This window comes from Chelonia mydas, chromosome 24 (genome assembly GCF_015237465.2).
Source record: "Chelonia mydas isolate rCheMyd1 chromosome 24, rCheMyd1.pri.v2, whole genome shotgun sequence".
NCBI classification, from domain to species: Eukaryota; Metazoa; Chordata; order Testudines; family Cheloniidae; genus Chelonia; species Chelonia mydas.
Window position 1 is genome coordinate 7,706,589 of NC_051264.2, and position 205,892 is coordinate 7,912,480.

Here is a 205,892-nt window from a genome sequence, read left to right on the forward strand (position 1 = left end):
AAATTTTCAATGGAAGAGTTTCAGAACATTTTGGTTTGACTTTCCCATGTCTAAATATAAATATAATATAATATCAAAACTCAACATTGCTTATCCTGGGCCGACAGAGCTCGAACAACATTGCAACAGAGTCCTTTTGAGGTTTCCAAAGCAGAATATTTCTTACCACACAAAATTTAGCTTTTTCAACTTTTTGTCCCAGTTTGGGATAACAACATTTCAAAATGTTGGAATTTCCCACTGGACCGAAAATCCCTTTTTTGGCCAGCTCCACCCAGAGTCAGGGCTGCATCATTACATTCAGCTTAACAGGAGTTTGAAACTTTCCTATCTAAAATATCCCATTGAGACAGCAAAGTGTAGAATGAGCATGATTTGAAGTTTTTTAATAGCAGTTTGATGGAAAACGAATTGATACAGAGAGAAGAAAATAAGAGTTAAAAAAAAAAATCACCCCTTTCAGCAATTTTTCCACCAGATTGTCTTTTTGCACAAAATCTCAAACAGCTGGGACCTCTCCTCCAGTCACACTCTTGTTCCTCATGTGTCCATCCCAGAATGTTGGTTATACATCAGGAGGGTTTATCTATAGGGCATTTTATAACATTTTAGTCATTACGGAAAAAAGGTGTACATCATGCCAAAGTTGCTGAATTTGAAGACAAATCTGCCACTGCTGACCATTTCTGTTACTAAATCCCCCCTTAAGCCTACAGTTCCCTGAACTGCAAAAGAGACCAGAAGGTCAAATCTCACCTCTTTTAAGTGCTGTTTAAATTCCTATACAATTTGCAACTGACTAAGGCCTGAACCCCAAACCAGAAGACAGAGGAGAACTGCTTAACAATCTTCCTTTCATTTTGCAAATAACTTGGCAAACAGTTTATGCGAGGTCACGGCAGCAGGCCTAGATATTTAACCAGGCTTATCCGCTGCTCCACACTGCCTTGCAGGAGAAAATGCTGATTCATCAAAATTGAAATGGTCCCCTGGCTCCCCAAGTCCGCCCCAAGAGAGGCCAATAGTCTGGAAGGCCAACTCTGCATTCCCACAGAGCTCGGGGAGGTGGGACTGGACATTTTCAAAACATTTCGTTTCGGTTCTCCCAAAGTTGAACGGTTTGAACATGTGCCTCCCCGGGACAGTTTCACATCTCTGACGTTCTATTCCAACTTGGACTGCCTTTTTTTTTTTTTCCTTCTGCCAGAAATCCAAAATTTTCTGCAGGAGGGAAATTGCGGTTCCCACACAGCTCCACATTTTCGGTAGCTGCTGGAGATGCAGGTGAAAGCTTTAGGGAGAATTGGCATGTATTCCTGACAGTATCGCCAGCAATGGGATGGAGGAAAGGAACACACTGGGTTTTTGCCCTTAAGCTTTATAAACTTCCAGGGGGAGGGAGCATGTCCTGACACTAGCCATAGGCTTTGTGAATGTAGGGCTTGCTTTTGCAAACCCCTGCGACAAAGCATAGTATCGTACTGCTCACCCAATCGTTACATTTTCAAACAAGCCCCTTCCTGCTTTCCCCCCTGCATGTTTGGGAGGAGCTCCTGGGACCAATCTGTAAAGCTCCCTCATTACCCACCATCAAATCCCTCCTCAAAACTCTTTGTCGTGAGGCCTACAAAAACTTGATGGTTAGCCCCCTGATGTGTGGGGACCACTGCTGATCCATCTTATCTCATTGCTTCCTGGTCCCCCCCACACAAACCCCAGCCCCCAGTCTGATTGTAGCCATCTGATCCTTCTTGTCTTATGTTTAGGTTGGGGCAGGGCCCAGCATTGTGTCTGTACAAGGCCTAGCACAAAGCAGTCCTGGGGGCTCCCAGGTGCAACCGTAATACACCTAATAAATAATGTACAGCACCTAGCACAATGAGGTCTTGGTCTATGGCTGGGCACTACCGTAATCCACCTAATGTAGAGTGCACTTCTAGGCGCTACTGTCATACACCCTATAGCAATAAACACACACGATGAGGTCCTAGGTCAGTGATACTCAGACCTCATTGGTTCAGGAGCCAAATGAGCGATCACCATTACCCAAAAGAGCCAGAGCCATGTGAATTCATTGTTTCGTGTACTATATAGTCATATTTACACAGCAGGATGGGAAATATTTAGTATATCTGTTATGCTCACAGCAAAATAACTGACCAAGTATTATTATTTGATCAATTACAATTGGTTAATAACATGTGTGATCGGTTGAGATCACAGAAACCCCCTTTGGGACTGCCACCTGATGTGCCGAGACTACCTCTGAGCCCATTTTCCCTGGCAGCTTGCGACTTCAGTGCCCTGCCTGGTTTGAGCCAGACACGCCTGCTACAAACACAGACCCAGGTCTGAACTACGTCCCCCAAAAGCTGCAGGCTAAACTGAAAACAGCTTAAGTGTTCCTGTCTCCAGCACTCAGATACCCAACTCCCAGTGGGGTCCAGACCCCAAATAAATCCGTTTTACCCTGTATAAAGCTTATACAGGATAAACTCATAAATTGTTTGTCCTCTATACAACTGGTAGAGAGATATGCACAGCTGTTTGCCCCCCCAGGTATTAATACATACTCTTGGTTAATTAGTAAGTAAAAAGTGATTTTATGAAATACAAAAAGTAGGATTTAAGTGGTTCCAAGTAATAACAGACAGAACAAAGTGAATTACCAAGCAAAATAAAATAGAACATGCAAGTCTAAACCTAATACAGCAAGAAAACTGAATACAGATAAAATCTCACCCTCAGAGATGTTTCAGTAAGCTTCTATCATAGACTGGATGCCTTCCTAGTCTGGGCCCAATCCTTTCCCCTGGTGCAGTCCTTGTTCCAGCTCGGTGGTAGCTAGGGGATTTCTCATGACTGCAGCCCCCTTTGTTCTGTTCCACCCCCTTAGATATCTTTTGCACAAGGCAGGAATCCTTTGTCCGTCTCTGGGTTCCCACCCCTCCTTCCAAATGGAAAAGCACCAGGTTAAAGATGGATTCCAGTTCAGGTGACATGATCACTTGTCACTGTAAGACTTCATTACCCACTTGCCAGCACACAGGTAGACTTACAAGAAAACAGCCCATCTACAGTCAATTGTCTTGGTTAATAGGAGCCATCAAAATTCCAAACCACCATTAATGGCCCACACTTTGCATAATTACAGTAGGCCCTCAGAGTTATATTTCATATTTCTAGTTTCAGATCCAAGAATGATACATTTATACAAATAGGATGACCACACTCAGTAGATTATAAGCTTTGTAATGATACCTTACAAGAGACCTTTTGCATGAAGCATATTCTAGTTACATTATATTCACACTCATTAGCATATTTTCATAAAATCATATAGAGTGCAACATCACAACATGGTAAAAGCATCCTGATTGGTTAATAATTAAATCACCCAGTGTTTTAATATCATGTGCTGCAAAGAGCCACAGGAGACGCAGTAAAGAGCCACTTGCAACTCATGAGCCTCAGTCCGAGTATCGCTGTCCTAGATGCTGCTAGGCAGATAACAAACAGCAGCAGCTGGGAACAGCGTGGCAGGCCATAGTGGGACGCACGAGGGAAAACATTTTCAAAAGGGTCAAAATGGTTTGGCAGTCTAAATCCCATTTTCAAAAGTGATGTAAATACAAAGGAACTTAAGTCTCATGTGCATAAGTGAGCGAGGAGCAAATTAAAAGGCATCCGGGATGACTTTCAATGGGAATCCAGCGCCCAACCTGCTCAGGCATCTCTCTAAAGCCCACTAGATGCTGATCTGCTTCCGTAGGTGCCTAAATACCTTGGAAAATCTGGCCCTTCGGCTCTTCTGAAAATCCTACCCTCACCTGGTCAGACGCAATACGGGTTTGCAGCTGTCTAGCTACCTTGGCCCTGAGGGCTATAACAGGGTCCAGTCCCCAATCTGGACAAGATTTTAGGCTGAACGCTCCTTGGTGGAGAGGCCCTGTTAATTTTGTCTGGTAAGCACCAGGCATCTTTGAGGTGCTTTCTAAACACCAAAGTCAGCAGTTGCTAGCCACTTCCCCAAATTGCACAAGACCAGCTGGGAAACAGAGTAGAAATGAAATGAAATTCTGAGAGCTCTTGGTTTCAAAAAGTCAAAGACGAGCAGTGGAACCAAAACCTGCTCATCTGCAAAACAAAGGTTTTGAGTTTTGAGTCATGCTACAAAGTAACCAAACTTGACCCAAATTGCACAACAAAACACAGAGTTCTCACTCGTTGGAGCTCCAGCACCTGGCCCCTTTGCAGAGCGCAGCTGGGAGGTGAATGCAGGGGCAGTGGGAAACTTTTTGGCTAAGAGAACCGGTCGGAACTTTTTGTCTGAAGCTTTATTTTTTAAAAAACATAAAATGGCTTTTTTTTTTTTAAACCAAAAATGTTGAGAGAGAATCCAAGACAAGTCCCATCCCTTCTTTGTGTCTCAGTTTCCCCTTCCATCCTTTGTGGGGCAGGTCTTGTTTCTCACCATGTGGCGGAATTCTCTTTTGTTTTGTTTTTTCCTCAACAGAAAGAACAGAAACCAATCCCTTTTCAGTTTGGGATGTTTTTCACCTCTCCCATCCCCCCTATTCAGTTGCAATAGGCAAAAAGGACAGCTGGTGGGGACGGGAAATACATTTTTTTTTAAATAAGTTTTTTCATTCAGAAAACAAAACATGTCTAAGTGTTCTGAAAAAAAAATTAGAGAAAACAATTATTTTTCATTAACTACACTAACCATTTTTTCGAACCTGCTCTAGCAGCTTGTTAGATCATAACAGTGGGCTCCCCTCTTCTCTGCTCTAGGGGAACAAGAACCAGAACGTATGCCTTGAGTCGTAAGAAGCTCTATCTAGTCAGTTTATCCAAGAGAAGGTTAAGAGGTCACGGCTTGATCACGACCTACAAGTACCTACATGGGGAAAATAATTCTGGTAGTAGATCGCTCGTTAATCGAGTAGCAAAAAGCACAGCCAGATCCAATGGCTGGATGCTGAAGCTCGACAAATCAGGCCTGGAGAAAAGTCCTGCCTTGAGTGCAGGGGATGGGACTAGAATCAATGTTTCTCAACCTCTTTGATACCAAGGCCCAGCTTGCTGCCTTCTTAAACTGTGTCAGGGAAATCTCAAGGTCCACAGCCCGGTCATTGAGAAACACTGGGTTCTTGAGGTCCCTTCCAGTCCTACACTTCTACGATTCTATGATTAGACGTTTATTGGTAAATGCTGATTTCACTGTGCACACACAAACGGATTAAAAAATATTTCCACCCATAATATTTACAGATGGGCAAAGTAAGCGAACCACAGTTTGATTGAAGGAGATTTACTTTATATATTTTGACATGGGATGTTGACAATTTGTGTTTTAACCATTGTGTTTTAACCAACTTGCTGAATCTCAATGTTGAGCATCGTTAAATAATTAAATAATTTCTGTCTGATCCTCCCATCGTCTCTTGCAACTGGGAAAATGTAAATCCATTAAAAAAGAAAAAATGCTTACACAATGCTTGCACAGCTGTGAAAAATTAACATTGATAAAAGTATTAAAAATAAACATGGATAGCATCCATCCAAATAAAAATAAAAATAAAGTTCTGCCGAGCCTAGAAATAAGGCACAATTCTTTAGCAGCCAGAGGAATTAACTGTTGGAAAAGTCAATTTGGGATGTGGCAGATTCTCTAGCACCTGCAGTCTTTAAATCCAGACTGGATGTAAGAGGTGCTCTAGCGCAACCAGAAGTTACGGGCTTGATGCAGAAATTCATTGTTGCCAAATCTCATGATTTCCATCACCAGTCACGGGATTTTGGCTGGAGCCAATCTCATGCTCTTGTGAATTTCAGCCCTGCTTAGGGGGAGAGAGTGAGACCTCCCTCCTTCTGATTGGCTGCCTTCCCCCGCTGCTCCACCTCCAGCGGAAGGGCAGCCAATCAATGCTGCTGCAAGAGGCGGGCAGAGTTCTCACCCCACCTCTCCGGAGTATTTGGAGAGGGGAAGAGGAGATGGAGATGGAGATGGAGCAGAATGAGCCCAGCAATGCAGACATCTCCGCTCCCTCCACTCCACTCCCCTCCTGTGAATCAGTCTGATCCTTGCTCCACCCCTTGTAACACCAGTCCTGGGAAGAGGGAATTGGGGGAATGATGAACCCCCAAGCTCCCCCCCACACCCTTAGGACAGGGGAAAGGAGACCCCCCTCCATGCAGGTCTGAGAAGGGGGGGCGGCGAAGAATCCTGGAGCTGCAGGAGGTGCAGTGACAGGCAAGGGGCAAATGCGGGGGGATGAGAGGGCAAAACGAATAAGGGGGGTGTGGGGGGGTAGATATGGAGACTGCAGGGAAGGGACAGAATTAATTAGAATGCAGGTTTGGGGAGAAGCGGGAAGCTCTGTGCAGTGAGAACTCCTCCTGTGAGGCCAGAATTCACCTACTCGGTGCATTTGGGAAAACTGGTGACATTAATTCTCTCTCTCTCTCCCTCTCACACACACACACACGAGATGGGGTGAGGTGGGGTTAAAAAAAAAAATCAAGACAGACCCAAAAATCACAACTTTTTTAAATCTCATAATTTTTAGGTCAATACCATGATTTGGAGGTGCGGGGGCATCTGGGGCTTTTTTTTTTTTTTTTTAAACTTTTGGGGTTGGCATTTGGAACTGCTCAGTAATACTTTATGAACACTGTATGTGACCTGGTCACTGGAACATTTACCACAGGCACTGGCAGATATTGAGTTGCTGCAATAACTGGATGATCAGAAAAGACAGGCAGACTGTAGCCCAGATAACAGCCGCTCAGCAAACACCCAGGACGACTGACACTAATGTTGCTACCCTGACTCAGTGTAACCAGGCTCAGAAAACACAGAACAAATGAACTTTGGCTCATATTAAAAGGACTCTCAAGGACAGGGGGAGTGCAACCCCAGAGAGTTCGGGGTGACTGGGATGTTGGAGCAGTATAGGGTCTTGTATAGGTGTCCATTTGCCCAGGCACTCCCTTATGGCCACAGCCGTTTCTGCAGGGCCCTCCCTCCGCTCCCTCTCTTCGAGGGGTCTTAGGAGCACGGATGGATCAAGGCAGGGGCTTTAGGGGCTGCAGCTCAAGGGGGGCCCCGCAAAAATAAATCACAGGCAGCGATCTCCAACTCTGAGCTGCTAAAAGTCCCATGGCGCAGCGGGTCACTCAGGCAGGCTGCCTGCATGCCGTGGCCCCACACTGCTCCTGGAAGCGGCCGGCTTCTAGCACGTCTCTGCGGCCCCTGGCATGCATGGAGGCCTTTTGCTGGATTTAAATCCTGTTCTCTTACGCTCTGCTTTGTTCTTATTGTGAACATTAACCAACACTTTGTTTCTGGAAAGCTGTCTGGTTATTTACAGGACAGCTCCCACCGGGAAGAACCACTCGGCCCCGACCCCAGTTGGACTTGCTGGGGTGAGCACAGTTGATATACAGAGCGCTGGTCTAAGAGTGACCTGGTCTAAGAGAGAAAAAACTGCAGGATTCCACCCCCCAGAAAAGTCAGAGCACAAGTCAGATGCACTCAGAGAGGCCAGAGGCGCAGCTAGCCCTCAACCGTGACATAAAGCTCACCCTGTTCTAATACAGCTGGAAATGGTGTAAGATCGCCCATGAAAGTTCTGCGGAAGTTTCAGGAGTTGAAAAAATGGGCTCTGGGTTTGCAGATATATCGTGTGATGTAGCACCCTCTGCTGGGCCCCGCAAGTCTCTCAGGGCTTGTCTTCACTACCGCGCTAAATGGGCACTGCTGCATCAATGCAGCGGCACCAGTGTAGGGCGCCTGGGAGAGGTGGACGTAATTACTCCCCCTCAACGAGAGGCGGAAGCTATGTCGGCTGGACAGACACCACTTTAAGGGGGGTGCGGGGTTTCAGACCCCTGAGCAACGTAACTCGTATCAACTCCAGCGGTAGCGTAGGCAAGCCCTAAGAGGAAGTAGGACCTGGAGACAGATGTGGCGGCTGGGGTTTTGCAGACATGGAGTTCCAGTTTCATCCATGATGATGTTGATGTAGCTATGAATTTAAAGTATTTCGCTAGGACCTGTGGCTTCCATACTGCGCTTGGGAAGAGATCAAGCTGCCTCTCCTGGAGTTCGCCCCCAAAGGACGAGTCTTTGCATCAAGACACGGCAACATCCACTTCAGCCTGTGGCCTCGTTACAGCCTCATGCCGCGAGAACGTGTGCCGACGCAGTGGCGCCAACTCTCACGGTTTTTATCACAGGTCTCGCGATATTTGGTGCTTTTAAGCCCCAGCTTCTGGAGTCACGGGATCCCACGAGACTCCCAGCTTTCATTTAACAAACCAAAAAGAACCAGTTTCCAGCCCTTTGTGGTTGCAGAGAAAAGCTTGACGGCATGGCCCCTTAATGATTCAAAAACAGGAAAGCAAATTTTAAAAGAGCCCAAAACGTGTGGTATTTTAAAAAAAAATAATCAAGGCAACCATTATCTGGGGGTGGGGGCCTACTCATGATTTTTAAATGCTTGGAGTTGGCAATCCTGGGAACGTGAGCGTGCAAGGCACAAAATAAGCAGCAGAGGGCTGAGCCGGCCATTGCTTAGCAGGAAATGCAGGTTACAGTAAAACCAGCAAACAGCGACAACAGACCTCTGGGCAACCAGCGTCTGAGCTCAGTTCGGAGCTGGTGTATTGGGCATCTATTTCTGCTTCTGCCAAAACTTCTTTCCCTCCCCACCCCCATCTCACACGAAGTGCAAAAATAAACACAGCTGTTCCACGCCCAAACAGAAAGAGGAACGGAGCATAAAACAGACGCCAGGTTCAGCTTACCAGGCCTGATTATCTCTTCCTCCTGCCAGCTGGGCTCATGCAGCCTATGAGGTATGCCCCCTATTCTTCCTAGAATATGGGGGGAGGGATAGCTTAGTGGTTTGAGCATTGGCCTGCTAAACCCAGGGTTGTGAGCTCAATCCTTGAGGGGGCCATTTAGGGATCTGGGACAAAAATTGGGGGATTGGTCCTGCTTTGAGCAGGGGGTTGGACTAGATGACCTCCTGAAGTCCCTTCCAACCCCGATAGTCTATGAAATATTGTTATAATATTATAGCATAACTACAATATAGGTTGTACAAGATAAGGCATGTGGGGTACCACTGGAAAGGTTATGATTTGCTGAATATGATTATCCCATTTGCAGGCATGTATCATTTCTGCATCTGAAGTTATCCTTGAGGGGGCCATTTAGGGATCTGGGGCAAAAATTGGGGATTGGTCCTGCTTTGAGCAGGGGGTTGGACTAGATGACCTCCTGAGGTCCCTTCCAACCCTGATAGTCTATGATCAATTACAAATGGGTTTACACCCGAGGAACGCCCACCAGACAGAATGCAATCACTCTAGATGGGCCATTAGGAAAGACAATAGGTCTTTGAAGATGCAGATCTCCCACCTTCCTGGAAAGCCTTCCTGTGGATACTGCAAATAGACTTTGGGTTATGGCTGCAGGGTCATGTGATCACGGCATCCATAGTAGAATACCAGTATTTTTCCACTGAATGTGTGTGAATATGGCGGGTGGGGGGAGGGGTGGAACCACTCTGGAAAACAAAGGATTCCAACCCTATATAAAATCTATTTAATGCAGGCGAGTGACTTAATCAGTGTTCATTTGTCACTGAATTCCAGCCCAGGAAAACATCTAAGAAACAAAGACAAAGTAGGGGAAAGGACTGAAACCAGGCGAGAGGGTGTCTGGCCTGTGAAAGAGATACCTGGAGTTCCAAGCTGCAAGCAAGAGCAGCTTGCCTTCAAGAACCTCTGCAATCTGCCTAACACAACATTTAGGGTGAGAAATTGCTAGTTATAATTGCTAGTTTCTGCAGAAAAGGACCTAGGGGTTACAGTGGACGAGAAGTTGGATATGAGTCAACAGTGTGCCCTTGTTGCCAAGAAGGCCAATGGCATTTGGGGATGTATAAGTAGGGGCATTGCCAGCAGATCGAGGGACGTGATCGTTCCCCTCTATTCGACATTGGTGAGGCCTCATCTGGAGTACTGTGTCCAGTTTTGGGCCCCACACTACAAGAAGGATGTGGAAAAATTGGAAAGAGTCCAGCGGAGGGCCATAAAAATGATTAGGGGACTGGAACACATGACTTATGAGGAGAGGCTGAGGGAGCTGGGATTGTTTAGTCTGCGGAAGAGAAGAATGAGGGGGGATTTGATAGCTGCTTTCTACTACCTGAAAGGGGGTTCCAAAGAGGATGGATCTAGACTGTTCTCAGTGGTAGCAGATAACAGAACAAGGAGTAATGGTCTCAAGTTGCAGTGGGGGAGGTTTAGGTTGGATATTAGGAAAAACTTTTCCACTAGGAGGGTGGTGAAACACTGGAATGCGTTACCTAGGGAGGTGGTGGAATCTCCTTCCTTAGAAGTTTTTAAGGTCAGGCTTGACAAAGCCCTGGCTGGGATGATTTAGTTGGGGATTGGTCCTGCTTTGAGCAGGGGGTGGGACTAGATGACCTCCTGAGGTCCCTTCCAGCCCTGATATTCTATGGTTCTATGATAACCAGTTTCTTTAGTATATTAAGCTTAGCTTATGTGTTTGTTTCATTTGCTAGGTAATTTGCTTTGATCTGTTTGCTACCCCTTATAATCACTTGAAATCTCTCTTTTGTAGTTAATAAACTTTTTGTTTTCGCTGGGGAGCAAAAAGCTGTGAATATCTTTCTCCACATTGAGGGAGGGAGCGAATTTCAATGAGCTTACGCTGTATAGTTCTCTGTACAGCGCAAGACAGTACCATTTTGGGTTTACACTCCAGCGGGGGTGTGCACTTGAGTGCTGGGCAATTCCCTAGCTGAGTCTTCCCATGCAGAGCTGATTTCAGTGTCTGTGTCCTTCTGCAGTTGGGTGTGTCCCTGCCCGTGTGGATGCTGGAGGAGGCTTGAGGGCCTGGCTCAGCAGGACAGCGTAAGGGAGGCCAGGCTGGTGGAACAGGCAAGCTCAGTGGTACCCCAGAACATCAGGCGGCATCCCGGAGGCAGGGGGCAACCCATCACACAGCCACTACATGACAGAATCATAGAGGTGTAGGATTGGAAGGTACCTCGAGAGGTCATCTAGTCCAGTCCCCTGCCTTCATGGCACAACTAAGGGCGTGGCTACACTTGCAGAGGTAGAGTGCCGGGAGTTAAACCAGCCCTCAGAGGCAGCAGCAGGGAAAGTGCTGCCGTGTGTTCACACTGTCAGCTGCAAGCGCAGTGGCGTGGCCACATTTGCGGCACTTGCAGCGGTGCATTATGGGCAGCTATCCCACAGAGCACCCTCTTCCCATTCTGGCGCTGAGGCTTGTGGTAAGGGGTCATGGGGCATCCTGGGTCCTGGCCCAATGCCCCACGATGCATCGCTTCACTTGCCCGGCAATCTCTGTGCTTCCATCCACATTTGGCCCCATCTTTCAACGGTTTTTGCACTCTGTCTTCCCTTTCGGTCTGCGAGAATGGATCCTGAACTTGTGAGGAATATACTGATGGGTCTCACCAGCACGTCACAAATTGCACTCGAGTTACTCCTTAAACGACAAAATGACAGTGAGAAGTCTGACGATGATGTCGACATGCATAACGCATGCGACAAGAGCTTGCTTGTGGCAATCACGCACATGCTCACCACCGTGGAACGCCGCTTTTGGGCTCGGGAAACAAGCACTGAGTGGTGGGATCACATCATCATGCAAGTCTGGGATGACGAGCAGCGGCTGCAGAACGTTCGGATGAGAAAAGCCACTTTTACGGGACTGTGGGATGAGCTCGCCCCCACCCTGCGGCGCAAGGACATGAGATTGAGACTGTCCTGCCAGTGGAGAAGCGGGTGGCGATTGCAATCTGGAAACTGGCTACTCCAGACAGCTACTGATCGGTCGCTAACTAGTTCGGTGTGGGCAAGTCTACCATTAGAATCACGTTGATGCAAGTGTGCAGGGCCATTAATCGCATCCTGCTCAGAAGAACTGTGATTCTGGGCAATAGTGCATGACATTGTGGATGGCTTTGAGCAAATGGGTTTCCCTAACTGCGGAGGGGTGATAGATGGCACACACATTCCAATGCTTGCAACAGACCACCTAGCCTCCGAGTACCTAGGTCAGAAGGGGTATTTCTCAATGTTTCTCCAGGTGCTTGTGGATTACCATGGGTGTTTCACAGACATTAACGCAGGCTGGTCTGAAAAGGTGCATGATGCACGCATCTTTCGGAACACAGGCCTGCTCAGGAAGCTGCAAGCCGAGACTTTCTTCCCGGACCAGAAGATCGCCGTAGGGGAAATCAAAATACCCATTGTGATCCTTGGAGAACCTGCATACCCTTTCATGCCATGGCTCATGAAACTATACACACGGAGCCTTGATAGCACCAAGGAGAGGTTCAACAACAGGCTGAGTCAGTGCAGAATGACTGTTGAGTGTGCTTTTGGCCATTTAAAGGGCCGCTGGCGCTGTCTGTATGGGAAGCTGAACCTGGCCGATGACAACATCCCCACGGTTATATCCGCATGCTGTACCCTCCATAAAGTTTGTGAAGGGAAGGGTGACAGCTTCACTCAAGCATGGGCTGCTGAGGTTGAATGCCTGTAGTCTGAATTTGAACAGCCAGAGACCAGGGCTATTAGAGGGGTCCAGCACGGGGCTGTAAGGATTAGATATGCCTTGAGGGAGCAATTCGATGCTGAAAGCCACCAGTAATGTTTGGTACCCTGCAAGGGAGTGAAGTGCAGTGGTTCCAATGCTAGTAGGCATCTGTGTTTGCTACGTATGAGGCACCGACTAGCAGTGCCTCTTGCTTTCCTGGGCTATGCTATTTTTTACTTAATGCAATAAAGAATGTTTCCAAAACCAAAAAAATCATTTATTGAAAAGAAACACAACTGCTGGAGAAACACACATGGCATGACACATCTGTGCTGTGTGGGAGGAGGGAAGAGGGCGGGATGGCGAACAGAACAATCACCGATTTGCGTATGTCCTGTTATCATACTCAGCCTTCCTGGCTGGAGTGCCGTGCAATCAGTGCTGTACTTCAAGCTGGCTAAAATGCCTGGTGATGGGGGTTGAGTGCAGTGAGTAAGGATCATAGTTTGCAGGGCTGGGCGGTGAAGCTACAGGTGTTGGAGGCAGCTAGTGGTGATAAGAAACTGGATGTTGGGGCAAGTGGGTTGGCAGTGACATGGAGGCGCAAAGGAAAGAGTTTTGGGACAAGGGCTGCGGGGGGGAGGGGGCAGGTGAGCGAGTGCAGATCTGTTTCATCTGCAGTGCTGTGAGTGCCTGTATCGAGTCCACTTGGCGCTCCATGATGCTTAGCAGCCGCTCCGTGCTTTGGTGCCAGCAATCTGCATTCTCCTGGCGGAGCCTCCTTTCAGTCTCCTGCCACTCCTGTACTTTTTTATTTTCAGTAAGGGACTGCTACATCACTTCATGCAGCAGGTCCTCTTTGGTTCTTCGCGGCCGCTTTCTGAGTCTTTGCAGCCTTTCAGCCGCTGATAACAAGGACGGCTGGGATCTCAAAGTTGCATCTGTAAAGCCAAAATGCAACGTTTAACAGAGGCAACATTGTTAACACTAGTCAGACCAATGATTCAGCTGAACTTAAAGACAAGCACAGTTCACACAATAGCACAAACTGCCTGTCCCAAGGCGAGCGCACATAACCCATAAGAGCCCCGAAATGGTGAGTAACCACAGGGGCTGGGAGGACTGATTTTTCTAGGGCCATACTATCCTCTGGGGTCCTGTGCCTTGGGGAGAGCCAACAGCTGCAGGGGGGCCCTATACTCAACCCACATTTTCCACAGGATGGGTTCGTCCTGGAAGATATCTCGCTGCTGAGGGTGACCTGGGAAGCAAGGGAGGGCCTTCTACTACAATGCGGCTTCTGCCCTGGCCCTTATGCGGCTTGCCTGTGTGCAGCAATGGTCCCCCCACCCATCACGGCACAGTGGCATGGACACGTTAGCCTTACTGGGACAAGGAGCACAGTAGTTCTGCCAAGGAACCTGCGCAAGCAGATTGCCCAGCTTCTGCTTGAGACCTTCGATGGGATCACGGAGGCCGATTACCATGATGTGAGAGAGTACATCAATGCCCTATTCCGCATCTAGGCATGCATGCAGCCCTAACCCTTCTTTCTGCAACCCTCCTCGCCCCAAGAGCCCACACCCAACAACTCCCTTCTCAAAATAAAACTGCTTACCGGGCACCTCCTCTGCTGTTTGTGCTTCCCCAAGCACCATCCGCTGCGACTGGCTCCCTTCCTCCTGGCTTGAAAACAGCTCCTGGCTGCATGCATCTAGGGATGCTGTGCCATCCTCTGGCTCTGGGCCCCCCTCCTCAGCACTCTCACTCCCACTTTCCTCGTCCTGCCTTGCTGCACTCTGGGCTGCCATGGCCTCTGAAGTGTCCATGGTGCTCTTTGGAGTGGAGCTGGGTGTCGCCCCCAAGTATGGTCACCTGAGGGCAGGGCAGTAGACTTCAAGGTGATAACCAGAGTGGCTAGAACAGGCATTTTGGGACACTTCCTGGAGGCCAATCAGAGTGCATTAATAGACCAGGGCATCCACACTGGCACCGTGACGCTCCAGCCGGGCACAGCAAGCTCTATGCTTCTTGTGGAGGTGGATTACCAGGAGCACTCCAGCTGCAGCGTCCGGGCGCTCTACGTGCCTTGCCAGTGTGGACATCTTAGGAGTTAGGGCTGATTTAATGTGCTCCAACTTGCAAATGTAGCCAGGGCCTAAGTATTATCTGACCATCCCTGATAGGTGTTTGTCACTGGAGATTTTAAAGAGCAGGTTAGACAGAGCTTCCACAACCTCCCTAGGCAATTTATTCCAGTGCTTAACCACCCTGACAGTTAGGAAGTTTTTCCTAATGTCCAACCTAAACCTCCTTTCCTGCAATTTAAGCCCATTGCTTCTTGTCCTATCCTCAGAGGTTAACGAGAACAATTGTTCACCCTCCTCTTTGTAAAAACCTTTGATGTACTTGAAAACCGTTCTCATGTCCCCTCTCAGTCGTCTCTTCTCCAGACTAGACAAACCCAATTTTTTCACGTTTTCCTCGTAGGTCAGGTGTTCTCGACCTTTAATCATTTGTGTTGCTCTTCTCTAGACTTTCTCCAGTTTGTCCACATCTTTCCCAAAGTGTGGCGTCCAGAACTGCACACACTTCTCCAGCTGAGGCCATAGCAGTGTGGCGTAGAGGAGAAGAATTATTTCTCATGTCTTGCTTACAATGGAGTTTTAGCTGCTTATGTGTAAGTGTGAAGAGTTGGGGAAGGGGTTGCATTTGGTGCAATGGTCTGATTCTCTCTCTGTTGCCCCAGGCTGTCTGGATCACCCCTGCTATCATCAGCGTGGCCTTGGTTTGCAGCTTCATCAGTGAAACAACCCAATGCAAAAACTATTTGCTCGAGCTGTAGCCCTCTCGCCTTGTGATCAGTCCTCGGATACTTCCAAAGGGTCACCCCACAGGTGGCTGCATTGCACCAAGGGGTGAAGCAAGCCCAGTAGAGGTCGTGTCCCACCCAGAAGAGACTGGCCTGTCACGAGCACAAGGGGACTCATTATTGAGGCTGCTGGTTGCAGACCGACCCTGTGGTTCTCTCCAGCTCTCATGCTGGGCTGCCTAGAGTTCTCACATGTGGCTCTTTTGTGTCTGTAACATTGGGATAATGTTTACTCACTAGAGCTGGTCAGAAAATGGTTTCTCCTCCCCCCATGGAAAATTTCAACAGTTTCATTGAAAAAAAATCAAAAGGCAAAATAGTTCAATTTGGAAATGCTTCCATGGAGCCTCATGGGAGCAGTAGCTCAGAGCCTCCTGCCTCCACTCTTCTCTATAGGCTGACTCCCTACTCAGACTACATATCCCATGATGCATCATAGTCTCCCCTCTTGGAGTGGTAAGGCCAAGGATCGTAGGAGTCCTATGGCCATGGTGCATCATGGGAGTTGTAGTCCAGCTGAGGAGCGTGCCCACTCTCCTCTGTGGGGCAGATGATGCAGCTGGACTACAACTCCTATGAGGCATGGCAGCAGGGGTCAGAATCTATATCGTTCCATTTTCAGGCATTTGTTTTTGTTTGATGAAAAACATCAAAGCTTTCTGTGGGAAGCAGGCAGAGACTCTTTGCAAAATATTTCATTTGGTCAGACATCCAGTTTTCCACCTACAGTTTGGATGCAAAGGTTTTGACCAGCTGGGTTAGCCACCTCATCTGGCAGCGGGGGCCACCATGTATTTGTAATGCTTTCAAACAGCATTGAGCTCCTCCAACGGCAGGCCCAAGGGAATCATGGTCGAGGCTTAACAACAGGACTGGCAAGCAGCGAACAGGGCCGGGGCGTCACCTCGCAAGGCCCAACCTGACACCAAACCGGGAGGTCAGGATTTGTGGACGCCATTGGCAACCTTGAATCAGTGCCCCCGTGACAATTCAGCCGGGCTACAGAGCAAACCACCAAGCACGGGACGGGTTATTCCCAACTGGGTTTATTTAAAAATAAAATCATGTCAGTCTCACCAGAACCTGGCACACTGGAGTAGGGCTGCAAGTGTGCATGGGATACGGAGTGGGCACAGTGGTTGCCATATGTGCCAAAACACAGGCAAAGCATCCTCCCCTTCCAACCCCAGCGAGGTAACGTCTCCAGTGGAACGAAGGACAGACAGGACAGGGGGAACATGAAGCCACCTGCAGAACCTCACCAGGAGGTGGAATCCAGGCAACCTCCCCCCACTTTGCTGATGCATCCCAAGGTTTCAGAATCTGGGTTACGCGATCCCTCTCATCTGTGTCCCTATAGTGGGGGGTGGGGCAGGACAGAACTCAGCAGCAGGGCGTGCATCATAGAGGCTGTAACGGACCGCTGCATACGAATGAGGGACGTTGGGGACACGGAGCAGATCCAGGATTTAGGAGACGCGATGACTATAGTTCTACAGCTCATATGGGTAGAGCCCTGCTCCTCTGGAGCTGCTGGGCGAGAGTTCTAATCCCAGCAACGGCGTCTGTGTTCTTTCACCCACGCATCCCAGGGAGAGGGAGATGATTACGTTTTTTTTTGGGGTGGGGGGGGTTCATAGAACAGGGACGATCCCTCGTCAGACTTTGCAGATCAAAAGAGGAGAAGGGCAGAGTATAAAAAATGGCAAGCACAAAAGGCTAGTACAGAAGCCGAGGAGGAGACAGCCCCGGACGCTGAGTCAGAGATGCAGATACTCCACGATGCCAGCTCAGGAATCCAGCCACTGCTTTGGAACAGTGCTCGGGGCAGCGGGCTCACATCTTGGGGAAGCTGGCCAGGTTGGCGATGCCGCAGGCGTTGTTCATGTTCCGGGCCATCAGGATATAACCCTTGTTGCCCCAGCCCTCTCCCCAGCTGCGGAGAGAAAAGAGAGGGAGTGAAAAGCTCTGCCAGGATTCATTGGCCCTTCCCCATTTCTGTAAGATCACCCTGGCCCAGTGCCACCTTTCCTCACCACGGGGCTCCTGGCAGAGGCTGCGGCTGCACTCAGAGGCAGGTGCCCTTAGAAGGCACAGGCTGGCATTGCATTACCTGTTCTTGACGATCCAGTGCTTGCTGCCCTTCTGGGTGCCGTATCCCACGGCCAGCACTGCGTGGTTGATGTTCTCAGCGTTGCAGCTTTCATCGTAGTACACACCTGGTGGACGGAGGGCAGGAGTCACTCGTGGGTATAACAGCACTTTGGGACATAGGAATCGCCAGACTGGACCAGCCCCATGGCCCAGCTAGCCCAGAATGTCGTCTCTGATAGCGCGTCTGAGGAAAGTGCAAGAACCCCACAGTAGGCGGATGTGGGATAATCTGCTTGCCATGTTAGATCTCATCCTGGTCTCTAATAGCTAGAGCAAGGCTTAAACCCATCCCCCACTCTGTGCCTCAGTTTCCCCATCTATACAATAGGAATAATGATACTGACTTCCTTTGCAAAGCGCTTGAGATCTACCGATAGCCCCTAGCTCTTATCTAGTGCCTGTTATTATTAAATCCTGAAGCATGAGGTTTAATATCCCTTCCAAAAATGGTGAGCGTTAATGGCGACAACTCTGGCTGCGCGTATTATCTACATAAAGGTCTAATCTCTTTTGGGATCTTGTTAAATTCTTGGTCTCACCGCCTTCCTGTGGCAATGAGTTCTACACTCGGTGTGGAAAAGACTGGAAACCAAGTGCAAGTTGTTAACAGTGAGGGTAATTAACCACAGAAACAATTTACTGAGGTGCATAGTGGATTCCCCCTCACAAGCAATTTTACAGTCAAGGTTGAACTAGACAGCCTAGCTTAGTAAAACAGCCCAAGAGGAGCTAATTCAGGGAAGCCCTGCGGCTTGTTTTATACAGGTGGTCAGACTATCAGAGCAAACAATTTTTTGTCAAGGTCCAAATGTCTTGATCAAGGTGTAGTCAAAGGTCCAGATTCCATAGAAAACAATAGTAAGTAAATAAAAAGATTTGGGAGTCCATTCAAAAAATGTCCGGCAGTCCAGATTTGGGCCACAGTCCGCCTATTGACTGCCCCTGTTGGATGATGACCGTGGTCCTTTCTGGCCTTGGAATCTATTTCCTTTTAATCAGTTTCAAATTTGGCCACCTTTTAAATGTCATCAGCTGTCCATGCAAAGCATTACAATCAATGCTAGCTGCCGTTAGTTGTTAAGCTGATTGTTACAAGTCAGCCCATTGTAAAGCAGGATCCTCACCCTGCAGGCAGCTTGGACTTGCAAGCATTCACACACACACACCCTGTCCAGGGAGTTCCTCTCTGGACAACTCCAGCATCATTAGCATAGAAGGGGCACACTACACACAACTCACTGTGTGGGAGAAGCTATCCCAGAACCCAGCTCCTGTCTGCTCTGCCTGTGCGTTAAAGATCAGCTGGCACTACGCATTAGATCAAGGGATGCCCTTTGTCAAAATTTCTCCTCCTCATCTGTCTGCCCAGCGGCTGCCTTCCACCCCAGAGGTGGCTGCATTTCCGTGGCGTCTGCACAGCCCAGGGTGGAAGGTGCGATGATGATGGAGTGGGATGAAATGCGGAGAGTGGGGTCTTACCCTCCCCTCGATGCCCAACATACCTGAGACTCCCTTCCCACCAGCAAAAGCCAAGGCGGAATAGACCCCACCCTATGGGCAAGCCCGATGCGTCTCTAGTCATCACCTGGGGCTCATTAGGTTCCACTCTTCCTACCTCTGCTGTAGAACTGGAAAGAGGACAGGCTGGCATCAATGCCCACAGACACAGGCCCCACCCTGGCCACAGCTCTCTTCAAGGCCTTCTCATTCCCTTCTGGGATTTCCTTGTACCCACGACACTTGGCGGCTTTTCCGGTAGGGCTGTACATGCAGGTTTCATCCTGCAGGGGGCAGAGAGCACAGCCGGTGATGTCACCAATAGGGCAGGTTGCAATTTCACTGTCAAAGGAGGTTTTCGGGGGATGGAAACTGGCTGCTTTGTCGAATCGGAAATTTCCAGGGGATTCTGATTTTGTCTCTGTTTTATAGTGGGTTTTTTTTTTAAATTTTATCCCCCCCGGTTTTCTGCAACCAAAACTGAAAAGGTCTGGCCGCTGTGAGAGAAACCAGTGGGTTTGACCGACCAGCTGACATTTTCCAGTGTCTGATTGCAAAAAAACCCAAAAAAACTCCTAAAGTTAAAATTTTGGTTTCCAATAAAAACTCTCTGAGAACTCTGCGGAAAACAAAACCTTTTTCAATTTCATCCAAACTTTGTGCTGGGGGAAAAAAATAAATAATTAGAATTTCCCAGCCAGCTCTCGTGATCAGAGCCAGGCAAGGGCAAAATACCCGGGGGCGGGGGGGTGGGAGGAGAGTTGCTTTATGCCCCTGATACCCCAGGAAAACATCCTCCTCCGTCATCCCAATCAGGAATTTGGAACAACTGTCCTGGGGAGACAAGGACACCTCCAGAACCCATCCCGGCTTTTAGGGGAGAACTGCCCTGCTGGGGCACTGGACTGGGTCAGTATGCAGCGGCCTGGAGGCACTGGAGAAAGCTGCTAGCTCTGTAAGGAAGCTGCTGGCTCATTCCTGGGCAGTGTGTAAACCGTAAGTGCAAGGTCCAGCCAGCAGAGAGCTCCCACGATCTCTCCAGCCCAGAAGCGGGTAGCGTGACCAGAGGGGGCCGCTCAGGAGGAAGTAGCGGCAGCCGGGTAGCTGGCTGCAGAGGAACGTGGGTCGTGTGCGTGTCAGGAGTGACAGGTTGAGAGCCAGAGTGGGGGACAGCTGGGCTGCGGGGGGATTAGTAACCTGGGCTGGCGGAGAGCCAGGAGGCTCAGTTGTGAGTTGAGCTGAGCGAATAAGTGATTTTTCAATTCAGGTTGAACCAAATCTGAATTTTTTCTGGTGTTTTTGATGAACCAAAGCAAAGCACTTGGGGCTGGTCCGTTCAGGGGAGCGGGGCCTGAAAACAGGAGCTCCCGCCTGCCAAGGGTGTGCCCTGGCAGGGCTAGAAGTTATAAGGGGCGGGGGGGGGGGGGCACAGCACCACCATCACCACCGCTTGGCCGAAATGATTCACGTCAAAATCGGGGCTCATTTCATCTTGATCAAAACTGCATTTTTCCTGGAGTAAATTAGGTGTCCTGGAAGTTCTGCCCAGGTCTGGCGAGGAGCCCTGCCCCATCTCAGGACCTCTTACACCATGGCACAGCTCCCTACATCAAGCGTCTGCAGGAGACGTAGAGCAGCTGCCGGCTAAGCTCCTCCTGGTCCTACACAAGTGGGCAGGGAGCGGGAGGCGTCTCCTCAGGGCAGGGCTGGCACAGGTTACTTCCCCAGCGGCAGCAGGAAGTCAGTGGTCACTAGAGTCACCATCTAGTGACTGCCCCTTAACTTGACTGGATCAAGTCAGCTCCACTCACTGCCATCCTCTGCGCAAGAAGGTGCGAGTCCCCCTCTCCCAGCCTTGCAAAATTCTACTCCAAGGTGTTAGCGGCTGCATTGCCTTCAGTGCCATGGGGAGCAGACCTCACGCCTGGACTGGTGCATCACCATAATCCTCCCCCCCCTCTGCCCCCAGCTGCTCTCATCTCGGTCACCAAGTTGATAGACAGAGCCAAAGCCGGTGCACTGACCTGGCCGATGTAGGGGTAGGAGTCCTCTGAGTCAATGCCCCTGTTCTCCTTCACGTACTCGAAGGCGTTGGTCATATAGCCACCCCCACAGCCATCATTCTTGGTGACGCAGTCAACCAGGTTCTGAGGGCTGAGAGACAGCATCTTCCCGGTCTGCCGCTTGAGCTGCCCCTCCAGGGCCCCGACGGAGCTGAAAGCCCAGCAGGAACCGCACTGGCCCTGACGCACAGGAGGGAAGATGGTCAGAAATGAGAGGCTGTTCCTAGCCCAAGGGGCAGAAGGAGCAGAGAGGGAGAGCAGAAAACAGCCAGCATTTGTGGTTATTCCCCCCACTGATATGTAAGGATCTCACAGGAGTCAGATCTCCATCACCCTGGCCTAAATCCAGAGCCACTCCACCTCCGTGGAAACCAGCTCAGATCCTGGCCACCGGCTCTCTGAGCTGGTCCTGAAAATCCTGGCCAACAAGCAAAGTACAGTGTAGGGCAGCCGTACGGTTCAACCGGGGTGGACAAGGAAGCGCCGACCTTGGACAACAGCACTGCTTACCTGGTTCTTCACGGGCGTCACGTAGCCCTTCTTCCTCCAGTCCACCGAGTCCGGCACCCTCTCCTCCCAGTCGGGAACGTAGACCGTGTCATTGCTGGGCCCACGCGACGGAGGGACCTTCAGCCCCGTCATCTTCTGCACCACCTCCTCGCTGGTCTAGGGAAGGAGAGGCGGACGTTTGCCAAAGCTGGGTGCTGGCGGACAGTTTTGTAGTCGCCGTTTGGCCACAGCTGCCGCGCGTGGCCCAGGGCAGGAGGGGCAGTGACCCAAAGGCACTGCCTGGGGAATTGCACGGTAGAGGAGAACTTTAGTGTGTCTAAACCTGCCAGGCTGGCGCACGCCCCGGCTGGAGAGGAAAACATGAGCTTCCGCCAAGAGAGAACTCCCCCCTCTTGCCCTGCCATGAACAGTGTTTAAGCTGGTGCAGCACGGACGCAGGGGTCAAAGTGTACAGACGCGGAAGCAGGTCGTGCCACTAGGGTCCAGCAGCCAGACTCGGTGACCGAGGAGCATGGGGATAGGAGCAAAGTCCCATGCTCAGACGCTTGGCGAGATCTTCTTCGCCACCTTGTTAGCATATGTACCGCAGCAGCACCTTCCCGCACTTTCACTGGGCTGGGGCAGGGGGTTGGGGTGAGGGCTCTGGGGTGGGGCCAGGTGAGGAGCCCCGTGACTCCCCCCAGGAGCCGGACCTACTGCACCAGGACAGGTAGGGACTAGTCCGCCTCAGATCCCGCAGCACCGCCGACCAGACGGTCATTGGTGCTGACCGGAGCCGCCAGGGTCCCTTTTCAACCAGGCGTTCCCGTCGAAAACCAGGCACCTGGTCACCCTAAGCCGAACTCCCCAGCGATGATCATGGGGCAGACGGACAGAGGGTAACACTGCTGCAGCGGATAATTCACAGAGGATCCGGAAATACCCCGGCATATCATCCACCTACCATGTCCCCCAGGTGGTTCATGGCCAGTTCGTAAGTGTGGGTGCCCAGAGAGAACTCCAGGTTGTGGGTGGCGATGTACTTGAGGTTCTTCTCCCAGATCAGCCGCCGCGAGAGCTCGTCCATCTGTGAGGCAAGGAGGGTTCAGGAATGGAAACACACCAGGCTATTGGATGCCAAGGGCTGGACCCTGCTCAGACTCCCGCCGGCGCTAGCATGGGGAGCTACAGCAGGGTCTGGAGCCCACGTGGTGGGGGTGAGAGTTATCGCTGTCCCAGTGCACCGCAGAGATCGAGAGCTCTGGAATAGAGCCTCCCATATTGCCCTGGGATGGGCAAGGTGATCTCCCGGGTCTTGAACCCAGGCCTGGGAGTCCCCAGACACCTGCCACATCCTGGCCTCCACTCAATGGCTACTGAAGCCCACTGGGCTGAGAAGCTACCAGGGCTATAGCCCCAGCCAAGGCACCACTCCCGGGAGCTCTGATTGGAAGATCGCCCAGCTCCACCGATTGGTCCAGCTATGCTATTTAAACCAGAAGGAGGAATAGGAAGTTTGTCTGAGGAACCAGGTAGTTTCCAGTTGTGGTTGTGTCAAACCCTGCTTGGGGCTGGCCCCCACACCCAGTCGTGTTCCTGGTTCCTGCTCTGCTCCTGTTCCTGCCGTGCTTGCCCCCAGTGACCATTCCCGGATCCCACCCTGGCCTCGGACTTCTGCACCTGACTCCTGCGTGACCCTTGGCTCTGGCCTTTGGCACCTGACCTCGGCTCTGACCCTCAGCTTCCAGTGCTGGTTCTCCCTCTGGCTTGATCCCTGGCTCTGGGAACTGGCAGCTGACTCTGGTGCTGACCCTTGGCTTCGATCCCCAACCTGTACCCCTGCTCCACCCACTAGACCTGACTGCCTCTACCCCAGTCCATAAGAGCCAGTCAACATCCATGCAACGTCCTGGTGGCGCGCGATTGCTTTCAAGCTTCAGGAGAATTCCCCAGGCTGGCCAAAGCAGTAACAAGTGGTTGGGGGGTGCCGCAGCAGACGGCCCTCGCCTTCTGTGCCAGCGGACCAAAGTTCAAATCCTGGACGTGCCTCGTGCAGGGGATAACTCGGGACCTCTGATGCAGGAGGTCAGGCTTAGTGGCTCATTAGGGTCCAGTCTAGCCTTAAGCTCTAGTCCTACGTTCCCCCAGGGTCATGCAGCCTCTCGGCCTTTCCCCATTGCTAGCTCCTACCCTCTTTCGGGGGTCTCCCATAACCCCTCTGCCACCGAACTTCTAGCCCTACAAGACCTGCTCTGCCCATAACCCTAATCCCTCCTTACCCCTCCAGGGAAGGGGAATCTCATTGCCAGTGCTAGGCACCCGATCAGCCACTCAAAAACCAGCTGCCCCGTTCTCAAAAAACCTCAGTGCTCCAGCTGCAGGAAAGCCAGGGGCCTGACTCTCCACACCCATTCGTGCTGGGGCAGAGTGGCTGTAAAGTGCTACCGGTCCCCCTGACGTGGCAGGTCTCTGCAGTGGTGCGAGCGGCGACCACATGAGGGCAAACCAGCCCCACGGTCTTTAGCAGAGGAGACAGACCTCGGCTCTGGATCCCCGTGCGCGCTAGCAGGACGGCGGCTGCTTTTGGGGCCTGGCCTGCTGAGCGTTCAGCCCCACAGCTGTGCTGAAGCCCATTGCTCCCCCAAGCGTCCTGACCCGTATGGAGCTGCCGGACTCCCGCCCCACCCTGGGTACCTTGCCGTTGTACTCTTTGCGGTAGGTTTTCTTCCATAGCTCCCACTGGGAATCCAGCGCCTCCTCCGGGTACACGCTGGCCTTCACTGCTGGGAGCAGCAGGGCTAGGAGGCTGATCCACCACATCCTGCCAGGGCGGAGGGGAAAGCCATGAGCAGGGCAATGTAGGAGGGCAGCATTGGACAGGTTAAAGCGATACGAGACCCCGCTCCTCCCCACCCCGACGACCTCCAACCACACAGGGTCAATACAGATGCCCATGGCTGTATAGGTTGCATACCCTGCATGCGCAACGCATGGCAAAATGTGGGCCAGGTCCCCCTCTAGTGGCCAGTCTGCATAGAGGATAACAGCCTACTACAGCTGCCAGAGCTGCCCTTTTAGCTCAAGCGGTGGAAGTCTGGGTTGTGGTGCTGAAAGTTTGGGTTCAAACCTGGCTGATGACCCACAGGGGAGGGGGTGTCATTACACTGGCAGGCGTTCGCACCCTGTTCTAACTCAGCGGCAGCTCAAGTGATTGCCTCCTGCACATTACCCCTGCGGCTGCAGGTCGCTGGGGCTTAGCATTGCTGGGGGGAGGGAGGTGGGCTCCGGCCCTGCCCCGTTCCGCACCGTGCCTGCTCCATGACTAGAGCAAGGACTTTGCTCCTGAATTCTGGTGACATGGAGCCCTCGGAAGCACTCTGCTCCCCGGACCAAAAACGCAAAGCCTGGGCAGGGGGAGGGTTTTACATGGGGGTGGTCAATGAAAACCCCAGTGTGAGGCAGGCTCTTCTTTCACCAGCCGGATCCCAGCCCCTGGACTCCCAGCTGGCTGGGACAGCCTGGTCGGATGTGCAAGCAGCCATCACATGAGCCCCAGCAGCTGTTTCCCATTAGGGCCTTTTGGCAAACGCCTGGGAGATTTTGGAGGAATGCAGGGCAAGCCGGCTGGGCTCATTAACTCGGCTCTACAGCAGCTCGGCCTGGCGTAGGACGGCCCAGGATAAAACCCACCGCGGCTCATTGCTGCCTTAGCTCCCCCCTGTTCAAGGCATTTTCCACAGGCAGGTAACATTATTGCCACCTTACAGATAGGGAAACTGAGGCACAGAATGAGGCCCAGACTGGCCTGAGGTCTTGCAGCAAGTCAGGTCTGTTTCTCATTCCAAGTATGCACCGGACCTAGCCCAGTGGAAGCCCTGGCTCTCCAGGAAGGCCTCCAAGTGCTCCCATAAAACTAACAAGCCAGACTCCCCGTTCAGTTTACAAGCCGGGCTATCAATCCGGGATTCCAAACTGCTTCCATTCCCCTGGCCCTGGGGGAAGTTCAGCCCCAGCAGCAAACTTCTGAAACTGCCCCAGGCCTCTGCTGGCCGGTCCAGATGCTCGGTGGAAGAAGGAAACGAAAGCGAACAAAGAACCTATTCCGAGACCAGCAAAAGCTACTGCCCGGGGCTATGAAACCTCTTCTGCCCCCCAGGGAAAGCTCTGTAATCTGGGCCACAGGCAGGAGAATCTTTCTGCATCGTACCCCACAGGCATGGGGCGCTCGCTCCAGCTTCGGCGCGAGCAGACCCAGCAGCCCTGGTGGCTCTGTCTGGAGAGCTATAGGATCCCCCTTTGCTGCTAAGGAGGAAAGCGGGGCCTCACCTGTAAGTCGTGGCTGCTCTCGAATACCAAAGTTAGCAACCTCTTTTCCGTGCCCTGAAGAGACACCGGGCAGAGATGAGAGCCGGGATGCTGCAGCCCTGCTCGCCTGCTAGTTCTTTTTATGCTGGCTGGATTGAGGAAGTCGGGCAGGAGGCTGGAAAATATGGGCTGTCAGTTTCATGCAGGGTTTACTCAGATTTGCATACGGGCCTGGCGGGGGGGGGGGGGGGGGGGGCAGAGTGCGGAGCTGGCTGGGTGTTCGGTTTCACATGACCTGCAGCTGCCTGCAGAACTTAGTCACCTCTCACCCGGCCTTGCCCCCTGGATAAAATGGGTGCAGGGGAGAACTTGGGGGGGGAGGGCGTGTCTATCCCTCCCCCAAAGCCCCAGGAGGACACAGATTTTCTGAGCACACACCCCATCACAGGGTGCACAATCCACGCCCTGCCCCAGATTGGGAGGGCGCTTATCACCACCTGGGAAGCCCAAAGGGCGCTTCGCTTTTAATGCCACCCCAGAGTCACAGGTACCGCCCCTACCGAATCCATCAGCAAGGCAGGGAGGGTCCTAGCCAAGGAGGTCTTGAGCACCCTGCGTTTCCTCTGGCTTTGGGGCAGGTCACCCCTTGCAGGATTAGTCCCAGATTGGCCTGGTCGTCAGCCCCGAGTGCCCCTCGTATAAGCTGCAGTTGATGGAGCTGCGGGCACGCGGCCCCTGGGCAATTAAACCACATAACTAGCTGCAGGAGTCACTTGGGTCAACACAAGGCTCGACCTTGCCCCCATGGGTCAGCACGCTACTTGTGTGATGCCACCTCTTAGCGGAGGCACCGGGGGATTGACCCAGCGACCTCAGAGCTAAGAGAGCAGGAGCTGTGACAGCTTAAGCTAAAACTCTACACACACGCCCCTCTCCCCCCAGCCACACATCCCACCCAGCCCAGCTGCGGGACCAGGCTCTGTCTGGGGGACTTCGAGCTCCAGCCCCCTGCTGTCTGCCCCAGCCACCCACCCCACCTCCCCTAGCCCCCGCTGCCTCCCCCGACTGCCCTATCCACGGCTTAATTTGTCCCCAAGCTTGCTGGGGCTAAGTAAATCTGCTGCGAAAAGTGATACTCGTATGTTTGTTAATATCACTTTTCACAACAGAATTACTAGCTCGCAATAAATACATTACAATGAGTTGGACGTGTGGATGTGCATAATTTATTTGTTTTTCCTAAAACTAATCAAGTATTTTAGGAACAAGTGTGAGCGGCCACCAGCCAGAGGTGGTAGCCGCACTCTGAGGCCACCAAATAATTTGTCCCTAAGGAACCAGAAAAAGAACAGGAGGACTTGTGGCACCTTAGAGACGAACAAATTTATTAGAGCATAAGCTTTTGAGGGCTACAGCCCACTTCTTCGGATGCATAGAATGGAACATATAGTAAGAAGATAGATATGATTTTTTATATATATATATATATATATATATATATATACACACACACACACACACACACACACACAGATAAGTTGGAAGTTACCATACAAACTGTGAGAGGCTAATTAGTTAAGATGAGCTATTATCAGCAGGAGAAAAAAACTTTTGTAGTGATAATCAAGATGGCCCATTTAGACAGTTGACAAGAAGGTGCGAGGATACTTAACTTAAGGAAATGGATTCAGTATGTGTAACCCAGCCACTCCCAGGCTCTATTCAAACCCAAGTTAATGGTATCTAGTTAGCATATTAATTCCAACTCAGCAGTTTCTCATTGGAGTCTGTTTTTGAAGCTTTTCTATTGCAGAATTGCCACCCTTATGTCTTTTACTGAATGGCCAGAGAGGTTGAAGTGTTCTCCTACCAGTTTTTGAATGTTATGACTCCTGATGTCAGATTTGTGTCCATTTATTCTTTTGCATAGAGACTGTCGCTTACAGACAGCCCCCAAACCTGAAGCAAATACTCACCAGCAACCACACACCACACAACAAAAACACTAACCCAGGAACCTATCCTTGCAACAAAGCCCGATGCCAACTCCGTCCACATATTTATTCAAGTGACACCATCATAGGACCTAATCACATCAGCCACGCCATCAGGGGCTCGTTCACCTGCACATCTACCAATGTGATATATGCCATCATGTGCCAGCAATGCCCCTCTGCCATGTACATTGGCCAAACCGGACAGTCTCTACGCAAAAGAATAAATGGACACAAATCTGACATCAGGAATCATAACATTCAAAAACCAGTAGGAGAACACTTCAGCCTCTCTGGCCACTCAACAACAGACTTAAAAGTGGCAATTCTTCAACAAAAAAACTTCAAAAACAGACTCCAGCAAGAAACTGCAGAACTGGAATGAATTTGCAAACTAGGTACCATTAACTTGGGTTTAAATAGAGCCTGGGAGTGGCTGGGTCATTCACATATTGAATCCATTTCCCTAAGTTAAGTATCCTCGCACCTTCTTGTCAACTGTCTAAATGGGCCATCTTGATCATCACTACAAAAGTTTTTTTCTCCTGCTGATAATAGCTCATCTTAACTAATTAGCCTCTCACAGTTTGTATGGAAACTTCCAACTTATCTATCTATATAAATCTTACTATATGTTCCATTCTATGCATCCAATGAAGGGAGCTGTAGCCCACGAAAGCTTATGCTCAAATAAATTTGTTAGTCTCTAATATGCCACAAGTCCTCCTATTCTTTTTGCGGATACAGACTAACAGGGCTGCTACGCTGAAACCGGTCATTAAGGAACCAGAGAGATCCAGCAAACGTGTTCACTCTTGCTCTTATTTATTCGGTGCACTACAGTAACACTTAGGAGCCCCAGTCATGGAGCAGGCCCCCAGGGCGCTAGGCGCTGCACATAGAACAAATAGACAGTCTGTCCCCCAAAGAGCTTCCCGTCTAAGTAAATGCATTAGCTAGAAAGTCAGTGCCTGGGAATTTCAAAGCTTCCCCAAGGACTGGATTAAATTTAAACAGGAACCTGGCAACCAGCTCATCAGCTGCTTTGCGCATCATCCCAGTCTGAATGACTCTTATCCATGCGTCCTGTGGCCTCCCCTTCAAACTGGTCAGAAAACCTCCCTCTTATTCATACAAAATTATGGCGTTCCATACAGACACGAGCCGCTCAAGGTGACTCCAATGTCATCTATCCAGCTAATCTGATCTCGCGCTTTTCATCTGTCGGTCACAAAGGGCTTCACAGTCCAGGTCGGTATCATTATCCCCATTGTACAAATGGGGAAACTGAGGCACAGAGCCAAGACACGACTCGCCCAAGGTCGCCCAGCAGGTCAGTGGCAGAGCCGGGTCTTTGGAGTCGCAGCCCAGTGCCCTTCCCACTCGGTCGCACTGCCTCTGGCCTATCTTCTTGGTCTTTCATTGCTCTATAGCTTGTGGAATCATTTCGACCAGGGCAAAAAACGCTGCCATATTAAGTTGGCAACATTTGACCTCAGTTTTGCGCTGCTGTAAACGACTGCATAAGCATGGAGAATTGTGCCATCTTGCCTAGTTCTATTAGGCTGCTCTACAATACAGGAGTTTAACCTGGGGGCGGAGGGGATGACAGCAAGGTGTCAGGGGGGCTCCACTCCCAGAATGCTGGATGGGAGGGGGCACCCAGGGCTGGGAGGGGGCCCCGGCTGGATGAGAAGCCAGCTCTGTCCTGAGTGTTACGACAACTTCTAGTGTAGAAGGCAGAGCAACGCCCAGCGGCCGGTGGTTAAAGCCACACAAATTCAGAATAGGAATCAGGCATCAACTTTTACCAGTGAGGGTGATTGAACTGCTTCCCCACACCTTATCTTCTCACACAGTCTGGCTGCCTCTCTGGAAGGGACGTGTTAGCCAGACAGAGGCTACTGGGCTCTATCCAGCAGCAACTGGGTGAAGTTCTCCGGCCTGTGCTCTACAGGAGCTCAGACGAGATGATCTAACAGCCCCTTCTGGCCTTACCGTCTACTGAGCTGTGAATAAGCAGGAGGGACCAGCTGCCTTTTTCCAGAGAGCAAAATAATTCCATGTCATCCCTTAATTACACAAGATACCACGCTGCTGTACGGACACAGACTCAACAAGCCACAAAACCAGGGCCCAATAAAGACAGAGACTAGGTGGGTCATACCCAGCCATCAGATCTGATGGAACGGAGGAAATAATAAATGCATACCCTCCATTTGGAGAACTGAGTGTAGGTCGGCCCTGCAAACCGGTGGGGGACTGCAGCTCAGGTAGGCCCAGCAGGGCTAGCTTTAACACAGCTAGCATGGCTAACGGTAGCAGCAAAGATCCGGCCGGCATGGAGCCTGGTGTGGACCAGCAATGCGAGTACGTACCCAGGTGTGTATTCTCCGCGTACACACAGGGAAGTTAGATAAAAAAAATACATAATTCCTCTCACTGGAAGGCTGCAACATAACATGACATGACTTCCTTGTGTAGAATTCAGAACGAGAACACACACAACCCCCCAAAAACCAGACGCAAACGCAGGCATGGATTGACCTCTGCTACCCCAGATTGCACGTTTCCCTGTGGAGCCCCGTAACCTGCCCACAGCAGCTGGAAAAACCCTGAAGTCTCAAGTGACAGCCTACAATTTTTGACACAGTTGTAATACACCATCCTTAGCTGCCGCTGCATCTTCACCACTATCTTTAGCCTTGCTAGCTAGACGAAAACTAGGTGGGGATGCCAACCCAAGCGGCCATCATACCTCCTAGTGCAGTGCAATGCAGACATACCCTTGGAATGTTAAACCAAGGAGGGGCCCAGTCCAAATCCCACTGAAATCCAAGGAAAGACGAGGAGTTGGACTGGGTTGTAAAGGCCAAACACAAATCCCAGGACAGAGTTAAGGTTATTTGGATGCTGATCACTGCAAAATGGTCTGTGTGCCAGAGTTATGGATTAGAATGTTAAATTGGTGGATTTCCAGTTTTTAATGCTTTGGTGGGGATGGAGGAAGGATGTGTTTAATTGGGAGCGTCCTCTTGAATTCACTCAATAACTGCATCTCAACCGATCTTTGCGGTTGCGGGGGTTACAATCACCACTCAACTAACTGCATTCAAGCCTCATTTTTCCATTCCCAGAGCAACATTGGCTTCCCCGATCCACAGAAGAACCCCACCCCTTGGGGAGCAGATTCCCTGCTATTGAGATTGGAAGCTCTTTGGGGCAGGGACTGTCTTTGGTCTGTGTTTGTCCAGCACCGACAGAGTCCTGGTCGTAATCAGGTGCTTTAATAATACAAATAATTAAAACCAGTGACACCCGCCAGGACATGGGAGTGGAGGAGCAACGCCCCTGCAGTATGGGAACGTGCTCACCGGCAGACAAAGGGTTCCTCTCGCTGCTTGGAGCAGCAGCTCAGGATGGAGGCCGGCACTCAGCAGACCGGAAAGGCTGACTCCTGCTCTCTGGGTAAAGGTGCTTCTGGCCTGATGCACACGCAGCGCTGCAGTGTCAGCAGTTCATGAAGCAGCCCTGCCCTTGGCAAGGCATGGAGGAAAGCAGGTGACTTGCAACAAGGAAGCAGCCTTGGCTGTTAGACAAAAAACAGGTAGGGAGAAACAGCGCTGAAAATGGCTGCCCCCTGCAGCTCACCAAGGGGCGCTGTTCTCGGCACTACTGATCAAAGGAGAAAGCAAGTGGAGTGGCTTGTTACCCCAGGCCTGTCTCCTGTCTCTCCCCTTCCATGCCTGCAAGCAGAGCCCAGGTCTTACACACCAGGCCACAAGTTTGGTTACATTATTATTTATTCCTAAAAAGAAAAGGAGGACTAGTGGCACCTTAGAGACTAACCAATTTATTTGAGCATGAGCTTTCGTGAGCTGAGCTGTAGCTCACGAAAGCTTATGCTCAAATAAATTGGTTAGTCTCTAAGGTGTCACAAGTCCTCCTTTTCTTTTTGCGAATACAGACTACCACGGCTGCTACTCTGAAACCAGTATTTATTCCTAGTGTAGCTAGTGCTCAGAGGCCTCAATCAAGCTAGATGTGGCACTGACACACAGGGAGATCTGGGACCCTGCCCCAAAGGACTTACGCTGTAAAAACAGAGCAGTGACGGGGGCATGTTTTGGAGACAAGACAACAAGAGCCCTGCATTAGCCATTCCAGTTAACATAGGGCCTGCTGGGACTCTTCACAGGAAGATGCTAGGAAGCAGGGTATTTTGGTTTAAATTCCCCCCATACACACACACACGTTTTCATCTCCCTGCCCTCACATACGAAACTTCAGTCCCTCTCACCCGGAGGCATTGTTTAAAGGAACACAACCACGCACACACACAAACAAGCTTCCACACAGCTTGCGTTCCAACTTTATCTCCCTGGTTTGCCAGGGACCGACAACTTGCCTGGAGCACTGTGCTGCAGATGGAGACATCTAGTGGCTGAACAGCGTATTACAAGTAACCATATTGCACAGCTCCCCTAGTTCTATTCTCCTCTCTGCACCCGGCGCTCCCCTTAGTGCCTCTTTGGGGAGGCTGTTCATGGACAGAGGTCCCGTCCGATCCTCTCCCTCATGGCTCCTCACCCCAGCAGCAGTTCCCCCCTCCTGGCAGCAGCCTACAGCCCCCCAGCCGTGTATTGGAGGCTGGGAGCGTTGACGTTGCCAGAGGGAGCTGCAATGCATTGGATTAGGTAATCCAGCCACACGGCAGCCCTTTAAAGCAAGCCCCATCCTCCCCATCTTAGAGAGGGAGAATCTGAGGCATGGAGAAGGGGCCCATCTCAGCCATTAGCCAAATCTCCATTGACCACAATACCAATCGGTGTCCGAACGAGAACTCCTGAGCTTCTGCACCCAGCCCAGCCAATGAAGCAACGCCATCTTGTCTAAAGGCGCTTGTCCTGGATTTTTGTGTTTCACATAAACGCCACCGTGGCCAGCCCTCTAGCAATAATACTCAAATCAATAGTTGAATGCTGCTGGCTTGTTCCGGGGATTGTAGGCCAGGGCACCCAGAGCTTTGTACAGGTGGTTTAAAAAAACCACACAAACTTTTCATAAGGCAAAGTCACAGTGTTACATTACTCAGTACTTATTCGGGATCAAGTTAATAGTCAGAGAATTTGGCTCAAGATTCTGGCTTGCTGGGTGGGGAGCCTTCCTCTGAGTACTAAACAGGGTACCCAAATTTCTGAGCACCTGTCTTCTCTTCGGCACTTCTCTCGTGTATGTGCTTGGGGCGAAAGCTTTTCCACTACAAGGGCAGTCCACCTTTTACTATAAAACCGTTCCACACAGGGTGAAAGGCTCATGTTTCCAATAACGCGCAAGACAAGAAGTCCAGCTGCTACCACTGAAAAGGAATGGTGGATTTTGAAAGTAGCATTGAAATCAAAACAAATAAAGGGAAATGAAACCAACAGCCTGGCTCGCAGAGTGAAACCAGAGTCCTGAGGTCGGGGCTCGGCGGGGCATGGCCTTGCCTGCACCTTTCACCTCTAGGGCAGCCCTGTGGTGGGCCTCCAGACGCCTGGGTTCAATTCCCAGCTCTGGACACAGAGACCCTCGAGTCCCAATATGGACATTTTAGAAAGTGTAAAGAGACAGTGTCTCTTATGGCCCAGGGAGGGTAAAGAACAAAGTATGAAGATCTGTTAACATCCCTCTGCCCATTTAACTAGGGACAGCTGAATGTGCCATCCCCTCAAGGATACAAACCCAGGACAAGCCTCAGTCTTGTTCCCCAGACTAAGTGGCTCTGGGATCACGTCTCATCCCTCTCTAGCAAACCTGTCTGGCCAGCAGCGCGGTGACATTCATCATTGCAGGAGAGAGTCACGTTCAGCCCTTCTCCAGCAGATAGGGGCTCGCTTTGATACGGGGCCTGTGTGGAAAGAAGTTAAAATGAAAGAGAAAAAAAGGCAAGTCACGTCCTCTCTCTGGCCCTCAGCTCCCCATCAGAGTGATGGTTTCATCACACACAAATTAGCCGGCGCATTACAGGGGAAACGGGGGAGAATTCTCCAGCCGGGGTTATACAGGAGATCAGAGGAGGTGATCTAATGGGCTCCTCTGGCCTTGGAGGCTATGAGTGTGTCTAAAACGGGAAGAGGTTTCAGAGCGGTACTCCCGTGTTAGTCTGTATCAGCAAAACAAAGAACAAGGAGTCCTTGGGGCACCTTAGAGACTAATAAATTCATTTGGGCATCAGCTTCCGTGGGCTAGAACCCACTTCATCAGATGTATGCAGTGGGAAATATACACAGAGAACATGAAAAACCAGGTGTTGCCCTACCAGACAGTTGGTATGGCAACAGCCATTTTTTCATGGGGAGCTCCTTGGGGCAGGGTCTGTCTCTTGCTGTGTCTGGGAAGCTCCCGGCACTGATCTCAACTGGGGTCTTTAGGTGTGTGTGTGTGTTATTAAGCCTGTGTGAGAGGGAGGGGGAGGATCACTTTCTCTGATTCCAGTTCGTAGGTCACAGCTATTCCCATGGAGAGCAGAGACTCATGTGATGGCAGATCCCGTGACCAGCTCTCCCGTCCCGTGACCGGCTCTCCCCTCCCGTCGTCGCTGGATGGGGCTGTTTGCGTCTAGCTGCCAGGAGGAACATTCCTGGTGCTCGTGCAGAGGCTAGGAAAGAGCTGCATGGAAGCAGCATGAATCAGCCCGAGTAGAGGGGTCACTGCAAATGCAGAGAGTCATCTCTGCCAAGGGCCGTGGCCCCGACGCGCACGACTCCCCAGAGAGCCGTCGCGGGTGAGCTAGCAGCTTGTGACCGAGTCACGGGGGCCTGACTCCTGTAGGAGCAGGAGCTGTTTATCCAGCTCCGGGCCAGACCAAAAACGGCCCCCAGAAGCCAAAAGCAGAATGGAGGGTGCTGCTGCACCGCCCATTTTATCAACCCCTTAGGGTGGCAGCGCCTTGGCCCTGACACTCTCAGCACATCTGGCCTTTGCCAGCAAACTGGAGCGCGGTGTCAGCTTGCAGGATCTTTGGCTGCCGGGGAAATCCCGGCCTAAGGGAGCTGGACACTAAACTCCTGGAAGTTGGGGTCTTTACTCCTATAGACCCCAGCTAGAGCCTCTTGCGACTGGACCCAGATCCCTGGGGTTTCCCAGCCAGGCCTCAGCATCTGCACCAGAGGCTGCTCGCTGTGGTGCCCACCTTACAGGTGGGGAAACTGAGGCACAGAGGCATGGAAGGAACCTGAAGCCACACAAAGAGCTGGGCTTGTTCCGGAAGCTCCTGCCCTCCCTCCCTCTGTAACATGCCCTGACGGAGGCTCACCACAGCGTAAGGGACTCAGCTGAAGAGCTGCATTCCTGGTGCCAGGCGTTTGAGCTGTCTCAGCACCAGGCCAGCAGTCACGAGGCTCTGCTTCATTCCCGCCTCTTCAGGGTCTGGCTTTCGGCTGCTGCTTCCCCGGCTCCCCCACCCCAAGGGGGTTCCTCTCGTTCACCCCACGAGCCACTTCCCTGCCAGCCACGTTGGACGGGCCAGTGAGAGGCTGGCTGATTCTCTCCCCTTGGCTCTGCCTCCTGCTCTCCGGAGTCTGGGTGCCCCCCCCCACCTCTGACACCGGGCCCGATCCTGGGAGCTCTGCACCCCCACCTCTGACACCGGGCCCGATCCTGGGAGCTCTGCGCCCCTCCCCCCCACCTGACCCCTATACCTGGCTCATGGCAAGCCCAGGCCCCCTTCACTCTGCAGCAGGAACAGGAATCAGAGGGGAGCTGGCTGGGCCCTGGGGCTAGGAGGGAGCATGACATATTCAATCAATGCATGTGGGGAGACAGCGGATGGGAACGGCACATCAGGGAGGCAGAGCTCTGCACAGCCCCGGCCAGGGGCTTGGGGCTGAAGGGATCAAAACAACCCTGATGAGCAAGGGGAGCCGCTTAGCAGGGGAGCTGCTCCAAGCCGCAGGCGGATTCCCGCCACTGCCCACCCCCCTGCTCTCCTCCTTCCTAAATAACCACTTCCTACTTCTCCCACTGAACTGAACCCCACAACACCACCATCAGCCAGCTTTGACTCATTCCTCAAACCCTTCCCTCCGCGCCCGCTCCTCCCCCGGCCCACTTCCACTTCCCCCTCTGCACGAGTCTGACAACACCACCAGGTGCCCTTCCCTCCCCCGCACCGCCCCCAACTCTTGCCTCCTTCTCCAGTCACAGCTACAGAAGTTTCTCCTCTGCTCACCTCCTCTAACCCCTGCGTTTGCCCCAGGGACCCCGTCCCATCTCCCGCTCTCCCCTCACACCCCTAGAGGTCACTTCGGAGCCAGCCAGGATTGCAGGCCGTAGCATTCTAGCGTGCGATGCGGAACGTGCAAAAAACCACCATTTCTGCACCCGGGCCTGTCACACCATTGTCTGTGCGCTCGTCTTCTGGAAATCTTCCTTCCCTCAGCTTCAGTGACACTGTTCTCTCCTGGCTTACCTCCTATTTCTCTAATCGCTCCTTTCTCGTGTCCTGTGGAGGATCCTCCCCTACCCCAGCTTTCTGCAGGGGTTCCATGGGTCTCTGCCCTTGGGCTCCTTCTCTTCTCTGTTGGGCACGCTCAGATCTAGCTCTCTGCCCCCAAAAAAGCCTGGAGACGTCAGAGGGACGGACCGCCGGGATGTCTAGCCCGAGCTCCAGCTCAACATGGCTAAAACGGAGCTCTTAATCCCTTCCCCAGCCCTGCCCACTACCTCCTGTCTTATTCACGGTGGACAACCCCAGCATTCTGCTGGTCACGCAGGCCAACAACCTGAGGGGCATTTTTGACTCAGACCTCTCTCTGGGTCCTCAGATCCTGGCTGCCTTTAAACCTTGCTGCTTCTCTCCACGTAACTGCTCCAAACTACAGCCTTTCCTAGTCACCCACGCAGCTAAAACTCTTGTCCAGGCTGGCATCTCGCTCCTCGACTGCGGCAACATCTGTCTCTCTGGCCTGGACAACGGCAGCCTGGCCCCGCTCAGATCTCGTCCGAATGGTGCCGCAAAGATGGTTTTCCTAGCCCATCGCTCTGACCACATCACCCAGCGCCTCACATCCCACAGCTGGCTCCCCCTTCTCTAAACATCCACAAAATGGCCTCATGATCCTCTTTCCAATGCCTCTTCAAAACACTTCTTGGCCATGCCCCAGACCAAAATGTCTCGACAAGGGTTACGCGGCCACTTGTCATCCCCTCATGTTGAGCAATATTGTCTCGGCGGTTTTGTCCGTCTGATCCATCCGTCGTCTCTTGTTCTGTCGCAAGCTCTTTGGGGCAGGGACCGGCTTTTTATGCTGTTTGTTCAGCGCCTTGCACTGGGGGGTCCTGGTCTGTGACTGAGGCTCCAAAGTTCTCCAGTATTACAAATAATTAATACCAGTGCAATAAAGGCACAGACGCTGAAAATGACAAAGAACAAGCTGCAGTATGTACCAGGGGTCACTAGAGGTCACTTCCGAGCCAGGCAGGATCGCAGGTCGTCTCTACTCTGTAGCATTTATTCCAGACGGTGACGCAGGAGATGCTAAAACCTCTGGGCATCTCTCGTCCGAAGCAGAGCCTCCAACGTGGTAAGGGACAAGCCCCATGATGAACAAAGCAAAAGGTGCAGGCAGCATCCTATTGGGAACAAGCTAGGCAGAGAGAAGCACAGATATGGGGCCAAGAGGAAATACATCAAAGAATTAAGAATTCTCCAACCAGGTCAGCCCCTGAGGTCATCCTACGTGCTCCTGAATCCAAGATCATTAGCATTGCCAAGTCACATAATTTTATCACAAGCCCCGCAATAGCTGGCATTTTTCTTAAAGCCCCAGCTCCTGGAGTCCTGGTGTTTTATGGGAATCTCGGGGCAGCGGGTGTTATTTTTAAAGCAGGTTTCCAGCCGTTGTGGTTGCAGTGAAAAGCTTGCAAGTGTGACCCATAAAGGCAAAAGGGCAACTTAAAGAACTCAAATTTTATTTTAAAAATCTTGTGATTTTTAAGCCAATTTCATGATATGTGGGGGCCTTAACTCCTGAATGATTGGGGGTGGGAACATTCCCTAACTCTTATACAGCACTTGTCATCCCTAGATCTCAAAGTGCTTTCTAAAGTTCATTATCCCCCATTTTACAGATGGGGAAACAGGCACAGTGCAGTGACATGACTTGCCCAAGGTCATCCAGTAGGTCAGGGACAGAGCCAGGAATAGAACCCAGGTCTCCTGATTGCCAGTCGTGCTCTATCCGCTACGCCACGTGGTTTCACATTTTGACAGGTAGGTAAAATCCCATTTTCCTGGTATCGTCATGCTGAAAACAGGGGAGTATTTCATACCAAGGAAGGTAAATTTCCCCCTAATGCTTTTCATAGGAATGTGGCTCAGTGATTAGAGCAGGGAAACACCAGAAGCCAGAACTCCTGGGTTCCATTCCCAGCTCTGGGAGTGGGGACTGAGGTCTAGTGGCCAGAGCAGGGGACTGGGAGTCAGGACTCCTGTATTTTACTGTCAGGGCTGTGACTGACGAACGCACCCCCTGCAAGGGGAACGGATTTTAGACAGACTCTCTGAAGCGGAGGATGAGTGTCTCTGCCTGCATCCCCCCCCCGCTTTCTTCCCCACCCCCGCAACTCCTGCCTGGGGAGTTCTTGCCACATCAGGGGGAGGATGATATATTTTAGAAAGGACGTAAACAGAAATAACTCATGATCACAAAGTTCCCAGTTTAATCACATCCAGACCCAGCTCTAAGGATTCTGCAAACAATTAAGCATCAGGAGGGGAGGGAGCAGCCAGCCGGGAAGAAATCCTGATTTACGGGAATACTGACAACAAGGCAGCAGAAAGACACTGCTGGCAACCCCCCCACAATGACACCCAGTCCTGGAGCATGGATGTCAGCCGACCACACAGGATTCCTGCCAGCAGCTCTACCCCAAGAGAGCGAGTGGCGGGAGCTGGCATCATACCCAGGAGGAAAGGGCTTGCGATGAGAGCTCTGGCTTAGAACTCTGGATTCAGTCCTGGGTGACCCTGGTCATGTCACTTCATCTCTTGGGTGAAGCCTTGGGTTTCCCCTCTGTAATATGGGGAGAACAATCCTTCCTTTTCCCAACTCTGTCTCTATTCAGCCTGGGAGCTATTTGGGACAGGGACTGTGTCGGGGCAGCGCCTGGACGTAGCTGGTGCTGCCTGTCGATAAAGAATATCCTCCCGGTCCCCAGCTCCAGCCGCCTGCACTACTCTCTTTGCTCAGGTGCTGACCCCCCAATCCCCAGCACAGCAGGGCCTGGGGGGCCATCAGGCCCTGATTGCTGCACTGGGGGGGGGGGGTTGTGAAATAATGCTCCAGGAACCAGCGGCTTCGGACGTGAGCTCACGCCGGTTACTGACAGGCTGCCCAGCGGTTAATGCTGATGGTAAAATTATTTCTGCACCATCTGTGACTAGCTCCAATCCCCCACATCAACCTGGGCTTCCATTCCATGGGGGAGGAGGCTGGGCTGGGCTACACAGGAGTAGGGCTCTCAGCTCCCTCTGCAGCTGCCACTCCTCTCCCACACAGGGGCAGCGCTGGAAGCTGAGAGGCCAACTCTGTGTAACTCCTGCAGGGGGCGACCCAGCTAAGAGCGTGAGCTGGAGTGCATTCCGGCACGTGCGGCGGGCAGAGCCCAGCAGCTGGGTTCCAAGCATGCGGTCTTTAGCCGGGAGCAAAGCGTACGCTGGAGGAGGAATTGCCAGACTGGATCAGACCCGAGGCCCATGTAGCCCAGTGCCGTGTCTCTGGAGGTGGCCAGCACTCGATGCTGCAGAGGAAGGTGTTCGAGAACCCCCACCATGAACAACCAGGGGATAATCTGCTCCCGGCATTAGGTCTCTGCTAGCTAGAAATCGGCTTAAACCCTGCAGCGGGTGGTTTCGTATGAGATCACTTGGACAGCTGCCCGTCTGCTCACGCTGACACCGCTGCAGAACAATGGCCATGCGGTGAATGAGCCAGGGTACTGGGTGCGTCACCCACTAGAGAGCAGGGCAGAATGGAGGACCTCGCTTTGATCAGTGGCCACAACTGGAAAGAGCTGAGACTTGGTCGATTTGGTTTCTGAAGCTGGGTGGCAAGAGGGGGGGTTTTAGCCCTTTGAGGTCTGTTTATTCAACTCCTGCACCACTGAAAAGGAAGTGTGGCCTAGTGGCTACAGGCATCAAGTCAGGACTCCTGGAGTCTATTCCCAAGCCGGGGAGGGAATATGGTTGAGTGGGAGGCTGAGCTGCACGAGGCCTGCATTACATCATAGGTAGCTGCTGCCTCACTGGGTGACTATAGCCAAGTCTTGGCCCGTGTGACTCAGTTCCCCATCTGCAAAGAGCATGAGAGGCGTGCGCCTTTACCACGCCATCCAAGAGCTGCAGCGGGAAAGAGCTCACCATTCTGCATAAAGAATTGCACACTTCACCTTTTTCAATACGCCCAAACTGCCGCCATCTCCCACCGTCCGTGGAAAAGTTGGTCACTTTGTATCCCCCCAGGGGGTTGGCTCCTGCAGCTCCTTAAAGAGTCAATTGTAATAGCTTGTTACTTAACTCAGCAAGCTGCTGCAACCATTTGGTCCATTTCTTCCAACCATCGCAGCAGATGGATCCTCAGGCAACAGGCCCTTTTAAAACGCTTGCGAAGATCATGAGCCAGATGTCGGCTGCGTTGGTGGCTGGGAGAGGTGCCACCTACAATTGGTAACATCTGGCAATGACATCAGGGCCTGGGAATTGTTTTGATTGGTTGGTGGATACAAAACAGCTGACCCAGATGAAAGAGGACAGTGATCATTTGGTATTACAGCAGGGTATCAGTGCCCCGTTGCTGTAGGCCCTGGACAAAACGGTGAGAAACTCTCCCTGCCCCCCCAGTTTACAATCTGGGAGGGGAACTGAGGCACAGAGGGGAAGTGACTTTCCCAAGGCCAGCCAGCTCAGAGGATTAGAAGCCAGGTTTCCTGAGTGCCAGCCTAGCACCGCACCCACTGGACCACGCCACCGCTCAAGAATTGAGCAGGATTTAAACCTTGGAGACAGCAGAGCAGGGCAGTTAAAGGGGAAGGAAGCTACAGGATGCAGGAGAGACAGGATGGTGGGGTCTTCTCTAGGCTGCAGCAGAATGAAGCTGCCACCTCGCATCAGAGGAGGAGGAGGAGACTTCGAAGGGAAAGAATGAGCCCAGGCTTAGAGCGTTCCTGTTCCCCTTTTATTTCAGACTCTGGCTTTCAAACCACTTCAAACACCACTAAGAACAGGAGATGAAAGGGGCTGGGGAATCATTAGCTTGCCAGACACATGCTTTCCAGCTTGGCAACCCCTCTCTCCTCTTAGGAAAGGCATCTTTCTTCAGGGCACTCCGCCCACTGCCGCACCGGACAGGATTAATGGCATGGCCAGATGCATCTGCTTTGCTGCATCTATTAGGCCTGCTGCTTGCAAGAGCAAGAAAAGAAGGATGAGCTGGCCCCCCCCCCCCCCCCACCTCCCCTCTCTTTTATAAACACAGTCACAAGCATTGGCCAGAAACAGCACTTTGCAGCCATAAATCCCTGAGCACTTTCCCGGAGATGAGGAACCGCGGACTGTGCTGGGTGGTAGGGGAAGGTCGGGCTTGTGATTAATGCTCTGCAGTGGGGTTCTATTCCCAGCTCCGCTACAGATTCACAATGCGACCTTGAGTGTGTCTCTGGGCTTCAGTTCCCCACCTGTGCAAGGGGGAGACCGACCCTTCCTTTGTCTTGGTCTATTGTAGACCCTGGGGTAAGAACCATCTCTTACTCCATGTCTGTACAGGGCCTAGCTCAGTGGAGCTCAGATAATTCTACAGCCCTTGGGAGCGCAGTCCCTGAGCATCAAACATTCATAGATTTTTACCCTCGCAACTAGCCCTGGAAGGTAGAGGAATACTAACCCCTTTTACAGCTAGGGAATGAAGGTACAGAACAGATTAAGTGATCTGCCCCAGGTCCCACCAGAAGGCTGTGGCCAAGGCCAGGGGCTGAACCCAACCACTCCTGCACCCCAGTCTGCTGGTCTATCCACTAGTCCTGCCTTCCTACATGTTAGGGTCAAATATTTATAACATGTTTATTTAGGCCAAGTTGGGATGGGGAGGAACTATCCTCACCCTGCACCTTTGGGACATTTTCAAAAGGGGCCTCTGATTTTTGGATGTCCCATTTGAGACCCCTTGGCTGGGATTTTCAGAGGGCGCTCGGCACCAGCTCCTCTGACTGAAGCCAACAGGAGCTTGAGGTAGGGGGTGTCTCAGGTTGGGCACCCAGAAATGCAAACCTCAAACCCCTTGAGAAGGAGCTACAAGAACATGAGCAGTCGATCAGCTGGTGTGAATTTCAAGTTGCCAAGCCAAGCGCTGGGAGGAAATCTTGCCCCTGGCACAAGATAGTTAAAGAGTTAATGGAATAAGGTCAGATTGGAGGAAGGTCTCAAGTGGGGTTCCACAGGGACCTGTTCTGGGTCTGGTGTTTAACAACGACCTGGATGAATGAGTAGAGAGCAGACCGATCAAATTTGCAGATGACACAAAGCTAGGAGAGGCTGCCAATATTTTGGATAGAGCTAAAATGCAAAGGGATCTTGATAAATTGGAGAACTGGGCAGTCAGACACGACAAAGTGAAATTCGACAAAGACAAAGATAAGGTGCTTTTCTCTTAGGGAAGAAAAACCAAATGCACAAATACAGACTGGGGGGATAACTGGCTTGGCAGCGGCACTGCTGAGAAGGACCTGGGAGTTGTGGTGGAGCACATCCGCCACGTGAGTCGTCAATCCGATGCTGTTGCAAAAGCCACAAAAGCAGTTGTACGTTGCTTTAACAGAGGCATCACATGCAAGTCACAGGAGATGACTGTGCCGCTCTACTCGATGCTGGCAAGGCCTCAGCTGGAGGACTGTGTCCACTTTTGGTCACCGATGTATAGAAAGGATGTAGAGAAACTGGAAAGGATCCAGAGGCGAGCGACAAAGATGATCCAAGGGATGGAATCCAAGCACCAACTGAGCAAAGGCTGAAGGAACTGGGTATGTTTAGTTTGGAAAAAAGAGGAGATTAAGGGGGGGATACGATAGTCTTCAGATAATTGAAAGGCTGCTATAAAAAAAGATGGAGAAAAGTTTCTCTTTTGCCACGGAGGGCAGGACAAGAGGCAATGGGTACGAACTACAGCAGATTTAGATTAAATCTCAGGAAAAACTTCCTAACAGTAAGAACAGACCCCTAGGGAGGTGGTGGAAGCTCCTTCACTGGAGGTTTTCAAAAGGAGGCTGGAGCCATCTGTCTTGGATCCTTTAGACACAACAAACCCTGCATCTTAGCAGGGGGTTAGCCTGGATGACCCTTGTGGTCCCTTCTCACTCTATGATACTATGGATAGTGCATCGTGTGCGCTCAGCTCCCAGGAGAGCCCTTTGTGTTCCACATCGGCACGGTCGACTCCTCAGTGCTGTTCTTGTGTTCCTCAGGCTGCCCTGTACTTACCCCAATTCGGCGCCCACAGGAGGCTCCTCCTCAGAGCAGATTGCTGCTGAAGGGGCATTTCAGGAAGATGCTCAGAGCAGCGCAGCAAGTTTCAGGACTAGATGGGTTCCGGAAATTGTATACAAGGTGGCTTTGCAAGCATCCCTCTCCCAAAGCATGTGCTGGAAGGGCCCCCTGCACCCTCCACAGGTCAGCATGGAGCTCAGTCTCGCTGCCTTCTCTGAGTAAGATGTGGAGAAGAGGCACCATTTGTGATGGACAGCTGGCCACCAGAGCATGTGCCAGGAGCCACTGGCGGAGGCTAAACAGGTGTTGGATCCAGCTTGCCGGGAGGTGAAAGGCTCCTGTTTCATGCTCAGCAGCAAACCCCCGAGCTGTCCAGCCAGTACAATTTCGGTTGCTAGAAACAGCGAAAAGCTGGAGCAGCTGCTGAAAAGTTCCGTAAAACACGTTAATGCAGCGTGAGCCTCTGAAAGCAACACGCCTGCCTGCTGCCCAAGCAAGAGGTGTGCAGCTCAGTCACGTTACCGAGCCAGCAGGCAGAGCATCATTTCCCAGGCAGGTCTCTCCCTCCACCTGGGCCCTTCTCCTCCTCCTTTCCTGCACGTTGCAGAGGACACAACTTTCTCCGGCCACCCGCACAAGGAATGGGGCGCAGGATTGTTGGGTCTGCTGGGAGGAGGGTTCGACTCCCGAGCAGCAATTTCCCTGTTCCTTCCCACGCTCGACTCCTCTTCCCAGGTCTAGGCGGGCCACATGTGATCAAGGCTTCAACACCTGGAACCACCTTCCCCCCCCTCCACCACCACTCTTTGGCTGGCTGGGAAGGCAGGGCTCAGACCTTGGGCATGACCCCTTCTTCCTCACTATGCTGCTAGAGCAGCCTAAAGGAAACTTCCAACATTTTTTTTTTTTTTTTTTAAAGGAATCCCTCCAACACCCCAAATTATCTTTCTTGATTGTACTGGATGAGGCCAAGTTGCCCAAACAGAGCAATGTTACACCATCTGTTATGCAGAAAACTTCCTCCTCCACCCATGAAGTTGTTCTTAGCTTCCACAGCATTACTAGGGAGGTCAGGAGATGCTGGTGGGGTGGGTCAAGATGGCGGGAGTTCAGCTCTGTGTTAGTATCGGTGCCAATGATAGGTTACCTGCAACGGCCCTGCCGACGCTTGAGCAGTGGGCCCGCTCTGCTTCTTAATCCGCCCCAGCAGGAAGAGACAGTGCTGGCTAGGAGGGATCGGAGATTGGAATGAACTTGCTGGTCACTGATAAAAAGCCTGGCTTTGATTCAAGCTATGACAGGAGGGAGACGACGAGGGGGATGCACATTTGAAAAAGAAATGGGATGTTCAACTGTTGATTGAAGCCAGAGATTATGGAATATCAAGATTCTGGGCAGCGGGAAACACAGCACTACTAATCTCCTCCTCAGACCAAGCACACTGGTCAGATCATTTCTGAACATCTCCGGAACAGGGCACAGGGCACACCCCCAAGGTGCTCAATGAGATGGCTAGAAACACTCAGACTGGCACACGCAAAAGCAGCACTTGTTTAAATAGCCACAGTTTGGGGGGGCCATTCTGCTCCCCAAACCAATGCAGGATAGCAGACAGCTAGTCACCACTGGGATCTGGAGGGCTTTAACACATGGGGGAGTTGAATCTCCTGAGCAAGAACACAGGGGTAGGGATTTAGGGTGAATTTTTCAAGAGCATCTAAATGACTTAGGAGCCCGAAGTCCCTCTTTTCTAAATTGACTTAGGCACTCAGGAGCCTGAGGCACTTTCAAAAATTTTTCCCTTAGGTGTCTCCAACAATTCCAATTTAGAGGAATCTGGCACCAACTCCCGCTCCCTTTCAAAGGGAGCTGGGCATGAAACTGCCCCATTTGAGCCTTTCAAAATCTCTCCCCATAGGCCACTCAAGAGAACCACGCTGCTAATCTCGCCACACAAGAGCTAGGGAGAAGGACTGGGAAGAAAAAAGAAAAAGTTGGGTTGGAGGCTCATCAGACTGCAGGGCACAATTAGACCCAGGGCCATTAGCACACCCAAGGGAGGTCTTGCACGCCTAATGGGTTTAGTCAGGCCAGTGGAACGCTTGTAAAAAGACACCCAGCAGAAAAGAGACAGACGGCACTTTTAAAAAGGAAAAAAAAAATATCTTCTTGTAAAATCTCTGCTACATATAATTATTTGCAACCTCTGTCACAACACAAAGCCTTCAGTACAGAACATTTAAAAAAGAACGAACGTTTAGCGTCTCCCGTCCCCCGCCCCTCCCCAACCAAACTGTTCAGTAAAATACTCACATTCAAACATATTTGATTATCAAAAACGGGACTTGAATGAACGTCAACCTTTCTCAGTTCGGCTACCGGATTTTTTGTTTTCATAAGACTTTCTGCCTCCTTTGCATCCAGAGCAGCAGAGAAGGAAAAGAACCAACGATAATTTCATGCAAGCCCTTTTCACCTGCATGGCAAAACCAGAGCTGTTTTTTGGTTTCTAAGCTGAGCTAGCAGGTCACACTTCAGTTAGGTCGTGGTGTAATCTGCAGGCACGTGGGGTGTACTACAGGTGTAGGGTCACGGTGTCATTCCACAGCAGGGTGAGCACAACCGGCCACTCCCATGGGATGTAAGATTTCACAGGATCAGGCTCTTAAAAGCCTCATCCCTGCACTGATTTAATTCCAAGGAATGCAGGGTCAAACCCCATGAAGTCTGAGCACTAAGAGGAGAGGGGCTTCCCACCAGTTATGGCTGGCCGCCCCACCAGAGCTCCTGAATCCTCCCTACTGGATCCTTTAAATCTGGGGTTTACAGACTATAGAGTATTTATATGGACCCCAGTACTGGAGTATTGGAACACCTAATTAAGCCCACCACCAAAGTTTGTCAGGAGCAGGGGTTCCCCAAGTGTGTTACACGTACCTCTGGGAGTACGTAAGACACCTCTGGGGGTACATGGGAGAAATTGTGTAACGGTGGATTTTATTTATTGCATTTTCATACCAGGCTACTCAGATGAAGCTTTAAAACTCTGAGAATTTGCTATATAAAATACGGTAGTTAATTTAACTTCAAGACGTACCAGTGAGAACACAGACACACTGACGTACAGAGCCCTCACCTCCAATCACGGTACAGCGCGGGTTCAGTTGCTCAGCAATTGTCCAATTTAACTGAGCTCAGAATTTGGGGGAGGGGTTTTTCGGCTGTATACTTTGCATTATATCTGTACATAACAGTGAAATATAGACAGATGGCTCAAGGCAGGTAGTGTTAAGAACAAATTATCAGTGTTGAGAAGGGTAGGGGTTTACAGGCAGCTGGTAGATCTGGAAGAGGGTAGCCAGTAAGAAAAGTTTAGGAACATCCGGTCCAGCGGGTGGCGAGGGGGCTGCCTGAATCCCACTGCATTAAGGTGCGGTGAGCTCAGAGCCAGGGGTAGGTTCTGGGACTCTTGTCCCACACAACAGCACTGAGTCAGTGAAGCGTGCCCTTTTTCCCCTGCAGACAATGCACATCCTACAACTGAGCAACAAGGGGGGGGCCCCCCCAACACTACCTCTTGGGGGAAATGGTCCCCCCCAGGTCAGGGCTGGTGGAGCTCAAGCCATCATGGTGGCAAGTTTTCCTTGGCAAGGGCCATCATCTCAGTTTAAGAGCCAAGTTCTCCCCCTTGCTGGTAGCAGCCCAGCTAAGAAAGAAACAAATATGAGCACCTAGGAGTTACGAATGTGGTGGTGGAGAAGGTCATTACCCAGCTAGCAGGAGCTCATCTGACCATGCACGTGCCCTGTTCTCTGCCATAGAGATGGGAAATCAGAGCACCACGAGAGAGAACTGACTGCAAAAACAAAGCCAAGCTACTGACCTTATTATGTGGTCTCTCCCCCCACCCCCGCAAGCCCCAGGAAAGATTTGAGCAGTAGAATGAAAAAGGTTGCGTTTCTCTTCAATGTCACGTTACAATAGTGTGCATACAGTACATGGTTTCTGTAGAAACAGGGGTTTCCCTTATGGCCACATAGTTTCAGAGCGTTTGTCACAACAGGTTCATTCTGTTTTCAAGGCCAGACCTGCCTTCTCCTTTTGAGACTGGTAAAGTGAATACAGCGCTACCATTCAGGAGACGTCACAGAGTTCTAGTCATTCTCACACGCATGCTTCTGCCATCCTGTTAATACAAGTTAACTCACAAGCAGACACTGCCATACTGAGTACAAATACCTGGGAGCATTAACACATTACAACTTTACAAAACAGATTTGCTCTAAGCCTGAGAAAACCCCATGGCTCAACAGCCAAAGAGCTAGTGATAACATTTGGAACATGGTGAACGGCCAGAGCTGAAGAGAAGAGCCAAATGCAGTTACTGCTGTTAGCTCAGCTCAACACCCTGATAATCCACCCAGCAGAGAGCAGATTAAGTATATGGGTAAAATTTTCAAAAGCTCATAAGTGATTTAGGAGCTCAAGTCCCATTTTTAAAAGCGATCGTTTGAATCACTTTTGAGACAGGACTTCAGAGTTTTTGAAGATTTGACCAAGGTCACTAGTGTCCAAACACTCGTTTTAACAATGAAAGCATGAGAATACAGTATAGGTTTGGTTCTTCTAATCCTAGTGTCAATATCATCTCTGGCAGGGTTCAGAAAATATTGAAACGTCTCATCGCACTTTACAACAGTTATTCACACAAATGTGTATTGCCCCCAATACTTCCACAGACAGAGGTCACATGTCCTACAAATCTGGGAAATCTGCTCTTTGAAGGGTATATGTGAGCGGGCAAAGGGTCCTCCTCAACACTGCTCCACCCCTACCTGCTCCAAGATCTACTAGTCCAGACAAAGACCACACCCTTCCTTTTGACAATCTTGCCATTAGAGCTAGGCAAAATTTTTTGCACAAAACTGTGGAAAAACGCAGATCCTGCACCAATGAAACACTCTGAATTTGTGTTCAGTTCTGTTTTGTTTATAACAGAACTCAGAGTCTTACTTGATTTTATGTAAAACATTGAAATATTTGTTTGAAAGAACTTTGTTTCAAAATTTCCTTTGATTTTTTTTTAAAAAACCCAGCAGCTTGAAAATGCTCACAATCAAAATGAAATCGTAAATTTAACCCAGCCAAATTTCTTCTTTACTTTTGCAAAATTGCCAACCAGTGGAAATTCCATTATTTGTCCAGCTCTGACCTTACTGGCTGAAGGATGGTCACCCCAGGAGGTCAGCATCCCTAATCTCACTTAACATGGTGCAGCGTACATGCTTTAAAGCAACAAGACCAGCTTCCAACAGATTTAATCTAGAAGAAAAACAGATTTCCCTTTTCAGGAAAGATTCTGTTTTTCTACCACAGCGTTGGAGAGTTGGTTTCCAAGCGTTGAACCCAACAACAGACCGACCCACCTACTGAATCCAAGCAGCAAACTCTTGACATGGGTACTGGATTCATCATCACTTTTTCAAAAACAGGGCCAGGAGGGACTGTGAAGTTTGCCACAAATTTTCCAGGGAAGGTGCCAGAAAATTCAAACACAAGGCTTGAATCTTTAAGTTAAATACCTGCCTCGCTTTCCTCCATTTTGTATTTTGGCAATAGATCACCACCTGGCAGTAAGAAGTTCTTTAAGGGATCAGTGAACATCAGACTGGAGATTGCCACTCTGATAGCTGAGTGAAGAGCCCAACTCTTGGCTATTTACCAGATCCCTTACCCAGAAGCTAGACAGGCAGAAGAGTCTGTTTCCAACAGGAGCTGGGCCTACAACTCAGAAATGGAGGTTGTGGGAAAGGAGATAAAAATGGTAAAAGTTGCACTAAAAGTGCCATGTTATTCTTAATAGAGACACTCACTGAAAACCCGTTTAACACTGGTTTATGGCAGCACTGAAGTCATCAGTTGTGGACCGGTGCATCTAGAAAGAAAAGCTACATATGATTATTTAACACTTTATGGCTCATTATTTTCCCATCTTTAAGTGAATGAAAAATCCAAGTTTATAGGTCATGCTAACTAAAATACCCATATTAATTGCACTGTTTATGGAAGAGAGATGGGATGTCAAACAAACACGTTCTTCCAAAGCTAAGCTCCCGTGAACATGGAAGCTTCTCACCAAACACAACCCGATCACAAGCCAGGGAGCCAGTAATAACCTTACTCCTTCCTCTCCAGAGATGAGACAAAAGCTTCCTTGCTGAGGTGACCTGCAGTCCCAATGAGAAAGGCTGGGTAAACCAAGAAGGATTTGTAATCCCCAGCATGTGTTAACCCTTTATAACTCGATCCTAGGGTAACATTTGAGAAAAGGTTCCAACATTTCAGCACAGTTACAACAAGTCTTTAAAAAGTCACGGGATAGAAGACTGAAACTTTTAAAAAGCACCTCGTGAGCTTTGGGAGGTGCTTGCTGAAGGAGCCAGGAGCCTCTCCTCCCAACCCAGTGCACAGAGTAAGCCTCTTGCATGCATCCCGCAGTCTGTGGGAGTTTCTCTCCTGCACTCTCCAATGCTTCATGAGTCCTGAAGCCGTCTGATGAACAATCCCATGCATCTTCCATGCAGGGCTGGCAGCACTGCAAAGACCCTGCCTCCTCCTTCGGGACAAGCTGTCCATTCTCGATTCTTGGTTGGAAGTTTCCACCTCCAGAAAGTAGGAAGTGTTTAGAAAGTTCAGGAGTCTGAGAAAAGAGAGACGTAGGTGCTTTTTCCTTTACACATAGATATTTATATAAAATTTGTGAGGGGGTTTCAGTTTTGTTTTGTTTTTATTCTGAAAAGGTAGGGAACATATTTAAGTCTGGGAATTCTTCATTGTTGTAGTTGGTTCCCTGGTCTCCCAGCATCGACAGCATGTCCTGTGAGAACAAATAAGTTTTGTATCTGTCCTGTAGTCACATGTAGGAGCTGGAGCCCCCATCATGGACTAAGGCCCCATTGTGCTAGGAGCTGTACAAAAACAGAACAGATACTCCCTTCCCCAAAGAGCTTACAAGCTAAAGATTCCTGCAGACGCATTCCAACTGCCTTTCAGAGTCTAGATACCAGCTGTATTTCTTATACGATCAATGACTAACTGTAGCCACACGCCCCTAGGGGCTGAAGCTGACACCTGGACCCTGTGGAGGGCACGATGAGAGGAATCCTGCGGAACAGTCATTATGGGGCTGTATTTTGTTTTGAAAACCCAGCTGTTCCCTCTCTCCACACAGCAGGCCCAGCCCAGGCAGCAGCACAAGCTCTGCACAGCGCCCCGCCAGGAGGCCTTAGCCCACTTATGGACAAAACGCCTCAGAGGGGAAGTCAGTCTGCGGCCACTTTTGTACCTCCGAGACTGATGATTCAAGCCAATTCTGGTGGTGCTGGGTGAAGTGGACTCCTGTCCACTGGAACAAGACAGGCCCCGCTGGGATCCCAAACTCAGTCAGATTCAAACCAGCTATCTAATAGAAGTGAACAGCTCCAGATCCTTTGACCAGTTCCTCCCCGGCAATCCAGCCCCATGTGAGCTTATTACGGCGTTCACATCATGCTGGCCAAGGCGCTTGCACTCTAGCCAACTTCCTGCGCTTTTGTAAACCAACCCCATACGTTCCCGCAGGATTTACTGCCCTCCCTCAATGGGTTACGAAAATGCCATCTTACTGGGAAGACCTCAGGCTGGCTCGGCTGCTGCTGGACGTGCTGCTCCCCAGAACTTCGCCCAAGGTGTTGTCCTGGCCACTGAGGCCACATGCCAACTCCTTCCGCTGTCCGTGTCTGGAACTGGGCTGGGGTCTGCCCGGTTTCAGTGGCTGTTCAACAGAGGAACAAGGTCAGCGAGTGGCGTCCACAGAAGAGTCTCTACCCAAGAGCCTTTAAAGGGTCAGTAAATACAAGACCTGGCTGGTCAATGGCATTGCTTCAGGCGGACAACTTAGTATGGCAAACAACGTGGGGAGGGCTTCCAGTGCCCAGCCACGTAGCAGCAAGGGTAATCTGATCCTGCAATAATATGAAGGATCCATCCCTGATATTGTCCAACCAGCTCTAAACTGAATTTCTGGCAAGGTCAGGACAATGGGATTCGAGAGGTGCCTTCCAACTCTAACCAACCTGTGAATTTTTAGGAGTCCCTTCCATCTGCCCCCACCCCAATGCTGCAACTGTATGGAGTGTCTCTGGTTTGAGTCATCCCTTGTTCAGTAGGGCAGCTGGGGGAGAGGAGAGGCTGGAATTCAGGTTTAGAAGTAACACTAGTAGAGCATCCATGACATTTTTACAAAAAACAGACCAAGGACATGGGGAGATGCATCTGCCCACACCTGGCCCAAATTTGGCCCTACCCCTATCTTGTAGCACAAATCCAAACAAGCCTCTTTTTAAAGGAGATTTTTACCCTGGTCCCACCTCCCCAGCAAGATCCTACCTATATTCCCTATGTGACGCGAACGACACTTACCAAAGCCAGTGCTGCGGTTGGCGAGGGGTGGATAAGCAGCCCCACCCGGGGAAGCTGTGGAACCAGGTGTTGACATTGGGCTGAAAGAGGAAGGGGTGCCTTGGAAACTCCCCATTCCAAATGAAGGAGACCGAGTCTTTGCGGTCTGGGAAGCCACTTGCTAGAACAGCAACAAGAGAGAAGTAAACGCTGTATTTACTCTGCTCCTAATCTGAAAACGGTGGAGAGTGCTGGACTGACCCAGCTCTGGTGACCGATGTTCCCTATCTATGAAGAAGGTACAGCATGTGCATTGCAAGCTTCTCCAGGCCAATCTGCCCCAGCCCTGCACCTGGAGGAACTCTCTCTAGTACCTGAGCGCCTTCCAGCCGTGCATTAAACAGGACTACACACCTGTCACATATTTGTTCTCTCCCCAAAGGGAGAAGGATGTACAGTGAAGTGCCTTGGTTTAATAGCGGGTTTCTTCTGGTTTTATAAATATACCTGTCGCTATGCATTTATCTCACAGGAAAGGCCAGGTCAGAGAAGAGCACCTTGCCCTTGGAGCAGAAAATGAGGGGGAGGTTTAGGATGGACCTTCGTTCCTCGGGGGCATTCATTCCCGTCTGGGACCGGCCCCGATGAAGTTCTGTCTCCTGCCCAGACGAGCTTTACTCTTACTGCTGATTGTGCCAGAGGGGCCCCAGTTCGGTGCAATGATGGAGCAATTGTTTTCAGGGTGGAGGTCGAACACTTGACTCCTTAGAAATGGATCTGGACCAATTCACACAAGCAGCTGCTGGGATTTCAGCTACAGGAACCCCTCACTTAAAGTCGTCCCGGTTAACACTGTTACGTTGCTGATCAGTTAGGGAACATGCTCACTTAAAGTTGTGCAATGCTCCCTTCTAACATCATTTGGCAGCCTCCTGCTTTGTCCACTGCTTGCAGGAAGAGCAGCCCGGTGGAGCTAGCTGGTGGGTGGTTGGAACCAGGGTGGACCGGCAGCCCCCCATCAGCTCCCCGCTCCCCTAAGTTCCCTGTGCAGCAGCTGCTCAGCAGGCTACCAATTGCCAGCAGTTCAGCTGTCGCTCCCCCCACTGCCATGTGCTGCTCCTGCCCTCTGCCTTGGAGCTGCTCCCCGAGACTCCTGCTTGCTGTGGGGGTGGGGGAGAGGGGAAAAAGAGGGGGGCTAATGTCAGGGTGACCCCCCTCCCCTCTGCTCCTGCACCCCACTTACCCCATCTTCCATAGAGCAGGGTGGACACACTGACCAAGGGAGCTGCTGCCTTAGGCAGCAGCTGTAGTCAATTAACAAGGCAGTGTACTTCCGACCCCTCTTCATACTTAAAGGGGAAATGCACATCTCCATCTCTCAAACACACACAGGGTGTGTGTCGCTGTCTGCCCTCCCTCCTTTCCTGCTGCCTTGTAGAGTGTGAGAGTTAACCCTTGAGGGCTCAGCCAATTGCTAGTTCGTCATTTAGCAGTAAGGCATTCCCTGGGAAATATCCCACCCTCTGACTCCTCCACCTCAACCAAGCTTCACAATCATCATCACTGTGTACAGTATTAAATTGTTTGTTTAAAATATATATAGTCTTTTGTCTGGTGAAAAAAACTTCCCTGGAACCTAACCCCCCCCATTTACGTTAAGTCTTATGGGGAAACTGGATTCGCTTAACATCGTTTCGCTTAAAGTCGCATTTTTCAGGAACAGAACGACCACGTTAAGCGGGGAGTTCCTGTATTAAGAGACGGTGATCACTGTCAAACTGGAGTTGTTGAATGCATCCAATACGACCTACTCCACTTGCCAGAGAAATTTCTCCATCACTCTGCTATTCAGAAGGCAACCCCGTCGGAGCACTTTATTGCTACACGCAGCTAACGAACGAGCAATTCTCAGGACAACGAGGGACGCGTGTGTGCGGCAAACCTGTATCCCTTGGGAGAAGGCTCCTGGGCCTTCTAGGAAATATTACCCGTGCCGTGAAGGACGGTCGTGTCGCTGACACCCAGTTGGTTGCAGTGACTGGAGTGGTGCTGGAGTGGCGAGAAATCTGAGCTAAAATCTGGCCTGCTGAAGCAGGCTGCTGCTGGATGATGTTGACGGGGGGTACCATGCTACTGCTCCTAGAATAGAAGAGAACATGCTTTAAAGAGTTAGCCCAGATTTAACCATTATCACTAGATGTGCCTTACGAGGCATTACAAGCATAGGCAGACAGGTACTACGCATCTGGAGATAATCTACCGTCCCCACACAACTTAGATACCTCAATTACAAAACAAGAGGCTAGCCTAAACTTGGAGAGGATGTGACAGAGCATGCACTTCTGCCTCTGCTGTCTGTCCATTTATAGTAATATTTCCACCAGTGTCTAGCTACTGTCTGGCAGGCAATTAATATAAGCAAACATGCAGAACCAAATGGTTTCAATGAACGAAAAGACAATGGTGTCTGAGTACTAGGGACACCCTGGCACATGCAAATATTTCCTAGGGGTTTGGTTTAAACTTGCATTTTAAGAACGGCAGGCATATTTCATTGTGATATGATCCAGCGCTTGCAACAAACAGTCAATTCTGGTGCATGGGAGAGTCCCCTTTAGGGCAACAGAGTGTGTTCATTCTGGATGGTTATTACGGTCCACTTATCTTTCAGGAGTGGCAAGACACCACAAAGCACTGTCACCCTTCGTTTCTTCTGTTGCCCCTCCAGAAAACTAAGCCTGGATAGACAGAATACAAAGAGAAAGATACAATTCACAGCAACCCGACCCCATCCAGCGCACCAACTTCACCTGAAACTTTCGGCGGGCCGCGCAGGAGTGAAAGAGTTTCCCTGGGGGAAGAGTGGCTGATTGGCCGACACTGTGCTGGCAGGAATGGCTTTGCTCTGATCTGTGAAAGAAAGGCAAACAGGTTAGAGCCTGTGGCAAGGCAATGCTGATGGATGGAGGCCAAGACAAAGGCTGTTAGCAAGGGAGCTAAACACCTGAGCTCTCCACGTCAAGTTTGATTCTTTGGCTTAAACAGCTTGGCTAGATAAGGAACAGTCTTGTTACAGACATTACCCAGACTCAGACTGCAGATGGTTCCATAACAGCTTATTTAATTTGATTTCCTCTCAATTTTCTAATAAGCTTTGCCTTAAGATCTTTTTGGGGCTTAGGACGTTCACGGTTGTCTGTTCTGAGTCACAGAAAACAAATCTGCTCTCTGGGGATAGGCAGAAGGGGTTATGAGGCGATCCCACACCTGGGAAACTTGGTCCAAGGTGTAGGTCAAAAGCCTGCCCTTGCCGCCCTCCCCCGAAGCATTGCCAAGATGCTGACTGCAGTCAGGCAGGCACTGGTGGGAAGGCAGCAATCAGGGGGAAAAGCTTAGAGGCAGACTGGTGGGTGAGTGGGGTGCCTGAGACATTCCTGTTCTGCAACAGAAGGGACTTCCCTCTCCACTGCCACTTCAGCACCTGTCCCTAGCACTAGATTCATTTAAACAGAACAAGTGATGATACTGAGCCAGGACTGAGATCGAGGAACAGAGTCAACTGAACGTCCAGGCTAACTCAGCAGCCTCTGCACAGCACAATCCCTACCTGTATTGATATTGGAGTAGATTTCACTGAACCGTGGGTCCCTCTCCTGACTAAACAGAGCCTCCGCTTTTTCCAGTGGTTTGCTGCGTTCTGGGCCAGCAGCAGTCACAGGCTGGACAGCAACCTGGATCACAGGAGGGAGATATAAGCACAAGCAACCAGTAGGCAAAACAGAGATGTCTCTGAGGTTACAGAGGAAACCACTTAGGAACCTACTGTCTATGATAAAGAGCAGACGGCATTTGTTGCCTGGCTTTTTACATACACCTTGGTCTGCAAGGTGCTTTAGCGCAGTCTCAATATCCACTTGAATTGATCATCATCCAGATTGATGGTGCTGAGTGTATTGACAACAGCTCAAGAATGGGGGGGTGCACGAGGCAGTTCTTGGGGGACATGGGCACCCCAAGCAGAGGGACTGAGCACCAGTGGGCTCAGAATTCTGGAAGCAGCTTTGCCCTGCCCTGCAGGAGAGGCTGTGCCAGCACACCTGATGGAGAGATGAGGGCACTACTCATGCAGGGCAGGTGGCAGGCCCAACTCTCTCTTCTCAGAAAGTCACAACATGGGCTCCAGTGAAACCCAGCAACTCAGACTCCCATGCGGTGCTCTCAAGTTACTGCTATATGGGCCAGTTTTCATCTACAGTCAGGGACAGATCACAACACACATAACAAAGACCATCAAGATCCCTGCTGATTTACCTGCGAGTGGTCGTAACCAGACAGACTCTCTCTTCCTGGGACCACTTCCATCTCAGTCTGTTGTGGCTGCTGCTGCCTAAAATAGAACGTAAATGTAATAAGAACTGGGTCTGCTAAAAACAACCGAGCTAACTAAGCCCTGACCCACTGGCAGCCAGGAATTGGAGTGTCTCTCTCTACACAAGCAAGCAGGACTGCTACAGAGCTACTGGAGATTCTGCCTATGCTCAAACCCCATCAAAACTCAATATTTTCCAGCATGACCCGATTAAGACGCCACCCTGCAAAAGGAAGTTTCTGCAACAGAGGCTCACAGCATCAACCATTCAACTCTCTTGTAAGCAATCAATCTCCTGCCTGGCCCACTGGACTCCAGCAGATCAGCTATTCTTCTTTTCCGCTCATTTAAAAATTAATTGCCAGTTCAGCATTAGCCTTGCTACTTAACTAGGTCAGCTGATTGCTGTAATAAATATTTTGGAGCTCTTGACTCAGACATTTAACCCTAGAGTGTCTGCTCCTCTGGCAAAGAGCAAAGTAGGGGTGAGAAGAGAACTGACAGGCCTATAAAATAAGGTGGCCAGGTAAGGGAAGAGAGGGGAGATGACCAAAGTTAAAGGCACAGTAGAATCCACTCACCTTGACGCCAGCTGAGCTGTGCCCATGTCCAGGGGAAGGCTGACGTTCTGTCCTTGCTGTGGCCGCTGCATCGAGTTAGACACAGCAGGCCGAGACTCCTGGCTTGAGTTCCTTAGTGTTGTTTAAAAAAAAAAAGGGAGAGAGAAAAGGAACGGTGCACATGTCAGTTACTGTCCTTTAAAATTTGCCTTTTTTGGTTCAGTCGTGGGTCCAAGAGCCTCGTCTTTGCACAAGCCCAATGAAGTCAATGGAATGATCCTCTAACTTCAACGGCCTTTAGATCAGACATCTAATGGGATACACATCTATGATCCAAAGGGCACTAGTCCCCCCAAGATATGCAACAGGAAGAAAGGCTATTAAATTTGTGTACACTGGAAGCCTCACCAGTCTTAGATACGTCTCAAATAATCAGCACTCCCAAGGTTGTCTGGCCTAAAGCATACATGACTTACCATTTGAGTCAGTAAATAAATCATGGATCGAGCAGGATGCTCTCAGTAAGGGGCCACTGTTAACCCTAATATAAACCCTGGAAATAGCCTCTGGGCTCCGCTTCTGTCTAGTCGTGAAGTCTGTATTGGGGAATGTAACTCAACTTTAACAAGCTTTCCCGTAAGGTAGAAAAATCTGGTATCTCTCAACATGTGTTTTAAACGCTGTTGCTTCTGCCCAGCAGAGAGTACTTGGGTCTGTGAAAAATAAAACTAAGCACAGTGCACTCAGCGAAGAGCCAGGCAGCTGGAGTGCACCATATGCTATCTGATGCACAGCTGTGCTTTTCTGGTCTGAACTTGCGTGGTATATTTGGAAGCTGGAGTATGGAAATGGGAATGGATTTATGTGGACTGAATAAGAGGAGGAGAGAATACAGTCAAAGAGATGCCTCTAATGCCAGGAAAAGCTACGTGCACATCAGAGGCGTGATTAGAATACAGATTCTTGGATCCTTACCCTGTGCTCATACCATGGTGGTCTAGTACCAAAGGGAAGCCCCTAGAGGGACCGGATTAATATTGCTCTGAATCTTTTCAAGGGAGTCTGATTAGACTGGGTTTCTCCTACTGGTGCGTGGATAAGGTGTACTGCTGACTGTACAGCGTGATTGTTCAGGGTCCCTTCTGGACCTTTCTCATCCAACTCAGCTGGCCTGGCTTGCCTCTTGTCCAGCTGGGCAGATGTCCTTTAAGGCTATACTAGCTCTGCAACTACAAGATACATGCCTGCCAGACTCCAACGTTCCCTCTCAGGATCTCAAGTGCCGGGCCTGTATAAAGAGCCTCGTGCTCCCCCTAGGAAGAGGCAGCATCCCTTGACTACCCACAATGGAGAGCCAACTATGGCACAGTATTGCCATGCCATCATGATGGCCAAGAAGGGAACGGGTGGTGGGTTGTGAAGATAGTAACAGAGAGAGCACAATTTTTACTGCAGTGTCACAATTAAGGGAGATTCTTTCCTGACTCTAGGATGAGCTACTGAAGCAAGCAGACAACACCAAAGTCAATATTTACTTTCTAGTGTCAGCTGAGGATTTTCCTGCTCACATTCAAGCAAATCCGGGCCCCAACCTATCCATGCCTCGTCCTGCTGCCATGGAAGCCAAGTGCTACATTAAAATCCACCGTCCTAGTATTAACACTCCAAATGCAGATAAACAGCCTGAAGAGTCCATGCACCACCAGCAAGTTAAGGAGTTAAACAACTGAATTTTGACAGCTCCCTAAACTCTCAACTGAGCATCCAAAAGAATTCCATGTTATGCATATTAAAAGCATTTCATAGCACGCACTACACCACTGTCAGGATGCTGCCCAGTGTAGTTAGTGATTTTTTTAAGAAAGCACAGAAGCTTGGGGGGGGGGGTGGGGAGGGGGGAGAAAGAGGGGGTGATGGTGGAAGAACCCGAGCTCGTAAAGCATCCGGTCCGTGTAGCTGGTCATACTGGGAGGCACTAGATCAGGCAAAGTGCATATGCTATCGCTGAAAGTGCTCATGGATTGAAAGCCATTGCCATGTACATACTTAACGTTGGTGTTGGTACAGATGATGTACTCAATCTCATCTGAGTAGGGGTTCTGGAAGGTAAAGGAGCTGGTTCTCATCCAGAGCCATTCACGGTTTTTGGACCGGAATCGGAACATGACTGACAGAACCTGGCCTTTTAACTTCACCACCTAGAAAAATTTAACGCCATCAGTAATACCTGATAAAAAGACGTTTGAGAACAGTGTTGTTTATAAGCAAACACCCACCCTGCTAGCAGCTGACTATGGCATTCTTTGACAAAAGGCTATATCATCGTACTTTGCTTCCCAGTCACAATACAACTACTCTATTCTTTTAAAACTCTTAATATTCCTCCAGTGGTCTGACTTCCCAGGATGATGATATGGGAGTGGAATGTAGCATTTTCTTATGCCTTCAATTAATGCTTTTTGCAGCAATGGAATATATGAAAACAACAACAAAAAAGTTAATTTCTCCAGCAACCAAAGATTGTCCGCTGTTTATAATTCTTACTATTGGGTCAAATGAATGAGGAGCCGCTTTTCAGAATCATCAGTAGTGGAGTCTTTCCTGCCCTGTCAAGTCAAGCGCCCTCAGAGGAGAGAGTAACAACATCAAGAGGGCCAGCAAGCCACATCCATTTAAAGTTCGGACACCTTACGCATGGCAAGGCAGATGAACTGGTGTTAGAACACAGCCACTGAAGCATGGCCTTGATGTCAAGACTTTGTACTCACATCTCTGGTCTCAGACAACTAGCAGCAAAAGGAGGAATTCAAAAATAAATTAGACACACAAACCCACCTAGTTTCATTTTGCATGTTAGCAAGTTCTCCTGTGTTTAATAATCTATTCAAATGTATGCTACTCAGTAACTGAGAAATTTAAGGCCAGTAAGGTGTGATTCCTGCCTTGATAAAAATCTAAACCAGTTTAGTTCCACTGCACAGCAGACGGCCAATAGGAATATTGGTTTACAACCTGGATGCATATCAAGTTGTAAGCAGCCACGGTGGCTAAATATATTACCTGCTGAAAGCTGTCTCGCAAAAGCTGCTGGTCTTCCGGGTGGCAGAAATCCACAATGTCTTTCCCCAAGAGTTCCTAATTTTGAAGAGGAAAGGAAAAAAAAAGTCTCCACTTAATAAGCAAACTCCCTGCTTTCGGCCTGCTCGAATAGCTCCACTTTGGACTAATGCTTACAACTCCCACATACAACTCTCTGGGACAAAAACACCAGGACACCCACCTATTTTAGGAATTGATGCACTTTTACAAAACACAGCACCACAGCAGTTGACCCTGATGTTTAATTTGTAACTCAAAAGTGGAGTCAAAGACCTTGCCTTAATCAAATTTGCTCTAAATATATGCCAGATCCACCTCCCTCCACTGATCTGTGTTACACAAGAACATCAGAATGGCCACGCTGGGTCATCCCAATGCTCCATCTAGCCCAGAGTCCTGTCTTCTGACAATGGCCAATGCCAAATGCTTCAAAGGGAATGAACAGAACAGATTACTGAGGGATCCATCCAATGGTAGTCTCAGACTCTAGCAGTCAGAGGCTTAGGGACACCCAGAGCACGGGATTGCATCCTTGACCGTCTTGGCTAATAACCATTGATGGACCTATCCTCCTAATTCTTCTTTTGAATTCAGTTATAGTTTTGGCCTTCACAGCATCCCCTGGCAATGAGTTCCACAGGTTGACTGCGCCTTGTGTGAAGAAATACTTCCTTTGTTTTAAATCTGCTGCCTATTAATTTCATCGGGTGACCCCAGTTCTTGTGTTACACGAACAGGTCAGTAACACTTCCTTCTTCACTTTCTCCATACCGGTCATGATTTTACAGACCTCCGTCCTATCCCGCTTTGGTCGCCTCTTTTTCAAGATGAACAGTCCCAGTCTTTTTAATCTCGCCTCATACAGAAGCTGTTCCACACCCTGGCGTCATTTTTGTTGCCCTTCTCTGTAGTTTTCCCGTTTCTAATATATATTTTTTGCGATGGGATGACCAGAACTGCACTCAGCATTCAAGGTGTGGGCATATCATGTGTCAGGGTTCCTTCCCCACTCTGAACTCTAGGGTACAGATGTGGGGACCCGCATGAAAGACCCCCTAAGCTTATTCTTACCAGCTTAGGTTAAAAACTTCCCCAAGGTACAAACTTTGCCTTGTTCTTGAACAGTATGCTGCCACCACCAAGCGTTTTAAACAAAGAACAGGGAAAGAGCCCACTTGGAGACGTCTTCCCACCAAAATATCCCCCCAAGCACTACATACCCCCTTTCCTGGGGAGGCTTGAGAATAATATCCTAACCAATTGGTTACAAAATCATCAAAGACCCAAACCCCTGGATCTTGGAACAATGGAAAAATCAGTCAGGTTCTTAAAAGAAGGGTTTTATTAAAAAAAGAAAGGTAAAAATCATCTCTGTAAAATCAGGATGGAAAATACTTTACAGGGTATTCAGATTCAAAACACAGAGGATCCTCCTCTGGGCAAAACCTTAAAGTTACAGAAAACAGGAATAAACCTCCCTCTTAACACAGGGGAAATTCACATAAAACAAAAGATAAACTAATCTGCCTTGTCTGGCTTACCTATGCTGGTTGCAATATTGGAGACTTGGATTAGGATGGATTGGAGAAGATGGATTTCTGTTTGGCCTCTCTCAGTCCCAAGAGAGAACACCACGTAAACAAAGAGCACAAACAAAAACCTTTCCCCCCCTCAAGATGTGAAAGTATCTTATCCCCTTATTGGTCCTTTGGGTCAGGTGCCACCCAGGTTAGCTGAGCTTCTTAACCCTTTACAGGTAAGAGGATGTTGCCTCTGGCCAGGAGGGATTTTATAGCACTGTATACAGAAAGGTGGTTACCCTTCCCTTTATATTTATGACACCAGGGATTTATAGAGTGGCATTATGATATTTACTGTCTTATTATCTATCCCTCTCCTAATGGTTCCCGACATTGTTCACTTTTTTAACTGACGCTGCATACAAAGTGGATGTTTTCAGAGAACTATCCACAACTCCAAGATCTCGAGTGGTAACAGCTAATTTAGACTCCATTTTGTATATACAGTTGGATTATGTTTTCCAATATGCACTATTTTGCATTTATCAACACTGAATTTGATCTACTATTCTGTTGCCCAGTCACCCAGTTTTGTAAGATCCTTTGTAACTCTTCACAGTCTGCTTTGGACTTAACTATCTTGAGTAAATTTGTATCATCTGCAAACTTTGCCACCTCCCTGTTCACCCCTTTTTCCAGATCATTTATGAACATGTTGAACACCACTGATCGCAGTACAGATTCCTGGGGGACACCGCTATTTACCTCTCTCCAATCTGAAAACTGACCATTTATTCCTAACCATTGTTTCCTGTCTTTCAACCTGTAACTGATCCACGAGAGGACCTTCCCTCTTATCCCATGACTGCTTACTTTGCTTACGAATCTTTGGTAAGGGACCTTGTCAAAGACTTTCTGAAAGTCCAAGTACATTATACCCACTGGATCACCCTTGTCCACGTCTTTGTTGACACCCTCAAAGAAATTCCAGTAGACTGGTGAGGCATGATTTCCCTTTAGAAGAGCTGTGTTGACTCTTCCCCAACAAATCGTGTTTATCTAGGTGTTCGATAATTCTGTTCTTTACTATAGTTTCAGCCAATTTGCCTGGTATTGAAATTAGTCTTACCAGCCTGTAACTGGCAGGATCACCCTTGGAGCCTCTTTTACAAATTGGTGTCACATTAGCGATCCTCCAGTCGTTTGGTACTGAAATTGATTTAAGTGATAGGGGACATACCAGAGTCAGTAGTTCTCCAATTTCATATTTTAGCTCCTTTAGAATGCTTGGGTGAATACCACCTGGTCCTGGTGACTTATTACTGTTTAATGTATTGATGCGTTTCAAAACTTCCTCTATTGACACCTCAATCTGGGACAGCTCCTCAGATTTGTCACCTTTCATCTGTTTTCTAAGCAACTAGTGGAGCTGAAATTGATGGCTGGGTCAATACTTAAGCACTAATTTGTTTTAGCTCAGTTCTATCAGACAACCGAAGCCATGACATGTGGAGCGAGGAGGAGGGGAAGCCGGTTTGAATTGCAGCACTCTACATTGGGAAGCGTCTACCGTTTCTCACTTGTGGTTGGTAGCCAACTGTACCCACGCAGCGGTGATCTACGAAGGTGAAAACGCCTTCGGTGTTGTGTCGGGAGATGAACTCAGTTGGCTGACAAATGCTGTTCAGGTCTGTGCAGTTGGGTGAGCTAGTGACCTGAAAAGCAAGACAGATTTTGCACCATTAGATTCGGTTTCAGGTTTACAGAAAGCCACTCAGAAGTGCAAGCGTGCCCTCCTAGCCAACATATACAATAGGTGCTTAGCCTGGTTGAACAGAATTTTCTCCCGCTGACCCATGAAGCAGGCATCGCTGCTTAGAGGGGTACAGGTGGCAGATAGAGACATTCCTATTTAATAAGGTATGTCAGAAAGGTGGAATAAAGCTGCATCTGAGCCCAGGTAAATCCATACCCAATTCAAAGGCTAATTAAATATTTATACAGCCATTTGCACATTTCCAAAGGGCAGTGACGCTCACAACACCCCCATGAGTTGAGATGCCAGCATGAGATAGAGAGTAGGAATTGTGAAGGTATTCAGTGCACTTGCTGGCATGTCAGTCCCCCGAATGCACCTGGCAGGTTTCAGAGTGCTGTGCTGGGCTTGTGGGAAATCCACAGTTAAGTTTCTGTAGGCTTTGCAAACCAGAGCTGCGGACAGTTTTACTCTCCAGAGATGTTTTGTGTTTGCTTTATCTAGACCCACAGATGACACGGCTGGGTGGGAAGGAACACAGACAGGCTGTATGGAGAGAATATACTGGTCAAGGACCTTGGAGAGAAAGTAGGAAAGTGGTTTAATTCTCAGCATCACCACATTCCCACTGAATGACAAAGTTTCTACTCACCTGTAGTCTGCCAATGGCCACAAGACAAAATTTGCTCCCCTGGCCAGCATCTGGGTCATCGTCTGGTAACGAGACACCTGAGACAAAAGACGAGAGAATGTTTAAGAAATTACAGCATGACAAGCGAACCAGAAGCCCCTAATTCCACAGAGGAAGCAGCAAGAGAAGCAGCTCTGATTTCAATATTTCACACCTTACTGTTATGTTGTTGCCAATCACTTTCTCTTAGTCAAAAGGGACTGACAGGCTAAAAATATGTTCAATGCCTGTGCAGTTTTCAACTTACTCGAAGTGTTATATGAAAGTCAAAGGAAAGGAGTCTAGTTTCAGCCCCAGATTCTCTAGCGGACTGTGTTCTGAAAGCGAGACCTGCTTGCCCGACAACCAGGAACATCCCATCCTTCTATAAACCCCCAGACCTATAGGAACTGATTCAGCAGAGTTCGGCACCCTTTTTGGTTCTCTATAGATTTTGAAATGTGTCTCCAAACATCCCTGCTTAGAGACATGCATGGTCTGAAAGCGAGGTGCATGCACAGAAGGGACACAAGAACATGCTGGTAACACACACTGGCTTAAGAGCAGATTTGGTAACTTGAATATTTCAAGGAGCTGGCATAATTCCTTACCCGCTGGGGGCCAGGCTTTTATATACCCCGTGCAGTGCACCACCACGTAATGGGGCTCCCCATCTTTCACTGCACCCAAGCCACTCCTAGAGAAGACAAAACAATTAAGATTATTCTTTATATGTTTAAGAGGCTCAACTCATTTTGGATTCTTTAAATAACTGAAATGAAGGGTCTACAGGGAGGGAGTGCAGTCCCTGAGCCTACATGCCCAATGACACCTAATTTAGATCCATCGATGGCCGTTAGCCAAGGTGGTCAGGGACGCAACCCCATGCGCTGGGTGTCCCAAACAGCTCGGGCTGTCAGCCCCAGGGCGCGCCGAGGGGGGGGGCGAGGGGTTCCGAGCTGTGAGCCACACATGGGGCTGACTGCCAAAAGGTGATGTACATAATGCAGTGTCTACACAGACACTGCACTGCCCTAACTACATCACCCTAAGTGCTATGCCTCTTATGGGGGTGGAGGTATTAGACTGGGGTAGTGGGTGACTTACATCGGCGGGAGTGATGTCGTAATATAGACACAGAGTTAGGTCAACCTAAACTCTGTAGTAAGAAGAAAAGGAGTACTAGTGGCACCTTAGAGACTAACCAATTTATCTGAGCATAAGCTTTCGTGAGCTACAGCTCACTTCGTGAATGCATCCGATGAAGTGAGCTGTAGCTCACGAAAACTTATGCTCAAATAAATTTGTTAGTCTCTAAGGTGCCACTAGTACTCCTTTTCTTTCTGCGAATACAGACAAACATGGCTGCTACTCTAACTCTGTAGTGCAGACCAAGCCTGAGACTCTGATTGCCGGAAGCTGGGACTGGATGCCAGGGGATAGATCACTGAAGATCTGCCCTGTCCTATTCATTCTCTCTGGAGCATCTGGCTCCAGCCACTGTGAGAAGACAGGACTCTGGGCTAGACAGACCACTGGTCTGACCCAGTATGGTCGGTCTTATGTTCTTAAGGTCAGATGCATGCTCAATGAGCTATTTCATGTGCTGTAATTTCCAGGGACTGAAGACATCTGAGCCTGCCTTAATGTCCTTTAAAAGTATGGTCTTCAAAATATAAAATATATTAAAGCCTAAGGGAACAGAATCTCAACCTGTGCTCTACCGCTGGAGCTTTAATCTATACACTGCACAGAATGATGGTTTGAAGCTTGAATCTGCACATTAACAGGGTCTTGTGGAAAGTGGCATTGCTAAGGTCTCTCTGTACTGACAGCGTACGTACTGAAGCACTCAAATAGGCTGTGCTATACCATCTCACATATGCGTTATGGACCACGCATCCCACACCGCTCTAAGGTATTTTTTTTTAACTTTGTTACTCAGTGTGGTGTGAGACTCATACATATCATCTTTAAATGTGATCACTGCAGTTTACCTGCACCGGTTCCTCATGAAGCTGAGCCTATTCATGGAGACTGGATCCACTGAGCTGTTGCCACACCTGGACCAGTCAAGAGGGGGGAAAAAGTTTAAACCCCAACGATAAAGACTAAATAAGACACTTTGCCCTTTTATTCAAGATTCCACAATGCTTTATAAACATGAATTGAGCCCTGGTCTACACTACAAACTTACGTCAGTATAACAATGTCACTCGGGAGTGTGAAAAATCCACACCCCTGAGCAATACCATGACACCGGCTGACTTTTCGGTGTAGCCAGTGCTACATCGGCAGGAGAAGCGGACATCGCTACCGCCCCTTGTGGGTAACTAGCCCTACTTTACTGAAGCAGAGGGCTAGGTGACCTGCCCAAGGTCAGAGCAAGTCAATGGCAGAGCTCGAACAGAGCCTGGAGTTCCTGAGCTGCCTGTGGTTATATCTCGGAGAGCTGTACAATCCCCTTAACACAGGGTGGGAAAAGTAAGAGTCTGTTTTACAGCTGAACCCCATTCGGAAATCAGGTTTTACAGAGCCACCTTCCATCTCATCGAACCTGAGAAGGCTGAAAGAGCCAAAGAAAAGCTTAACTGCTCCGATATTTGTTAAGCAGCCAGTTCGCAGGTTTAGCCAGGGGCTCATGCAACCAGATCTCCTATCGGATTCCCCGTATTACCTCATTCGACATATGAAAGATCTCCTTGAGCCCATGCACATTCTCATGGATTGCTGGCCTTCCTTCTTGACTGTCCCAGTCTTTAGATCAAGGATTCGACCTGAGGGGGAAAAAAGACAAGCAAAGTGACGCTGTTTTGCAGGACAACTTCTGGGATCGTCACTCAGTATCACCAGGATACACCAGACAGCACACCAGGCACCACGTAATTTCCTAAGCAGCAGCTATTACTTAACCAGCTTTAAAATAGGACACAGCAGTGGATAATTCCCACGTGACACTGAAACTAAAGACTGGCTCTTGATCTGCATCTTCCTGCAGAAGCTGGTCCCCTGCTCCAGAAGCTGGTCCCCTGCTCCAGAAGCTGGTCCCCTGCTCCAGAAGCTGGTCCCCTGCTCCAGAAGCTGACAGCATTATGGTCAGCCCTGATGCTCGAGGGGTAAAAGGAAAGGCCTCATCACTCAAACGGCTTGAGCAAGAGTTCAAGAGTTCCTTGGCATCCCATCCACTTCTCAGATAGAAAGCTAGTGTCTGTCACATGTTCATGCATATTTGCGGATGGAGTGAGGGATTCAATGCTTTAACAGGGGAGTAGTAGCATGCCCCTCCTGGTAACAGATTTGGCACCATGAACAAGGAGAACAATGGAAATTCAGCCCATATGCATCTTCTGATGCATCCTCAGGATCTTTGTTAGAGGCCCAGGGTGGTCTGTTCCTCTTATCAGGAATGTTAACGATCCAGTTCTAGCCTCGCAGGATCACCCACACGCCAGGCCAATGGGCGCACTACAAATTCTGGGAATTGTCAGCATGGCAGAGTTTCCACAGCAGGCTGCTTTACCTGTCAGAGCGTTCTCCGAAGTGGAGAGCTGCTCCCTCAGTTTGTCCACGTCATCAGGATGAACTTGGTCATACAGGGTGCTGCTGAACCATTCGGACTGCGGCTGGTTCAGGACGGGAGTCACCGAGTCCGAGACATATACCACCCTTCCGGTCTCACAAGACACTATGAACAGAAAGCCATCGGCTGCTTCTAGAATCAAGTGTTTGAGTTCCTGCATACAGAACAGACACATTCTTAACCCAGTGGCGAGACAGTCATCACCCACCAGCTACCTTTAAGCTCTTAGGTCTCCCCAACATTAATCACCCTCTGGCTGAGTTACACATTGAGTTCTTTCAATCTTTCCTTAGAAGCAAAAAAAGCAGAGACCTGATCAGTGAGAAAGGAGGGTTTGTAGGTGCCATCGGTGGAGGTGTTGCCAGTGCCCCGCAAGGACTTCATGTGAGACACAGCCATACGCAAGATAGTCAGCTTGTCAGGCTTGCGAGCCAGGGCGCTGCAGGTGGGTACCATGTCTGACAGCTCCGTGATGTAGGCGGTCATCTTGTTCCTACGCCTGCGCTCTATCTCGCTGTGATTCTCCCTGGGAAAGCAGATGGGGAGAGCTTAGAAGAGCCAAACGGCTCAGCTCTTTTGCCACGTCAACCCTTCCTGGGTTCCCGCCAGGCCGGAGCGAAAAACTGAAAGATGCGCCAGGGTCTTCAGAAGTTAGAAGGGCTGCAAAAGCCTCCCATGCTGGGCATGCATGAAAGAACACGGGAAAAACAAGTGCAAGGGAGAGAAGCTAGAGCCAGGACATCTTTGCCAAACACAAGAGCACCTTGCTCTAAATTATATTTATTCAAGGAGTCTTGCAAAGGACAGTAAGTTAGGGCTAAGCTACTTCAACACGGGAAGCTCTCTACAGCTGTTCAAGAACACAGCTCTGCAGAAAACCAGTAACCCACAATGGCAATATAGGTTTCCACACAGTTACTGTGGTGATGCTCCTTTGAAATAAGTAAATTCTACAGGCCTGATTCTCAGTTACACTAAGGCACCTTTTTCACCATGTTGGACACATAAAGAGGCCGTAGAGTGGTTGTAAATGTAATTTCTGTCCACTGCTGGAGTTTCAGATATATGACCATTAGGCACTATGGCTTGCTAATTTTTTTGAGAGGCAATTTCATCCCTAGTATAAAACAAAGTGAACTCTACAAGCGGCCCACCGTCCTTACCTGTGACGCACATACCTGTACCTCGTGTCCCACCACATTACCGCCAATGCAGCGGTACAGATTCCTAGAGATGCATTACAACTAACGCTCCTTGATTTGATCCCACTAGTGGATTTAACATGCCTCTCTCAGGAATCCGTCCGCTCCTGGGGGACATTCCCTATTGGCCCCCCCAGGGTAGAGGCTAGCATGTGTTCACATCATGTTGCATTTATGGACCAAGTGTAATTTAGTTGGGTTATGAAGGTGGATTTTTCAAACCAGAACATAATGCCAGGTTTCCTATAGGAAAGATTGGTTAGCGGTGCAACGAGAGTGGATCAGATGCAAGGAATCACACGATGGGAGATGAAACTGGATGGATGACAGCAAGTGGAAGAAACAGTAAAAACGAACTAAATACAATAGACGAAAAAGGGAAAAAAAAATTTTAAAAACGGAGTATCACCGTAGGCTTATGCAGCTGTTTAATAGGGATTTGCCTTTTGATGAAAGGGGAATAGCGTTCGGCACAGTGCTTTGAATATCCCATTCACCTTTAATTCAGCCTTCCATAGCTGCAACGAAAATTTACCTGCCCAGACATGTGTTACTCACCTACCTTTTCTATTAGGATAATGGGGGAGGGGGGGGGGAGGAGGGGGGAAAAAAACCAACCAATGATATTTTACTTGCCCCATTGCAAAAGCCTCTTCCCAACAAGAAGGATTTTGCAAGACAGCCGTAACGAGAGATTGTGGGGTCACTGTTTAATTAAAGAAGAACAAGGACTCCTGGAAGTACTGCATTCTACTGTCTACACAAGCAGCTAAAGAGCCCCTCTTTCGCCACAGACACACTTAGGGGTCCTCCTTTAAGCCACTGAACATCTTTCTTATCTGGTCAGAAATATTTCAACTATGAAATGCTGCACTTCCAGAAGGTGTCTCTGCTTCTTAGACAGCATGTAATAAGGCAACCAGAACCTTGACAAACTCTAAACATGCAAACCCATGTAATGATTCTGTGTATTACTTAAGAGAAGTGATTGCTCAAGAACATAGATTTTTAAAAAAAACATCTTAACTCTTTTACAGCACAGTGCCCGTTCTGTTTTGCCATATACCAAACCAGTATTTGGCATGGTACTGCGTTTAGAAGAAGTCTGGCCAATGCAATTATGATATCTATTTATACAGTGGTAAAAGGCACCATCGCAACATGGCAGGAGCTTACAAACTGAGTATTCTTGCACCTAGCATCTCTCAGTCCAGCAGGAGAGGTTTTACTTGCCAAGGCTGAAGTTAGCAGAGCTACAGTAATCTGTGAAAGCACTGGCCCAACCACGTTCTGCCCTGCAGTCTTCATGCTGCCTGGGTTTGGATGCAAACAAATTCTTTTGAGGGTATTGCAAGATGTTCTCACAAGGAGAATACAGCTTGAAGTTTGACTTTTGCACAGATTTCCAGAAGTCTGTCCAGTTTCAAGTCCTTTATTGCAGCAGATAAGGAAAAAACAAAGTGGGGATGCCCGCAGAAACATCAAGGAGAGGAAGTACTCTGCTTTGCCATGCTTGAAAACTTCATTCTCCTACCTACCTGGCAAGTCTTTCCTTATCCGCTGAACTCTGCTCATCATCAGACCTAAAAATAAAATTAGTGAACTAAGCTAAAAATGGAAAAAAGTTTAAAGAAATGAAAAAATGGGAAGATGTATTAGGAAACCCAACCTATAGATACATCTGTTCTGTAATAAAAACAGATCACAAAACAAGGAGGTCATTAAATGGATTGCTTTATACACTCATCTAGCACCTTCTATCAAAGTGTCTCAAAGCACTCTGAAAACATCAAGCAAGCCTATAAGGTAGGCAAGTGTTACACTCATTTTTACAGATGGGTAAACTGGGGTGCACAGAAATAATTTTGCCCAAGGTCACAGAAGATCAGCAGCAGAGCTGGGAAGAGCCCTCAGAAGTCCTGACTCTCAGTCACATTAAAATACACTTACCTCCCTAAGTAATGAGAAAGAAGGTATTTTTAATCAATACACGCAGCCTGTTGATTCGTAGTGTTAACATACTGGTGAGCTAGACAAAAGACACTCAGACTTTGCATACAAGGACACCCACAAATGCCAAGAGAGTCAGAGACCAAGACACAAATGCCGTTTATAACACTGTTAGATACACAGACACCGTGTGATGAGATGGGACATTCGGGACGACCACATTATGCACGAGCAGTGAAACCACAAAGGTACTGTGCAAGTCATCTAAACAAGGGGCCTACAGAAACCTTATAATCACAGCAACATGTATGCCTGTACAGCATTGTTAGAGAAAAGTAGGTCGGGGGGGCGGAGGGGGGAACACTTTGAAAAGTTTGCCAGTATTTTTTCCAACCCTCTCTGTCCTTCAGACCATGTTGCTTTAGGTACCACATAATGATTCAAAAGCTACATTTGTAAGTTTTCAGATACTAAATGTTCTCCATAAGTCAGGGAGCTACCATCTTATGTTTCATCTCCCACTGCTTGCCAGGCATTAAAAAAGCATGCTCTTCCAAACATAGCTAGGGTTCTGGAGTGGAGCATCTAAGTTTCTGGCCAACTGTGATATACTGGACCTTAAACCTGTTATTAGTCCTGTACTGAACAGCTGATGTTTGACTTTCGAGCCCTGGTTCACTCAGTACATACTTTGAGGAAGAAGGGGTGGGGAAGAGACTCTCTGCTGGTAAATGGTGACCATATGAAAGCTGCTCAGAGGTCCTAGTAGAGATGGATTAATGGGCAAAATAGGTGCAAGTTAATTCCACGGATACAAAGGACTTTAGTCCCTGGGTATCACAATCAAATGTGTGGTATAAATATATATTTTATCCAGCCCCAATCTTTACTGCGTTCTTCATTCCACCAGTAGTGAAAGAGTTTCCAATTCTACACAGATTGCTGCTGTGTGATTACTCTTTATCAATGTAACACCCAGGTATTTGCAAAACTCCTATTCTACACTTGAAGTAACTCGCTATCTTGCTGGCTGCCTGACAGTCAACATGTACAGGAGAGAATGGATCTATTTACACATCAATAATGAACAGACACTAAGTGCTGAAGATATGCAGAATGATGTTGGATACAGTGGTCCTGCACATTAGCTGCTTTTAAACCTCAATGCCTCCACTGTTTTATTTGTTTAATTTTTTAACCACAAGAGTGGAGGTTAAAGACGGTAGCTGTTTGGTTTAACCTGGGTAATTAGAAGGTCCATCGCTGCTAACATTTGTAGCTGGGTATGCCAAGATAAGGAGAACCTGATCTCATACTTCAGGGCGTAAGTTGATCGCATGCAGAGGGTCAAGATGAATTTCCAGACAACCCCATGTGCAACACTGCACCACTGGCTTGGAGTATTATAGAGTTAACTCAACTCCTGGGAAGGGTCAGGGACTGAAATAGTATATACAACTCGAGCGCTAATGTTCTGACCCTGTAGAGCAATCCTAGGATATCACAACACATGATACCAAGAGAACATGTGCTACATTATGCATCAATAATGCTTAAAGACTCTGCCTTTTTTTTTTTTAAATTATATTTAAGATTCTTCGAAAGCCACCAAGGCCAGGTTTACATTAGGGAAAGAGGTCTTAACACAGGTTAGCCAGTGCAGGTTGGTTAACATTGACTGAAGGGAACTGGCAATTAACTCAAAGTACAAAAGCCCAGTGAGGTTGAGCCCATAGCATTATCTTAATCTGCCCATAACAGACCTGAAGAGGCTGGTGTTGAGTGTTCGCTCTCCGTGCTGAGACTTTTGTTATTAAGACGCTCCAGTGTAAACGCACAGAAATAAGGAGTTAGGAAAGAAACCTGGGAATGCAGAGCTGCTGCGACAACAGAACTCCAGTGCCAGAACACTGTCGCTTCCCCAAGGAAGTTGAATAGGGGTGAGGGGCCAAAGCCTCACTCCCATGCACACCATTTTTAATCCTTTTCCCTTTCAGAGGCCCAACACTGGCACACACATAGTCCTTCTGCCTGAGAAGGGCTTCCTATGGAAGGTTCAGTACCATTCCTGCCTCCTCTGCACCCCCGAATCTCAAGATCCACGACCCACCACACTGCAAGGCCCTTCGCCCACAGCGATTTTGGTGAACGGAAATTCTTTATAAACACAAGTAACATCCTTTGCTTTCTCTCCTGAGGAATACAAGCAGTTCTGACACTGAGTAATGGCCATAATTTGTACCCAGAGACGAGCCCCACGCCCTGAAGTTTGTATTTTAACTCCAAGTTCAGGAGCGTTTAGATCTAGGGCATTCATTGGTTCAGGTCCACCTCTAGCTGAATGATTTCGTTGCTTAATACAAGTCATTGCATGTACTGATGCTAATGCTCTAGAGTTGCTTATTTTGGCTAAGAGTTTAGCAAAATCAGAAGACAAAATGGACTCTCACAATGAAGATGTGGACTGGAGACAGCATTCAGAACATACATAAAACTCAAACGTTTAGCAACATTACGAAGTCACATTAAAAAAACATTTAAACTAAACATTTCAAATCAGCTTAAATTAGCTTCATTCTAGGCCTGCGGTGCCCCTTCAATGCGCCCAAGGCAACCGGAGAAATACAACAGAGCCAGCGCCCAATTCTAGATGGTGCAGAGAGCTTCCTGCAAGATGTTCAACGCCCTCAGCTCCCACTGACTTCAGCTGTAGTCGAGGAAAGAGTGCTACGGCACCAACACTACCAGACACTTCCCTCAAACTTCAAGGTCAAAGAGTTCTCTAATAATGCTATTGTACTATCTGGTCTCTAAAACAACCCAACCCATTTATCCACACCACTTTGGAAGAATTCCTTTACAAAATATACAAGTACGCAACACCCAGGAGGCATAGTACAGGCAGAAAAGGAAATACTGTACAAGTACAGTTTGTTACAAACATGCTGCACACTTGTATTTTTATAAATACAATTTTTAGGGGGGAAGGATAGCTCAGTGGTTTGAGCACTGGCCTGCTAAACCCAGGGTTGTGAGTTCGGTCCTTGAGGGGGCCATTTAGGGATCGGGGGCAAAAACTGGGGATTGGTCCTGCTTTGAGCAGGGGACTGGACTAGATGATCTCCTGAGGTCCCTTCCAACCCTGATATTCTATGATTCTACAAGATTTGGGGGCTCCTAATCGACAGCTGAACAAGGAGAAGATTCGCAAAAAAAGAGAGACACTGAATTAGTTTGATACCTTTACAATCAAACTGCTCTAAAGCAATTTTGCAGGATTTCTAGCTTCCCTGGTGCAAGATGTAGACTTTCCTCAGAAAAACACAAAAAAAGAGAAGGGTGCACCTACGTGCACTAACAGGTAGGTGAGGTGCCCTAGATACAAGCAGTATGACCTTGTGGGTTATCGACCACAGTACTGTGAATTCTTACCTGGCAAATCTCTCTTTATCATTTGGCATCTGATCATCATCACATCTAGGAGGGGGGAAAAGGAAAAAATGTTTTAAAATACTTACATGTCATTCCTTTTCAACAATAAAGTAACAAGCTGATTAAATTGTGTGGGAGAGCCAGACGCTGAAACAAAAATACCCCAGTTACGTAGAATACAAGTTACAACCCGACATAGTGAAGTGGGAGCTTTGTTTCCCATTGCCAAGTGCTTAGAGATTAATAAGCCTATTAGTTACATTTCTTCCATGTGACGCAGAAGAGTGAGCTCATACCAAGATCACCCACCTCTCACTGCCTGAAAGTCGTAAGTAAAATGGCTTAAATTATGCTCTGAAGATGCAGTTTCTCCCACAGCCTCATCAGGTCAATGACTTAGAATTCAGTAGATAAATCCTACATACACTACAAAAATAAAGAAGCCGGAACCATTGTCATGCTTGTTAGCCATTCCAAAGCCTAAATGGCATTAAACTGCATAGCAAAATGCCACGCAACCTGGGAAAAATTGAAAAGTTGACATATGGATATTGAGCTTCATTAGACTCAGACTCTAAGGCCAAAAGGAAACATCACAATCATCTAGTCTGATCTCCTGCACATTGCAAGCCACAGAAACTCACCCACCCACTCCTGTGGTAGGCCCACAACCTCTAGCTGGAGTTACTGAAGACCTCAGATCTTGATTTAAAAGACTTAAAATTACAGAGAATCCACCTTTTACCCAAACCAGCAAGCGACCCGTGACCCATGCAGCAAAGGAAGATGAAAAAAATCCCCTAGGGTCTCTGCCAGGCTAATCTTGGGGGGAAATTCCTTCCCGGCCCCAAACATGGCAGTCATTTAGACCCTGACCATGTGGGCAAGACCCACCAGACGTACATTTGGGAAAGAATTCTCTGTAGTAACTCAGAGCCCTCGCCTTCTAGTGTCCCATCTCTGGCCGTTGGAGATACTTGCTAACAGCAGTCGTGGATGGGCCATATGACATTGTAGGCACCCCTCAGTCTTAAAACAAGTTAGGGTTTTTTACCCCACGTCTCCCCTTGGAAGACAACTCCAGAACTTCACTCCTCTAATGGTTAGAAACCTTGATCTAATGTCAAGCCTAAAGTTACTGATGGCCAGTTTATATCCATTTCTTCTTGTGCCAACATTGGCCCTTAACTTAAATAACTCCTCTCCCTCCCTGGTGTTTACCCCTCAGATGTATTTATAGAGAGCAATCATACCTTCCCCCACCCTTCATTTTGTTAGGCTAAACAAGTAAAGTTCCTTAAGTCTCCGCTCATCAGGTAGTTCTCCATTCCTCTGATCATGCAGAGAAGGGCTACAGGTTCCAGTTCTAATTCATGTTCCTAAAACATGGGAGACCAGAATAGCACAGTGTTCCAGAAGAGGTCTCACCAGTGCCTTGTATGCTGGCAATAACACTTCCTGATATCTCCTGGAAATACCTCGCCTAATGCATCCTAGAATTGCATTAGAGTTGTCTAAACCAAAAAACTAATCCATGTAACTGGACTACAGACTAATTACACGAGATCTTCATGGCTTCCCAATCTTCCATATGGATTATGATAAACAGGGACGTTTGCAGCCACTGGGAGTTCTCAGCAGTAGGGGGCTGCTGTAAGCGAACCTAGAGCATCCGTACAATAGATTGAATGGCAAATTGCTAGGGTAGTAATGGAAACTCTGCTCATTAGCGAAAGGGTTTGACCTTGTTATAGGAGAAACATGCTATTAGGCTGGACTTGTATTCCCAAAGGAAACACTGAACAGCTGCTTAACTCGCCTTTGAAAGATCTAAAAGGAGTTAAATCACATTTGCTTTCCCCCATTAGCCACTTCGTTACACCAGCAGGGATGTTTCTGCAGTTCCATACTTAACCTTATCAACTGAAATAACCAAGTGATGTATTACTGTACAGCTAGTAACAGTGTTGTCGTGGCTCATCAAAAATCGCTACTAGCAGACATTTTTGTTTTAGGCATTCTAGCAGGAATACCCGAACACAGAGGACAGCAACCAAACATATGACAGGACACTATCTGGTCTGCTTGTCTGAAAGCTACCCAAATACCACTGCATGGCGTGAATGAATACACCAGTCCAGTTTCCAGACAGTTAACGCTGTCTCTTTGGCTCACTCCAGTGGGTTTCGATATGATACCATACCAGGATGCAGGAGGACAGATACTGTTCTGAGATCTCTAGTGCTTTAGCACACCAGGGATGTGTGAAGAGAAACCATTTTATCTGAGTCTACTTGCTTTGATTAGCTTACCCTAGATGCTGACCATTTGTGTTCTCCCCACCCCCATCCAACAGACCTTGTGTTACTGCAGATCATCCCCCTGCCCAAGGAGGGCTGCTGTGCCTTCCTCCAAAGAGGGTCAACCCCACTCCCACCAGTGCTGGGAGGGAAGCCATCCCATGCTTGCATCCTGTGCAAAGTGTTTTCACCTCATGTTTTACCATAAGTTTTGTATATTTTAACGAGCGTATGAATGGAAAGAGCAGCCTCACCTGAGGAATTTATTGTTCCCTTCATCATCATCATCATCATCATCAAAATCAAGCCTGAAAAACAGAAGCAGGAGAAGATCAACCATTATCAGAGATGGTTTCTCCTTTCAGGCTGGTTATCCAGTGTCAGCCCTGCAACCTGCACCTTGGAACGATGCAGAATTTGTTTGAAACTGATATTAAAAACAACCCGACATTACTGTAACCACTGAGAAGAGCCAGGAAATTCGGACAGGGGGCTTCCCATATGCACTTGTCAGAAATGGAGCGTGCAATGGTGCGGAAGGCCATTTGGCATGAGATCACCTTCGCCATGCAACAAGGACAAGCGCAGAGTCCTGCACTTAGGATGGAAGAATCCCATGCACCGTTACAGACTAGGGACCGAATGGCTAGGCAACAGTTCTGCAGAAAAGGACCTAGGGGTTACAGTGGACGAGAAGCTGGATATGAGTCAACAGTGTGCCCTTGTTGCCAAGAAGGCCAATGGCATTTTGGGATGTGTAAGTAGGGGCATTGCCAGCAGATAGAGGGACGGGATCGTTCCCCTCTATTCGACATTGATGAGGTCTCATCTGGAGTACTGTGTCCAGTTTTGGGCCCCACACTACAAGAAGGATGTGGAAAAATTGGAAAACGTCCAGCAGAGGGCAACAAAAATGATTAGGGGACTGGAACACATGCTTTATGAGGAGAGGCTGAGGGAACTGGGATTGTTTAGTCTGCGGAAGAGAAGAATGAGGGGGGATTTGATAGCTGCTTTCAACTACCTGAAAGGGGGTTCCAGAGAGGAGGGATCTAGACTGTTCTCAGTGGTAGCAGATAACAGAACGACGAGTAATGGTCTCAAGTTGCAGTGGGGGAGGTTTAGGTTGGATATTAAGAAAAACGTTTTCACGAGGAGGGTGGTGAAACACTGGAATGCGTTACCTAGGGAGGTGGTGGAACCTCCTTCCTTAGAAGTTTTTAAGGCCCAGCTTGACAAAGCCCTGGCTGGGATGATTTAGTTGGGGACTGGTCCTGCTTTGAGCAGGGGGTTGGACTAGATGACCTCCTGAGGTCCCTTCCAACCCTGATATTCTATGATTCTATGCGTTAACCTTGGTTTCTACGTATTGTGGGTGATTCAGAACAGTGAGTGATCTGATAAAGCAGATCGCTCCCGGCACCCCCCACACCAGGCACCTGATCTGATCCAAGTGGCAGTCTCCAACTGGAGAATTTGTTTTTTGCAACTTTAAAATAGTCATGTTTCCCTTAGTTTAAAAAAGGAAAACAAAACGAGTTAGTGAAGTCTGAACTGTACAGTTTGTATTCTTAGTGATATTAGACGGTATCACTACGTTAGACGCGGGCCAACATTTTTACTGTAACCACTTTGTGTGTGCATAGGAGGGGGAAGAGAGTTGTCACTTTGCTTCGTTTCAAGTTGGAACCTAGTATATAGAACCAGCTCAGCTGCATACGAGTCTGTAAATAAAATGCAAGGAACAAGTAGGAGGCAGAGTGGGAGGGACCTGTGCTGGAGCCGTAGAGCAAAGCTGGTAGGGGAACGTTTTAGTCAGCTTGAAAATAAGAGGATTTTACCAGCAATTGGCATTTTAAGAGAAACTATTCAAGTGTTCTTTCCCTGTCCCTGCAACTTGCAAAGGTATTTTAGCAAAACAAAACTGCAGTGCAAGCACTACCTCTATAATAAACCTCTCCCTACAGAGTCTCAGCAGAAAGGCGTTGCAGGAGCATTACTGATCCACTGGCATTCTCCATTCCTTCCCACAGCCTCAGCCTCTGCACCAGCAGAAGTGTTTTCTCCTTTGCAGCTACCATATTTTGGAGCAGACTCCTTATATCTGTGCTTCAGTGACCCCCATGTCATTCCCAGCCTTGGCTGAAGACATCTTTTCTCTTTTGTCGTGAAACTCACCTTCTTTTGACCGTACCCTTTAACTCGAATCATGCTAACTTAGGGCATTTGGGGATATGGTTTGCATAAAAGACAACAAGATAAATAGACTAAGGGTATGTCTACACAACCGACGTTAAAGCTCTGCCGTGGCAGCACTTTAACGTGGCTGTGTCGTCGCGGCTCCAGCATAGTTAAATCCTTTCAGAGGAAAGGAAGTTGCCTCATTACAAGGCTGACCACTCCTTGCTACGTTACACAAACTGCTCTGCAAAGGAGCAGACACTGTCTCAAGGAGCTTACTGGGTTTTTAGTTATTACAACTTACCCTGGTCGTCTCTTGTTTGTTCTCTGGACAATGGCTACTCCAGCCTGCGTACCAGGTCCAGGGTTCCCAGAAGCAACTGCTGCACCCAAAGAGGGAACATCCGATGCCATTTCTGAGCAGGAGAGAAAAAGCAATGATGCCAAGTCCCGCTATGTTTCAGATTTTGAAGCGTGTTATCCATTAGAAGTGATTAAATCAAAGCCCCAATGCAGTTAAGTCCATAATCTATTTAAATGGGTAGACTTTATACAACGTGCAAGTTGGATTCTCATCTAGCTCTCCTCTCCAAAGCCTGTATTAAGGGTACATTTCAAGCTCTAAGCACACGCTGTTTTCATAAGATCAAAAGCTCAGATCCTTAAACTAAAAGATGTGCTCCTTTTAAGGAGGAGGAGGAGCTTGGTGTGGTCATGGATGGAAGCAGAGACTGACTTCAAATGCTAGTTGGCCCCACTCTGGTATGCAGAAGGGAGAGGAAAAGAAAGCTGTGAGCTACTAAAATGATTAATACAATTGGGGAAAGAATCAAACTCATGTTAGAGCTGGCACTAGGAAGTACATTTTCATCCAGTTTTCTTATGGACACTACTTCATAAGGAGAAAAGGAGTACTTGTGGCACCTTAGAGACTAACCAGTTTATTTGAGCATGAGCTTTCGTGAGCTACAGCTCACTTCATCGGATGCATAGCATATCGTGGAAACTGCAGAAGACATTATATACACACAGAGACCATGAAACAAAACTTCCTCCCACCTCACTCCCCCGCTGGCAACAGCTTATCTAAAGTGATCCTCAAGTAGAGCCATTTCCAGCACAAATCCAGGTTTTCTCACCCTTCCCCCCCCCCCCCCCCCCCCCCCCACACACACACAAATTCACTCTCCTGCTGGCAACAGCCCATCCCCCTTTGAAACCCCTCTTTATAATGCGCATGATAATCAAGGTGGGTCACCTCCAGCACTAATCCAGGTTTTCTCACCCCCCACACACACACCCCCCCTTTTCCAAAAACCACACACACAAACTCATTCTCCTGCTGGCAACAGCTCATCTTACAATGTGCACAGCAATAATCCAAGTTTAACCAGAGCGTCTTGGGGGGGGGGGGGGGGGGGGGGGGTTTGCAGGAAAAAAAACACAAGGGGAGACAGGCTACCTTGCATAATGACTTAGCCACTCCCAGTCTCTATTCAAGCCCAAATTAATAGTATCCAATTTGCAAATGAATTCCAATTCAGCAGTTTCTCGCTGGAGTCTGGATTTGAAGTTTTTTTGCTTTAAGATAGCGACCCTCATGTCTGTGATTGCGTGACCAGAGAGATTGAAGTGTTCTCCGACTGGTTTATGAATGTTATAATTCTTGACATCTGATTTGTGTCCATTTATTCTTTTACGTAGAGACTGTCCAGTTTGACCAATGTACATGGCAGAGGGGCATTGCTGGCACATGATGGCATATATCACATTGGTGGATGTGCAGGTGAACGAGCCTCTGATAGTGTGGCTGATGTTGTTAGGCCCTGTGATGGTGTCCCCTGAATAGATATGTGGGCACAGTTGGCAACGGGCTTTGTTGCAAGGATAGGTTCCTGGGCTAGTGGTTCTGTTGTGTGGTATGTGGTTGTTGGTGAGTATTCGCTTCAGGTTGGGGGGCTGTCTGTAGGCAAGGACTGGCCTTTCTCCCAAGATTTGTGAGAGTGTTGGGTCATCCTTCAGGATAGGTTGTAGATCCTTAATAATGCGTTGGAGGGGTTTTAGTTGGGGGCTGAAGGTGACGGCTAGTGGCGTTCTGTTATTTTCTTTGTTAGGCCTGTCCTGTAGTAGGTGACTTCTGGGAACTCTTCTGGCTCTATCAATCTGTTTCTTCACTTCCGCAGGTGGGTATTGTAGTTGTAAGAATGCTTGATAGAGATCTTGTAGGTGTTTGTCTCTGTCTGAGGGGTTGGAGCAAATGCGGTTGTATCGCAGAGCTTGGCTGTAGACGATGGATCGTGTGGTGTGGTCAGGGTGAAAGCTGGAGGCATGTAGGTAGGAATAGCGGTCAGTAGGTTTCCGGTATAGGGTGGTGTTGATGTGACCATCGTTTATTAGCACTGTAGTGTCCAGGAAGTGGATCTCTTGTGTGGACTGGACCAGGCTGAGGTTGATGGTGGGATGGAAATTGTTGAAATCATGGTGGAATTCCTCAAGGGCTTCTTTTCCATGGGTCCAGATGATGAAGATGTCATCAATATAGCGCAAGTAAAGTAGGGGCGTTAGGGGACGAGAGCTGAGGAAGCGTTGTTCTAAATCAGCCATAAAAATGTTGGCATACTGTGGGGCCATGCGGGTACCCATAGCAGTGCCGCTGATCTGAAGGTATACATTGTCCCCAAATGTAAAATAGTTATGGGTAAGGACAAAGTCACAAAGTTCAGCCACCAGGTTAGCCGTGACATTATCGGGGATAGTGTTCTTGATGGCTTGTAGTCCATCTTTGTGTGGAATGTTGGTGTAGAGGGCTTCTACATCCATAGTGGCCAGGATGGTGTTATCAGGAAGATCACCAATGGATTGTAGTTTCCTCAGGAAGTCAGTGGTGTCTCGAAGGTAGCTGGGAGTGCTGGTAGCGTAGGGCCTGAGGAGTGAGTCTACATAGCCGGACAATCCTGCTGTCAGGGTGCCAATGCCTGAGATGATGGGGCGCCCAGGATTTCCAGGTTTATGGATCTTGGGTAGTAGATAGAATATCCCAGGTCGGGGTTTCAGGGGTGTGTCTGTGCGGATTTGATCTTGTGCTTTTTCAGGAAGTTTCTTGAGCAAATGCTGTAGATGCTTTTGGTAACTCTCAGTGGATCAGAGGGTAATGGCTTGTAGAAAGTGGTGTTGGAGAGCTGCCGAGCAGCCTCTTGTTCATATTCCGACCTATTCATGATGACAACAGCACCTCCTTTGTCAGCCTTTTTGATTATGATGTCAGAGTTGTTTCTGAGGCTGTGGATGGCATTGTGTTCTGCACGGCTGAGGTTATGGGGCAAGTGATGCTGCTTTTCCACAATTTCAGCCCGTGCACGTCGGCGGAAGCACTCTATGTAGAAGTCCAGTCTGCTGTTTCGACCTTCAGGTGGAGTCCACCTAGAATCCTTCTTTTTGTAATGTTGGTAGGCAGGCCTCTGTGGATCATTATGTTGTTCAGAGGTATTTTGGAAATATTCCTTGAGTCGGAGACGTCGAAAATAGGATTCTAGGTCACCACAGAACTGTATCATGTTCGAGGGGGTGGAGGGGCAGAAGGAGAGACCCCGAGATAGGACAGCAGCTTCTGCTGGGCTGAGAGTATAGTTGGATAGATTAACAATATTGCTGGGTGGGTTGAGGGAACCATTGCTGTGGCCCCTTGTAGCCTGTAGTAGTTTAGAAAGTTTAGTGTCCTTTTTCTTTTGTAGAGAAGTAAAGTGTGCGTTGTAAATGGCTTGTCTAGTTTTAGTAAAATCCAGCCACGAGGAAGTTTGTGTGGAAAGTTGGTTATGGCTGATTTAGAACAACGCTTCCTCAGCTCTCGTCCCCTAACGCCCCTACTTTACTTGCGCTATATTGATGACATCTTCATCATCTGGACCCATGGAAAAGAAGCCCTTGAGGAATTCCACCATGATTTCAACAATTTCCATCCCACCATCAACCTCAGCCTGGTCCAGTCCACACAAGAGATCCACTTCCTGGACACTACAGTGCTAATAAACGATGGTCACATCAACACCACCCTATACCAGAAACCTACTGACCGCTATTCCTACCTACATGCCTCCAGCTTTCACCCTGACCACACCACACGATCCATCGTCTACAGCCAAGCTCTGCGATACAACCGCATTTGCTCCAACCCCTCAGACAGAGACAAACACCTACAAGATCTCTATCAAGCATTCTTACAACTACAATACCCACCTGCGGAAGTGAAGAAACAGATTGATAGAGCCAGAAGAGTTCCCAGAAGTCACCTACTACAGGACAGGCCTAACAAAGAAAATAACAGAACGCCACTAGCCGTCACCTTCAGCCCCCAACTAAAACCCCTCCAACGCATTATTAAGGATCTACAACCTATCCTGAAGGATGACCCAACACTCTCACAAATCTTGGGAGAAAGGCCAGTCCTTGCCTACAGACAGCCCCCCAACCTGAAGCGAATACTCACCAACAACCACATACCACACAACAGAACCACTAGCCCAGGAACCTATCCTTGCAACAAAGCCCGTTGCCAACTGTGCCCACATATCTATTCAGGGGACACCATCACAGGGCCTAACAACATCAGCCACACTATCAGAGGCTCGTTCACCTGCACATCCACCAATGTGATATATGCCATCATGTGCCAGCAATGCCCCTCTGCCATGTACATTGGTCAAACTGGACAGTCTCTACGTAAAAGAATAAATGGACACAAATCAGATGTCAAGAATTATAACATTCATAAACCAGTCGGAGAACACTTCAATCTCTCTGGTCACGCAATCACAGACATGAGGGTCGCTATCTTAAAGCAAAAAAACTTCAAATCCAGACTCCAGCGAGAAACTGCTGAATTGGAATTCATTTGCAAATTGGATACTATTAATTTGGGCTTGAATAGAGACTGGGAGTGGCTAAGTCATTATGCAAGGTAGCCTGTCTCCCCTTGTGTTTTTTTTCCTGCAAACCCCCCCCCCCCCCCCCCCCCCCCCCCCCAAGACGCTCTGGTTAAACTTGGATTATTGCTGTGCACATTGTAAGATGAGCTGTTGCCAGCAGGAGAATGAGTTTGTGTGTGTGGTTTTTGGAAAAGGGGGGGTGTGTGTGGGGGGGGTGAGAAAACCTGGATTAGTGCTGGAGGTGACCCACCTTGATTATCATGCGCATTATAAAGAGGGGTTTCAAAGGGGGATGGGCTGTTGCCAGCAGGAGAGTGAATTTGTATGTGTGTGTGTGGGGGGGGGGAAGGGTGAGAAAACCTGGATTTGTGCTGGAAATGGCTCTACTTGAGGATCACTTTAGATAAGCTGTTGCCAGCGGGGGAGTGAGGTGGGAGGAAGTTTTGTTTCATGGTCTCTGTGTGTATATAATGTCTTCTGCAGTTTCCACGATATGCTATGCATCCGATGAAGTGAGCTGTAGCTCACGAAAGCTCATGCTCAAATAAACTGGTTAGTCTCTAAGGTGCCACAAGTACTCCTTTTCTTTTTACGAATACAGACTAACACGGCTGTTACTCTGAAACCAATACTTCATAAGGGTGTTGGGCAGTTAAACTAATGTTTGCAGAACACTTTGAAATCTACAGTTGAAACATGGTAGAAGAGTGGAGTTTTATTATGTAAGTAACTGTGCTGAATTGGACCAGGGAGACATCCTGAAACCATTCAATCCTCAGCCTCACTAGTGGGATTGCCAATTTTAACACCGGTCACCACTCTTGTTCATTACCTATCGTCAGCGACTCATTTCCAAAATAGGCCAAACATGGAACAGCAGCAGCTATGATCACTACCAATCTGGGCTGGATTCAAACTGGTGATCAAGTCAGAAAGATCTGTCTGTCCTTTACGAAGCTATCTAATAATCCCTGCTTGCTTCTACAGTTCCAATATAACTTCACACTGAGTACTTATGCTGAAACACAAAGCTAAACAGCACTGACTCCATCTGAACACAAATATATTAACGATGTGCCTCCATCGAATGGCAGAACAATTGAGGAGGAAGCATACTTGACATAACAGTACTGCCCCCATTTTTGGTGCCACACTTCTTTGGTGCCGGAGAAGCGATTTCCTTTTACCGAAAGAAGCGCATAGTATAAGTAAGTTCTTATTAAGGGAAGACTAAGGTTTTTGCTGCAAACCCTCCCAGCCGAAGTAAAAATTCTAACCTGGAGCAACTTCTGAGCACAAGAAATGAGCCAGATTTAAAATATGCATGTTAGAATTCAAAGCCAGTTGAATTATTCACATTTTGTACAGAGCTGAGTTAATTAAATTTAATGAGATGTTTCCTGCCCCATTCTAACATATTCATGGTTCATTCCCCTAGTAAGAATTGTGTCTAAGCATATAAACCTCCAAATGAATATGTTGATTACATTACTGGCTTTTAAAAAGCCAGTAACTAAGCTGCCTGCATGGTATAAAGTTTCAATAAAATAAACTAGAGGGAAAAACCAAAATCTTGGGCAAACCAAATCTCCCCTAAGTTTGTGGTTTTGAGAGAGAAGGACATTCACAGTAATAGCATAATGGGAAAAGCATCTAACCATTGCAACAAAGGACCCAACCTGCCTACTGCCCACCCATTTGAAGGATTACTGAATAAAAGTTCAGCATGGGATTGGTTTGTGTTTTCGTTTTTAAACTGAAAGACTGAAAACTTTATGGTAAGATGCAAATCACACAAACCTCACCTAGAAACAGTTCTTTGGCTAAACAAGGCATAAGTTACTCCTCCTAACTAGGACCATTTTTGGAGCTAAAAATCTTTTGCATGTTATTTAACTGGGATAAGTTACAGGAGGTTATAACACAGAAGGGAACCAGAGGAAAGAGAAGACCTGTGGGAGAAAATGGTCATGGTCTTCAGAGTTTGTGGTACTTGATATTGAAATAAACTTCTATAAAGGGTTCCACGCCTGAAATACAAGATGCTTAAATGGTACTGTGAAAGATTTAAGACATGAATACAACAATTTCTTACCTGAAAACAATCTAAAATGTATCAGCAAAAAGCTTTCAAGTTCTTCATTCACAGTTCAAACTATGGGGCCAAGCCTATTATACGTCAACAACTTTCAACTCTCATAACAGCGGAGGGTTCTCAGTCACTTGCAAGCTCAGGCACCGGGTTTGAGAGCAGTCTGTGCACTGGCACTAAGCAGGATTTTTCTGGCCCTCAGAGGATTGCTCTGTGCCCTAAGCTATTTTATAGATGGGCTCAGAAGGATTGTTTTTAATCGGTAAATGTCAATTTCACTGTACACACGCAAACCACCAAAAAATATTTCCATTCAAATTTACAGATAGGCAGAATAAGAAAAATGCTGCTTGAGAACTTTAGTGTTTGATTTCAGCTATTTAGTTTGTGTATTTTGACATATGATGTTGACAATTTATAATGTAATGGTTATAAAACTAACTTTTTGAATCTAAGTCTACCATCACTAAATAGTTATTGTACGACTCCCCTGACAATTTCCTGCAACAGTGAAAACTTAAATTGAAAAAAAAAAAAAATGCTTTAAAAACCCATGGATGATATTCACTGAAATTATTTAAAAAAATCAAATCTAATTCTGCCAAGCCTATTTATGGAGCACATAGTATGCTTTGTCAAATGGCTAATATCACTGTTCAGACTGGCCTGCTCTACACAGAAATTATGCAAGTGCACGGCTAGCAAGAAAAGCGTTGGAATACCGTTCTAGTTACCATGGTTTGAATTGTAGTGTACATAGGGCACTAGGTAGGTATTTATCTTTCACATTTCTATAATGTGTCATCAACCTCTAGGCTCACTTACAACCAACCTCATTAAACTGTTAACCCAGTGTTAGACAAAGCAACCCAAAAAAAAAAAAAAGAACAGGAGGACTTGTGGCACCTTAGAGACTAACAAATTTATTTGAGAATAAGCTTTCGTGAGCTACAGCTCACTTCATCCGGATACAGACTAAAACGGCTGCTACTCTGAAAGCAACCAAAGTAGCTCTTCGCTCCAACTAAAGAATCCCGTCTGACTCTCCAACTACAGCCTTGGCAAACAGAGCCTTGCAGCATGCCCTGAAGGTGAAAAAACACTTCTGCCTCATCAGACCAGCTGGGATAGGGGAGACAGAGGCTGGACAGTCATGTGGATAGAACACTGGACTGGAACTCACAAGAGACCTAGCTGAAGTCCTGGCCCAGCTGAAATCAATGGGAGTTTTGTCACTGAAGTCAATGGGGCCAGGATTTAATTCCAGGACCAATTCCTGGCTCTGCCAAGCCTCCTCTCTGTGCATCCGATGAAGTGAGCTGTAGCTCACGAAAGCTTATGCTCAAATAAATTGGTTAGTCTCTAAGGTGCCACAAGTACTCCATTTCCCTTCCCACTCTCTCTTGCCTATTTAGACTGTAGGCTCTTTGGGGCTCCTGTCTTACTAGAAGCTTGTACAGCGCCTAGCACAATGGGACCTTGATCTCAATTAGAGCCTCTACGTGCTACTGCAATACAAATAAAGTAGGTTTCAGAGTAGCAGCCGTGTTAGTCTGTATCCGCATCCGATGAAGTGAGCTGTAACTCACGAAAGCTTATGCTCAAATAAATTTGTTAGCCTCTAAGGTGTCACAAGTCCTCCTTTTCTTTACAAATAAAGTAGTGAGCCTCTGGCAGCTTCCAGTACTACAGACACTGCAGTCAGCATATTTTTTTGTTCTCTTGCTGCAATTATACTACACAGCATACAACACACTATATAAGTTTTCATATCACAGTAGATTATTACAATAATTTCATTAGCTAGCCAAGAGTACTGTAATCAAGACATCTGGTCATGAACCATAACAAAATCCATCCACCTGGAGTAAAATGAACAGCACACAGCCACAAAATCAATCAAGACACTTATGTTAGATATTTTGGGCGTGAAATATGCATTATCTATTCCATGACTAGACTAGCTTTGGGGGATTTTTAAAGTCATTCTGTGAGAAAAATCACTCCCCACACAGCAAAAAGATATACGCTAACAACTGTCATTGTTAATAGTCGGAAACATTTTTTGCTATGCATTTGTGTAAGAATTCAAGTGATCTGATTTCAAAGAGATTAGAGCTTAACACTCCAAAGCATTTTTAAACAGTACATGCAGGTCTCCCGAAACATTTCACCAAAATACACTGCTAGCCTGCATTAGTCTCTTTTGCACCTCCAACCTGAGTTTGGTTCATACCGCTGCATATCATCACAGCAAGGCTATGCCAATTTGTAGAATTTACCAAGGGTGACTGCTCTGTGGAATAAATAACTATTGAGCCTGGCAATTCGCAGAGCTATTATTCTCAGCCTTATCAATAGCATGGGAATTCTAGATATAAATACCGAACTATAGCAACAGAAGAGGGTACTTCATCTTTTTTTTTTTTTTAAAATGACGGCTTACTAAAAGCCCCAAAACTTTATCATGAAAAACCCATTCTGCAGGTGAATTCAATATGGCAAAGGAGATTAAGGGCAAAGGGCAGTTAGGTTCTTACCTATGTTCCCTGTCAAACTTTTATGGATATTTAAAAAATAAAACCTATTCAAAGAATTTGCCCCATAAAGTGATGAGTTCCTGGTGTGTCTGGAAAGACCTACGTTTTAGTAAAAAACATCCTTTCCCTCCTTCCTTTCTGGTGACTAAACCACCTATTGCTGCATAAGGTTCTTAAATGTTTTGATTGCCTAAAAGTTTGGGGAACACAATAGTTTTGAATCTGGTTTGTTTGTTTGGTTTTTTTTAAATACATAGCTTCTCCTGTCTCTTGAGATCTAAAGCATATAGTACTCAGTGATATGGTATTGATGTTGCTTCATTTGTTTAGTAAAACCTAATCCTCGGTTTGAGGGTAATTTAAGTGGTTTAGAAGAAATCTCGAAGGAGGAGTTTGCTTTTTGTCTAAACTTGTGCATATGTGGCTGCTCAAGGAGCTGTTGGCTTTATGGTGCATGTAATTTTTTCCTATTTAAACCATGATATTTGCATTTCTGGAGTTCCTGAAACTGACACTGTATGTCACTGTTCTATTAAGGTGGGAGGAACTTCCGGTTAAAGACGGAGGAAGGAAATGACGGTATATTTTTAAGACTGATTTACGAGCAAAACAGCAATTTTTTTTTAATTATTATTTTTTAAACAAAGCTCCTTTCTGGTCTGTCTGAACGTTCACTACATTTCCAAGGGCCACTGCCAGGACAGAGAGCTAAAAGAACAGGGCTTCAGGGGTTTTTTTTTGTTGTTGTTTTTTTAACACGGCTGCACCATATGAATTTGGGCAAGTCACTTTACCCCTTGCCTGTTCCCTATCTGTAAAAACTGAAACCGCACTGCATACTTGCCTACCTCAGAGGACGGTTGTGAGGCTTAAGAAAACCAAGTCTGTAGAGTGCCTTGAGATCAGAGGGTAGAAAGTGTTAAATATGGGACTTGTCCTTCTGTAAGTGTTAAAGGGATAAAAAAAAGCGTTGTGGAAAATCCATTTTTGTTCCCTTCACCTGGGGGGCAAAAAACCCTCTTTCAAAATTGTGTGTTAAAAATATGAGAACTTTTGTCATTTGGAAATATTTATATGAACATAAATCCCTTTCAAATGTTAAACATCAAGCTCCGGTCTTTTTTCCAACCTTAGTCTGAATACAAATTTTATACTGAAATTAGAAGGAAAGGGATGAGATCAAGGCTTGTGGTGCCTTAGGGAACATTAAAGTTATAAAACTACCCAAGAGCCTAGAGGTGAAGGGAAACGGGATGGAGAGACTGAAAAGAAGGACATGGCTAGTGGGTGGAATCAATGGTCACAAGAGGAAAACGGTGGAGTTATGAACTGTTCAGAATGTTGCTAACCTAGAAATGTCTGAAATGAAGGTTGGGCATGCCACTGGCTTCTTCATCCTTTTCAGTCCTCAGCACTGACTTCGACTTCATTAAGCAGTTTCTTATTCTCACTGTATTAAACTTGGAAGCTGCTGACCAATACAGGAAACTAAAAAATAGTGATCATCAAGTGTCAGCGTATGAAGTTTTGACTAAAGCTGCCTACAGATGAAGTGGTAGGAAACAAGCATTTGAATAGTCTGAAGTAACGGATCAACTGAAGCAGTGATAGCATTATTCTATTGAAGTAAATTGTAAACACTGTCAGGAGTTAAGCAGCAAGACAGGAAAGAGTCATGTTCTTAAGTGTGAAGAAACCAACTTTCTGCAAGATCAAATGCGTCACTGAGAGAAACTTTTGTCTGCCAAAGTGGAAGCGCAGATCTTCCATGACCCTGCAAACAGGATCTGTTTTACATTATCGTCATCAGAGAAACATAGTCAAAATGATAAGATGTAAGTCTTTCTTCCAAGCCTTTCCAGCAGCTCTTCAACATCAGCTCCATCCAGAAGCAATACATGTTTGCCTTCAGCACCCATCGTACCAAATGACCACCACAAAACCAGGACCACAAAAGAACAAAAACACACAAAATGCAGAGAAGCTATGAATCTTTTGCATTTCTAACCAATATGACTGACTGCAAATGCAAAACACCATAGCTTCAGTCCAGAACAGGAAGAGACTGAAACATAACTGATGGAACATGACCTTCAGTTCCTTCCTTCTCTTCTAGCATTTAAAATTGAATATCCAGATTTGCACATCAATTCTGTTTGTGAAGGAGGCTGCCTCAACTGGTGGCATGAAAATGGTGGAATATCACAGAAGTAAAAACTTGAAAGACAGAAGGGCTGAATTCAGAATTGTGTACTTTAAGAGCTTTGCACTTGCCAATTTAGCCAGTTCAGTATCAGTTTTGCATATTTTAGCACAAGACTTATTTGACTAAAACTTGATAATAGGCTAGATATGGAAACAGCAAGGAAGTTTACAGAAAAGCTGATCAGTATCTGAGAGTAGCTACAACAGAGCGGTAGGCCTAGCTAGTTAGAAGACTTGATTATTGCATTCTTCTCTTTCACTCACAGAACTGCAAGCTTTACTGTTTGGACAGTGTCCCTGACTTTACTGGTTTGCATAACTATGCTTAAGAAGGGAATTGCATACTGGTGTTGTTTCATTTAAATAAAGCCCATGTTAATAGGTCTCCCCAGTTTAGGGAGGGTAGGAAAGAAATCACAGCAAACCCGAACATAAGTCAATCAAAAAAAACCTGATTACCCTTAAAAGTGACATGTTTTCCAAATGTCTTGGTCACCTTTAGCATCTCAGGTATTTTTAAAATACAGAGCATATTCTAAAAAAATAAAGAAAGAAGAGCTGTGCATTTATTATGAGTCAGGGCACAGTTCACACCCCCATGCTTTACCAAGGCTCTTAGGAAAAGAAAGTGACATTAACAAGAATCCAACAACAAAAACCTTGTAGCTTTCACTTTACTGCCAAGACTAAAAAAGCAGATATGCACAACAGGGAATGGAGGTTCATAACAAAACTAGAAGGTCAAATATTTGTCCTATCGACCTTAACAGTGTTCCCATAATCCAAAAAAGTATTAAGCTTGTAGACTGATTTGAGTAAAGCAGTTCTCACTGTATACTTCCATCTGAAAGGCATTTTTTCCTTTCACTATTCCCTTTTATTCTTGGGATGTTATTCCACTATTCCAATCAAAAATCTTACCAACAACCAAAATGTCATTAAAAATTATCCTTAAGATACTATGCTTAATGAAAGAAGGATTTAAATGACTGAAGAGAATTGCAATGAAACCTTAAACTATGGGGGAGCCATAGATTAACTGCTGGGGGACTGACTGGTGGAAAGATATGGTGCTTTAAGGAGAAATTTAAAATGTGAGAAGTACTTCTTTTTAAATGAAAAGAGGTAGTCCACTCAGCAATACGTTATTGCTTGCTGCTTAGGTTGAAACATAAGAACTTATGAATAGCAAGGCTAATGTGAAAATTGACTTAAGCCCAGAAACGTGCACTGAATGCTTCCACTAAACAGGCTTGGGACTTGATTCTGCAAGCGGTTTGGCACAAACACACCCTGCACCTGCAGAACTCCAGTGAAGTCAGTGAGGGTCCACAAGGGCATAGTGGTCTTCCTGTGCAGAACTTAAGGATCTGGGCCCTAATGTTGAAACTGCTGTGCTTTCAACAAGTTGTAAATTGCAACATATTTTGTTACCAGTTTTACCCATCACCACACTCACAGCCGCCTTAATAGGAGGACATTGAGTTAAGCCCAGAAATATGCACTGACTCACCTGAACTTTGTAGTCCACTTTTTAAGACCAAAGGGGAAAAAAGGGGTCAAAGCTTGCAAGGACAGCAGCTGACAAATAATTTATCTTACAAACATTATCCTTGTGTATACAATGAATGCTTACGCAGAGAGTAAATAATTTTTCCTGTTTAGAGAACCAAGCTATTATTGCTCTGCTTGTCACACTGCAGCCATGCAGTTATAAACATTAACCACAGATGGAAAACTTGTTCTTGACATGTGAATTTAGCAATGTTTAAAGAGTGCCTCTATAATGCTAAATATCATGCAACTCAGCAGGATGAAGTTGCATAAACATTGTGTCATGTGTGAACAATACAAAAAACTCATTTGAGTATTTCCTTTGTAGTTCAAAGAAATGTTATTGTGCTACAAAGTCTGGTTTACAAAATGTTTTTTCTCTAGCTTTACTGCACCAAGCAATTATTGCCGTGGATTTAACTACACCTCTTTTGCTCATGAAATTGCAAGAGAAAACAAAATTCAACAATAAAATACAACAATAGTCCAAGCAGACAAGAAAGGAACAATATCTTTAATAAGGCCCCAACCCTGCAAACATGTACATGCTTAACTTTTTACTACTTTGAGGAGTCTCATTGATTAGTTAAGCACATATGTAAGTATTTGCATGATCGGGGTCTCAATTTCAATCTCAGTTGCCATATTCTGACTGAATGGCAACACAAGCATCAATGACTCAATTATGGGCAACTCTAGCTTAAGGTTGTTGTAAAATTTCAGTTCTTTATATGTGAAACCACAACCACGTATTTCTAGACGTCAGTGCTGCGCCCTCGCCTCAAGCTCACCACAAGCTAAAGATGCTTTCTTGATCTTGAAAGCCACAAAAGGTTACTATATGCAAATTATGTTTAGTTAGAATGAAAATTTCATCCTTCAAAATTCTATGGAACAGTACTAAATGAACCTGAACTCTCTCAACCCAAGACCCCTAATCAGCCTCAAGCCACAAATCAGAATATACAGAAAACACCACAAAGGAACACAAGCAGAGGCCAAAATTCTGATCTCAGTTACAACACTGTAAATTAACAATAACTTCACTGACATCAAGGAACTTATGGCAGATATGCAACAATACAAATGAGATAAGATTTTAGCCAGAAATCTACAATGAGGTGTGAAAGATTCCATTTTAAATCAGCAAGTATCAGAAGTACCAGATTTCCCCCTACACCCAGACAAAAAGAGCTCCTGTTGTAAATCAGAGTTTACAAAGAGAGAAAGCTAGAAGCAGAGTACACACTCCACTCATGCCCTTGTGTGCTGTTAGTTTTGCCAATCAGTTTGGAAATGATGAAATGGGATATTGTTTTTATTGCTATGAATTACAAAATCCTTACATTTTGAGCAATTAGCAACAGTAGATTTTGTGCCTTGCCAGGGCAAAAACAAGTCAACATACAAAATAAAAGATCTGGAAATAACACCCCAATATTAGCCGTTAAAAAAAACACAAATAAAAAATTAGAATTCTCTGGAGTGCACCTACAGCACGCCAACCAGCAATCATTTTACAAATAAAGAGTAAAGAGAGACATAGGAGCATACAGCTTGGGCTGTATGCACATGTGGACCTTGAAGGGAAGCGGGGTATGCTTAGGCACATGCTAGCCAGCAACCCAACCCAACCTGGTGCACAAAACTGAAGTGCAGAAGGAAAAAAGAGGGGAGGAATTAAGGGGGGGTGGGAGGGAAGAGGAGTAGGTTCAGCCCCACCTCATGTATTCCCCATTAAAGGCCCCAGTTAAGCCTCCCCCCCCCAAGTTTAAATATGAGGGGAGACCCCCCCCAAACCTCAGACCTAGAGTTTCTAAACTCCACTACCTTGAGTTCAGCACAAACATCCCTGGCACCCTGCCCGCCCCTTCCCCCCCCGGTCACCCCTTCCCCCCCCCAGCTTCCCCCTCCGGTCACCCCTCCCCCCCCAGCTTCCCTCCCCGGTCACCCCTTCCACTCCTCTCCCAAGACTTGTCCATTAGGTCCCTCATCAGTCACCCCCCGCTCCGCCAGGCCCCTCTCTCATCCCCCTGCCCCGGCCCCCGTAGATTCCCCGGCCCCCTTGCCACGCGCGGGCGGGCCCTGCACTCACCCGGGTTGGCGGCGGCGGCTGCCATGGGCCCAGGACCGCCCCCCCCCAGCCCGCTCGCTCAGTCCCACCGCCACTTCCAAGATGGCGGCGCAGGAAAACCCGCCCCGTTACGGCGCAACCGAGCTTGCCCGCTCAGCATCAGAGGGAAGGCGGGCAGCGGGGGCCAGGAGCCGCTCTCTGACCCTTCCCCATTGGGCAGGGAGGGGAAAGGGGCGGGGCCACCTGGAGCATAAGTTAGGCTGTCTCCGCACGCTCCGCCCCCTCTTGCATGCGGGGGCGTGGCCAGAGAGGGGAGTTCTGCTGGGAAAGACTTAAAGGGCGCGTTTGTTGTGAGGGTGTGTGTTGGGTGACGTCACTGGGATGGCGTAAGGCAGGGTTTAAAGGGCCAGGAGTCGGGTTTTACCCTCCCCCCGGGGGGGGGGGGTCCTGTGCGCGAGGCTGGGGCTGAGCCCCCCCCCCCCCTTCCACCCGGGGTTGAGCTCTTCACGGCCCCCACCTGTGGATCATGTGCTTCTCCCCACACCCAGGGCCAGGCCCTTCCCCCCCCATGGTGTGTTTCCCCCATACCCGGGGCCGGGCCCTTCCCCCCCATGGTGTGTTTCCCCCACACCCGGAGCCAGGCCCTTCCCCCCCCATGGTGTGTTTCCCCCATACCCGGGGCCGGGCCCTTCCCCCCCCCGTGGTGTGCTTCCCCCACACCCGGGGCCGGGCCCTTCTCCCCCATGGTGTGTTTCCCCCACACCCGGAGCCGGGCCCTTCCCCCCCCCGTGGTGTGCTTCCCCCACACCCGGGGCCGGGCCCTTCCCCCCCCATGGCGTGCTTCTCCCCACACCCGGGGCCGGGCCCTTCCCCCCCATGGCGTGCTTCTCCCCACACCCGGGGCCGGGCCCTTCCCCCCCCATGGCGTGCTTCTCCCCACACCCGGGGCCGGGCCCTTCCCCCCCCATGGCGTGCTTCTCCCCACACCCGGGGCCGGGCCCTTCCCCCCCCATGGCGTGCTTCTCCCCACACCCGGGGCCGGGCCCTTCCCCCCCCATGGCGTGCTTCTCCCCACACCCGGGGCCGGGCCCTTCCCCCCCCATGGCGTGCTTCTCCCCACACCCGGGGCCGGGCCCTTCCCCCCCCATGGCGTGCTTCTCCCCACACCCGGGGCCGGGCCCTTCCCCCCCCATGGCGTGCTTCTCCCCACACCCGGGGCCGGGCCCTTCCCCCCCCATGGCGTGCTTCTCCCCACACCCGGGGCCGGGCCCTTCCCCCCCCATGGCGTGCTTCTCCCCACACCCGGGGCCGGGCCCTTCCCCCCCCATGGCGTGCTTCTCCCCACACCCGGGGCCGGGCCCTTCCCCCCCCATGGCGTGCTTCTCCCCACACCCGGGGCCGGGCCCTTCCCCCCCCATGGCGTGCTTCTCCCCACACCCGGGGCCGGGCCCTTCCCCCCCCATGGCGTGCTTCTCCCCACACCCGGGGCCGGGCCCTTCCCCCCCCATGGCGTGCTTCTCCCCACACCCGGGGCCGGGCCCTTCCCCCCCCATGGCGTGCTTCTCCCCACACCCGGGGCCGGGCCCTTCCCCCCCCATGGCGTGCTTCTCCCCACACCCGGGGCCGGGCCCTTCCCCCCCCATGGCGTGCTTCTCCCCACACCCGGGGCCGGGCCCTTCCCCCCCCATGGCGTGCTTCTCCCCACACCCGGGGCCGGGCCCTTCCCCCCCCATGGCGTGCTTCTCCCCACACCCGGGGCCGGGCCCTTCCCCCCCCATGGCGTGCTTCTCCCCACACCCGGGGCCGGGCCCTTCCCCCCCCATGGCGTGCTTCTCCCCACACCCGGGGCCGGGCCCTTCCCCCCCCATGGCGTGCTTCTCCCCACACCCGGGGCCGGGCCCTTCCCCCCCCATGGCGTGCTTCTCCCCCACACCCGGGGCCGGGCCCTTCCCCCCCCATGGCGTGCTTCTCCCCACACCCGGGGCCGGGCCCTTCCCCCCCCATGGCGTGCTTCTCCCCACACCCGGGGCCGGGCCCTTCCCCCCCCATGGCGTGCTTCTCCCCACACCCGGGGCCGGGCCCTTCCCCCCCCATGGCGTGCTTCTCCCCACACCCGGGGCCGGGCCCTTCCCCCCCCATGGCGTGCTTCTCCCCACACCCGGGGCCGGGCCCTTCCCCCCCCATGGCGTGCTTCTCCCCACACCCGGGGCCGGGCCCTTCCCCCCCCATGGCGTGCTTCTCCCCACACCCGGGGCCGGGCCCTTCCCCCCCCATGGCGTGCTTCTCCCCACACCCGGGGCCGGGCCCTTCCCCCCCCATGGCGTGCTTCTCCCCACACCCGGGGCCGGGCCCTTCCCCCCCCATGGCGTGCTTCTCCCCACACCCGGGGCCGGGCCCTTCCCCCCCCATGGCGTGCTTCTCCCCACACCCGGGGCCGGGCCCTTCCCCCCCCATGGCGTGCTTCTCCCCACACCCGGGGCCGGGCCCTTCCCCCCCCATGGCGTGCTTCTCCCCACACCCGGGGCCGGGCCCTTCCCCCCCCATGGCGTGCTTCTCCCCACACCCGGGGCCGGGCCCTTCCCCCCCCATGGCGTGCTTCTCCCCACACCCGGGGCCGGGCCCTTCCCCCCCCATGGCGTGCTTCTCCCCACACCCGGGGCCGGGCCCTTCCCCCCCCCATGGCGTGCTTCTCCCCACACCCGGGGCCGGGCCCTTCCCCCCCATGGCGTGCTTCTCCCCACACCCGGGGCCGGGCCCTTCCCCCCCATGGCGTGCTTCTCCCCACACCCGGGGCCGGGCCCTTCCCCCCCCATGGCGTGCTTCTCCCCACACCCGGGGCCGGGCCCTTCCCCCCCATGGCGTGCTTCTCCCCACACCCGGGGCCGGGCCCTTCCCCCCCATGGCGTGCTTCTCCCCACACCCGGGGCCGGGCCCTTCCCCCCCATGGCGTGCTTTCCCCACACCCGGGGCCGGGCCCTTCCCCCCCATGGCGTGCTTTCCCCACACCCGGGGCCGGGCCCTTCCCCCCCATGGCGTGCTTTCCCCACACCCGGGGCCGGGCCCTTCCCCCCCATGGTGTGCTTCCCCCATGGTGTGCTTCTCCCCACACCTGGGGCCGAGCCCTTCCCCCCATGGCGTGCTTCTCCCCACACCAGGGGCCGGGCCCTTCCCCCCCATGGCGTGCTTCCCCCACACCTGGGGCCGGGCCCTTCCCCCCCATGGCATGCTTCCCCCACACCTGGGGCCGGGCCCTTCCCCCCCATGGTGTGTTTCCCCCACACCTGGGGCCGGGCTCTTCCCCCCCATGGTGTGCTTCCCCCACACCTGGGGCCGGGCCCTTCCTTCCCCCGCTTCGAGTGCTTCCCCTCCGACAATGTGGGGCTCGGTGCACGCACACGCACACACACACACACCAACTAGGGACCGAGCCGTCCCAGGCAAGGATTCATGTGACAACCTTTGCACCCACCCCAGCAGTGGTAGCAGGCTGCTCTCAGTGGAGGGCTCCAGCAGGGGAGTTCTCAGCCCTTGGTGAGGCGGCTGCTGGTGCCTGAGTTTGTCATTTGCTCAGGCACATTTCTTTGGTTTAGCTTTGGAGGGATTTGTCTTCGTTCTTGTGTCAGGTTTTTCCCCTGACAGCGAGGCCACTACTATTGCTGGTGGCAGCTGCTGCAATGATGCGTTTGAGGGAGGCAGCATGGGGGAGGGGGGGAGACCTTCCGTGATGGAGGGGTGTTTTTAATTTTGTAAATAAACCCTTAGCTGCCTTGGCAATAAGCTCCCCATAAATCATTAACATAAATTATAGGTTTCAGAGTAACAGCCGTGTTAGTCTGTATTCGCAAAAAGAAAAGGAGGACTTGTGGCACCTTAGAGACGAACCAATTTATTTGAGCATGCATCCGATGAAGTGAGCTGTAGCTCACGAAAGCTTATGCTCAAATAAATTGGTTGGTCTCTAAGGTGCCACAAGTCCTCCTTTTCTTTTAACATAAATTATGTGAGCCTGGGACAGGGGGAGGAGGGGAAACTGGCTCCCCCTGGGCTTTTGTGCGGGAGGTTATTTTTAACTCCGCCTTTGGTTACTACAAAAGAAATAACCCTTCCATTTTTGCAGCATCTTCTGCACTCCCAAAGCACTGTACAGGCTAAGACCTCAACCCTGCAAAGTGCTCAGCCCTCTGGCCTGACCCTGAAAAGTCCTTAAGCAGGTGTTCACCCGCCCCGGAAGATTAAAATCTTTGAGACACAAAAGAAGGCAAGTGCGAGAAGGATGAGACACTCGCAGCAAACACAGGTCTTTGCAGTGATGTGCAAGAACAGAGGCACCCAGACACATGCAATCAGACGCACAAACCTGCAGATCCCAGAAGGCCAGACCTGTCTATGCAGTGCATCAGCTCCAGGGCTTATGATCTTTCCAGCTCACAGACAGCATGGCTTCAAGGCTTTCTGCATACACCAATGCCCTGGTACCTCGTTCAGGTGGCATTTACATTTTCCGCAGATATACTGCCAGTAGCCTGGGGCACTGAAGCATCAACTCCCCCTCACCTTCCCTCTGCCTTTCTCCACCTTCCCTCCAACACTTCCCATGTGCAGAGGTTGAGTGGGACCCAGGAACAGTGGGAGAGTGCCTTGCAGGTGGCTGACCTCTCTTCCCCAGAGAAGAGGGGAGATCCATGCACAGAGGGTCCTTTCTAGGTGCTCTCAAGGTGACAAGCAGACCCATGCTGATTTCCAGTCATGGCCATGAAAATATCCCTCTCACCAAAGTAAAGACTTGCCCAGCTGGTTAGGTGTCTAATTCAGGTTTTGTTTGCCTTCCTCCAAAACATTGGGTATTGTCATATCATCAGATCAGACAGACCTATCATCTGTTCTCGTGTGGTGTCCTTACCTCTCTACATAATGGAGCCAGCCCTGCTCCAGAAAAGTCCACACCAAAACCCCCGTTGACTTCAAGGGATGCAGGACCGGGACCAAGATATTTAGGGCTCAGTCTCTCTGGGCCAGATCCAGTGCCCATTCAGGTCAATGGGAGTCTTTGTATGGACATCAGTGGGTGCTGGATTAGGCCCAGTAATTGTCCATTGTAGGAGGATTCTTGCACCTTCCTATGAAGCAGCTGGTACTGGCCACTGTTGGAGGTAGGACACAGGCTGAGGTGGGCAATTGGTCTGATCTGATGCGGCAGTTCCTACATAGGGCATCAGGATCGGCTGTGGCTGTTTAATCTGCTGTGGTCCAGTGTTTAAAGCACCAATTTGTGAGGCCTGGATTCTAATCCCAGCTCTGCTGTGTGACCTTGAGCAAGGCACTTCTGGTTCTCCTCCTTTCCTTTGTCCATTCAGGCTATAACCTCTTTGGGGCAGGCCCTGTCTCACCTCTCACCATGAGGATATGCCAGTGCGTGACACTATGGAGCTCCAATCTTGGGTGGGGGCTCCAAGTGCTTCCGAATAATCCTGGGATTTTCTTGCCACTGCTTTTCTCTGCTCTCTGAATGGTGCTCGATTAAACACGGCAAGTCAGAGCAGAGAAAGCTGGGGAGCTGTTCTTGTTCTGTCCATGCCAGCACAATGAACAGCGAGCTCAGCTCCCCTAGAGTTGGCTTTACCCATGCTCTGAATGCTTCTGAGGAGCAAGTGACAATTTCCCAGCCGCTCAAGAGGGTGTTTGTCCCTGTTGATAAAGTGACCTTTGCTTCTGCTTATCCGGTAAGGTTTATGTAATCCGCTTATCTAGCAGAGTTCATATAATCAGATCCCTCACTGGGGACCTGGCTTGACCCTGGATTACACTGGAGACTTCTCCCAAATGGACGTGATAAAAGTGGCCTTGCCTAGATAGGACTTGGTCTTGCAAGGGTTCTGATCCCCTCTGGGAAGGGTCTCAGTGCTCTCAACAAAGGGGCTCCTCACCTCTCAGCCATCGGCCCCTAAATCCTTTTTGCATCTGGATCAGGAAAGAGGAGGCTCATGGGAATCTGTTCTGAAGCTGGTGCTAAAGCCACCTTTCCCACAGCTCCTGGTGCAGCACTTTAAAAATGATGTCCCATGACTGGGGTGTGTGGGACAAAGGGCATTTCTTCCTGGCAGCTCAGCTGGAGATCACATTATGGCCTGGAGCATGAGACTGCCTTGTCATTTTCATCCTAGCTGTTGTCACTCCAGCTGCCATTCTTATTCCCATAAGCACCATGTCCCCGTTTTCCCCCCTTATAAACTAGAAATGGTCAACATGTTTTGACCCCCCCCCCCAAAAAAAATCCCACTGAAAAATGGATTTAATCAAAAAAGATTTTTTTCACTGGAAAAGGGCATTTTTGATGGCAAATTTCATTTGAGTTTCCAAAAAGTGTTCAAAATGGGAATTTTTGTCCCCCTCCCCCCTTTTCCTTTTCCAGCTACACAGTGCCACAGAACGACAGATGTCAAGGGTTTTCCCCATACACCCCTGCCCCTCGCAAACTTTTTTTTTCACCACTCTGTAACTTGTTCAGACTCCCTCCACTTTGATAAAGTAACCACATGGCAAAGGGGGAAATGAAACACTGTATTCTAGAGTCGCCGGATTCATCTCGCCCAGCAGCCTGTCTCTGACAGTGGCCAGAACCAGCTGCTTCACGGAAAGGTGCAAGAAATTTCCTAATCCCTAGTGGCTAGAGATTGTCTTTGTTACGTTCATGGCATATGCCGGGGTGGCCAACCTGAGCCTGAGAAGGAGCCACAATTTACCGATGTACATTGCCAAAGAGCCACAGTAATAAGTCAGCAGCCCCCCATCAGCTCCGTACTCCCCTCCCCCCCCGCTCCCAGCGCCTCCTGCCCTCCGGCAGCCCCGCCGATCAGCACCACCCCCTCCCTCCTCACACCTCCCAGTCAGCTGTTTCGTGGTGTGCAGGAGGCTCTGCGGGGGAGGAGCGAGGGCATGGCAGCCTCAGGGGAGGGGGCGGGAAGGGGTGGAGTGGGAGCAGAGCCAGGGGTTGAACAGCAAGCACCCCCCCGGCCCATTGGAAAGTTGGAGCCTGAAGCTCCAGCCCCGGCGTTGGTGCCTAGACAAGGAACTGCATATTAACTTCTGAAGAGCTGCATGAGGCTCCAGAGCCACAGATTGGCCACCCCGGCAGATGCACACAGAAGTTAAAGAAACACATAAAGAACTCCTCTTGCTGGAAGGTTGCAACGTAACATTCCTTACATCTTAGATTTCAGAATGATAACACACAAGGACCCAAAAAACCAAGAGCAACAACTCAACCCGCCTTACTCTAAGGAAGCTACCTGGCTGCAGACAGACTCTGATCTTCCACTTCTCTATTGAGCCCCTTAGCATGTCACCAAACCCAGGAAAACCCTTATGGGTTAGTGATAGCTTGTAATTTTACCCTAGTTTTCAGTAGACCACATTCTTAAGGCATGAAACATGAAGTATAATATCTCCTCCAAAATGTATGTCAGAATAAATTCTAACTCTGGCTGTTCTTGTTATCCATATAAATGTCCAATCCCTTGCTGAATCCTGTGAAGGGTTTAGCCCCAATGACTTCCTGTTGCAGAGAGTTCCACAGTCTAATCACAGGTGTGAAAAAAACTTTTACCAGTTCTGAATTAGATGAGAGCAAATATGCAAGTAATTGTTTGCTTTATTGTTTTAAAATTATTTTTTCTCTAATGCACGGGTCACTATAGTAGTCAAGACATGGCGGCACGGGCTTGTACCCGGGCGACTAGCCCATCTGAGATTGCTAACTTAAAATGAAGCATGTACATAAGTGGCTGCATGATTAGGGCCTAAGGGTGAAATATGCCCCACGCGGAGGGCAAACCCAGGGCTCAGGTACCCTTAAGTCTTGTTTCGATCATCTAAGTGAGACTTAAGTGATGTGTAGGCCTTGTGCTAAACCACCTTTAATTCAACTGAGCAAGCACTGCAATAATTCTGACACACACACACCAATCCTGCAAGGCAGTGAGCACCTTCCGCTCCCGTTGAGATCGGTGGGAGTGGGGGGCTCTCAGCACCTCCCAGGATCCAGGCATTAAAGCCCAATCCAGCAAACAGTTATTCCCAGGCACGGTGGAAGTAAACATGGCTGTGTTTGGAATGAAGGGTCAGGTCCTTGGTGGGGGATATAATATGATAGCGCCTCTTACTGACCAATCCGTTAAGATACCCATCGGCTAGTGAGAATCTGGTTTGAAAGCGTGCCTCTCCCGCTGAGCCACGTGCTCTGTGCCCAGCACAGTTTTCATCACGCTGTTGAAAGACAACTGTGGAAATATTTTCTTGATGACCTGGGCTATAATTTCATCTGTGAGGGATCATTTTGTTCTCATTACTGGGAGTGCCTGAAACCCAATGCTGTCACATTTCTGAAGTATTTATGAAGCTTCTGTAGCAGCAAACACAGCAAGGAGTCAGGGAGAGCAAGCAAGTCACAGCCCCAGCCAGACTGCCTAGGGTAATGAAAGTGTCGCACCACGGGGCAGAAGATGGGAGCTATTGAAAGATCCTTTGGGGTAGGTAAGGAATGTCCAGAGGTCAATAAAATCCAGACATGTGTGAAGGTAATGGGTCGCCAATGTTATATTACACTTAGAAAAATCTTTATACAGTATGTACCTTTCTGTGGATTCTGTTTCTTTACATGCTATTTCACGTGTGTCTATAATTGTGCTCAAATGATATATAGTGCATGCGATGTAATCTAGCTGTCTAGCCCATACACACCCCTCTCTCTTGCAAATGACATATGGATGGTTACGAATTTTTAAAATGCTATTGACTTTTCACCATCAATGCTGTTTACACTTTTTTTGCACATTGGACAATGGAAGGAGGCTACTTAGTTTCACTTTCTGTTTCTAGTCAGTTTCACTTTCTGGCTAGCCAGAAGCTGCTGCATTTCTGTTTCTAGCACTAAAGGGGAAGATTTCGATGACTGTGTGTTTTCACCACATTGTTTAATAAATAGACAATAGAATTTCTGTGTTCAGAATAGAAGTTAAAACAAAATGAGGGCTATTCTTTGTCTTATTCAACCAGCGATGCTGGAACCATTTTATAGTGGGGTTGCTGAGAGCCATTGAACCAAACTGTAAACCCTGTATGTAATGGAAACCACTTCAAGTGACGGGGTGCTACAGCACCCACCGCACTCCTACTTCCAGCACAGCACCTATGTATTCAGCCTAAATTCGGGGGCCTGCAGTAAAGAATCTCTAAAAGAACTGGCTGTTCAGTGCCAAACTAAAACAGTGTCACTTAGAGCACTGCTCAGAATTAATACACAAATAGCAACACATTTCATCAGCAGCCAAAATTACTAAGGTCTGGTCTACACTTAAAAGTTTTCCGACAATTTTGTCAGGAGTGTGAAAAAAAAAAAAAAATCAAAGCCCAAATGACACAGCTGTCCTGGCAACAGCCCTAGTGTAGACAGTTATTCTGTCAAACCATGACTTTTGGCAGCCCAGCTAGTTTTGTTCAGGGACCTGGTATAAGATACAGCAGCAAACAAACTGTTTTTGCCTGTATAAGCTGTCTCCACTCAGAGGGTTTGATGGTCTAGCTCGATGAGTTTGGATACATTGGCAAACCCTTTCCAGTGTAGGCAAGAGCTAAGATTGTGCAGTGAATGTTCAGTCTGTTTTATGGAGGGAGAGCTCTATAATGAATGGTTAAAAAAAAAAATCATTCTGGTATGGAAAGTGGCTTTAAAAAAAACTTTCTATTTGCATAGCTGCTGCCAGACGGAGATGACTCACGCCCTGTTCTTGTTAAATCACTGTAGCAAGGTTGAGCACTCACCCCCGTGGCGCCTCCTGCTAGTCATCCGGGAATTAGCTCAATTCCAACACTCAGAGCACCTCCTGCTGGCCAGGGTCCCTCCCAGACCCAGTGCCCTTTACCTTAGGGTTCTGCCTACAGCAGTGCCCCCACACTCTGGGTCTCCCCTCCCAGGGAATCCTCAACCCCTGTCTACTTTGCCTCAGTGGCTACTGCCAGTCATCATCTAGCCCCATTTCTCTGGGACAGACTGCAGTCTGTAACGGCCACTCATCACTGGCAAGGGGGTTGGACCAGCGGCCTCTGCCCATCCCCGGGTTCCACCTCTGCACCCCCAGTACCTCCCTAGGCCTTAACAAGGCCTCAGCCTGGGGAGCTGCCAGGCTGACGCTCCCCAGCTCCTCTTGCCCTTCCCTAACACTACCCTGCTTCAGTACCCTGGGCTCCCAGACAACTAGGTCCTTCCCACTCCAAGGCTGGAGAGAAACACTCTGTTGCCTGTCTCACCGCCCTTTTATCAGGGCCAGCTGTGCCCTGATTGAGCTAGCCACACCTGGAGCCAGCTAGCCAGCCAGCCTTCCTCAACTGCTCTTAATCCCTTTTCTAATTGGGTCCCAGCCACAGCCCTCTCCAAGGGCTGCTTTTAACCCCTGCTCTCCTTGAGTGGGGCAGGCGCCCCACTACAATCACATACTCTGATATCACAGAAATGCACAATCGTTATCATGAATGCATTAGGCAGTAAATTACATCTGTACCGATATGAAACTAATTCTTTTTACGAATACAGACTAACACGGCTGTTACTCTGAAACCTAATAATGTACGTGTACTCTAGCAGAGAACCTTGTACCTACATAAAAGATCCATAGACTTTAAGGGCAGAAGGGACCATTAGATCATCTGGTCTGACCCCTTGTGGAACAGGCCAGAGAACTTCTGTACTGAAAGCAATAACTTGTGTTTGGCTAAACATCTCTTTCCGAAAGGCACCCAGACTTGATCTGAAGACATTAAGAGACGGAGAATCCACCACTTCCCTTGGGAGTTTGTCCCAGTGATTAATCAATTTTGCACCTTATTCCTCATTTGAATTTGTTTGGCTTTAACAAGCCAGTTATAAGCCAGTATATAATTATACTTGAAAGATGTAGAAAGAATCTATAATAAAGACTCAATCATCTTTAGCTACAGAATGCCGGGCATAAAAGCAAAGTCCTTCCATTGCTTGCATGTGCGCCTTGTGCAGGTGTGCCGTGTCCATACAGTCACATTAGGATGTTTTTAAATAAGGAAAGACACAGCTTTAAAGCTTGCTGTTAACACTCCGCTATGCTCTACTTTCCATTCTCCAACCACAGACTCTTCCAACTTCCCACGAGGCATTCTCAATAATGGTATCTCCAAGGCATTTCTTGTATTGAGCAGCACTGTAATGAGAACTGCCACTAAAAGGCATTCAAAAAACTACAGACCATGTTGTCGAAAGCACTCAGGCCTCGTCTACATCTAAAACTTAGGACAACCTAGCTACATCACTGGGCTGTGAAAAATTTCCCTGTGCAACCTAGTTAAGTTGAGCTAACCCCTACTGTAGATGCACGTAGGTCAACAGAAGACTACTACCTCCCAGAGAGATGGATTACCTCCACTGATGGAAAAACCCCTTCCGGCAATGTAAGACGCGTCTACACTACAGCGTTAAAGTGGCACAGCTGTGCCACTGTAGTGTAGACATACCCTCAGTATTGTTCTTATGCTGTTCCCATTAAAGATGAAGGGGCAGAGTTTAGACTAATGTCGGGTGCTTTAGGAGTAGGGTTACCCACTCTGACAGAAGCTATTCCAGGAGATTTCCCCCCCCAACATGACGTACTGTCCTTTTCTTAAAATATCCTATTAAAATTTCCTGGATTGCTTTCAGTAGTCATTGGGAGATCGATGGCGATTCCAGGAGACTCCAGGCCAATCCTGGGGGTTAGCAACCCTATGTAGGAGCAGAGAGCAGCCAAGCCTGACAGCTTTGCACTATTGCATCGCTGGAAATAAATCTTTCCAATGAAATCCCCATTTATCTCATTGTCTCGTGACAAATATTTTCTCCTCCTAAATTGGCCTGGATGCCCCATACCCACTCCTTGGAGATCTGATTGCTAAGGCTCTGGACTTGGCATTGAAAAAAAATCTTAGCTATGCTTCTCCTGTGACCTTGGGTGAGCCACTTGAACCCAGATCCACAAAGGTATTTAAGTGCCGGACCCCCACTGATTTCAATGGGAGTTCGGCATGTAAGTACCTTTCAGGATCTGGCCCTTCATTTCCCCTCCTGCCCTTTGTCTCAGACTGTGAGCTCTTTGGGACAGGAATTGTCTCTCCCTATGTGTCTGGGTTGCTATAGTAATTCAAATCGTGATCTGCAACTTGTGAGTTGCAAAGGTCAAAAGCAGCCCTGGTGTTACAAATCAGTCAGCGCCCTGATAGCATGGCTGAGCTGTTGTTTTCTTAGCTGGGGGGCAGGTTGTTTACCAACCCTGCTCCTGAGTCCAAATTTCCTTAGCAAAGGAGCAGCTACGGCTCATTATTCTTTTTCTTAGTTTTGCTGGAAAGAGAAAGGTTTTGATTTTCTCACAATTAGGAGCTCGGCAAACTCTTTACACTGGCGTTGGAGAGGTGGAAAGGCACCACCAGAAAAACACACAGCCTGCTGCAGCATGGACATTGGAAATCACAATTAGGATCTGAATGCAGCATAACCACAGCCGGCCCATGACCTACTGTCCCGCCCATCATCTGCCATGCCCTCGCTAGGCGTTACTAATGGGAGCCAATGAAATGAAGATGGCTAAACAAAAGGGAGCGAAAAAACAGGGAAATTCCGAATCTTTGCCATCCAAAGCGCCTGGAGGCATGTCTGTTTGGACGAAAAACAAGGAGGCATTGCAGATCTTCCAAAACTGTAGCTGTTTTACGCTGGGCACTGCTGCAATTGAGGGCGTCAGAATTTCCACTGTAAAAATCTTTCTGCTGTACATGCCACGTAACGAAGCCTAAAAGACGATGGAAACAGCCCCCCTGAGAATCCTTCCCCAACACAGGGGGCCTCCCCAGCCTGTGTGGAGCCAGCACAAGAGTCCTGCACTAGCCTCCGGTGAAAGGAGTGAATTGTGCCGTAGCCAGAGCTAACGCACTGTGGCTAAGTTCTGCTTCCCAGGGTAGTGGAGTGTAAGTTAGAGCAGCTGCAGGATTGCTCTGACTTACATCAGGACTGGGCAGGCCCAGAACAAGTTGAGTGCAGTTTGGGGATGTATTAGCAGGAGTGTGATAAGCGAAGCAGGAGTAATTCTTCAGCTCTACTCTGCGCTGATTAGGCCTCAACTGGAGTATTGTGTCCAGTTCTGGGCGCCATGTTTCAGGAAACATGTGGACAAATTGGACAGAGTCCAGAGAAGAGCAACAAAAGTAATTAAAGGTTTAGAAAACATGACCTGTGCGGGAAAATTGAAAAAATTGGGTTTGTTTAGTCTGGAGAAGAGAAGACTGAGAGGGACATGAGAACAGTTTTCAAGTACATAAAAGGTTGTTACAAGGAGGGAGGAAAAATTGTTCTCCTTAACCTCTGAGGATGGGACAAGAAGCAATGGGCTTAAATTGCAGCAAGGGCGGTTATGTTGGACATTAGGAAAAACTTCCTGTTGGGGTGGTTAAACACTGGAATAAATTGCCTAGGGAGGTTGTGGAATCTCTGTCATTGGAGATTTTTTAAGAGAATGTTAGACAAACCCCTGTCAGGGATGGTTCAGATCATTCTTAGTCCTGCCAGGAGTGCAGGGGACTGGACTTGATGACCTCCGGAGGTCCCTCCCAGTCCTGAGTCCATGATTCAAGGCACCTTAACACGCAACCTCCCACATGCTCCTGCCCCAAGGGCAGGAATGGAGTAACTGAGAATCAGGCCCAATATTCTTACATCTAAACATCAGCATAGGAGATGGCTAGTCTGTTACACTCCTTTAACTCTTTCCTTCGTGCCCCTGTGTCTCTCCCTCTCCCGTGGATCAGATACACTTCAGGGGTGCAACGAGAACAGGAGGTTGAATGGGGACATCACTAACCCTGACTGTGCGCACCTTGATCCCTCAACGGTCTGCTTCTCCCACAGGTCTCTTACCACCACCACCTCCCATGCGGCCCACTATGCCGGCAACATCCTCCTCGAGCTGATCCACAAAGCTACTCGCTTGCCTCCGATCTCAGACCCACTGATTTCACGGCGCTCACAAGAAAATGGCTAATTATGGGCAGGCCGATGGGCAGCCATGAGGAGGCCTAAGGAGAGGAAGGGTGGTCCAGTGGTCAGGGTGTGGCTGACTTGGAAGAGCTGGGTTCGGTTCCACAGGTTTCCTCTGTGACACTTTAACAGCCACGTCAGACTTTGCTCTAACAGTCTCGTTACCGAACAGCTTCCGTTTCTTTCTGTGCCACCTCCTGGCCCATCAGGGAATTGCAACTCAGTTTGACTCTACAGGTTTAGTGGCCTATGCGAAATGAGGTTGGTGGGTCTCGGTATATCCCCAAAGGGACAGGTGTCCACACGGCACAACCAGCACCCCAGCAGGCGATATCTGCTCCCCTCAGACATACGAACGCTAGTGAGTTTGGGGCCTCATGGAACCTCAGTTCAAGTCCTTGCCCGGCTACAGAATCCCTGTGTGACGTTGGGCCAGTCACTTCGTCTCTGTGACTCAACTGCAAAATGTGATTAATAGCCCTACTGCCCACTGACGTTGGGAGGATAAATACAGTAAACATTGTGAGGTGCTCCAATATTGCAGTACAGGGGGACATATTGCAGTAGTGCCACGGGGCCACTCATGGATCAGGTCCCTATTGTGTTAGGTGCTGTATAAACACAGAACAGCCTCAAAGAGCTTACAACATAGTTCACTTTTTGGCAGGTTCGGCAAAGACGCCAAAGACTGAGCAGGCTCCGGCGTCTGAGCGACCCTCTCGATCGTAGTCCTCCGTAGGGAGAGAGGCTTCAGGGTAGGGGGAATTAGGGATGCTTGCCCTGCTTCTGCCCACGTTCTCTGGATAAACAGAGGACTCCAAAGTCACTGAGACCGTCCATCCGGCACCTTTCACCAGTTCTATTCTATACAGGTCCTTACACCATGCTCATCACTGTAGCATTTGAGCTCGCAGGGGCGCGCTAAGCAACGTGACTACACATCTGAAACAGTGAAAATACACCAGTAGTGAAATCACGCGAGAAACAACCCTCCACCAGACACAGGATGGGAATGTGCTAAGATTTCAGCCTGGCATTTTCAGTGTCATTTTCCCCTGGAACTAAATGGACAACAGGACGTAAACAAGTTATTTATAAACTGAAATTCACCATCATCTTGATGGTGAGTCAGGTCATGTATCAAAGGTATTTCCGTGCATCACGTCGGGTTGAGCACTTCACCCTCTTTAATGTCTGTCTGTATCTTCACAACCCCCCTGGGAGGTGCTATTATCCTCAGTACACACATGGGGAATGGAGGCACACAGGCAGGCATGCTCCGAGTCCCCTGTAGAGCATAGCTACCAGATCAGGCCCCCCACAAAACACAGCAGGAGGAGCTGCCACTCCATAGCTCAGTGGTTAGAGGGCCGAAGCCTGCATCAGAGAAGGAACTTGAGTGTAGGTCTCTCCCCTCTGAGATGAGTGCCCGATCCAGTAGGCTAAGGGGTTTTTCAGGGTAGGCCTTTCTCCAGCTCTCCTCTTGAAGCTGGTCCACTTTGTAGATATAGAGAAATAAACATGAACTGGGCCAGAGTGAGAATGAATGTATAGCTCAGTGACTAGGGGAGTGTGGGAGAGTCGGGCCTCTCTTCGGAGCACTTCTTGGTGCATAACCAAGGCAGTACGCGCTGTGGCACGTGCCTTAGGTGGAACGTGCTTGCTCCAGGCTGGGGTTGATGGGCAATGGAAAGAGCTTGATAAGTTTATGGAGGGGGGTGATCTGAGGAGATTGCCTGCAATGACACATGGCCCATCCACGATGGCTGTTAATAAATATCTCCAACGGCCAGAGATGGGACACTAGAGGGGGAAGGCTCTGAGTTACTACAGAAAATTCGTTCCCAGGTGTATGGCTGGTGGGTCTTGCCCACATGCTCAGGGACTAACTGATCATCACATTTGGGGTCAGGAAGGAATTTTCCCCCAGGTCAGACTGGCAGAGACCATGGAACCTTTTTTGTCTTCCTCTGCAGTGTGGGGCCTGGGTCACTTGCTGGTTTGAACTAGAGTAAATGGTGGATTCTCTGTAACTTGAATTCTCTAAATCAAGTTTTGAGGACTTCAGTGACTCAGCCAGAGGTTATTTATGGGCCTACTGCAGGAGCGAGTGGGTGAGGTTCCGTGGCCTGTGAAGTGCAGGGGGTCATAGGCACCAACTTTTCCCGGTGCTGGTGGGTGCTCCCCCCTGGCCCCGCCCTGATTCCACTCCTGCCCCGCCCCCATTCCAACCCCTTCCCCAAAGTCCCTGCCCCAACTCCGCCCCCTCTTTGCCCCTACTGCACTCCTTCCCTAAATCCCTGCCCCGGCCCCGCCTCTTCCCAGAGCGTGCCGCATTCCCCCTCCCTCCCAGTGCTTGCCGCCGCGAAACAGCTGTTTCTCGGCGGCAAGCGCTGGTAGCTGGGGGAGAAGCAGGGATGCGGCATGCTCAGGGGAGGAGGCAGAGACGGACCGGAGGTGAGCTGGGGCGGGGGGTGGGGCAGGGAGCTGCAGGTGGGTGCAGAGCACCCACCAATTTTTCCCCATAGGTGCTCCAGCCCCGGAGCACCCACGAAGTCGGTGCCTATGCACGGGGTCAGACTAGATAATCATGATGGTCCCTTTTGGCCTTAGAGTCTGTGAGCTGAAAAACCATGATTTTCTGCCACGGCAGGTAATATGGTCCTTCTGATTCCATACTTAGCTCTTTGGGCCAGGGACTGTCATTGTGTTGTCTACAACACTGAGCACAATGGGGACTTAACTGGAACCCCCCGGTGCTATCACAATACAAATTATTATCAACAATCATGATTTCCTTCCCAAACTCTGCCATGCAGGTGATGGATGTGCTGGAGCTCAGAGGACGGAGAAGGGAGTGAAGGCGGAGCCCGATGGACAGCCCGACAGTGCAGCCGTATGTCGACGTGGACAAGGGGTTTGCCATTGGGTTTGTCATCCTGATGTGCTTCTTCCTGATGGCCATGATTGTGAGGTGCGCCAAGCTGATCGTGGACCCGTACAGCGCCATCCCCACCTCCATGTGGGAGGAGGAGCAAATCAACTGACTGGCAATAAAGAGGAGGGAAATTGCTAATCAAGTCTATGTGTTTGACTCCTTTGCTGTCCCTGTAATCCCTGCCCCTGCAAGGAAAAAGAAGATTCCGTAGTTTAAATTGTGCATTTGACAGAATCTGATGCTAATGATAATGCCTGGTACCCTCCATTTGAGGATCTCAAAGCACGTTTCAATGAACTCAGCTTCATAAAACCTCCGGGAGGTAAGTGAATATACTAAACCCCTTGTGTCAAATGAGCCACTGGCCAAACCAAAACCTTGAATTTAGGAATCTTGACTCTCTTTGTCTGAAACAGTAGATTCCTTATTGAAGAAGACAGTAGTAGCCATCTGGGCTAGCCGACCCCAACAGCAAGACGGAGTAGGAGACGGCTGCTTATGCCAGGCAACTGTTTCTACAAGGGACAAGCGAGTGGCTGCAGATCAGCACACTCTGTTATGCCTGCACACCCATCACCGTGGTATCTGTGCACGATTAGCATAGGTCGCGTGGTGTTTCTCTCCTGTGATTCTGCGCATGTGTAATCACCCCAGCGAGGTCCTCACCAAGGTCTGAACTCCCTCAACCCCCAGCACAGGCCTCTCCCGCTTGAGATGAAGGGGCAGCAGTAGTAGGCTGTTATCCCTCCGGCGGTCCCCCCGCTAGCGCAGGGGCACGTGGCACCCAGCTACGCGCCGCTCAGAGGCTTGTGCCCAAGTAGCCCCCATGACTCCAGCAGGGATTCTGGAAGTGCGTGCCGGGGGCGGACTCCTGGGTTCCATACGCGGCTCTGCCACTGACTCGCCGTGTGATCTCGGGCAAGTCCCCCTGCCCCTTTAAGAGAAGCCTCAGCCCGCTGATGCGGCGCCTCCAACAAGGGTCTCGCAGCTCTCCCAGCGCATGCGCAGCGGCCCAAACAGAGCGACGGGCCGCTAGCCCTTTAAGAGAGCCCCCCCCACCCCCAGGCGTCATTGGCGCATGCGCAGTATCCACGCGTGTGCTCTCGTCCCGTTCTCAATCGGAGCTCACTTGAGCTTCGCGGGCTACCGTCGCCGGAAGTGTCGTGAGGTCCTATCCGGTCCGCTCCCAGCGGGGGCTCCTCAGAAACTGTCCCCCCCCCCCTCCCCGGGGAGAGGTGAGGGCTGCAGGCTCCGGGGGTGGGAAGGGAGAGATGGGGGGGGGGGGCGTTCCCTGGAGGCGGGGCGTTGGGGGGCCCGGGGGGCGATGGGGGAGGGGGCGTAGGGGAGGGTTCTGGGGGGCGATGGGGGAGGTCGGGCGGGGGTTCTGGGGATCCAGGGGCGCGCTGGGGCGGGGCACATGGTCTCTGGAGGCGCGGGGATGAGCTGGGGAAGGGGCATGGGCGGCTCTGGGGAGCCAGGGGCTGATGGGGGAGGCAGGGACCAGGGAGTGGGACTGGGGGAGGGGGGCTGGAGTGGGGGGCATACGGGTGGAGCTGGTTGAGTGGGAGACGCATAAGAGGTGGCTCTAGGAGGCTAAAAGACGGGAGATGGCTTAAGGGAGTCAGTGGAAAGAGGGCTGGGAGCCAGGAGATGAGGGGGGTGGAGCCAGGAGCCCTGCAGAGGAGATGACCTTGGGGAGCCAAGGGGGCTGGAGGTAGGGGTTGAGGGGAGAGCTGGGGAGCCAGAAAATGATTGCAGGGGGGAGGCCGGAGCCATGGGACCAGCGGGTAAGCAGGAGAGTCAGGGAAGTAATGAGAAGGTGGCTGGAGCCAGGAAGTGGCAAAGGAAGTGGGATGGCATAGGGGAAAGACAGGTGTTCTGGGATTGAGGGATGGCTGTGTGGCTGGGGAGCTGGGGGCCGGTATCTAGATGCTGTTGTGATGATCCATGTTCTCTACATGGATGGATGCGTAGGGGGCAGTTTTGGGTTATTTTCATGTACGTAGGCTGGGGGTATTGGATGCCAACCGAAGGGTTATGGTATCTTTTTCTCTTTGGTTAGGCAAGTAGAACTTGTGTTAGCATGGGAGCGAGCCCAGCCGTGTCTCAGATGGCTACAAGGGGGATTGCTGGGGGTTGTTAGGGGAAGGATGGTGAGGTGTAAACTTTGAAAATTCAGAAGGCTTGGAGAGTTTGTCCAAACTGAAATTCTAGATGTTTTAGGGCCCCTCGGCCCCCTAATTCGTTTACAACCACTTCCAGCAACCCAAAATGTAGATACTTCAGTTTAAAGGTTCTGTATAAACAAAACAAGATTACCTGGAAAAACTAGCTTTGTGTTCCTGCTTCCTACTCTGTTACTGAGTAACAGCCGTGTTAGTCTGTATTCGCAAAAAGAAAAGGAGTACTTGTGGCACCTTAGAGACTAACCAATTTATTAGAGCATAAGCTTTCATGAGCTACAGCTGCATCCGATGAAGTGAGCTGTAGCTCACAAAAGCTTATGCTCTAATAAATTGGTTAGTCTCTAAGGTGCCACAAGTACTCCTTTTCTTTTTACTCTGTTACTGGTGTATTGGAAGCAGCATTCTGAACAGTCATATTCTGTGTAGCTTCTTGTTTCAAGAGGAAGGCATGATATTTGAAATTATGTTGAACATTTTGTTGATTCCATCTCTACGTTCAGTCAACTCAAGTTAAGCGCCAGTTCATGTGCACCTGTTGGGGATAGATCACTTGACGGTTACCTGTTCTGTTCATTCCCTCTGGGGCACCTGGCATTGGCCACTGTTGGAAGACAGGATACTGGGCTAGATGGACCTTTGGTTTGACCCACTATGGCTGCTTTTATGTTCTAATGTTCATATGCTTATGAGGCCTTTTGCTACAGTCAGGAGAGTATAATGGTAAAATACATAGGCTGTGGCTTATAGTGTGTGTGAGGAAAACCTTGAAACCTTACATGTTGTCTCATATTTCTTTATTGCTTTGGTTTTAGCAAAAATGGATTCGCCGGAAGTAACAGAGTTGCAGCAAGAAGTGATGGAAGAGTTGGGGATCTCTATGGAAGAGCTCCAGCAATTCATTGATGAGGAGCTGGAGAAGTTTGAGTGTGTGAAGCAGCGGAAACAGCAGCTGGAAGAGCTGGAAAAGAGCGTGGAACAGAAAGAAGCAGAAGTGGCATATGTCGACCAGCTCTTCAATGATGCTTCAAGGTGGGCACACTTGTAGTGGCAGCTTTGTGTTGAACAGTGAGTTAGTGGAGGTAGCAAGGAGCATTCTGGAACAGGGAATTGGGTCTCAGGCCTTGTCCGGATCGGTGGGCAGTGATCGATCCAGCAGGGGTTGATTTATCGCGTCTAGTCTCGTATAGACATGATATGTCAACCGCTGACCACTCTCCTGTCGACTCTGGTACTCCACCAGAAGGAGGAGTGCAAACAAAGTCAACGGGAGAGCGTCAGCTGTCGACTTACCACAGCAAAGACACTGTGATAAGTAGATCTAAGTACGTCGACTTCAGCTACGCTATTCACGTAGCTGAAGTTGTGTATCTTAGATCAACCCCGTGCGGTAGTGTAGACGAGCTCTCAGGTTCTATTTCCATCTCTACCACTGACTTTGCAGTGTGATGTGTAGGCAAGTTTTCGGAAGTGTTCACTAACTTTGTGTGCTTCGGTATCTGTTTGTGTGTATGTCGTGCGAAGCCACGTTCTGTAGTGGCTTTGAGTCCTTCAGGTTAAAGTTTGTCCAACCCCTAATTATGGTTTGTTTACTGAGGTGAAGTCACAGTTCTGCTTACTGCTAGTGATGGCAGCAACTGCTGAGTAGCCCCTTAATGTAGCAGGTACTGCTGTGCAAAACGTTCTCCTCCTTCTGGGAGGGGTGGGGTACAGCTGTACTCATCTTGGAGCTTTCTCTCTGCCCCTCTTTTCCCCCAATACGCTGCAGAGCCATTGGTAAATGCGAGATACTGGTAAAAGATCTCTACTCCAAGCTGGGCCTTCAGTATCGTGAGAGCAGCTCTGAAGATGAGGACTCAGCTTCCAAGCCGATGGAAGTGATCGAAATCCCAGATGAGGATGACGACGATGTTATGAGTATTGATTCGGGTTGGAAGCGCAGTTCAGTGTTCCATATGACGTTGGGGAATGGGTTGGTGAAGGGTGGGGGAGATGAAAATGTATCCCTGGAAAGAATAAGAAGGGGAATGAGGAGTTGGTGAAGGAGCATCCTCAAGAATATGCATTAGGACCATTGTTCCTCAGGCTGTGGAGGACCAGATGGAGACTCCCATGGAGTCTGTGGGAAGTGTAATAAAGAGTGGTACTTGTGAAGTCAGTGCATTTGTTCCTGGAATTGAAAGGAGTTAAATTGGGAAGCTCTCAAATGACAACACCCCCCCTCCCCATTCTCCTGCTGTCTCAGGAGTAGTGCAGATAAGCTGCATCGAGCACTCAACAGCCAGAAGGGCTAGTTAACTCATCCCAAAGCACAGCTTTCTGGTGGGGAAGGAGGAGGATGAAATGGGAGGGGATCCTGGGGAATCCCTCTCTCCTCAAAAAATGAGGCAAAATTTGGGTCATGGGCTGAGATCCTGAGCGCACTCAGCTCCCATTGAAATCACTAGGTGTTGTGCATGCTCAAGCTGTGGCCCTCAGTTATCCTGAGATTCTGTTTATAAGGACTTCCTGTTTGAAGAGGGATGGCTTAATGGTATAAGCCTCAGTTTTGAAATAGCAGGACTTCTTGGAACCACACGTTTTAACCCTAGAAGGATTGGCATGTCCCTCCAGTCATTCTTAGGTATATAAAATGAGTTCCAATAGAGACTGGGAGTGGCTGGGTCATTACACATATTGAATCTATTTCCCCATATTAAGTATCCTCACACCTTCTTGTCAACTGTCTAAATGGGCCATCTTGATTATCACTACAAAAGCTTTTTTTTTCTCCTGCTGATAATAGCTCATCTTAATTAGCCTCTTACAGTTGGCATGGCTACTTCTACCTTTTCATGTTGTGTGTGTGTGTGTGTATATATATACATATACACACACACATCTTACTATATGTTCCATTCTATGCATCCAATGAAGTGGGCTGTAGCCCATGAAAGCTTATGCTCAAATAAATTCGTTAGTCTCTAAGATGCCACAAGTCCTCCTGTTCTTTTTATTAAGATTACTGTGCTTGTATTTCTTGGGAGCGTCCTTACAAGTTAAGATTCTGGATGACCTGCATAGATTGTAAACATTCTGTAGCTCTTAAGAGTTAAGGCCTGTCCAGGTCTTCCACCCCAAAACTTTCCCTTGCCTGTTGACCGCAATGCTTGTGTGCCAATTATCCCTCTGTAATGGTGCCTTTCACCTCAGAGGTGGCTGGATTTCATGGGAACCGTGAAACTTGTCTTAAGTGGCCCACTCCAATGACCAATGTAAATCTTTGGCTTAACAGGGTGGAATCTTCTAATAAATTTGTAAAAGAATTATACTCTAAATTATATTTCTCCTTTTGGAATGGATGTTTTCCTCTGCCCCCTTCGATTTGCTTTGGTGTCTTGGCAGGAGGAGATTGTGGTCTGATTTAGACTCTTTTCCAGCGTCAGTTCCAAGCTTCAAGTGCTTTTTCTGTTTTCTTTCATTTAAATATAGGTGAAACAAGTAACAGAATCTCAAAGGATCAGACGCTGGTGAGTTGGAAAAGACTTGTTTTGTAATGCGTTCTTGTATTACAAGTAGCAATCAGGGTGCGGTTGTGCTAGGCACTGGGCAAACATTAAAAAAGGTACTCCTTGCTCTGGAGAGCTGCCTATCTTACATTTTGTTGAGCTTTGCTGCCTTGAGAAACTTGTAGGACAAACGAATCATGTTAAAGTTGCAACCCCTCAAAAAAAAAAAAAATTATATTGAAAAGTGTCTTCATTTCTACCTCCTTCTTCCCTCCCTGTAGCTTCGAGAAGCCATGGCTGCGATGAGGAAGTCTGCCCAAGATGTTCAGAAATTTATGGAAGCTGTTAACAAAAAAACAAATGCCCAGGACCTGCAAAAAGGTGTGTTTGTGTGTGAGAGAGTGAGAGGGCTGTCCCATTACTGGCGTAACCATGTGCCCCGGCCTTTTATCTCAACCAAAGACAGGTCAAGGCTGTTCTGAGATAGAAAGTAATTGGGAGGATTGCAATAATCCATCTCTAGAATGTTACAGAAAGACCATAGTCTCTTCTTTGCTACTTGCCTGCTTGAAGGAACTGTCAGGTGGTTCGTGCCCCAAGTTTAGGTTTTGTCTCTTGACGATCTTTTCCAAACCCTAATAGTAATAACAACACTTCATAACACTGTGTTTTTTGTTAAAAGGGCTTAGTTTACACCTAACCCTGCAGGGTTTGCCACCCAAACATCACTGAGCTGGAGCATGAGAACCTGAAAGTGAAACTAACTAACTTAGGCTGAGTGAAATAGCATAAATGGTGGCAAGCTAATGACGTTTCTAGCTTGTCCAGCTCTAAGCTGAAGTGGTTTTTGGTTACACAGGTAAGAAGTTTGCTTTGAAAAATGATTTTGACTTCTCTTTTGTTCTCTCCTTGACAGATGGGCTGTCCTCTCCTCCGAGCTCTGTTGGCGCATCCCAGCAGGTGAGCTCTGCGCTTGCTGGGAGTGACCTCAGCAATGATGGTGACCTGGTGGTTGGTATGCGTATCCTAGGCAAGAAAAGGACCAAGACGTGGCACAAAGGAATTTTGATTGCAATCCAGGCAGTAGGTGAGTGAGTCCCACAGTCTTGGCTGTAAACTAGCCCGTGGTGTCTTGAGGTGAATGCAACATTCTAAGCGTCATTGTGAATTTAGTGACCAAAGTGTGCTAGATTGCCAATCTTCTGTCCGCAGAACAAGTACAGCAAGGGGAGTAGCAGTGCAGTTTACTGCCATGTGGCCTTGTCAACTAGATTTGGACTACCATCTTATTTGACTTGCAGTGGCCAGCGTATTGTATGTTGCCATGGCAACTACACTCCCATCTGGCCTGGTTTTGAACTTGCTACCTACAAGTGAAATGCTATCTTAAGGTTTTCTGCTGCTACATGTCACCATATCTGAGCTCTTCATATCCTTAGGGCCATCCTATCTTTCCTTCAGATTAAGAGATTAAATATTTGAGTTTCAGTACATAGTCCTTTGCTCTCCTCACCAGATGTGGATCAGAGCAGCTTGTTTCGGGTGAGAAGGAGTCTAAAAATCGGTGCCGATCTACTGGTTATTTAATGTTTTCTTGTTGCTAATACCTGATGTTGAGGAAGGTACCTGAACCTTCTGTTTTAGCATAGCTTAGCTCAGGGTTGGCCAGACTCTGGTATCTTTCCTCTCTTAAGAACTTGTGTCCTTGAAATGGAAGAACTACACTGTTAGGAACATAGGAATTACTATACCAGACCAGAATATTCGTCCATCTATTCACAGGACCTGTCTCTGATACTGACCAGCTGCTTCAGAGGAAGATGTGGGATAGTCGGGCCCCAGGAAAAGTTTCTTCCTGACCCCCATTGGAGGTTGTCTTTATAGTCTGAAGCAGGAGGGTTTATATTTTCCCCAAACTTCTGTTTAGTTTTTACTACTAGAACTGTTCCTGCAGTTGAGCTAACAGTAATAATGGAATAAGTGTGTGTTCCGATATTTGCAAAAGCACTTGGAGGTAACATGGGCTTTCTATTTAAACAGGAGTTTCGTCAAGATTTCCTGCATTCTAGTCTCTGTTTTATCATGGAGTGGATGGTGGGGCAAATCGTATCTCCTCACTGTTGTGCCATTTTCCCCCCTGTGTAAAAGGGCATAATACTTGAGTGTCTCACTGGGGTGCCAAGCTTGAATGGTTGTAGGTGCTTTTACATCATTGGATGAAAAGATACTGGATAAATGCAAAATATTCTAACTAGGGATGATAAATGATGTGGTCTTGCTAGTAATCTTCTGAATTAAACTCATCTTAAGTGTTTCTATCTTGGCTCATAGACTCGAGTGGATGTTTTTGCTGAAAGATATGTTGTAGTTCAAAGGATAATTAATACAGGGAAGTCCCATGATTGTGTTTTATGCAGGAAGTCAGACTGGATGATTGCAATGGTCGCTTCTTGCTTTATAATCTAATCTGACGTTCTTTTTGGTAGTGGGATGTTAGTGTGAAGTGATGTGGTTCTCCCTGACCATAGCCCTCTTTAAAACACCTTTCAGGTGCTGGTAAGAAGTTCAAAGTGAAATTCGACAACAAAGGGAAGAGTTTGCTTTCTGGCAATCACATTGCGTATGACTATCATCCCTCTGCCGAGAAACTCTACGTCGGAAGCCGGGTTGTGGCCAAATACAAGGATGGGAATCAAGTCTGGCTCTATGCTGGCATCGTGGCCGAAACGCCGAACATGAAGAATAAACTGAGGTATTAAACAACCTTCTCCTCCATAGTGGTGGTCCCAGTCTCAGGGGCAGTATATGTAGAATAGTAAGGCTATAGTGAAGGTGAGGCTTTGTCTCAGATTCTAAACCTTGTTGTGAATTTGGGCGAACCAGCTTTTTAGTGAAGTGGTTTGGATCTTTGATGCTGAATCGCCTGAGAAGCATTCCCATCCCACTAATCACACAGTCAGAATTGCTATTCTGTGTGCAACTTTCTACTGAGAGAGTCAAATCGCACCTGCTAATGCCATGACCCTCCTGCTACAGGGTCTAGGAGTTAGGGTATGTCTACACTGCTACAACAACGACAAAAAGTGTGTTCTTAACGCAGGTTAGCTAACCCGGGTTAACTAGCAGTGAAGACATGGCAATTCAGCTTTTAACTTGGGTTAGTTGCTAAAGTCCAACCCCATGCTCCCTATAAGCCTTAACTTAATCTGTTAAGATGAGTTGCCGTGTCTTCAGTGTTGGTTTTTAACCCAGATTAGCGAACCCAAGTTAAGAACACACCTTTTTGCAGTGTAGACATACCCTTGCTCTCCACACAGCCTAAAGCAACTGTTGCCCTAAAACACTATGATGCGAAATATAGGCCATGGAAATATTAATGACCAGCAGCATTACAAGTATCACTTCCCTTGAGAAGCCCTTAAGGAAAAGAGACTGTAGGCCTAAAACAGGGTACACAAATCTACATCTAACTAGGCAAGGTTCTTTCTTCCAAATATTGTTGAGACTAAATCTTCCTTAGAGAAGATTCATAAAAAACAAAAGTCCCTTTGTCCCTCAAACATGGCTCTGTCATAAATTCCTGATGGTTGAAAGCTGTGTGCAACAAATAGTTAATTATCTAAAATTAACAAAAAGAAAAGGAGTACTTGTGGCACCTTAGAGACTAACCAATTTATTTGAGCATAAGCTTTCGTGAGCTACAGCTCACTTCATCGGATGCATACTGTGGAAAATACAGAAGATGTTTTTATACACACAGACCATGAAAAAATGGGTGTTTATCACTACAAAAGGTTTTCTCTCCCCCCACCCCACTCTCCTGCTGGAAATAGCTTATCTAAAGTGATCACTCTCCTTACAATGTGTGTATGATAATCAAGGTGGGCCATTTCCAGCACAAACTCAGGTCCCCCCCCCCCACCCCCCTTGCAACCCACTCTCCTATTGGTAATAGCTTATCTAAAGTGATCACTCTCCTTACAATGTGTATGATAACCAAGGTGGGCCATTTCCAGCACAAATTAGAAAACCTGGATTTGTGCTGGAAATGGCCCACCTTGGATATCATACACATTGTAAGGAGAGTGATCACTTTAGATAAGCTATTTCCAGCAGGAGAGTGGGGTGGGGGGAGAGAAAACCTTTTGTATCTTTTGTAAAAACATCTTCTTCTGTATTTTCCACAGTATGCATCCGATGAAGTGAGCTGTAGCTCACAAAAGCTTATGCTCAAATAAATTGGTTAGTCTCTAAGGTGCCACAAATACTCTTTTTCTTTTTGCGAATACAGACTAACATGGCTGTTACTCTGAAACCTATGTAAAATTAACTGCATTCAGAGGCTATATTGAAAATACAACTTATTTTATAGGTGATCAGTGATCTTTTTGTAATATAACTTCAACTAGATGCTTTTGTCCTAAAACTGTTGTAGTGTTACTGTATACCATTAAACTGCTACCACGGTCCACTCTATAAATCCATAGCCCCTGTAATCTCAATACTCCTGGCCCCCAGAAAAAGTGATTCCAGGGATTGGTTCCTGTTTGGTTTTGTTCTCCTCTCCTCCTCCGCAAACACAAACTATTTCTAACTGCCCCTCTGCTTACCCGAACTGCCTAGAAAATAAACTCCTCCCTCCTGGGTGCATGCTCTGTTTAGGTATGGGATGCCACTTGGAGGCCATCGATCCGTTGTGGAGCACAGCTCTGATGTCAGTGTTTCAAGGGTGCAGAGGTGCTGCTGGGGGGTGCTTTTTGCCTCTGGGGAGTAAGCCCTGTCTGTGGGAGCAGCTGCAACTTCTTCTGCTCTTGCCCCTTGTGGTTTGAGGTAGAGAGCTTTGTACTGTTGAATGGGAGGGTGGATCCTCTCTCTGCCATGCTCATATCCAATGCTGGGAAGAAGTTGTGGCTGGGATCCCTGCCCTGCTGTTGCTCCTTGCTGCTGGGGTATCTTTGGAGCCTCTCTTAAGGAAGCGCTGCTTCTCCTTTCCCCAGCCCCTGAAGCTAAGTGGGAAGGATTCCCTTGTAGTGTGATATCTCCACTGTTCCGATCCATGGAGAGGAAGTGGGAAGTATCGGATAACTTTGATTGTAAACTCTCTCGGGCAGATGCCATCTCTTTGTTCTGTGTCTGTATAGTGCTTAGCACAATGGGCTATGGCTTGGGCTCCGAGGTGCTGTGGTAATACAAACAGGCTGTGGGTGAGGTGTCTTCAGCTACATTCATGAACACTACTCTCATCACATAAGGCGGCTTCATAGCTGTATTAAATACATGTCCCCTTTGCCACACTTTTTCCAGGTTCCTGATCTTCTTCGATGATGGCTATGCTTCTTACGTCACTCAGTCGGAACTGTACCCGATCTGCAGGCCATGTGAGTTCTCCGTTTGTTTGCACGCTTCTGTGCTTTGCTAGGGCTCTAGCTGGGTTCTGTCCTAGCGTTGGAATTAAACGCTTTGCCTGGAAAGATTTGCTGTGCACAAGAAGCTGCAGAACATAACAATCAAATGTTACTAGGGCTGTCAGGGGATTAAAATAATTAATCGCTATTAATCGCACTGTTAAACAATAATAGAATACCATTTATTTAAATATTTTTGGATGTTTTCTCCTTTTTCAAATATATTGATGTAAATTACAACACAGAATACGAAGTGTACGTTGCTCACTTTATATTTATTTTTGATTACAAGTATTTGCACTATAGTAATCACTCTATTATGATCCCTCATTGTCTTTTAGACTGTCTTTGTTGACTTGTCTGTTTTACCTAAAATCCATCTGGAATATCACCAGAGAGGCTGCGGAGAAGGTCTTTGTAAAAGCCTTCTCCCCTTTTTTCCTTTCCTAATAGTAAAGAAGACCTGGGAAGACATAGAAGACGTTTCCTGTCGTGATTTCATAGAGGAGTACATCAGTGCTTACCCAAACCGTCCCATGGTATTACTGAAGAGCGGCCAGCTGATTAAAACAGAATGGGAAGGGACCTGGTGGAAATCCAGAGTGGAGGAAGTGGATGGCAGTCTGGTCAAAATCCTCTTCCTGGTATGAAAGCATTCCCTACCCCTGGAATGGGGGAAGGTTGGGTTTATTTTGCTGAGATGTTTCCAATCAGGGGCTGAGGACTACCCTTCTCCAGTAGGTCAGGCCGGACAAAATGAGCTTCCTTGCCATGGGAAGTGACTTAAAAGGTGTTTTGGTTACTGACCATGGTTAGAAATGGGATACTGGATTAAATGGGCCTCAGCTCTGATCCAGGCTGGCAGTTCTTCTGTTCTGCATGGAATATGGTCTGATAGCTGTAGGTTGACTTGGAGATGCCACCTGAGAGACTTTTATATTTAAAATGAGAGTGGGTCAAATTTTTCAAAGCACTCAAGTCCCGTTTTCAAAAATGACTTTGGCTCCTAGGTCACATAGGTGCTCCTAAAAATGTCTAATTTTTAGGCTCTGTATCAGATAGATGTGTGTGTGGTCAAATTGAAATAGACAATACAAGTTTTTTCTTTCTTTTTTAACGGTCTATGGGAAGTTCTTTGTTTTGGCTTCTTTCTGACTGTAAACTCCTCCCAGTGGCCTCCTGAATCCAAACATAAGAGCACTGTGCTAGTGTGAGAGAACTGGTGTGAAACTGACTAGAAGCTTAAGTGATAGTCTTGCTGTCCTAGTACAGAAAGTAAACACTACTGTTCCCCACCCCTCCCTCTGCTTAACTCCCTTCCCTGATTCCTGTCTCTTTCCATGCTTATCTAGGTATTGTGTGGGCTCCATAGTCTGTGAAATCCTGGTGGTAAACACTAACCAATTTACCCTTCAAACACCTTTTAAGGCAACAAAGTATTGTTCTTGGAATGGAGACTCAGGGAGATTACTTGCCCGGCATCACCCAAGGAGTTGGTGGCAGAGCTGGAAGTAGAATCTAGGTCTCATGGGTGCCAATCCAGTGCGTTAGCTGCAAGGCCATCCGTTAAATGGAAGCGCCTAGTCCTCCCCTTCAGAACGCAATCCTTACTCCCTCTCCTTACTGTATATTTTGCCAGCTTTGCCATCTTCTATCTTTCCTTTGCACGAGTCTCCTAACTAGTGCCGGCGCCCTCCCTTTCTAGCTGTAAAAATCTCACCCTCTCTATTCTGTATTGTACATCCAGTGCCTCTAGAGCACCAGCTCTTCTGCACGCGTTTGACTTACGTGTCCTGTTGTGTGATTCAGAGCACACTGTGCACTATGATTTTTAAATTCTGAGTTTTAATACACTGTTTCCATAGCGTAACATTCATGCACTTTTTTAATATATACTTCAAATCTTGACGTCCCCTTAAACACACACTTCTTGTCTTGAATCTCAGACAGATGCTGTGAATGTTACAATGTTCTCTCTGCCACAGGACGACAAACGCTGCGAATGGATTTACCGTGGTTCCACACGTCTGGAGCCTATGTTCAGCATGAAAACCTCCACGGCCTCCGCTCTGGAAAAGAAACAAGGAGGGCAGATGAGGACTCGTCCCAATGTTGGTATGTCCCTCCCCCAAGTGTCTGTCTCAGGGCATGAACCTAGACTGCTTTCTCAGGCAGGACTCCAATGGAAGCTTTGACCAAATCAGGGCTACAAGATTGGCCCATCATTCACTAGTTTAAAGACTTGGCAAGGAAATTAGTTGCATTAAGAGTCCAGTCTGTTGGAGAGAATTGGCAACACCAGTGTCTTGCAGCACTAGAAAATGGGATTCTTGCTGTCTTAACTTTGCTAATGTGGACTTAACCTTTCTTGAGTCTACGCCTCTCCCACTAGCTGCAACGTTGCTATGTGCTAGATATTCAGAGCTGTGATTGTCTGCCTGAAGTCTTTCCAAAGAATAGATTGGATTGTTTAACGATTGTTCACAATTCAATTGTACATTTTTCTGTGAGCGGTAACTGGAATCTACCAATATCATGTAGTTAATTAATGCACCAATCTTTGGCTGAAGTAGAGATTCTCTCTTCCACCAGGTGCTGTGAGGAGCAAAGGGCCTGTAGTACAGTACACGCAAGAATTAACAGGAACCAGCACTCAGTTTAAACCTATAGAACAAATCCAAGCAATGTCTCTAGCTGCACCGTCTGTTTCCCCACAGCCTGCTGAGATGGAGTAAGTATCCTATTAATTCTCTGCTTTTTCTTTCTGCTGCACCAAATATCTCCAGTTCTTAGTTGTTACTGGCTCCATCCCTTCCTGTGGGAAGGAGTCTTCTGGTGTGGGTTTCTTCCATCACTTGGCTTATTTCTTGGTTGCACAATTGTTTTAATTCCAATGTGGGGAGACGGTAGATAAAGGCTGATGGATGAGTATCTTGGGGCGGGGAGGCTGACAGCACAGTACCCACTGAGTAAAGCTTCTTGTCCTTGTTCAATCCTAATGCTTCACACTTGATATATTTCCAAGTTACAAAGTTTGTTGCTTCTCTGAATTACTCCCTCATGTCACGATCCAGGCATTGGCCCCCTGCTGCTTTGCATTCCTCAACTTGGACTGACCGGCTCATGGACCTCACTGACTTACAAGGCCCTGAGAATTCAGAATCATTGGTTGGTCTTGATGGTCACGGACCAGACCTGATCAAGCCAATCTCCAACAAAACCCAGCACACAGCTTCCGCCGCAAGAGGCACGAGTTGGACACGGTCAGAGGCACAGCCTAGTGCCGGAGGAGGACTTGACGAAGGAGAGAAGCAACATTGCAATGGAGATTGTGGGTTGGAGAATGCAAGATTTCCTGAGCATGTGTATTGGGACTTCAAGATAAACTTCCTAGGAGAAAAAGATACTGTCCCTGTTCACTTTTGTCACCACTGTGGATTTCCCATCAGAATTTATGGACGCATGATACCCTGCCTACATGTCTTCTGCTATGACTGTGCCGCTTTGCATGGGGAAAAGGGAGATAAGAAGTGCCCGAGCTGTAGTGAACCAGTGCAGCAAGTCGAGCATTATACCCGAGATTCTTTCCAGACGTAGCAGCATGCAAGTAACCCAGTCTGCGCTGCTGCCTGTAGCCCCGAAAGCCAGTGTAATACAAATCCTTCTGCCCTGAACATAGTGGCCAACTGGTAAATGCCCCCTCCACACCACTCTAACCCTAACGCTTTCCCAAGGCTCGTGAATCCAAGCTGTAGTTTCATTCTTCCTCTTTTTGTTGCCAAGGTGAGTCCTACTCCCAAGTGGTGTCCTCTCCACCTTGAAGAACACAGAGTTTGGCTTCTCATTCTCCGCTCTCAGGGCCACATCCTCAGAACAAGATCGAAACGTCTTTGCTGCCATTGAAGTAACTCTAACTGAGGAGGCTACAGGAATGACAGACAGCAGCACCATCTGTAGACTGATAGAAGTCTATTACACTAAACTACAAGATACAGACTCCCTCTAGCTGTCCGAGCTGCACGCTTCTGTCATAGAACAGTCATTGCCGTGGCTGCAAGACACTCTGGGATCTTAAATCTTTTTTTTTTTTTTAATCCTGTCTTCAAAGCACATAGCTGCAGACAAGTGGTTCGGACTACAGCTGTTGTTCTAAGCCCCTTTGCCTTTAGTGCGGCAAACTGCTGCAAAGACGTTAGCTTCTAGTATAAACTAAAAACAGACTCCGTACTTTGAGTAATGCTGCTGTTCAAAGGGACATGGTTGGGTTAAAAAATCCTACTAGTAAAGACTTTTAAGATTATGATTAAGATTATTAAAACTGAAAGAATGGCATCTTTGCCTTCGTGTCTTGTGTACTCCTAGTTCGCTGACGTTGCCTAGTCTTGTTTTGATTTCTAGTCTTTCACTTTCAGGTTCTTATGCAATGTCACAGTGTTGGGATTGCAAGTGCTGCAGGGTAACAATCTCTTCTTCAAGCCATTTCCCCCTGGATTTAAGTGTTCACAAACATTTCTCTTGGTCCTGGATTTTAGAACTTGTCTTATATAAATGTAGCCCCTCTGCCCCCTTTCCCCCCGATGTTTGACATACAATGGTTGGTTTCACGTGCAGTGTGTTCTGTCAGTCAGTGTGTAATTTGGATTGGAAATTGCCATAATCTCTGCAAAGAATGAGACTTAATTGCGCTCTTCTGAGCGCCCGGCATCTTCCAGTATAGATGTTCTACTTCACTCAGCAGTTGGGCTTCCCTTTTGTAATTGATTCACGCAGCTCAATAGCAATATAGAGAGGAGACCTATATTCCCCTCACTCTTGCTGCTAGCTGATATGGTAAGGAGAGCATTACAACTGGAACACTTTTTAATTTCTCACTGATGCTGAAAAGTGCCCCCAATACAGATCCCAAGGGCTCTGCTTTTTGTCTGCCAGCCCACGGATCTTCGGCTGTCCAGGTTTCTCTGAAACGCCTGAAATTAGTATAATATTCTCAAGCACCTGCCCCACTCCCCAGAAATCCCCTGTATGCCAACATTTTTTAAATGTAGTTTTTATATTCAACCTGGGATCCCTACAGTGTATGTATCCTATTGAGTTGAACGAATCATACCATCACACAGAAAATCTTTTCTTGAGTTTGTTTCTGGCAGGCAGTAGAGGGCTGAGCTCTGCTGTGGTGGGGGGCAGGATCACGAATTTTCATAGTGTTTTAGGTGCCAGGTTCTGTTTGTTAACCCCTGCCACTCATGAGAGCATCTAGTCTTGAAATCGTGCACCGTTCTTCTTCCTTTTATATAGAAGCCCTGAAAGTCAGCTGGCTCAGTCCAGAAAGCAAGTGGCCAAGAAAAGCACGTCCTTCCGTCCTGGCTCTGTGGGGTCTGGACACTCTTCGCCTGTTTCTCCTGTCCTAAGTGAAACTCCTCCCATGGGGAAAGCTGCAGTGAACCAGCAATATCGGTAAGCAAGCTCTAGTCTGGTTTCCCTTTAAGATGCATGCTGCAGAATCCCTAGGCTCATGCATATTTTACATGAGAATGTGTGCTGTTTGTACAGCGCCTAGCACGTTAGATTCTGGTCCATGACCAGGGCTCTTAAGTGCTGTGGTATTACTAATAATGAAAAGACCTGTTCTCTCTTTACGATGGTGCAGGTGTGCTAGCCAGCTCCCAGTATAGAGTTGAAAATCTTGTCCCTCCTTAGCCGCCGTAGGGTCATCCCCCTGTTCCCTGTGGCTTTTTGCTCCGTGTAGTCAGTGGTGCTTCCCTAGGGAGCCTATCTTACGGTGTCTCTGAGGAGGGCTTCATGTGCCAAATCAAGCTGTTAGTGTTGCTTTTCTCCAGGGGGGAGGATCCTTAGTGTATCTTCTTCGCTGTCTTTCTCTCTCCAGTGGAAGCTATTCCAGTGGCCAGCCAGGCAGCAGTGCGGTGCAGCCATTCCACGGCATGATGGATCGGGTGCCCAATGAGCCCTCATACCGGGCCCCGATGGAGAAGCTCTTTTACCTGCCCCACGTCTGCAGCTACACCTGCCTGTCGCGGGTCCGCCCCATCCGGAGCGACCAGTACCGCAGCAAGAACCCCCTTCTCATCCCGCTTCTCTACGACTTCCGGCGCATGACTGCCCGCCGCCGCGTCAACCGCAAGATGGGCTTCCACGTCATCTACAAGACGCCCTGCGGGCTGTGCCTGCGCACCATGCAGGAGATTGAGCGCTATATCTTTGAGACGGACTGTGACTTCCTCTTCCTGGAGATGTTCTGCCTAGACCCCTATGTGCTGGTGGACCGCAAGTTCCAGCCCTACAAGCCCTTCTACTACATTGCAGACATCACCAAAGGCAAGGAGGACGTGCCGCTGTCCTGCGTCAATGAGATAGACACTACCCCTCCTCCACAGGTGGCTTATAGCAAGGAGCGCATCCCGGGGAAAGGAGTCTATATCAACACCGGCTGGGAGTTCCTCGTGGGCTGCGACTGTAAAGACGGCTGCCGAGACAAGTAGGTGACTCTGTGCAGTTCCTCACGTCTCTGGGCGACACGTTGAGGAAAGGCTCTGCAAATAGGCCTTGCTGCATGGCCTGAATGTTACCAGCTCCTGGCTCGGTTGCACGTAGTATGTGGGGGGTGGTAAGGAAGCAAATCTCAGAGGCCAGGGCTCCCCGTGGAGAACACTGTCCCCAATTCTGGGGTACTTGGCTTGAGCCTCCCAACTCACTGCCGCAGCAGAGGGAATGCTTTATAATAAAAGTGTGTCAGGAGCACTGCTCTCGTAAGGTTGAGACTTAAGTTACCGTTTCTCAGCCGATTCCCAAGTATTCTAAAATCCACCTATTCCGATTGTCTCAAAAATCGTTTCCCCTGGTGCGGATGCAGGTTAGGGTTGGTGGCCCCCGCTGATGGAGTGTGGGGTTCCCACAATAGCATTTTGCTTGTTCTAATTTCTTTTGCACGTACCAAGGTCTCAGATTATGGCGCAGATCCCACTGCCTCAGGATTGCTCTGGGCTAGTGTCCTGCCACCGCTGCTCCTTCGGGGAAGCAATGTTAAATGTTTGGGGTAAAAGTTGGCTCTGCAGTGTGGCTCAAGTCATCTGAGCCTGTGCAGCAGGACAGGGGCTCTGTTGCAAGCCAATGTTTGAAGGTAACCTGCCATCAGAGTAAGTTTTTGGGGTGTGGGGGGGCTCAAAGTGACCTGCTGTAGCACTGTATAGCGAGAGTCCCAAATGTTCATACCCCGTCACTTGTATGTGACTTGAAAGGTGTGACTTCTCTTGTAAAATAAATCTTTGGGGGGGCTTTGTGACTTCAGATCTAAATGTGCCTGCCACCAGCTGACAGTCCAAGCAACAGGCTGCACCCCCGGTGGGCAGATCAACCCCAATTCTGGCTACCAGCACAAGAGGCTGGAGGAATGCCTCCCGACAGGGTGAGTAGAGTGGCACTGTGCTTTTGTTAAGCTGGATTTCTGAGACCAATATGGTCAATCTGACACCATATTGGAGAGCTAGTCGTACACACTGGAACTCCTGGGTTGTATTCCTGGCGCTTTCGCTAACTCCTGGCATTTGACAATACATGTCTGACTCTCGTCACTGTAGTTACCGAATACCTCACTATTTTAATGTAGTTATTCTCAACAAAAAAAAAAACCCCAACCCCACAAATAGGGCATTACATTATTCCTATTTTATAGACGGGGAAACTGAGGCACAGACTTAAGTAACTTGCACCTAGTCACACAGGAAGTCTGTGATGAAACAGGGAATTGAAGCTGGGTCTCCTGAGTCCCAGTGTCATAACCAGTGCACCATCCTGCCTCTAAGAAACTTCCCCACTTGCCAGGTGGGGGTAGTGCAATTCTTCCTTTCATGTGTTCTTGCAAAATGAAATTAGCTGTAAAGCACTTTGAGCACCTCTGATGATTTGACTGTTCAAGTCCAAGATATTGCTAAGGCTCCATGGCAAATTGGTCCTAGACATGGCACCAGGGAGGGGTTCAGCTTCTGTGGCACTCAAATGCAGCCGGCTGGATGTTCTGTGACCGCTTCAGATTCACTGCAGAACTGAAATGTTGCTGAACGTGGTGAATGCAATCAGTGGGAGCCGTCTGTCACATTGCTTAATGCTCTAATGGAAGGCACTCAGGTACTGTAGAAGACTTGCTAAATTATAGTGGACCGACTGGTCAACTGCAGTTAACGTTTATTTTTATAGTAATGCTGTCCCTGAATTTTCAATGTACTGCTGATTTATTTATTTATTCATATTAGTAACACAAATGCATTGGAGAAAGCAGGGGCCTTCTGCACCAAAGTAATTATGCATTATTTCATTCTACAGCGATCCAGCCTTACTACATGGGGTGTGTCAAATCCCCCAGTACGTCACTAGAAATCACTCACATCTTATGGCAAGCGATTTACTTTGAACGATTTTTTTCTCTACACAGCAAAAGCACACTCCTTTCAGACGCAGGGTTATGTCTGGACTTCTGTCCACTTCTGCCTCTAATAGGGATAGGTCCAGTGCTCTTCAGCTGGGAAAACCGCCCTCAGTGGGTTTTATATCAGTTTCTGTAACAAGCAATACCAATGCTATGTGCCCTCTAGAGCGGAAAGCTGGGATTTCCCCATTTGTCAAAATATCACATGCACAAAACCCAGGCAGTGCTAACATAAGATGGTAAGATTCAAAAGGAAACCAGGCAAATGGAGTGGCCTACTCTCTCCTCTGTTTGGTGGGTTTTTAAGAGCTCAGTCTGCGCTTTGAAACTTGCAGCAATAACCATCTGCTTTCCCTTCCCCAGAGTCTATGAATGTAACAAGAGATGCAAATGCAACACAAACATGTGCACCAATCGCTTGGTACAACATGGACTCCAAGTCAGACTCCAGCTATTCAAGACTCAGAACAAAGGCTGGGGAATCCGCTGCCTTGATGATATTGCCAAGGGCTCTTTTGTCTGCATCTATGCAGGTACAGGTGCCATGCCGCAGTGGTACTGAATATCCACCTGGAAGTCCTTTGGTTAAAATCGGGCACGACTAACACAGATCTGTCTTATGAAATGTCTGCTCCTACTAGACTGGGCTGCTATCGCCAACAGTCACAGAAATCCTAAACTATCCTTTCTTAAACAAAACAAATATTTATGTAAAATGACACCGACATTCGGTTTTCTGTTCACGTCTGAAGCTCTGTAAAAAGAATTGTCACAAACCTCCTCGCGTGCATGTTAAACTCATTTAAGGATGCACTGCAGTTTCATCCCTGCTTTTCCCCGTAAACAAGGAAATACAGAAACCATGGTGACTGCGATGCCAGTATTGAGAAGTGAAGCATTTGCCTAGAGCGAAGGCTTCCCCTGTGGCATTAATTCAGCAGCATTGCACAGACATAGCTACCTGCTTCCTGTTTGTTTAAACAATCTAGCACTGGGTTGCCAATAACTGAGTGATGTTGCTACAGTGCTAGTTTCTTATACGAACTTGTGTTCTTGGCCTACGTGACTCCAGCTGTCATTGCCAGTACAGAGACTGGACACTCTGGCTAATCAGTTCTCTCTTCCGAGAGTCCCTGGCTGGGTAGGGCTTTCATGTAGTCATGAAAGTGCAGTAGGTTTAACAAAACAAAAAAAGGGCCTTAAACAGGGCTAGGTTCTCCCTGCTGGCTTTACAGCTTGTTTCAGTGACCTGCCGGGGAAGCTCCGCAGTAGGGCAGATTGGAAATGCTGCCCCAGTGCCTCAGAGCCCTCACTCTCTGTGGGCTGGGCTTCCTGGCTGTACTATTTCCCATGACACACCATGGGCCCTCCTCTTGCTTGTGCTTGCATTGTGGGAGATGTAGTCCCTCTGGGGATCCCAGCATGTAGAGGAGAATAGGGACATGAAGGTCCTGAACTGCAGCTCCCATGAGGCCTCGTGGTGGCATTTCAGATTAAAAGTTTTCTGTTTTCTGGTGTTTGGCTTTTTAACAAAGTTGAATTTTTCCATGGAAGCCAGATGCTTTTTTTTTTTTTTTCCACTTAAATTCTTGAGTCCAAACCCAATTATCCAATGAAAAATAGCTTCAGTGGAAAACTCTCCACCGGCCTTACTCAGCTGTTGTTATACTTCCAGCTCCCTGATTTGGGGGTCAACCAGGGTCATCTCAGGCACACCGAGCTGTTTTAACCCTCCTTGCCTTAGCCACAGGCATAGCCTGCTTTGTTTTCAGAGCATAGCTTGGGAGTAGACCCAGGCCTGTTTCCTTTTGAAGGGGTAACACACCCACTAAAGTTCATGCCGCGCTCGTTTTCCAGGGAAAATCCTGACGGACGACTTTGCCGACAAAGAAGGGCTGGAGATGGGGGACGAGTACTTCGCCAACCTGGATCACATTGAGAGCGTGGAGAACTTCAAGGAGGGCTACGAGAGCGATGCCAAGTGCTCCTCCGACAGCAGTGGCGTGGACCTGAAGGACGAAGAGGAAGAGAACACCGGCACCGAGGAGCAGGATGAGTCCAACGAGGACAGCTCTGACGACAACTTCTGCAAGGACGAGGATTTCAGCACCAGCTCGGTGTGGCGCAGCTATGCTACCCGCCGGCAGACCCGGGGCCAGAAGGAGAATGGCCTGTCTGAGACAGCCTCCAAGGACTCCGGCCTCACCAGGCAGATCAGCCACGACGAGGTCGCCATGACCGCCGCCTGCAAACTGCCTGTGTCTGAGGAGACCTCCAAAAACAAAGTGGCCTCATGGCTGAGCTCCAACAGCATGTCGGACAGCTTCCAGGACAATGATAGCGCCTCCTCGTTCAAGATGACCGAGGCCAGCGAGGTCAAGGCAGGCAAAGTGGAAGTCCTGGGTGATCGAGAGAAGCCCTCCACTTCTGGGCTTGGGGGCAAGGAGGCCTTTGGCTTGGATGCAGACTCAAAGATGCAGAAGAAGGAGGTAAGAGAGAGGCTGATGTGGTGATGCTCGAAGTACATGGCATTCCCAGTCGCTGGGGAGATGGAGCATCAGCACCCCTCTTTATAGATGAGGTGCAGAGGAGGGAAATGCCTGGACCAGCCATGCCATGCAGCATTCCTGGATCCCAAGGCTGTGTTCAGCTAGGCTACAATGCCATTTTGTACAGCCGGCCTCGCCTTGGTATCTGTGAAGTAGGGAAGCATTCTCCTGATTGCCTGCGTGGGAAAACAGGCGCAGAGAAGGCAAGTGACATGCCCAGGGTCAAACAGGGAGGCTGTCACTGAGCCAGAAATAGAACCCAAGACTTCAGTCCCAGGTCAGTGCCCCCTCTGCTAGATCAGTGGTTCTCAACCAGGGGTTTGAAGCCCCCTGGGGGGGCCCTGAGCAGGTTTCAGAGGGGCTGCCAAGCAGGGCCAGCTGCATAGGTTGAAGCCCAGGCGGTGTGAGCCCTGCCACCCGGGGCTGAAGCCGAAGCCTGAGCAATGTAGCTTCATGGGGGCCCCTGTGGCATAAGGCCCCAGGCAATTGCCCTGCTTGCTACCCCCTAACACCGGCCCTGGCTTTTATATGCAGAAAACCAGTTACTGCATATGGGGCCTCAGAAAGAAAAAGGATGAGAACCCCTGTGCTAGATCATCCTTCCTACAGCATACACGTTAAACTCATCCAAGGGAATTGCAGCATTGAGTAGAGAAGTATCAAAAGACCCAAGTACTAATTTACATAATACGTAATTACTTGGCCAAGCTGCAACTAACAGGAAGGGTAGAAGCATTGAGGGATTGGAGGGATCCAAGGGCTATTACTCGAAGGAATGGATGATATTAAGAAAGGGAAAAATGCAGGGAAGATTTAACAGTGAGATCTGTTGCACTGTGGAATAGTCTCCTATGGGAAGGTGAAGTGTCCTATTGTAAGGTACTTAATCCCTGGAGGACAGATTTAAGGCCCAAACCTGTGCTGAGCAGTGTCAGTGGACTTTATGGAAATGAGATTGAAAGTTAAGCCCTTGTAGAAGGCTGGAAAGCCCCAGATGAAGGTATATCCGGTGGAAACCAGTCCCCAGAAGAGTCTCTCTTTATAGCACCTGGGTCTTATGGCTAGTGGGTTACAGTACTTCAGGTCTCTGAGGTGCCAGATCTATATTCACAGAAAGCGAAATGCAGCCTGCAGAAGAGGTGTTAACTGTCTCTTACTTTTTTCACTTTGTAGGAATCTGAAGAGCCAAACAAGCTTTCGCTGTAAGTGTTGAAATATTTGAATTTGAGTGAAACGTTGCAGTTTACCAGTGCTGTCTGGGTATCTTTACTGCCACAATCACTGTCGCGTGTAGATGCCTCCCCAGTAATTAAGCTAGCCTCTGTGTACAGCCAGTGAGGGAGGTCCATGGTAGCTGAGTGAGAAACCAGCTCCATGCCAACAGAGGGGGCCGGGAAAGCTGCTGCATTACTACCGAGGCTGGTGAAGCCCTTGCATGTTAGGCCATGGAACTGGACTGGCTAGATTAGCAAGTTATACAGTCAGGTGTGAGCATCTCTTATCTTCTCCAGTTCTGTGTTAGAAGCTCTCCTGGGCATCACTGTGTTTCCGAGTATCCCTAGGACAGGTGGGGGAGATGGCTAGGAAGCAGCGTGCGTGACTTATTTTGTTCTTGCCCCCTGCAGGGCATCTGAGACAGGCAAGGTGTATGGCTATAATCCAAGCCCTATGAAACTCGAGGGGATCCGGAGGCCACCAAGCAAGACGATCATGCATCAGAGCAAAAGGCACTTGGCTCCTCCTCAGCAAGCAGCTGACGTAAGAATCGTGCTTTAGGGCCTGATCTTTGAAGACTGGCCTGTGCCTTGTGGGCTTTTTGGTTTGCACTGCAAAACGGCAGGCGGTGTGAGGCCCTCTTTAAACTCAAGAGCTTTACATGTTCCAGCCTGATTAAGAGCTAGCCCCCAGTCCAGTGGATTATGATTGCTAGTTCCTTGGGGTTACAGCTTTCCAGGGTTTGCTTTGAATTGCAGGCACCTGTATTTGGGTTTCGAAGGCTCTGGCTTGCTATGGTAAAGCAGCTGTAGTGACTTGGTCTAAATGGGGTGAGGGACTCTGCTGTGGGGACTCTTCCATGCGTGGTGTTCAGATGATTGCCAGAATTAGTGTTAAGAAGGAATTGTCCCTAGGGCACATTGACAGGGACCGTAGGTTTCCTTATGCCTTCCCCTAGGACACTGAGCATCTGTTTGGGTCAGATAGACCTGATGTGGTTGATCTCTCGCAATTCCAGCGAGCGTGGATGGATCTTGGCGCTTCCTTATTTCTTTTTGTAAGAGATCGTTCACTCCAGGCTGCACGACAACCACTTGTGTTCTGTGATCCTTAGCTCTTTGTGTGTGTCATATATTTCATACAACATTGGGCACTGAATTTGGGGTTTTTTAAATCAAAACACTTTCTGCATCGTTAACTCCTAATTGCAGAACATAAAAAAGGAAGCTAATCAAATCAGCCCTTGTTGCTATTATAAAAGTTGATGAAATCAAACTTCTGACCATTAGTGGTCATTAAAGAACTTATTTCACGCAGCGAGGGGAGGCGTGTTACCTCCCAGTGTTCTGGTCAAATTCCACCTTGGAGTTACTAACCAGCCTCTCTGATTTCCCCCTGCAGTTTCAACCTGAACATTATTCTTTTCCCATTTAATAAACTGTGGACTGTAGTGCTGCTTTGTGCTGTTAGCTGCCACATACCACCTCAGAGGTGGCTAAAATCCTTCCTGTCCAAATAGTCTTCAAGACAAAAGTTGCTATAGAAATTTTTTGAAGGCTCTAGGCCTGTTCATCAGGGTTCCAGGACCCAGGGTTCTGTTCCTGCCTTTTCCGTGTGTGTATTTAAAATGACTTCCCAAGGGTATCAGAAGCTTTAATGAATGAAAGGGCTTTGATAGTTGCTGAAAGGTTCTATAGAAAGGCACAATATTTAAGCACAGCTCCTTGGAGAAAGGGGAATTAATTCTCTCCGAGGCTTTAGCAGCATGCTGGAGAAGGTAAAACGATGCTTTTGGCCTGCATTGCAACCCCTCTGAGACGCTGGTACACGTGCCTGTTTCCAGGATGTGCTGACACTGTCAAGTAGCACGGACAGCGAGGGGGAGAATGGCCAGCCGGCAGCAGGACAAGCGCAGGGCAACACGAATGATAGTGATGACATCCAGACGATTTCCTCTGGCTCCGAGGAAGAGGACATCGATGATAAAAAGAATTCCTCTTCCGGGCTAGGTAAGTGCAGCAGGGGCATTTGGTGAAGGACTAATGGGATTGAACAGGGAGCTCTGTACAGAGAAGCGATGGGAGGTGTTGATAACATGATGACAAATGTGTCTCCAGTGCCCTGGGCAGACCAGCTGTTTCTACACGTTACACTGGTCCCAGTGCAGCTGACTACAGACTAAATTCTAATTGAGGGCTAAAGTTTCTCAAAGTGACTGGTTTTGGGTGCCCAACTTGAGACACTTTAAAGGGACCTGACTTCAGGTGGGTGCTCGGCCCTTCCTGAAAATCAGGCCCCTCACAATGGGCACCCAAAATTACTCCTCAGTCTGGAAAACTTTAGGCCTGAGATTCTGAAGAAAGAGCTATTTGTTTTTCTGTGGATTTCTGGGCATGGGCTGGCATTGAGCAGGGATTCCAGGATCCCTGGGTCCCAGCTTCAGAGAGGATTCAGGATTTTGTCCCAGCTCTAGAAGCTGAATCCTGAATGGTTTGAGTCTTGGCTGAAACAGGACAGTTTGTTAGCAGGCAGCGCTGGTTGAGTTGAACTGATTTCAGCTCACCAGCTACCCGCTAAAGTACCGTCACTGTCTTCGACCCCTTTAAGAAAGTGAGAGGAAACCTCGCGGTGATGATTTCTCTGATTTGGCAGGTCCCATTAAAAGGCAAGTGGCAGTGAAGTCCACACGAGGTTTTGCCCTCAAATCGACTCACGGGATTGCCATAAAGTCGACCAATATGGCATCAGCTGACAAGGGGGAGAACATGCTCGTGCGCAAAAACACCCGCCAGTTTTATGACGGCGAAGAGTCCTGCTATATCATTGATGCCAAACTCGAAGGGAACCTCGGCCGTTACCTCAATGTGAGTTCCCTCTTCTTGCGCGCTCTCCTAGGCAGTGCTGTGCATGTGTCCTCTCGGAGCATCAACAGTGCTGTCTGGCTCTCGGCTTCTGTTTGATTTGAGCAAATGTTGCACCGGAGTTTCACTTCTCTTAGGTAGCCTTGTGGGGCCGAATCAAGTTCCCCATTTGCCATACTTCGAACTTCAGCCCTGTCCCGGAGGGTTTCCTCCGGCTGACACGGTTAGGTGGGAGACCAGTGACTGCCAGTTCTGGTGGCTATTAAGTCAACACCTATCCCCTAGGGACCGAACTGAGTTCGGTGTCGCTTCAAACATCCGTTACCGAGCTGTCCCAGTGCAGGGTGCTGGACTTGACCTCTCCAGGTCCCGCCCAGCCCTTTAGTTCTGTGATTTAAAGGTGAACATTAACCTGCAGCTTGTCTGCTTTAGGTTTGTCGCTCTGTGCTCGACTCTAGACCAGCTTAGCAAGGAAGTGAAACCTGTCAAAGCAGCTGCTCCACAGTGGAGCGTATTTGCTCTTGATGTTGGGTGGGGGATGGAAATGCCGGAGTTGAAGATGGATGCGAAGTGCGGTTGTGTGACACACACACATTACAGACTCTGCAGGCTCTTCATCTATTACAGGACAGAACGTTCTACAGAAGCCATTCCTTTGAGTAAACGTCACTTTCTATTAAAGCTATAGCTTAGCACTTATTCCACGTAGTGCGTGTGGTAAGAAAATAGTAACCCCTATTTCAGTGGGCTTAAATCTGACTCAGTGACTTACTTACTGATCCACCTGTTTAAAAACACTGCGTCCCACAGCCTGCTTGTTCCCTGCCTGCCACAAGTGCCTGCTCGTAACGTGGCTTCTCTTGTCCCTCTACAGCATAGCTGCAGCCCCAATCTGTTTGTGCAGAATGTCTTTGTGGACACGCATGATCTCCGTTTCCCTTGGGTTGCCTTCTTCGCTAGCAAGTAAGTGATCTGCTGCTGAGGGGTTTTGTTGGCTGTCGGGCTGCTGCTGGCGCCGCTGGTTGATTTAGTTCCTGATGGTTCAGGAGGTTGAAAACGTCACCAGGAGGCAAGACCTCTTCAGAAGTTGTACTTGGCTTGTGCCATGAGGATTCTAATGTGGTCTTGTGACTAGACCTGGCATTGGGGAATCAGGGCTTCTGGTTTCTCTTCCTAGCTCAGTCTCTGGCTTATTGTGAGCTTGGGCACGTGGCTCGTGGAGAGACTTTCAAAGTCACAAGGTGCAGTTTAGGCACCCATCTGCCTTTGAAAGTCTTCCCCCCAGGGCCTGCAGTACCAGCTCTTGCCAAAGTAACTGGGAGCTGCAAGTTCTCCGCTCTTCTGGGGGAAAAGGTGCGGCCAGTTAATCGTTGGTGAAATGGTGACATTGCACCTTTCACAGATTGTGAAGCTTAATCTCTCAAGTACTTCTGTGGCCTTGATTACTGTAGCATATGAGCACCTCAGATCTTTAAGGAGGTAGAACAGGGCTTTTATGCCCCTTGTACAGATGAGGACTGAGGCCCAGAATGGTCTCCGGGACCTGGCAGAACAAGGAATTGAACCCAGGTTTCTTGGGTCGCAGGTTAAGGCTCTAACCACTAGACTGTCCTGTCTCTGAATCCTATAACGAAATGTACTGGACCAGCCTTCGCTTTCTGGTCTTCCCAAAAAGAGCAACTGCTGCACCCCGTGGTGTTCTGGCGGTAGCAGGGAAACAGTCTCGGTCCATAGCCGCTGGCTACGCTGCCCTCTCCCCACCCACCTCTTTGTCACACGGGCTTCTTCCTAGTAAAGCTTGTGAAATGCTTCTCTTCCGTTGAGGCTGGTGGCACTGCCAAGGCATGGGTCTCGCCGATCAACAGGCATAAGCTTTGCCCTGTGTCTGCTGGCCGAGATGCACAGACTTCCTTGAGGCCAGCAACTGCATCCCCTTCTGCTAGTTAAGTAACATGCTCGCTTCCCTTCCTTCTCAGGAGGATACGAGCCGGGACTGAGCTGACCTGGGATTATAACTACGAGGTGGGCAGCGTGGAGGGCAAGGAACTCCTGTGCTGCTGTGGAGCGATCGAATGCCGAGGCAGGCTGCTCTAGCCATGCTGGTGCCTGCACAGTGAAGGACAGGGGCTGCTGGCCCTGGATTCCCCGCAGCTCCGCTTCTGAGCCAGGAAAAAGTTGATTCTCAACCACAGGCCTTGTCCCTACCCTCCCTGCACAACCCTTTGTCTGTGAGGGTGACGTACTGTATTTCAGCTGGAGCTGTTTTACTTACACCATGTTTGTCATTGTAGCTGTTATAAAGCTGGTGACAGTAACTTGGAGCTGCCCGGTTCACTTGAAAATATGCCTGCAGGTGCACGGACCACAACACGATCAGACTCACAGAAGGGGTGGCTTGGCTTGGCTTTGTGCAGAGGGCTGGGACGGCTCTCTGCCTTGGGGGGGTGCCTCCATGATCAGGTATTCCGCTAGCTGAGAGAGACTTAATACCTGTCATCATGACAGCTCAATTCAGGCATGAAACACACAAGGCAGGCAGTACAGAAGGGTCCCCTGCTTTGCCATCCTCTACTGCACACAAGTCTGCCATGTCAAATCCACCATCCCCCCCAAAACTAGACAACTAGTTAGAATTGGTGCCCTCTTGTTGAAATGACAACAATAAAGGGAAGCATTTTAGAGGCACTAGGGGTAGATCATTCACTGCAGGAACCTTCTTGGGATTTCCCCATGGTATTGCTGAACATGCTGGTAAGGCCCTGGGGCAGTGAACCAATGTTGGAGTTAAATCAGAAGACCAAGGAGTTCAGCAGAAAGGAGAGATCTGTCCTCCTCTCTCTGACCTATTTGTGTTGTAAAAAAAACCTGTCTGCTGTTGAAAGCAATGGATGCATTTCTTAAAAAAAAAAATGACAAAAAATAAAAACCCCCACCCTGAAGAACAGCGTGAACTTGAAAGTGGCTGGTGGCCTGCTCTTGGGAAAGCAGCACTTCCAGGGGTGGATTTAGACTGAGCTGGGTAGTGGGTGAACAGAAGTGAGCACATGGGATTTTGTCTAGGACTTGGACACTGGGAACACCACTCACTTGTTGGTTAATGAACAAACCCAGGTCTGCAAGGATTCTGTACAGCTGCTCCCAGGTGATATAGGCATGGAGGGAATACAGCACCTACCAGTGCTTATAAAATACTCAAAGCAGGTGTGATTAAATCTGGCCCATAACTCCACAGGCTTCAGTAGAGCCAGACCAAAACTGGTACAAGGCCATTACTTGCTGTAACTGGAGTAGCCATGTTGGTTCCAGGACATGTGTGTGTCAAGGCAGGTGAAGTAATATTTTATGGGACCAACTTCTCTCACCCTGTCTCAGTAGAGGAAGCAATAAGGGCACAAAACCAGAGTTTTAGGAGGCTGGTGCTCAGTTATACAGCTGAGGATCGTTCTAGGGTTAAGTTATAGCTACATCAAATAGCAGACGAATGTCTTCTAAGGGCCAGGACTCTAACACACTATGCTTCCTGCCCTGGGCCAGGTGAAGGCACACTGTCTTTGAGAGCTTTGCATGACAACTGCCCCCCTCAGGGAGCGTGTGTCAGATTCCTTCGCCCAGCTTTCCCTGTGGCTAGAGATGCCAGGGCACGTTGCTCACAATGGAAAGAAATCTAAAAATATCTGCTCAGAGAACATTTGTAAAGATGTGGGTGCATCTAGTGGCAGCTGCAGGTTTGCATGAAGAGCTTAATCTAGGGTGGCATGGGCTGCTAGCAGGGACAAATATCTACTGCTAGGCTCCAGCTGACACAGGCGGGAGTAAGCTTGAGCTGCTGTGGTGTCTATTTTGACCTGCTCATGGGGTTTCTCAGGGGCCAGTCTCAGCCTTCCAAGACCAAAGGGTTATGGCTGCAGGTGAAGCTAAAAGTGGCTCCTTTCCTTAAAGCAGATGTGTAATTTCAGGCCTCTTTTTGCAGGTGTAGGCGCTGTAGCCTGTCCAAGTCCCTGCACATCCAAAGGGGTTGAGTGATTTCCTTGTCAGGGTCTCAAACTAAACTGCATTTACCAAGGGATGCACTTGTGTCCTAAACCTATAGCAGGTTCTACTCAACTCAGCCTAGAGCAGCAGGTTTAGCTTAACACACATTGGATCTTGGGCCCTATCACCTCACGAATCTGCCAGAACCATCCAATCAGCACATGGCACCTGCCACAGCACCTAGAGGAGATCCCTAGGCACCAGCTGTCAAACCGCAAAGGCCACGGGCAAGTCTGAGTTCACTGTGATTGTGACTGAACCAAGCTAGGGGAAGTACACTGTTCCGGTTGCTCCCCCCTTTCCAGCCTGCAGGGGCATGTACAAGCCAGCTCAGGGTCAGACCGTCACCACCCCACAAGGCACAGAGCTACAGAGAGCATCAGTGCAGGCCCCCTCTACTGAGCTAGTCAATGAAACGAACGGGTCATGGGAACGGAGGTTCCCTGGACCAGCAAAGGGGGTCGCTCCTGAGCAGAGCTACTACACACATGTGGAGAAAAGGGACTCCACCCTTGCTAATGGGGGGAGAGAGTCTGACATTGGATTTTAAAGTGTTTTACAGTAATTACCTTTCCTCGGACATCTGAAAGCTCATCCTGTCTCTGTCCATTTGAGGGGCTGCATGGGAATCTTGCAATGCTAATAGATAAGTGCTATTAATAGCAGGGTTAAATCAGCAGCTGGCTCCTCCCAAGCTGCCTGTAGCCACACTAGTATTTCAACCGCGTAGCCTCAGAGGGCTGTAGCAGGTGGCTTTTCTAGGAAGTGGGAGGCCAGTTGTGTTTAAAAGTAGGGCAGTAGAAAGCATATGAAGTTCTGAACCCACACTCTGGGCTTGGTTCCCTCAAGTGTTCAAGCTCTTAACTAAAGGCCAGACTTTCAAAAGTTCCCCACACCTCCCAGTGGCCTCATCCAGGTTTCCAGGACACCTCAAAACCCAGCATGCTGAGTGCTTTTGAAAATCTGGCTGCTTATTTTGATGCCTTAAAAATGGGAGCTGATCCCTGCTATTGTAGTGACCATGTTACCACCACAAGGACGCTCCTGTGAAAACCACACCAGCTCAAGCCTTACAAGCCTAGCACAGCTGATAGAAAAGCTGTGCATTTCATACTGATCCAAACCCCTCAGATGGGTGGGGTGGGAAAAGGGTGACACTCCCCACAGAAAACACCACGCCTGTTTTTACAGAAGTTTTAGTTTTATTTAACTTTTAATAAATTTTAACTTTTAAAAAAACAACATTTTGGTCTGAAGTTAGGTTAATGGTCCTTTTCTCCAACCCCTCTGTCTAGCCTGGAAAGTTTTAATGCCTTCAGCATTTCAGCCCCCACCAAATCTGGGTTTACAGGGAAGGCTCTCTGCGCTCCAGTTCCTCTTTGTACTTAGTCCTCGCTTTAAAACAAATAAATAGGAAAAAAATTCAGTTGTAAATTCATGTGTTGATTTACAGCCTGGGCGGAGGGGGGAGCAGCGCATTAGAAGGGAAGTGGAATAGATCGTTCTTAAGGGTGATCAGGACCAATTCTCATAGAGCAACACAACGGGGCCTATTAAATCCCCACCGAAATAGGTACAAGGGAGCGTGTCTAAACCACACAGCTTCCTTCCAGCAAGTATTCCATAGTGTCTATTAAATCAGCCATTAATACCCAGACCTTCATCTACTTAATCTAGCCTCCCCCCGGTATAACAAATGTCACCTGATCCCACAAGTCTGTTACTGTGGTGGTGGTGAGCTGTAAACAGAGCACAAATTCATTCTGGCTGCTCTTCCTGCCTGCTCCCCTGAGCAAGTCAGTGACATTGCTCCTCCAATTCCTTTGCTTTTCTGGGCGCACTGGGCACATTTCGGTCATGCTGGGGAGCCAGCCGCCAAAGCTTTGACCTCCATTCACTAACTGTGGCTAGTAGCAAAGTCAAAATGGGGACCAGGGTCTTCTTTCAAAACTAGACCCCTTCATCTTAGTCCCTGAACTCCTTCACTCTGCAGCTGAGCGAAAGGCTCCCAGAAGGGCCTGAACTGCACGAATCCGCTTAGCTAAGAGGCAGAGCTGAAACTAACAGGACAGTCTCTGGCCTGCCTAGGCTTTGATTTCATGGTTTTGCTATTACCCAAGAAAGCAAAATTCTATGCCCCTTCTGCCTGGGAAACACTACAATTTCCTCTGCAGCTGGAAAGGAGTTTGGGGAGAGGGCTTGCAGTCATTTCAAAAAAAAACCCAACAAAGGGGAATGAGCAAGTCTTTGCAATTGAATCCAAGCCCTCAGAGGACATTAAAGAGACAACAGACTTCCGCTTTTTGTGCGTTATTTCCACCAGCAACACAGCTAGGGAATTCCCTTCCAGAAACTTGAGAGGTGAGAAAAAAGCAACTAGAGAGGCAATGAAACCATACCTCACCAATAAAACAGACTGGGAAGGAACTGGCGCCAGCTTTCTCTGTGTGTGTGTGTAAAAAACACAAAAAAAGTGAGAGCAATTTGCCATCTCTCCCTCAGGTAGCAATCTGGCTGTGCCTTCCACTATGCCCCTAGAGTTGGGATGGGGCCAGATAGTCTTGGAGAAGGGAATCCTTGCATCCCAGTTTGGTTTTAAGGCAGCTGGGTGAGGATACAGAGAGAAAGGACACTACTGTATGGCGGTGGCACAAAGTGCTACCACCCCTCCCCCCCACAAGGTTGGCACATTTCCATCTGCAGCGATAGGAAAGAAAATTGACCTCAAATGATGTATTCTAAGCACATGTGTAGGGTTGGTGCTGCCACTCCAGGATCCATGCCTTTAGCCTCCCCCCTAGATGGGTCAGCTATTTCCTTCCACTAGATCAGTTTTGGGAGAAGAGGGGGAGTAACTATTTATAGGGGACAGGAGGGAGACCCTGGCACTACTCTTGGTGGCAGGGTGGAAGCTGAAGTTCTCAAAGTTTTGGCCTTCTCAGCTCACGCCCATGGTGGTGGGGCCGGGTGGCAAGCTGGCGACACCTCCACGTGCGCCTAAAATCAATCAGTTTTCCGGTGGTTGTTGTTCAGGACGGGGTGCCCGTTGGAAAGCGGCCCGTTCTTCGTCACTTCCTCCTCCTCCGTGTTGTCGGTCTCTTCGCGATCACTCCTCTCGTCTTCCACCACCTGGAGGGATCGAAAAGAAAGGGGCTTCATGAATCAAAGTGAAACAGGGCGAGCAGGCTAGAGCGGAGTGGGACTGGGTGTCAGGACTCCTGGGGTCTGTTCCTAGCGCTGCCACTGACTATCTGCGTGATCCGTTTTGCTTCTGTGCCTTAGTTTCCCTGTCTGAGGCCCACTCCGTCCACAGCCCTGCCCTTCCTCCATTAGTGCCATCTGCAGAGGTAGCTTTGTGAGCCAGGCACTTGACTGGGAACTGGGCGAAATCCTCCCACACATCTCACACGAGGGCCACCGCACACGCTTTAGATGGTAACAGCCACTGCCTGGGACTGAGTTTGCTCTCGCAACTGCGATATGAAAGGCCCCCTCTCCGTTTACCCCAGGTCTCACTGACCCCCTACTGCCTTGCCTTCCCTAGAGACGCTCCAGGACTTCGCTGCTGAGCTCTGGCTTCTCCCTGCCTCTGCCCGCTCCATGCTGTTGCCCTAGCAAACTTCTCCCGTTACTAGAGCTGACCTCCCCTAGAGCCACCACCCAGCATGTGGCCCTACCAGGTCTGGATGCCCTGGGATGTGACACTGGCGCCTCAAATCACGCTGCTGCTTAAATCCCCAAGGCCCAGATCCTCATAGGTACTGAAGTGCCTAATTCCCATAGGAATCAGTGGGAGATAGGCACCTGAATTACTGAAGATCTGGACCAAAGGTTTTTCTCTATCCTCAAAAAGGCAACAGAGGCCCCAGTGCTCACCAACACCCCCGCCCCCCCCCCCCCCACACACACACCAGGAACCCTACAACACACACATCTCTGCTCCTCTGACAGGAATCTCTGCGCTGTTGCACCACAAACAAACCAGCAACCCTACAATGCAGACTAGGGTGTTTATCGTGTTATTTGTCCCCATTAACCAAGAAAAGAAAAGGCCCCCCAACCGGTCTTAAATTGCTGAACTCTTCCACTTCCCCATCCTCCCCAGAGAGGTGGCTTCACTTTGCTTCCCTCCTGGCCCCTGGGTTCCAATGTAAGCAAAGGGTGACCTGGAAAAAACAAAAACACCCTCCCTCCCTCCCCACCAGAGAGAGTGAACCTGCCTTTCCAGTTATGAACTTGTGGGCCATGCGGATGATGAGATACGCCCAGAAGACATGCAGCGACTGCAGCACCACCATCATGAAGTTGAAGAAGTAATAGCCGAAGAAGGGCGGGTACAGGTCCAGAGGATAGACCACCGTGCAGTGCATGATCCTACAGGAGAGCACAGGAGACCACTGTACCGAAAGTGGGGCGGCTACGCAACCCTCTTGGTTCACGCTGCTCAGAAGCAAAATTGGCAGCATGGCCTAGTGGCTAGAGGGCCACCCTGGCACTCAGGAGCCCTGGGTTCTATTCCTGGCTCTGCCAGGTACACGAAACGCAACAGCTTGGCCTCGTAGAACATCCTCCGACGGCCAGCTTTTCCCGCCCCACTGCCTGCGATGCCGTCCCAGGCCTGGCAGCAGCAGCAGCCGCCCGGTGGCCACGGTCAGAGGCTCGCTCACCAGAAGGGCAGGATGACGAGGCGCGTGACGATGAAGACGGCGGCGAACACGATGAAGATGTTGTTGCAGGTGTTCTTCCAGCCGGCGTAGTTAAACATCTTGGCAGACTGGGGGTGAGAGGCCAAAGCCAAGTAAGCTGCAGTGCCTTTGAGGCGTGGGAGGGGGCAGAGCGTGGGCCTTGGGAGACTCAGAGGAGTCACTGCGTCTCTCGGGGACTCTCCCACCCATCAAATCCTGCCTTTCTCCCACCCGTCGTCAGTCTCGACTGGGAGCTCCTTGGGGCAGGGGCCGGGTCTCGTTCTGTACGTACAGCACCTCGCACAACAGGGTCCTGCTCTTGGCTGGAAACTCTAAGCTCTAAGATAGAGCAGCACTGCTAACAGCAGCTGCATGGTTTGGTTTTCAGGTAGGGCTTGCGTCTGGAGAGTAGCCCCCAGCTCCCGATGATGGACGTCTCTTCATGAAACGCAGACTCATCCGTTTCGCGTCAGGTGTAGTGCTGAAGTACCCAGAGGTCCCCATGTGCCAGGTGCTGCTCAGACACAGAGTGAGACACTGTCCCCTGCCCCAAGGCACTCAGAGTCCAAATAGACCAGGGATGAGTCTCTGGACTCCTGGGTTCTGTGCTGGGCTCAGTGGGGCAGCCCCCACACCCCAAGGGAGTGAGTCCCACTGGCTCCACGGGGGCGCCAGGGGGTCTGCTCTCACTGGCATCGTGGTTGTGTGGTGCATCAGCCATGGGGAAGAGCCGCAGGGACTGGGTGGGGGGTTGCGTGCTGCTCCCCCCACCCGGCTCACCTCCAGCAGGTAGTCGGAAGAGTCGTGCAGGGCCATGATCAGCGTCCCCGCCCGGATGTAGTTGGCGAACCAGGAAAAGCTGATCAGGATGATGGTGGCCACGTGATGGATGATCTGCTCTTTGAAGTCCTGCCGGGAAGAGGGGGGAGGGGAAAGGAAGGGATTAACCCCCGCAACACACAAGAGGAGGGGCCAGACCCCAGCCCAGCCCCTCCTGCCCCAGATACACCAGGCCCTGCCCAACCTCCTACCCCTCCCCAATCCCCAAACACACCAGACCCTCCCTGCCCAGCACTGCCAAGCTGTTCACTCCCCCAGCCCTGCCCAGACACCCCCAGCCCTGGACACAGAATCCCACGCAATATCCCAATCCGGGGGGTGGAGAGGGGCTACCTGGGGATCACCAAGCAACTACACCCATGTAGTGGGGGAAGGGCCACATTCCTAGTACCAGGGCTGGTTTGGGGGCCACTGCTCACCCTATGGAGCTAGTGGAGGCAGCCCCAAGTAGAAGCCCTCTGACCCCAGCAGACCCTTCCCTCCCATGTCCTGGAGGCCTAGGACTGATCAGGGCAGAGGGGATTCTCTCCAGACCCCCACAGGGTCGGTAGGATCAGCCCACAGCCACCAGATCTCATCCCCATTCAGCAGCAGCCCGGGACTGGGGATGCACATGGATCTCCATCCAGCCCCCCTGCCTTCCCAGAGACGCCTGCCTCCTGCACAGCCAGGCCCGCAGGAGACAGCCTACCTTGCGCTTCACGTCGGAGGCGATGCTGAAGAGCAGGGACCAGTAGAACGACAGCTCAATCATGTAGTACCAGTACTGCGACGGCAACGTGGTCTGCAAGGCAAACGGGGCCGGAGAGCGAATCGTAACAATGCTCTGCTGAAGCATGTGTGCGCGCGCACGCCCTCTGCTGGATGGGATCAGAATGGCACCACTGTGTGTCATAAGCCCAATTCTGCGCAGAACTAATGGGGATTCTCTTGTAGCTCAAGCGGCAGGGACCTGAGCTTTGGAAGCAGGAGGATCTGAGCCTTGACATCACCCTGGATTTCCTAGATGGCCACAGGCCACATATTGCACTATCCCAGCAATTCCTTAGAACTCCCTCCAAGGAGATGTTAACCACCAAGCAGTTGCCAGGTAACCATCCTGACTTCAGAGCGCGTGCACCAATGGCCGTGCGTCCCAATGAAGCAGGGAGCCCGTGCTGCGTGGGCAGCTGTGCTGGAGCCTGAGCTGAGCCAGGACTCTCTCTGTCCAGCGGCGCTAACCCGAACAGCAGGCGCACGCTGGACTCACCTGGATCGGGTACCCTTTCCACACTTCCTTCAAGTCGTAGAACCAGGGCTTCTGTAGGAAAAGCGGGACGGGGGAGACAGGGCAGAGGTTAGCAGGGCAGCTTGGCCAGGATGGGGCGAGAGACCGGGAAGGGGTCAAAACGGCAGATCTTACTTACATCCACTATGACGGCCATGCCAGCAATGAAAGCAATAAGGTAAAAGGTGAATCGCCAACTGGAAAAAGGAAGCAGATGGTTCTCAACAGAGGAGCCCGGGGCGGGGTGAAGGGGAGAGAGAACACATCATGGGCAGGGCCGGTAGGGAGCCCCAGACGCTGGGAGCTCCAGAGCGAGCCGGCCCAGGGGACACAGGGTTGAAGCGTCCGTCTGGGTCACGGGGGACCCTTTCTGTGCCTCTCTCGTGATCTAGCAGGGACGGAGCCTTGTCCTATGCCCTGGGAGAAAACTGGAGAGGGGGAGGGGGGAGGAGCTAGCCTTGCAGCTGCTGGGTTTTAAGAGTCCCCTCAATCCCGTCACCCTCTTGCCTTGAAGCTGGAGCCGTGCTCGGAGCCCAGCTGGGCTCAGAAGCAGCGCTCGCCAGCCTGGGCTGGGGAGGGAACAGCCTCTTCCATTCCCACGCACTCCCTCCCCCTCCCCCAACCTGCCTGCTCAGTTCTGATGGCAGCGCACGGGGGTGACAGGGCACTATGGACCTAAGGGGATCACCCCAAATAGACTCCCGGGGCCCCCCACGCTGCCGTTCCAGCGCTCACAGCCCACAGATGCTCCCTTCACTACCACTGGAGAACCACCCACCTGCCAACCCCTGCCGGGTCTCATTACAGCAAGAGCCCCGGGTCCGCCCCACGGTGCCCAGCTCAGCAGAGAGCACAAGGGGGTCCCGAGTTCAAAGAGAGATGGGCTGCAGGGGGTGCTGCAGACACCAGGGTGCGACAGGGTCGCCGTTGCACAGCTGGGCGAGCGGCACCAGGCTCTTACCTGGCCTCCCGGAACTTCTTGAGCAAGCTGGGCCTGTCCTGGTTGCGCCTGCGTCGGAACCAGCGCTCCACCTGCCGGACCATGCAGCCGCTCTTCTTGGAGAGCATCTCGATGTCGCCCTGGGAGGGGAGAGACCCGGGGGCAGTTACCGGATGCCAGGGTGACCCAGGGGCTGGCTGGGCCCCAGGACCAGACCACAGGGTGGTCAGGGGGAGACAGGAGCCACTTATGCCAGGGGAAGCAGAGGGTGCCTGCCTGACAATCAGTGCTGTGGAATGGCAGCTTGCGTGGAGCTACCCAGGCTTGCTTTGGTCTCATGAGCTCAGGTACTGACCATAGCGAAGGCGCCGGGTGGGGGCATCTAGCCCATGAGCAACTCTGGGGGCCCAGACTGGCCCTGAGCTGGTGCTGCTGCAGCTTCGCTGCTCCTGAGCTCGCTAAAGCGGGTCCGTCTACACCCGCTGCAGCCACAGCCCGCTGTTACTGCGCAGCCAGGCCCAGAGACAGGCTGGGAGCTGCAGGCCCAGGGAGCCGAAAACGGGTTTGCTTTGAGCCTTCAGAGCCAGTGGCCACAAGGGCTGGGGGGCGCAGGTGCCTGGGAGAGTGAGAAGCTGAAAGCGACAAGCGCAGGGTACTAGCTCCTCTGCAATCCTGACCCACAGGCTGTTAGCCTCGCACACCCCGCTCTGCTGGGGCCCCTCAATCCCAACCCACCCTGGCTAGCCCAGCTCTGGGTTTACCCCACACAGAGCTCTGCCCAGGCCCCTCATTCCTGACCGACATCCCCCTGCTATCCCAACTCCTCACACCCCCAGCTCTGCTGGTGCCCCTTACTCCTACCCGGCAGCCCCATGCCCGGGGCTCCCCCTCTGCCCCAGCAGCCGTGCCAATGCCCCTCAATCCTGCCTTGTACTCCTCCCTGTTATGCCAGCTCTGGGAACCCCCCAGGGCACAGGCTGCCATTCTGGCCAGCTACCTACTGGGGATGAGGCAGAGTGCCTGTAATGACGAGGAATGGACCCCCACCCCACCGGGGGGAAAGACCAGTGCTTTAGCCCCTGCATCACTAAAGCCACATGCAAAAGCGCCCCCGAGCGCTAAATGCAGCCACTTCGCTCTTCAACTTGCCTCCCGGTTTCTTCCAACACACAGAGCCAGATTCATTTAATACCATCACATTAATGCCCCAGCCGCCTGGCTAGCCCCGTACAGATCAGCTCCCAGAGACCCCAGGTGGGAGAGGGCAGCCCGGGCACCTGACCCACAGCACCCGGGTGCAATACCAGCACCATGCCTGTCGCAGGCAACACACGTCGTCCCGTCCCCCCTGCCGGTGGCACGCACCGTACCTGTTTGGGGTGTTTTGTGGATGAAGCGTAGAACTTTTCTAGCACGGGATTCGGGGTGGCTTTTAATCGGATCTTCTCCTTGACATTCAAAAGCCCGGCTAGTGGGGTAGCCACATATCTGGGGGTGGGGCGAAGTGGGGGAGAGGAATGGGGAAGAGGCAGAAAACACACTGTTAGAATAATGCTTTAGAACATGGAGGCCCTTCCCTTTGTGGCCATCTGGCGTTGTTATAAGATGGGGCCACAGTCTAGAAAAGGGAGAGCACCACGGCTTTCACGCAGCTTTTCACCATCTGTGCAAGGGGGAGGAGGACACGGCTCTCCAGAGTACAGCGCTTTGAGATCTATGGCTGGGAAGTGCCACGGAAGAGTTAGGAGGAGGAGTTATTACTGTGTGCAGCACCTGGCACCATGCGGCTGTTAGGTGCTACCATAATACACCCAATTATTAGGTAATAACTCTTCAGGGCAGAAACCGTGTCTCACCCTACATTTGTGCAGCTTCTGGCAAAGACACACCCATTACTGCTTGCCCTGTAGGCCTTACCATAAGACAAATCCATATGGACAATCAAGTCCCTCCTGCAATCTGACAGCCCTCAGATCAGAACTCCAAAGCTGCCTGTAAAGTCACTGACAAGAATTCTGCTGGGCAGTGGCCATTAGGTGGCAGTCAAACCCACATGACAGAGCAAACCTACCTGAGCCAAAGGGATGCAGATGGCCCGGGAGGAATCTTTAACATCCTTCCCATTTTACAGATGGGGAAACTGAGGGACGGAGAAGGGACCAGACTTACTCCCCTGTCATACAGTTGGTGAGAACAGAATCCAGGAGTCCTGTCTCCCAATCTCTAAGCCCACTCCTCTCCTAGAGCTGGGGACAGAACCCAGGAGTCCTGACTCCTAGCAGTTGGAGCAAAGAGTTAAAGCCAACAATGTGTGTGTTTTGATCAGAAGACCTGCCATAATGGAGGTGACTGACAGGCGCAGGGGAAGTAAAGGATTAAAAATCAGAGTGGGGGATCTGAACTGATAGCCGGGGAGACAGAGTGAAAGAAAAATTAATTGAGGGAAAAGAAGAAGAAACACTCAGAGGGAGAGAAGTGAATGATATGAAAGCAAAGAGACAGACTGAGCATGTCTTTAACTGAGGGGAGAGGAAAAAAGAACGGGTGACAAGAAAGATAGAAAGAAAGAGAAAGTCGAAGGCTGGGAAAGTGAATCTTCCCTTTGCTACTCAGAAAAGAAACATCTCTAGCCCCCTTCTTCCCAGTCCAAGGCCCCTGCTTTCATCCTACACAGGTTGGGTATTTGCTGACAACATGCGGGGAGACATCCCCACAGAAACCCAGCCCCCTCCTCCCCCAGCTTCACACTGCTCCTCCCGCCCAGCTGTGATCACAGCAAGATGCTCACAGGCATAGAGCACCCAGGGCGCACACACAACACTGGCGGGCAGCTCCCGATAGAGCTCCACCCACCCACGTGCCTGTGCCGATCCCCCAACAAAGCCAGCTCTGTTCTCAGGTCTCCGTTTGTCACCATGACAGTGGTTTATACAACAGATTGCTCTTTAATTCCTTGGCCCAGCGGTTCCTGCCTCAGCCCCCAGCATTGCTGAGACAGTTGGGATGGGGGGCTGGACTGCACAATGCAAGCATTTGTGCCGTGCGGCCTGGGATGGGTGCATATAAATATACTCCACATGCTCCATATTCCTAGAAGCTAGGAGGTTAGAGACCCTCTACCAAGCTTTATCTCATTCCCACAGAGGTCAGTGCAGGTCGCAGCCTGCAGTCCATTGTCTGCTGATTCATGCAGTCTGGGTTTAGGACTTTTTACTATTTTGGAGGGAGGGACAGCGTGTGTAAGATGCTGTCTACACTGTGTACCTTAGCTGTGCCGCTATGGCCGTACCATTGTAAGGTACGCAGTGCAAAATAAAACCACACCCAACGAGGGGCAGTAGCTTTGTTGGCGGGAAAGCATCTCCCACCAACAAAACGCTACCCACACCAGCACTTTTCATTGGTAAAACTTTTGTCAGTCAAGGAGTTTTTTTCACACTCCTGACCGACAAAATTTTGACGGAAGCGTAGTGTAGACACAGCCCAAGTAAAATAAGGAGATTCTCCCCCTTCATTTGTCCTGTCCCACCCAATCAGGATCTGATCCAGTGTCCATACCACCCAGAAGGCACCCATGGCCCACACACTGGACTGGGGGATTCACGTGGGTTTTGTTCACAGCTCTGGATGGGGAGTGGGGTCTAGTGGGTTAGAGCAGAGGGCTGGAAGTCAGGACTCCTGGGTTCTACCGCCAGCTCTGAGAGGGGAGTGGGGTCTAGTGGACAGAGCAGAGTCAGGACCCCTGGGATCTATCCCCAGCTCTGGGAAGGAGTGGGGTCTGTGGTTAGAGCAGGGGGGGTCAGGATTCCTGGCTCTGGGAAGGGAGTGGGATGTGGGGATTTGAACTGGGGCCAGATTTTCTAGACCGCTAAGGCACCTTAACAAGGTCTGGGTTTGCAGAAGCACCTAATGTGCACCCAGTGTTATGAAAATCTGCCCTCAACTGGCATTAAAGACAAAGCTTCCTCTAGGGACTGGATATTCCCTCACTGTCCGCCAGGGGGAGCTCTTTGCAGCTGGCTCCAGCCAGGCTGCAGGAACGGAGGCCGACCTGGCCTCCCCAAAGGGTACTCACATTTCGAAGAGGTGCCTGACGATGAGGAAAAGGAAGGCTAAAGGGATGGTGATGTAGAGGTCCGAAGCCTTGGCATAGACCCGCCCATCCTGGTCTTCCAGGTCCGACCATGTCAGGTTCACTGGCAACCAGAGCCGGTCCCACCAAAAGTAATTGTATAACGTCTGGAACATCCTGCAGGGGGAGAGAGACAAATGGAGTGGCTCATTCATGCCCCAGGGTTCCCTGAGTCTCCTACTCATGCCCCTGGGCAACACAGGCCAAGGCCCCCGCCTCCACCCTTGGATTCCCAGCTCCCAAGCTACAATAAGCAGCATGGACACACATGACTTATCACGGCTGCTCCAACCCTCGCAGCCCTTGGATCCCACCACTCAAAGCACAGGCCCCTGCCTGTCCCAGAGCAGGAGGAGAATCACCGTAAGCCCTACAGTGCTAAGGACACACAGGAAAGTGGTGAGAACGTAGCTGGCGCGGGGGTGTGTGTGTGTGTGTGTGCGCGCGGAATGCAGCAGCTGTTTAAACACCGCATGGCAGTTTAGCAAGGAGAGAACCTTGTATGTGACTGAAATCACAGGGGAAATCCAGGAATGCCAAGTGTGGAGGGTTGAAAAGTGCCATGGGGTCTACAGTGGCTGCAAAGGGTCAGGGTTGGGACAGATGTACAGCCGGTCACATGCCACGTTCAAGTCCAGACACTCTCTTAAGTACAGATGTGTACGTCCTTTGGGGCCGGGACTGGCTTTTGGTTCTGTCTGTACAGCACCTAGTGCCGGGGGTCCCGAATGGCGACCCTCGGTGCTACTGCAGTAAAAATAAACAGCGTCAGTAGGAGGCGCCAGCAGCACAAATGCACCCAGCTCTGCATCTAGCCTTCGCTCACCTCCATGCAAAGTTCCAGCGTCTAGTCCCCCTGCCCAACTCATCCCAGCCACGCGTGAGACCCAGTTACATTCTGCCTGGGGCTCAGAATAGGGGAGGCTGAGCGGGTGACAGGGGCTTTCCTCAGGATGACTGCAGCACCTGGCTGTGACACCCTGGCTCTTTGCGAACAACTCTCACCTCAGACCTGACAAACGCACTACACCAAACATGTCTTACAGGATATTTATCCACCAAGAGTAAGCTGTAAGGCGGGGTGAGCAAACTTTTTGGCCCAAGGGCCACATCTGGGAATAGAAATTGTATGGTGGGCCATGAATGCTCACACAATTGGGGTTGGGGTGCGGGAGGGGGTGAGGGCTCTGGTGGGGGCCAGAAATGAGGAGTTCAGGGTGCGGGAGGGGGCTCCGAGCTGGGATTGAGGGGTTCGGAGAGCAGGAGGGGGATCAGGGGATTTAGAGGCTCAGGGACACAGGCTAGAGGCAGCGCTTACCTCAAGCGGCTCCCAGAAGCAGCAGCAGCAAGTCCCTTCTCTGGCTACTATGTGGAGGTGTGGCCAGGTGGCTCTGCATGCTGTCCCGTCCGCAGGCGCTGCCCCTGCAGCTCCCATTGGTTGCGGTTCCCATTGGCTGCTGGGGGCGGCGCTTGGCTCCCATTGGCTGCAGTTCCCAGCCAATGGGAGCTGCAGGGGGCAGTGCTTGGGGCAGGGGCAGCATGCAGAGTGAAAGCCTTGGCTGCCCTTACACATAGGAGCCGGAGCGGGGCCATGCCGCTGCTTCCAGGAGCTGCGTGGAACAGCCCCCGACCCTGTTCCCCGGCTGGAGCAGGGCAAGCACCAGACCCTGCTCCCCAGCAAGAACTTGAGGGCCGGATCAAAATGGCTGGTGGGCCAGATCCAGCCCGCGGGCCGTAGTTTGCCCACCCCTGCTGTAAGGTGTCTCAAGAAAGCTCATAACTTGTCAAGATTCACAACTGTACGGGTACTAGCAAGGACTAATGTATTTCTACTGACAGTATGCTTTATGGACTTGCAGTTAAAAAAAAAAAAGTCACCAGGATATAGGTCTCGGTGACAGCCCACACAGGCAGGAGGGAGTTGTCACGCCTCCTCTATTTAGCGGGTGATGCAATGCAAGGCTCCTTTGTTTAGCCTTGCGCCATACAAACAATCAAAACCTCTTAAAGGTGAAAAAGGAGGATTGCAACAAGACCCGGGCTCGCCCTGGCTGTGAACAGGAACAAAACGCTGTTTCAGTCTTAACAGAGGACGGAAGGGTTCTTTGGATCCAGTCACGGAGGAAACCCCTTTGGGAGCAGGGGTGTTTTCACCAACGTTTGGATCCTGGTTCTTCTGCAACAGGCTGAACATTGGGGGGAACCTGACTTTATTAGCTAGGAAAGGGAACTATTGATAAGTGCTGACCCAGCTTTGCGTTTTGTTTTGTATCGCAACCTTTTCTCTCCATTGCTCGCTCTTGTTTCTAGTTAAATCTCTATTCTCTCTCTCCAATAAACCGCTTTGGTTTTATTAAAAGTGCTCACAAGTGCAGAGTGGTTTATGGTAAACTAGGGCACACTGCTCCTGCGGGGGCAGAGGAGCTGGGATTTCTGTGAGCATCAGGGGCCAAGGGGAACAATTCAAAAGGGCCTCTTGGACTGGGGCGCATCTCTTGCTAACCAGCAAGGCAAAGACAGGGCTGGCACTGCCTGGAAGAGAGTGCCTGGGCGGCAGAGAGGCTGGTGGCATATGACCAGCCAGGCATGGCCAAGACTCAAGCTGGAGGCAGTGGGTGGTAAGATGGTTCTCAGTGCTGACTGTCAGGCTGGCTCTCTGCCGCCCTCCCACCCCAGCATGTGCAGAAGACGACCCTCCAGATCAGCCATGGGGCTGGCTCCCAAGGACAGGGGTACTGCCCTGCCACTCTGACAGCAACTCAGTGCAAGTGGAGCGGATGTCTCCTGATTGCCGTTTGCCTCCATGTCACAGATTCCAGTCCAGCCCACTCCTTGGCAGTGAAGCCAGAGAGAGGAGGCTGCCCCAGTGTCTGGGTCGAGGCCCATCTCAGTGTGAGCAGCTTGTACGAAACAGGGCTGAAACCCACTAAACAACTCCCCTCCCCCATGTGGCTGCATAATATGCAGTTCAGTCTGGGACTGTGCTTCACCCCAGAGATTGTTGCCCTCCATCAGTGCTGGAGAAACACAAGATCCACCTTCCCCCTTCTTGCATCGGCAGGGCACCTGGGTTCTATTGCCAGCTCTGCCACTGCCCTCAGACAAGTCATTGCCCTGTATGCCTCTGCTTTCCTTCCCAGCCTTTGCCTTGGCTATTCGGACTGCGAGCTCATCAGAGCGAGGACCGTCTCTCACTCTGCGCCCATGCAGGGTCCTGATCTCTGTGGCTGTTGTAATACTCTATAGCTTAACAGGGAGCATGGAGCACTAAAAAGCTTAATGGTGACCAGATACTCAGCACAATATTCACAACAAAGGGGGAGGGAACGCAAGCCAAAACAGGGACAGAACAGGTTAAAGAATATTTAGCTAAGTTAGTCAAGTATTCAAATCAGCAGGGCCTGATGAAATTCACCCTAAGATACTTAAGGAGCTAGCTGAAGCAATCTCAGAACTGTTAGCAATTATCTTCCAAAACTCATGGAGGAGAGGTGAGGTCCAAGAGGACCGGAGAAGGACAAACACAGTACCGGTCTTGAAAAAGGGGAACAAAGAGGGCCCAGGGAAATATAGACTAGTCAGCCTGACTTCAATACCTGGAAAGATACTGGAACAAATTATTAAACAATCAATTTGTAAGCACCTGGAAGGTAACAGGGTGATAAGCAATAGCCAAGAACAAATCATGCCAAACAAACCTAATTTTCATCTTTGACAGGATAACTGGCCTAGTGGATGGCGTGATGCAGTAAATGTGGTATATCTTGATTTTAGTAAAGCTTCTGACACCTTCCCACATGGCATCCTCAATTGCACACTACAGAAATGTGGTCTAGCGAAAGGTGGGTGCACAGCTGGTTGAAAGACCATACTCAAAATATAGTTATCAATGGTTCGGGATCAAACCAGGGGGGGACGGGAGGGGGAACCACGACACGACACACACGACGGACAGATTTAGTGGGGTTATGCAGGGGTCAGTCCTGGGCTGGTACTATTCAACATTTTCATTAATGACCAGGATAATGGAGCTCCAGAGGACACCAAGCTGGGAGGAGTTGCTCGCCCTTTGGAGGACAGGATTAGAATTCAAAATGACCTTGACAAATTGGCCTGAAATCAACAAGATGAAATTCAATAAAGAGAAGTGCAAAGTACTTCACTTAAGAAGGGGTGGGGGGGGGGGGGAATCAATTGCACAACTATGAAGTGGGGATTAAGTGGCTGGGCGATAGCACTGCTGACAAGGATCTGGGGGTTAGAGTGGATCACAAATTGAGTAAGAGCCAACAATGTGATGCAGTTGCGAAAAAGGCTAGTATCATTCTGAGGCATGTTAACAGGAGTGGCGTTTGTAAGACAAGCGAGGTAACTGTCCGGCTACATTCAGCACTGGTAATGCCTGCATCCAGTTCTGGGTGCCACACTTTAGGAAAGATGTGGACAAACTGGAGAGAAGCCAGAGAGAGAGCAACAAAAATGATAAAAGGTTTAAAAAACATGACCTAAGAGGAAAGGTAAAAACTTGAGCATGTTTAGTCTTGAGAAAAGGAGATGGGGGACCTGATAACAGTCTTCAAATATGTTAAGGGCTGTTACAAAGGAAGGTGATCAAATGTTTTCATAGAATATCAGGGTTGGAAGGGACCTGAGGAGGTCATCTAGTCCAACCCCCTGCTCAAAGCAGGAGCTATCCCCAATTTTTGCCTCAGATCCCTAAATAGCCCCCTTAAGGATTGAACTCACAACCCTGGGTTTAGCAGGCCAATGCTCAAACCACTGAACTATCCCTCCCGCACTGGGCATAGGACAAGTAGTAATAGGTTGATTTCTGCCTCTATGCCTCAGTTTCCCAGCCTGTGGAAAAGGACTAACACTTGCCACATGGGAAATACAGAAGGGGCTATATTCAAAGTCCTTTAAGCCCCTTAGAGGAACAGGACACTAGGGTGTAGCTTAACAGCTGCCCTCCCCTCTCCAGAGGTGGCTGCATATTGGTGCTGGATGGCAGCATGCAAGGACAAGCAAATCTCCCACCCCATCTCCTGCTCCTGGCCTTGGACAGCCCAGGCCCTTCTCCCAGGTCAGCTCTCTAGTCCAGACAGACACTGGGGAGCAAAGGACCTGCCCAGCGCAGGAAGTGGGTAACCAAAAAGGCCAGTATTCACCAGGCTCTGCCTGGAGCCAACTCACCAGAAACTGACCTTGCTAAGTGGCACCCTGCCTGGGCCGCTGGACAGACTGGCACGGCCACCCCACCAACATGCAGTCCCTCCTGTTGGGGGCAGACTCAAGCAAGGGGGACCCTCCCTGCAACACGCTGCCTCACCTACCAGAATGCCCCCCCATAAAAGGCTTGACTGAGGTGTGGGTGAGACAGAACCGAGGCAAACGGACAGAGTGGGGCGATGGCTGCAGGGTGCACCTGTTCAATAGGAACCAGTCACCGCTCGGCAGCCTGGTGTGGAGCTTAGCTCAGTGGGGGAGGGAGCAGAGCCCATGGGGCGTTGGAGCACTAGTGAACCATTTCTCGAGCACTTACCGTTCCCTGCAGCACACATGGGAGAAGGAATCCAGCCAGGAATGCACTGCTGTGAACCACGGTGAGCGTGGGCAGTGTCCACAGAGTACTAAGCATTACCATTGTGGGCAGATTCATTCTGAACCAAACAGCCTCTTCACGCACATGAGGGTGGATTTTATCAGCACTAAACTCCAGGGTAAATCTGGAGTCACGCCACCAGCCTCAGCATGGCAGCTCCCCGCACTGCCAAGAGCAGGGGCTGGCCCTGTGCCTCAATCAAAGCTGGTTGAAAAATATCGACCCTGGAGGTGACTGAGATCGAAACTATAGAGCTTTCTCCCCCCCAGCACCACTGACAGCCCAGACACCAACAGCTGGGCTGGCCAGTTTCACTTCCTGGTTCTTTCCCCTCCGTCTGCATCTCCCTGCCCTACCCCTAACCTGCCCATCACACTCCCCCTCTGCTCTCTTTCCATCCCCTCATCCACCCATCTCCCTCCATTCCCTTTTAACCCCGAACACAGACCTGAGCCCCTGTATTCTGCCCTACCCTGCCATTTCCTCCTTATCCCATACCATCCCCCTACTCCCTGGACACCCAGCCACTGGCCTCTCCCATTAGACCCTCAATCCTGTCTCCCCCCACTGGCACCCACCCATCTAAATAATAATACCAAAAAAAAAAAAAAAAAAAAAAAAAGGGAAAACCCCAACCAAACGGATGATCCAGGTGTGGAATAACCAGCCCCCCTCCACTACCCCACTGATGATTAGTTAGAGTTGTTGCCCCATCAAGTGGCGTGTCTCATCATTAAAGGAAACCTGGGTGCAGATCCACATTAAAACTTGCTCAATAGCACAACAACTGCAGATCCAACACACAGCCCCCCGCACAACCACCACCACAATGTGCTCAACCAACCAGCAAACACACCGTCAACCACACCACCCTAGTGACACCATCCCAACGCGCAATGGCAGCCAATAGCCCAACCCAGAGCAGGTGGCGACAGGTATTACGTGTATTATAGTAGCACTTTGGGACCCAAACTGAGATCAGGGCCCCGTTGTGCTGGGCACGGCACAGACACAGAGAGAGAGATGGTCCTTCACCCAAAGGAGCTTGCAGTCTAAAGAGACTGAGCAGGTGGAACCTAATTAGGAAATGGAGGGGAACCTGAGGCAGAAGAGGGGCCGTCACTTGCTAAAGCCATCAACAGGTCAGTGGCAGAGCTGTGAATAGAACCCAGGCATCCGGAGTCCCACCCCAGAGAAGCAGTGTGGGATGCATGATCTTTCACAGGAGTCAAATCCCGCTCCCATTCCCTCCTACAGACTCTTCTACCCCATCCTGTGCAACAGAGTTCACTGCTGGGGGCCAGGAGCTGCCAGGTGTCTGGAAAGTGCCCATAAACCCTGCCCTGCCCCTCCCCTCCCCCCACAGCACTAGCTACGTTCTTCACCTCAGGCTCTCTCTGGGGCAGCCCGTGAGCTCTCTCTTGAGGCAGGCACTTGGTGTGACGCAACAAGCCCAGGGCACTAGAATAGCCTCAGCAGCGTTGCAATCTGTTGATGCAAACGTCCCAAAGGAGACAGCATTCCGGGCACAGCCATGGCCCCACACCAAGTTCCCAGCCCTCGGAAACCAATGACACAGCCCCTAGCGTCGGGTTCTACGGAGGGGCTGGGATGCCCACACACCACATCCCTGCAGGCACAGAACTCAGAGTCCCCCTGGGGATCTATGGGGAAGAGTCACAGCTGGGATAAGCCAGTGCAGCATGGAGAGGAAGGGCGCTGGTCTCGGATTTGGGAGAGTCAGAGTCAACTCCCTGCTCTTCCACACTGCCTATGTGACCTTGGGACAGTCACTTAACTGCTCTGTGCCCCAGTTTCCCCATGTGTACAGGATAACGGCACTCCCCTGCCCACAGGGGGATGACAGGATAAATACACTATAGAGCATGAGGTGCTCAGGTACTAAGGAGACGGGGGCCTAATAACGTCCTGTGACATTCCAGCTGCACTGAGGTCGGTGGGAACACACCCATTTACCGTAGCTGAGCATCTGACCCTGGATTTTCCAAAGGGCAGAGAAGGGTACAGCTAGGGAAGCCCTGGCACAAGGAGGGTACGTGGCCTGCTGCAAGGCCACAGAGTGAGCCAGTGACACAAATGGGATTAGGACCCAGGAGTCCTGATGCCCAGTCCCCTGCTCCAACCCTTAGACCCCACTCCCTCTTGGTTAATTTTAACCTGACTTTCCCTTCTTTGCAGGGTCCCCTTGATTACAGCAGTGGCTATCTAGCCAGGCATACCAGCCACAGAGATCCTCTCCCGCTGATGAGCTCTGTGTTCACCCTGCCACCCTAGGGACTGCGTGGATTAGGTTCAGGGGGAGAGTTGGGCTCAGAGACCCACCCAGGGTGCATTTGGGCACCTTGGTGCCCAATCCCCCAAGTGGCTGCATGTCCCCTGGCAGGTGCAGGGCCTTCTCTGCTCCTGCCAGTCAGCGGGAGTGAAGGCTGCCTGGCAGCCAGGAGGATCGGGATCCCTTAAAACTGCCGTAGAGGGCAAGCAATAGGGCTGCAAAGCAGGGCGAAGGGGAGGATTCCTGAGTGCAGCGCCGTCAGGGGCAGGAAGCTGGGTTGTTGCTGCCACCATCTGTCAGTGGGGTTGGGATGGCGGCAGCATTGCTGCATGGGCTCTCCAGCCCTACAGAGCAGCAACAACACAAAGCAAGGTTCTCCCACACCCCCACCTGCGGGAGCCTCATTACCTCAAACCCCCCTCCCCCCTCACGTGCGAGACCTGGGAGGTGGCAGTCACAGGGGATGTGTGACAGGGTGTGCTGAGTCAGGGGCTAATGCAAATCCCCACCAGACTCTTAACCAGAGCCTAACTGGAAGGAAGGCAGGGAGCTGATGGAGGGTGCCAATTAACTGAGTACAGCTGCAGCTGAAGGGCTGTGTGAGGGGGAAGCGCCCCAGCAGCTAGGGCTGTCTAAGCAAACAGGCAGGAAGTGCTGAGGGGAGTGGGGAGCCTGACGGAAGGCAGCAGTAGGCAGGACTGGCTGCTGCAGCAGACAAGTGGGGAACCTGGCGCTGACTGGAAACTTAATAGATTTCTAGAATAGAAATCTATTAATATATTTAATAGAGCATGGCATGGTCAAGCCCACCAGGGGTGGCTATGGGCTGCGACTAAGGCTGGAAAGGACTGTCGGGACCACTCCGTGACAGGATGCTTCTCCAGTGCTAGAGGCAAGGGGCTTGTAACTGCAGCTGGGCTGCCCTGGCATCTGAGAACTGGAATGGACTGCAGTGGGTGGGGAAACCTGGGTTGTTTTTTTCCTCTGCAGCTGGAGCCCACAACAGCTGATCCACACAGAACCCAGATGATCCTGGCATGTGTGTGGGGAGAACCTGGCTCCTAGAGGTGCTGAGCAACAGCAAGCCCAGGACAGCTGCAGAGACTTTGCACCTCTGAAAATCCATCCAGGCCCCAGGTTGAGTACTCCCTGCACAGAGAGCAAGAAGCCCGCCCAGCTTGCACATGACCCTCAGTCCTCAGCCCCATCACTTCAGCCACTCCTTGAGCCCCTACAACAATCAGATGGGAGCCCGCCAAGCTGCTGCGCTGCTGTATGCACACTGCAGAGATCAAAAGCAGAGTGGCAAACCAGAGCAACGAGCCCGGCTTTCACCCTGCCAACATGGATGGGCTTTTTCTGGGAAGGAATGCGGGGGGCGGGGGGGAAGAGAGAAGACATGGCTCATTTCCACTGCAGAAATGCACCAAAACCCCTAGCCTGCAGCCCAACCAAGATCTCCCAGCGGTCCACCCTGAGGAATCAGGTCCAGGGCATTCGAGCTACATGGTGCAGCCGGGTAACAGCGCTGGGGAAGGGAGAGCACGCTTGGAAAGCAGCCACAATAGCCCTGCCCAGGCCTCTATCAGAGCTGTGCAAGCAACATGTGGAGAATGCACATGGGCTAAATGAATACACAGCGCGGCCAGGGCCAGTGCTCAATGGGGCTATTCAAAATGGATCTGTCCTCAGCAGCTGGGCAAGAGAGAGTGATCACTGCAGGGCATGCCTCCATGCATACACACTCAGGCTGTGCTCGTGGGGGGGTGGGAGGGGGAGGGGTCGCCAACAGTCCCCGAATTACAAAGGGGATGTCCCTTATTTACATAGAAAATTGCCTGTCCAGTACTCAATCAGGATGCCTTCTAGTATTTCAACAGCAGGCGGCCAGTACTCATGGGTGCCTCTTTCCACTCCCCTCTGGCCGGGGGCCTTCAGTGCTGCTGCGCAGGGAAAGCGGGCAGGGCGCACTCAAAGGCCAGGCCAAGGTTGGGAGGGGAATGGAAAGGTACATCCATGAGTACTGGCCTCCTACTGACTCCAGCCCTTGAGTGCAGCCCCATAGAATCATAGAATCATAGAATATCAGGGTTGGAAGGGACCCCAGAAGGTCATCTAGTCCAACCCCCTGCTCGAAGCAGGACCAAGTCCCAGTTAAATCATCCCAGCCAGGGCTGTGTCAAGCCTGACCTTAAAAACGTCTAAGGAAGGAGATTCTACCACCTCCCTAGGTAACGCATTCCAGTGTTTCACCACCCTCTTAGTGAAAAAGTTTTTCCTAATATCCAATCTAAACCTCCCCCATTGCAACTTGAGACCATTACTCCTCGTTCTGTCATCTGCTACCATTGAGAACAGTCTAGAGCCATCCTCTTTGGAACCCCCTTTCAGGTAGTTGAAAGCAGCTATCAAATCCCCCCTCATTCTTCTCTTCTGCAGACTAAACAATCCCAGCTCCCTCAGCCTCTCCTCATAAGTCATGTGCTCTAGACCCCTAATCATTTTTGTTGCCCTTCGCTGGACTCTCTCCAATTTATCCACATCCTTCTTGTAGTGTGGGGCCCAAAACTGGACACAGTACTCCAGATGAGGCCTCACCAGTGTCGAATAGAGGGGAACGATCACGTCCCTCGATCTGCTGGCAATGCCCCTACTTATACATCCCAAAATGCCATTGGCCTTCTTGGCAACAAGGGCACACTGCTGACTCATATCCAGCTTCTCGTCCACTGTCACCCCTAGGTCCTTTTCCGCAGAACTGCTGCCTAGCCATTCGGTCCCTAGTCTGTAGCGGTGCATTGGATTCTTCCATCCTAAGTGCAGGACCCTGCACTTATCCTTATTAAACCTCATCAGATTTCTTTTGGCCCAATCCTCCAATTTGTCTAGGTCCTTCTGTATCCTATCCCTCCCCTCCAGCGTATCTACCACTCCTCCCGGTTTAGTATCATCCGCAAATTTGCTGAGAGTGCAATCCACACCATCCTCCAGATCATTTATAAAGATATTGAACAAAACCGGCCCCAGGACCAACCCCTGGGGCACTCCACTTGACACCGGCTGCCAACTAGACATGGAGCCATTGATCACTACCCGTTGAGCCCGACAATCTAGCCAGCTTTCTACCCACCGTATAGTGCATTCATCCAGCCCATACTTCCTTAACTTGCTGACAAGAATACTGTGGGAGACCGTGTCAAAAGCTTTGCTAAAGTCAAGAAACAATACATCCACTGCTTTCCCTTCATCCACAGAACCAGTAATCTCATCATAAAAGGCGATTAGATTAGTCAGGCATGACCTTCCCTTGGTGAATCCATGCTGACTGTTCCTGATCACTTTCCTCTCATGTAAGTGCTTCAGGATTGATTCTTTGAGGACCTGCTCCATGATTTTTCCAGGGACTGAGGTGAGGCTGACTGGCCTGTAGTTCCCAGGATCCTCCTTCTTCCCTTTTTTAAAGATTGGCACTACATTAGCCTTTTTCCAGTCATCCGGGACTTCCCCCGTTCGCCACGAGTTTTCAAAGATAATGGCCAAGGGCTCTGCAATCACAGCCGCCAACTCCTTCAGCACTCTCGGATGCAACTCGTCCGGCCCCATGGACTTGTGCACGTCCAGCTTTTCTAAATAGTCCCTAACCACCTCTATCTCCACAGAGGGCTGGCCATCTCTTCCCCATTCTGTGATGCCCAGCGCAGCAGTCTGGGAGCTGACCTTGTTAGTGAAAACAGAGGCAAAAAAAGCATTGAGCACATTAGCTTTTTCCACATCCTCTGTCACTAGGTTGCCTCCCTCATTCAGTAAGGGGCCCACACTTTCCTTGGCTTTCTTCTTGTTGCCAACATACCTGAAGAAACCCTTCTTGTTACTCTTGACATCTCTTGCTAGCTGCAGCTCCAGGTGCGATTTGGCCCTCCTGATATCTTTCCTACATGCCCGAGCAATATTTTTATACTCTTCCCTGGTCATATGTCCAAACTTCCACTTCTTGTAAGCTTCTTTTTTATGTTTAAGATCCGCTAGGATTTCACCATTAAGCCAAGCTGGTCGCCTGCCATATTTACTATTCTTTCTACACATCGGGATGGTTTGTCCCTGTAACCTCAACAGGGATTCCTTGAAATACAGCCATCTGCTTTCCCTGAGCAGACTGTCTGGCAGGGCAAGTGGATGGGGCTGTATGCCCTGGAGCTGAGCTGAAGGGCCAGGGTCAGGAAAGGACTCTGTCAGAGGGCAGTCATTACTCCCAGGGCGTAGCCTCCCTGCTCGCAGTCACTGCCAACGTCCCCAGCAGAGAAGCAGAACTGCTGGTTGGTGGCTGGCTAAATGCTGCAAAAAGCAGCAAGAAATACCCCATGTGAACATAGGTGAGTACTGCTTAGTAGTATTATTATTGATGATGACACCGAGAGGAGGGGTGAGGCAGGAGTGCTAAGACAACAGCCCCTTATTTTTGAAATACAGTGTCAGCAGCCCTAGTAGGGGGGGAGATACCTCTTCCCTCACCCTGTGCCCATCTGATCTATTTAGACCGTAAGAAGAAAAGGAGTACTTGTGGCACCTTAGAGACTAACCAATTTATTTGAGCATGAGCTTTCGTGAGCTACAGCTCACTTCATCGGATGCATACTGTGGAAATTGCAGAATATCATTATTATATACACAGACACCATGAAACAATACCTCCTCCCACCCCACTCTCCTGCTGGTAATAGCTTATCTAAAGTGATCATGGAAATGGCCCATCTTGATGATCACTTTAGATAAGCTATTACCAGCAGGAGAGTGGGGTGGGAGGAGGTATTGTTTCATGGTGTCTGTGTATATAATAATGATATTCTGCAATTTCCACAGTATGCATCCGATGAAGTGAGCTGTAGCTCACGAAAGCTCATGCTCAGATAAATTGGTTAGTCTCTAAGGTGCCACAAGTACTCCTTTTCTTTTTGCGAATACAGACTAACACGGCTGTTACTCTGAAACCTGTCATTAGACTGTAAGCTCTACTACTGTGAGTTTGTCCAACATTTAGCACAACAGGGCCTCTCAGCTGGCCCTAGGGCACTGCCATAATAAATGGGATTAATCCAAAATTTAAAAAAGCCATCCCAACCGGAATGAGCACAGAAGCAGGCACACCCTGCAGCGATCAGTGGAGCTTCACAATCCAATTGCATTTGAACACACATCACACCCCCGCCCCACCTAAGTGTCATTTGCCCAAGATAGATTTAAGCAACTGTAGAACAGACCAGGGAAGGGGAGGTTGAGTAGGCTGGCGTTCTGTAGGATCAGTCAAGACCTGAAGGAGAAGGCAGCCGCATAAAGGGTTCCACCCTCTAACTGCTAAGGTCAAATCAGACCCCAATGAAGGGGCACACAATAAAGCATGTGCTTAAGTTAAGCACATGCCTAATCTGTGGTGAATCCAGCACACGGACCTAAGTGTTACGCTAATTCCTAGAACAACTCACACTGATGTTCACAGCGTTTCATGCAGCTCCAGGATCATTTAAAAAAAAGCCAAGACGGGACTAACTTTCAACCACAACCCCTCTTCCCCTGCCCCATCACCGCAATTTGCAAATGGCTGGGTGGAAGTTTACCACCTGCAGTTACTCACACAGCATTTAAGTAGCAAAGGGCCAGACAGTTACCAGATGAGCAGAGGGGCCCAGGCATTCAAGAATCGCAGCTCTTATTTATTTGAGCATGAGCTTTCGTGAGCTACAGCTCACTTCATCGGATGCATAGCATATCGTGGAAACTGCGGAAGTGAAGAAACAGATCGATAGAGCCAGAAGAGTTCCCAGAAGTCACCACGATATGCTATGCATCCGATGAAGTGAGCTGTAGCTCACGAAAGCTCATGCTCAAATAAACTGGTTAGTCTCTAAGGTGCCACAAGTACTCCTTTTCTTTTTACGAATACAGACTAACACGGCTGTTACTCTGAAGCTCTTATTTAGGCAACGAAAACAAGGGCAAGGTGAATTAACAACATGCTTCTGAAATGCTGAGCTCTTGTTACAACCCCGGGCCCTTGTTCTGGTACCTAAATGGAAGCCGAGACTTGTGAAAATTCTGGACCAAGTGAGCAAACCTGCACCTACAAACAAACTGGGACAAAGGCGGCTCTTGAGAATCTGGTGGGCAACAGACAATCCTGGACTGATGGGTCTTTGCCACATGATACATCAACAAGACACTCCTCTTAAGTCTGGTGTTCGAGAATCTCAAAGCATTGGAGCAACGCTCTTCCCATTCCACCATCTCCATGATGACATCAAAAGTCAAGGCATTAGGAGGTCAATCAGGAAAAGCAATGCAGATTTGAGCAAGGGATCCCAGAGACACAAGCTACATTCATTGAGCTGAAGTCTTTCACAGTAAGCAACATGAATGGTTTTGTGTTGCTAGCACCTTTCACCCCCAAGTGACTGCTCGACAAACCCATGGCCTTGCTTTAGACTAGATTCATGTCCCCCACTCACAAGTAGAGGGGCTGGGGAAAGGGCTGCGTTTCAAGGCTTGGAAGCTGCGGGATTTAGAAAGCAGAAGAGCTACTAGTCCAGGTGGTGAGAGGACAGGACAGAAGAGGGAGGTTAGCGCGCGCACACGCACCCCCCCCCCCCAGCAGATTTAGCAGATTAGGAAACTAACCATGTCAGGACTTGTCTTAAATACCATCCATGCAAAACAAATGACGCCGGGTGACCAGACGTCTCCAGAGCAAAGCAGCTCCTCCCAGGTTCTCCCACTGCTGCATCTCTCAATGCAGAGCTACAGCAGGGATGCAGGCGCTGGGTCTTGTGCACGCTGTTGAGGCTCAACGGGTGGGGCAGCCAGACAGCGGAGGTCATTGTGGAACAGCTGTACAGCACCAGCGCCTATTGGCCAAGCAGGCTGGGCCTCGCCATGCCAGAAGCTAAAGAACCACACTGAGGGAAGAGTCCCTGCAGCTGCACTGACTGGTCCCATGCTGATGTGCTACATCTCTCTCTTTCACACACACACAGGTGAAGCTGGATTGATCAGTCAGTGCATTCACTGAACAGAGAGAACAAACACAGTGGCTTTCTATGACCTTTTGCATCCATAGATCTTAAAGGGCTTTGCAAAAGGTGGGTCAATGTCACACCCCCTCAGTTTATGGGTGCAGAAACAGAGGCAGAGAGAGGCAGAGTGATTTGGCCAAGCAGTTAGTGGCAGAGCCAGGAGTGGAACCCAGGAATCTTGACTCCCAGCCCCCCGACCCCATCCAGTAGACCCCACTTCCCTCAGAGCTGGAATTAGAACCCAGGAGTCCCAACTCCCAGATCTCCTGCTTCCGGTGATCACCATGCAGGGGTACCAAGGAAATGTATACTGCAAACGCACCTTGTCACATCCACCTGTTCAGCTGGCACACAGGAGCACATCTCCCTCAGTCCCTCTGCAGCGCCTGCTCCTACATTCCGGGGTGCCCGCAATAGCCCCGAAGTTCTGTCTTCAACACAAGAACCCCCTACGCCAGACAGGCCACAGGTGCGTTCACCCCAGATGCAGGGAGCACAAGAGGAATGAGGGCCCTGATGGCTGTGTGGGGAATTGGATGAGTCGAGGGGGCTCCCAGATCACAGCGAGCAAGAACAATAAACCCCCCCCCACCCCGCAGCCTCTTCTTCATAGGATCCCCCAGTCCAGGGGCGGCCCTGACCCCAGAGGGATGTGCTATGGCCTAAAGCCCTTAGGCAGACAATAGCTGGTATCTCCTTTAATCAGAAACTCAGATGTGGGGTGACCCCTGACAGCAGGGATGCTGAACCCCCACGCTCAGAGACCCCTGGAAGGAAGCACCAGGAAGCAGGTTGGCTACCTGCCAGGGTCCCCTGAGAAGCCAGATGGATCCGATCCATTGAATGCACAGCATCCTGAGCATGGCCAGCTTCGTGCAAAGGCTGCCAGGACATGATGGGCATCTGTTCTGCAGGACGCTGAGGCACGTGGGAGCAGGCAGGGTAGGATGAGGGAGCTGGGAGCGCACAGACAGGGTGGTGGGGCAGTATGGAGTGGGCAAAGGGAGCAGAGACAGGGGCAGCACACGGAGATCTGGAGTGCGGAAGTTGGGGAAGGGTGCAGACCTTGGCTGCAGTTGCAGAGACAAAGCTGTGCCCAGGGCCCTACCTCTCCACTCCCCACAGCTATTGAAGTGCTGCTTCAATGCATCTGCTGAGCAAGACCCTGGAAGGAGACTGCCCCGCTTCCCAGGGCACGGGCCTAGCTAGGAAGCCCAGGACACAGGAAGCTGAGAAAGGGTGTAGCTGGGCAGGCGTGTGGCAAGAGCCAGGGACACCCAGTGGCGCAGCTTGTCACAAGCTGTGGTTTCCTCCTGAGTCACATGGGGTGTCCAGGGTTGGGTGGGGCAGGGACTTCCTCAAACTAAATCAGCACTCCTTGCCCAAGCGCATTGCAAGTGTCCACAGAGGTGAGCCAAGAGGCTCACGTTTGGGAAATAAGAGGGGAGAGGTTACACCACAGTATCACACACACCCAGAACACCCCGTGTGCACAGCTCGCTCACACACACCCCCCAAGCCAGGTGCTCGCACTCTCTCACATAGTTGGATTTAAGAGCACTGCAGCAACACAGCATCAACAGCCAAGCCATTAGGAATAACTCAGTGATCCGAGAGGAAGAGCCACGTGGCGAACACACCCATGGAGAAGACACACTTGTGTTTGCAAGCCAACCAACCTAGCTGCTCTCAATGCAACATACACAAAATAGACACACAGACTGCAGCTGAAGATGACAGTAGCCAGGAGATGTTAGATTTCACCATTCTGGGCCTGCTGCAGCCTAGCTAATAAGGCACAAGTTTGCAAATGGGGACTCCTGGGTTCCTTTCTGGCTGTGGGAACAGATCTAGTGGTTAGAGCTAATGGGGCTGCAAATCAGGACTCCTAGGGTCCATTCCCAGCTCTCTCTCTGACTGGCTGCAAAACACTGGGCCCTCTCTGCCCTAATTCCCCCTCTTCAAATGAAGGACCTTGATCTTCCACCCACCTCCACAAAGTACCAAGTTTGCTGGGTACAAAGTACTATTGGGAGCAGTGCAATTTTGGCCACATCCAAACGGGAATTGGAAAATAAGCTCTCCCCTGCCCGCTCTGTGCTGACCTGGGACCCAGACTCTGTAAAGCAGATTGTGCCAGGTCCTCAAACCCGAGCTCTTCTACCGGTCACAAACATTCGGTGGGCGGAAGCCCCATAGCTAGAAGCAAAGCACAGACAGTAGACTGGGCCCCAGCTGGGGCAGCAGACAGGTTTGCTATGCCATGGCCTGGTGCAGGACCGGCATCTCAGGGAATCCCACAAGGGCTGAAAAGGCTGCTGCAGGAAACACAGACACAAGGGCCGAGCACAGACAGCTGAGCAGCGTTGCAGGCATTAAGGGAGGGCTGGGAAGTGACTTAAGGTCACACATTTTGGCTCAGGCTAGGCAGGGAGACAGCACACAGTGGAATGTGTCTGGAGTCCCCCAACAAAGTGACGCATCCAGTCCTCAGAAAGAGTCCTGTCGCTGTAGCATTGCTGCCCCTCTGGGGGGCTCAGTGCAGCAAAGGGTACAGCTTCCTCTTTGCTCTGGCATGTGCCTGTTACTCTAATGGCTCATCCAGGCCAGACCAGCTACCTCAGCTACCCAGGAGGCTGATCCCCATAGAATTCAGGCCTCAAAAAGCTGGGGGCTGCCCACCCACTTCACAAAAAGCTTTGATCTCTCCCAGGACCAAGCTTAAAGTTTCCCTGCAGCTCTTTATAGAACATCAGTTGCAACAAGCAGCTACACTCCCGCTGCAAAGCAGTTCAGCGACTGATTGGAACCCAGGTTTCCACAATGCAGTGCACCAAGTTTCATTCTCCACTTACGTGTTCAAATCCCCAAGTGCTTGCCAGGATGTCCTCAGAGGTCCAGCACATCCTGTGCAGTGGACTTTGCCCCCCCGCACTCTCAGCCCATTGATCCATGGCAGAACCCACAGCTGGCTGCGTTCCAGCCAAGCCACCATAGCCAGCAGCCCCTTTCATCACCTGGCCTTGCAGTTCACCAGCATGTCAAGTGGCACGTGAAAGGTGGGACGTGCACGAGAAAAATCAACCCGAAATTTAATCTCTCTGGACCTTCAGCTCCCCATCTATACAGTGGGGATAACAATACTTCTTTTCTGCTGTCCTTCCAAAGAGACAGCATTGTTCAGTGGTTACAGCACAGGCCTGGGAGTCAGGAGACCTAAGTCTTTTCCCAGCACTGCCTCTGACACGGGGCAAGTCACTTCCCCTCCCTGTGCCCCAGTTTCCCCCCTCCCTTTTGTATTTATAGACTGCAAGCTCTGTGGGGCAGGGACTGTCTCTCACTGTGTATTCATGTAGCACAATGGGGCTTACAAGCAAGCTCCTGGGGCAGGTCACCAAGGGTCATGCGACAGCACCACCCAGTGGCGTCATTTCCTATAGGAGGAAGCCCCAGGGTCAGAGAAAGAGCCTAGGAGCGGGTTTTGCTCCTGATAAATGATACCCATAAGCACCAGGAGTAGCAGCCTTAATGGCGAGAAGCTTTAGGGCACCAGGACCTAGTTGGGGAAAGAACTATAGAGCCTGGGAGAGATTTGTCGTTGACACTGCAGTGCAATGATATTTTAATAAGCCACCCACCCAGGAAGGGCTGTTTCCTGATTCACAAGCATCTAAGGGGAGCCGAAGGGAAACTGAGGCAGGGGACACATGGCCTGACCCCACGAAAAAGGTGTATAGCTGCTACTGCAATACGAGCAATAAACTGAAACAAGACAATGCACCAGTTTGTCCAGTATCCCACTCCTGACACCAACTCATACCAGTCAACCTCCAATAATGCTCCAGACTCTGCAGGAATGGTAGAAGCAACCCCAGTTCGTAGCTCAAGCAGCGCTCAGATGCATAGTTGTACCTGGGATTACTGCAAGGACCCACCACATCAAGGAATGCGTATCATCTCCTACCCCTTTTCCAACCTTTTCTAAACTACTTTGCTGTTGCTGCAAGTTCCATAGGTCAGCAAACCGGTGCTGATTCAAGCCAGGCGGGCCAAGTGCACAGCCTGTTCCAATTCCCTAGCACTAGCCAATCCAGAACCTGCACGTGTGTTGCGATGCCATCCCTATCTCCAGAGTGTTCCAGTCAACAGCTGCAAGGAGATGCTGTGTTATTAGTTGCCATTGGGCAGGGCTGAGAACAAGTCAAGATAAACTCCCTGAAGGAGCCAATGTGCGTTTCTAGAGAATGGTTCTTTGGCCAGGGCTGGTTTGTTATAAAGACAGTTGGGGAGCAAGATGCCTAAGGTTTGATTTATGAGCTCACTTCTGCACCTGAGGGCAAAGGGAGCTTGCAAAGCCCTTGCATGTCTCAAACAGTCCCTTCACATCAGACTCAATCACACTAGTGAGTCGTGGTCCTTGACTGGAGCCCCTAAGCAATACCGCAGTGCACCTAATAAATAATAATTACAGGTGCCTGGAGACACCAGCTGAGATCGGGGCCCCATTGTGCCAGGCACTGCACAGAGGACAAGAGACCCAAAGAGCTCACGGTCTCAACAGATAAGCCAGACAAAGGAAGGATTATGATCCCCATTTCACAGATGAGAAACTGAGGCCTAGAGATTCACAGCTCCATTCACAGTTTTTGTTCAGGTTTAACTCAGTTGATTAGGGGTGGGATTTTCTGCCACCATAATTAAATTGGAACAACCTCTAATGTGGACACAGCAATACTGGTATAAAAGCACTCACAAAGGCTCATGCTATGGTGCTGTACCGCTTTAACTGTAGCGGTTTCTAAACCAACGTCGTTAAAGTACTGCATGCCCTTAAGCACATGCCTAACTTTAAGCACATGCTTCAGTCCCTGTGAAGCCAGGCTGAAAGTTAAGCATGGAGTTTACTCACTCAGGGCCTCAGCCAAAGGAATGGTAGAGCTGGGAATTGAAGCCCAGCCACCCAAGTCCCAGCCCAGGGCCTTCACTTCTCTGGGATTCCCTGCTCCTTTATTCAATCTGAAATATGCAGCCAGGTCTCACAGCCAAGGAGATGCAGAAGATGGGTGCTGTAGAATTTGATTTAATCCTTCCTGATCATTTTGAAAGCCCAAAATCCTTTTACAAAATTACAAGCCATCTACACCAATTCCCTTCAGCCACTATAAAGATGCAGCCACCTCTGGGTTGGAACGTGGCAGCTGCTAGTGCTTAAAAGCACTTCAGGATAGGAACAGATGATGGTTATTAGATCTCAAACGACTTTACAAAGGAGGTCAACATCCTTACCCCATTGTACAAATGGGAAACTGAGGCACAGAGGACATGACTCACCCATGGTCACCCAGCAAGGCCAGAACAAGGAGAATTCTGCAACCACTTAAAGCAACAGGAGAGCTTCGGGAGGGGAAACGAGGTTACCCTATTGCAGTTCAGGTTTAGCACAAACAACAAATATATTGACCAAATTATGACAGCAAGGAGGTGCAGGGGAGTCATGTGACTTATGGACACTGCTGCCAAGTCAGGATCAGCTGCATGCTGTCATGAAAATCCACGCCTAGCCCTTGAATCAGCACCCCGCTAGTAGCCAGGGATGGGCGCTGGGGAGGTCTTATCCACCAGATCATTCAGCAAACATTCTCAAGCCCACCTGACCCAGCCAGTCACCACAGCGTTGTGAAATTGTTGTGCTGCTGGCATGTTGGCCAAAGGTTTGGCTCAGGGACTTTGCCCTCATTCTGGAGGGTCACAGAGAGATGATTAACCGAGCTCCCTGACCTGAGACCTGATGTAAAAAGACTCTCTGGGCGCTGAAGAAAAATCCAACAGGATCTGCCTTAGCGGGAATTGCTCTCCTCGCTACACGTCTAAGGCCCAGATTCTGATCTCAGGGGCATGGGCAGAAATCCTGGGTAGCCCTCCAGACTCTCAGCAGTGCATCAGATCCAACATTCCTCCAGCGCACAGATCACACCCACACTGCCGAAGCAGCCACAGGAAGTGGGCAGGCACTTGCCTTGAAGGCATTAGTTCTTGCCAAACATCTCCCCACCCACCAGCACAGACTGGCACCAGGGTCTCCCACTTTGAACATTTCTTGCCTCCTAACAGGGACGGAAAATCCCCAGGATCCAGCTACAGGGCCATGGAACGGGCACACCTTTAAAAAGACTGTTAAAAAAATAAACAGCAGCTTCCTCTACTCAACCAGTCTGCTCAGGATGGGGATGCACAGCCACAGACTTTAAACGCAGACAAAGGCCTTACTGGAGGCTTGGGCAACACTACAGAGTTAGGTCAATGTCGCTCCTGCTGATGTAAGCTGACCACTACACCAACCTAATACCTACTGTGTTGCTTACATTGCCTCTTGGCTGTCGGTCTTGGGGCAGGGGGCTCCACCCGTCAGTGCCCCAAACAGTTAAGTCGGTGGAAGTGCTCCTGGTCAGGACATGTACCACCAACAGAGCGTCGCGGTGTGGACATGAACACCGCAATAATTACTGCAATGGCTGCAAATTGACCTAACTTAGGTCGACTGAATTTTGTAGTGTAGAAAAACCTTAGTAACTAAGGGCATTTGCATGTGTATAATCAATGCAAAACCCCAATGTAAGAGCTCTGCAGCAGGCAAAGCAGGCTTACACCATCAATCTTATTTCCATCTGGGACCAGATTAAATTGCTTCAGGAAAAGTGTTTACATGGGCATAACTACACTGATGCACTAATACCAGCATGAATTTCTTTAATGTAAATTAACACTTTTTTCTTCTATTAGTATTGCAAAGTCTCAGCACAGCTGTGGCAGCAAGAGCCAGAACAAAATCTAGCTCATGCATCAGAATTAACTAACCCTGACTGCCTGCGAGGCAGAAGCAGTCCTCGTCTCCACCCTCAAGATCCCAGAATGCAAGGACGACAGAACAATACCCCTCACCCAATTTTTATTCTTAAACTATGCAAGTTCAGCATGGCCAACATTCATGATTTTATCTCACAAAATATTGAGAGACTTGTTTTTTTCCTTAAAACCCCATCTCCTGGAGTCCTGTGATCACATGATAATCTTGGCACAATTTAAAAAAAAAAAGAAGGCAAGTTTCTAGCTAAAATGATGGTGGAGAAAAGCTTGGACAATTGACCCTATAAGGGTCCAAGACACAGGAAGTAAATAAAAACAACCCACTATTAAGATCTCATGAGTTTTTTTGAACCACCCTCATCAGATCTGAGCACTGAGGGGGTTGGCAGATTCTCTCTAGAAGACATCATCTAGCTATTTAGAGTGTAGGCTGTTCAGGGCAGGAACTGGCTCTCACTGGATCTGTACAGGGCCTGGCACAACAGGACCTGATCTGAAATCAACAAGATGAAAGATTACAGTGGCTACCGTAATAAAGCTAAGAAAACCACAATCATTATGGAGCCCCATGGTACCATTTTTAATGGAGCAACGCTGTATTTTCAGAAAGATTTCATACCCGTTAGAAAAGGACAAAAATAATGGTCCTGAAATCAGTACATCTTAGCCAGGTCTACACTAGAAAGGGGTTGCCAGTGTAGCTATAACCAACAAACCCTCCTAGTGCAGATGCACCGTATACTGGCAAAAAAGGGCTTTTGCCAGTATGGCTTATACCAATCAAAATCAGCTAGACCAGCAAACCCACTTTCATGCTGGAATAACTGTGCCTGCACTACGGTTTTGCTGGTACAGAAGAGATGTTAAATAATCAGTCCCTTAAACTACATTACTATACCAGCAAAAGTTTCTAGTCTAGATCTGGCCTTCCAGTCGTGATATTACATTTGGGGAAGAAATTGCTGTAAAACTATTTCTACTTATTAGGTGTATTACAGCACCTCTCCGCCCCAGTCATGGATAGGGAATCCATAGCACAAGGCGCTGCACAAAGCACAGAACAAGAGGACAGCCACTGCCGGACAGCAATTCCAATCTACCCCTCAGCAATGAGTGGGTGGAGTGGATTCCACTCATCTCCCCGGACCTAAATACACACAGCAATGCTACTTTATTGTGTGTATTATGGCAGCACCCAGAGGTCCCAGCTCAGGGTGGGGTCCTCTTCTACCAGATGCTGCACAAATGTAAAGCAAGAGATGGGCGGGAGAAAGGATCTCCATTTTACAGATAGGGACCCAAGGCCCAGAGAGATCATTTAACTTGCCCAAACAAGGTCGCACAGGGAGTCGGTGGCTGAGCTGGGAATTGAAACCCAGATCTCTTGAGTCCCAGTCCAACGCCTTCAGCCCCAGACCATCCTTCCTCTGTGTTTGCTTAGGGGATTAGCAACCGATGCTCTGGTATCCCTTCTGAAGGCATCGACTGACCACTTTGCAGGGATCTCTGCCCTGGTCGACTGGGGATTCATTCCCCAGCATGGTTGCTACTGCTGCAAATTCCCTAGCATGGACACCATTTGTACCATGTTAACAGCTCTGATGTAACCCATGTACACATTAGGGTTTTGCATTAGTGCAGCTACCCCAGTGCCCAATATCTGCAATGTAGAGCAGGTATTTGTCCACCTGCATGCACTCACCTCCTAGAGGGATGCCAATAGAAACCCTAATGCTTAATGCTTATGCACACTGGCATGACCAAGCCAATGTTCAACCATTCATGAAGCCCCAGTCCCTCTCCACTGAGATATGCATTAGTTCCAGTTTTACAGCTAGGGAAACCGAGGTACAGAAAGTGTTTGAGCAAGACTCTCCGATACAGAGGTAACTCAGGACGTCCCAGCTCCCACGTCTGCACTCTGGCTGCTACAACAGGCTGCCTCTTGTCAGGAGTAGCTACTCAGCTTGCTGCTGGAGCCATAAAGTTATAGAAATGTTGGGCTGGAAGGGACCTTGAGAGGTCATCTAGTCCAGCCCCCTGCACAGAAGGAGGACCAAGAATACCTAGACCATCTCTGACAGGTGTTTTTCTAACCTGTTCTTAAAAACCTGCAGTCACGGGCATTCCATCACCTCCCTTGGAAGCCTATTCCAGCGTTTAACTAACCTTATAGTTGGAAAGATTTTCCTACTATCTAACCTAAATCTCTGTTGCTGCAAATTAAACCCATTACTTCTTGTCCACCCCACAGTGGACATGGAGAACAACCAAGCACAGCCCATACCATATTTGAAGACTGTTCTCAAGTCCCTTCTCGGTCATCTTTGTCTCACGACTGAATGTGCCCAATGTTTGTTTACCCTTTCCTCATAGATCAGGTTTATCATTTTTGTTGCTCTCCCTGTGGACTCTCGCCAGTTTGTCCATATCTTGCCTGAAGTGTGGCACCCAGAAGCGGACACAGTCCCTCAGCTGAGGCATTACCAGTACTAAGCAGAGTGGGACAATTACCTCCCATGTCTTATACACAACACTCCTGTTAACACACACCAGAATGATATGGGCCTTTTTTACAATCGCATCACATTGTTGGCTCAGATTCAATTTGTGATCCACTATAACTCCCAGATCCTTGTCAGCGTACTGCCACCTAGGCAGTTATTTCCCATTTTGTAGCTGCGCATTTGATTTTTCCTTCTTACGTGAAGTATTTTGAACTTCTCTTTATGGAATCTCATCTTGTTGATTTCAGACCAACTGGTCAAGATTGTTTTGAATTCTAATCCTCTCCTCCGAAGTGCTAACAACCCGTCCCAGATGGAGGTCATCTGTAAATTTTATAAGCATACTCTCCACTTCATTATCCAAGTCATAACTGAAAATATTGAATACTGGATCCAGAACTGACCCTTGTGGCCCTCCCAATCTGACAGCGAACCATAGATAACTAATCTTTGAGAACAGTTTTTCAATCAGTTGTGCATCCACCTTATAATTGTCGCCTTCTTCAGCTATTCCTCAACACGAGGATGACGTCTGCCAAGAGGGTTCATTGGTGAGTTTTTAAGTGGCTGAGGAGCCCAGTTCTTGCCCTGCAGATTTTCCCACAGAAGTGATAGGTGTAATCTTGGAGGAAACATAGTTGTTGGCTGGAGTGTTGTGCCCTCTTTTTCCTCCTTTGTCGCTTCTCTGTCTCTTGAGCACGTCTGTTCACCTCAAAGCAAGATGTGACTTGGTGCATGGCGTGGTATCACTGTTCTGTTCCGTGCCGAGTCCTGCCAGTTTGTTGGGTTGATGCCTCTTTTTAAGGTGTACTTTCAGAATGTCTTTGAAACGCTTCCACCGCCCTCTGCAAGCCCTTCTTCCCTGACTTAACTGAGAGAAGAGCACTTGCTTCAGGAGGCAAGCGTCAGGCATACATACACAGTGGCCAGCCCAGCGGAGTTGGTATTTCATGACCCGTGCTTCTATACTGCTAATGTTGGCTGCAGAGAGAATGCTGATGTTAGTGTGTCGGTCTTCCCAGCTGATCCTGAGAATCCTCCTGCGGCAGTGCTGCTGGAACCACTCCAGCTGCTTGAGATATCATCTGCAGGTTACCCAGGTCTCTCATCCATAGAGAAGGGTGGGGGTGACAACTGCCTTGTAAACCAAGATCTTGGTACCTGTTTGTAGATCCCTATAATTGAAGACTCGTTTGAGTAGTCTTCCAAACGACGTGCTGGCACAGCGGATCTTGTATTCAATTTCTGTGTCAATGCTGGCTGTTTGAGAGAGGTGGCTGCCAAGGTACAGAAAATGGTCCACATTTTCTAGGGGTTCTCCGCTGACGGTGATTTGTGGAGTACGAAGAGTAGTTTGTGCAGGTGAGGACAGGTAGAGTACCTTGGTTTTCCTGATGTTGAGAGAGAGACCCAGGCTGTGATAGGCATCTGCAAAAAGATTTAGTGTGCTTTGCAGGTCGGCCTCTGTGTGTGAAGAATGACACAGGCTGAAGGTCAGAGATGCCAATTTTTGTGATCTTAGATTTTGTTTGGAGACATCAAAGATTCGGGAGTTGGCCATCCATATGATACTCAATCCCTATTCCAACAGGAAGGCGGTCGCAGATGAGAATCAGGATCATGGCAAGGTAAATGGAGAAGAGCGTTGGAGCAATGAAACAGCCCTGCTTGACACCGGTGCAAATGGTTTGGTCTCTGAGCTGTTGCACAAAATGGTGGCAGTCATCTCATCATGGAGTAGTCTGATGATGGAAATGAATTTCTGTGGCTAAAACCTACACAGCACCTTCCATAGAGCATCATGACTGGTAGAGTCAAAGGCCTTGGTTAGGTCGATTAATGCCATAAACAGTTCCTGGTGTTGCTCTCTGCACTTCTCCTGAATCTGTCATGCCATGAAGATCATGTCGGTTGTAGCTCGGGATGGCCTGAAGTCACACTGTGATTCGGGGAGGAGTTCCTCAGCAGGAGAGAGGAGGCAGATTAGTAGGATCTGGGAAAGAATCTTCCCTGCAATGGAGAGGAGAGCAATACCTCTGTAGTTCCCGCACAAAGATTTGTCCCCTTTCTTGAATATTGTAACAATGCTGGCGTTCTTAAAGTCAAGTGAAATTTCTTCACAGGTCCAGATTTTGTCAAGGAGTTCGCAAAGTTTGTGCTGGAGCATTGTTTCACCAGCTTTAAAAACTTCAACTGGGATACTGTTTGGGCCGGGTGCCTTGTGATTTTTTGCCTGGGTGATGGCATGCCAGACTTCCTCTGAAGATGGGGGATTAGCAAGGTGTTCCATTGCTAAGCATTGTTGAATAAACTCGATGGGGTCTTCAGAGACCATGGATCTGCGGTTTAGAAGGCTCTCAAAGTTCTCCTTCCAGTGTTGTTTAATGGCCGCATTGTTCTTGAGGAGGGTGGAGCCATCCGGAGAATGTAAGGGGGTTAGCCCTTTGGAGCTTAGCCCATATATAGGTTTTGTTGCTTGAAAGAAGCTTCTCATGTCACCCTAGTCTACAAAACCATGGATCTCAGAGGCCTTCTCTTGCCACCACTTGTTTTTGATGTCATGTAGCCGCCTTTGGACTTTGGCTTTAAGAAGGTGATAGGCCTCATGTTTTTGTTTGTCAGAGGAATCATTTTGCCAGTTACAAAATGCACCTTATAGTAATTTCATCTAGACCGCATTTCCCCAGTTTGCTATTGAGAATATCATGTAGGCCTGTGTCAAAGGCCGTACTAAAAATCAAGATATATCACATCTACAAGACCAGTAACCCTAATTTGTTCTTGACAATTCCACATTGGCTATTAATCATCACGCTATTATCCTCCAGGTGTTTACAAATTAATTGTTTAATAGTTTGTTCCAGTATCTTGCTAGGTATCAAAGTTTGGCTGACTGGTCTATAATTCCCCAGGTCCTCTTTGCTCCCCTTTAAAGATTGGTGCTATGTTTTCCCTTCTTGAGTCCACTCGCACCTCACCCCTCCTCCATGAGTTCTGGAAGATAATTGCTAATGGCTCCGAGATTGTTCCTTAAAAAGCCTAGGATTAACTTCATCAGGCCCTGCTGCCTTGAATATATCTAACTTATCTAAATATTTTTTAACCTGTTATTTCCTTATTTTGTCTTGCTTTCCCCCCCACCTTGTTGTTAATATTAATTGTGTTAAATATCTGGTTACAATTACAATATACCTTTCTAGTGAAGACTGAAGCAAAACAGACATTAAACACCTCGGCCCTCTTGATATCGTCCGTTATTAGCTCTCCTTCCCTGCTAAGTAGAAAACCTACACTTTTGTCCTTCTTTCTCTTGCTCCTAATCTATTTAAAGAACCTCTTCTTATTGCCCTTTATTCCCCTTGCTACGCAGAACTCATTTTGTGCCTTAGCCTTTCTGATTTTGTCCCTATATGCTCGTGTTATTCCTTTGTACTCCTCTTGGCAATTCATCCATATTCCCACTTGTTGTAGAATTCCCATCTTATACCGCCAGCCCAATAGTCTATGATGCCACTGTAGTTACATGCACTTCTACAACATTGGCAGAGATGAGGGGTGGGGGAATTCAGGGCTGGAATGGCAGTAAATTGGGATTGAAGCAGCAGTGATGTGGGAGTGTGTAGCCAGGACTGGAAGAGCGAAGAGTGCTGCTGGCTGAGGTTTAGCAGAGCAGTAGCACTTGTGCACCCTATGCCTGGGTGACATTAGCACATCCTCACTTCCACAGGTGCTAAATTCCAAGGCTTCCGCTTTCCTAGGGAAGGCAATGCTGGGTATACAGCTATGCTGGCCGCCCTCCCCCTGCTGCAGAGGAACCAGGACGACAAAGAGGAAGGAAAACAATCCCACAAAGCAGGATTAGACACCAACACAAACAGGCCACACTCTCAGGTTTCACTAAGTAAAGGACATCGGATGACTGAAACCAGAGCTAAGAATCAGGGAACCAGACCAGGGTCCTGGTTTTCCTCAGTTCAGAGTTGAGATTTCCAGAATCAGGGACCTAACTGTAGGCACCTAAACCAGCGGCCTGATTTACAGCTGTCACTGGGAGCTGCGGGGACACAGCACCTCTGGAAATTAGATCCTCCCCTTTCAAAAAGCCAGTGCAAAGACCCCTCCCCACTTAAATCCATAATCTCTGAGTTCAGGCACAAAAGGGCATTTACGGGATATCTAAGAGGTACCACAGTACAAATCAAAATGCAACCAGGGGAGATTTAATACTGTAGCACCCAGAGTGCGGGGAGGGAAAACATCCCAGCTCAGGTACAAGATGCAGAGCAGGTAGGGTATGTAACCCATTGCACTGATACAGATTTAATAGGACCATCACACAGGGAGGTAGCACAGGCTGGGAGTTAGGAGATACAAGTTCTATTCTCAGCCCTGACCTTGAGCAAGTCTCTCCATTTCCCCTCCCACTTCATGTCCATTAGATGGTTGGCTGTTTGGAGCAGGGACCATCCCCCAAGGGGTTCATCTACACTGCAATAAAAAACCCAGAGTCTCAGAACCTAAATCAACATGGGCTCAGGCTGTGAGGCTAAAAAATTTCAGTGTAGACGTTCTGGCTTAGGCTGAAGCCTGGGCTCGGAAAACCCGCTGTAAAGGGTGGGTCCCAGATCCCGGGCTCGAGCCCAAGCCCAAACAACTACACTGCAATTTTTAGCCCCGCAGCCCGAGCCCGCATAAGCCAACCTAGGCCAGCCACAGGTCTTTTTTTGCAGTGTAGACATACCTTATGTGAACGTACCACATCTAACATGATGGGACCCACATCTCAGTTGCAGCCCCTAAACACCAATGGAATGTTATATATTTGTAAAGTGTTTTGAGCTCTCCAGATGAAAAGCACTAGATAAGAGCTGGAGGGTTGTGTGAGATATACACATCGCTCTAGCTCTTATCTACCAATTTTCATCTGGAGATCTCAAAGCACTTTACACAGGTGGTTTCAGTCTCTTTGTCCCCATCCTATAGATGGGGAAAATGAGGCACATGGAGGGAAAGCAACTTACCCAAGGTCACCCAGAAGGCCCGCAGCAGAGGTCTGAACAGAACCCAGGTACCCCGAGGCTCTATCCGCCAGGCTGCAGAGAGAGGATGGGCGAGAAGGGAGGAGCGGAGCTGTCCCATGAAAGGATCTTGACGTCCCAAATTACAGGTTTGAATGATGACCAAGAACCGGCCCCCACTGGCATGACCCTTCAGCCTTGGGAAATTAGTGCCTCTGGCACCTTTGCCACACAATCAATATTTTATTTTCAGTGAAAATAGGGATGAGTGCGCCACGTCCCTTGATTGACTTGCTGGCTCAGGGAGGTCTGCCCTGCCCCGTGCCAGAGCTAATATTAGTTTGTCTACTTAAAGATTCAATAGACTGCGGGGGAGGGAGTGACACTTCTTCCAAGGAACTTGGTTTCTATTTGCCTGTCTCCTCACCCGCCTCTTCAGTCTTGAAGCTTTGCTAAGTAAGGAAGATTTGTAAGGAGGGAGGGAGGGAAAAGGAGAGCAAGAAATCCATGCTGCTGCTAAAACAAATAGGAGCAAGGGCTGTAATTGGCATGGATCAAAGCTGCCATATTAGCAGAGTTAAGCACCAGAACAGGTTACCAACAGGGATGTGAAACCTGTCATTAGCGGTTTTTAAGAGCAGGTTAGAAGACAAACACCTGTCAGGGATTCTGTAGGCTTACTTGGCCTGCTTCAGCGCAGGGGACTGGACCAAATGACCTCTCGGGGTCCCATCCCGCCCTGCATTTCTATGATTTGATGACTGTCAAAGGCACAAAGGGCAGGCAGGTGCTCTGTGATGCTAAAGCCCTACTCCCCTAACACCTTGCATTACAGGATCCCAAAGAGCTTGACACTGATTTGTCCTCACAACCCCCTCGCGTGGGAGGAAAATCCCATTACCCCCATTTTACAGATGGGGAAACTGAGCAGGGAAGCAACTTGCTCAAGGTCTCCCAGCGAGTCAGTGGCCAAGCCAGGATTAGAACTCAGGGGGTCCTGGCACCCAGCCCCCTGCTGCACCCAACAGACTATGGTCTGGTTTAGTAGAGGAAGGTGGGTAAGCATTATCTTCTCTTTATAGATGGGTTAGATTAAAAGCTTTTTGGGACAGGGACTCTCACCAATAAGGGGAAGTGACCTGTCTGATGTCGTATGTCCAACTTGGTGACAAAAACAGAATCTAGGAGTCTCATCTCTCAAATTACTCACTCCCTTTATCTCTAGATCTCAAAACGCTTTACAGAGGAGGTCAGTATAACTGTCTCCCCATTCAACACACGGGGAAACAGACTGAGATGGGAAGTGACTCGTCCAAAGCCCCCCAGCCAGCCAGCGGCAGAGTTGGGAATAGAACTCGGGGCTTCAAGTCCCAGTCTAGTGTCCTACATACCAGGCCACATAGCCTCTCATTGTATTAACAACAATGAGAAAGGAGATTTTCAGAAGCATCAAAGGGATTTTTAGGTATACAAATTCCATTCAAAGTCAATATGACTTGGTCCCTAAATCCCTTGGGTACTTTGGATCACCTCCTTCCTTATTGCTTGGTTTGTTTACTAATCTGTACAGCTAATCAGAAGTATTTTAGTTTTTAAAGACCACTGTGTGAGAGTCTCTAGATCGCTAACAGAATTTTTGCACAGACTTCAAAAATAGCTACTTAAAAATATATATTTAAAGAAAGAACCCATGGGGGGTGTGGGGGGGGGGGGGTGAATCAATCTCTCAGTTACTCTTCTACCAATCCTTTTAGCTCAGGGGAGTGCAAGGGTTAACAAGTGCTGCGGTCCATTTTAGGGATGGGATGACTAAAGCAGCATCATTACGTCTGTTAATATGCTTTTCCGCTCATTTTTCATTTATAGATTCATAGATTCTAAGACTGTGATCATCTAGTCTGGCCTCCTGAATAGCACAGACCCAAGAACTGCCCTGAATTAATTCCCATTTGAACTAGAGTGTATCTTTTAAAAAACACCCCCAGCCTTGAAGAAAAACATACAACTGTTGTATGGCTCTGGTCCATTCCAATTGTCCCACTGCCATGCCTGGCTGATGAGACGTTTCCAAAAGTTTGGGCAGCAAATGGCTCAGGCACCAGACAGGAACTCAAAAGACCCAGGTCCAATTCCCAGCCCAAGTCACTTGGCCTCTCTGTGCCTCAGTTTCTCCTCTAAAGGGAAGACTATAGTTATTTCTTTCTCCCACCTTTGTCTAAGGAATTCAGGCCAAGGACTTTGTTGCACTACATGCACGTTGGATTGGTTTAGTCTGCAGAAAACCGAGGGGGATAACAGTTTAAGTACACAAAAGATTGTTACAAGCAGGAAAGAGAAAAAAATATTCTTAACTTTTGAGGATAGGACAAGAAGCAATGGACTTAAATTGTAGCAAGGGCAATTTAGGTTGGACATTAGGGAAAACTTCCTGTCAGGGTAGTTAAGCACTGAAATAAATTTTCTAAGGAGGTTGTGGAATCTCCATTACTGGATATTTTTAAGAGCAGGTTAGACAAACACCTGTCAGCAATGGTCTAGATAATATTTAGTCCTGCCTTGAGTACAGGGGACTAGACTAGAAGACCTCTCGAGGTCCCTTCCAGTCCTATGATTCTACGTATAGTACTGATCACAATGGGGCCCTGATCCAGTCGGGGCTTCTAGGCATTGTTTTGATGTACATAATAAAATAGAAGAATTATGACTGCTTCACATCGTCCTAACCACAAGACCACAGAACCCAGATGCTTAGACTGGCTACCTAAACTAGTCTACCAAGAAAACCCCTCCATCCTATGCTAATCAAAAGTAAACTGATTGTTAAACTCATTGCCAAAATAACATCCTCATTGTTCCTTCAGTGCGTCACAGCAGCACGCTGAGACACTGATCAAGGCCCTGTCACACTGGGCACTGCACAGACTGTGTGAGGTCGTACCTGCCCGTAAAGAGCCCCCAATCTAAACAGACCAGGCAGACAAGGACTGATCATCCCCATTTTCCAGAGTAAAGCCCCGATCCTACCAACACTTATGTATGTTTAATTTTACCTCCATGAGTCACTGTTAGGCACATGATAAGAAGTGTTTGCAGGATCAGGGCCTAACAAACAAAAACTAGACAGACGGACAATGGGTGGGAATGGAAAAGAGAGGCCCTGAAAAGGGAATCACAAGGTCAAACAGGAAATCAGTGGCAGAGCTGGGAAGAGAACCAAGGTCTCCCAAGTCTCAGGCTGGTACCCTACCCAGTAGGCCACAAAGCCACTCTGATAGAGAACTGTGCTGGCTGATGAGTTAGAGAGAGCCAGACCATTAAGAAAAGATTTTTGGCAGACAAAGAAGTAAGCAACTAACTGAGCAAAGTGCTGGATTCAGAGATCTAAACAGAGGCAGACACACAGCTGCAGGCTATGAAAAAGCTTATCAGCTGCTTTTGGAATTTACTCAAGTAGTTTGGGTTTTGTTTAACTAATTCCATGATTTTTTTTTAATTTAAAAAAAAAAAAAAATGAATGAATGAGATTATGTGCTTGTGATCCCCAAACCCAGGCAAATCTGTAGCACTGGCAGTGATGCTCCTCAGAGTTAAAGGGACATCATAAATTTAAGATTAGTCTCCAAATTTAGGGTTAGCAGGGTTGTCTTTTTAAAAAGTGGCATTATTATTTATACAGCACCAGAAGGAATCTCATGTGCTCTGCAGTATTAAGATGCCAACACCTCTGACCTCACGCTGAAGGCATCCCGATTTAAGTTGATAACCTTACAGATAAGAGATCAGGGTGGGGTTACACCAAAGAGCAGTGATTAAGCAGTGGAGTTTGGTTCATTACCTCCACAATTTCCATTTCCTTTTTTTTTTTTAAATATACATACATAAAAAACACAGTTTTCCAGTTATTTGGAGAAGGCTTTCAGAGGGTTAGAAGGGAGAAATAGGATTTATTTGCAAAGAAATGTTGCCAAATCTTGAGTCTTTTGATAATTGTTGCTTTTCTTAAAGCCCCTGGTCCTGCAGTCAGGAGGTTACATGAAAATCTTTCACTTCTAGCCCTTGTGGTCACAGAGAAAAACTTGAAAATATGACCCCTAATGGCAAAACAAAAACAAAATACACCACACACACCACAGAAGGCAAACAAACAGAACCCAACAGTGCAGCCTAATGGGTAGGTCACTGGACTGGGACTCAGGCGACTTTGTTCTGTTCCTGGCTCTGCTTTGTGTGTATAAAAAGATCTTCTACACTTTCCACAGTATGCATCCGATGAAGTGAGCTGTAGCTCACAAAAGCTTATGCTCAAATAAATTGGTTAGTCTCTAAGGTGCCACAAGTACTTCTTTTTACTGATTTTCTGGGTGACTTGGGCAAGTCACTACCTCTCTGTGCCTCAGTTTCTCTGTCTGCATAATGATACCTCCTTTGCAAAGCACTTTGAAATCTAAGTGTTAAGTTCTGTTTATTTGCCTCCCGATTTCATTTCATGTTTTTTTTTTTTAAACACATTCATGGGACTACTCATAACAGTAAAATGTTTAGTTTGTGCGTAAGTGTTTACAGGATCAGGGCCTTGAGTGCTTTTGAAAAAACCACACATGGATTTCTAGGTAGCTGTACCAAACAGCTGTACAAGGGGCAGGAGAACCTGAAAGTGAAAGTAACTAAAAACAAAAGTGAAACAGACTAGCCTATGTAAACATACACATGGAGCAGTAGTGATGACAGGTCAATATTCTTTAAATTCTTTCAGTCTCACCCATCCGACATCCTGTAATTCCCGAGTGACAGCTAGGGATTTATTGAGAATAGAATCTTTTTGTCTTCATAGTTAACACATTACATCTGGGCAACTTCTGCTTTGCCACTGCTGGCTTAAAAATAACAGAGCCATGATTTTCAAAAGCAATGAGTCATTTTGTAGGACCCAACCCAAAGCGCTTTAAAAGGGGTTTGAATTTCAGAGTGTGTTAAGTACCTGCCATACCCACAATGGAGCTATGACAGTTTACACCAGCTGAGGATGTGGCCCAGGGTGTTTCAAGTTGGGCACCCAAAAACAGAAGCATCAAAATAAAATCACCAATCATAGTGGGGGGAGGCGGGGGGGGGAGGAAAAGGGGGAAATCTATGCCCAAAAATAGATAGCTCATACGAAACTCTCCACTGATGTGAATAATTAACCTGAAGGAGTTGAGTCTTGATTGTCTAGCAATTCAGATCACAGAGCTAGGGAAGGGGGAGGGAAAATGCATGGATTATTAACATTTGGCTAACTGGATGCTCAGGAATAGCTCACAAAACCCCCATCCTGCAATCTGACCTCTCCACGCAAAACCCAGCCCAACAATGTGGTTCCTCATGGGTGCAGGGAACCACCTGCTCAAACCAGACCAAAAGATCAGGCCAAAGCACTAGCAAGAAACAGAAGTGGTAATGATCCTGCATCCTACATTTGCTTCAGACTGAAAGCTCTTTGTGGCAGAAAACCCTTCTTTGCAGAGAAATTTGAAATGCCAGGCGCTGCATGTACCCCCACAAGATTCTGCTCACTCAGCCAAGTTGTTATCTTTTTTTTTTTTTTTTTTTTTTTAAAAGGGGGAATATTTATAATTCCAGTTATGATGGGAAACAGAGGAAAGAGTAAATAAAGTATTATTTTCCACTGACAGCCTTGCAAGATTTGCTGTATAAATAATGCTCCTTGGAATTAACCCATCTAGATGGGAATGGAGAGGAGGGTTGTTTTGGGATGAACTTGGAATCAGAAACTTTTGCTTTTCAAGTGTTTTGGTTTGCTCAGCACCAGGGTTGTCAGCTGGAGCCACCACTAACAAGGCCAAAGATTCAGGCTCCCCAGTAAATATAAACTATAACTAGGATGACCCTGGTTACAACAAAATTAGAGGTGAGACCTTTATCTCAAAGATAGAAACATACCCCCTTTAACACAGCTATCAACATGCCAGAAATTTACTGCTTTCTGTACAGAGTAGGCTAATTTTAAAAGGTGCCCAAGAATTACATTATAGCATCAAGCAGGTTACACATTCTACCTTAAGGTCCTTATCTGACCTCCATTATTGTAGCATGTGAGCACCTCACAATCTTTACCATATTTATCCTCCCAAACCCTCTGTGAGGAAGGATCACCCCCATTTTACAGTTGGGGAACCTCAGGCACAGACAAACGAAGGCCAAGATGCTCAAATGTATTTAGGCTTTTAACTTCCATTAATTTCTGAAGTGACTTGCCCAAGGTTACAGAGGAAGTCTGCAGCAGGGCAGGGAATTAAACAGATCTCCCAAGTCACAGATCAGTGTTCTGACCACGGGGCCATCTTCCTCTCTATTCCTAGACTGTTAAATTATTCAGTATGCTGATCTTGTAAAGTTATTGCAGATTCTGACTGTTCCCATACCTTTCGTACAGTCAGAGCCGATAAGGGTTCTGACACATTGGGCTCCTGTTCCCTTTCCTCCCCCCGCCCAAATATGGTAATTGAGAACCTGCATTGCTGAATCAATGAACATTACAAACAGAGTGTTTCGTTCCGTTTAAGAGAGAGCCCAAAGATCCAGCTATCTTACTTTGGAAGGCAGCCTCAGATTCTGTATAATGAAACCTTCTATTTTACTGAATGTTAGAATGTACTCACAGATGAAGCATGGGGCTGGGAGCCAGCAATTTCCCTGGCCTCCAACTTACTGTGTGGTCTTTCTTGAGCCACATAAAACCGATGAAGTGAGCTGTAGCTCACGAAAGCTTATGCTCAAATAAATTGGTTAGTCTCTAAGGTGCCACAAGTACTCCTTTTCTTTTTGGGGTTTTCAGAGTACCCTAGGGGAGTTAGGAACCCAGCTGCTATTAAATTTGCACACTTTCCACCCCCTTAAGCCCCATTAAAAGTTCACTGACTCAATCCCCCCCGAAACATGGGGTGTCTGAAGATGAACATTTATGCAGAACTTAATGCATAATATGGAATCTTTTCCACAGACTACAATCTGCTTTGACTCAGGCCCGTTAACTGGCAAGTCACATTATGGCTCCTGGAATTCAGAAAGTGGGAAGTCAGCAACCCAGGAGCTTAAAAAACAAAGAGACTCAGCAGAGATATGTGCTATTTAACATCTGAAGAGTCAAAACAAGATAAACTCCCATAATTGAGGCCTCGGAAAACATACTCCCTGCAAACCTTTCCCAGTTACATTAAGCGTTCTGCAAAGTTGTGTGCTTTGGAAAAGTCTCAAACTCACCACAGCAACAAGGCTGGAGGCAGGACAGGTTCCCCCCACCCAAAAAAAACTGGAAGCAAAAGAATAAAATCCTTATAAACGTAGAAGGCATGTACCCCAAATGTAGGGCATATGGTGGGGAAGAAACCTTAGATTACTTGGAAAATAATTATATCCCACACACGGCATCGTCCAAACTCCATAAGGCACTACCCTTCAAAGGGGGGGGGGGAGACACTTTATCAACAGCGGGATAACAGCCTCTCCTCCAACTTACTTTCTGCTCACGATCCACCCAGCCGGTTGCATTCCCTCATTTTAAGGGGGGCGTGCAAGGCCCGTCCACACCCCGCAGGCTCAGAAGCGGCTCTGGCCAGCCGACGCAACCTCGCCGGAGCCGCCAGCTTTTGCAAACGCTTCCAGCCTCTCCGCTTGTTGCAAACGGGAGAGCCGATGACATGACCCCGCCGCCGCCGCGGCACGGAAACTTTGCAAAACCCTCGCTGCCCAAGGGAAGGGCAGCGCGTGGAGACGATAAAGAAGACAGGAGGGGGGGTGGGGGGGGCGGTTAACGCTTTTCGTGACTGTTTCAAGCCCGGGCGCCATCCGAGGGCATAAGGCAGAGCGGGACCGACCGCGACACGACCCCCCTTCCCCACCCCACCTTCGTGAACCAGTTTCTGGTAAACGCTTCACGTGGGTGGACACGGGCTGAGACGCACCGAAGCCCATTTGAATCCATTAGTCATGGGATGGGAAGGGAAGGGAAGTGAAGGGAAGGGGGGGGGAAATGCGGCAGAAACCACCCCCCCTCCCTTTTTTAACGGCTTCCACACACAAAAGAGGAGAAATCGACAACTCCTCACCCCCCCCCCATCAAAGGGAGAGGTGCCCCCATCCTCCCCCATCAAAGGGAGGGGTGCCCCCCCCTGCACACGCCCCCTAGCGGGGGGGCCGTTGTTTCCCTCGCGCTCTCTCGGGCCGCCGGGGCGGGCAGAAGCCGCCTGGCGAAACCCCACCCTGCAGCCGACGCTCGCGAAGAGCCGCGCGTCGCTTCCCCTCAGGCGCCGCTGCCAACCGCCCCCGGCGGGGGGGAGGGGAAGGGGGGGAGCCCCCCGACAGACAGACAGACAGACAGACGCTCACTCACCTGTGGAAGAGCTGGAGCGGGAGCGGGCTCCCTGCGGCCTCTCGCCTGCGCCTCTCGGTCCCCGCCCCTGCCGGGCAACGCGCGCCCTGCCCCGTGACGTGCCCGCCGCCGCCGCCGCGCGAGACGCTGGTCCAGCCCCAGCAGTCGACCGCGGAGAAACCGATCGGTCGCCCGAGGCCTCAGCCGCCGCGGGGAGGGGCGGGTCCGGGCTGAGGCCACGCCCCAGCCTGCGGCCGCTCCTCCGCGGGGGGGGGGGGGGAGGGGGCGCGAGTCACGGGGGGGGAGGGCGGCGGGCTGAGGCGGCCGTGGCGGGAGGCGCGGGGGATAGAGGGATAGATACGGGGATCAACTGACAGGCTGAGGCGGGGCTCGATAGATGAATCAGTAGCGAGAGTCGGGGGTCAATAGAAACAGAGAAAGAGATACGCGGGTAGCTGGATAGATAGAGGCGGGGCTCAATAGAGAGATCGATAGATACAGGGATCAATAGAGAGATGGATACAGGGCTCAATAGGGAGATGAGATCTGAGGATCGATAGATACAGGGATCAATAGATGAGGTGTCTGGGGATCATAGAATCATAGACTATCAGGGTTGGAAGGGACCTCAGGAGGTCATCTAGTCCAACCCCCTGCCCAGAGCAGGACCAATCCCCAGTTTTTGCCCCAGATCCCAAATGGCCCCCTCAAGGATTGAACTCACAAGCCTGGGTTTAGCAGGCCAAATACTGTACAGGGATTACTAGAGAGATGAGGTGTATGAGGATTAATAGATACAGTGATCAATAGAGAGATGGATACAGGGATCAATAGAGAGATGAGGTGTATGAGGATTAATAGATACCTGTGGGGATCAATAGAGAGATGGATACAGGGATCAATAGAGAGATGAAGTGTATGAGGATTAATAGATACAGTGATCAATAGAGAGACGGATACAGGGATCAATAGAGAGATGAAGTGTATGAGGATTAATAGATACAGTGATCAATAGAGAGATGGATACAGGGATCAATAGAGAGATGAGGTGTATGAGGATTAATAGATACAGTGATCAATAGAGAGACGGATACAGGGATCAATAGAGAGATGAAGTGTATGAGGATTAATAGATACAGTGATCAATAGAGAGACGGATACAGGGATCAATAGAGAGATGAGGTGTATGAGGATTAATAGATACCTGTGGGGATCAATAGAGAGATGGATACAGGGATCAATAGAGAGATGAAGTGTATGAGGATTAATAGATACAGTGATCAATAGAGAGACGGATACAGGGATCAATAGAGAGATGAGGTGTATGAGGATTAATAGATACATGTGGGGATCAATCGAGAGATGGATACAGGGATCAATAGAGATGAGGTGTATGAGGATCGATAGATACATGTGGGGATCAATCGAGAGATGGATACAGGGATCAATAGAGAGATGAGGTGTGTGAGGATCGATAGATACATGTGGGGATCAATAGAGAGACGGATACAGGGATCAATAGACAGATGAGCCTACAGAGGGTTATGCAGAACCCCCTTCCAATATGCTGGCCCCCAGCGGGGGGTGTAGCAGCTAGGGATCCCCTCCACTCTCCCTGGCTGCCTGCCAATAGTCGATGTGCTGCTCAGAGCCCATTGCATACCACCTTCCTTCCTCCCCGGAGCCACTCCAGCCTTACTGGCCTATCCCTGCCCCAAGGAGGAGGGCAGAGCTGGTAGCTGAGTGGCAGTGAGGTGCTCCCAGGAAGCTCCTTGCGCCCCTCAATAGTGTGCCCTCACTCCCCCTGCTTCCCCCAAACAACTAGGGAAATTCGCTGCCCCAAAACTTTATTATTGGAGCGTTAAGTCTGGCTAGCCTCTTGCCTTTCCAGAACGTCGAGGGGCCCCCTTACTTAAACCTCTGAAAACTAGGAAATACCAAGATGCACACCAGCCCTGCCTCGCAACCTTAAATCTGCCCCTGGAGCTGGCAAGAGCCGCTGGGGAAGTCCTGCCAGTAAGTCTGGCTGATGTGAAAGACTCTAACCCTCAGACCCCATCTCTGTGTCACCTGATGCATTAGCTTTTTACAGTGCTCCTTTGAGCTGCTTCTCTGTGGGTGCTGTTGCATTGCCTGGAGGAGACACACGGCTTGAGCATGTCATCAACATGATGCAAGAGTGGCAGGTGAGAGAAACCGAGAAGAGGAAGCGTGTAGTGGAAAGTCTCTGGGGGCCATCATAGCTTGAGAGTCAGCAGTCCCACCCTCAGTGTACCAGGATGTCCAGTGGTAGTACAGCAAGCACCCAGTGAGAATCTCTATTATGGCTTTTGCAGTGCCAGTCAATAGGGAGGGGGAAATCTCTTTGCTGCTTTCTTGGTGCTTATCTCCAGGGCCACAAAGCACAATGTTGCACCACAGTTCCTGATGCTTGAGTGAGAACCCAGCTTGGCTTATTTTTTGGCGTATATCAGAGGCTGGAGAAACACTGAGGCACATCAACTGTATTTGCAAACTCAAGAGGGCAATTGGACACACCCTATCCCATTGCTACAGCGGCAGGTCTGACAAACCCCGCCTGGAACCAGCTAAAATACATTCTCATTAACTCCTGCCAAGGCACAGAGTTTTCCTGTGAAATCTGGGTGTTGGTATTAAACACAAAGGATCTGACAGGTAGACAGCGCAACCCTGCCTGGTAGTGGGAAAACAAAGAATCTTGCCTGGCTACAAGATTAAACCTGAGGTTGGCCAAAACCAGACATAGGAACACCCTGTTATCAGGGGGAGAAGTAGTAGGTGCTCCCATAGAAAAATGGCCCTTGAGTCTGGATTTAAGAGGCAACAAGGTGCTGGCAAGGGACACCGACCCAGAGCTTTTAATAAAGCTCCCGATGGCACTCAGCCAGGGTTTTGTGTAGGTAGCTATGGAATGAGTCCAAAGAGGAGTAGACAAACAGAGCGCCTCGGAACATGAGGTCAGGAATGCTGCTTCGGTCCTTGGTGCTCCGTTGTTCTGACCAAGCTATGAGCTGCCAAATTCCTTTACCCAACATCTCAAGAAGGAAGGAGAGTCCATTGATTTGGACATTAGATGAAAACATCAATGCTCTTGCTGGAAGGTTGCAGCATAACACGACTTTATTTCTTAAACTCCAGACCTTAACACACAAGAACCAAAACCAGAGAGAGACAAGGCAGGCTGCTCCCTAAGGCAGCAAGGCACACCTTACCCAATCTTTCTCTAGCATGGCTCTTTGCAGACTGGCACTGACTGCTGTTAGGCCCATATCACCCGCTTCCCTACAGAGCCCCCTAGCCTGCTAGCAAAACCAGGAAGGCCCCCTGAGAATTTAAAGTGACAGTTTATAATTAACACAGTTTTCAATGCACCACAATTCGCACCAGTTGCTGTCCTGTCAATGCTGTCAACAGAGTCAAATCCCTAGCTCTTTGCATCCGTAGATCAAAACGTGCTTTACGAAGAAGGTCAGTGTCATTGTCCCTGTTTTACAGATGGAGAAACTGAGGTCACCAGCAGAGCTAGGAATTGAATTTGGGTCACCTGAGCCCCACTCCAGTGCACTGTAAGTCTAAGTCCTCTTCCTTTAGCCCCAGAAAGTGACCCCATGAACTCGCCGTTGGGGGCTGAAGGGTCCTCCTTCCACTCACCCAATAGACTGCAGCACCCGCCTGTGGAGCGCCCACTCTTCATGGATGTGTGGCACAGCCAACCGGCCTAGGAGGCATCTAACACACACGGTGGGGCCACGGTGGTGAGTCAGACGCCTTTCTGCTGAGCAGACAGGTTTGCTGCAGCTGGGGCAGCAAGCCTACTCAGACCAAATGGAGAAGTGTGCGTTTGGGGGCGGGGAGGGCGTATCACTGACCGGTCTTAGTTCTGTGATTTGCAGAGACACCCAATTGGCAGCTGCAGGGAGTACCCCAGGGCCAGAAGACTTAGGGAATGGCTACCCTGCCATAGAAGACCCCCGGCAGCAAGTGTCAGAGCCTGGGTCAACTGACTTGGGCTGGCACTACAGGGCTAGAAATAGCAGTGTAGAGAATAGGGCTGGAGACCCAGTGAGGAGGGAGGGGCTCCAGCTCAAGCACAAACAGCTAGACTGTTATTTTCAGCCCCCTAGTATGAGCCCAAGTCAGTTGACCCTCGCTCTGAGGCTTGCTGCTAGGGGTCTTTTCTTTGCACTCTAGATCTACCCTTAGAGGGATGGAGGTTTCTGCCCCCTCAATAGGGCAGGCGAAGCATCTCCGAGTATCAGGGAGGGATGTGTGTATGTGTCCAGTCATCCATGAAACAGCAACTAAAGAGTTAATGGGTCAGGCTTAGAAATGGCGGGAGTGAATACATGGTGTGTTAAACATGGGGGCATGGAGCCGTGACACTGGGGGAGAAGGCAGGGCGGGAGAGTTGGTGCCGTGGTCAGAGCACTAGCCAGAGGCCTGGGTTCAAGCATCTGCTCTGCCACAGGCTCTCTGTGTGATCTTGGGCCAGTCACTTAGCCTCAGTTTCCCCATCTGTACAATGGTGATAACTGAACTGCCCTGTCTCATGGGGGTGGTGTAAGGATAAATACATTAAAGACTGTTACGTGCTCAGATACTAGGGTGGTGGGGGCCAGGTCAGACCTAAGAGAGTGCGGCATGACAGCAGTCAAACAAACCCTTCCTCAGAGAGTCAGGACAGCCTAGTGGTTAGCCCACTAGCCTAGGACTTGGCAAACCTAAGTGCAATTCCTTACTCTACCCAGGCTCCTTGGGCAAATGACTGGGGACCAAACCTTTGAGGATTAGAGCCTCAGTTCCCCCATCTGTAAGTGGGGTCCATAATAGCACTTCCCTATTTCACAGGGTGGGTGTGAGGCGCTCAGATGCTCTGGTAGTGGGAGGAGCCCTGTAAGTACCTTAAATACAGCTATACGGTCATCCCTTTTCCCAGAGAGCCCAGCTCCCCACAGTACTAGGGACCTGCTTTCCAGAAGCACCCTGGGTGCCGAGATGCTCACCAAAAGTGACCCTTTTGGGTGCCGGGCTGGAAATTTGGGGCACTTGTTCTGCTGGCCGAATGGGAGCGGACATGTTTAGAAAACCCTGGGTCCCGGCCCCAACTGTGGGTGCTGAGCCCTTGGAAATCTGCCCCATGGTGTGAAAAGGGTCTATTGAGGCCCCGATCCTGCTGCCCCATGGGACTGCACATGCGGGCAGGGGGCCCAACTGCAGGATCAATACCTAGACTCGTCGCTGAGCCTGTCTGTCTGTCCAACTTTGAGTGCCGTTCAGAGAATGCTAATTATTAATACCAAGATGCATAATTACCTTCCACCAAATCCATAGTGGGTTTAAGGGTATGTCTACACTAAAAAAAACAGATCCGTGATGCACAGCATTGGCTGTGGGATGCCTTGCCTGGGAATGCAGAAACACACCCTGATGCAGCTTTAGCTGGTACAGAACAAGGAATCCTATCCGCCTAGCAACTCCGATCACTGTAAACATACCAGCCTGGAAGCGGGGGGGAAGGTCCCTGTCGTGATTTTCATAACCTTCCATCAGGTTAGCCCTGGCCGTCTCACTCTCTGCAACCTGGACACCCACCAGAGCCCCTGGCACCACGACACCGTCTGGGCCCCGTGCAGAAGAATGCATCCCAGCCACCCTCTCGGCCAACACACCAGGATTGAACCAGGTGCTGCTGCAGTATGATTCAAAGAGCCAAGCCTCTAGCGTGCAGGACTCCTGGGTTCTCTTTCCCAGTTCTGGGAGGGGAGTGGTGTCTAGTGTTTACAGCAGGGAACTGTGACTCAGTTCTACGCCCACTGCTGGGAGAAAGCAGCGTCTAGTAGTTAGAACAGGGGCCTGAGAGTCAGGGCTCCTGGGATCTATTCCCAGCACTGTATGTGCAACTTTAGGCAAGTCTGGTCCCTGCCCTGTGCCTCGGTGTCCCCATCTGTAGAATGGTGCTGATGGGACTGTAACAAGTCTGTGACCACGCAGGATTCTGCTTACCCAGAGAAGGAATTAAATCTTTTGTTTCTGCTGGAATGTGTCACTGCCGGAAAGCCCCTGTGAGTCAGGCTAGGGCAGGATGGGATTACGGGCCGTATGTTTCCCACTAGTTCCCATCACACCCTATACAGTTAGAGACCCCGATGCGAGTTGGGGACGCTGATCGTTCTGCTTCTCTGCGCATCTGTCATGCACTGGGCAGTGTGCGTGATGGGTCCCCCCGGAAAAAAGAACCCAGGAGTCCTGGTCCCCCCCTTCTCTAATCACTAAACCTCACTCCCTTCCCAGAGCTGGGGATAGAACCCAGCAGTCCTGACTGCCTGCCTGCTCTTCTAACCACTAGACCCGACTCCCCTCCCAGAGCTGGGGACAGAACCCAGGACTCCTGATCCCCAGACCCCTGTTCTAACCCCACTTTCCTTGGCTGGCTCTTAAAGGGCTATGCAAAGAGCTTGCCACTCCCCACTTCTTCGCTTCCATTCCTGTCTGCGTCTTTGGAGTAACCTCTTGCAGGGGTGGGGAACAGGGGTGCAGGGGGGAGGACAAGCAGGACTTAGGGCCCCTGATCTCAGGGTGCTGTTGCAGTAAAACAGAAGCCCAGAATGCCAGGGCTCGTAGTCACTGCCAGGCCATTGACGTCTACAGAAACACCCCCCTAAACTGCACCCCCAAGATCTCAAACTCCAGCTGGCTCCTTCCACTACCCCTGCGCACAATGCCACTGCAGCTGGCAATTCAGTGGGCCCAGAGGACACCCCCCTGGCTGGCAGGGAGCAGGAGGGCCGAGTTGCCAGGATCAGGGGATGTGACTCAGAGACACGCAGGGAGCAGGTTGAGTAAGCGGGGCCAGTGTTTTGCGCAGTCACTTCTCTGGCCCAAAACACGTTCCCCTGAGCGTTTCCTCTACGCGGCCTCAGCAGAGGTTGCGACATTCTTACCCTCCCACCCCCGCCCTCCTGTGGCCCCGATCCTGCAGTGATCTGAGCGGGGACGGAGCCTTCGCCCCGTTTCGGCTGCCGTTCTGCTGCCACTGAAGTCACTGGGCAAACTTCCCCAGGTGGTCAAATGAGAGCAGAGTCAGGTCATCCGCTGAGTCTCCCAGGGCCCGACTCAGGAAATTATCCCTATGCAGGCCAGTGCTCGCACGCACATGGGACGTAAGCACATGCTCCAAGTTAGACACGGAGAATCAGAGAAATGTCTGGCTGGAAGGGACCTCCAGAGGTCATCTAGTCCAGCCCCCTGCGCTGAGGCAGGGCTAAATAAACCTAGGCCATCCCTGATGGGTGTTTGTCCAACCTGTTCTTAAAACCCTCCTGTGACGGGGATTCCCTTGGTAGCCTGTTTCAATGCTAAACTGTCCTTACAGTTAAACCGTTTCCCCTAATCTCTAACCTAAATCTCCCTTGCTGCAGATTGAGCCCATTACTTCTTGTCCCACCTCCAGTGGACACAGAGAAGAGTTGATGATCCCAGGGCCGTCCCCAGGGGGGTGCAGAGCCCAGGAAAACCCCACCCCCTCCACCCCTTCCCCCAATCCCGTGTCCCGCCCCTGCTCCGCCTCTTTCCAGCTTCCGCCTCCTCCCAGGCGCGATGACAGGAGCCAGCGGGGTGGCTGGAGTGGGGCAGGCTGGGGTCACTGCTGCCGGTGCCAGGCCCTTCACTAACCCCCTGGGCCAGCCTGGCCCCCGCACCCTAACCCCACCCCCCTGGGCGGCTTAGTGCCCCCGCATGACAGGCACACAGAGCTGTCCCTAGGGTATGGTAATTTGGGGTGGCCGCCGCGGGGCCCCCCAAATCATGGGGCCCAGGGCAGCTGCCCTGATTCGTTGTACCCTAGGGACGGCTCTGGATGATCCCCATCCTCTTTATAACAGCCCTTAACATATTTGAAGACTATCAGGTCGCCCCTCAGCCTTCTCCTCTCTAGGCTAAACATGTCCAGTTCTTTCAACCTTTCCTTAAATCCTGCCCCGGATAGGAACACTGGTTAAAATAGTCAAGCAATTCCAGAGCGTCAGCCTCAAGGAAAGCCGGTGGGATCTGGGCTCCTAAATTACTTAAGAACAGGGGTTCTCAAACTTTTGTACTGGTGACCCTTTTCACACAGAAAGCCTCTGAGTGCAACCCCCCCCTTATCAATTAAAAACACGTTTTTATATATTTAACACCATTATAAATGCTGGAGGCAAAGCAGGGTTTGGGGTGGAGGCTGAGAGCTCGCGACCCCCCCCATGTAATAACTTCACAACCCGCTGAGGGGGTCATGACCCCCAGTTTGAGAACCCCTGCTTAAGAACGTTTGAAAATTTGAGCCCCTTCCCTGCATGTCTGTTCCAGAACATCTATCTGCAACCGCCTCTCGCCTCCCTTTGCAGGCTGCTGGCCTGCAAACAAATTTGTAAGCAAGTGAAATCATGATGAGATTACACCAAACCAACAAGAGGGCATGTACACTAAACAATACAAGCATGATCTCACCATTAATTATGAGTAACAGTTAATTAACAATCAGCATTAGCTGATGCTTTGATAACATTTTTTCCCAGGCTCCAGACCATCCATTTTTTGAACGGTGTTCGCCAAAAGGCCCAAAGAGTACGACTGGTTTTCGTACTGAGGAAAAATGTGTTCTTCCGAATAGTGTGTATGCGATTTATAATAATAATTGTATCATTATATTATATATTGAAATGATTATTAGCTAGCTCTTATCCAGCACTTCTCGTTCCCAGATCTCACAGTCTCTTAGAAAGGAGGTAGGTTTCATTATCCCCATTGTACAGGTGGGGAAACTGAGGCACAGAGCAGGGACATGACGTGCCCAAGGTCACCAGTGGCAGAGCGGGCAATAGAACTCAGAATAAAAGAGATTTAAATTCAATTTATTTAGTCATTTGACACTTGGGCTTCGATCTACGTTGACTTCTTCGAACTTGGTGCCACGCTGGGCCCTGCCCATCTGACTCCAGCTGTGTGATCAGGACCTGAGTCTTTCCCGAAACTCATCCTGTTTGGCTCATCTCACGGAATGAAAGCCAAGAGCGGCACTCCTGAACTGGGTAGGGCTTTACAGTCTGAGGTTTTCGCTGTTGTTGTCATTAGGCCAGGAGGGCCCATGAGCCTTGAAAAGCCCAGCTGGGGAGAACTAATTTACCAGACCTACAGCGCTGCTGAGTCACTGCTGAGCAAATGCTTGCAATACAAACATCTCTCTGTTTACTCTGCTGCCATCTGCTGCACCTTGGCAATATGAAGCGGAAAGGCGATCAGCATTATTATTATTGATAAGAAAAATAATAATTAGGAGCAGGAGCAGTGATCTGCTTCGCGTCCCTGGAAAAAATTGCATACTCACAGCTGAGGATTATGTACGGAGTGCCTCCAACAAAGCAACCCGCTCCTCTCCAATGCAGGTCGAGAAGTGTGGTTTGTTAATAGGTGGATTAAAAGCTAATGAATGCACAAGGCTTTGAAAGAGAAAAGCCCTGTAAGTGCTGAGAAATGTTAAGGCTAAAGCAATGGGGATCATAGCCTACTGGGAAATGGAGTTTAAGTAACGACCAATTAAATTAATAATATTGTAATGGACTGCAGAGTGTGTGAGAGATATTGAAGGAGAGCTGCCCTCTCCTGGATGGAATTGAAACAACTCAATTGTGTGTCATATGCCCTATACATAAATGGAGATTCTCCTTTAGCTCAGGTGGTAGGGGCATGGGCTTTGGGAGAAGGATCCACATGCTATTCCCCCTCTTTCTATAAAGTTCCCAGAGGCTGGCCCTGCAACAGCTCCTACATGGACAGATTTTCTTACCAAAATAATAATGGTACTTTGCATTTCTCTCACACCTTCCATTGGAAAATCTCAAAGCATTTCCCAGACACTAATGAATTAGACCCCTTGTGTCTCTGAGAAGAGCTGTGATCCCAGTTTTAGAGGTGGGGAAACTGAGGCATAGACAGGGAAAGTGATTCTCTCCAGGTCACGCAGCAAGTCAAGTAGCAGAGTCAACAACAAAACCTGCATACGTGAAGAATAGAAATTAGAGAAAGGACTCTCGAATACCAGGGGGTGTGTTATGATTGCATGCAAGTCATGATGCAGGGTATCGGAAGAGCTGGGGTTGGGGGGCCTGTAGGTCAGAATTAAGAGGCATTGGGAAAGCTGTTTTGGGCTAGCTCAGGGCTGTCAGGGCAGCAGCTGCAGGTTGGAATTGAGGGGCATCAGCAGAGCTGGGGTCGGGGGAAGCCCAGGGCTGCGGGTCGGGACTGAGGAGCATCGGCACAGCTGTGTGAAGGAAGTTTGCCCAATATCTGCCAGGACTATATTTTTCTCTGTACAGCCACGAACAGGCCTGGCGCAACAGGGTAACATGCTGAACAATTAGCAGTTCCCTCCTCTGACGAGCCTCTCTCCTTTGGCATTGCCCAGCTTCCCAGAACAGATTTATAATCAGATCAGATAATAAACATCTTGTGCTTTTCATCCTGGGATCTCCACTCTCTGGGCAAAGGGAGGTCTGTACCGCCATTTTAGGGGGGTGTGGGGGGGACTGAGTCACGGAGCACAGAAATGAGATGCCAGGGGGTCACACAGCATTAGGTTTAGAACTCAGGAGTCCTGCCTCCCTCTACCATGCTCTCATCTTTCGCTTATTAACTGTTTGGCTCGCGGCAGTCTTTTTGTTCAGTCTGTACAGCCCCTAGCACTGTGGGGGTCCTGGGTTCAGTGACTGGGGCTCTTGGAACTACTGTAATACACCTAATAAATAACAATAATAATAATAGCCCTCACTGCTGTTCAGACAAAGGTGGGACGGGCAGAGAGCAATAAGGAAGCTATGCCAGGCTGTCTGGGAAAAAGCAGAGAGAGAGAGAGAGAGAGGAAGGGGGTGTGAACGGGGGGATGTTGAGAGAACTGGCCTATTTACTGCAGATCTATAGCATCAGGCAATAATAATCTACCCTCTAAAATTGGATCATGCAAGAGTCTAAACTCCAGGGGACAGTGTGGCCTCATATTGCACCAGGAAATTCGGTCAATAAAATCTGGCCAACCCAGGGTGTGGTACAGCAGCTTCCCTCCCTCCCCAGCTGGCTTTGCCAGGCAGTTAGTCCCTCGGACCTCCGGTACCAGGAACTTGTCCACGTCCACAGCCTGAGAGATCCTGCAGCAGTATCTGTCTTCAAAGCTGCTTGGCCCCTGTCCAGCCCACAGAATCTCTGCATCAGAGGCAGTTTGACTGGCAAGAGGATCTGGCTCACTGGCCCCAGGGGTTTATTCCAATCTTGGGGATGGAGCCTGTATGCCGGAAGCTCCCACTGCTGCCGATGGGAGCTCTGGGTCTGTGAAGAGCACAGGGTGGGGCCCTGGCAGCCAGGCAGTCCCGACTCCATTGCTGCATCACAGTGGGATGCAATGACTACTTTTTCCACGCAACCTGCCATTAGTCAGCGGAACTCACTGCCACATGATAGCATCAAGGCTAAAAGCTTAGAGGGATTCCAGAACGGATCAGACACAGATGTGGGTAATGAAAATCTCCAGGGGGGAGGAATGAAAGGTGCTGGAAAGGCTGTAAACCTCTCTCCTTAGGGGCATAAACTAACCTCTAGCTCCCTGGGATCAGCCAGGGACTTTCCCTGGGGGGCAGGTTATCCCAGCGCTGCAGGGTTCTTGCTCCTTGCTCTGAAGCATCTGGTATTGGCCACTGTTGAAGACAGGATGCTGGGCTAGATGGGCCCATTGGTCCAATCCAGGCTGGAGAGTCCTGTGTTTCCTAGTGATCCCCACACCGCCCACCTCCTCCACTGCCGGGATCCCTTCCCAACCTGTGCTGCCCAGGCCTCCCCTCCGTTAGCATCTCTGCACTAGCTCACGAGGCCCAGGAGCAGCGAGCGAGAGGTAGGCAGGCTGGGCGCACGCACGCACGCAAGCTCACACGCAGGCACACGCAGGCACACGTAGGCAGGGCCAGATTTAGGGGCAGGCGACTGCCTGGGTTGCTGGGCTCGGGAGGCGCCGGGCTCGGGGGACTGGTTTTGTGGCTAGCAACAAAAGGGAAAATAGAACGTCTGAAGTAAAGCGTTTCCGGTATTCCGTACGTGGCTTCATTTTTCACTAACCTAGAACGTTGTCAGCCCTGCCCTGTACATTTCAGTTATTCTTAAAAGGTTTCCATAAGCTTAGAGGAAACTAATTTTTTGTTATTTGCTTACGTCCGGCACGAATAAATACAGCTGTACAGATCCCAGTGCGCAAATTGGTCAGCTTATACGACAGGGATAAATCACACAGGCAAATCGTGCCTCAGCGTCGTGACATGGGCTACAAACACAATCAAAAAGAAGGTATTCAAAGGTTTAACAAATGGGAGGGGGCATCAAAGACGCTCCTCACCTGGGGCGCCATGTGATCTAGGGCCAGCCCTGCACGCACACGCAATGACACATGCATGGACACACACACACAGCCCCCAAGTCCCAAGGGCACAGCAGTGCCCACTTGCCAGGACAGGGAACGTCAGCCTTTGGCCTGCCCCCTGCAGTTGCCTGATACTCAGCCCAGCTGCAGTGTTGCTCCCCAGCTGGGCTGGGGGCACGTGCCCGGCTTTCTGGCTACCAGGGCTGTTAAGCCGGCAGCCAAGGCTTCCTGCCCCTTCCCTCTCCCTAGGTCCCTCCCCTGGACCTGAGCAACTGCAATACAGCCCTCCTCCAGGAGGGGACAGCATTGCTCAGGAGCCGGGGGGGAGACAAGGCATGTTGGGGGGCAGCGCTGGGGGGAAGGAGGTAGGCGCAGAGGGGTGAGGAGATGCAGGGGAGGGAAAAGGCTGAGGCTGGGGGGAATAAGTGGGGAGTCAGGCCAGGGAAGTGGGGGAGATGGGGCTCTTTGTGGGGCTGCAGCAGGTGGGCTGGGGAGGGGGCTCTGCTCAGGTGTGGGGCTGGGAAGGGAGAGCAGATGCCAACAGAAGAGTTCAGGGGATGCTTGACAGCAGCAAATACCCTTTGGGACAAAAGAGCTGGGGGGGGCGCCTTCGACTGGGGAGTCAGATGCCATGGGGATGGGCAGCACATCCAAGCCCTAGCTAGGCAGACAGGCATGTGTAGGGATAAGATAAGATTCCTCACCGCGAGTGTAGAGATGAACCCCAAACCCAGGATTTAACCCCTCTAACTTTGGGGGGAATTCCGAGTTCCCAACTCCTCCTCTCCACCCCCAGCTCCAAACACCTCCCCCCCCACGGCGAGAGCTTTGGAACCCAGCGCTGGACTTTGCTCTCTGCCCTCCAGCAGCGACTGCCCCACAGCACTCCGGGCATCAGAGCCAGGAGTCAGGTGCCGGCAGGTACGGAAGCCTTTGCCGTGTTGTGCAAGCGGCTCTGGGCCCATCTGATCCGCCCTCCTCAGTGGTTTTGTTACTTATTCCCCCTTTCTCCTCTGAGGCAGGAATTGTTTGATCTTGTTTGACAAGGAAGGAATTTCTGCAAGGAATGCAGTCTGGTAGCAAGGAGCCCAGCTGAGTCACCCAGGGCCTCCGGGCTCCTTCCCAGGAGGTTGGAAAAATGGCCCTGGTTTCCTACCTGCTTGAGATTATTCTGCTTTGGCCGCCACCCCATAGCCGCTGATCTATTTAACCCCAGGTGGGGAATAAAGAGAAGTGAATTCAGCCTGGGAAATACCATCCCCATTTTACAGGTGGGAAACTGAGGCATGGAGTAGTTAAGGACCTCACCCAGGAAGTCTATGGCAGAACAGGGAATCAAACCCTGGTCCCCAGAGCCCTGGCCCAGGGCTGTATCACAAGACCATCCGTTCTCCCCAGCCTGTTTGATGACTGAGATGGTGGGCCAGGCCCACTGGACCAAAAGGCCCCGCCCTCCTCAGGTGTGGGAGGGGCCACAGGACCCAGATGACAACTGAGCATGGGGGACAAAAAATGAGTAGAGGGATGGGAGTGCAGGTAATAGGGTCAAAATGAGGGATCCAGAAGGGTACACCGAACAGAGTGCCCGCTCTCCCGAAAGGGAGTCTGTGGACGCCACCCAGAGGAACTGTGCGTGGACACATGCCTGGTAGAAGCCCCCAGCCACAGAGCTCTCCCTGACCCCATCCAGCTTTCTCCTGCTGGCTTGACGGATAGGGCCTCAGGAGACTGAAATCCCCTCTCTAGCCCCAGAACAAGCACAGCATGGGGATGGCCAGGGCAAGCTTTCCTCATCCCACCTGGCTCATTGCATGCAGACCACCCATTGGCCGCCGGCTGGGGCGTTTGCGGTTTGCACCCTAGAGCCGAGCGGCTCCATATCTCACTCCCCTGAGCTGGAAGCGCTGGTCCTAGGCGGCTCGGCGTCAGACTGGCTGGCTCGGTGCCCCCCTTGATGCAGCTCCAGACAGCTGAGAGACACCCCCGCGTTTTCAGCCCGGCACACACAGGTGTGGGGGTTTATGCAACAAACACACCGCTGGCCACCTAGACGGATCCAGCCGACACCAGCTTTTGCTTGATAAGAGGCAGCGGCAGCTGCTTCTCAACCAGCGCGGCTGCAGGATCAGTGGGGGGGCGGAGGCACAGGGCTCTGAGTTTGTGGGGGCTGAACTCCAACGGTCCCGTTGAACCCTACATTCCATGCTCTGCGCTGTCTCCTTCCGGCATTCTCTGGTGGCAGCTGGGTCTACTGCAGCTGCTCCAGCCCTACCAGACCTTCACTGGCAGCAGGTGGTGTTGCACCCCACAGTACATCAGTGGGGGCACTGGATGGGCTTAGCCCCCAATGATCCTACAATCCACACTCCTCTGCCCAGTTTCCCATCTTAACCGACCAGAGACGCCCTTTCCATGCCGTGCACTGTATATCTGGAGGGGTTGGTTGTTCTGCCTTGAGAACCTTCCAGGTAAAGAGGCCTTTTCCAGAATGGCAGGCTGGGAACCTAACTCCGCCCCCAAATCCCAGGCTCCACCCACCGCTAGATGTGGCCCCTGAGCGACATAGTTACACCAATATAGGTCTGCAGTGTAGACATGGCCTAAGTCCCAGATTTCAGGGGTAGTTAGTTACCTACATATCCTTGCATAATGACAGGTTTCAGCGTAGCAGCCGTGTTAGTCTGTATTCGCAAAAAGAAAAGGAGGACTTGTGGCACCTTAGAG

The 205,892-nt window shown here is 49.6% G+C and overlaps 5 protein-coding genes across 27 annotated transcripts; 2 read left to right on the plus strand and 3 right to left on the minus strand.

Annotated features, from left to right (window-relative positions):
- Positions 1-16,510: 16,510 nt before the first annotated feature.
- Positions 16,511-36,057, minus strand: CTSK (cathepsin K). 2 transcript variants are annotated; one of them, XM_043535014.1, is made up of 10 exons: positions 35,285-36,057; positions 33,784-33,877; positions 26,015-26,168; positions 24,383-24,509; positions 22,653-22,775; positions 21,710-21,865; positions 21,161-21,379; positions 19,255-19,420; positions 17,599-17,704; positions 16,511-17,421 (listed from the first exon to the last, which is right to left on the minus strand). In XM_043535014.1, the coding sequence occupies exons 4-10, from the start codon at positions 24,506-24,508 to the stop codon at positions 17,322-17,324; spliced, it is 996 nt and encodes a 331-aa protein (XP_043390949.1). In that variant the 5' UTR covers position 24,509; positions 26,015-26,168; positions 33,784-33,877; positions 35,285-36,057; the 3' UTR covers positions 16,511-17,321. The 2 variants fall into 2 exon arrangements, with proteins under 2 accessions (XP_043390949.1, XP_037738990.1); XM_037883062.2 differs by lacking the exons at positions 26,015-26,168; positions 33,784-33,877; positions 35,285-36,057 and adding an exon at positions 24,816-24,948.
- Positions 36,058-45,645: 9,588 nt separating this feature from the next.
- Positions 45,646-94,135, minus strand: ARNT (aryl hydrocarbon receptor nuclear translocator). 7 transcript variants are annotated; one of them, XM_037882642.2, is made up of 22 exons: positions 93,971-94,135; positions 78,867-78,978; positions 76,636-76,689; positions 74,082-74,126; positions 70,238-70,282; positions 67,810-68,023; positions 67,438-67,651; positions 66,595-66,694; positions 65,915-65,980; positions 64,529-64,614; positions 63,900-63,976; positions 63,072-63,206; positions 59,933-60,007; positions 58,919-59,070; positions 56,894-57,004; positions 56,255-56,330; positions 55,551-55,674; positions 54,754-54,853; positions 53,932-54,082; positions 51,965-52,124; positions 51,169-51,317; positions 45,646-50,381 (listed from the first exon to the last, which is right to left on the minus strand). In XM_037882642.2, exons 1-22 carry the CDS (start codon positions 93,993-93,995, stop codon positions 50,292-50,294), a joined length of 2,361 nt encoding a protein of 786 aa, XP_037738570.1. In that variant the 5' UTR covers positions 93,996-94,135; the 3' UTR covers positions 45,646-50,291. The 7 variants fall into 7 exon arrangements, with proteins under 7 accessions (XP_037738570.1, XP_037738568.1, XP_043390947.1 ...); XM_037882640.2 differs by having other exon boundaries at positions 45,646-50,204; positions 93,971-94,126; XM_043535012.1 differs by having other exon boundaries at positions 94,029-94,074.
- A 16,730-nt stretch (positions 94,136-110,865) lies between these two features.
- Positions 110,866-111,088, plus strand: CTXND2 (cortexin domain containing 2). Its single transcript, XM_027830339.3, has one exon. It carries the CDS (start codon positions 110,906-110,908, stop codon positions 111,077-111,079), a length of 174 nt encoding a protein of 57 aa, XP_027686140.1. The 5' UTR covers positions 110,866-110,905; the 3' UTR covers positions 111,080-111,088.
- A 951-nt stretch (positions 111,089-112,039) lies between these two features.
- Positions 112,040-143,351, plus strand: SETDB1 (SET domain bifurcated histone lysine methyltransferase 1). Of its 15 annotated transcripts, none has more exons than XM_043534902.1 (22): positions 112,040-112,205; positions 113,969-114,185; positions 114,922-115,082; positions 116,625-116,662; positions 116,923-117,022; positions 117,558-117,728; positions 119,192-119,393; positions 121,946-122,019; positions 122,500-122,690; positions 124,032-124,161; positions 124,639-124,777; positions 127,342-127,500; positions 127,931-128,539; positions 129,350-129,466; positions 130,847-131,016; positions 132,341-132,972; positions 134,206-134,234; positions 134,658-134,790; positions 136,091-136,256; positions 136,900-137,111; positions 137,983-138,071; positions 139,085-142,566. In XM_043534902.1, the coding sequence occupies exons 1-22, from the start codon at positions 112,049-112,051 to the stop codon at positions 139,200-139,202; spliced, it is 4,014 nt and encodes a 1,337-aa protein (XP_043390837.1). In that variant the 5' UTR covers positions 112,040-112,048; the 3' UTR covers positions 139,203-142,566. The 15 variants fall into 15 exon arrangements, 12 of the variants coding, with proteins under 12 accessions (XP_043390837.1, XP_043390838.1, XP_043390836.1 ...); XM_043534903.1 differs by having other exon boundaries at positions 112,044-112,205; positions 114,922-115,070; positions 139,085-143,351; XM_043534901.1 differs by having other exon boundaries at positions 112,044-112,205; positions 114,922-115,094.
- CERS2 (ceramide synthase 2) lies at positions 142,323-190,912 on the minus strand. 2 transcript variants are annotated; one of them, XM_037883621.2, is made up of 11 exons: positions 190,739-190,912; positions 152,948-153,121; positions 150,243-150,360; positions 148,894-149,012; positions 148,072-148,129; positions 147,915-147,965; positions 147,357-147,449; positions 146,606-146,734; positions 145,808-145,914; positions 145,361-145,514; positions 142,323-144,269 (listed from the first exon to the last, which is right to left on the minus strand). In XM_037883621.2, the coding sequence occupies exons 2-11, from the start codon at positions 153,118-153,120 to the stop codon at positions 144,144-144,146; spliced, it is 1,128 nt and encodes a 375-aa protein (XP_037739549.1). In that variant the 5' UTR covers position 153,121; positions 190,739-190,912; the 3' UTR covers positions 142,323-144,143. The 2 variants fall into 2 exon arrangements, with proteins under 2 accessions (XP_037739549.1, XP_043390845.1); XM_043534910.1 differs by lacking the exon at positions 190,739-190,912 and adding an exon at positions 189,866-190,600.
- Positions 190,913-205,892: the final 14,980 nt, after the last annotated feature.

Coding starts and splice junctions, on each gene's coding strand:
- CTSK (XM_043535014.1), bottom strand. CDS start 24,508: ATGTGGTGGATCAGCCTCCTAGCCCTGCTGCTCCCAGCAGTGAAGGCC. Junction 19,421..21,160: donor CCTACCCCTACATCGGCCAG/GTCAGTGCACCG, acceptor TGCCCCCTGCAG/GATGAAACCTGCATGTACAG. Junction 17,422..17,598: donor CACTGGATCGTCAAGAACAG/GTAATGCAATGC, acceptor TTCTCTCCGCAG/CTGGGGAGAGGGCTGGGGCA.
- SETDB1 (XM_037883619.2), top strand. CDS start 112,049: ATGCGCAGTATCCACGCGTGTGCTCTCGTCCCGTTCTCAATCGGAGCT. Junction 112,206..113,968: donor CCCCCCCTCCCCGGGGAGAG/GTGAGGGCTGCA, acceptor CTTTGGTTTTAG/CAAAAATGGATTCGCCGGAA. Junction 114,186..114,921: donor CTCTTCAATGATGCTTCAAG/GTGGGCACACTT, acceptor AATACGCTGCAG/AGCCATTGGTAAATGCGAGA.
- ARNT (XM_037882640.2), bottom strand. CDS start 93,995: ATGGCAGCCGCCGCCGCCAACCCGG. Junction 70,283..74,081: donor GATAAAGAGAGATTTGCCAG/GTAAGAATTCAC, acceptor TTTTATTTTTAG/GTCTGATGATGAGCAGAGTT. Junction 52,125..53,931: donor GACCGTCCTTCACGGCACGG/GTAATATTTCCT, acceptor TTGCTGTTCTAG/CAAGTGGCTTCCCAGACCGC.
- CTXND2 (XM_027830339.3), top strand. CDS start 110,906: ATGGACAGCCCGACAGTGCAGCCGTATGTCGACGTGGACAAGGGGTTT.
- CERS2 (XM_043534910.1), bottom strand. CDS start 189,897: ATGCAACCGGCTGGGTGGATCGTGAGCAGAAA. Junction 148,130..148,893: donor AAGAAGTTCCGGGAGGCCAG/GTAAGAGCCTGG, acceptor TCCTTTTTCCAG/TTGGCGATTCACCTTTTACC. Junction 144,270..145,360: donor ACAAGTTCATAACTGGAAAG/GCAGGTTCACTC, acceptor CGATCCCTCCAG/GTGGTGGAAGACGAGAGGAG.